At 38.8% G+C, this 243596-nt stretch overlaps 34 protein-coding genes, 2 long non-coding RNA genes and 4 other non-coding genes across 69 annotated transcripts in view; 21 read left to right on the top strand and 19 right to left on the bottom strand.

The window, feature by feature from the left end:
* Positions 1-15915: 15915 nt before the first annotated feature.
* Positions 15916-18225, bottom strand: LOC116202509 (prefoldin subunit 6). The gene is made up of 5 exons (XM_031534086.1): positions 18033-18225; positions 17849-17919; positions 17434-17558; positions 16689-16749; positions 15916-16217 (listed from the first exon to the last, which is right to left on the bottom strand). Exons 1-5 carry the CDS (start codon positions 18208-18210, stop codon positions 16161-16163), a joined length of 492 nt encoding a protein of 163 aa, XP_031389946.1. The 5' UTR covers positions 18211-18225; the 3' UTR covers positions 15916-16160.
* A 3161-nt stretch (positions 18226-21386) lies between these two features.
* On the top strand, positions 21387-25515 carry LOC116206147. Its single transcript, XM_031538926.1, has 3 exons — positions 21387-21578; positions 24109-24606; positions 24734-25515. The coding sequence occupies exons 1-3, from the start codon at positions 21491-21493 to the stop codon at positions 25324-25326; spliced, it is 1179 nt and encodes a 392-aa protein (XP_031394786.1). The 5' UTR covers positions 21387-21490; the 3' UTR covers positions 25327-25515.
* Positions 25516-31596: 6081 nt separating this feature from the next.
* LOC116202220 (60S ribosomal protein L18a-like) lies at positions 31597-33370 on the top strand. The gene is made up of 4 exons (XM_031533675.1): positions 31597-31755; positions 31844-31959; positions 32043-32106; positions 32844-33370. The coding sequence occupies exons 1-4, from the start codon at positions 31741-31743 to the stop codon at positions 33183-33185; spliced, it is 537 nt and encodes a 178-aa protein (XP_031389535.1). The 5' UTR covers positions 31597-31740; the 3' UTR covers positions 33186-33370.
* A 3962-nt stretch (positions 33371-37332) lies between these two features.
* LOC116203894 (cytochrome b561 domain-containing protein At4g18260) lies at positions 37333-40260 on the top strand. Of its 2 annotated transcripts, none has more exons than XM_031535856.1 (4): positions 37333-37678; positions 37817-37978; positions 38432-38580; positions 39487-40260. In XM_031535856.1, exons 1-4 carry the CDS (start codon positions 37634-37636, stop codon positions 39854-39856), a joined length of 726 nt encoding a protein of 241 aa, XP_031391716.1. In that variant the 5' UTR covers positions 37333-37633; the 3' UTR covers positions 39857-40260. The 2 variants fall into 2 exon arrangements, with proteins under 2 accessions (XP_031391716.1, XP_031391717.1); XM_031535857.1 differs by having other exon boundaries at positions 37335-37678; positions 37772-37978.
* Positions 40261-40667: 407 nt separating this feature from the next.
* On the top strand, positions 40668-47182 carry LOC116203892 (urease accessory protein G-like). 8 transcript variants are annotated; one of them, XR_004156315.1, is made up of 7 exons: positions 40674-41121; positions 41536-41596; positions 41734-41935; positions 45755-46021; positions 46411-46522; positions 46669-46783; positions 46934-47182. XR_004156315.1 is itself a non-coding variant. In XM_031535855.1 (5 exons), the coding sequence occupies exons 1-4, from the start codon at positions 40880-40882 to the stop codon at positions 46006-46008; spliced, it is 759 nt and encodes a 252-aa protein (XP_031391715.1). In that variant the 5' UTR covers positions 40674-40879; the 3' UTR covers positions 46009-46021; positions 46411-47134. The 8 variants fall into 8 exon arrangements, 1 of the variants encoding a protein (XP_031391715.1); XR_004156320.1 differs by having other exon boundaries at positions 40668-41121; positions 41507-41596; positions 42023-46021; positions 46411-46783; XR_004156314.1 differs by having other exon boundaries at positions 46411-46783.
* Positions 47183-47388: 206 nt separating this feature from the next.
* Positions 47389-49985, bottom strand: LOC116203891 (uncharacterized protein At2g34460, chloroplastic-like). The gene is made up of 5 exons (XM_031535854.1): positions 49699-49985; positions 49308-49481; positions 49061-49153; positions 48363-48629; positions 47389-47902 (listed from the first exon to the last, which is right to left on the bottom strand). The coding sequence occupies exons 1-5, from the start codon at positions 49849-49851 to the stop codon at positions 47738-47740; spliced, it is 852 nt and encodes a 283-aa protein (XP_031391714.1). The 5' UTR covers positions 49852-49985; the 3' UTR covers positions 47389-47737.
* A 3115-nt stretch (positions 49986-53100) lies between these two features.
* Positions 53101-55319, top strand: LOC116205189 (urease accessory protein G). Its single transcript, XM_031537699.1, has 6 exons — positions 53101-53447; positions 53848-53908; positions 54135-54336; positions 54427-54548; positions 54662-54766; positions 55058-55319. The coding sequence occupies exons 1-6, from the start codon at positions 53170-53172 to the stop codon at positions 55139-55141; spliced, it is 852 nt and encodes a 283-aa protein (XP_031393559.1). The 5' UTR covers positions 53101-53169; the 3' UTR covers positions 55142-55319.
* A 348-nt stretch (positions 55320-55667) lies between these two features.
* Positions 55668-57954, bottom strand: LOC116205190 (uncharacterized protein At2g34460, chloroplastic). The gene is made up of 5 exons (XM_031537700.1): positions 57729-57954; positions 57345-57560; positions 57071-57190; positions 56364-56636; positions 55668-55974 (listed from the first exon to the last, which is right to left on the bottom strand). The coding sequence occupies exons 1-5, from the start codon at positions 57885-57887 to the stop codon at positions 55810-55812; spliced, it is 933 nt and encodes a 310-aa protein (XP_031393560.1). The 5' UTR covers positions 57888-57954; the 3' UTR covers positions 55668-55809.
* A 2669-nt stretch (positions 57955-60623) lies between these two features.
* LOC116202780 (uncharacterized protein At2g34460, chloroplastic-like) lies at positions 60624-63064 on the bottom strand. Of its 2 annotated transcripts, none has more exons than XM_031534395.1 (5): positions 62875-63064; positions 62481-62654; positions 62197-62319; positions 61465-61755; positions 60624-61095 (listed from the first exon to the last, which is right to left on the bottom strand). In XM_031534395.1, the coding sequence occupies exons 1-5, from the start codon at positions 63019-63021 to the stop codon at positions 60829-60831; spliced, it is 1002 nt and encodes a 333-aa protein (XP_031390255.1). In that variant the 5' UTR covers positions 63022-63064; the 3' UTR covers positions 60624-60828. The 2 variants fall into 2 exon arrangements, with proteins under 2 accessions (XP_031390255.1, XP_031390256.1); XM_031534396.1 differs by having other exon boundaries at positions 60624-61000; positions 62875-63062.
* A 3944-nt stretch (positions 63065-67008) lies between these two features.
* LOC116202577 (uncharacterized protein At2g34460, chloroplastic-like) lies at positions 67009-69430 on the bottom strand. Of its 2 annotated transcripts, XM_031534172.1 has the most exons (5): positions 69191-69411; positions 68817-68990; positions 68540-68656; positions 67872-68186; positions 67009-67409 (listed from the first exon to the last, which is right to left on the bottom strand). In XM_031534172.1, the coding sequence occupies exons 1-5, from the start codon at positions 69332-69334 to the stop codon at positions 67299-67301; spliced, it is 861 nt and encodes a 286-aa protein (XP_031390032.1). In that variant the 5' UTR covers positions 69335-69411; the 3' UTR covers positions 67009-67298. The 2 variants fall into 2 exon arrangements, with proteins under 2 accessions (XP_031390032.1, XP_031390033.1); XM_031534173.1 differs by lacking the exon at positions 68540-68656 and having other exon boundaries at positions 69191-69430.
* Positions 69431-73538: 4108 nt separating this feature from the next.
* On the bottom strand, positions 73539-78642 carry LOC116202383 (DNA replication licensing factor MCM3). The gene is made up of 16 exons (XM_031533926.1): positions 78448-78642; positions 78187-78293; positions 77481-77689; positions 77123-77253; positions 76791-77029; positions 76438-76674; positions 76183-76337; positions 75899-76107; positions 75609-75774; positions 75330-75526; positions 75103-75162; positions 74931-75020; positions 74661-74845; positions 74341-74409; positions 74106-74247; positions 73539-73925 (listed from the first exon to the last, which is right to left on the bottom strand). Exons 1-16 carry the CDS (start codon positions 78511-78513, stop codon positions 73866-73868), a joined length of 2322 nt encoding a protein of 773 aa, XP_031389786.1. The 5' UTR covers positions 78514-78642; the 3' UTR covers positions 73539-73865.
* A 1239-nt stretch (positions 78643-79881) lies between these two features.
* On the top strand, positions 79882-83039 carry LOC116202332 (high mobility group B protein 14). Its single transcript, XM_031533857.1, has 6 exons — positions 79882-80072; positions 80656-80841; positions 81876-81933; positions 82049-82093; positions 82643-82723; positions 82800-83039. Exons 1-6 carry the CDS (start codon positions 79972-79974, stop codon positions 82848-82850), a joined length of 522 nt encoding a protein of 173 aa, XP_031389717.1. The 5' UTR covers positions 79882-79971; the 3' UTR covers positions 82851-83039.
* A 7519-nt stretch (positions 83040-90558) lies between these two features.
* On the top strand, positions 90559-95127 carry LOC116206187 (tobamovirus multiplication protein 1-like). Of its 2 annotated transcripts, none has more exons than XM_031538988.1 (13): positions 90559-90890; positions 91538-91588; positions 91872-91905; positions 92084-92170; positions 92266-92317; positions 92442-92616; positions 92723-92818; positions 93204-93264; positions 93440-93504; positions 93737-93811; positions 93909-93984; positions 94256-94440; positions 94798-95127. In XM_031538988.1, the coding sequence occupies exons 1-13, from the start codon at positions 90786-90788 to the stop codon at positions 94819-94821; spliced, it is 1086 nt and encodes a 361-aa protein (XP_031394848.1). In that variant the 5' UTR covers positions 90559-90785; the 3' UTR covers positions 94822-95127. The 2 variants fall into 2 exon arrangements, with proteins under 2 accessions (XP_031394848.1, XP_031394847.1); XM_031538987.1 differs by having other exon boundaries at positions 90560-90890; positions 94795-95127.
* A 44-nt stretch (positions 95128-95171) lies between these two features.
* On the bottom strand, positions 95172-96059 carry LOC116206188. Its single transcript, XM_031538989.1, has one exon. It carries the CDS (start codon positions 95866-95868, stop codon positions 95383-95385), a length of 486 nt encoding a protein of 161 aa, XP_031394849.1. The 5' UTR covers positions 95869-96059; the 3' UTR covers positions 95172-95382.
* Positions 96060-97396: 1337 nt separating this feature from the next.
* LOC116205992 (probable beta-D-xylosidase 5) lies at positions 97397-100714 on the top strand. The gene is made up of 7 exons (XM_031538713.1): positions 97397-97699; positions 98074-98379; positions 98470-98639; positions 98947-99047; positions 99134-99472; positions 99586-99996; positions 100071-100714. The coding sequence occupies exons 1-7, from the start codon at positions 97412-97414 to the stop codon at positions 100679-100681; spliced, it is 2226 nt and encodes a 741-aa protein (XP_031394573.1). The 5' UTR covers positions 97397-97411; the 3' UTR covers positions 100682-100714.
* A 6102-nt stretch (positions 100715-106816) lies between these two features.
* On the bottom strand, positions 106817-107794 carry LOC116205290. Its single transcript, XM_031537847.1, has 2 exons — positions 107441-107794; positions 106817-107160 (listed from the first exon to the last, which is right to left on the bottom strand). Exons 1-2 carry the CDS (start codon positions 107603-107605, stop codon positions 106948-106950), a joined length of 378 nt encoding a protein of 125 aa, XP_031393707.1. The 5' UTR covers positions 107606-107794; the 3' UTR covers positions 106817-106947.
* Positions 107795-108634: 840 nt separating this feature from the next.
* Positions 108635-109783, top strand: LOC116203178 (uncharacterized mitochondrial protein AtMg00820-like). The gene is made up of 2 exons (XM_031534842.1): positions 108635-108959; positions 109037-109783. Exons 1-2 carry the CDS (start codon positions 108644-108646, stop codon positions 109339-109341), a joined length of 621 nt encoding a protein of 206 aa, XP_031390702.1. The 5' UTR covers positions 108635-108643; the 3' UTR covers positions 109342-109783.
* Positions 109784-119300: 9517 nt separating this feature from the next.
* Positions 119301-123414, top strand: LOC116203357 (probable beta-D-xylosidase 5). The gene is made up of 7 exons (XM_031535046.1): positions 119301-119774; positions 120637-120942; positions 121033-121202; positions 121514-121614; positions 121701-122039; positions 122151-122561; positions 122636-123414. Exons 1-7 carry the CDS (start codon positions 119304-119306, stop codon positions 123244-123246), a joined length of 2409 nt encoding a protein of 802 aa, XP_031390906.1. The 5' UTR covers positions 119301-119303; the 3' UTR covers positions 123247-123414.
* Positions 123415-125616: 2202 nt separating this feature from the next.
* On the top strand, positions 125617-126655 carry LOC116203877 (chlorophyll a-b binding protein of LHCII type 1). Its single transcript, XM_031535836.1, has one exon. It carries the CDS (start codon positions 125683-125685, stop codon positions 126478-126480), a length of 798 nt encoding a protein of 265 aa, XP_031391696.1. The 5' UTR covers positions 125617-125682; the 3' UTR covers positions 126481-126655.
* A 956-nt stretch (positions 126656-127611) lies between these two features.
* Positions 127612-130438, top strand: LOC116203878 (UDP-N-acetylglucosamine transferase subunit ALG14). Its single transcript, XM_031535837.1, has 5 exons — positions 127612-128125; positions 128232-128371; positions 129662-129811; positions 129925-129984; positions 130095-130438. The coding sequence occupies exons 1-5, from the start codon at positions 127981-127983 to the stop codon at positions 130269-130271; spliced, it is 672 nt and encodes a 223-aa protein (XP_031391697.1). The 5' UTR covers positions 127612-127980; the 3' UTR covers positions 130272-130438.
* An 8852-nt stretch (positions 130439-139290) lies between these two features.
* LOC116204750 (two-pore potassium channel 3-like) lies at positions 139291-142460 on the bottom strand. Of its 2 annotated transcripts, XR_004156402.1 has the most exons (3): positions 140747-142459; positions 140090-140289; positions 139291-139785 (listed from the first exon to the last, which is right to left on the bottom strand). XR_004156402.1 is itself a non-coding variant. In XM_031537010.1 (2 exons), exons 1-2 carry the CDS (start codon positions 141883-141885, stop codon positions 140142-140144), a joined length of 1287 nt encoding a protein of 428 aa, XP_031392870.1. In that variant the 5' UTR covers positions 141886-142460; the 3' UTR covers positions 139291-140141. The 2 variants fall into 2 exon arrangements, 1 of the variants encoding a protein (XP_031392870.1); XM_031537010.1 differs by having other exon boundaries at positions 139291-140289; positions 140747-142460.
* A 730-nt stretch (positions 142461-143190) lies between these two features.
* Positions 143191-146239, bottom strand: LOC116204751 (DNA-binding protein DDB_G0278111). The gene is made up of 7 exons (XM_031537011.1): positions 146081-146239; positions 144760-144825; positions 144621-144670; positions 144436-144500; positions 143799-143890; positions 143637-143708; positions 143191-143545 (listed from the first exon to the last, which is right to left on the bottom strand). Exons 1-7 carry the CDS (start codon positions 146081-146083, stop codon positions 143507-143509), a joined length of 387 nt encoding a protein of 128 aa, XP_031392871.1. The 5' UTR covers positions 146084-146239; the 3' UTR covers positions 143191-143506.
* Positions 146240-148987: 2748 nt separating this feature from the next.
* On the top strand, positions 148988-151811 carry LOC116205205. The gene is given in 3 exon segments (XM_031537718.1): positions 148988-149370; positions 149373-150325; positions 151467-151811. Coding segments are annotated over 2 exon segments (1140 nt in total). The 5' UTR covers positions 148988-149126; the 3' UTR covers positions 150269-150325; positions 151467-151811.
* Positions 151812-151860: 49 nt separating this feature from the next.
* Positions 151861-154427, bottom strand: LOC116205206 (pterin-4-alpha-carbinolamine dehydratase 2, mitochondrial). 2 transcript variants are annotated; one of them, XM_031537719.1, is made up of 7 exons: positions 154272-154427; positions 154142-154188; positions 153643-153740; positions 153252-153337; positions 153018-153141; positions 152855-152923; positions 151861-152187 (listed from the first exon to the last, which is right to left on the bottom strand). In XM_031537719.1, the coding sequence occupies exons 1-7, from the start codon at positions 154320-154322 to the stop codon at positions 152084-152086; spliced, it is 579 nt and encodes a 192-aa protein (XP_031393579.1). In that variant the 5' UTR covers positions 154323-154427; the 3' UTR covers positions 151861-152083. The 2 variants fall into 2 exon arrangements, with proteins under 2 accessions (XP_031393579.1, XP_031393580.1); XM_031537720.1 differs by lacking the exon at positions 154272-154427 and having other exon boundaries at positions 153643-153726; positions 154142-154194.
* A 1403-nt stretch (positions 154428-155830) lies between these two features.
* On the bottom strand, positions 155831-163558 carry LOC116203599. The gene is made up of 10 exons (XM_031535400.1): positions 163118-163558; positions 161560-161603; positions 161018-161135; positions 160808-160934; positions 159959-160635; positions 159319-159598; positions 158391-158673; positions 158110-158274; positions 157104-157568; positions 155831-156565 (listed from the first exon to the last, which is right to left on the bottom strand). The coding sequence occupies exons 1-10, from the start codon at positions 163302-163304 to the stop codon at positions 156227-156229; spliced, it is 2685 nt and encodes an 894-aa protein (XP_031391260.1). The 5' UTR covers positions 163305-163558; the 3' UTR covers positions 155831-156226.
* A 2587-nt stretch (positions 163559-166145) lies between these two features.
* On the top strand, positions 166146-170819 carry LOC116203488 (carboxyl-terminal-processing peptidase 1, chloroplastic). Of its 4 annotated transcripts, none has more exons than XM_031535231.1 (13): positions 166146-166598; positions 166793-166912; positions 167388-167525; positions 167705-167809; positions 167900-168068; positions 168146-168222; positions 168809-168853; positions 169122-169205; positions 169453-169491; positions 169585-169647; positions 170150-170279; positions 170369-170451; positions 170555-170819. In XM_031535231.1, the coding sequence occupies exons 1-12, from the start codon at positions 166209-166211 to the stop codon at positions 170422-170424; spliced, it is 1416 nt and encodes a 471-aa protein (XP_031391091.1). In that variant the 5' UTR covers positions 166146-166208; the 3' UTR covers positions 170425-170451; positions 170555-170819. The 4 variants fall into 4 exon arrangements, with proteins under 4 accessions (XP_031391091.1, XP_031391094.1, XP_031391093.1 ...); XM_031535234.1 differs by having other exon boundaries at positions 170589-170816; XM_031535233.1 differs by having other exon boundaries at positions 170579-170816.
* A 706-nt stretch (positions 170820-171525) lies between these two features.
* LOC116203491 lies at positions 171526-173904 on the bottom strand. Of its 2 annotated transcripts, XR_004156261.1 has the most exons (4): positions 173767-173904; positions 172703-172867; positions 172069-172315; positions 171526-171971 (listed from the first exon to the last, which is right to left on the bottom strand). It is a non-coding gene; the product is annotated as an uncharacterized LOC116203491 (long non-coding RNA). The 2 variants fall into 2 exon arrangements; XR_004156260.1 differs by having other exon boundaries at positions 171526-172315.
* Positions 172175-174231, top strand: LOC116203489 (PLASMODESMATA CALLOSE-BINDING PROTEIN 4-like). 2 transcript variants are annotated; one of them, XM_031535236.1, is made up of 4 exons: positions 172175-172311; positions 172841-173392; positions 173535-173565; positions 173648-174231. In XM_031535236.1, the coding sequence occupies exons 1-4, from the start codon at positions 172251-172253 to the stop codon at positions 173877-173879; spliced, it is 876 nt and encodes a 291-aa protein (XP_031391096.1). In that variant the 5' UTR covers positions 172175-172250; the 3' UTR covers positions 173880-174231. The 2 variants fall into 2 exon arrangements, with proteins under 2 accessions (XP_031391096.1, XP_031391095.1); XM_031535235.1 differs by lacking the exon at positions 172175-172311 and having other exon boundaries at positions 172351-173392.
* Positions 174232-174438: 207 nt separating this feature from the next.
* On the bottom strand, positions 174439-177268 carry LOC116203490 (cold-regulated 413 inner membrane protein 2, chloroplastic-like). The gene is made up of 6 exons (XM_031535237.1): positions 176905-177268; positions 176663-176791; positions 175692-175787; positions 175520-175584; positions 174925-174994; positions 174439-174838 (listed from the first exon to the last, which is right to left on the bottom strand). The coding sequence occupies exons 1-6, from the start codon at positions 177069-177071 to the stop codon at positions 174676-174678; spliced, it is 690 nt and encodes a 229-aa protein (XP_031391097.1). The 5' UTR covers positions 177072-177268; the 3' UTR covers positions 174439-174675.
* A 1494-nt stretch (positions 177269-178762) lies between these two features.
* On the bottom strand, positions 178763-186044 carry LOC116202297 (protein MEI2-like 5). 8 transcript variants are annotated; one of them, XM_031533804.1, is made up of 13 exons: positions 185588-186044; positions 184000-184138; positions 183330-183742; positions 182655-182867; positions 182436-182552; positions 182189-182340; positions 181938-182032; positions 181655-181837; positions 180686-181358; positions 180319-180403; positions 180165-180233; positions 179636-179815; positions 178763-179335 (listed from the first exon to the last, which is right to left on the bottom strand). In XM_031533804.1, the coding sequence occupies exons 2-13, from the start codon at positions 184115-184117 to the stop codon at positions 179207-179209; spliced, it is 2427 nt and encodes an 808-aa protein (XP_031389664.1). In that variant the 5' UTR covers positions 184118-184138; positions 185588-186044; the 3' UTR covers positions 178763-179206. The 8 variants fall into 8 exon arrangements, with proteins under 8 accessions (XP_031389664.1, XP_031389669.1, XP_031389665.1 ...); XM_031533809.1 differs by having other exon boundaries at positions 182655-182813; positions 185588-186035; XM_031533805.1 differs by having other exon boundaries at positions 185460-185593.
* Positions 186045-193303: 7259 nt separating this feature from the next.
* Positions 193304-194290, bottom strand: LOC116202296 (non-specific lipid-transfer protein 8-like). The gene is made up of 2 exons (XM_031533802.1): positions 193914-194290; positions 193304-193694 (listed from the first exon to the last, which is right to left on the bottom strand). The coding sequence occupies exons 1-2, from the start codon at positions 194264-194266 to the stop codon at positions 193685-193687; spliced, it is 363 nt and encodes a 120-aa protein (XP_031389662.1). The 5' UTR covers positions 194267-194290; the 3' UTR covers positions 193304-193684.
* Positions 194291-196581: 2291 nt separating this feature from the next.
* On the top strand, positions 196582-199059 carry LOC116202295 (60S ribosomal protein L32-1). 2 transcript variants are annotated; one of them, XM_031533799.1, is made up of 4 exons: positions 196582-196723; positions 196836-196935; positions 198338-198519; positions 198616-199059. In XM_031533799.1, exons 2-4 carry the CDS (start codon positions 196846-196848, stop codon positions 198743-198745), a joined length of 402 nt encoding a protein of 133 aa, XP_031389659.1. In that variant the 5' UTR covers positions 196582-196723; positions 196836-196845; the 3' UTR covers positions 198746-199059. The 2 variants fall into 2 exon arrangements, with proteins under 2 accessions (XP_031389659.1, XP_031389660.1); XM_031533800.1 differs by having other exon boundaries at positions 196583-196723; positions 196840-196935.
* On the top strand, positions 197066-197152 carry LOC116206457. Its single transcript, XR_004156690.1, has one exon. It is a non-coding gene; the product is annotated as a small nucleolar RNA U31b (small nucleolar RNA).
* On the top strand, positions 197546-197629 carry LOC116206460. The gene has a single exon (XR_004156693.1). It is a non-coding gene; the product is annotated as a small nucleolar RNA U31b (small nucleolar RNA).
* On the top strand, positions 197769-197845 carry LOC116206490. Its single transcript, XR_004156719.1, has one exon. It is a non-coding gene; the product is annotated as a small nucleolar RNA Z195/SNORD33/SNORD32 family (small nucleolar RNA).
* Positions 197916-198003, top strand: LOC116206491. The gene has a single exon (XR_004156720.1). It is a non-coding gene; the product is annotated as a small nucleolar RNA Z196/R39/R59 family (small nucleolar RNA).
* A 14704-nt stretch (positions 199060-213763) lies between the features above and the next one.
* LOC116205391 (pentatricopeptide repeat-containing protein At5g46460, mitochondrial) lies at positions 213764-217961 on the bottom strand. Of its 2 annotated transcripts, XM_031537989.1 has the most exons (3): positions 215498-217961; positions 215170-215247; positions 213764-215066 (listed from the first exon to the last, which is right to left on the bottom strand). In XM_031537989.1, the coding sequence occupies exon 1, from the start codon at positions 217749-217751 to the stop codon at positions 215607-215609; it is 2145 nt and encodes a 714-aa protein (XP_031393849.1). In that variant the 5' UTR covers positions 217752-217961; the 3' UTR covers positions 213764-215066; positions 215170-215247; positions 215498-215606. The 2 variants fall into 2 exon arrangements, with proteins under 2 accessions (XP_031393849.1, XP_031393850.1); XM_031537990.1 differs by lacking the exon at positions 215170-215247.
* A 4-nt stretch (positions 217962-217965) lies between these two features.
* Positions 217966-221807, top strand: LOC116205397. Of its 2 annotated transcripts, none has more exons than XR_004156500.1 (3): positions 217966-218299; positions 218540-219715; positions 220056-221789. It is a non-coding gene; the product is annotated as an uncharacterized LOC116205397 (long non-coding RNA). The 2 variants fall into 2 exon arrangements; XR_004156499.1 differs by having other exon boundaries at positions 218064-218299; positions 218540-221542; positions 221667-221807.
* A 150-nt stretch (positions 221808-221957) lies between these two features.
* Positions 221958-224052, bottom strand: LOC116205392 (protein SRG1-like). Of its 2 annotated transcripts, XM_031537991.1 has the most exons (5): positions 223687-224052; positions 223413-223514; positions 223087-223334; positions 222597-222921; positions 221958-222379 (listed from the first exon to the last, which is right to left on the bottom strand). In XM_031537991.1, the coding sequence occupies exons 1-5, from the start codon at positions 223939-223941 to the stop codon at positions 222137-222139; spliced, it is 1173 nt and encodes a 390-aa protein (XP_031393851.1). In that variant the 5' UTR covers positions 223942-224052; the 3' UTR covers positions 221958-222136. The 2 variants fall into 2 exon arrangements, with proteins under 2 accessions (XP_031393851.1, XP_031393852.1); XM_031537992.1 differs by lacking the exon at positions 223413-223514 and having other exon boundaries at positions 223687-224043.
* Positions 224053-242711: 18659 nt separating this feature from the next.
* Positions 242712-243596, bottom strand: part of LOC116205396 (protein SRG1-like) — a 1243-nt gene continuing 358 nt past the window's right edge. The window contains 4 exon segments of the mRNA XM_031537997.1: positions 242712-242841; positions 242843-243027; positions 243245-243456; positions 243459-243538. Coding sequence (XP_031393857.1) covers positions 242787-242841; positions 242843-243027; positions 243245-243456; positions 243459-243538 — 532 coding nt within the window. The 3' untranslated portion in view covers positions 242712-242786.

The following is a 243596-nucleotide window of genomic DNA, read 5'->3' as shown; positions in this document are numbered from 1 at the left end:
CAAATACATGCAAACTAGCCGGTACCAGCAGGCAACACCATACGATATTTGTGGAATTGAATGTCTCATGTGGTCCAAAGCAAATCAGCCCACAAACTGAGAATATTCAATTGATGCAAAAAACCATTTCGAGGATTATATGGAAGCATTGGCAAGCACGCCGTACGGAAGAGGAATGGTCGGATTATTGATATTGATTGATACTTTCATCTTTTCTTTCTTTTTTTAATCAGAAGGAAGATAAGTCCGCCTGTCTTATTGGAAATGGAAGCATGCAGCAAAGGGGATCTCAAACTAATCAAAAGAAAGCTTTTTATACATCGACCTGCGACACCATTAACAGTTAATTAAATCAAATTGAAAATCTCAAATCCTGTTCATCGTATGGAAGAGTGAAAAGTTTTAACTTTTTTTTAAAAAATAATTTATATATATATAATGAAACGATATTTAGTTTCGCTAAGCTAATTTTTGATGTTCTACATATAAACATTCTGTAAGCCCATCATACGGAAGACAGAAGAGTTCTCGAACTTGTCTCATTACTAAGAAATAATCGTGTCGTTGCACCACCGTGTTCTCCTTATTTGGTGATTTTCGGGATCAATTAAATGAAAGAGGAGGCAGGTTTATTTGGTCTAGAGAGTAGGCATATGAGGGAGGCTTCATTTCACAGACATCTATCATGATCTCATTTGCATGATGAGGCATTTGATGGTCCACACACACTCTCCACTAGTACAGCGGCTCAATTTCTCCACTTATCCCCTTCTTCTCCTTCAATCAGGCGAGCCTACATGGCGACTGCTGATCTTGTCCTAGCAAGTTAAATTTGGATTCTTCGAAGAGCCGGCCAGCGTGTGGTTATCCTTGAGAGTTCCCGTGTTGAGCTCTGATGTGGAAACGATATTCGAAAGTCTGGATCAAAATTCTGAGACATTGGAAAGCTAGAATTTTATGGATGTGAGGACCGTATGATCAACTGTCCGTTCTATCGGTAATCCTTGTAGCTAGTAGCACTTTTGGCCAAGGCAACATTTAATCGTCGTGCAGTCCTGATTAAGCATAGCGCATCGAGCGTTTGGCTTCAACTTGTTTCATTTTCCTTTGAAATTTACCCCGGAGGGTCCATTAGTGGCTCCTTTTTTGCATAAACTAATAATTTTTTGGTGCGCATTATCACTTGGTACTCGATATCCCAGTTCTAGCTCGTTTAGCCAATTAAAGGAGGACAAATTCGCAATAGTGTATTTTCTCCATAAGATTCGAATTTTTTAGGAGAAAAGATATCAAATAATCTGAACCAATTCAAGTTTTTGCAACTTGTAAAGAAAAAAAATTACTTTTCTGTATCTACATACACATTTTGGGTTTTTTTTTTTTAATTTTGCAGTATTAAGCCATTTTTAGCTAGACCACAAATTGTCCTTAACCTAGTAGCTGAAAGCCTGAAACGAGCTAATCTCCACTTAGTATTACTTGTTTGAGTATACTTGCCATCTAACAGCCTATATATGTTTTAGTGTAAACATTTCGGTTTGTACACCACTTGAGCTCCATAAATTCAATGAATCTTGACCAATTCAAATTCAAATTGGCTTAATCTATTAGAAAGTAAAACTCTCCTAATCATCAATTTTCTACATTCCTGGATTCGAATTTGCAACTTTTTTTAAGGGAAACATGAGCTAAATCACTTGATCGATTCTCAGTGTAAATTTTAACTGGTCATATATTTTATACATCAAATTTCTATGTAATACAATTTATCATTTTCTCGTGGACACAGCAATATGTAAAATAGCTATGGGGAATGGAACTTAGTGTAGTTATACAAGTTGGCAACTCAGAACTACGAGGGTTTTGTATTCAATTCTCGTCAGTGAGACTTTCATGCCTTTATTTAGCTTTCGCTATTCTTATGCTAGGTTATGGACCTCCCGCATCACCAAAAAAACAACTATACAATACTTATTTTCATCCAAAAAAAAAATTATAATTATCTACTAGATTTGCTTTAGGTGGGTCAACACCTCTTTCTTTTAAGTAAAGTTTAGGAATATTTGAATCTAGTGGATAAATAGGTTTAAAATTGGTAGAGTTTTATTATTTAGTGAGTTTGACGCAACTCAAATTTAGAGTAGTTGGATTTATTAATTTGCGGATATTAGATGGCTCAGATGAAAAAAAAAACTATAATCATGACGACAAAAAGACAATGGTGTGAGATAGTACGAAAAATATATAATTATCCAACAATAGTATTTACATCATTATGTAACTGTTCCAATCCTAGGTTTAACAGTGAACTGCCTTTGACTATCGACTTCTTTTTTTTTTGCCCCCTAAAACCAGAACCAATTCCAGTTTAATTTCGGATAAATTTCAATGACACCCTCATAATTTATAAAATAGCCAGTGACACATCCTCTTTTTAAAACTAGCCACACACTACTTCTCTTTTTGTTGATTTCTACGTTTTTTCCCTTAAATTAGGTCAGATTTGATTATGGTAATGAAATCAAGTAATGGGTCAATTTGTGTAGTTTCATACATGGGATCCACATGACGAAGTGAATGTTCTCTTAGTGCCACGTCAGCGAAAGGAGGAGTGGTGTGTGATTAATTTTTTAAAAGATGAGTGTCGTTGACCATTTCACAAATTATAAGAAGTGTCGTCGAAATTTACCTTTTAATTGTTCTTCCTCCTCATAATGTAATGAAAGATGCATAAATCCACTCATACATGTAATACATATATATATATATATATATATAATTCTGACGAAATATCCTGAAAATATACATATATGCAAGAGACCCGTATCCTCGTCCAATCTCTGAGGTGGAGATCATCAGAGACATGGGAGAGTGGTCCAAACCCTAATTCTACTTCACAGGGAGTGGGGAGAGAGTTTTGTTTTCTGGCAATAACTTCAATTAATTTAGTCTCGTGGTCCTTATATATTATATATGCATGTATATATATATATATATATTATATTTTATTGAAATGACACGTAGTATCTTATTTTGGAATTAATAGATATATTATGGGAAAATTTTCAAATATAAAACACAATAAGAAAGAGAAATGAGACATTAACAAGGTTCCTGAACCATAAACTATCTCTAATAATTATATTGCCATTTTTTTTTACAAAAAAGGTCCGTAAACCTAGCATCATGAAATAGAAATCTTAATATCTAATAAAATGATATGAGTAGTCTCACCGAATATCGAATATACAACATTTTGATTGTCAAGCGAGAAACGTGTGTCATTGCACTACTTTCTTCATTAAATTTTCTTCTCTGATTGATCGTACGACCCCATATATTGCCCTTCCCCTGCTCCATTTTCTTCACTGGTAAAATAACCCAACATGCGGATGAGTGCCTCCCAAAAGAAAGGACAAGTGCCACAATAAGGGGCTGGTGTGTATCTAGTAGCTGGTCAATAATTTTCTGATATTGACGAACAGGCATCTATACTGTAAAATTTTATCGAATCTATAAGTTATTGGGTATATTTTTAATTGAAAAAATCGAGCTGATAGGTCACGCGGCAACGTATGGTCTTGACTAATATGAAGCGCATTTTTTGTTGTCTCAAAACTGGACTGGGCCACAATAAGGCGCACTTTAGCTACTATCGACCAAGAGACTTAGCGTGGTGTGAGCTTACAAGGTTGCATGCAGAACATAATATGCTCTGATACCATATAAAATTTCTAATGGACTATAAGCGATTGAATCCATTTTTAACCCAAACGCTCGAGTTTATAAATTGTGAAACCTAATCTCATATAAATCCATTCAATTCTTCTTAAATTTTCCATGTGAAATTCTAAACTCTTAATATACACAACCGACTAATTAAGGTTGGAATTGTTGTGAAATTCTCTCCGATATTAGCTAGTTCGGTTCGATAACTCAAATGCAAGTATCGGATATACGTACCCACACATAACAACCGACAGTACATACTTCCCGGATAGCATGGATATATATATATATATATATATATATGTAAGCATAACTGTAGCATTATCTTTAAATGATCAAATCGCTTATAAATTCAGTAAAATTTTACATGGTTAGTTTAGTTTGTCCCCTTCGTCCGAGCATGGAAGAGGATGTATGGCTCATGATCAGTTATTGAGGACGGGTGTTTAAGTGTACGTGGCATGTGAGTGATTGTACGTTGCCATGTGAGGGCTAGTACTAAGGGTTTTGATCTCACATAAAAAAAAAAAAGATTCTAATAAGTTTATAAGAGACTGATACCATAATCTATCAACTCGAATTTTTAGTTGGAAATGTACCCCGTCACTTATAGGTCCAGTAAAATTTTACGCAGAGCTATAATAGTGCATGAAGATCGAGATTAATTATCCTACGGATCAATTGTACGTCAACTTGATTGCATGCGTGAGTGATGTTCCACCGGATCAAGTTACAACGTCGTCCACAATTAAATCCATCTCTTCACATACATTTCTCCCCTCAACTCCCTCTTCGAACATGCAGTCTCTCCCTTCCCATTTTTGTTTTTCTTTTATAATTATTTGCACGCTATAATGTCCCTACTTTTGTCTTAAAATCTTTAAAAGCAAGCAATTCAAGTACATTATTTGAATATAAAATTAAATATTCTCGTGGAGAATATTGTCTTGGTGCCAAAATAAAAATTTAAATAAATGAGAGTTTGCATTATCATTTCTTTTTATAACTCAATGAGATCTCATTAGAAAATACAGTTCAATATATCATGGGGGTATGAGAGTACGAGAGCAATACAAAAGAAGAAAGCTAAAAAGAGAAGGAAAAAGAAGCAAAGAATTGAAATAAGAGAACACCAAGAAATTACAGCCATACAATAAAATCTTGAATCCTATTGATTCCCGACTTAGGAAGCGAGTCAGTTAGTAAATTTCCTTCTCTATAGATGTGTTGGTATTTGATCGTGCTGAAGTGCATTATTATTTGATATTTTAGAAGTCTAAGGTCCCGTTTGGTAGGCGAGAATAGATGGAATGGAATGAAATGCTCATTTTTCTATTTCACTTCATTTTCTTATAGGATAAATTGCACTAGTGGTCCAAAAAGTTTTACAAATATTTCAATATAGTACAAAAAGTATTTTTTGCTACTTGATGGTACAAAATGTTTCGAAGTTATTTCAGTATAGTACAAACCGTTATCTCGCCATTGACGCCGTCAAACCGTCCTTTATAAGATCTGTAAATTTTACACCATCATGCAACTTACGTAAAACATTTTGTACTATTAAGTTACAACTTTAAAACATTTTGCACCATCATGTAACGTCCCACAAAAATCGATTTTGCACCGTCAGCGTCGGTTTGACGGTGTCAATGACGAGATGACGGTTTGTACTATACTGAAACAATTTCGAAACATTTTATACCATCAAGTAGCAAAAAAAACTTTTTGTACCATATTGAAACATTTGTAAAACTTTTTGGACCACCAGTGGAATTTATCCTTTCTTATATAATGTCACTTAGGTTAGTTGGAAATGTCATTCTCTCATTATCACATTTTCTTTCATTTGGATAGAATGAGCATTCCTCTAAAAAAGAAAAAAGAATAATCATTTCCTCATTTCATACTATTTGTTGTGAATTATTATATATATCATTCTAATTTATGTATCTAAGAATATATATAACATGATATTTTGATAAGTAAGTTCAATATTAGAATTATATTCTTTCATTTTATAATAGTTATAGAAGAAAATCACAAATTTTCACTCAACTTCATTACCTTTTCCTATATAAAATCTATTCTTTTCCATTCCATTCTATTCCCTGGTAAACGGGACCTAACGAGTTGCTTGCACTATATAAATCCAAATAAAAGTGTTTCTGCAAAGACAGAAAAGCTTTAGTATGGGATTTCCACCAAAACAGATCATCCCTGGCTGGGCAGCTAGCTTCAATTATACATGTTGGACTTGGACCCCATAAGGCAATAGGCGTGTGCATGAATGGAAATGGGTTTCTATTCCATTAGTTCCTCGTACAGGAAGAGCAACCTTTTTTTTCCTCGACATTAATGAAGATGTTATTATTACTTAAAAAGAATATAAGGTAAAATGCTCGAGATAAGATTACATGAACAAATACATCGGAGAGATTCTCCTGACCGACCATGACAGAAAATACATGTCAAAATAGATCACACCGGTGAAGCAAAATACTATTAAAGTAAGCAAGGGATTTGATCACAATCCCCTGCCGACCTACATGGATCCCCAGTGAAAATTGGGTATAGAGGGTCCTCGAGCATATCCACGCAGCTCTTGGACATCTCATGTGCCGACATTTTCAGATATATCCACATGAGAGCAAAACAAGAGGGGTCTTGAGCAGTACTCGAGCACAAGATCACTCTGCACACAAACCACCGGATGATTAGTTCATGAAAATGATAGGTTACAATAGATTTTCAACTACCCAAGAGCAAGCAAAAGGATAATAAAAACAAAGTTCTTCTTCGTGCCAGATTGGATATATATTTATGTGGAATCAGCAATTATTGCACGTTTCTTCCACTAATACTTGCCTCCCCACAAAGCGCATGTGTCTTCTTGATTATCGAAGTCGGCTTGAATTTTATGGTGACCAATGTATGACTACCCAGATTTTCAAAAATTTAGTGAAAATATCATCACAACATCAGAAAGATAGCCAATTATGAGTTCTCCGGAAGATTTTCATTTTGCAAGTTTTATGAGTTGATAGCCAAATATTTTTCCAAGTTTTATGGAATGTTTTTTAGAAATCCAGTAAAAATCTAACAACAACGGAAAGATAGCCATTTTTAACACAATATTACTTCATATATCTATTACACTAAATTTTCTCAATTTTTAGATATTGCAAAGCCACAAATATATTTCTTTAACTAAAACTCTCGTCTCTAGGTTGTGAGTTATATGATATCTAAAAGAGTAAATAGACAATTTAGTCATGACCTTCGCAAATTGCATCAATTTCGTCCCTGACTTATTTTTTGCATCAATTTCGTCTCCGACTTTGCACTTTTACAACAATTTCATCCCTGACTTTGCACTTTTGCATCAATTTCGTCCTTGCTACATCAAATTGGTCCTCGACTTTTCACAGTTACATCAATTTAGTCCCTAACTTTCCTCAGTTACATCAGTTAGTGCTACAATTGCATCAATTTGGTCCTTCTGTTAGGTGGTTGCATTGATCAGGTTCCAATGCAACATCAATTCGGTCCCTTACCACATCAATTCGGTCCCTGCCGTTAAGTATTAATACTGACAGTGTTAAATGGTGGAAAATGTTACATCAATTTAGTCCTCGTGCTACATCAAATTAGTCATTGACTTTTTTTTTAACCCATATGTCTCTGTTTACTCTTCTTCTTCCTCATCTCCTTCTCATTCTTCTTCTTCAGCACAAATCTCACATGTTACGGCCTGGCCATTCTCGAGGCTGAGGACGATTGCCTTCAATCTGACTGATTTTGGGGCCGTGGGCGACGGGGTGACCCTCAACTCCGGAAGCTGAGGTGTAACTCATTAGGTTCTAGAGAGAGAAAGTTTGAACGCTCATTAATGGCAGATCATCGTAGCTATGTTATTTGACCGGAATTGCTATATAATTTCATTGCTTAGATCAGTAGGATGCTACAGGATCTTACAGAACCGAATTTGGTTGAGTCGTTTGAAAAATATCGCATTCTAAAGTCGGCTGCTGACATGATGAACCAGAGGACTCGAGCTAGTTTTTCGACTTTTTTTCTCCATATTCTTCACTTCGGTTTGATTCTAAATTGTAGCATGTTGTTTGAGGTTTCCACAAACACCTAGAACACATAAATTCGAGTCCTGTGGAGATAGAAACACTCTACCGAATTTGGCCCGATAGGCTGTCTAGTGTTGTTCGTGCTTGTGACGCCCAGCAACTTCGGGAGGCTAGCGTGACACGCTCCGATCACTATTTTTATTGATTTTTGCGCCTAGGAACTGGTATTTCAATTTCTTATTTTTAGTAATTTTTTGGGATTTTTCTAGAAATATAAGTATTATTTTTTGAAATAAATGGAAGTTGTCGGGTTTTTAAGTCTCGGGAGAGCTTAAACATGAATCTTCAGTTCTACAGAGGTTTCATCTTGTCTCTGGAACTCCGAGGAGATTAGCTTTTTAAAGAATCTGAGTAATTCACTGAAGGGAATTCGATGAGGAAGAGGAAGACGAAAATGAAGACAGAGGAGAGGAAAGTCATTTAAAGTGGGACTGTGAAATGAAAGAGATGGAGAGAGAGAGAGAGAGAGAGAGAGAGAAGATAGAGAGAGAGAGAAGACAGAGGAAGAAAATGATAATTTGGGGTAACATCAATTTGTCCAAGCGTTACATCAGTTCAATTCCTGAACAAATTTAACGGAATAGTAACGTCATCTGCCCCTATGAAACTAAGTATCGATCTGATGTAACGCCAAAACTCAAGGACTTGTGTTGCGAAAGTCAGGGGCTAAATTGATGTAACTGTGCAAAGTCAATAACTAAATTGATGTAACCATGCAAAGTCCATGACCAATTTGATGTAGCAGGGACGAAATTGATGCAAAAGTGCAAAGTCGGGGACAAAATTGATGTAAAAAATAAGTCAGGGACGAAATTGAAGTAACTTGCGAAAGTCACGGATGAAATTGCCTATTTACTCTATCTAAAATCTAAAAATAAATAACATATTAAAAAATGAAGCTTCACTTATTAGATGCTCTCACTTTGTTATAATAATAATAATAATAATAATAATCTAATGAATTAATATCACTTTATCTTCAACTTTGTGAATTTGAGACATTGAGAGATATGGAAAGAAAATGGATTAATGCACCTTTTGTAACTAGTTACTTCAACCAGGTTGTGCGAGAATGTATTTCGTAGAATTATATATATTTTATTTTCAAACGTGACTTTTGAAAACTGCAATTGGCATATAATTGCATAATTAATTCCTTGACAGTATTAAATTTAAGTTAACGATTAACAAAAAATATTAAATTTATCATGCTGAATTAGGTATATGAAATACATTATGTACATAAAAAAGCACTACTTTATTCACTAAAAAACTATTAATTTATATATTTTATAAATAAAGTAAGAAAAATTAAATGAATACAATCATTTGAATAAAAAATACTACAATTAACTAAAATTTTTTAATTAGGAACTTTATTTTAAACATTGCAATGGTAGAGTATACTTTGATCGTTTTTCAATTGTATATCTTTTATACAGTAATACATCACTCCTAAAATTTAAATGTTTCAACTTAAACTGATACAAATTTATCCCATTCATGGTGTGGTTCCCTTAATATTTTAAGTAAACTAACACTATGGTCCCTGAATTTTTAGCGAGAGGACGCTTGAAAACTTGAAAAACTTTTTCCACCACTTAAGTCCTTCAATTTCTAGTATGTCTAAAGTGAGGTCTAACTGTCAATTCCTTTAACGAAAATATGTCTTGGACACTTACGAGGAGCAAAGAACATAAGAATTATCATTTTTTCATGGAGGCTAACAAAATGAAGTCGTTTTTCCTGAAATAAAAAAGATTTTTTTGAAATCTTTTTGAATGAAAATCTTGGGTGGAGATCGATAGTGCTCTCCCCTAGGAACCTTAGCTTGGTCCACCCCCTCGTCTTTCACTTTGTTTACCCTCCCCTCTCACTCTCTGTTTTGAAAATAGAGTGAGAGAAGACGAGGCAAATTGGGGCTAGCCACATCCCTAGCCTTTGGCAACCTTCCCTAAAGGAGCGGTGGCTCGCCAAGGAGCCTCTTATCCAGTTTGCCTTCCGAGAGAGAAGAGGGGACATACTAGCCTCCGACGACCAAGAATGAGAGGGAGGTGGTCGACCAAGGAGCGCCAAGCTTGCTCCGCCACCTCTTCTCTCACTCTTTATTTCGAAAACAGAGTGAGAGAAGAGGGGGCAGATCGTGTTGAGTGATCCTAGGCCGACCATCTCCCTCTTAAGTGAGATCGTCGAAGGCACCATGTGATCAGTCAGGAGCCTCCTAACCTCACCTCCCAATCAAGTGAGGTCATTAATGCCTTTAACTGGCCAGTGGAGAAGCCCCCAACGATATGCTCCCAACCCCTCCTCTCACTTTGTTTTTCAAAATAAAGTGTGAGAGGTGGGGCAAACTGGTTGGGGGCCCTCAAGCGAGGTCACTGGAGGCGCTTGGTGCCTTGAGCGACCTAGCCTAAGCGGTCGGTGGCTAGCCGAGGGAGCCATCTACCAGTCTCCTCCCGTGTTAAAGTAAAAATAAATAGGAAAGGTTTTTCTTTTTATTTTAGTCAAAACAGTGTCATTTTCGGTTGCCTTTATAAACAGTGATTTATATATATATATATATTTTTGTTTGTGCCCTGTAGGTGTCACTTCAGTTTTCCATTAAAGGAATTGATGGAGGAATCTAACTATTAGACGGAGTGGAAATTGAATCATCTAAGTGGGGGCAAAAATATATTCAAGTAGTGTTTGACTTGTTAAAAGTTTGGAGACCAAAGTGTTAGTTTACTTACATTTTTAATAATTCATTTGCCTTGAAATTGTGTTTATAGTTTTATAAGTGACCAATCTTTGAGGAACTGATTGGTAGTTCATTCATTTCCTTTGTTTGTTGAAAAATGAAAGAAAGATCAATGAGGATATAATAAGTGATGAGAAATAAAAAGTGTTCTGGGTATATGTATAGACATATACAAAATAAATAAAATGTAAGAAGAAGAGGAAGGAAAAAGAAGGGAAGATTAGGTGTAAATACTTGAGTTAAATAAACGGTTAAGAATCAAAAGAGGGTGTAGCGCAATGACGCACGCTCTTACCTGTTGACCTAGAGATAGCAAGTTTGATACTTAGTGGGACTACCCGTACCCCTTTATTAATTATTGAGTATTTCTCTTTCATTATACTAGCTCTTATACCGCATTTGTAACTTAAAATAAAACGGTTAAGAAAAGGTCAGTAAACATAAAGCAAGCGGACAAAAAAAAGTTATATATTTATAAATGGTGGAGAAAAAACTAGTCGTCATACATAAGGCCCATCTCATAGATTAAAAATGTCGAAAACATGCTTGTGAGCATTGTTTACTGCTCGTAATAAGTTAAATTTATTAGATTTAGACAAGCGATGAAAGATCGGGAACTGAGGAGTTGCAGGTTTACCATTTGTTTGGATTTCATTTGGCAAGAGAAAGGATGGGTAGTGGAAGGAAGGGGAAGTGAGATAAATGGGGGATAGTGTCAACTGTTTGGATAGATTAATAAAGGAGGGAAAAGAAGGAAAAAAATGTATTCGAATAAATTAACTAGTATATTCTTTCTTTTATAATTAGTTTTGTATACTAAACGGGAGCCCGATCATGTTTTCAAGATTTTAATGCTTTAATTGTTCCCTTTCCTTACAACTCCTCCCAAAAAAAAAATCGGTTTTCCAAACCTTAGGGCTGATATATTCACGAACTGTATCAAATTTTTACTTTTTATAATATTCATAAAAGGAAAATAGAAAGAAAAGAATGGGGATGGGCGAATTGCACCAAAATTTTGCTCCTTATAATCTTCATAAAAATAAAAGAGAAATAAAAGAATGGAGATGGACGGCATAAAAGGGGGAATACAGGGGTGAAAAGAGTAGAAAATGGAAAAGTGAGAGAAAGTAGGGTGAGTGGGTAGTTTTTAAATGAATTTACCATTTTAATCTAAAATTTAATGGTTCTAATTTTTTAATCATAAGAGAGGCTTATGAGTTTAGTATAAGTATGTGAAAGTTCCACTGATGAGGATTGAACTCAAGACATCTTAGTTTCGAGTCGACGCCTTGTACCACTATACTAACACGCATTCCTCAATTAATGGTTCTAATTAATTGAAGCATATTTCATAAGAGCAATTTGGAAGGTGAAAGTGAGATGAAAGACAAATCTTTCTTTTCATATAGTAGTGTAGGAGTATATATATATATATATATATATATATAGATTAAATTTGCCATTAAATGGCCGGGAAAAATTAGCTTATGCTATGACATTATGTTATTTTTCTCTGTTTATATAAAAATTCTGCAATAATCATGAATACGTCATGTAATATGAATAAGCACTAATTAGTGATTAAATCAAGTAAAGCAAGCCACATCCAATATTTTCAAAAGTGAAAACTAAGCCTTTATGTGAGAGTGCGGTGGCGGTTGGATAAGTGTTTACTTTATTGAGTTTTAAGTATAAGCAGTGTTTGGTGAATTCTTTTAAAACCATGATTTGATTAATTTATGTGGTTAGAAATGTGATTTTCTCCACCAGATTTATAGCTATTTATAAAAATTAATTATGCTTATTCTTTATTTTGAATATTAATTTTAATTTTAGTAATTTCAAACTATTACCTCCCAAACGCTTTTGCTTATTCTAGAATCAATACTTATTTTTTAGCAATTATATTTCAACATTTTTATTTCAGTAACAACACTTCCAAATCAAGCCTAAATACAGACATTCTCCCTACAATTTACTCATGAAACTACATATGACAATGCTAGAGAAAGTGCTTAAAAGGTTGCCATATTTAGGGCCCGGGGGACTTACATATATATATTGTGATTTAAAACTGTTATTATGGAGTTCTTTAACCAATTAAACCCTCTACTGACAATGATTATCAATTGAAATTCTAGATATCAGGTCTTTGTAGCTAATAATTTCCTAAAGATCAGCCGTTCATATTATTGTTGCATAAGGAAGTAACTTGAAACCAAGTTTGGCACAACCTAAGAGCATGACGAATTCTAAATGACCAAGAAGCTTCTGGGATCGGTTCCTTCTCGAGACGTTTTTAGAATTTGCTCTATCTTCTCAAAGGCGACAATTAGATCTTGTAGCTATGAATTTTATAGCTAATTTCGATTTAATATGCATAGATTAATTGATGAAATGCTTATAGTTCCCAGATTCCGGGAAATTAGGTGAGTGCTCAAAGCACTATGCCATATCTCATTTGGTGATAACGTATCACTAACTCTGGTAGTGCCAATTAATCAAAACCAACCCCCTCCGACTCATTTGAGCTCTTTTTCATGCGCAACAATTGCGATCACATCGATGGCCAATAGACAACAGCAGATATATACACATCGGGGTGTACTTCTGGTTGGTGAGTTGCTACACCAGAAATCTTCCATTTAGGGAAGGGAAGGGAAACCAGATGTAACATCATCTTAATGAGACGAACGTAGCTAGAGATATTTGAAATAAGAAAGAGAGGAATCACCGTACTGCAAATGGCTCGACACATTCTGCGTAATGCGGTTTTTCTAGGGCCTAGCAGTTATGTTCAAATCTCTAGCTCTCATGCTGGGGGACCGGATCAAATTCATGAAAGAAGGGTGAAGATCGTGATCCTATCATGATAGATTGAGAAAGTGCGTGACTGAACCGAATAAGATACGAAAATTTTTTGCAGATACTTTCAGTAAATATGCATGCAGCAGAGCTCAAAGGACGGTATGTGGTGATGGTGGGAAGGACGAAGGTTCTCCATTTCTGCATGTTTTTCAAAGATATCGCTGAAAGATGATGATGGTGATATCACCACGCCATAGAATATTCGCCTCTGGTGCCTCCATCTCCCTCTTTCTTCATCCACTTGTACCGCAGGCTTTTACGAGGAAATTGTTCATCCGAATAATTATTCTATGCTCTTAGAACGCAAATGAATTGGTAAACCTTATAAATTATAATTGAGAAATCAGAGGTCGATATGATTTCTGCAAAGGCATCGTTATGTGATGATTATTTCCATTGCTTTTAGAGCAGTCAATAATACTATACCCGGTCATCTGTTCAGAGTGAACGTACATGCGGGACTAAGAAGTGGCGTACGTACCACATCAAATGGGGTAATAGCGAATAAGAAGTCCTTTGAGTTGGGCAACGTTTGAAATGTGAGAGGAGAGAGCCCGAAGTTGTCTAATTCCCGAGTGGCTGAACTCAAAAATCTTCTTTAGCTATAATTGGCATTCTTGTTGTTGTCTAATGATGGGATAGGCTTATCAATAACTTACGCGCAATAAGTTGTTCTTTTCCCATTTATGTGATGAATATTGGAATTAAGGATAATAAATAAAAAATCACGACCTGACTCAACGATAAAGTAAACTCTCACTCTGAATAATTATCTGTAGTATAAGAATATATTGGAACTATTTTGTATCCAAAGCTAAGTTGATTCCCAAATTAGATTATTAGTTTCAAATATGTTGAAAATACCTGTGATCCCACTTAACCAAAAAAAAAAAAAAAGTAAGCAAAAGATCGACCACGACAAAGGAGATTCATATCCCGATATGCATGCGGAGAAACCACGAGCTTATCCGTTTCAACTTATATATGTTTATGCCATAGGAATTATAATAGATTATCTTTTTATCAAGAGCAAGCTCTCGATTAAACCCTACACGCACAAAGTGAAGAGATATACTTTTGGATCGACCCAAAATAAGACACTCGATTCCGATGGGGCTGATTACTAAGGCAAACGAAGAACCTTCACGAGCACCAACTTATTCATTTTCGAGTTCCAAAAGTCCGGAGCGCCGTATTAGACTATTAGTGAATAAATTTCGTGATAGTCATGGTTGTAATAGCTTTATAATCGAGCCGATCTCTGAAGCGCTTCTAGCTCGGTTTCATTGCCTTTGTCTTTTCTTATATTCCTCCTTCCTCATAATTGTGAAGATCGACACTTCTCTTTTCCATTGCTATCCGTGGTCTCGTGGGTAGCAGATGGCCCAAAATTTGAATCAAGAGACCCTTTTATCTCTCTATAATTCTCTTCTTCAAATCCTCGAGGCTACAATATAGAAGGGCTAACTTATTAGCTTTGTCGTCGACATCCGATTCGGGCACAAACCAATACAAATTCAAACCGCTATAATCTCCATCATGCGCTAACATCAACGATCTGAATAAACGGGAAACAGGCTTTCACTCATCTACATGAGAGGGAATCAACCCAACACGTCATTAATTAGTAGTATTTTCATCCTTCTATAGCGCATTATACATTGCAACGATGGATAATATTGCAAATGTGATCTGCTCATTCCATGTTTCTTCAAGCAATGCACGTTACGAAACTGAGCCGTGTTAGTCGGAATTATTTGAGTTAGTACTAAAGATTAGGGAACAGTTGGAAATTTTGCAGAACTGTGGCTCTTGCAATTTTGAACAGCCAAAATTGGGGACTGAAAAAACCGGCCTTCCGAAGATTTTTCAAGTGAAGGCAACGTAGGACAAGCACATTGCGCTATTGGCCAGTTCAGGATTAAGGGACCCCACATGCTTGAAAAGAATGCTTATCAAGATAAGTGAGTCCAGAAATTTCGTTTTTTAGTTGAGCGATTGTTCGAAAAGCAGACAGAAATGATTTTGTCTCTGAGAAAAATCACTTATTTTAGATCAGCCGCGATACGTGCTTCTGTGCTGAACATTATCCCGGAATGACACGAGATCCAGTCAGCCCCAACAGGCCATTAGGCGGTGGTTTCCAGCCCTTCCTGGAAGCCGTAGTCACGAGAACCGGACAACCACCTTCAGAAATGTGAAAGAATTACTGTACTACTGCTATAGCCCTAAGAGGATATACGACAAACTCGGCCAGTGCAATCTTCGAGGGGAGTCAATGGTGCCTCAACCTTGGCCATCTCGCCTCAGATGAGGTTGCTGGTGACAGCAAACCGCACCCATGCCTTGTTTGTGGCCAAGGTGGCCAGAGTTCAATGGTGTACCGTAATTTACCTTTCCACCACTTTCTAATAATGGTTGAGGCGAGCGAAATGAAAGGAAAATTTCTGTATGTATTCTACAACACAATTGCATCCGGTCTATCATCACACAAGATTTAACATAAATTTAGGAGATAAAGCAGAAGAGTCCTAATGGGGCAATAGCATCGGCATGGATCTCGAAAAAGCATTTAAGCTTAGGTAGGGAATGGTACAAGCAAACAAGAGCAGAATGGGTGAACTGGTTCTACCAAAAAAGAAGCTAACACTGGTTTAAGGCAGGTAATGACTTTGATTTTACGCCTTTGCTTTCCCTGCCTGCAGCGATTGAAGCCTGTGCTGCAACTTCAAGATCTGCGACAAAAGAACATATGGATAAGTTGGAGAAATCATATGAATTAGAATACTATTGTTATTCTCAAACTAATTGCGGCGGCTAACAATAGTATATGCCAAATGGCACTTAGAAGTTCAGCAAAAGCAAATATATTTCAATATACGGTCTATATTCACGTTTGTCGTCTAAACCAACCTATTCTTCTTAATATTCAGAGTAAACATCGTAATATAACTTCATTTACATTAATCATATGAAGAAAAGGAAATTGAAGTTTAAATAATTGGGCACGAGTATCGCAGGGGGCATACTATTTCACATAACCAAGCCATATAAAAGAGGAGATCAAACAAGCAGCAAAAGATTTGAAACTCAAAGAGAAGACATCACTTATTTGATTTTAACTAATACGGATGAGATTGCCGTGTCGTTTCTTCTAGCAGAAAACCTATGATATGCAAAAGTAATAAGCATCAGATGTAGAATACCCCTTCTTTCTTGCTATTTTGTTTCTCTTCCAAATCTTGTAGGATCGCATCAAGACGCTTTCTGCAAAGTTAACTTTACTTCATGAGAAGCAGCTAAAAAGAAGGAAAAAAAAAATACTCCATTTATTCTTTATGCCATTTGCAGAGGTGCCATGGATGATAGACAAAATCATCAATAAGAAAAAGAGTTCAAAGAAACATATTCCTAAGAAAAATACAATCCCCCGAGCAAGCAGCAAAGTCGCAATACAAATTCACTAGCAAGTGATCACACAAATTACAGCGCATTATCCTGATCCTGATACGAGTCTCCCTCCATACAGACACGGATATTCTGGTTTTATAAACTGCATCTACCATAACTGGGGTAGGTCATCGTTGTAATGGTTTCCATGCAGAAGACGCCTACATAAGCTTCTCTAACAATCAGTCAGCCGTATATCACATCCTGTCTTTGCAGCACTGATCACCCGATTTCATGTTATTTCTAAGAAGCTGGACATCATTGATTGAGCTTACCACCTGAGTTGTTATAAAAACTTGTATCCCATATTATAATCTACTGGTACAAATAACAACCTTTCTCCCTAAAAGAGTTTTGACAAAAAAAATTTCTAATGACTTGGTAAAACTTCACGTGATGTCTTGGCATCGGATTCTTAGGTTGTTCACAGAGCAAAAGATCATGAGATTCATTTCCACGAAGTCAATGAATGTAACAAGCTCAGGATAGAGAGAGACATACAGTTCACCAGTCATGTACTCGATTCTTTTCCGCACATTCGCATTCGCCTCAGCCAAATCCTGCTTTACCAGCACCGGACCGATCAATTTGTACACATTCGCTCCTTCATTTAGTAAATCCAACTCCTACAAACAGTAAAAGTAGAACAAGAGATTATCCCCTGTTTCCCGGGAAACCCAAAAGACCTCCTTTGTTCAATCTTTAAGGTTTTTCAGCCGACACAAGAAGCATGAAAAACATCGAAATCCGAAACAACATTGAACCAGCTAGAATACTGAGGGGCAGACGTATAAGGTCTCCATAACACCAACTGCAGCCTCAAATATCGATGTCGTCTGAGAAAAGCATCAAACCTACAGATTGACGCGATGAACTGAACATAGGCGGTGTGTGGATTGGAGGAGACTGGAGATACCTTTTGTACGAGCTCGTTCTCCCCGAGCTGGATCGTGTAGGTCTTCCTCCTCTGGTGATGCGAAGCAATCTCTGAAGCAAAATAAACAAAAGGATTCAGGGCTTTTGATTCGAATCGAAAGGAAGCGATAGGGTCACTGATCCGGAGACCATAGTATGAAGAAGCGAGTCTCCAGGGGGATTGCCTTTCTGGAGCTTGCTGAGCTCGTTGGCTTTGCTCTCGAGGTCCCTCTGCAATTCCCGAAACGCCGCTGAAGAAGCCATCCCTCTCCGCTCCCTCCCTCCCTGCTTGCTTGCTTCTTCTTCTTCCTTCTTCGGAACTGGAGATGGAGTCTTGAAACCCGCCAAAGCAGCACGGCCCATTGGGCTTCTCTACAGCCGGTCAGGCCCGGCCCATTTTCTTTTCAAAGTTTTGGTTTTTTTTTTTTTAATTTCTCTTTGAGGAGAAGGTGAAAATAAATCAAACGCAAGAAATATGAGGGGGGGCCTGGTTGGAAAAGAGATCGTAAATAGGTTGAAAATGAAGGCCAACCAAAATGGGTGCGACTTTCTATGACCTAAAATCAACTTTATGTATGCGTTCACTCAAAAAAAGAGAAAAAAAAAATCAACTTTATGTGGAGAGATCAATCAAGATAAGGAAAAAAATAATAATTAATCTCGCGCCTAAATAACATCCCCTAATGTTTCCTTGTAAAGGACTATGAGGTTGTCAAGGAATGGCCAGGGCAAGCCGGCAATCGAACGGAGATTTATCTCATCTAATAAAGTGAGATTAACTCATGGACTCGCCGATAAATAAAATTCGAAGAAGAATTATTAATGCAACCTAGCTTTAATCTTTTCTTCTTTTATATAAATATAATTCATAATTTCACTTTTTCTTACAATCAAAATGAGGGGTTCGACCAACTTGGTTTACCCGGTGATTTGTCACCCCTTTTCCTTGAGTAAAGTCTTAAATTTAATTCATGTGAATTGAGTAAACTCGAGTTTTGGGATAATATTACTTTTAATGAGCGGATTCAACTTTTACTTGGATTCATCAGAACTCTTGCATTAGAAAAACTCTGATTGCTTAGTGGAAAACTCGAACTTGAAAGGTTAAGGCAGCTAATGCAAACTTCAACCGCTGGAAAACCCACCCCATTTTACGTTTGTCCCAAATGGTGAATAAAAGATTCATCGATAGAAGTTAAAGGAGAAAGGCACCAAATGAAGAGACATTCCTTAGATAGATCTATCAATATTTTAATAATAAAAACGACATGAATCCGTGCATCAAGTGGCATCCCAAGAAGAACCTAGGAACAATGAATAAATGGGATATCTCATTTTTTATCACCCAAAATTCGTGTGATTTTCAATTTCATCCCCAATTCTTTTTTCTTTTTTTTTTCCTTTTTTTTAAATTTCGTAGTCTATCTTGACTGAGATCCTCCAATTGCTTGCTCACCGAATATGGATCTACAATGGCTTCCCCCAAATTTGAAGTATAATTGATGCACGCAATCGTACTTAAGAGATACGTGTAAGAGTAATGAGCTCGACAAGACTCTGATATTCAGGAAGTTGGTATTGGAAAAAAAAAATGAGACATGATAAAAAAAAATCAATGAAATCCATCTTATATAATGAAGTTATCAAGAACATTGAGAACATTAACTCTTTTTATTTATTCATTATGGGGTAATTATTTTGATGAAAGTTCATTTTTTGGGACTAAATACTAATAACCAATCAAATTGCATACAAATTGGAATTTGTGGAACCATTGTGAGCCATGCTTATAATTTAAATACATTTCTATTGGATTACACTACCACTTGGCTGAGTAATACTTCTAGAATATTTACTATTTCCCGGTGCATTGTCCACTCATTTTGTTCTTCTTTTTCCTGTCTCCAAACTTTGTTGAGTTGATTATCTCAAGTATTTTGAGACGCTAATTTTATTAATTTCTCATTTATTTTGATAATTTTACATTGAAAAAAAAAGGATTTAATGTCTCAAGTAGCTTGCTAGTTTCTCTGTTGGGTCGATTCAGGCAAAGGATATGATAAGCTAAGTGGCTTGAACGGATTCTGATTGAACTTTATGTAAAACTAAATTTGCAATATAAGGGAGACGATGATAATTTATTAAATTTTATGGTAGAGAAAGTGTTCAAACAAAACATAACGATGTTTAATGATTGTCTCCTATCCAACTTGGACCCTTGTTAGCAACAAAAAACCGACAAAGCTAATCAAAGGATCATGTTCAAATATCTCGTGCAACGTTGAATATTGGAATGAATAAGAAAACACACATGAATTAAATAGGACTTGAGCTTGAAAAGCCCAAAGCATGGGCACTAAAATCATAAATAAGTTTTTCTTGGGCCAAACAATGAATAAATTCACGAGCTCCCTTATCTCTCTGCAAAGGCACCGTAATCCGGCGGGCAGGCGGCCCCACTACGAGACCCACGCTTCTCAAAACACGGAAACCATTTAAAAGCCAAATAATGAATAATAAATCCCATTAACTCTATGTTCGAACTCCAATGCAGTCGAGAAATTGTACTGTCATTTGATAGATTTTACAGGCACTAAATAGGCTCAAACCACTCTTGAAGAACTTCACGACTAGGGTAATTTGATGTCTGAACGAGAACTAATTTCAGTTAAGAGACTGAGGCCAAATTAACAATGTAAGATGACAAAAATAGAAGGCGAAAATTTTGTACGAGACAAAGGTTAGAAAAGGAAAACAATCAATAATTATTGGTTCAGGTGATTCAAAATCATTTTGCATAACTAAGGTTTTACATTTGAATCTTTTGAATATAAAAATTTCTTAATTGAAAGAGTTTTACTTATCAGTAAATTGATTCAATTCGAACTAAATCAAGAGGGACTCGTTAGATTTCAAGGTATCAAGATCCAAAAAAGAAGAGGGAAAACAGAGAAAAAGAAAAAGGTCGCTGACAGGACCTTTCCTATCTAAGGTTATTCCAAATAGAGAATTTAAAGGGAGCGCTTTTGGCCCTTTGGTCAAATTAACATAACATAAAGCCATGATCTTAATTAGCGAAAGTTAATCGGAAGGGAACCCCAGCTTGTTAATGCCAAAGGCAGAGCACTCGGACCATAAGAAGGGATGACCTAATAGTTCTAAGCTTATTTCCATGTGGTTTTGAGACCTTAGGTCTCGAGTTTGAATTCGTCGAGGACGTATATTAGGGTGGATTCTTTGACTTGAATCTGGAGTCATCTCCGACTTTTGTGAATTATACTAAGCCCTAGTAGTGCTACGTTGATGGGGTCAGTACTTGCGCTGGTTATTCAGTTTGTCTGAAATGTTCGTGGTTAAACACAAGAGCCGAACATTGCGTAGCGGATGGCGGTAATTGCCGAACATTACGTAGCGGATGGCGACAATGTTGTCATCACCATTGCCTACCATATTTACTTATAATAAAAAAAAAAAAGGTATAGCACTCGGCCCGGGGAATCTGCCCCCACCCCTGATATAAAGGACTACCCCCTCTCCTTTTCCTCTACTTTACTCTGCTCACTCTCACTCACCCACTCACTCCCTTCCCTTCCATCACCGGCTCCATCCCTGCCTCCCTCTGAGAACACGGCGCCCAAGGAAGATGGTGCGAAGAAGTTGTAGAGGAGCCAAATGGGTCTCCCTCGTCGTCCTTATCTTTGCTCTGTTTGCAACCATCTTGGGAGAAGACGGTACGTTTCACTTTCACACGCTGTATCTTCCATCTTCCAGTTGTTTGTTTCTGTTCTGTTCATACATAAATGTCTTGACTGAGAAACACCATTCCGACAATGGCGAAGGTTGTCTGCCTTACCTAGCAAAAAAAGAAGGTTGTCTGCCTGTTCTTTCTGTGACATTATGTGTCCTTGCCGTGTCTGAGATCTCTACTCTTAGTACGAGTTCTCATTTTGGGTTGAGATTGGAGTATTCGGGCTCACTGGGGTTGACATATTGAGAGATGATGATGGAGAGGGGTTTGGATTTGGGGAGTGAGTGAGCTTTGGAACCCCTGATTTTTGCCCGAAGGAGACCCATCTCTGTTTTTGTGGTCCTGTGGAGTACGGCGAGGAGTGGGTACCCAATTAAAATCTGTGCCGGCGTGACATTAGTTGTCTGATGCATCATATGACATTAGTTGTCTGATGCATCATCGTCACCATCATGTTGCCTTCACAAGCGCCACCAATAGCCGGGCTCCGCTGGGTCTCTCTCCGACTTTGCGGTCGTTGTCGAATCGGATTCCCAAGCCGTCTAGTCATGTTTAGTATAAAGGGTCTTGCTAGCATGACACGATGTGATGTGGCATCGTTTAGTGTTTTGGTTCAATTATTTAGTACTTTTAATCAAATTTTCAATACTTTTAAGCGTTTAGTACCAAATTAAAATACTAAATATTTGAATTAAAATATTAAAAATATTTTTTAAAATTTATATTAAATGTTTGGACTTAAATACTAAACGGTGTCACGTGACAATATGTCGTGTTAAAATTTCCCTTAGTACAAAGGAATTGAATGGAATGGAATCCGCGTCTTTGTTGTTTGAAGTGTAGTGTAGGGCTGCCCCTTGAGGAAACGAGTACTAGTAGATGTTGGGCTGTTTTTTTATCATTGTCATATGTCAGGTGGCATTGGGCCCAAACTCAGTCATACAATTTACTTACGAAGCCGAAGTCTGGATAGAATGACGATTCGAACAAAACCAGTTAAATTAGATATGGGGAACAATACAACGAGTGGCTGATTAGGGATGAGTGGTATTATCGCTTTCATCCCGTGTTATACTATCCCCGCCACTCTGTTTGGATTGTGAGTTATATTTTTAAAATTTTAACTCTAATTCTACTCACTATATAACAAAAATTATCAATATAATTATTACTTTTATCATTTTTTTTAATTTTTTAATAATTCAATTTAATTTTTAATACTAAATTTTCTAAACTATTAATTACTTTTTTTACAATTCAACAACACAATCATTACTTTCTCTTAACTATTCAATATTTTTTCACACTTTTTTTCATAATTTAACAACACAATCGTTACAAACTTATTAAAATCAAAACTCAACTCTACTTAACTCTAAAATCAAACACATCAATGTTGTAGAAACAATCTATGGGAATGCAAACGGATTATTTGCTCTGTTGATGTTGCTACCCCTTCTGGTGTGATGCAATGTGCTTTTCTCTTTGAATTGTTGCAGACAAGGGACAATGTTGTTCTAAATACCGATTTTCTCCTAAGATTTCAACCGCGCAGAGCTGTATATGTTTTCGAAAATTGATCTTGATTAATCTCTTCTCTAGTATGATTACAGTCTACAAGACTTTCCCGCCAAACATGTTGATATTTTTCCCTATGATTAAAGTGGTTAGATATCTAGGAGAGTGCGCTTTTGGTAAAGCGAATAAGTTTGACAAGTGAGCGTGAACAATGAGTGACACTTTTTCCTTTCGTAAACATCGAGATTCCAGAATCGACCTCTCACGTAGAAATAAATAGAAAGAAAAATGTGAAAATATTTTTTTAAAAAAATTCTATCACATAATTCATCAAACATGAGCTAAACTAATTCTGTTGAAATTTAACATAAAGAATTTAATATTATATTTTTTTCATTGTTTATATTTATATTTGTTATAATGTCTTTTTCTTGTGGACGTTGTCGGGGTCGGGTCGGACAAAATTTCACAGTCCGATGATATCCGTAAAACCAGGCAAAATTGGCACAACTTTTTTGGGAGTCAAAGCTGATCAGACCAATCGTTGAAAAAACCAAAAGGAGTATGGGGCCCACTGCATGGCCCCACGCGCCTGCCATGACGCGGCTTGCTGCTTCTGTGAAAAGCTTTAAGGCCCTGTTTGGGGTGGGCCTTACCGTTCCCATTTCCTTGTCCTTTAGGAACACGACATGCCACCAGCGTACTATCAAACGCTCCCTATGGCTGGACGGGTCTTCGACCTTCTGTTTTGCTCACGAACCAATTGAAGATAGATAGATCAAGGAACATTTTTTATATATTATTTTAATGCAAACAATTTTCGTACCAGTGGATTGGGATGGGACCCGCTGTTGTTCCGAGAAATCTCAGTGGGTGCAATCATATGTTGATGTTGATTAATGTAAAAAGTAAGTTAATGGTCTACCCAAAAAAATAAAATAAAATAAGTTAATGGTTTAATGTGTGGCAACATTAACTCGTCCTCGTTGCTTCAGGTTTGATATCGAATGGTGATTTCGAGACGCCTCCAGCAGGAGGCTTCTCGAGCGAGGGAGTGGCGGACGGCCCCACATCGATCCCCAGCTGGAGATCGAATGGCACCGTGGAGCTCGTCCAGTCGGGGCAGAGGCAGGGCGGAATGATCCTGGTCGTGCCCGAGGGGACACACGCTGTGAGGCTGGGGAACGACGCGGAGATCAGCCAGGAGCTGACGTTGGAGAAGGGGGCCATGTACTCCGTCACGTTCAGTGCAGCCCGCACTTGCGCTCAGCTGGAGTCGCTCAACGTGTCGATTCCGCCAGCATCCCATAGCATAGACCTGCAGACCCTGTATAACATCCAGGGTTGGGATCCCTATGCCGTGTCCTTCGAGGTAGAGGATGATCGGACGAAGCTTGTTTTCAAGAACCCAGGCATGGAGGATGACCCCACCTGTGGCCCGATCATCGATGACATTGCCATCAAGAAGCTCTTCACTCCCGATCGGCCTAAAGGTGCGTACCATTTTAATATTAGCGTTCGTCTTTCTGATTCATTTAGTATACATGGTCCTACATCTTGTATTGCATGAACTGTTTCTGATCTTGGCGAGATGATGAATTGCACTGTTCGTGTTTGTAGATAATGCTGTGGTCAATGGTGACTTCGAAGAAGGCCCGTGGATGTTCCGGAACACCACGCTTGGTGTCCTCCTCCCGACGAACCTCGACGAGGAGATATCATCATTGCCCGGTTGGATCGTGGAATCTAACCGTGCAGTCCGTTACATTGACTCATACCACTTCTCTGTCCCTCAGGGCAAACGTGCTGTTGAGCTTCTCTCAGGCAAGGAAGGCATCATCTCCCAGATGGTTGAGACAAAGGCCGACAAAGACTACCAACTGACCTTCTCGCTCGGGCACGCAAACGACAAATGCAAGCAGCCTCTTGCAGTCATGGCATTTGCCGGGGACCAAGCCCAGAACATCCACTACGCGCCGAACTCGAACTCGACCTTCCAGGGCGCGACTGTGAATTTCACGGCAAAGGCCGAGAGGACACGGGTTGCTTTCTACAGCGTGTACTACAACACAAGGACCGATGACATGAGCTCGCTTTGTGGGCCGGTGGTGGACGATGTGCGGGTTTGGTTCTCGGCGGCCTGGAGGAATGCATATGGAGGGTTATTTGGAGTAGGGATTGGGTTCTGGGCGCTTCTTTTGGTTTTGGTTTAGGTTTTGGTGAAGAAAACACGTGGGGGGGTAATATTGCACTTTTTGAATGGTAGTATGGGAGTGTTTGGTAAAAACCAAATGCCACCTGGCGTTTCTTTTCCATGGAATGTAATGTTAGTAGGCCATGAGACCGCGGTAAAATCAAGAATATATGACAACTTCCATCGCACTCCGTCGCGTTTTTCTTAATCCGTCTCGCTCTCTTAACATATAAAATAGTCAATTATAAGTTACGAGATAAATATCCGTCCTTGAGTGTCGAGCAGACGCATTGGTCTCTTTTGGGTCGTCTGATCAATTGTGAAGCCCATTCTTAATTGTTGAATGAGCAGAGCATGGCAGCCACAACCAATCCGAAATTGTCGTGTCGTATTAGTTAAATATTTGTATTGTTAAACTTAAAAAATATATATATCTACCCAAAAAAAAAGTTTTCAAAAAATTATAATTAAATATATGCAAGATTTTACATTCATCCAAATATTCAAGTAGAAATAGTCCGTTTATTAGCTTCTCTTATATGCATTTCGATAACATCAATTATATATCAAAGTTGACGAATACCAATGTCTAAAAGCTAATGTCACTATCAAAGGGCTGTGGCATAATAATACACACCCTTACCTGGTAATCAATAGATTTTAAGTTTAATATTTAGGTTAGATTACTGACGCTCTTTTATTAGATGTTAATGATTTTCATTTCATTATATTACGTACATGGATCTCTCTTATAATTGAAAAAAATAATAATTATAATACTCGAACCCTTATGCATTTACTTCTAAGGGTGTGCAAGTCCCCGTACCCTGTAATTTTTACAATATTCGAACCTTACCGTATAAGACTAGTTCCAAAATTTTGAAACTGGATCATATCCTATATAGATTTGGAATCAGATCCTACCCGAACCGAGTACCATTTAGAACCTGTAATTTTTTTATTAATAATAAAAAACTTTTCACATTTTAACGATTTTAGCACGAATTTTTTTCTTTAGCCAATTAAATCACAAACTACCGATATGATAATAATGTTAGCACACCGTCAATATCTCCATTAATTTTAACGAGAATTGCTGACGTATACATGAAGGTGTCATGTGGTTCACTGATTGAGTGGGTCCCGCATTTTTAAAAAATAAAAAAATCTGGAAATTAAAAAAACAAAAAAAGAAAAAAAATGGTGGCTGGTCGACAATGAGGAGAAGTGGAGGTGGCCGACGGTGTTGCTGGCGACCCCAATTAGTGCGGTGGGGGCCTCGACTCCTGCCCCCACCTACCCAATTGGGGTCGTTGATAACGGTAGAAGTTGCTGGCGACCCCAACGCTGGCCACCTGCCCTTTTCCTCACTTTGGGCTCTTTTTTTTTTTTGTTTTTCTTAAAATTTAAGAATTTTTTATTTTTTAAATGTGGGACTCATTTAGCCAATCACGGTGAGTCACGTGATATCGTCGTGTACACGTTAGCAATTTCGGTTAACATTAAATGAGAAATTGACAGTGTGCTAATATTGTTATCAAAATGGTAATTTGTGATTAGTTGGTTAAGAAAAAAATTCGTGCTACAATCGTTAAAAAGTGAAAAGTTTATGTTTTTTGTTTTATTAACCCTATATTTTTTTTTATTGCCCAGCTAATTGAAATCTGATTAGTTTCATGAATCCGATTAGCTCCACCAGCTAAGAAATGGAAGTACCCCGAGTCGAAAAGCCTTGTCCAGTATATATATACAAACCAACACAAACCAAGATGAAGAACAGAAGGATTAAAGAAACAATGGCCCAACTTCTTATCGGCGAGCGTTTAATCTGGAGATTGCCCAAGTTCGCGTGCGGAGAATCATCAAGAATAGTGAGCCAAGCATGATTTCCCTCTTCATCTTTGTTATGACTTTATCACATACCCAAAGCAGTTTGTGTGGGGAGGGCAACGACGGCGAAGGTTAAGAACTGAGAAGCAGGTGGTGTTAGGGCTTGCAAAAATAACTGATAACCAAACTGTCCCGTTCCGAACTGAAAAATAATCTAATTATTTAGTTTCGGAAAAAAATTGGGTTCCTAAGTTCTCAAATCATATAGTTTCGGGATAGTTACGGTTTCTAATTTCAAAAACCGTGATAAACAGTTTTGTCCATATTATATATAAAAATATATAAATGATATAATTATGCTTGTCTCAGATTAAGCGTGTATTTCACTAGCTTCCTTAGAGCAGATAAATTTCCTCCAGTTACTTTAGCATCCTCGGCACCCAGCAATTTATTGAAAAAGTTACCAGCTTCCTTCCATCTTCAAAGAAAATCACTTTAATGGTGCTCTTTACCCTTTTAATCTTAACAGTCTTGTGGAAATACCCTGTATTCTGATCACCCAATGAAAGCCATCTCAACGTGCCTTCTTCTCGAAAAAGGCTTCCTCTGCAGATCTGAGTGCCGCATACTTCCGTTGAAGTTCCTTCTCATACTTTAAGAAATTGAGATCATGATCATCTTTAACCATTTTCTCTTCAGCTGCGTTCATAAAGTTCCTTTGCCTCGATAGGAACATGACATACGTAGGAGAACCGGTAACATGAACAGACGAACACTTATCTACTAGTCTTTCGATATTCCTCATGAGAAGTCCAATAGTTGAAAATTTTGAAGTTGCTTTTGAATTCAACTATGCTCTGATCCACAAACAGTTAAGCTAGGGCAATGATCTGAAATCAGAGGGGGCCGGAACGCAACACTGGACTTAGGAAGCTTCTCAGACCAGTGCTCATTCACTAACACCCTATCTATCTTGCGAGCAATAAATCCCTCCTCCCTTTTATTAGTCCATGCATAAAAATTTCCAATCCAGTTATGCCCCCACCACATTCCTCCTACATTTAATAGAGCTCCACAAATTTCTTCTATCAGTTGCAGCATTTGCAGCATAAATGGCAGAAAACCTGAAGCTAACAGATGTACCAGCAATGTCAATGGCACAATGAATGCATTGCTCATTTCTTTCAACCACAACAACATTCACAGAAACATCATGAAGTAGTTTTAGGCCAATATCTTGCTAGCTAGAGAGGTAAAATATGTTCGTATCGGCGGCAAATCTGTGTTCATCAGTTGGAGACTTACCGGCAAACATCTCGTTGGATACGTATGACTTATGAGAGGGCCAGAAACACAAGTATCACTAGTGCAAACATAAGTGCGTCTTAACATTGAGACAAAGCCTCCCCATATTATTATGTAAAGCAGGTTGGTACAACATTATATCTTTGTATTCGTCGATGAAAATATGATACAGCATGCACTTGAACCTGACCATGTCTTTCTTGAAAGCACAAATACTCCTTAACTTCTTAACATAGAATCATCGCGTCACTTTTGTCCTCAAAATTTAGCGATATATATATATATATATCATTGAATTAATGGATGCTTTTCTGGGATTTGACACAATTGGGATATATGACCTAGCTAATTCTAAGGATGAACGTCAAGTTTCGGCATGTCTAAGTAACTTTGTATTATCGGGATATATATATATATATATATATGTGGTTTATTTCACCGGTGGTCCGAAAAGTTTTCATGAATATTTCAAGTTGGTCCAAAATATTTTTTCGGTAACTTGTTAGTACAAAAAGTTTCAAAACCGTTTCAATGTAGTACATTTCGTCAATTGTCCCTGACGCCGTTAACATTTTAATGACGCGGTGTGTCTTATGTGTTACTTTTGTTACGTGAAACCAATCATAGTGCACCACGTCATTTAAGATGAAATAAAATTTGAAAAAGTCTTATAAAAATACATAAAATAATGCAAAAATACAAAAAAAGTAAAAATTTAGAAAAATAATGAAAAATTATTTTTAAAATTTTAAAAACTTATAAAATAAAAAAAATTATTTCAAATTATTTTAAATTATTTTAAATTTTAAATTTTTATTTTATTTTATTTCTAAATTTTTACTATTTTTTGTATTTTATTATTATTTTTTGTATTTTTATTGGACTTTTTCAAATTTTATTTTCTCTTAAATGACGTGGCGCACTATGGTTGGTTCCACGTAACAAAAGTGACACATAGGACTCATCACGTCAGCAAAATATTTACGACATCATGGACAATTGATGGAATGTACTACATTGAAACGATTTTAAAACTTTTTGTACCAACAAGTTACCAAAAAAGTATTTTGGACCAACTTGAAATATTTATGAAACTTTTTGAACCACCGATTTCGAGAAAAAAATAGCCTTTGTTTGAGACGTAAGGAACTGCCTAATTAAATACAAGTAGACGCACACTAGCTAGTGACTCTGACTATAAGAAAAACACTCATTATAATTGAAATTCCACGTATTTAACAGTGGTACGAAAATAACAATATGAGTCCATTTTCTCTTTGAGAAGTCCATCATTTAAGTTGTAATTTTCCCCTCAGATGAGAAATTCATGAATCGATAGGCAAATAGGATAATATCATAAATTCCACTCATTCATTTAAGTATAAAGTGATGTATAATATATAGGATAATCCAAGTTGCTAGTGGCCAGAGGGGCCAAAGTGCAAATACACGATTACATGGCATGCCCAATTGATATTTACGTGCGCCCGTGTCGACAAGTGGACGGAAGTGATTCCTCTGTTGGGTGGTGAAAATTATTAGGCAAACGGTCTTCTTTAATAAATGGGTATATTGCCAGCCAAAAAGAGCAACAAATGTGTGTGTGTATATGTATATATATTGTAATGCATTTTTTCAGGGATATTTTTCGACATTTTGTATCTTTGGCAGTTAGGCGTATGTATGTATCTTTAGACACATTCCTATAGGATGTCTTTCTGTTTCCTTACTTCATTCACTCCATATATATGTATACGTGTTCCCCATTCATAGAAAAAATGCAAGAAACTCAGCTCCCAAAGGACTTCCATTAAACGTAGGGTTGCAACTTTCAAGATCGAGCTCATCAGCAACTCTTGGTTTGTCCAATAATAGGAAATCCCAAATCAGAACATGTTGCAATCCCAATAAACACAAGAGATTCGAAAATTGCCCAACACCATCATAGGAGATCTCTTTCCCCCACCTTCAGTTCTTCCGTTGGAGAAACCTCAAAATGGCACAGGCGAAACGAAACCCAAAAATCAAAGGGCAAGAAAGGGAACAAGTGGGGGTGGAATGTCAACGGGAACGTACCCAAGAAAGGACCGAGCTTTGAGTACGTGTGGGCAACCTTCCATTGTGCGTTCAAGGACTCCCAAATGCCTATAGGAATCAAGGTGGGGGCAAGTTATTTTCTTCAACATTGATTCTCTTCAACATTCGGGGAGAGCGAGAGTCTAGAGAGAGGGAAAGAGAGAGTATTTGATAGTGGGTGGAGAGAGTAGGAAAGAGTTAGAGAATCAAAGGGGAAAAAGTTTCAGCATTGGATTTAAACTTCCTCCCTAAATCATGTTGAGTGGGAATTTTCCTGCTTGCATTTGAATATTTTATTTTTTGAAAATTTTGACATATGGATAGAAGTGTCGCCCAAAGGTCCAAGGTTTGCCGACATTTTTGTAAGCGTCAGATAATCTTACACTAGGTGACGCTTATAATAAGCGTCACAAAAAGGTTAGCTTATGTGATGCTTTTGTAGCGTTGGCAAAAGGTAACCTTAGATTACACTGAAAAAAAGTATGAGCTAAGGTTATCCTAGATAGACGCTTGAAGAAGCATCGCTTGAGGTCCCTCTTTGCTGATGCTTTTTATAAGAGTCACCAAAAGGGATCCTTTCTTGACCATTAGAAGCGACTCTTAGGAAAGTGTCGCCTTCGATTGACCTTTGGCGACACCTTTGAAAGCAGCATGAAAATACCCCTTGCATAGATTTTGCCGACGCCTTTTGAGGCGTCACAAAGAGAATGCCGCTAAAGGTATATTTTGTTGTAGTGTTAGATGCTTAAGGGTGAAACTCATTCACTGTGTACACCTTTTTCACGGTGTTGATCACCTAATATCGAGAAGTCCAGTGAGTCATAACTAATATGAGTTTGAGTCATAATGGCTTATTAAGGGGTAAAACTTGCTCAACCTTAAATTTTTTTCCCTTTGCTTGCTTGTGTATATTCCCAAAAGAAAAGGAAAAAAAAATAAAACTAGAAATTCAGCTGAGATTGGACTGGACATCGGTGGGCCTCGTCTGGTCGGGCTCAGCCCAATGGACCGATCCGGCTTCTTAAAGCCCACCAAAGAAACGTCGCCGTCTCTACGTTTAATGCCGTTCCCAACCCTAGGGTTTTGAGTCTTCTCTCTACCTGCAGCTTCATCGTCGTCAACATATAAGAAGGGAAAAGAAGCGCCAACAGTCTCTTCTCCTGACGGCGGTAGAACCAGTGGAGGCGGACCCTTCAGCAGATCCCAACTTCGTCTTCGTAAAATGGTCACCTTCAGAGTGAGCGATCTCTGCTTTCCTCGTTACTGTCAGAGACGTCAGATTGTCTGTTGTTTTAAGATGGTGAAATTTGGGGTTTTGCGTGCAGTTTCATCAGTACCAGGTGGTGGGCAGAGCTCTGCCGACGGAAGGCGATGAGCATCCGAAGATTTACCGCATGAAGCTGTGGGCCACCAATGAGGTCCGCGCTAAATCCAAGTTCTGGTAAGTCCCCTCCAGTTTTGCCGGTCAGTTGGGCATTGTGCGTTGAAGTGAATCTTCGTGACTGTGTTGCTCTACTGGTTCAGGTACTTCCTGAGGAAGCTGAAGAAGGTGAAGAAGAGCAATGGGCAGGTGCTCGCCATCAATGAGGTAATGATTGCTGCTAATGTCTTACATTTCAAAGGCTGCAGTAGTGAGGAATGAAATCGAGTGAGATGATCGTATGTTAGTTACATTAGCCATTGTTGTTGTTTATGGGACAGCTTGAAGATTGTCGGCCTCTACTATTGGTTTTTGTCTGTTGATGATTGTAACTATATGTAACTTCTTCCCTGAGAGAGGGCTGCTTAAGAATGTCTTATGTGTTTCCATAGCTCTTGATTTGTTCAGTTGTCATGATCTCGTTAATGTTTGTTAGTTTAGTGTTGGGCAATTAGAGAATTAATTAGTTAGCTTTGATTCGGAACTAGTCTGCGCGAATTTAACACTCACTCTCCTCTTTCGTACAAAATCCCGAGGTACGGTAATCGGAGGCCTCTGGACAATGTTCTAGAACAAATTTCAGGGTGAAAGTTTCTCTGTATGGTATATATATGCAGGCCCAAGATTTGATTGGGTAATTTAGATGGATCGGAGTGTGCTTCCTAGTGCTAGAGATTGCATTTCACATTTCCTGACCATATGATAAAGTTGGTTCAATGTCTTGTACGAATAACTCTTAAAGCTGATGCGTAGACCTTGAGAGACCATCTTATATAATTTGTTGGTTATTTGTCTCTCAATGCGTTGTCTGCTTATTGAGAATCAAAGGCATTATCCTTCAAGCCTCTATAATTACTTTTCCCGTGATAATTTCCTCTGGATTTTAATTTCCTAAACAATTGCAGATCTTTGAGAAGAACCCGACAAAGATCGACAACTATGGGATATGGTTGAGGTACCAGAGTAGGACAGGTTATCATAATATGTACAAGGAGTACCGTGATACCACGTTGAATGGTGCTGTTGAGCAGATGTACACCGAGATGGCCTCACGCCACAGGGTCAGGTTCCCATGCATTCAGATCATTAAGACTGCCACTGTCCCGGCGAAGCTCTGTAAGAGAGAGAGCACCAAGCAATTCCATAACTCGAAGATCAAATTCCCTCTCGTGTTCAGGAAGGTTAGGCCACCGACCAGGAAGTTGAAGACTACCTACAAGGCCTCGAGGCCCAACTTGTTCATGTAAGTTCTTATTTTCCCAATGGAGCTTGTAGGCTATACGTTCAGATTGGCTTTATAGATAATTTTGGTAGAAACTACTGCTGTTGGTTATCTTTTTACTGTTGGATTCTGTTTTGTTGAGGATACCGATGATATTGAAAGGACATCAAGCATTATATGATCTTTGTTGGGATGAATCCGTTTTATGCATTTCTGGATGTGTCTAAAGTAGGCCCTTCTGCTTCTGATGTTAGACCGGTGAAAGTAGCTTTACTAGTTTTCGAAATGATTCGTAAAGTTCCATCTCCTAAGGTTATAGTAATGCAACGTCGTCGGTGGTTCTCAATTCTACAATCTTATTTTTCTAGCAAAAGTTTTTCTTCAATTATTCTACACTTTTCCATCGTCCAGTGGACTTTAAGGCACGCTTATGATTACTATCACTGTTCGAGCTTTGTAATGATCCATCTAATTATCCTCCACTGAGAGACTAATTAAGGGTCGGTCGTGTTTTACCTGTTGGCGCCAATGGTGGTTTTTGATCAAAAGGATTAACTTTTGCTTTTCTTCTTTTCTTTGTATCAATGGATGGTGACACCTTCTGTCCAGTGGGTTAATAAACAATTGGAAGTGGCTAATCATTCTAGGATCTAAATAAAATAAGTGGTCAAGTTCAAATTACATGACTGGCAGTACATACATATCGCATGAAATTTGCCCGTAACCTATGGATAGTGAAAGAACAATGAAATGGTCGGCGATAATTGTTGAGTATGTTGTTTATCGAACATGTGGGGGATGTGCATTGTTGGTTTTGGGCAAAAAACTTCAGGCAACCTGTTTAGATGGACCTGGCATCTAAAGACCCGAACCCGAACTTGAGTCAATGCCAGAGTTGGTGAGATGGTGAGCGATAAGTTTGATCATCCAAAATAGAAGAGAACTCGTAACTTCTTGTCCTCTTGCCTAGTGAGAATCGTTTTGTATCTTCAGATGGCTAAAATAGAAATGTGAAAATCAGAAGGGAGCAAAGGAAAATGTTGGAAATCTAAGATCTCGAAAATTGTCCCATTTGAATTCAGAGTTAATTGATTTTAACTTTTAACTTTAATTCAACACACTACACAATAAAAACATATTTTTTAATTTAAAAATTTTAATTTTAACTTAACACAATACACAATAAAAATATATGTTTTTCAAATCAAATTTATAATTATATTTTATTTGTCCTTTTTAACAATTAAAATCAAAATCAAAGTAATTTTAATTTTGAATCCAAAGTCCCCTGGATTTCTTGAATCTTTCTTCCAGAGGTCAATGTTTGCAGTAACAGCACATGTGATGAAAGCTACCATGTGATGATGATCAATGAACTGTATCCTTGATCCTTTTTCAAATGGCAAATGAGATCGATCAGTCCTTATGTTACTTGGTCAAAAAAGTCCTTATGTTGCTCTCAGGACAACCGACCCATTACACTCTACGGAAACCACCGCGTCCAACAATTGCTCGTGGTTGCCAACCCGAGATGAACCACGGGGACGATTCAAGAAATCGAATGGACCTCGGACTTCTAAGCCTCTCCTTTTTCAATAGAACGAATCATTAGAGTGGAGAAACCAAGTGGTGTGCTCATTAGAGGGAATGGGGCCCTAAAATGGCTAAAATGTGCTTTAGTTTTTTAGCCCCAAGCTAAAGACGTTATGTGCATCCCCCATTGGGGCCCACATATCCTAACACTATGATTGCATATTGTTACCTTGCAAAAAGATAATTTCACCCACCACGTAGGCCATTTGGTCCACATCCATCCATCCTAGCCCCTTGTCTTTAATTGTGAGAATTGCATTTTGCACCCTGAAGTTTCTATCTGAGTTCATTTTGCATCCTGAAGTTTTCAACCATGTACTCCCAAGTTTTAATCACTTTGCACACTGAAGTTTGAACTTGGAGAAAAACTTCATTGATTTTACTTTACAATGATGTGAAGAGGATAATCCAATAAAATTATTTTAATTAAGAATAATTATGACAATTACTCGATTGGTTAACATTTAATTCCTTATTTATTACAATTTGATCAAAGCTTTCTCACGTCATGTGATGAGATAGGATACTGAAAAAATTCTCCTAAGTTTGATAGAAAATTTCAAACTTCTTCCTAAAACCCGATAAACCAATCCTGCACCTTTAACTTTCACGTGATTTTGGAGGATAGTGTTGAGAAGTCAAAAGAAATGCCCCACATTGAACAAGGAAAAGATAATTATTTGGTTTATATGAGATTTATATTACTTAATAATTTAAACTTTTAGATTAGAAATGAGTCCAATTCTATAAATACTCAATGAAAATTTAATAATAAGATAAGGATTCAAGACTCCGATTGAATGAATTTTGTTTTAAAGATGAAAAAAAAAGTGGACTTTGTACATTCAAAAGAAAGTTGGTGTTGATTTCCAAGTGATCGAGATTTCGATGCTCTTCGCAATTTGTTGGATAAGTAGATCTAAACTCAGAACTTTGAAAAAGAGATTATAACACAGTAACACATGCTCTCGCCTGATAATTAAGAGGTTTTAGGTTTGATATTCAGTGGAACTACCAGTACCTCTACTCGCAATCATGATTTCTATTTTATTGCATTAATACAATAAAATAAATATCCCTTATATTAAGTCCATTGACCTCTCTTATAAAAAAAGAAAACTCAGAACATTGGCCTCTAGGTCTCATCCAAAATCTAAAGAAGTAAGTTGTCCCGAACTTGAAAGATTGAAACTATATGCATCAACCCGTATTTGTTTGGTCCAAACTTGGGGTGAAAATGATCTAGACAAGAAACTTCAGGGTGCATAATATAACTCACGCTTCTATCAGTACATGTGAGCTCAGAGCCAATATCTAGACAAAAATCGAATTTAGATTAGCTCATTAGCACATTTCGACTTCAACTCGAGGCTGATCAGGATAAATCATTGACATCGGAATGGTAAATCGCGTATTATGGATTTTTATACAGACATGCTTTTGTTTAATCAAGGTGAGAATTATGAAGCAACACGTAATGAATTTGGACAAAAGGAACAGAATGATAACAAGGATCAGATGGACCCAAATGCCCCCTTTCAAAGCAAAACAATGCATAATTATATACATATATGAGTACAAATCTTATGGAGGAATTTTATTTTTATATATACGTAGAAAATATGATAATTGTGGTCTCATGTTTGGATTGATGATTAAAAGGGCAGGAACGGTACTGATGAAGTGAAACTCATATGCCATCATTGAGGGCATCCCAACTAATTTAACTAGTGAGATAGATCATAGAGTTTAGGTTAGATTAAGGGAGGGACATGATCAATTACCATGCTCCTTATTACATTGGGAATTGCTTACTAATTAGATATGCAACCTGTACTGAAACCCATCATGGGTTACCCATGGGAATAATAACTTAAACATGTGATTTTCCTTATCTCATATATTTTCTATAAATTCCGATACTCGAATAATGTTTAGTGATATCCGTTTTGTGCTGAGAACTAAAATTACCTTCAAAGAGCGCGTTACAATTATTTTGTAATTTCTAAATTTGCTATTTGTTGAGATTTGAAGATTAAGACCATATATAAGGAAATTAATAAGAATATATTTCCAATGAAAATTTTGCAATATTACAAAGGCATAATTTTTTGACATAAGAGAGCTTTATTGTCTAATACAATAAAATGAGAAAGGTAAATAAAAGGGTATAAATTGTTCCATGATAAGAATCAAATTTGAAATTTCTTATTTCTTAAATAAAAATATGTGTCGTTACACTATATTTCATTTCTCGGTAATTGGTGTAACTTGAAAGGGAGGAGAGTGAACTAAACAGTGTCTTACACAATGATGCAATAAATGTACACCCAATGTATATGCACGTCAACACCCATCAAATCCAATTTTGACCATACACATTTTGTTGATGCCAATTAAACCTTTGGTTCGGAGGGAAACAATGAATAAATAAAATGAAAGGTAAGTTGCTAGAATGACCAAAATGTCAACCCCACATAACGAAAAGGTTATACCCTACCAATACCCTAAAAAAAAACAAAACGCATTTTCCTTTAATTTTCTATTTCCTCTCTTCATAATCTTCTGCAATACACCAACCGCCATGAAACCTTTCCCCCATGCTTTTTATATCATACCATACCATATGGCCTATATAGCCTCATGAGACTTCTTCAGCTTTATAGGTCTTGTTTTTCTATACACTCTCAGAGATCACATTCCCCTCCATTTTCTTCTTTTGTAGGAATAGAGAGAATCGGGTTTCCTCTGCAGTTCCACATACATAGCTAAGCTAACACACTCGGCGAACTCGTTCTCTTATATGAAAGTTCTGCTCGCATTCACGACGATGATGCTGATCTGACTTTGTCAGTGTGTCTTCTGCTCGGAGAAAGAAGAATGCTGCTCTCTCACAAGAACTTTAGACCCGGAAACTATCACAAGGTATGTATGCATGAACCGTCGTAATTTTCTCAGCCTTTTCCCTCTTCCAGCACCTGACTAATTATCAAACCTTGTATCTTCCACCAAGAAAAGAACTCAGTGGAGTATGATATATGTTCATGATACGATGATCTGCAGCTCAATCCGAAGTTGGAATCTGATATAGTGATACACGGGCTTCTTCTCTGGGCTTCGATGGGTTTCTTGATGCCTATGGGGATACTCGCCGCAAAAATGTCCGGTCGAGAGGAAAACCGGCTGAGGGGCAGGGGTCTCTTCTATGTTCACGTAATTTTGCAGGTACTTAAATTGACAGCCCTATTCCACATGTTTCGGTTTATTCAGACCAAGACTGCCACCAAAACATGTACACTAACCTTTCATGACCCGTGATAATATACGAGTTGAACTGATCTCGGCATCGGAAGAAAGCAGGCAGAGCATCAGCTTCCCACGTTAGCTTTCATCATGATGTCTGTATCTTTTTTATATAGGTCACTATGTTTTCCACATTTCGCGACTAATGATCAATGTCGTAATCGAAAGCATATGTATGCTCTCAATGATGAGTACTGAGAAAGCAAAGGAAACTAATAAGAGAGGGGATCGACTGAAGAACAATAACCAATTCTCACGTCTCCTTTCTTCTATCTTCTATGGGTTTCGATGATTTTTTTTTTCTCTTGGATTTTAAGGAGAAAATTGGGAAAAAAGAAATTGAATTTTCATGTGTATTTTCCATGGGATGAACAGGTAGTTGCGGTGCTTGTGGCAACAGCAGGGGCAATTCTGTCCATAAAAACCTTTGAGAATTCATTCAACAACTACCACCAAAGGATAGGCCTTGCTCTCTACGTTGCCATATGGATCCAAGCCATCATTGGCCTCTCGCGCCCTCATAGGTACCTAAACTTGATTATTCCATCTTTATCCCTTTCTTTTGCCATTGATATACTTCATCCACTTGGATTTGCTAAGTAAAATTAGGACGAATCAAATCCGGCACCTCTTCTCATTAAGTAAGATCTTGGATTATTTATTTCTTGCAAATGGAGAAAATTCGAGATTGAGAGAACTTTACCTTTTAACAAGTCAATCCTACCTGAACTTGGATAAGTCGAAACCATTTGCATCACAGTTGGTAGACTGCAATTTATGTGGGCGAACTTTACCTACTATAAGGGTTCCGAAATCACTAGAATCTCATGTCTAGAGCAAAGCTCACGCCTCAGCAAAAATTAGTCACCATCAATAGGTTAAGAGCAACACATTGTGATCTCACCAAAGATGTGAACATTAGATCTCTAGAAAAGAAAAAAAAATTGCATGCATATAATTTATGAACCTTACAAATTCGTGAGCGCAATCCCTTCACTTCCGTCATATGTTTCACAAAAAATTTCACCCAAATCGGCTTTACAAAGAATTCAATGGATTTTGAATTATCTGATCTTGTTGCCCGCAAAATTTAAGGCACACTCAACATTTTGTTCTATTCTTGATATTGGGTTGTCATTTACCGTTTATGGAATGATCCACAAGATATAAAGTCCTTTTCGGAGTCGTACAAATGCTTGCATATCGTGAAGTTAGGTAGATCAGGATCTCTTCGCGAAACTCGCATGGATGGTGATCGAAACTTTATAAAATAAAACACGTACGAGAAGTTGAATTTGAAGCACATTGCCGGATCTCAATCATATGATTATTTTCCATACTTAATCGATTATCAGACCGTGAAGTGTAATGTCATCTGCTTTAGCTCCTACACTAAAGAGACTTTTCGTTTTCCTTTTGTGTTGATGAAGAGGTACTAAGAAAAGGACCACATGGTATTTTGCGCATTGGATACTCGGGACGACGATCTCACTCTTAGGCATCATCAACATCTACAGTGGCATCATGGCTTACCACGACAAGACGTCGAAAAGGACTTGGCTTTGGACTGTTCTTTTCACGGCACAGGTCGTTCTCATCGCCTTCCTCTACCTCATCATCGACAAGTGGGATTACTTGTGGAAGCAAGGAAGGCCTCGGAGCAACAGAAGCAGTGATCAACTGCCCGTGATCTCGGCCTCCGATCAAGCCCTGATTGTCCCAGGGGAGAACCAGAAGCAGCTCATGCTGCTCGAGCCCTGTGGCAAGAGGAATGCCCTCAAGAACTTGTTCGACAGCTAACCGATCGTTCATAATTATTTTAGCCACTCGATCATCTCTTCGAGCGAAAGATATTAATCTGCTGAATCGAGTTTTTGAGCATTTATCCTGATACTCTAGTTTCATGAACAGTTGATGGTGGTTTCCTCTACCGGTTCGTATCGTCAGCAGTGCGTTCGTGTAAATCTTTGATGTATTGGAGGCTTTTCATTTTTTCTCCCTCCTGTGTTTTTTTTTATGAGTCGATACTTTATGTTTGATACTCAAAACATTCTAGTTCGAGTGTCAAATTGTGAAGTACGAGGGAGGACTTTTTTTTTTGGGAAGCTGTTTCTTTAGTTTATTATATACAGTTTATAGCTTTTTCTCTATTTAATTTTCATACGTAAGAGCTTGATGGAAATTAAATTGGGCTGTCTAATTAATTTCAAGAATGCAATATATATATATATATATATATATATTGGGTAATTGGTGTATATATATATGTGTGAATGAGAAAATTATTATTATTATTATATATATTAGAAATGTGTGTATGATTATTTCCGTTTATGTCATTGTTATTATAGATTTGGCCTTTCACAAGCAAAAAATGGGATAATCCTCTTAATGTGCTTTTTAGTTTTTACCTAGGACCGTTTGGATAGTGAAAGAAAGAGTTCGAAAACTCTCGGGATTCTTCGCAATTTCCCTTGCAAATTACTTTATTTGGCATGAATGACTTTCTATTTTATTGTACTAAGTCCGCGGATCTCCCTTGTAATGGAAGGAAAAAAAAAAAAGCGACTGAAATTTTAAGAATGGTTTGGCTTCGGTACCGGGCAAGAGTCCGAGCAGTCCCACCCCCCCCCCCCGGGGTAAGCAGAGCTCGACTGGCTCGATTGCATGGGCTTGGAGAAAGATGTGGGTGGCCCATTATGACTCATGAGCTCATGTTGACGTCGCCGTATCATCAATCACCATCAACATCATCATTCATTCGTTCAGGCAAACACACACAAACACTTTACTCTTGTCTTGTAGCACCGTCTCGGTAAGTCAATGGCTTCATCGGAGAACATCCATCACCACCATGACCACCAGCAGCACGCACATGGAGATGCAGGGGCAACGTCGTGGGTGGACCAGGACGGGAGGGTGTACCACAGCCACGACGGCCTCGCACAGCACTCCCATGTTCCCATCTACTCTGGCTTCTTCAGCACGAGGGCTCTCCCTTTTCATTCCCGGGATTATAACGAGAGGGCATTCACCGTTGGTATCGGTGGCCCTGACGGACCTGGGTATTCATTCCATCTCCTCTATTTTTCGGAGAAACCATAAATCTGGTCGATGTTGCTGCTGGGTCTATCTCGTTTTCTTTTTATTTATATTTGATGTTTGGGTAGGTTTATTGTTGGTAGAAAAACATGAATTTCATCTATTTTTCTTGTGGGAGGTTCTGGTCTTCCTTGGTAGTATTCTTTTCTATGATCTGTACTTGATTGAGCTGCAATTCTTGCCCATTCCGCCCTTCGAAAAACCGGTTTTTGCTGAGGAGAATCAGAAAAGGAGTACATGTTTGTGTGTATTAGCTTGGCTTTGGTTAGGATCAGCTTTAGTTCTTTCTGGCTGATTCATTTCTATGGCATTGTCTCGGATTGATTTTCATCACGTCGATGCTTATAGATTGGTGTTACATGTCGGACAATTCTCAGGAAAACAGCTTTGATGTTGGTTCTTTGCCAATTCTTGAGAGACAAGTACAGTCTTGCCGCGGTAAGCATCATTTATCTTGAGATTTGCTTGATGCAGTTCTCCTCGATCTACATTCCAATCCATACAGACTGCGGTTCTAGCTTAATTTCATGACATATGAAGAGGTAAGTGATGGTCTCTGTGCTTCACTTGTTAAGGTGACGAATGATATATTCACAAAAGTGGATGGGGAGTTCTTGGTGAAACATGAGGCGATCCCTCAGGAAAGAATACGCCCAGTCGAAACGGGAGGGCGCCCTCATGCTGCAATCCGCGAAGACACCTGCATTAACCTTGGCCCTCTTGAGGAGCTCTCTAACTTGTACAAGACAGACTTGTTGCTCTGCGTATCGGGGGGAGGTGAAGTGATTCATTTCATGTCTCAGAACTTATGTTCTTTAACATGCTTCTGAACATTGATCTAAGCGGAAATTCCGATTACTGCAGATAATTTGGCTGCAAACTTCAGCAGAGAGCTGGCAGACTACATTATATATATAATTGATGTCTCTGCTGGTGATAAAATACCTCGAAAATGAGGTCCTGGGATCACTGAAGCTGATCTTCTTGTCCGTTTTTGAAGTTCTCTCCTATTGTTCTCTTTGCAGTTTCTGCAGTATTGCAGCAAACTGATTTTGCTCGTGTTTTTTTATGTGAGAGAACCAACTGAGAATAGAGCTAATTGGATAATATTATTGACCAACAAGTGCAGAATAAATACAAGTAACTTCTAACTGAATTCCTAAAAAACAAGACACATTACTAACAACCTACTTGACCAGAAAGTAAAGCAACTAACATCCTAAAATGTAGCCACAATGGCTAGTTGCCCCTAAAGACTAGGACCTCAGTAAACTGAACAAAAACAACACTAAAACATCAGTAAAAAATAATAGTAACAACTCACAATTTACTAACATTCTTCTCCTGAATTTGAGCTGCACACACACCTAACTTATCTCTAAGAGCTTCAAACTTATCAACATGAAATGTCTTAGTGAATATATCAGCAAGTTAGTTGTCTAAACTGCAATGTACTTGCTTTACTTCACCTGACCTCTGCACTTCCCTCAAGAAGTAGTACTTAACTTTGAAATACTTTATTCTACCGCGAAAGACTGAATTTTGTGAAATGGCCAAAGTAGCTTGGTTGTCCACAAACACCTCTATGTTGTTCTCTTGCTGCAGATGCAGATCACTCATCACTTTCTTCAGCCATATTGCTTGATTCACGGCTACAGTTGCTGCAATGAATTTAGCTTCTGCAGTTGATTAAGCCACTAACTCTTGCTTCTTTGAACACCAAGAAAAGCATCCTGATTCAAATGTGAAGCAATAACCAGAAGTACTTCTCATATCATCCACTGATCCAGCCCAATCACTGTTAGAATATCCCAATTTGAACTCCTTGACTCTATAGAACTTAATCCCATATGAAAGAGTGTCCTTCAATTACCTCAACGCCCTCTTAGCAACTACCATATGCAACTCACTAGCACAATTTAGAAATTTAGACTAACACGCTTATAGGAAACATGATGTTTGGTCTGGTTGCAATGAGATACATTAAGCAGCCAATCAAACTTCTGTAGCTTCTCTTTCTTAACCATCGGTGTACTTACACTTTTGCACTCCTCCATACCAAATCTCTTCAAAATTTCCTTCAAGTACTTTCTTTGACATATGAAGATCTCATTATGAGCTTGTTTGATCTCCATACCAAGAAAATAAAACATCCCACTCAAATCAGTCATTTCGAACTTCTTCATCAGATTTTGCTTGAAAGCAATGATTTTTGCCTCATTGCTTCTTGTCACCAACAAGTCATCCACATTGAGAGACGCAATAACTAAGTCAGAATCCAACCTTTTAACATACAAAGTGCACTCACTTAGGCTCTTCTCAAAGCCAAGATTCAATAGATGCCCGTCCATTTTGTTGTACCAAGCTTTAGGAGCTTGCTTTAAGCCATATAGGTCTTCTTCAGCACATATACTTTCTCCTCCTAATATGGTACAGTAAATCCCTCTGGTTGCTCAACATAAATTTCTTCCTGCAACTCACCATTTAGAAATGCAGATTTAACATCTAGTTGATACACCTTCTAATCCCTTTGAGCTGCTAAAGTAAGGATTAATATGATAGTATCAACCCTTGCTACAGGTACAAATATTTCAGAGAAATCTACTCCCCATACTTGTGCATAGCCTTTTACCACTAACCTAGCCTTAAGCTTGTTAACCGAGCCATCAAGATTGAGTTTAGTCCTGAAGACCCACTTTAGCCCAATGACCTTCCTATCTATAGGCTTCTCTACTAACTCCCAAGTCTGTTTCTTTTTTATCATAGCAAACTCTTCCTTCATGGCATCATCCATCTCAGATCACATTTGGCTTCCTCATAACCTGCAGGCTCTAAAACTACCATATTGCACCTCTGATATATATCCGTCAGTGATCTCGTACCTCTAATTGGAGCATCATCCACTAGCTCATCAGGTTTCAGTGAGATCTCCTCATGCTTGCTTTGTGGCTCATCTGTCCAATCCTATTGCTCATCTTCTAGAAACTGAACATCCCTGCTAGTAATCACTTTCCTGGTCTGTGGCTGATAAATCATGTAGGCTTTAGACACCAAGCTATAGCCAACAAAGATTTCAGGCTCAGCTTTCTCTCCTAGCTTGTCCTTCATGAGAGAAACATAGGCAGCCAAACACCTTCAAATTCTTTAGAATAGGCTTGACACCAAGCCAAGCTTCAAAGGGTGTCTTTTTCTCTAAAGTCCTTGCAGGTAATCTGTTTAGTAGGAAAACTGCTATATTTGCTGCTTCTACCCAAAAATTTTGTGGCAAACCCTTCTCATGCAACAAACACCCGGTCATCTCCATGATGGTTCTGTTCTTTCTTTGACTAACTCTATTTTGCTGTGGAGTATATGGAGTAGTGAGTTGATGCTCGATTCCAGCTTCCTCACAGAAAGAGTTGAACCTTTGTGAGGTATATTCTGTTCCATTATCAGATCTAATGACCTGAATCTTGCAGCCACTTTGGTTCCTAATCCATGTCTTAAACCTCATAAACACCTCAACAACTTCCAACTTCTGCTTCAAAAAAATATATCCAACACATTTTGGTATAGTCATCAATGAAAATGATGAAATACCTGTAGTCATTCAGTGAAGAGGTTGCTTGTAGACCACAAAGATCCATGTGAATCAGTTGCAACTTCTCCTTAGCTCTCCAAGTGGATTCTTTGAAAGGAAGTCTGGTTTGCTTGCCCAATAAACAAGCCTTGTAACTAGTGAATTCCTCCTTCAGGCTAGGTAGTCCACTTGCCATCTCATTTTTCTACATAAACTACACTCCCTTGTGATGGAAGTGCCCCAATCTCTTGTGCCATACCTCTGAATCACTGACTTGGCACTTGAATGCTACCTGCTCCTTCTCAAGAGGATTTAGAGAAAAGCTCTTCTGCTACATTCTTATCTTTAATAGCTCTTGACCGCTGGAATTAGAGAACGGACAACTCCCTTCTTCAAATATCACCTTAAATCCCTTCTTTACCAATTGACCTACACTCAACATGTTTTGATCTATCTCAAGCATATACGTCACATCAGAAATCAGCTTAACTCCAGCACAGCTCTTCATGGCTACAGTCCCTTTTCCTTCTACTGGTAAGTATTCCCCATCTCAATTCTTACCTTCGATTTCATTGACTTATCAAGACTCTTAAATAACTTCTCATCACTAGTCATGTGGTTTGTACAACCACTATCAATAAGCCAACTATCACAATGAGTACTTGAAGTGAAACACGAGGCAACAAATAATTGATTTACCTCTTGCTAGACTGCAACATGTGCTTCACTTGGCTGCTGATCCCCCTTCTCTTTACAGAACTTCTCTATGTGCCCAAGCTTATTGCATTTTCTGCACCTCACATATGGCCTCTTCCAGCACCAAAAATGGGGATGGTTCAGCTTGCCACAGTGCTTGCAAGGAGAGTATCTTCCTCCTTTGTTGCATGCACTACCTTTTACTGCTGCAGTTTCTAAGTTGCAGTCATTTCCCTTCTTCCTTTTCCACTTCTTCTCTTTCCCTTCAGGATTCTATTGCACTTTAGCCTTTAGAGCCCCCTTTACCCTTCCTTCCAGCCTCATTGATCTTTTCTGCTCAGGTTTAGCGAGACTGGAATTGATGATGATGAAGAAGAGAGCTTCTGAGCAGCAGCGGAGTGGCCATTCGAGTCCTTCCGCTATCCCCTCTCCATTCATTCGCTCTGCTCCCCTGCCAATGCCCGCCACAAAATCCTCCGCCATTACTAGTAGGCCACACCAGCTCCAAATGTCACGTCGCAAACCCTCATGCAGAAGCCAGAAAGCCCGGGACGTCGCTTGCGCGTGGAATAGAACTGAATCAATCGATGGCTGACATACAAGTAAACGTGAGGCCGAGTCAGTCTGTTCGGATAGTCCTTGTTTTATAATCGAGATTCCCGTTTGGAATCCACATTGCTGAAATTTTTTTATATACATTAAGAGATGCGAATGATGCAGACAGTTGTGTTATCATTAACAAAGATGCGTGCAAAGGATAAATCAACTGCATATAATTGGAAAAAGAGAATATTTCTTTTTGGTGAATCGGAGTCGAATTTTTCTCTACGCAATTAGAGTATCACATCGCTTGGGAAACGAGTAACCTCAATAACTAATGAAGAATGCGAATTTTGAATCGTCATTTGTAGATGTTCTCTGATCATCTCATAGCTTGAGATCTGCATTAAGTTACAAGAACAAGTTCCAACTTTTCATATTTGATCTTCCTTTGCAGAGAAGGAACATGACAGACAAGTTATGCACAAGAAAAGTCCTCAATGACATCTCCACTCCATCGATGTTGATTCGTAGATGCTCATCTTTGAACTCGGCTAATCATACGCACTGTATCGTCGGCGATCATCACTCTGTTATCGTCTTGCAGTTTCTGAAACCAGCACCAGCATAGCATCAATTAATTTGATGCTTATATAACGTGTCTGGCCATAAGTTCAGACTTCATTCTCTTCATTCTTCCTCTCCAACTTTGCAGGTTATAAACAAGACCGGTCTTGCTCCAGCTCTGGCTGTTGGAGCTGAATTCACAGTCATGGAACGAGATCGATGCTCACCGAATGTGAGATGGAGGGCCTTTCGTCTTTGTACAGGTGTGAATTTCATTTCTTTTCTCCAGTGTGCTGTATTCATCAGTTCTGGGAGCAGAAACATCTTAAGATTGAATAGCAGCATTGATATTTTACGGGGGGAATCGCATTATATTTTCATTTCATCTATTCATGTTAAAAATGGCTGCACAGGAAGTTGCGACTGGAAAGAAGTGTCAATAAGTTATTTCGGTACAGCTACGAAGACAAGTACTCATTTGCCCGCCTCTATTTAGATGTTGTAATGGGATAACGAACAATAATTGGGGCTCTGCTTTGTTCGTTCGACCATAACAAAGCCCCAATCGATGTATGGCCAGTTCGCTATTTTTACAGTTCATTATGCTCTTAAAAGTTTGGTGCTGCATCTATCATGCACCCTGAAGTTCGACATTCGTCCCACTTTTCGACCACAAACCTCGCATCCACATTACTTTCAGAGAAAACCAGATGAGGTCCTAAAATCTTTTGACTCGGATAAAAATCTAAGGTGCATGAAGCTCAAAATGTGCCAAGTCTTGAAGGATAGCCGAGTATTTTTATTGCATCTCATCAGCAAACGGAAGGATACAATGCAATTGAGGAGTAAAATCTTCCACTCTATGATGAAGAAAATTTAGATTTGATTTTAGAATCGTGATTTTGATTTTAACTCTACTCATAACAAAATAAATTACACTAATCAAAATCATAATAATGGATCCCACCCATAAATATTTACACCACTCCATTTTAATACAACTCCATAATTAAAATAGTCTCAAATGAATGTGGGCCCGCAAGTTTGACCAAATACTCCGTAAAATCACAATCAAAGTCAAGTTAAAATTAAACCTAAATTTCAAACGCCACCTTAATTATTCCATTTCGAGTTTCATCCACTGCAGTAGGAGATCTACATACGTAAATGATGCAGTTCTATTCTGACTTTATACATTCAAGAGTTCATACCGTGCTTCAACCTCGCCTAATGGAACGAAAGAGTTCGTCAAACGGCCTCTTCGGAGCTTCAGCTTCAGCAACAATCTCAACAATCTTGTAATGTGATTCGGGGTGAATTAGTGCCTCCACGGCAACTTCTGCAACCTGATCCCTCGATATTGAACCCTTGAACAGAGTGTCCTGATAAAACACGCCGAAAAGCTCAGGCACACCTTACTAGGATTATGAGGGAAGAGCAACTCTATTTGGCACTGGAACAAATCACGTCTTTTGAAAACTAGACGACAGAAAAACAATGAACTCAATAAGATATGTTCGATAAGAGAATCGTGCGATCAGACAACAGGTCGGTGGTTGTCCCGTGAAGCTTTATGTGAACTGAAACTGTTGAGGAAGAAAACCAAGAAACACAACACCCGTGAAAGCTTTCAATTTCATTCTCTTCAGAAAACTGAGGGAAAAAACAAAGATGACTTGCCCATATTTCATGGAACGTCTGTTTTCCAATTGTGTCTTGTAACACTCAATTCGACAGACATTATCCCTTTTCTTTTCTTTGAAGGAAGAAAGAGAGATAAAGTAAACCGGAAAATGTTTAAGATGGAGCAACCCGCAATGTCTCATCGGAAAACGCCGTTACCTCTGGTCCCATAACAATGTTTCCACTTGGGGGATCATCTCGGAGGCCGACTGGCCTTATGATTGTGTAGTTTATGCCTGACATTCTGATCATATGTTGCTTCGCCCCAAAGGCCTCACCGAGATTATGGTAGGAAATATGATCACTATGAACAGAAATTTGTTCCACTGCATCAAAACTTAAAAAAATTGAACTGATGAGGATGAATCTATCGACGCCACACTTCTGGCAAGCTTCAATGAGGTTAACTGTGCTGAAATGGTCAACCTGTGACACCAAATTTCCAATGACTCTATGAGAGGAGCAAAACAGTAAGGTTATCTCTACAGATCATGAGTTCGTCACCCAAGAAGCAGGATCCAATTTTGTTCATACCGAAGTTGGTGCGATATGAATAATACAAAGGCTAAAGGAGTAATGACTTTCTATTCAGTTTATATACTGGAAATTTATGTCTTGAAAATAAGACGATAAGCGATCAATGTTCGCCCAGAAACCCAGAGTCACGAATGAGCAGCATACTTGACAAAAAAAAAAAATTTTAAGCCACGGCTGAACAGCCAACACTGTATGAAATTTACGAACTTTTGAAATAATTATTGAGAGCATAGTTCATAATCTATCTGCAGCCGGTTTCACGGTATAAGTAGAAACTGGCAACGCTCGCCGGAGAAGGTAAAGAATGAAATTCAACTGACCTTAATAACCTCGGTGGCATAGACCACAGCCTTCGTATCATCCCCAATTGCTTTTGCCAACTCGTTGGAGGAGTCAGTCACCTCCACCTGAACCTAAACACCGAAATTTTCACCAGCATTACTTGTCTCTTCAACCAAGTGCACATTGTACCATGTAAATTGGTATATACATCTTCTATATAATACATCAATCATATTACATATATGTGCAGCACAGGAATGAAGGGAAATAGAGCAGAGAACTCACAAACTGAAGAGACGGGTTGTCGAGAGAGAAAGCGGACTTGGCCTCCTTCAAGTCATTCACCCCTGCCTTGACTGCGAAACCCCTCGCGAGCAGCTGATCAACTATCTTCTTCTCAGTGCTCCCTGTTGCCCCAGCAACAAACACTTTCTTCTTCGTATTTTCCATCCCTTGCATCTACCGGCAAAAAAAAAAAAAAGTTGAGCTTTTAGTCAACTTTCTTGCCGACAATTAGCATTCAACTCCAAAGAATTAGAAGCCAGGAATTCATTTCCTCCTCGCGGACAGAGATGCAACTTCAACTCATAGATCGAGATCAGCATAGGTCGGGATCAGGGACTCGAACTTGCACTTGGGTCACCCAGGAACCAAGCAGATGAAGAGGGAGGGATACCTTAATGGACCTGAGGGAGAGAAACCTGCCCTTGCCAGGTGGAGAGAAAGATGAAGTAGGAGAAGGGGAGAAAGCGTTTGGTTTTGCGAGACCGAATTGATGACGACGATGAAGATGATGAAGAGGGCTTCTGAAGAGCAGCGAAGTGGCCATTTGAATCCTTATGCTATCCCCTCTTTCTACATACGCTCCGCTCTCCTGGTGCTTATCGCCATTTAAAAACAGGACAAGGAAGCCAAAGGCATTGCTCTGACATGAACCAAATCAATGGTTGATTGGCTTACAAGTAAAGGTGATGCTACATAGTCCTTTTTTTTATGAATGTGATGCGGATAGTTCTTGTTTTGTAATTGACGTTCCCTTGTGGAATGACACATTCTTCGAAGGTTCTACAACATATAGCATCCCGAATCTCAAAACGTAATAAGAGGAGGGTAGCATCTACTTGGATTTTAACAGGGAGTTCGAACGATGCAGACGGTGTGATATTATGGAAGCTTCTAAAGCGGGACGCAAAAAAAAAAGTCTCATGTGAGACACTAATCTCATCCCTTAAATATTTCAATATTCAATCTTCACAGTTTATAATTTACATATTTTGTCTTTTATACTATACACCTTTCACATATTACTTTTGTATTTTTCGGCTACAATATTATCGAGTCGTCCAATTCATCTTACCACGTGGACCAATTATAATGCACCAAGTCACGATCAGTAAATCAGCTTAATAAACCGGTCTACGAACCATATTAACCCGGTTCAATTTCTGAATTTGAAAAAAAAAAAAAGCTGAAAGAATGCAACCCCTTCTTCCCTTCTTCTTCGCACTGCAACTGCTTTTCTTTTTTTTCTTCTTTTAAGTTTTCGACTTTATTTTAATTTTAAACTTTACAATATTTTTTACAATAAATAATCTTTTATTATAAACTAAACATTTATTCAAAAAAGATTTGTTTTTACTTATTTTAAATTTTTATTTTTCATTTTACAATTATAAAAGAATCAACTTTATAATTTTATTTTATATTTATTTTACGAAAGATAACTTTACTTTAGATATTTCCTACTTTTCATATTTATTTTATTTTATAGAAAACCAACTTTCTATCTATTACAATGTACAATTATTTTATTTTTATCTTCAACTTTATTTATAATTACTTTATTTTCAACTTCATTATAGTTATTTCCTATTGCGGATAATTTAATAAAAAAATCAATTATTTAAAGAAATCAATGATATTAAATTATGTTGATACTGCCGTATTAATTAGTAAAGAATATGTTACAATATATTATCTAATATGTTAGTTCGAGCGAATGACAACTTTAGATGTAACCAATTTCAAAGCGATAGAGTTTATTTAGTAATCATCATGACAGTGTGAAATAATGAATTATCGTGAAAAAGGCATCCAATAAACACATAGTCACAGTGCACAATGATTACCGTCAGTTCTGTTTGATTATGACGTGTATATATCGACATAATTGTCCAAGAAAACAATATTACCATTTCATATTGCTCCATTATATATTAGTATTTAAAAATTTATCGGAATATCTTGATAGGGGCTATGTATATACATAAATCAGTTGAATTTTGATTAGCTCGGGCTGTTCATGTCTCCCTTGTAGACACATATTCTCCGTAAATCAATAAATTGGTTTCTTGTTTGGTGGGGATCAATAAATAAGTTGGCCCAAAACAATATTTCTAATAAATTACTTATGATTATCCTTATTTCCGGTATGGTCTGATACTTATTCCAGCCCAAATAAATCAGTTATGTTAGACATTTTGAGGAGAACCAGAAGCAGCTCATGGTGCTCAAGCCCTGTGGCAAGAGGAATGCCCTCAAGAACTAGTTCGACAGCTAACCGATCATTCATAATTATTTTAGCCACACGATCATCTCTTCGAGTGAAAGATATTAATATGTTGAATCGAGTTTTCGAGCATTTATCCTGATACTCTAGTTACATGAACAGTTGATGGTGGTTTCCTCTACCGGTTCGTATCGTCAGTGTAAATCTTTGATGTATTGGAGGCTTTTCATTTTTACTCCCTCCTGTGTTTTTTTTTTTATGAGTCGATACTTTATGTTTGATACTCAGAACATTCTAGTTCGAGTATCAAATTGTGAAGTATGAGGGAGGACTTTTTCAATTTTTTTTTGTGGGAAGCTGTTTCTTTAGTTTATTATATACTTTTTAAAGCTTTTTCTCTATTTAATTTTTATACGTAAGAGCTTGATGGAAATTAAATTGGGCTGTCTAATTAATTTCAAGAATGTAATATATATATATATATATAAATATTGGATAATTGGTGTGTATATATATATGCGTGCGTGTGTGAATGAGAAAATTATTATTATTATGTATACTAGGAATGTGTGTATGATTATTTCCATTTATGTCATTGTTATTATAGATTTGGCCTTTCACAAGCGAAAAATAGGATAATCCCCTTAATGTGCTTTTTAGTTTTTACCTACGTACTGTTTGGATTAAGGGTGTTCGATTGCGGGTAACCTTTTTTTTCACGATACCTAGACCATACCTTGTAAGGAATATATTCCAAGATTTTGGAACCGAACCCTATCCCATTGAGTCATGGAACCGGAACCTACCCGGAATCTGTATCATCCCACATGTTCCGGGTACCCTGTTGGAACCTATAAATTTTTTTTGTCTCCCTAAATAAAATTGAAAATGTCTCATCCATAATCAGTAATTACGCATAACAGAATGTCGACGTAGATTTAGATTAAATCCACAATATCTCTACAACAAAGAGTAATATGTCTCATCAATTCACTCACAAAACTAAATATCTATAATACGATCAAGCCTCACCGAGGATACACCTATTCTCGTCAAGCCAAAGCTACCGACGATAAGGCATTCAAAGTTTTCACTAAGAGAAGAGAGAGAGACAAAGGGGGGAATATGGTAAAGTAAAATGAAGAAATATATATGAGGGAAATTATTATTTTGTCCAGGTATCGATTTCAATTCTGGATATCATATATGCAGGAATCGGAACCGGAACCTGTTTTCATCAGTTCCTAATTTTAATATCCGGACCCTATTCTATTTTCAATATGAGTTATCCGAACCCTATCATAACGGGTAGTTTCCGATCGATTTCGGATATATCCGGTATCCGTGCACAACTCTATTGGATAGTGAAAGAAAGAGTTCGAAAACTCTCGGGATTCTTTGCAATTTCCCTTGCAAATTGCTTTATTTGACATGAATGACTTTCTATTTCATTGTTTACATGGGCTTGCAGAAAGATGTGGTCGGCCCATCACGACTCATGAGCTCATGTTGACGTCGCCATATCATCATCGTCGTCGTCATCATTCATTCATTCCAGCGCGCGCGCACGCCCTACTCTTGTCTCTGAGCATCGTCTCAGTTAGTCTTGTTTCGTCTCTTCTGCTCCAAAACAAGTCAATGGCTTCATCGGAGAACACCCATCACCACAATGACCATGACCACGACCATCATCATCACCATCACCATGACCACGAGCACGGCCATGGAGATGCAGGGGCGACGTCGTGGGTGGGCCCGGACGGGAAGGTGTACCATAGCCACGACGGCCTCGCACCTCACTCCCACGATCCCATCTACTCGCCGGGGTTCTTCAGCAAGAGGGCTCCCCCTCTTCATTCCCGGGATTTCAACGAGAGGGCGTTCACCGTCGGTATCGGTGGCCCTGTCGGGACTGGGTATTCATTCCATCTCCTCTATTTCTCGGAGAATCCATAAATTTGGTCGATGTTGCTGCTGGGTCTATCTCGTTTTCCCTTTTATTTCTTTGATTGAACAGGTTAAATTGCTGGTAGAAAAACATGAATTTGATCGATTTTTCTGGTGAGATGTTCTCGTCTTCATTGGTTGTATCCTTTTCTATGATCTGTACTTCGATTGAGCTGCAGTTCTTGCCTATTCTGCCCGTCGAAAAACCCTTTTTTGCTGAATAGGTTACATGTTTGTGTATATGAACTTGGCATTGGTTAGGATCAGCTTTAGTTCTTTCCGACTGATTCATTTCTTTGGCATTGTCTCGGATTGATTTTCATCACATCGGTGCTTATAGATTGGTGTTTTATATTGGACGATTCTCAGGAAAACGGCTTTGATGTTGGTTCTTTGTCAGTTGTTGAGAGACAAGTACAGTCTTGCCGCGGTAAGCATCATTTATCCTGAGAATTTGCTCAATGCAGTCCTCCTTGAATTATTGCAAGAACGGGCAAATTTTTGTGGATAGGAAACATGGTTGTCCATAACCGGCAGAGACAACTGCACTAACCGTAAAGAATTCGCGATCCACATTCCGTTACATGTGGATTGTGGTTCTAACTTTCGTGACATATGAAGAGGTAAGTGATGGTCTCTGTGCTTCACTTGTTAAGGTGACGAATGACATATTCACAAAAGAGGATGGGGAGTTCTTGGTGAAACATGGGGCACTCCCTGAGGAAAGAATTCTCGCAGTCGAAACGGGAGGGTGCCCTCATGCTGCAATTCGTGAAGACATCAGCATTAACCTCGGACCTCTCGAGGAGCTCTCTAACTTGTACAAGGCAGACTTATTGCTCTGCGAATCGGGAGGAGGTGAAGTGATTCATTTCATGTCTCAGAACTCATGTTCTTCTTTAACATGCTTCTGAACATTGATCTAAGTGGAAATTCCGATTACTGCAGATAATTTGGCTGCAAACTTCAGCAGAGAGCTGGCAGACTACATTATATATATAATCGATGTCTCTGGTGGTGATAAAATACCTCGGAAAGGAGGTCCTGGGATCACTCAAGCTGACCTTCTCGTACGTTTTCTGAATTCTCTCCTTTTGTCTCGAGATTCATTTGATGCCTATATAACGTATCTGCCCAAAAAGGTTAGACTTCATTCTATTTACTTCTGTTCTCGACTTTGCAGGTGATAAACAAGACCGATCTTGCTGCAGCTGTTGGTGCTGACTTGATGGTCATGGAACGAGATGCACTCCGAATGCGAGATGGAGGGCCTTTTGTCTTTGCACAGGTCCACGAATTTAATCTCTTTTCTCCAGCGTGCTTAATTTATTAAGAGATGAAAGCTGCTAGTTGCGCTCTTTCTCTTCCACGCGCTCAAAATTTTTTATAAGAATTATTATTGCATCATCACCATCTTAATTATGGGAGCAGAAGCATCCCAAGATCGAATGGCGAGATATGTTATGGGGGAATATCGCATTTGATTTTCAATTCATGTATTCATATCTTCTTTTGTCGAATCATGTATTCATATCAAACATGGCTGTATGGTTCACTTGGTGCATTGTGACTTAAGCAGGTGAAGCATGGTGTTGGTGTGGAGGACATAGTAAATCACATCTTGCAGGCCTGGGAAGCTGCGACCGGAAAGAAGCGTCGATAAGTTCTTTCAGCACAGCAATGAACTCAAGTACTTCGCCCGCCTCTGTTTAGATGTAATGGGATAATGAACAATAATCAGGCTTCGCTTGCTCCGTTTGATAATAATGAAAGCTATAATGTATGAGCAATTTGTTGTTTGATAATAATGAAACTATAATGTATGAGCAATTTGTTGTTTCCATGGTTCGCATTCTCTTAGGTCCAGTGTTACATCTATTCTACACCTTGAAGTTGGACATTCATCCCACTTTTGACCACAAACCTCAGAGCAACAATTGCTTTCAAAACATTTTTCTACGCCTCGGAGTTGGACATTCATCCCACTTTCGACAACAAACCTCACAGCAACAATTGCTTTCGAAGAGAACCTGATGAGGTCCTAAAATCTGGTTCTCTGAGGTCCTAAAATCTTCTGACTCGATAGATTCTTGAAGCTCAAATTGTCCCACGTCTTGAAGGATATTTGAGTATGCAAAGAGGATTATCACTTATCATATCTCATTAGCAAATGATGAAGTAAACTGCAATTGTGGAGTAAAATCTTTCACTCTATAAGGAAGAAATTATCCAATTTTTCCATTTCAAGCTTCATCCACCGAAGTATCAGATATACATGAGTGATACAGTTCTATCCCTAATATATGCATTCAAGAGTTCATACCTGCAGTTTCACCGTTGCTTAATGGAACCAAAGAGCTCCTCAAACGGCCGCTTCGGAGCATCAGCTCGAGCAACAATCTCAACAACCTTGTATGATGCTTCAGGGTGAATTAGTGCCTCCACAGCAACTTGTGCGACCTGATCCCTCGATATTGAACCCTCATAGAGAGTGTCCTGATAAAAGATGCCGAAAAGCTCAGAGACACCTTACAAGGATTATGAGAGAAGAGAACTCTATTTGGCTTTGGAACAATTCTTATCTTTCGAAAACTAGATAAAAGAAAAACATTGAACTCAATAAGTTAAGTTTGATCATAGAACCCTACGAAATCATTTTCATTTCATTCTCTTCTTGAAAACCAAGGAAACAAAACCAACATGACTAGCTTGCCCACATATTTTATGAGATGTTCTGTTTTCCAGTTGTCTTGTAACACTCAATTCGACACACATTTGTCCTTTCCTTGAAGGAAAAAGAGAGAGAGAGAGAGAGAAAGTAAATTGGAAAATGTTTAATATGGAGAAACAGAAACCCACAACGTCTCAGCAGAGAATGCCATTACCTCTGGCTCCATAACAATGTTTCCACTTGGGGGATCATTCCGGAGGCCGCCTGGCCTTATGATTGTGTAGTTTATGCCTGACTTTCTGATATGTTGCTCCGCCTGAAGCTTTGCGACTAAGGTGAGCCCAAAGACATTGAGGAAGATATAAGCGGGATTAAGAATCTGCCCCATTGCTGCTCCATTTACTAGAATTGAACTGATGAGGATGAATCTATTGATGCCACGCTTCCGGCAAGCTTCAACTAGGTTAACTGTGCCAAAATTGTCAACCTGTGGACACCAAACTTTCAATGACTCTACGAGTGGAGTAAAACCGTAGGGGTATCGCTACAGATCATGAGTACGACACTCAAGAAGTATGATCCAATTTCATTCGTACTGAAGTTGGTGCAATATAAATCCAAAGGCTCGAGAGAGGGGAATGACCTTCCAATTTATAATTTTGGGAATTAATGCCTTGAAAATAAGTCCATAACCGAACAAAGCTCGCCTAGAAACCGAAAATCACAAATGAGCAGCCTCCAGCCTACTTGACAAAGTTAAGCCGCAGCTGAGGCGGCTGAAAGGCCAACATTGTATGAAATTTACGAACTTCCCCAAGTGATTTCTGAAAGCTTAGTTCAAAATCTGGAGCCGGTTTGCATGGTATAAGCAGAAACTGGCAAAAGTCACCAGCGAAGGTGAAGAATGAAATTCAAACTGACCTTCCATGGAGCAAACAAATCCCACCCAGGCCTAAACCCCGTGGCACAAACCACAGCCTCCGAATCATCCCCTATTGCTTCCGCCAACTTGTCGGAGCCCTCAGTCACGTCCGCCTTAACCTTAACACCGAAATTTCCCACCGGCATTACATCACTCTTCAATCAAGTGCACAATATACCAGATAAAGCTGCATCTTTCTTCATCTTACATACAATGCATTAATCAACCCTGCTACATATATGTGCACCACCACAGAGGAAACGAAGAACTCACGATCTGAAGAGACGGGTCATCGCGAGAAAACGCAGACTTGGCCTTCTCCAAGTCACGAACCCCCGCCTTGACCGCGAAACCTCTTGCGAGCAGCTGATCAACTATCTTCTTCCCAGTGCTCCCCGTTGCCCCAGCGACGAACACTTTCTTCTTAGGGCTCGCACCAGCTTCTGCCTCCCCCGCCACTGTCTCCTCCGTAATCTCGCTCCCCTGCATCTACCAACACCGACCAGGAAAAAAGTGAAAATTGAGCTTTCGTACCAACTTTCTGGCCAACAAGTAGCATTCTTCAACTCAATTGAAAGCAATGTGGGTCGAGATCATGGACCCGAACTTCTACTTGGGTCGCCGAGGAACAAGCAGAAGAAGAAGAGGGAGGGATACCTTAATGGAGCTGAGGGAAAGAAACCTAGCCTTGCGTGCTGGAGAGGAGGATGAAGAGGGAGAAGGGGAGAAAGGGTAGGGTTTAGCGAGAGGGAATTGATGATGATGATGACGATGATGAAGAAGAAGAGAGCTTCTGAGGAGCAGCGGAGTGGCCATTCGAATCCTTCCGCTATCCCCTCTCCATACAATACATGCGCTCTTCTCCGCCCGCCACAAAAATCCCCCGCCATTAATAGCAGGCCACGCAGCTCCGACTGCGACGTGGCAAACCCTCACGCAGAAGGAAGAAAGCCCGGGACGTTGCTAGTGAACCGAGTCAACGTGATGCCGAGTCGGTCCGTCCGAACAGTCCTTGCGTTCTACTTATTATCAGCAAGGAGCCCAATTGAGGCAGACGCCTTGGTTACGATTAACGAAGATGCGCGCAAAGGGCAAATCAAATCCATGTAATTGGAAAAAAGCGAGAATTTTTCTTTTTGGTGAATTGAAATTGAAGTTCCAACATGGTTTTGATTCAATTGAGGCAGAAAACTCTGTTATCATTAAGGAAGATGTGTGCAAAGGTTAAATCAACAGCATATAATTGGAAAAAAGTGAGAATTTTTTTTTGTTAATTACCGAAAAAAACACCACATTTACACTTTTTTTTTAAATATAACACGACTTTTAGAATATAGCACAGAAATACACGATATTTACATTTTTTTCTTAAATATAATATGTCCTTTTGAGAGTAACATAGAAAGTCACGGCCTTTGCATTTTTTTTTTTCTAAATATAGCATGTCCTTTAAAAAATAGCACAAAAAAGGCGCAACCTTTAAGTTTAGTTGCGCATCTAGCACTACGTCAATTATTCTGTCAAATTGTAACGATAATGGTTAATGATGCTACGTGACACAACATGACTGGACGAGTAGATTCCAAAAGTTTTTATTTAATTAAAAATAATCATAAAAATTTTAAAAAATTGAAAGAAAAGAAGGGGGATTTAACTTAATGAGAGGAAAGGGAGAGGGGGCCAACGGCGGTGGTTATCATCTCCTAATTGAGGTTACCAGCCGCAGCAGGACCCTAATTATGTGGGTGGTGACCTAATTGGGCCATCCACTGTCGAAATCGAAAGAGCTCCAAAATTGGGGGCTTTTCATTTCGGCGGTGGGGGCCCGATTACGCTTCCCTGCAATTTACAATTCTCTCCTTTTTTTTTTTTAGAAAAAAAATTATTTTTAAAATATTTTTAGAATTATTTTTTAATTAAATAAAAATATGTAGAACCCACTAGTTCAATCATGTTGTGCTACGAGACGCCGTTAACTGTTACCATTACATTTAATGAATAATTGACGTCGTGCTAGAATCGCAGCTAAACATGAATGTCGTGTCTTTCTGTGCTATTTTTTTAAGGTCAAGATATATTTAGAAAAAAAAAAGAAGCAAAGGTCATGCTTTTTTATACTACTCTCAAAAGGTCGTGTTATATTTAGGAAAAATACAAAAATCATGCATTTCTATATTACTTTCTAAATGTCGTGCTATATTTAGAAAAAATGTAAATGCCATGTTTTTCTGGGTAATTAACCATTTTCGTTTGAACCAACATGAGTTGGTTCAAACGATTCGATACTTATCAAGGTCTGGGGTTCTAGTCTTGTGAATTGAGAAAATTCATATTGGGTGAACTTTACCCCCTTAGTTGATCAACCCGATTCGAACTGGATTAGTTTGGGCCCGATGGGCTTCTGGATTCCGGGGTACACGAAAAAAGAAAGTTGAATTTTTGCTTATTGTAATCAAGGTATAGCATCGCTTGGGAAACATGTAACCTCAATAACTAATGAGGAATGCGAATTTTGAATCATCATTTGTAAAAGTTCCCTGATCATCATATCATAATCTAAATTAACTAAGATCTGCATTAAGTTACAAGAACGTGTTCCAATTTTTCATATTTGATCTGCCTTTGCAGAGAAGGAACATGACAGACAAGTTATGTAAAAGAAAAGTCATAAATGACATCTTCACCCCATCGATGTTGATTCTTATATCGCCACTGCAGAGGCTCACCTTCGAACTCGGCTAATCATATGTGCTGTATCACCGGCGATCATCACTCTGTTACCGTCTTGCAGTTTCTGAAACCAGCACCAACATAGCATCAATTAATTTTATGCCTATATAACGTGTCTGGCCAAAAGTTAATACTTCATTCTATTTATTTTTTCTTTCCTAGTTTTACAGGTTATAAACAAGACTGGTCTTGCTAGGGCCATTGGAGCTGATGTCACAGTCATGGAGCGAGATCGATGCTTTCCGAATGTGAGATGGAGGGCCCTTCGTCTTTGCACAGGACCCTGAGTTCCAATTCTTTTCACCGGGATGCTTTATTCCTCAGTTCAGGGAGCAGAAATATCTCGAGATTGAATAACAGCATTGATACTTTACGTGGGAACAGCATTCCTTTTTCATTTCAGCTAATTCATATTAAACATGGCTCTTAGTTTACTTGATGCCTTGCAATGCAGGCACGGGAAGCTGCGACTGGAAAGAAGCGTCGATAAGTTATTTCAGCACAGCTACAAGCACAATTAGTACTTATTTGCCGTCCTCTATTTAAATGTAGTAATGGGATCATGAACAATAATTTGGGCTTTCCTTTCTTTGATAATAACAAAGCTTCGATCAATGTATGGCCAGTTTGCTATTTTTACAGTTCATCATGCTCTTAAGTTTGGTGCTGCATCTATCGGGCACCCTGAAGTCGGACATTCGTCCCACTTTTCGACCACAAACCTCACATCAACGATTGCTTTCAGAGAAAACCCGATGAGATCCTAAAATCTTCTGACTCCATGGAAACCTTAGGTGCATTAAGCTCAAAATGTCCCGAGTCTTTGAAGGATAGCCGAGTATCTTTATTGAATCTCATTAGCAAACGAACAAATACAATGCAATTAAGGAGTGAAATCTTCCACTCCATGATGAAGAAAATACTCAATTATTCCATTTCGAGCTTCATCCACTGCGGTGGGAGATCTACATATGTAAATGATACAGTTCTATTCCGACTGTATATGTTCAAGAGTTCATACCGTGCTTCAACCTTTCTTAATTGGAACCAATAAGAGTACCTCAAATGGGCCTCTTCGGAGCATCAGCTTAAGCGATAATCTCAACAACCTGGTAATGTGAGTTGCAGTCAAATAGTGCCTCCACAGCAACTTCTGCCACCTGATCCCTCGATACTGAAACCTTGTGCAGTGGGTTGTCCTGATAAAACACACCGAAAAGCTCAGACACCTTACGAGGATTAGGAGGGAAGTGCAACTTTGTTTGGCTCTGGAACAAATCTGGTCTTTTGAAAACTGGAACGACAGAAAAACAAAGAACTCAATAAGATATGTTCGATCATAGAATCTTGCGATCAGACAACAGGTTGGTGGTTCTCCCGTGAAGCTTAATGTGAACTGAAACTGTTGGGGAAGAAGAAGACCAAGAAACGTAACACCCGTGAAAGCTTTCAGTTTCATTCTCTTCAGAAAACCAAGGGCAAAAACAAAGATGACTTGCCCATATATCATGAGATGTCTGTTTTCTAATTGCGTCTTGTAAAACTCAATTCGACACACATTATCCCTTTTCTTTTCCTTGTAGGAAAAAAAGAGATATAAAGTAAACCGGAAAATGTAAAAAGATGGAGCAACCAACAATGTCTCAGCGGAAAATGCCATTACCTCTTGCCCCGTAACAATGTTTCCATTTTGGGTATCATCTCTGAGGCTGACCGGCCTTATGATTGTGTAGTTTATGCCTGACGTTCTGATATGTTGCTCCGCCAGAAGGGCTTGGTGGAGAGCGTGGAGGAAAATACGAGCTGTATCATCAGATTTTTGTTCCGCTGGACCACCATCAGATTTTTGTCCCGCTGCAGCTATATTTAATATAATTGAACTGATGAGGATGAATCTACCAACGCATCTCTCCTTGCAAGCTTTAACGAGGTTAACTGTGCCGAAATAGTCAACCTGTGACACCAAATTTCCAGTGACTCAACGAGTGGAGCAAAACAGTAAGGGTATCACTACAGATCATGATTACACCATCCCAGAAGCATGATCCGGTTTTGTTCATACTGAAGTTGGCATGATATGAACAATACAAAAGGTAAAAGGAGTAATGACTTTCCAGTTTATATTACTGGAAATCAATGTCTTGAAAGGAAGCCGATAAGCGATCAAAGCTCGCCCAGAAATCCTAAAGTCATAAATGAGCGGCCTACTTGACAAAAGTTTAGCCCACAGCTGAGGCGGCTGAACAGCCTAAACTCTGAAATTTGCCAACTTTCCCAAATGATTTTCAGAAAGCATAGCTCATAATTTATCTGCAGCCGATTTTCACGGTATAATTAAGTAGAAACTGGCAACCGTCACCAGACCAGAGAAGGTGAAGCATGAAATTCAACTGACCTGCCGTGGAACAAACAAACCTTGCTCAGGCTTAATAACCTCTGTGACCCAAATCACAGCCTCCATACCGTTCTCTATTAGTTTGGCCAACTGCTCGCTGGGGTCAGTCAACTCCACCTCTTCCTTAACACCAAAATTTTCACCGGCATTACATGTCTCTTCAACCAAGTGCGTAAAATAACATGTAAAAGTGGCATCTTCATCTTCTATATAATACATCAATCAACCATATTACGTAAATGTGCAGCACAGGAATGAATGGAATGAGAGCAGAGAGAACTCACAATCTTAAGAGACGGGTCGTTCCAAGAAAAAGTGGACCTGGCCAACTTCAAGTCATCCACCCCCACATTGACTGCGAAACCTTTTGCGAGCAGCTGATCAACTATCTTCTTCTCAGTGCTCCCCGTTGCCCCACCAACAAACACTTTCCTCTTCCCCCGGTCGCCCCCTTGCATCTGCCAGCACCCAAAAAAAAAAGAAAAGAAAAGAATTTTAGCTTTTGCATCAACTCTCTTGCTAACAATTAGCATTCAACTCGAAAGAATTAGAAGTCAGGAATTCGTTAGACGAAAATGCAACTTCGACTCATCAATCGAGATTGATGTAGATCGAGATCAGGGACTCGAACTTATGCTCGGGTCACCCAGGAACAAGCAGAAGAAGAGGGAGGGATACCTTAATGGACCTGAGGGAAGGAAACCTGCCCTTGCCTGCTGGAGAGAAAGATGAAGGAGGAGAAGGGGAGAAAGGGTTTGGTTTAGCGGGACCAAATTGATGATGATGATGATGAAGAGAGCTTCTGAAGAGCAGCGAAGTGGCCATCTTGAATCCTTTAGCTCTCCCTCTTCATACATAAACTCTGCTCTCCTGCTGCTCCTCGCCATTTAAAAGCAGGGCAAGGAAGCCCAAGACGTTGCCCCGTACATGAACCGAATCAGTCATTGATTGACGTACAAGTAAAGGTGATGCTGAGTCGGTCGGTTCGAACAGTCCCTGTTTTGTAAGTGATGTTCCCATTTGGATTCACACATTCTTCAAATGTTCTATCCTTCTATATTTCTTCTTTTTCTCTAATATATCATGAAGCACGAAGACCGTTTCGTCTCAATTTCGGTTAACAAAATTGCCCATGTTATATATATTATTATTATTAGAAACCATTAAATTGGGGTCATCGTCATAGTGATCTATTATAATACATAAAATTCGACAGATGCCTATGAAAAGTCTTTAATTGAAAACCTTGAGCTCACAAAAATTATTGGTCTTCTCGACTTCTCAAAGTATTGAATTCGTTTCAGTAGATTCGTATAATTTTTATCCATTCTTTCTCCTTGATACTTATATCTCTTTAAAAATTGAAAATATTCAAATATATTTTAAATTAAAGCAAAATCCATAACTTAGAAAAAAATTTCGATAAATTAATATAATTTCTATGGGTTATGGGACTGAAGCGTAATAAATAAATATTTTTACATGTTCACGTCAATGCGCAGCTTGCACCTAGTCTATCTAATACAATATATAAAAGCTGACAAATGATTAAGAAAAGCCATTATTTGAAAACCTTCGGCTCAAGGTTGATTCTCCTCTCAACTTCTCACTAACTCTCTTCCACTCACTCTCATTTCCCTATCTTTTCTGCCATTGTCACTCCAATCCCCAGACATTTTACTAAATCTATACTATCATATAATAAAGCTAGATATGAGGATAGTTAGTCTCACTTTTTGTTCCGATTTTACACTTATAAATTTTCTTTTCCAACTCCCCAATATCACATGTAAACGTGGAGTAACTCCCACAAATCCTTTCTGATAGAATAGCTTTGCGCACAATGAAGGGCCAACTAAAAGAAAGAAATTACAAAATTTTCCTCGTTAACTGTTCCATTATTCCCTTAACAAAATTTAGAGTAAATAGGTAATTTGGTCCCTAACTTGGCACGGTTACATCAATTTAGTCCTGACTTATTTTTTCATTAATTTGGCCATTGACTTTGTCAAGTTACATCAATTTGATCCTTATTACACCAAGTAGGTCCCTCATAAATTAAAATTGCATGTGGTCCTTGAGAAACATTGCCCCATCAGATGGGTTCCTTATTATATCAATCAGGCCCCCTCAACGTTGGTTGGCTGCTTTTGGTTGACGGTGACTAAGGTCCGTAAGTAGAAAAAGCCTAACTAATGTAACGGACAAGTGAACTGATGTTCCATCTTACAACGATGTGATTAGGTTACATCAATATGGTCCCCAGCTTAACATTCTCTCTCTTACTTTTTGTCAGTCTATCTTTTTAAGCTCCTCTCCTCTCTCTTGCATTTCTCGCTCATTTCACACTCCTCTGTTTCTTCCCATCTCTCATAAGCCATTTCTCTTTTTCTCCACCTACATTTTGTGAAGCGTGAAAGAAGCAAGGTGTGTGCGCACTATGGATGACGATCGGACTGACAATAACTTTGTCTGCATACCTAGGCAAGTCTTCTGGCTCTCTAAAATCATATTGTGATTCCACGCGATGAAAAAGATGATCTTTTCATGGGTTTCGATCATTGATGATATCTCTGTGGTTGCATGTTTGGGTAGAGATCTCTCTTTGTCTCTCTATAAGCTCATTATGGTAGTGTAATGAAAAAGATGAGCTTTATTTTGTGTTTCCATCGTGATCATACCTCTATCTCTATGTGGTTGTTTTTTTGGGTTGAAATCCATCGTTTGTTGTTGGCTTTGTTAAAAAGGTAAAATTTTAGGGTTCATAAAGTAGAGTTTTGCTTATTCTTGCAGTGTGCACTTGTGGAAAACAGTTGATGTACATCTTCATCATGGAGGGAGATTTGCAGGGAGTCCTAGGGAGAGTTATAAGGGTAGTGAGTTATTCACTTTCACAAATATAGATGTAGACACCCTAATTGCTATTAAGATTTGTGAATTGTTACCTAAGAATTATAGGAGTACACCTACAACCTGCCTTATAGAGACCCCACATTTAGAAAATTTGATTTGGCCATAAACCCGTTCCTAACAAACCATGATGCCAGATACCTAATTACTGTCTTACAAGATCATTGCTCCCCTGCAATGTACAATCCGCTCCTTTCTTTTTTTAGGAAAAAAATCTTCTTTTTAATTTTTTTAATTTTTTAGAATTATTTTTTAATTAAATAAAAATATGTGAGATCCACTCGTACAATCATGTTGTGCTACGAGCCGTCGTTAGCTGTTACCGTTACATTTGACTAATAATTAACGTCGTGCTAGAAATGTAGCTAAACATAAAGTCGTGCATTTCTGTGCTATTTTTTAAAGATCATGATATATTTAGGAAAAAAAAACAAAGGTCATGTCTTTTTGTGCTACTCTAAAAATTCGTGCTATATTTAGGAAAAAATGCAAAGTTCGTGCATTTCTGTGCTATTTTCTAAAAGTCGTGCTATATTTAGGAAAAAGTGCAAAAGTCGTATTTTTCTAGGTAATTAAACCTTTTCTTTTTGGTGAATCGAAGTTGAATTTACCAACATGGATTGGTTCAAACGATTCGGTGCTTGTTTTCCTTAAGTAAAGTCTCGGGTTCTAGTCTTGTAAATGGAGAAAATTCAACTGTGATGACTTTACTTCCTTAGTTGGCCAACCTGGTTCGAACTGGATTAGTTGGGGCCCGATGGGCTTCTGGATACCAGGGTATACATCGAAAAACAAAAAAGTTGAATTTTTGCTTAATGTAATCATGGTATGGCATCGCTTGGGAAACGAGTAACCTCAATCACTAATGAGGAATGCGAATTTTGAATCGTCTTTTGTAAAAGTTCTCTGATCATCATATCATAATCTAAATTAACTAAGATCTGCATTAAGCTACAAGAACATGTTCCAATTTTTCATATTTGATCTGCCTTTGCAGAGAAGGAACATGACAGACAAGTTATGTAAAAGAAAAGTCATAAATGACATCTTCACGCCATCGATGTTGATTCATATATCACCACTGCAGACGCTCACCTTCTAGTTCTAACCCAGCTAATCATATGCGCAGTATCTGTTATCGTCTTGCAGTTTCTGGAACTAGCACCAACATAGCATCAATTAATTTGATGCCTATATAACGTGTCTGGCCAAAAAAGTTCATACTTCATTCTACTTATTTTTTCTTCCCTAATTTTGCAGGTTATAAACAAGACTGGTCTTGCTACGGCTGTTGGAGCTGACGTCGCAGACATGAAGCGAGATCGATGCTCTCTGAATGCAAGATGGAGGGCCCTTCGTCTTTGCACAGGACCCTGAGTTCCAATTCTTTTCATCAGGATGCTTTATTCCTCAGTTCAGGGAGCAGAAATATCTCGAGATTGAATAACAGCATTGATACTTTACGTGGGAACAGCATTCCATTTTCATTTCAGCTAATTCATATTAAACAGGGCTGCTTAGTTTATTGATGCCTTGCAATGCAGGCACGGGAAGCTGTGACTGGAAAGAAACGTCGATAAGTTATTTCAGCACAGCTATGAGCACAATTAGTACTTATTTGATGTCCTCTATTTAGATGTTGTAATGGGATCATGAACAATAATTTGGGCTTTCCTTTGTTTGTTTGATAATAACAAAGCTTCGATCAATGTATGGCCAGTTTGCTATTTTTACAGTTCATCATGCTCATCATGCTTTTAAGTTTGGTGCTGCATCTATCGTTCACCCTGAAGTCGGACATTCGTCCCACTTTTCGACCACAAACCTTACATCAACGATTGCTTTCAGAGAAAATCCGATGAGATCTTAAAATCTTCTGACTCCATGGAAACCTTACGTGCATTAAGCTCAAAATGTCCCAAGTCTTTGAGGGATAGCCGAGTATCTTTATTGAATCTCGTTACCAAACGAAGAAATACAATGCAATTAAGGAGTGAAATCTTCCACTCTTTAATGAAAATACACAATTATTCCATTTCAAGCTTCATCATCCACTGCAGTATTAGATCTAGATATGCAAGTGATACAGTTCTATTTCGAATGTATACATTCAAGAGTTCATACCCGCGCTTTCACCTTGCTTAATTGGAACCAATAAGAGTTCCTCAAACAGGCCTCTTCGGAGCATCAGCTTAAGCAATAATCTCAACAACCTGGTCGTCTGTGTTGTCCTTAGATATTGCATCCACAGCAAATTTTGCAACCTGACCCGTGGATACTGAAACCTTGTGCAGAGGGTTGTCCTAATAAAACACACCGAAAAGCTCAGACACCTTACGAGGATTAGGAGGGAAATGCAACTCTGTTTGGCTCTGGAACAAATATGGTCTTTTGAAAACTGAACGACAGAAAAACAAAGAACTCAATAAGATATGTTCGATCATAGAATCTTGTGATCAGACTAACAGGTTGGTGGTTCTCCCGTGAAGCTTAATGTGAACTGAAACTGTAGGGGAAGAAGAAGACGAAGAAACGTAACACCTGTGATAGCTTTCAATTTCATTCTCTTCAGAAAACCAAGGGCAAAAACAAAGATGACTTGCCCATATTTCATGAGATGTCTGTTTTCTAATTGCGTCGTGTAAAACTCAATTCGACACACATTATCCCTTTTCTTTTCCTTGAAGGAAAAAAAGAGAGATAAAGTAAACAGGAAAATGTTTAAGATGGAGCAACCCACGATGTCTCAGCGGAAAATGCCGTACCTTTTGCCCCTTTCCACTTTGGGGATCATCTCGGAGGCTGACCGGCCTTATGATTGTGTACTTTATGCCTGATGTTTTGATATGTTTCTCCGCCAGAAGGGCTTGGTGGAGAGCGTGGTGGAGAGCGTTGGGGAAATTACCATCATCAGGTTTTTGTTCCTCTGTACAACCGTCAGGTTTTTTTCCCGCTGTACAACCATCAGATTTTTGTCCCGCTGCAGCTATATTTAATAGAAATGAACTGATGAGGATGAATCTACCAACGCGTTTCTCCTTGCAAGCTTTAACGAGGTCAACTGTGCCCTCATAGTCAACCTGTGACACCAAATTTCCAGTGACTCAACGAGTGAAGTAAAACAGTAAGGGTATCACTACAGATCATGATTTCACCATCCCAGAAGCATGATCCGGTTTTGTTCATACTGAAGTTGGTGCGATATGAATAATACAGAGGCTAAAAGGAGTAATGACTTTCCAGTTTATATTACTGGAAATCAATGTCTTGAAAGGGAGCCGATAAGCGATCAAAGTTCGCCCAGAAATCCAAAGTCACAAATGCGCAGCCTACTTGACAAAAGTTAAGCCACAGCCGATTTTCACGGTTTAATTAAGTAGAAACTGGCAACAGTCACCGGACCAGAGAAGGTGAAGCGTGAAATTCAACTGACCTTTCGGGGCAAATGTTGCTCAGGCTTAATAACCTCTGTGACCCAAACCACAGCCTCCATACTGTTCTCTATTACTTTGTCCAACTGTTCAGGGTGGTCAGTCAATTCCACCTCTTCCTTAACACCGAAATTTTCACCAGCATTACATGTCTCTTCAACCAAGTGCCCAAAATAACATGTAAAGTGGCATCTTCATCTTTTATATAATACATCAATCAACCATATTACGTAAATGTGCAGCACAGGAATGAATGGAATTAGAGCAGAGAGAACTCACAATCTTAAGGGACGGGTCGTTGCAAGCAAAAGTGGACTTGGCCACCTCCAAGTCATCCACCCCCACATTGACTGCGAAACCTCTTTTGAGCAGCTCATGAACTATCCTGTTTTCAGTGCTCCCCGTTGCCCCAGCAACAAACACTTTACTCTTCCCCCCGCCGCTCCCTTGCATCTACCAGAACCAAAAATATATATATATACATCAACTTTCTTGCCAACAATTAGCATTCAACTCCAAAGAATTAGAAGTCAGGAATTCGTTAGACGGAAATGCAACTTCAACTCATCAATCGAGATCGATGTGGATCGAGATCAGGACTTGAACTTATGCTCGGGTCACCCAGGAACAAGCAGAAGAAGAGGGAGGGATACCTTAATGGACCTGAGGGAAGGGAACCTGCCCTTGCCTGCTGGAGAGAAAGATGAAGGAGGAGAAGGGGAGAAAGGGTTTGGTTTAGCGAGACCAAATTGATGATGATGATGAAGAGAGCTTCTGAAGAGCAGCGAAGTGGCCATATTGAATCCTTTAGCTCTCCTTCTTTATATATACACTCTGCTCTCCTGCTGCCGGTACATGAACCGAATCAGTCGTTGATTGAAGTACAAGTAAAGGTGATGCTGAGTCGGTCGGTTCCAACATTCCCTGTTTTGTAAGTGATGTTCCCATTTGGATTCACACATTCTTCAAATGTTCTATCCTTCTCTCTCTCTTCTTTTTCTCTAATATATCATGGAGCACGAAGACCGTTTCGTCTCCATTTCGATTAACAAAATTGCCCATGTTATATATATTTTTATTATTAGACACCATTAAATTGGGTTGGGGTCATCGTCATAGTAATCTATTATAATACATAAAATTCAGCAGATGCCTATGAAAAGTCTTTAATTGAAGACCCTGAGCTCACAATTGATCGTCTTCTCGACTTCTCGAAGTATTGAATTCCTTTGGATAGATTCCTATACTTGTATCCATTCTTTCTCCTTGATACTTCTATCTCTTTAGAAATTGAAAATATTCGAATATATTTTAAATTAAAGCAAAATCCATAACTTAGAAAAAATTTCGATAAATTAATATTATTTATGTGGGTTATGGGACTAAAGCCTAATAAATAAATATTTTTACATGCTCGCCCAATGAGCGGCTTGCACCTCCTAGTCTATCTAATATAATATATAAAAGCCGGCAAATGCTTAAGAAAAGCCGTTATTTGAAAACATTCGGCTCACGGTTGATTCTCTTCTTAACTTCTCACTAACTCTCTTCCACTCACTCTCTGTAATGACAACCTTACCGGCCTCCCGCTATACAATTTTCGGTCCCATCAGCGTAGCATCACTAGGGGCGTAGTATAGTTCACAAAAGTCTGAGATGACCCCAAGCCCAAGGCAAAGAGCCCACCCTAGCATATGTCCCCGGAGGGATTCGAACTTGAGACCTGGGGTTTTCAAACTATATGGGAGTGAGTTTGGAACCACTAGGCAATCACTAATAATGTTCCACTCTCTCTCATTTCCCTATCTTTTCTGCCATTGACTTTCCAATCCCCTGACATTTTACTAAATCTATAATATGTACTATCATATAATAAAGCTAGATATGAGGATAGTTAGTCTTACTTTTTGTTCCGATTTTACCCTTATAAGTATAACTATTAAAAGAGAAGAAATTTTTTTTTTCTAACTTCCCAATATCACATGTAAACGTGGAGTAACTCCCACAAATCCTTTCTGGTAGAATAGCTTTGACCACAAGTAAGGGGCCAACTAAAAGAAAGAAACTACAAAATTTTCCTCGTTAACTGTTCCATTATTCCATTAACAAATTTTAGAGTAAATAGGCTATATGGTCCATGACTTTGCACGGTTGTATCAATTTCGTCACTGACTTATTTTTTGCATCAATTTGGTCATTGACTTTCTCAACTTACATCAATTTGGTCTTTGTTACATCAATTAGGTCCCTCAGAAATTAAAATTGTATCAATGTGGTCCTTGAGAAACATTGCCCCATCTGATGGGTCCCCAGTTACATCAATTAGGTCCCTCAATGTTGGTTGGCTACTTTTGGTTGACAGTGACTGACGTTCGTTAAGAAGAAGAAGCCTAACTGATGTAACGGACAAGCGAACTAATGTTTCATCTTATGACCCTGTGATTAGGTTACATCAATCTAGTCCTTGGCTTGACATTATCTCTATTACTTTTTGTCAGTCTATCTTTTTAAGCTTTTCTTCCCTTTCTTGCATTTCTCGCTCATTTCACACTCCTCTGGTTCTTCCCATTCCTCTTCTTCTCCTTCTCTCAGAAGCCATTTCTCTCTTTCTCTGCCTACATTGTGTGAAGTGTGAAAGAAGCGGGTTGAGCACTATGGATGACAATCGGGCTGACAGTAACTTTGTCTGCATACCTAGGTAAGTCTCTTTGGCTCTCTAAAATCATATTGTGATTCCACATAATGAAAAAGATGATCTTTTTATGGGTTTCGAACATTGATGATATCTCTATGGTTGCATGTTTGGGTAAAGATCTCTCTTTGTCTCTCTATAAGCCCACCCACTATGGTAGTCTAATGAAAAAGATAAGTTTTATTTTAGGTTTCCATCGTGATCATACCTCTGTCTCTATGTGGTTGTTATTTTGGGTTGAAATCCATCATTTGTTGTTGACTTTATTAAAAAGGTAAAAGTTTTAGGGTTTATAAAAAGTAGTTTTTGCTAATTCTTGCAGTTTCCACTCGTGGAAGATAGTTGATGTGCATCTTCATCATGGAGGAAAATTTGTAAGGAGTCCCAACGAGACTTATGAGGGTGGTGAGATAAATATAGATATAGACACCCTAACTGTTGTTAAGATTTGTGAATTACTGCCTAAGAATTATGGGAATACACCTATAGCCTGCCATTATAGAGACCTCACATTTAGGAACTTTGATTTGGCCATAAACCCATGATGCCAAATACATTATTACTGTCTTACAAGATCAAAGTGAGTTGCACTTGCACTATAAGCATGACCATGTAGCTAACCCAATACAACTCACTAAAGAGGAGATTAAGGAGTTAGAAAATAGTGAAGTTGAAATAAGGGAACGTGAAGCTGCAAAGAAGAGGGAGCGGGAAGAGCTTCAGATGAGGAAACATGAAGAGCTTTAGCGGAGAGAACAGGAAACTACATGGGAAAGGGAAAGAGAATTTGTTGAAGGGATGGCCAATCAATGCTTTAGTAATGAGCCACATGAAGTTATGGAGTGGGATGAGGAGGATGATGACATTCATTTCCTGAACAATCTACTGGGATAGGAGCTAGTACTATATACTATGGAAATGCAAGTGAAGTAAGGGTAAGGAAGAAATCACATGCAGTGAAAGCAAAGAGGAAGAATGATCATAATATGTATGTTCAATTGAAAAATAATGGATTCTCTTTTATTAATTTGCTATATGCACATACTCCTGAGATGCCCGTCCCCCCCAGTTAGACCCCCTTCTTACACTTCAATGATAGCAGAGACCATGGAAGCTACCAGTTCTGGAACTGTTGCAAGATTTGCAGCTTATTTCCATCCAAGGGGACCTTCTCATCCTCCCCTCCTGAATAAATTGAACATGGAAGAAGCTGATTGTGATACTTTTTATGCACTTGATCGATGGCATATCAAGTTGTTTTAGTTATATTAGGTTGAATGTGATGCTTTTTGGGTTACTTTTAGGTCTGAGCTATCTGTGTAAGCAGAAGATAGCAGTATATGCGATGGTGGACAACTCTCTAGTAGCATACATGTTGCTATGTCAAAATAATTTGTACTCTCTTTCGTAAAAGTACTTTAGCAAAGTAACGTGCACTCTTTTTGTGAACCTCTGGAAACTTGTTAATGTATCGATTTTGTTTAATGCTAAGTTATTTTGCAAAGTTGAAGGTAATGCGATTGCCACACACAACTCTGTCGTGCCTAAAAATAATAGAAGGATCAATTTCATGTAACGTCTCTTCAATGTTGTCACCCAGGGAACATGCTCCTTACGATCCAAATTGATGTAACGTCCAATCTAAACCTTCCAAACTTCCCCAATTTATCAAAAATATAACAAGGACCAATTTAGTGTAACGTTTCAAAAAACTGATGTAACAATAACCCTGCGTTCAACGGCATGACCAACTTAAGTTAACGGAATGACATTGAGGACCTAAATGATGTTAGCAATGACCAATTTGATGTAACCTAATGACCTATTTGATGTAAAATGCTAAAGTGAGGGACACAACTTACGTAACGAGGACCACATTGATACAATTTATGAGGGACCTACTTGATGTAATAAGGACCAAATTGATGTAATTTGACAAAATCAAGGACCAAATTGATGCAAAAAATAAGTTGGGGATAAAATTGATACAACCGTGTAAATTCATGGACCAAATTGCCTATTTACTCCAAGCTTTACTCATTTCTTACAAAATTTTAATTTGCCCAAAATTAATGCCAAATCATTTTTTTTTCTTATAAAGCCAAAATTTTATACTAAAATAAGCTGTTATCATTTTGATTTTTGGTCTTTGTTACATACGGTTTCCGCGCTTAGCTCAAGTGCATCGCCTCTAAAAACAAAGAGTATCCAATTCCCGAATCTCAAACTTAATAAGGAGCCGAATGATGCATACAATTGTGTTATGATTAACAAAGATGCGTGCAAAGGATATAACGAATTGCTTATAATTGACACCAAGTGAGAATTTTTCATTATGATGAATAGACGTTGAACTTTTCTCAACACAAATAAGGTATCACCCCGCTTGGGAACCAAGATACCTCGTAACTCAAGAGGAATACGACTTTTGAATTGTCATTTGCAAAAGTGCTCCGATCATCTCATAATCTAAATCTGCTTCAAGTTACAAGAATATGCTCCACTTTTTCATATTGATCTTCCTTCGCTGCGAAGGAATATAACCGACAAGTTATGCAAAAGGTAAGGCCTCGAGGACATCTTCGCTCCATCGATCTTGATTCGTCTATTGCCACTGCAGATACTTGCCTTCGAACTCAGCTAATCATATGCACCATATCACCGGCGATCATCACTCGGTTATCGTCTTGCAGTTTCTGAAACCAACACCAACATAGACTACCGTCATGAAATGCCTTCTCCATCAGAAACCAGAATTCAGTAGCAGCAGCAGATTGAAACTTTCGAGCAAAGTCAAATCCTAGTTGTAATCTAATCTGACAGGACTAACATCAACAGTATATAATGTCTGGGACAAGTCATATATGTGTGTTCACCTCCAAAAGAGACATTATCTGTTCCCTCGAGTAGGGAGCGGTTGAAACATTATTGACGGTCCTCTCTATGTCTGCAATGGATATCATGTCCAACCTGTTTGCTCGCATATGCTGACCGAATATAGTGTTAAATGCTTCCAATCTGCAGAGCCACAAAACGAAGCCAAATGATTCCCAAGCCATTAAAGCATAATCTCGAGCAAACTAGTACGGGTTTAATATCGATGAGCCTGACCTTTCTTGAGAGAGAATTGTAGCAGATTGCCCTACTGGGGGTTCGTCCACATCCATGGCATCAGTTGAACTAAGAACAGAGAACCAAACAAGGCATCATAGAACACTGTTAGTCTTGGTGCACTCATGGACTCGTTGCTGACACTGATATGAAAATTTTCCCTCTCTAAAAAGCTAGTCATTAGAAAATCCATAAAGAGCAAATCCCGAGTCTAATCAAGAACAGCAAATATAGGACCATGCAGATCGTTATGCAAATACAAGATGCTCTCCATTATTCCTGGAAATGACATTAATATATAGAGCTCACAATATGCTTACCCTGCTGAATTAATAGGAACACTGCGTCCTGCTCCATCATTTCCATCAGAGCGACGATCTGCTTGGCCTTTTCTCTCCATTTCTCTCTGCTTCTCTTGCTCACGCTCCTCCATATCAGTCAATTCTTTATGATAAATCGCGAAATTTAATACTCTGAGTGCAGCTTCAACATCAGATTTTGTTACCTGCCAGCGCAGAGGAGTAGAGCTGCTTACTCTGCCTGATAGAACTAAACAGCTCAGGAGAGAATGACCAATAAAGTGGACTTACCAGTCTACTCAGCTTTAGCTTTGCATGGGCAGTAGAGAGACGTATTATGGTTTCCAAAGTTCTAGCAGTTATAGGAAGTGTTCCCCCAGTCTACAAGAAACAGGAGCCATTTCAATATAAATGAAGTAAATCACTGCATTCATTATGTTCTTAATCAGTCAAAAGCATCAACCTGCGCAGTTGAACTTCCATTCCTGAGCTCTGCGTATGCAGTTGCTATCTGTTCAGATGCCTGTAAAACCACAACATGAGGAGCTAATGGTTAATGGAACAATCAGGTGTCCCAGAAGTATGTCTTTTTATCAATTAGAGAAATTTAAAATGCTGCTACGCGAAACTTATATCCAGTTAAAGTTTTGAAACAAAGTTAAAGGAAAGAGAGAAAATAGAACACTGAACCTCATCAGTCAGCTCAGGCTGAATCCGGTGCTTAGCATAATGAATATACTTCTTGAGGAACTTGATAGTAAGTGTATCACGTTTCTGACCCCTCCCTGTTCTCTTTCCATGCAGCATGCGGTTATACTTGACAAAGACAGCTGACTCATCATTAGCTTCATCCTCCCTCCCATACCTAGAACTCCCGTCAAAGTCACCTACATTCATGGAGAGAATTCACTTGAAGCTCGATGAATAATTCACCCCAAATTTTACTATTGCAGAGTTCAACTCGCATACCTTCATCATATGCAGAACGATATCGATGCATGCGCAAGACGTGATCAGATATTTGTCGGTCAATGTCAGGATCCATTTGATCCAGCACGATAAAGAGTAAATCAAAACGAGAAAGAAGAGAGTCTGGGAGCCCAATGTTCTTGGTCGGAGTCAATGAACGATCATACTGGAGGCACATAAGATGGGATGAGTCAATCCAATCAATCAAAATAATTTAGACACACTACCAAGATCAAATCTGGAAGAACTGTGGAAGATCTGTTTATGGTAAGCAGAGAATCAGCCCTTACAGTTCCATATATTGGATTTGCAGCAGCCACCACGCTGCATCTAGCGTTCAAAGATGCATGAATACCAGCTTTGGCTATAGTCACCGTCTGCTGTTCCATGACTTCATGTATAGCCACTCGATCCTGATCGTTCATCTTGTCGAACTCATCAATACAGACTACTCCTCGATCAGCAAGAACCATTGCACCAGCTTCTAGTCTTCTTTCCCCTACATAAAGCACAAAATGATGTTATTAAAAGTCAAAGTACATACCTAATCTCCCGGGCTTCTGATATGATTTACCAGTTTCTTGATCAGAAGTAACAGCAGCTGTCAGACCAACTCCAGAAGAGCCTCGACCTGTTGTGGATATGGCAAGGGGAGCAATATTTATGATTGCTCTCAGCAGTTGAGATTTTGCAACGGATGGATCACCAACCATCATCATGTTTATGTCACTATAAGAAGAAAGATATCAGTAAATAAAACGCATTTTAGCTTGTCTAATTAAGCAATAATGAATAATATTGATAGAATTATGCTGAAGCTGCTACTCACCCTCTTAAGTGGGTTCCATTACTTAAATTCTTTTCAACACCACCAAGCATCAAGAGTATGACTGCTTTCTTTATCCATGAATGGCCATATATAGAAGGTGCAAGTGAGTTGCCAAGCAGATCAAAAGCATCTTCTCTCTCTGCTATCTTTTTGATATTTTTCAAGTCTTCAGGAGTGTAGATTGGTGCATTTGCCTCTTTGTTAAGAAGGGAGACATTATTAGCTATGAGAACCGTCCTGCATAACAAATTGACTAAGTTCTGCCTTCTTACATGGAGGAAATCGTAATAGATGAACTTTTAGATTAAGTAAGAAGTACCGCCATAAAATCTAGCTTGTCAAGTCTGAATTACCTGAAAACTCCATTAACACTGCCCTTGCTTTTTCCAGGAATTGCTTTGTATAATCCTACAATAGCCACCCGATCTCCAGGCTTGCAAGAATCAACCAAGTCATCCTCCACTATTACATCCACAGTTCTTGGAAGTTGACCAGGAGCAGAATTCTCAGGCATTTCTTGAATTGACATGGTTTGATGGTCTTTGTACTGGCAAAGCCCGTATTCAGTCACTAATAAATTACCGTTCTCATCCTGAAAAGATTCATTTGATTCAGAATGGTGCTATACATGTTTACAATAGATAGAAATAGATAGAAAGTCTGAAAAAGAGAAACTTGAGATTACCCTTGTAGGATACACGGAACCAGTAGGTAAACCCATGTTAGAGGTAATGTCTCGATATTCCCGTGTGGTGAATTTCTCAGTTGTTGGGCAGAAATGAACACTCTTTACTACTTTTGGCCTCACAAGTGAACCTGAAAATATATTTCCGATGAGATTCAGCCACTAATGAATCAGTGAATCACAGGGTAAGAAGACACTAAGAGACCATTGTATTAGTAAAGTGCAGCAAAGATTAAAAATGACATTCTCGCAGTTATTTGCAACTCTCAATTCCACAGCAAATACTTTATCACCCTAATCTTGTTGAGAAACAGAAAGTTAATGGCCGAACATTATCAGAAGTTGGGAGAAGAAGTACATTTGGTGACAATTCCCTCCACACAAACCATAGAGCCAATAAACTCAGACAGAAGTTCTCGGGGTGTCACTCGCCGAGAAACAAAAGGGCCCTCGAAACCCACATTAACACTTTCTCCTTCCTTAAGGTACTTCCCGTCAATCCTGTTAACTAGATCAGTGACTGCATCAGAGAAAGGTTGCATGTAATCCCCTGGCTTCCTCAAGATCCTGTACAGTACATATAAACAATACAATAAACCACAAGTTAGGAACAAACCCTTCATATTTTGTTGCTCAAACCAATTCAGAAAATTGAATTTTTTTTGGATAAGTGAAAATTCAATATTTTAGGCAGTTTGTGCGTAGATAATGCACTCAAAGATAAATTTGCTACCAAAACAAAGATAATATAAGCATGATTTGTTCCACCCCTGTTGCAAATCATCCGAAGAAGAGCTGAAGTACTCAATTTTTTAAGCCCTTTACCAAAGTCGAGCAGCTCACTTCATAGACAAAACAAAAAAGAAAAACGAAGCTCACATGTGAAACTCTACCGACTAAACGGAGGATTTATAAGAGAAAAATTCATAATTGATGAGGCATGGACGGGGCAATAAGAACCGAGTTCATAAACCGAATCAGTGAACATCTGGCAGTGAATAATTACTACATACATTCTGAATCACCGAATAAATATATCAAATAATAGAGGAGGAGGGACGGACTTAGGGGCCAAGTTGCTGAATGAATGGAGATCGGAGATGTCGACGATGAGGCGGCGGCGCTTGTGGTTGATCATCGTCTTGATGTCGTCCATATACATCCTCCCGACCTGAAATTCCATTTCGCGATTTCACGATCGAAAACACCAATTCAGCTTTCAGTAAATGCCCAAGAAATGAAAAAACTGACGGTTCAAATGGACTTAAGGGGCGGAGAAGATAGAGAGACAGAGGAGAGTTAGGGTTTAAGGGAGGGGAAATCACATCGTTCTCCAAGAAAGCGAGGAGCTCCCGCTTGCGGTCTTGCCGGTCTCTGTCGCTGATGTCCATTGCTCCGACGAGAGAAAGAGAGAGACAGAGAGAGAGACAGAGAGCGAGAGAGAGAGAGGGCTCTTCTCAGTTGCAGACGGCGGCGAATTGCCCTTGCTCTTCTTCGTCGGTGGGTTTGATTTGTCGCTGCTGTTGTGGCGGGAAACATGAGGGACTGCGCCACCCTTTTGGCGGGAAATGGCGGGAACGTGCACGTGCCTGGTCCCGGCACGTGACTCCTCGTTCCTTCGCTTTTTCCTTTTCTTTATTTACTTATTTATTTATTTATTTATTTATACTTATATTATTAACTAATAATATTAATATTAATATTAATATTATAATATATGAAATAATATATTTCTGGGCAAAATATAAATTGACATTGGTCACCGTATTTTCACCCTATGGCCACTTTAGTCCTTTCATAGTTTGTAAGTACAAATTAGTCCCCTACTTCGAATCTTGACCGTCTCGTGATACTTCGACCGTCCCACTTCTATATAACACTTCTTCTGTTTTTTGTTTTGGTAGGTAACACTTCTTCAGTTTTGGTAGTAGTTATTTCATGTCGTTTATAGCACTAATCAATCCAAATGCTATGGCTAACAAATCTTATTTCGCACTTTAGTCTCAGTTTGATGATTGCATGAACTATACTTCCCTTATATTGCACTAAGCATCGCATCAAAATTATTGTATTATTTTCAGTTTCTTTCATGGACTATGGAGGAGGTCCCCTTGAGGAAACGATGGTCTTATGGTGGGCCTAACTTCTTGATGATGGTCAAGTCACTTCATATAGCTAACTATTACAAAGCAAAGGGGAGGAGTGATTACTGAAATGGAGGAAGATTGAACTCCTACAAGAAGTTGTTGAAGTGGCTTAAGGAGGCTAAGAAGCCTGATACCAGCGTCACACCAGGAAACAGAAGATTAGGTCGAGCTTAATGGAGTACGGACATATTACATTTTTTAACTCTTTAAAAAACTCGAGCCAACTGTTATGGTTTGTAATTTATGGGGTTTTGGGATGTCAATTATGAATTTCAAGACTTATTAGTTATAGTATAGAATGGGTCTAGAGGTGTGGGGCAATGAAAACCATGATGCTACAATGAAATTAGAGTTGACATTTGTATGTGAAGGGAGTTGCTACCAAGGGAGTTGCTAAAATAGAAAAATTACTAAAGTTGTAGAACCAGATGATACTTTTACCTTTTTACCATTAATATTTGTAATCATCAATATTTGATGGGATTACATGCAATTTACTTAAAATTTGGAGCACTTGAATGGTTCCTCAAAAACTTGAGTGACTTTTTCACCCAAAAAAAAAAACCTTGAGTGATCCCACGGCGCCGTTTTGTCTCTCATCATTCTACTCTCGGCCACTGACTCCAAAACGTGCCCCGCCCGACCGACCGGAGCCGAACGGAGGAGCTCAGAGGAAAGAGGAAGACAAGGGAGCTCGCAGAAATGGCGAAGAAAGCTTCAAAATCTCAAGACTCAGCTCCTCCTCCATCCTCTTCTCGAACGCCAGCCCCCTCCGCCGGAGCTTCCGAGGCAGCTAACGCAGAGTATTGTCCTCCTCTACTTCACAGGATCATCGTCATCCTCACTCGTTCCGTTTCTTCTTTGCACAAGTGATGCGCAGTCTCGTAGTATATCCAGTTTACGTTCTCTGCAGTGCAAATTAGGAATGAAATTGATGCTCTGAGCGACCGAAACATGTTTTCCACTTCTATCTGAGCTGTCCTGCTTAGGTTTTAGGATATGGTTTTTTATTCCTGGGGGTGTGAGTGGGAAATTTGAGAATTGTGAGGTTTATTGGTGTAGTTGGGGCTGATGTGTTTCAGTTCATGTGGAGAATTAGTGTACTATAGGCTGGAATTTCCTCATTTGCCCCAAATTTTCGGTTAGGATCTTGCTGTGTTTCTGCTGAAGTTTGAACCTTTTTGATGTAATGTTGTGTTATTATATGCTTTAATTCAGTCTAATCTTGTGTTGGTTATTAGTTGTCTGTCTTTTCAATGTCGCATTAGTCTTAGTTTTTCGCAGTTTTGGATAATTCCCATGTCCAGTTCATGTGGTGTTGTCCTGTTTCATAGTGATTGAAGTGTGGGTTTCTCTGAACTTTTGGTGGTTGTTTTCTATGTCAAGGAGAATGGTTTTGAGAGCAAAGTCGAGTGAGAAGATGAAGAGGTTAGCAGAGATGAGCAGAGAAAGCGAGGATGAGCGGAGACCCAAGTCAGCAAAGACTTCAAAAGGGTCTCTGAATAAGAAGAAGAATCACAAGCTTGACTCTAAGAAGCCCAAGAAACCACCAACTGCGTTCTTCTATTTCCTGTATGCTGTCTCCCTTTCTTTCCCCCTTTTCTTTTCAGTTTCTTAACTATTACAGGACTGTTGTTTTTTTCTTTTGTATTCGCAAAAAAGAAATATTAGAGAAGGCATTTGTCTATGTGTCTCTATATGCAACTTGGCAGTCATAGAGCAAATTCATTAGCCGTTCAGTATTTAAAGACCCACGAAGGCATTTGTTTTACATTTTGGCACCTGCATTTTGCATCCTGGCATCAGATGAAGATTTTTCAGAGACATTATCTGGAGTTTTGTGTATTATTTTCAACGAAAAGAGTTTAAGATCCATTTTTATTAGCTTTTTTTTTGGTAATATGTTCTTTCATATTAGCTAATCTTTGAGAGATAGAATGCTCATATTTTGTACTATCGTTGAGTTGCATCTCAGAGTAGAATGGATGGGACGACCTTTATTTTAAAGGTTGCCAACTATTGCTTTCTGTTGTGAGGATTGTTTTATTTTCCCAAAAAAAAAGCAATTTTTGATAAGAATGAGTGTAGAGATATCTTGCATGATGTTACCACCGTTCTATATGTAAAATAAATTTCAATTTTGAAAGTTCACATTTTGCTTTGCCTTCAAAAGCTTTTTTATTGCGTTATTTTCCTTGTAATTGGAAAAAAGAATGATGCCTCGCACAACAAATAATTTTGGACCTGATACAGTGTTAAGTATCTCCTTTTCTACTGGATTCAACCATTTTATTTTCTCATCTGCAAGTAGTAGGCTCTTGGAAATAGCATACTTATGGCACTTGTTGGTATAGGTGTAGCTGACTCACTTTCTCGGGTTTCTTTCTCATTTAGTTGCCATTCATGCCATCCACTCTTATAAAATACGCCCTACATTTATCTTTTAATTGTGGTTGGTTTGATATCTTGGGCATTTGATTTGGCCTGAAACACTTCTGTTCTATAGCAAATGGTGGATTCGTAGCAATGTTTACTTGTGACAGTCTATCATTGGATATGGACACATGCTTTATCACCATAATCATATTTTTGGTTGTTGTTTATAGGGAGGATTTTCGAAAGGAATATCAGGAGCAGAACCCAGATATCAAGTCAATGCGGGATGTATGTGCTTGTGCACTAGATCTTTTAGGTCTTCTAATATTTGTTTCATTATCTTCTCTTACTTTCTTGCCGTCTTATCTGAAGCTCCCTAAGGATTTCTCCGTTTGACTTTCAGATCGGAAAGGCTTGTGGCGCTAAGTGGAAAACAATGACGTACGAGGTCTGTATTTATTATTGCATTAAAATGTTGTAGGTCCTGATTGTGTCAATCTGGAGACCTTTTTCTTCTGGATTCTTTTGACTCGATACCATGACATGTGTTTGTTCTATAGTTATGAGCTTGTAAGTTTCTTGTATCTTCTGCGGTTAGGTGTTTAGTAACTTCATTCTCTGGGTTGAGCTTATTATGCTCAGTTCCCTGATTTGAGATTCTTTTCTCTTGGCTCGTAAAGCTCGTGACATTTTCCCTAAGAATCAACTGTGTTTTCTCCAACTAAAAGTGATGTGGTTTGGCTGGGATATGTGTTGGGGCTGAACTAAGTTTTATCCTAGCCCCTATTTCTGGAGCTTTTGTGCTTCCAAATATCCTCTGGGATGGCTCAACTGTCAGATCCGGGGTCTTGCCATTTGCAATGATTAGTTGATGGCATTAAATTCAAAGGAATGGAAAGTCGGAATCAAATTCTCCTTCTTATACCATGGAGAACTAGGGAGTGAATCTTTAGTCATAAGCTTCCTATTCGATGCCTGTTTCTCTGTTTATTTTCAGGAAAAGGTCCAGTACTACGATATAGCTGCCGAGAAGAGGAGAGAATTCGATCAAGTGATGGCAGAATACATCAAGAGGAAGGTAAGTTGCAGATTCTTTGAATATGATCATTCATTGAGCTTTGCTTAAGGTGGGTAACCGACTTCAAATTTTGCAGGAAAGTGGGGAAGATCCCGAAAGCGAGGATGAGACCGAGTCTGACAAATAAGCTGTAACAATCTGCAGATTCCTCTGTAGGACCGGAAATGGTAGTTGTAGAACATTGATTGTGTGTAAATTTTAGGCAGTGGTAATTAGTTGGTTAATCTCTTTTGTAACCATTGGAACTGTTGCCTTCAAGTGAAATGAGAGGACAGTTTATATGTTTTCCCTATACAAATTGCAAAATAGCCATTGACTTGGGTCCCGAGTTGACATCAATACCGCCACCGTACACTCCGTAGGAGACCTTGATAGTCAGATATGATAGAACCAAACTCTGATGCCATGTTCGTATTATTGACCGTGTTAGATAACTCTGTTGCCATGTTCGTGTTAACCATGAAATTTGTCATATTATTTTGATGAATAATTGCATGTTGACATAAAAAAAATAGTTAGATAATGTTAATTTTATATCTAAATTCGTGTAGTTAGGTTTGTATTGTTTGAGGGATAATTTAGTTTTCGAAGAGTCAATATCAGATATAAGCTATATGACTGTTTTATTAGTATAAATATTTTCTCTTCTGTTGATCATATTTTTGTAAGGTGATTAATATATTCCATGTTTATTAATTTTAAATATAAAGAGATAATTTACTCGGTACTGATTATTATTATTATTATTATTATTATTAATGTTGTTGTTGTTCTTATCATAGTTTAAGAATTATTTTCTCCACCTAATTAAAAAATACATTTTTTTAGATATATATTATAATATTATTAGATTTTGTTTTCATTTTTTTAAATCCCACGCATCATCTAGTAATTATTCTTTTTTTAAAAAAAAATTCAATCACTCGCATTGCCGTTAATCATCATCTAATTTCTAATTAGTCTAGTCTTGTTTAGCATTTTTGCACAACAACGCCAAATAAAGGAATGGTAAGTTAGTGAAGTCACTTCATTTGCTGCAGACATTTCCTTTATTGCCATATTTTAATTTTCTCTTTTATTTTTCTCCCTTTTTTTCTTTGATTGTGTTCCAGAAGAGAAGAGACAAATAAAATAGTTCAATGATAGAATAATGAAATTAGCAAATAAAAAGAGAAAGGGAAATGGCTGATCCCTTTATACCAAAGGCAATCACTGAAGCAAATTTTATTAATGAGCTTGATTATCAATGCCATGTCATGTCCAACCAAGAAATTTGTTTGATCAACGGCACCATATACTTGAGGCACCCTGTCCGCTACAGGACAAAAAGTAAAGCACCAAATCTCCTTCGAGACCACCTCGTATAGGAGATACTGCTGGGAGCTAACTTCACATCTGTATGCTCGAAGTGAACTATGAGAAATGGAGCATCCACTATAATCTTGGACCTGTAGCATAGACATAAGTGTTTGGAAGGAGATGGCACACGTGCCGACTTGACGTGCTGGGCTACTGCTGACTCCAATTCGTAGTATCAGTCCTCATTTAAAAATGAAAATGTTGTGCCTGAATCTGAGAGTATGTTGCCCTCGTTTGAGGGCGAAGCTAAATAGTCATTTGAGTCGATTCTGTTATTGTAGACGGTGATACCCCTCAGAGTTAGATAGTACCAGCTTCTTTTCGACACTAATGGAATACATACAGTGCCTGGTCCTTGAAACATATGCTCTTTTACCAAAGTTCAGCTTACTTGATTTGTCGATCATCATATCGAGAAAAGGTAGCAAGCAATATGAGAATTTGCCATCTGCAGTTTCACCCAATTGGGTGACTAGGGGCATCTGACTACCGTCAAAACAAGTGGGTGTCTCTATGAAGAAATTGCGGGGAAAAAAAATATAGTGAAGAAATACTACAGGAAATGATGGCGTGGGAATAAGGACTAGGGAGACGAAGGAGAGGGAGGACAGGAAGATGGAGAGATTTGTTGGAGTACTGTATGAATTTATTAACTAGTCCTTCAGTTGCATTTTCGGGATAGGCGTGGGGATAGGCGTGAGTATTAGATAAAATTTTCGACAAATCCAAAATTCATTAACAGCATTACTTAAGAATGTCTTCTATAGAAATAAGAGATTGTGATAACAACTCCAAGGAGTTTGGTTTAGTGGTAAGGAGGAGTTTAAGTATCCACAAAATTTCAAGTTCGAAATCTCTTGGAGTCACTGGAGCGCTTTTAGGGTGATTACCCATTCTGTACCCCGTCGGAGGTTCACGGAACCTTAGAGATTAATCGGGCGAAATCCGAACACTTCGAATTAGTAAAAAAAAAAAAAAAGATTGTGATAACAATTAGAAAAGTCAACTAGTCCAAGCCCCTGCGTTGTGCAGGTACTTACATTTTTGGGAGTTGCATAAGTAGGTTGTACTTTTACTGGATAAAATTTTCGAGAAACTCGGAATTCATCAACACCATTATTCAAGAGTGTCTTATAAAAAAACATAAAGATTGGGGCAAGAATAGAAAAGTCAATGCATTTATGTTAATTTAATACAGGGAACATGAAGAAACTCTTTACCGAGAGCTAAGGGTCTCTCAAAACAGAGATGTAGCGCGTCCTCACCGATTCAGCAAGAGGCTCTCGTAGAAGTACTCCGAATTATATAATATACAGCTTAGATATGGATAGATATGCCCTAGACTTCTTTCTAGTCGGATAATTCTTAATTATTTATGTAATTTTGTTAACGGCAATATGGAAGAAGGAAAGCTACCTTAATTACCTTCCCTCTCTCATTTGTAACATGGATACTTATACTAGAAGGGGAACCGCGATACTTGTAGAATGCTCAACGTAAGTTCGGGTTGAAAAATTACTTGCGCTGCGCAGTATAATGTTTTGTAAATATACTTTAAAATATTTCAGTTTAGGAAAAACTATACATTCACTCATCTAAGTTTTGATTACTTTTCTATTTTAATTCTTTTTCTAACTTATACATTTCTGATTTAGTCTATTTTCTTTTTTTTGATTCGTTTTCATCTTTCATTACTTTTTTGTTGTCATCATTTTATCAATTTTTTTCAAGAAAAAATTTAATTTTAACTATTTTTGTCCTAATTCCTTTGTTTCTTTTTTCTGTTCATATTTTTCCTTAGTATGTTTTTGTTTCTTATAGTCCTACTGCTTAATTTTCTACAAAATTACCCAAACAATATTCTTAAATAAAAATTATTTTTATTTCAAAATTAGAACAAAAATGAATTAAAATAATAAAAGAAAAATCGTGAACTTACTTGAGAGAATGGAGGACGAGGATTTAGGCCATAAAAGAAGGGGGTAGTGACAGTTTGCATTGGGAGCATCGATACTCAAGTTGTGAGCAAAGAAATGAATGGAAAAATTAGAGGAGATTATGACTCAATAGCCACCAACCACGCTTGTGAGATTGGTCGTGACACAGTAAGTAAGAATATGGTGACCCTTGATGCGAGGAATGATATCGCAAAGTGTAATTGTAGTTATGATTGCAAAGAGAAACATTGACAAATGTATAAGTATAGGCCCAAGGTGACCTCCTCTAAGCCAGTGGTGCCAAGTGTCATTCCTTACCACTGCCTCTCTCCCTTTCAAGTTACCATCATTCTTTTAATATTTATGTAATTTTGTTAACGGCAATATGGAAGAAGGAAAGTTACCTTAATTACCTTCCCTCTCTCATTTGTAACATGGATACTTATACTAGAAGGGGAACCACGATACTTGTAGAATGTTCAACGTGAGTTCGGGTTGAAAAATTACTTGCGCTCCGCAGTACAATGTTTTATCCGTTTGTAAATATACTTTAAAATACTTCAATTTAAGAAAAACTATACATTCGCTCATCTAAATTTTGATTACTTTTCTATTTTAATTCTTTTTCTAACTTATACATTTCTGATTTAGTCTATTTTATTTTTCTTGATTCGTTTTCATCCAATATCTTTGATTACTTTTTTGTTGTCATCATTTTATCAATTTTTCAAGAAAAAATTTAATTTTGATCCACAACTTTTGTTAACTATTTTTTGTCCTAATTCCTTTGTTTCTTTTTTCTGTTCATATTTTTCCTTAGTATGTTTTTGTTTCTTATAGTCCTACTGCTTAATTTTCTACAAAATTACCCAAACGAAATTCTTAAATAAAAATTATTTTTATTTCAAAATTAGAACAAAAAAAAATTAAAATAATAAAAGAAAAATCGTGAACTTACTTGAGAGAATGGAGGACGAGCATTTAGCCCATAAAAAGAAGGGGGTAGTGATAGTTTGCATTGGGAGCATCGATACTCAAATTAGTGAGCAAAGAAACAAATGGAAAAATTAGAGGAGATTATGACTCAATAGCCACCAACCACACTTGTGAGGTTGGTCGTGACACAGTAAGTAAGAATATGGTGACCCTTGATGCGAGGAATGATATCGCAAAGTGTAATTGTGGTTGCGATTGCAAAGAGAAACATTGACAAATGTATAAGTGTAGGCCTAAGGTGACCTCCTCTAGACTAGTGGTGCCAGATATCATTCCTTACCACTCCCTCTCTCTCTTTTAAGTTACCATCCTCCTTTTAATAATTAGCACCATCCGAGTTGAGGTTACCTATGACTCAAGGTTCAAGGAGAACAAGTTTCACGTTATTATTTTAATTGTTATTATTATTATTTTTTTGAAAAGTAATTTTCATTTCAACATATGTCATGTCGATATTCTTTAAAAAAATTGAGTGATAGAACTATAAGGAACATGAAGTCCAACATTGCGGCATTAAACAAAAAAAGAATCAGGACAAAAGAAATACAATAAAAAATTGAGGACCAAAATTAAATTTTTTCCTAATAATTATTTTGATGAAAATATCTAAGAAAAGGGAAAATGATTAAAATAGGAAAGTATTTAAAGGGTACAGAATGAAATGATAATAAAACAAAAGGTGCTAGAAAAAAGGTAATCAAACTTCAAAGACTAATCGCGTAGTTTCATTATATAACATCACATTTTTAATAACTTCTAAAAAGATATAAGTATTACCAAAAAAGTTAAAAAAATTTAATATTTATTTTTTACAATGTTAATTGATTTTGAAGAGATAAAATAGATTTTAGAAAGAGGATATATTGCTGAGGGGGAGGGGCAGATGGAAGAGAGGGGATAGAGAGGATAATGTAAAAAATTATTTATTCACCAATACTTGCGATCCGACGGTTCGAAAAGTGCTTTCACAAAAAATTGATTACACCATATAATTCCTTCAATGGTTTTTAGATAGTTAAAAGGGATGCATAAATTTACCAAAATATCCTTCAACTTCTAATTGTGCAATGGTTCTTAATTTTCTACTAGGGAAAGCCCACGCTTTATTGCGACAGTCCAATTACAATGTATGAGTATTATTTAATGTGTTTATTATTGTTATTATTATATTCCATTTCTTTTGTTAAACTCCGTATGTTGTCTTAAACACAAAATATTCAGGTTTCGTTTGGTAATACTTCACTACTGCTATAGTTCACTCCATCATTTTTTCAAATTCAACAAATAATCATTACTATTTTGTTTTTTTCTCTCATTTAATAATAAATTCTCACACATAACAAACTCTTTACATTTTTAGAATAAATTAATTAGATTTTTTACTGCGCAACACTGTGTTAAGCATAATCTCTTATCTTAGATTAAGAATTCATTTGTGAGTGCAGTGAAAGGTTCTACAATCACTTTTTCTCATAATTTTAAGCAGATTTGGTGTTTTGTAAGAGTTTTTAAAACCACGGTTTATGCCGAAATTACAGCTGCAAATATACTTTTTCAAACAAGTTAATAGGTGCTTTTGAAATGTGTTTCTGCTTATTCTGTTTCCAATATTAATAATTGTCTTTGTTACTTTCAGTAATTTTAAATTAATTTCTTCCAAACATTTTAGTTTATTTTGAAATGAGCACTTAATTTTCAGCAATTTTGTTTCAGTACTTCTCCATAAGCAATAACACTCCCAAACCAAGCCTAAAAGCTTTTTTGAGACTGGAGTTCGTTTGTAAGTGCAATGAGAAGTTTCATAATCACTTTTCCTAATTTTGAATAGATTTGGTATTTAGTGAGAGTTTTTGAAACCATAATTTAGGTCAAAATTGTGGTTGCAAATGTGATTTCCTCAAGCAAATTAATAGATGCTTATGAAATTTGCTTATGTTTATTCCGTTTCAAGTATTAATAATTGTCTTTTTTACTTTCAAGAGTTTTAAATTAGCTTCATCTAAACACTTTAACTTATTATAAAATTGACACTTATTTTCAACAATTTTATTTCAGTACTTCTCCATCAGCAAAAATACTCCCAAAGCAGGAGGTTCTATAAGCACTTTTCACTTAGTTTTAAGTAAAAATAGCGACTAATATATATATATATATATATATATATATATGGGGTGATGCTGCAACGGCTGGCACCCAAAAATAACACCACAGTTGTTTTATTCTTAGTTGTCAGAATCTCTAACATAAGATAATGACCGTATAAGGGTCTTAATATTTTTTATCTTTAAGATTCACCCCTGATATATTGACTATCTATAATTTTGGCCACGTATCTCTTCTCTTCGACATTTAGTCTCACCCATGAATGACCGAATTATAATTGAGGGGACGGAGGAGGCGGCAGTGTGGCGTGGGGTTGAAATCGGAAGAGTCTGTACCTCTGATTTCTTCTAATGCATTTACATAAACAAAATCTCAAAAAAAAAGACAGAATTGAATGCCCCATTTGTTTTCAGGGTTAAAATCACAAAAAATTTAACTTTAACTTTAATTCAATCCACTACATAACAAAAATACACATTTCCCAAGTAAAAAATTTTAACTTTAACTTTAACTCAACACACTACACAACATTTGTCATTTTCCACAATCAAAATCAAAGTTACTTTAACTCTGAAACCAAACGCACCGGAAGTTTCTCGAACGAATTGGGAACTGATCAAATCTCAAGCTTCCTTCTTCTTCGTCTTGTTCTCGGGATCATGATCGACCCACATTTGGTTATGCTGCCCAATTGCAGTTCCCGGGTGGCGCTTTCCTCGAAATTCGATTTGAATTGATGCTAACGGTGGGTATGGTTGCTCTTCTTCCCCTTTCCAGTATTTCCAATATTATTCGGTGGTTCACGGATAAGACCAAATGTCGATGAGAAGAGAATTAGTCGAAATTATAAATAGTCAAAATATGAATGGTGAATCTTAAATATAAAAAACACATGACACTTGTACAATCATGAGCTTATATGAAAAAATTTTATAGTTAAGAATAAAATAACCATGGTGGTTATTTTTGGATACCAATCGCTATAAAATCTCCAAATATATGTCACTGAAAGAAAAGATATCGACTGATAAGAAAATTTTAAAATCCTAATTTGAGTTGAATTTAGTAATTATAAACGTTATTTTTTCGAATAGGTTAATAAATCATTATAAAAATTGTTGCTGCTTATATTATATATCATGCATTAATAATCATTTAATAATCATTTTTTTTCAGTAAAATTCGTATGGAAACATGCTCCCAAATCAAGCATAACATCCACGAAAACAAAGCAAAAATGATCTTAACTTTTTATTGAAGGAAATGCTTTTTCAGGGAATAAACAATTTAGCGAGATTATGGTAAAAAAATCCCAAGAAAATGAATTTGATTAAATTAGTTAACACAAGAAAGCCATTTCTTTAATTCCCCGGCCATGTCTGCTAAGACAAATGAATTAATATCGTTTTATAATCCGATAACGGTCAAATTAATATTATCCCATGAAATTACAAATTCTGGAGAAAAGGAAAAAGGGTCAACATTTTCTCCGACAAAATCTCCCTCGTAATTTCTGTCGAAGTATCGAGCAGCAGCGCAGCAGATCTTCCATGAAAGGGAACTGAAAATACCTAAAAGACAACTCCTTTGCACACCCTTTACTCCCAACTCACACCCCATAAGAATAGAAACTCCGACAGGGAGGGGGCGGGGCAGAGACAGACAGGATGTTCGAATTGAGGGACGGGTGTTGCTTTCCCCGAGTGCTGATGGGCGTGAATGTGGGTCTTGCTTGTTTGGACTTTGTCATTGCTGTTTGCGCATTTTACCAGGTGATGTTCTTGTTTCTGATTCGGGATTGTAATTTCGATGAATGTGTTCAATTGGGTGTGCGTTGGCTGCTGTGTTTGTCTGCCACAAATTTGTTTCCGGGACATTGAAATTATCATTCTTGTGGTTGCTCGTGGAAGCATTTGGTCTCCTTGTGCTGGGTCTGTTTCCATGGCGATAGACAGGATCCTTATCATGTACCTGTTATTGTATTGCATATTTTTCTTCTGGAAGTTTGTTTGAGGTCTCTTTTCCATAATTTTCTGTTGAAGTTTTTGACTCGGGTATTTCGTTTTTCCCCTTAAGAGGCAGTATGGGTTCGTGAACTTGGAGTAACTGAATGCTCGTGTTTGCCATCTCCAATCAGTTGTTTCTATACTACTGCTTGTTATCCCATCATAGAATCAGGTTACTGTTACCACAAGGTTCAGAATAATGGCTAGGCTTTGAGAATGAAAACCCAGTATCTCCGCATTTTTGGGTGGAATTACTCTCACGGTGGAAATTCTTTTTGTTCTATGTTCTCAGCTGGTTGATGCTCTACTTGTGTTTTGTGTTCTTCATTTTTTAAATTTGATTGAAAATAGTTGTTATTGGTAATGCACTTCTCTGACCCCAAGTGTGTCTCACTCGTCACGTTTACTTACAGTTGTTAAGGATACAGTCACGGAGTCCGCAAGTTGGCTGGAACCGCCAGAAAGTAAGTGAGAAATTTAATTAGTATGATGTAAGTTGGGAAATGATAGGGCGAGAACTAATATGCATATATTTCTTCTTTGCTTATCGTAGCACTTGCCTTTGATTTATCTCTCTTGAACAAACCTAACTTAAAGTGAATTCTTGGTGATAAGAGCTATCTATTCTGTTCTTTAAATTGGTGATAATTTTGTAAAGATATTCTGATTAGTTGTGCTTATATCTGCCTCGTCACTCTTGTGGAAGCACATTGGCCTCTTACTGACACATGTTTAGTGGATTTTCAGGTCTTTCATCTAATGATTGGCTCTTCTAGTATAGGTAAGGTGCTCATGATATAATCTAACATTGTTGATTCTGTTATTCTTTACTTTTAACTTTCAGCAGTTTTTACAGCCGTTTACTAGTGGAGCTTTACCTTCTGTTCTTATTTATGGAGGGATGTGGAGTAGTACTCTTTGGAGTCTACTATACAATTAATAGCAATTTCGTTTTACAGGTTACTTTATTTACTTTGTATCGACTCTGGTTGCTACTTGCAAGGGATGGCTGTGCTGGTCGCACTCTTGTGGCTTTGTTCTCATGGGTATATGAATATCGACAACTTTTAGTAGATTCTGTCCTTTCTTATAGAAAGCTTCTTTTAATAACTAACTGAACCATGGAAGTTCTATGCTGCAGCCTTCCCCAAAATATTGCTCTTTGCGGCATTTCTTCTACTACTATCATTCTGGTATGAATTCTAGAATACCCTATTACAGTTTCTATTTTGAGACTGTTTTGGTCTCTGAAGATAAGCTTTTTGTTTTTACTGTGGATTAGATAAAATGTACCCTGTTCTATGAAAACTCTTGCAGGGTCGACCTGTGCCACCAAGCAAAAGATGACTATGAGGATGAAGATGGAAGTTTCTACGAGTCATTGTTGGACAGGACTATGAGCAATCCAAGTAACTCAAGGGGGGATACGCTTTGGAGGTGTTTACCTTTACAATTATCCCATGTGGGACGCCGCCAAAAAATTGTCATTTTGGTAGGGGAAAAGATTAATAAACAATTGATCTCTTTCTTCGTTGCTATATAATCCTATCTCGGATTAATTTCCTTTCCATGCACCAATTATGTGACCATACTTTCAGGTCACTGTGCTGGTAAGCATACTGATGATTACTGCTGCTCTGCTTATCTGGATTGGTATAGGGAAAAACCCCATCGACTCGGAACTGGTGGCTCGAGTAAGCATTTAAATGTGTACTAACATCTTTTACTTCTAATAAATCTCTGAGCTTTATCTTGTTGTACTTTTTGCTAGAATTATGTTTTATCTTATGTTCCTTTTATATTTTGAAAGTGTGTTGGGCTGAAGGTTTACCTTCATTTGTCCGAATTTTAATTTGCTGTGCTGACATTATCATGAAATTTGCTTTGAACAAGAAACTTGAAGTGTTGTCATGTTTGTTCGTTAATTTCTTTCAAGTGTTCATATCCTATCCTTCTATATAATCTTGGACCTGTTCAGAAAATGCATAACTTGAGCCTGTAGATTTCAGATTATCTGAATCATGAAGTTGTTCCCCTTTTTGGAAGTTCAAGTAGTAAAACAATGATTCAATAATGCAGGTATATGTAGCTCTTTCTGCGATAGCAATGCTATTCCTGGGAGGAGCATTAGCATGCTATGGTGAGCGAATAAGGAAGAGTATTCATTTTGGACATTGCTGTTTTATTGTCATTGTAAATAAATAAGGATATCTGGTGTTCTAAACCTGAAACATCTTGGACATGTAAAACTATGTAATATATATTATAAGCAATGGTTTCATTTAAATGGTCCTAGGTCAATGTTACATTTGCAGGACTCCTTTTATGCTCGAAGATGAGAAAAATTAGATCTGAAAGGGTTGCATCTGAGATGTGGAAGGTAAGGAGCTGTATCGGTTGTAAAAGATTTGTGGCTTATTTCACAATTTGGCCCTTTGTTCATGCAGTAAAAGTATCAATATGTGGAGCATCGAGTCTTTTTCTAACTGACCAACCCATTCATGCTGACAGTTTAAAATATTTTTGGTTCAGTTGAATCATGAATCGATTAGTATGATCTCGCATTTTCATTAGTGGTCCAGCATAACACTAGGTTGTGTCTTGAATTGCAGGTTGGTGGTTTGGCAGTTGTCTCTGTTCTGTGTTTTACAACCAGTTCTTTGATTGGTCTTTTGACTGATATTCCGGTATGTGCATTCCTCCGGTACAGCATCATTTGTCGACGTAGCTTGACAAGATTCTCTCCCTCCCTCTCTCTTACTTTTCCTGCTTTTATTCATGCAGCTGCTATATCACTGGCATCCCCAATTTGTGAATGGTCTTTATGTTTCTATCTTGGTTATTCTGTACTATTTCATAGGTACTTTCCTCAACTTATTTGCTCTTTCAGATTGTTTGGAATAAGAATTGTGCTCCTCTGAGTAGTTATATGGTGTAAGAGGCGTGTCAGAAAAACTTGCTTGTATTTTAGCATGCCCTTGATACAATGATCTTATGAATACTCAGTACAATCACGATAAGAAGAGTGGATATTTGAGGCCAGTAATACTCGAATTTAGAAAATATGATTTTAGACCACCTATTTGTTTCCCAGTTCTGGACCACAACTTAGATGATCGATGCTCTTGCAGGATCATCGGTGCCCTCTGCCTTCGTGCTATGGGTAATGAGAGACCTGCCACCAGGGCAAGTGGCTCACAAGCCAGAGGAGTCGGGGAGAATAGCTTTCATGAGAGAGAGTATAGAGTCGGTAAATGTCAACCAGCCTCAATGCTGGACTGCTACTGTTGCAACTTCCACACGACCTGGGAATCAGGTGACCCTCTTTGCCTTTCTTCTGCAGTCACGTGTTTTCCTTCAAATTCACTTTTGCAGGATTAGATGACCATCAGCACGTGGAATAGGATAATAGTTTTTCTTCAAATTCACGTTTTCCTTTGCTCGGTTCAATTCAGGAGGAAGCCATCATTGTTCTATTTTGTTGCATGAAAATGCATTGGATTCTTTTGTTCTTTCATACTTTTTTCCGCAGAAAGAATAGATCAATTTTCGCACTATTGTCCTGAGGATTTCCATAATCCACAGGATGTTTCGTACTCATTCTGTTCCTTACATACTTTTAGTTCCCGAGTAGCCTGCTTATGTTAAGACCCTCGTTTTACAATTGCAGCAGATTACAAGACAAAGCCCCATCTAGCTCTTCATAAGCAAATGTGAATGATCCTGTAAATCCCGGGAGTAGGCAGAAAACTTTCATGCGGGGAGTGGTAGCATACTGACAAAGCGGTAACTGCTTTCAACTGACAACATGACTTAGCCATGGCTGTGGAAAACCCATACTACTCAGGCATGTACATAGAACGAGAGGAAGCTGTTATTTTGTTTGGCCCCTCTTTTTACCGTATTTGTTTTGGCCCGCTTTTGAATTGCCTTAATCTAATGTTCGGTCCGAGGCAGGCTTTGGAGCAGAGTGTCGTGATAGAAAGTGCAGGATGCTTTTCTCTGTTTCAGTGTTGCTCATGAGATTCTTGCCGAATTCAGCGGCCATTTCCGGAAAACATTTCCAGTATTTACATCAAAATGGATAACAAGTCCAGAGAGAGAGAGAACAGAGAGAACCAAACTGGTTCCATTTCCATACATACACAACTGAAATGGGAGTTACATTTCAAAAGGCCTAAAGATTTCTAAAGACACTAAAAGATTTTTCTCGCTAATGATCTTTAGCAACCATAACACACGGAGGGACGGAGGCCTGCTAATCACAGGCTTCATTGGCAGCGGCAAAAACCCGAGCTTGAGCGGCAGCGGCCTCCGCCGACACGGTGGCCTGTATGACTAGACTCTTCACCTCCCAAGCCCTGTAGGGGTACCCCTTCCGACCGTAGGAGTTGAGCAGTGCAGCGGTCCCCTGCTTCAGCAGCCTCCGGAATGAGTCCCCTTCCCCGCTGTCACCTACCGTCGATTCCAGCAGGGTCAGGCCAGATCCGTAGCGCAGCTCCACCGCCCTCGACCCGAACGCCTTCCACACGGTCGATGCGGGCGGGACCATCCTGGGCCAGTGCTCCCTGATGCCGCTCCAGTACTGGGGAGTGCACCTCCCTCGGGTCCGCGTGTAGAAGAAACCAAGCTGCCTCCGTCCGCGGCCTGCTCCGGCGACGGAGAAGGGCGTGACAGAACACAGGATGAGCAGGAGGAGGAGAAGGGGCTGTATGGTTGAAGGAGGAGCGTTCTTGTTTCCCATCTTCTTCTGGGTCTTCGTCTGGCTGAAGTTTGGGATCTCAGCCTCAGAGGAAGAGATGAGAGATCTCTCTGACAGTACGGCGGCACTCACTTCTTCCCCATGCTCACGTCGAAAGCTGTGCCCCCCATTTCAAATTCTCTTGCCCGTTGTTGCAATTTTTTTTCCTTCGAAAATACGGAAAAGACCCCGGAGCTTTGTTTGTATCGTTCTTTTAAAACATCCCCTGTCCGCTTCAACCACCAGACTTTGGCTGGGGTAGTTCGATTCCGACCACCTTAGAATAGGCCGATGATCTGGTCGGGCGCCGAGGTAGCTAGGATGCTTAGGATCGAATTGCCTCGAGCCCGGCTCTGCTTGGCTTCCATATTCCGTTTTTTTTTAATTTAATAACATAATTATTACTATTTTATATATTTTTTTTATTTTTTAACATTAAATTTTCACACATATTTCATTCTAATCACTGTTACAATTAATTTTTTAATAATAAATTCTCTCGTTTCATTTCATTCTTCCATCAATTTAATAATATAATCATAATTTTTTTTATCATTTTCACCAATTTAATAAGAATTTTTCACATACTTTATATAATTATCATTACAATCTCAGTTAAATATATACATTAATATTTAAAATGGAGTGGAATTAACTTTATTATCAAATGTCACGTAAGTATCTCTTTTCCCTTATGTTAGATTTCCGTTGTACTTGGGTCTCTTGATCCCTCAACACCCAAGCCCATAATCTCTGTCAATATGGGTTCAAGTTAGAACTCGATCCTCTTTGATTAATCGAGGGATTCCCTTGTAACAATGCTATCTAAATTTTATTATTAATAAAATTCTTATTACCCATAAAAAAAATGAAGCATCACTTTACCAAAATATAAACAAATAAAAAACAAACAGTTATAGAAGAGGATGCGGTGCAGTGATGTACGCTCTCACTTGACAATCAAGAGATTTAAGGTTTGATACTCAAATAGGATCACCTTGCTGCTTTATTTGATATTATGATTTATATTTTTCTTTTATAATAGTTTCATGAGCTTCCCTTGTAATCGAAAAGAATAAATAGTACTAATTCGTTTAGGATAGTATGGATAGAGTTAGAAGTCCAACATCTCAATATATGGCTACATCATTAATTCTTATACTTACCAAGTTAATTAGACGCCTGTGAAGTTAGCATATTAAATCCAACCAAATCCATACCTGGATAACATTGACACAATAGTATTATCCAAATGTAATTCATTCTAATCATGATCAGGATTAAAGATATATTTACGACTAAACCATTCCTCAACCTATTATATAGTCATCGACTAAGGGAATTATAGTATGATCTAGTCCAAATAATATTCATAAACATGGTTAATTTTCCCCTCGTCATCCTCATTTCAGTTTCCTTCACTGCATTCCTTCTAGTTTATGATGGTCATGCCGAAGTTCTTTCGAGCTCGGAGCATGCCATGAAACACTGGAAGAACTTTACCTACATTTGCCATCCCAAGAGGTACGAACATTTGGGACTAAAGATGTCGAAGTTCTTGTTCTGCGACTCCTCACTGTCCTATAGTACGAGGGTGAAGGACTTGGTCAGGCGCATGACGCTGGCCGAGAAGGTCCGTCAGCTCGGAAACAAGGCTTATGGTGTCCCGAGGCTCGGCCTGCCTAAGTACGAGTGGTGGTCTGAGGCCCTGCATGGTGTGGCCAATGTCCGGGGCGCGTTCTTTGACGACGTTGTTCCCGGGGCGACTAGCTTTCCCACCGTAATCCTATTGGCCGCATCTTTCAACGAGTCCCTATGGAAAAACATCGGGCAGGTGCATACGTACAACGACCCTAGCTTTTGTTTTTCCATATTTATGTATGAATATATTGTCATATATAATTTCATTAGCTTGGAGAAAATATTATTCACATGATATCTATTAATAAATTAAATATATTTACAATTATTTCCGGCACCCATGTTCACTGTGAAATCTCAAAACGACATGTTGCAGGTGTCATGAGATTTCACGATGAACATCTCTTAGTTCATTTACGGTCCGGAAAAGTTCATATATCAATTTCTAAGGTCACTGCGTTCCGCCGTTACTGATGCATATTACGTAGAAGATTACATGCATGAATTACAGCAGTTTTCTTTTGGGATAAATTAACACAAATTTACATTTTGTTTTGCTGTCATAAGGTTGTTTCTACTGAAGCGAGGGCAATGTACAACCTTGGCCATGCAGGATTAACCTTTTGGAGCCCAAACATCAACGTGGTAAGAGACCCAAGATGGGGACGTGCCCTTGAGACCCCTGGGGAGGATCCTTTTGTCGCTGGCAGGTATGCCGTGAACTATGTCCGAGGACTCCAGGACGTGGAGGAAGCCGAATCCATGTCCAACTTGGACGAACGCCCCCTCAAGGTCTCCGCATGTTGCAAGCACTACGCTGCCTATGATGTCGAAAAGTGGCTGGGGGTCGATCGGTTCCATTTCGATGCGAGGGTAAGTACATATGGTCTTTCAAAGAAAATTTGCCCATGATATGTTTTTGGAAATTTGCTGATATTTGATTTCCTTGTCACTTGGAATTAGGTCACTGAGCAAGACATGCTAGAGACATTCCTTAAACCGTTCGAAATGTGCGTAAGAGATGGTGACGTCAGCAGTGTGATGTGCTCTTACAACCGTGCGAACGGAATCCCAACCTGTGCTGATTCCAAGATTCTGAAAGATACCATTAGAGGAGAGTGGAATCTTCATGGGTAATAATTATTTATTTTTGCACGATTTCAATTTGTAGAAAAATAAAAATGAAAACCCAAATTTATTGGGTTAAAAATTTTTAACTTGAGTTGATTTAAGTGGTTCAATTCTTGTTTCTCTTAAACAATGTCTGAAATTCGAGTCATGTAAATGGAGAAAATTTACACTGAGAGAGTTTTACCATTTCGTGGGGTGATTCAGCTCGAACTGAATTAATCGAGATCCACTGAATTTTCAGATATCATGGTACATACTTAAAAAAAAAAAAACTCTTTGGATGATGGTTCAATTGTATTGTTGTCTCAGGTATATTGTTTCAGACTGTGACTCGATCAAAGTAATGGTGGATAATCACAAGTATCTTCATGATACGAAAGAGGACGCAGTGGCAAGAACCTTGAAAGCAGGTGAATACGCAATGTTGCTATCGAGTGTTTATATAGTAAGTTCATGGAACGATTTTTAGTGAATCGGTCGCTATTTGTATGTGTAGGTTTGGATTTGGACTGTGGAGAGTTTTACCCGAATTTCACGGCTAATGCCGTGGAGCAAGGGAAGGTTCAGGTGAAGGACATTGACACCGCCCTCGAGTACTTGTACATTGTGCTTATGAGGCTCGGCTACTTTGATGGAAACCGTGCTTATGACAAGCTCGGGAAGGATGATATCTGTACTGACGGGAACCTCGAGCTTGCAGCGCAGGCGGCTAGGGAGGGAATCGTTCTTCTGAAGAACAACAACACGTTGCCTCTCAGCATCAACAAGATACGAAAAATTGCCGTGGTCGGACCTCATGCAAATGCTACTGCTCCGATGATCGGAAATTATGCAGGTACGACTATGATCCATTTGATTCAATCACTCAATGGTGGCTTTCTTGGAGCATGAGCTAGCTCTCAAACGAATATTCTACTGATTCCTGCGATTTTGTGTTCTTCAATTAAGGTATTCCATGCCGTTATGTTACTGCGATTGAAGGCTTTTCAAAATATGCTAAGGTAATATACCGAATAGGCTGCGATGTCACTTGCAAGAATGAGAGCCTCATATGGCCCGCTGTGAGAGCTGCCAAGGAGGCGGACGCGACCATCATCGTCGCGGGCTTAGATTTATCCGTCGAGGCTGAGGGTCTAGACAGAGAGGATCTTCTTCTGCCAGGCTATCAGACTCAACTTATTCAACAAGTCGCCGAGACCTCGCGAGGACCGGTGATTCTCGTGATCATGTCTGGTGGCGGTGTGGACATCTCTTTTGCTGAGAATAACCCTAAGATCAAGGCCATACTGTGGGCTAGTTATCCTGGACAGGAAGGTGGCCGTGCCATTGCCGACGTCATATTCGGAAAACATAATCCAGGTAAATTGAACATACAAATTGATCCTTAATTTCATTTTTGACCAATTTCCCTAATCAGTTAATTAAATTTTCAGGAGGAAGGTTGCCATTGACATGGTACAAGGCCAATTACGTAGACATGCTACCAATGACATCAATGTCGTTGAGACCGGTCATTGATACAGGTTTCCCGGGTCGCACGTACAAATTCTACAGTGGCTCTGTCGTCTATCCCTTCGGGCACGGTCTCAGCTACACAATCTTCGAATACATGCTAACCCATGCAAGGCCTTCCATCGACATCAAGCTGGACAAATTCCAACACTGCCAGAGCCTTAGGTACAATGAGGCCAGCTACATCCCTGCTTGCCCTGCAATCCTAATCGATGATTTGAAATGTGACCAGGACTTAGAATTCGAAGTGGAGGTCGTGAATGTCGGCAAGATGGACGGCACCGAGGTCGTAATCGTCTACTCCCAGCCTCCGAGCGGAGTCGCGAGGACCCATATCAAGCAAGTTATCGGTTTCAAGACGGTGTTCGTCAAGGCTGGAGACAAATCGAAGGTCAATTTTCGGATCAACGCTTGCGCTGCCTTAGGTCTTGTGGATGACCGCGGTTATAAACTTCTCCCTTCGGGCACTCACTCCATCATAATTGGAGATAGGGGCTTGTCCTTCCCTGTCGTCATCAACTATGATGATTAGTTTTCAATTAAAACAAATTAGGAAAATGCCCGCCACATGGCCGCGGATTAAAATGGTCGTTTAGCAATGTGAGGAATAACAATTTTGATTCAATTTTTAGAATTTTATTGCAATCCAAAGCACAAAGTTATATGCTTGTAAATTTCAAGCATTTGTAGATGTAATTAATATCGATTAAAAGCATTTATATGCCTCTATATATATAATTATAAAAGTAAAAAAGAAGCACCAAACAATACCTCGTAGGACGTAAATAGCTCATGATTGAGTAACTTTTGAAGTTGTCACTAATCACAATGCAAAAAAGAGCGTAGTATTAAGCCACATCATTCGTGGAACTCTAGAGGTTCAGTTATAGAAGATGGAAATACATCTATTATAGTGTTAAGACTAAAACTAAAAAAAAATTATTTATAGGTTCTTAACTTCTTCACAAGAACAAAGCACAAACTTTGATAAACTATGATTATGGAAATCTAATGTTTTTGAAAGCCCAAAAATATTCAGTTAATTATTTTGTGTAGCACATCATTAACCTATATGAGAACTAAAAGAGCTTTAATTGAAGTAGAATTAACAAAAAGTAAACCATAACTAAATATAATATCACAAATAAAAAATTTATGTAACAACTTCCTTATAGATAAACTCCGCTAATGTAATTATGGACAAAACTTTGTTAATCATGAACATTTTATATCGTCTATAAGGTTATGCCATAAGTGGTTAACCATCTTTTTAATAACGAGCGGGCCTTCATCTAGTGATCTATAGTGATAGAAATTGTAGATCTAACTATAATCTGCATATATAATTTTTTTTTCGGTGAAATAGGGGTGAATGCCATTAGAATTAAATTAAATAGTGCATAAACATGGGATGGAAATCCCAACGATATCACCTAACAAAAATACCTTAGACGTTAGGAATAATATAAAAAATATGAAGACCCAAAGGAAACAAGAGGCCCGCCTGGCGAACTAGTCTGCCCAAATGTTACCCTCCCTCTATATATATAAAGGAGGCCACGGAACAACGGAAGAAAACTGCCAGATTCAAATCATCTCCTTAACAATTTCTGAATCTACCTCCAGAATAGTTCGTCTAAATCTGAGTGACCATGTTGGCTCTAATCCTGAAGCACGACCAGAAAGTTCAGCCGTAACAGATGAAGCAATACCAATATTATGAGAGAAGCCGCTAGTCCAATTACCGTTGTGATCTCTAATCAAGCGCACCTGCAGCCCAGGATTGCCTCTAAAGGAACCATCTGTGTTCAACTTGACCCATCTCTCCCTTGGTTTAGTCCACTGGGTATTCTTCCATGTCCGAACCGGCGCCGCAGAAACCTTAGCAGCCGACTTCCTTGCACGGGAAAAGTCATTCACGGAAGGAAAGATAACAAGTGATGTGTCCATATATAGGTCGTGAAAAAACCTCCTCAAATAAGGTCATATTTCTCCAAGTTCATAAAAACCAACAAGCAACAACAAAGATAAAAGACCAACCCATATTACACACGAATTGAGGACTTGGCCGCAGATTTGATGGAAGCCAAGTAGAAAGGGGCATAGATAAGAAAGAAGATACCGATGATGGAAGAATTCTCTCCCAGGTTGCCCGAGCGATGTCACGGTCGCGAAGCACATGAATCGCCGTTTCGGGAGAACGATGGCAAAGAGGATATAAACTTGAATCCACAATCCTTCGACGCATATGTTGGTCGTCGGTCAACAAACAATCATGTGCAAGCCAAAGGAAACTGCGAATTTGCTGGTATCATCCCACAACCATATAAATTTCCAAAGAGGATCCACCGGACGGCGAAGATGAGACGTCAGAAGATCATAAACTGAACTAACTGAGTACTCCCCAGAAGGAGGAGCAAGCCTCCAGTACATCTCATCACAGAGTCACAGCCAGCTTGAGGAGGAGGCTGAATAGAAGCAATTTTTGGGCAGAGTACAATTATCAACCAAAGTAGAATATTATCTGAGACCAGTCCCTTGAATCACGATCCGTAGTGAAATGAGAGACCGAGAGATTTCCAAACCATCAGATATGGCTCCAGCTGATGTTATCGAAAGTAGTGGAGACCCAGGGATCCACGATTAAGACCAAAATCGAGCCCAAACTCCATCTTCAATACTCCAGCCAGTGCGTTTGCGAACCAAATTCCAAGTTCCAGCAATAGCTTTCCATAGCCTGGAATCTGGTGAAGCGATTCGTGGAGAGTGTGATTTATAATTTATTAGTATATTGACGTGTGAAGAATATGAGAAGTCTCAAAAGCCACTTGTTTGATACATAACAGAGGTCGAAACATAGCATAATCTGGTGAAACAATGACGCAACGGATTAATTGCAATGTGTTGATTCGCGTAGAAATACTGGAAAACAACATTTTATAACCTATTGATTATACGAATACCAGAGAATAGGCATCCAACTCGAAACAAATTTGAGAATAGGCGAAAGAGTACGGTAGCTCTCAAACTTTATTAAAAAAAACATCAATTGTCTTAACCCTAGAGTTTTACAAAGTTTAAATATGAATTAAAACATCTAAATTACACAAAAGACATAAACTTTTCCTAAAATTGCAAAAACGTCATAATAACATAAAAATGCCCGTTTGAGGCCCTAAATGATGAAATTCGCCTTAAATCTCGTCTTTTCACGGCCGAAGGCCTGAGTTGTGCTCCTGAGGCTGTTTCCCTCGAAACAGGGTCATCAGAACCTATTTTTCTCGAGGTACCGATTTGCCACTTCTTCAACCGCATCAAACAATGTGTCAAGCATATAAGAAACATTGAATTCCAAATGATAGAATCCGTTGAATATTCCTCCCATTATATATTATATATAGATTAGTTAACTATTTTTTCTTGTCCATATCAAACGTGTATAGCAAAATTTACATTAACAAAAATTGGATTCGGAAATTGTATAGCTATTGACGTGCATTAAATGGTAAGGTTAAAAATCTCAGATAAATTTTATTATACTAGATTTACTGTTGTAATCGAAAAAAAGCCTCAAATAATTAACATGAGTTTATTCATATGATTTCACACTTATTTTTCTTAAGCAATGATTCTGGTTTAAGTTATATGAATGGAGAAAATCCATTCAGTTTTAAGGATTCAGTTTAACATCACAGGTGATGTCCGAGTGGTTCCAAGCTTACTCTCATATGGTTTAGAGACCCCCCAGGTCTCGAGTTCGAATCCCCCCGGGACATATGCTAGAGTGAGCTCTTTGACTTGGGCCTGTGTCATCTCTGGTTTCGGTGAACTATACTAAGTCCCTGGTGGTACTACACTGACGAGGGACAGTGCTTCCGCTAGTTGTTTAGTTCGTCTGATATATTTGCGATTGAAAACGAGAAGCGTAGTGGGGACAATAATATTACCATCACTGTTGTCCACCATAAAAAAGAAGAAATTCAGAGGAAAAAAATAAAAAAATAAAAAATTCATGTCAGAAGTGTTTTATTCTTTGGTGGACCAATCCAAATTAGACGGGATTAGTCAAAGTCCATCGAGTTTTCAGATACTAAATTGAAAAAAAAAACCCTCAAATAAGTTGTACCCTGTGGCTCCTGCTGATTTTCAGGTTGTTTTAGCAAGGCTTGTTCGTTCTTCATTCATCGTCTGTTGGGCTATTTTCCGCCTCTGTCATCGATATTATAACTATTATATTATATTATAGATTTTATTTTATAGATTTTGTTTTACATACACTATAGTAAATTATGGTCAGTCGGACCAAGGGCGAGGGGGGATTTCTTTTCTTCTTCTTTTTTTAACTTGTAATTTTTACAATTTCCATTTTTTTTAATTTTACCTATTTATTAAGTGTTTTGAAATTTGATCCTGCTAATGTACCATGTAATTCATTAACGAGGTAAACCAATGATCCGATGGTTATAATGGACCACTTGATTCTAAAAAATACTTTTTCTCAACTTTTATTTAAAAATTCAGAAGAAAATCTCTATTAAAAATACTAGATATATAAATTAAAATATATGTTTTTTAATTTTAGTTTACGAGTGTGAATCTTTTCCTTCTCCTTTTCTGAAAAAAATTTCCTTTTTGGTCCAGTATTTTTTAATTTGGTCCGATAAGGTAGCAGCGTAACCCAATTAACACAATGAGTCAAATGATCAAATCATTATGGCTGGACAAGTTATTCATCAAAAAATAAGGACATGTTATTTGCTCCATGATGTACAAGTTTTTCTCATTTTTTCCCAAAACACATTCCATGAAATAAAAAAGGAAAACGATATCATATATGATGACATGAATAAATATATATAGTTGAGTTAAGCTAACATTCACATTTTAAAATTAAAAAGAAAATATGGACATATATGATGAATGAGTTCCACCATCTATCCAACTAAAATGTACCTTGAATATGTGCCCATAATAATACTTATCCCTCATTGTATATATAACGGGGAGAAATGTTAGTTTTTATACCATATGAAATATTAATTGATACCGTCTTTTGAAAGTCTAGAGTATTTGCTATCAACGGAGAGTACATAATCCTTTACAAATATGTAGTTTTATTATTAGTTTTAGTTATACATTCTAATGGTTTATTATACAAATTATTATGATAAACTAGAAAATTGAAGAAAATATTTCTAACTTGCAGCACCGAGCGGTATCACCCATAGTTAAAAATTATTAATTAATTTAAAAAATAATTACAGGTCCCATTTTAGAATTATGGGGCGAGTGGCAAGATTTTTCCCACGCGCACAAAACAATTGGTTTTGGGTGACTGTTCCATTGGCTTTGGCAGAGGGCTAATCCTTGGAGATTTTGGTCACATGTTCAATCCCTCCACTAAAATCCATTATTTTACCTTTATTTTTCATTTTCTTCATAAAACATTATATTTTCAATTACATAACTCATTGGTAAATTAAAATTCAGTTAAAAATGTTTGAAACCCATTAAAAGTATCGTGTGCGTAAACTAACGCATTAACAAGATTATTCTCGATAGATTGTTCTTATTCATCATTGTATGATGCAAGATAAATCGAAGAATATATAAAATTTACCTATTTAACATAATAAAACTATTAAAATTTGATAGATAAATAGATAGGTAAGCACTTATAAATCTTAATTTGGTATCAACGACAAGTTCGACAAATTTTGTATCGAAATGACTATGACAAAATTGTATAAAACTTGAGTAAGACTATATAATAAAAAGGGTATTTACCTAAAATGGCACATAATTTGCCCGTTTTGTCAAATCTATCATATGTTTTTTTTGTCAAATCTATCTTATGGTTTACTTTTTGCATCAAATCTATCCCGGTATTATCTTTTCCGTCGACATCTAACGGCCATGCTGACGTAGCGCCTACGTGGCAAGTGTGGCCCAAGAGACTTGCATATGATTCCCATAAAAGTAGGAACAAAGTTTGTGATATTTGCCATAGGGCAAAACAGACTCGATCTCCGTTTCCTATCAGTTTTAATAAAGCAAGCCATTTATTTCAATTGGTTCACTATGACTTATGGGGTCCATATCGAGTTAAATTGATTACTGGCGTTTATTATTTCCCGACAATAGTTGATGATTTCAGTTGAGTAGTATGGCCTTACCCATTGCGTGATAAAACTGAGGCAAAGCAGAAATTGATTGGTTTTTGTAACTTGGTGAAGAACCAATTTGAGAAATCTGTCAAAATAATTCGAAGCGATAATGGATTGGAATTCCTTTCCAAAGAATTACGGGAGTACTTTCTTCGGAGTGGAATAATTCATCAAACATCTTGCTCAGATACATCGCAGTAGAATGGACGAGTAGAAAGAAAACATCGCCACATCCTCAACGTGGCCAGATCACTACTTTTTCAAGTCGGGCTTTCTACTCGCTTCTGGGGTGAATGCATTTCTATAGCGGCATACTTAATCAATCTCACACCGACATCGGCTTTATTGGGTAAATCTCCTTATGAAGTGTTGTTTAATAAGACACCGGATTATTCACATCTACGGGTATTCGGCTCATTATGCTACGCACATCATCGACCTCGAAATAGAGATAAGTTCGAGGAACGTTCACGTAAATGCATTTTCGTAGGATACCCATATGGAAAAAGAGGATGGTGTCTTTAAGATATCCAATCTCGAGAAATATTTGTTTCTAGCAGTGTTATCAGACCCGGACCGGACCGAGCGATTCAACCGGTCAGACCGAAAATCGGACCTGTGTCCGGTCATGTTACTTTAAAAACTGAAAATGCATTAAAAAACCAGTGAACCTAAAAAACCGATCGATTTTTAGACAAACCCATTTGAACCGGTCGGTTGATGGGTTCTGGATTTTTAACTGAAATCCGAAATCCCCTGAGCCGAAACCGAGAAAGAACGTCGTGTCCCTCGACTCAGTGGGTTGCTTGGCGACATCCTTCTCCGCGCCATGTTTCTCAAATGCCTGCAAGTATTCAGGCACGGATCGAGCATCAACCCAATAAAGAACCCAACAAAATCACAGAGCCTACAACCAAATAGACAATGTTTCTAGCCCAAATCTTCACCAAAACAACAATACTCTTATTATATCAAGTCAGTCGAGATCAATCCACAAATCAAAATTACAACAGGGCTCAGATTCCTTCCTCTATAGAGAACTTGTGATGCAAATGTCGACAAATCAACATCGACAAGAAGACCAAAAATTGGGTTTGAAGGGGGGGATGGAGAGGGGCACTCACAGCAACGGCAATGTCGACGGCTTCCTTCTGCATGTCGTCCTTCATGTCGGCACTCTTGATGATGATCCTACGGCCGACGGGGCCAGTAGCGGAGGACTTCCGGTTGTCGGAGCTGGATTTGGACGTCGGAGCACCGGGATTGCTCTTCCTTGACTCGCTGCTCATCTTGGTTAAGCAAGAGGTCAGCTGGTAGAACCAATCAAGGAATCAATTATGGGTAGTGTGTAGTGAAAGCTGAGAAGCACAGAAGAAGTAAAGAAGGAAGGAATGAAGAAAATGAAAAGGAAAGCTGAGAGAATCTCAACGCTTTCTCTCTCCTCTCTTGTTTTTCTCTCTCTATCTTTCTTTGAGTTGGGTTTTACACAGGCCCGTTTGGATTGAGAGTTAACTGATTTTAACTTTAACTTTAACTTTAACTCAACATACTACACAACAAAAATACACATTTCCCAATTCAAAAATTTTAACTTTAACTTTAACTCAACACACGACACAACAAAAACACACGTTTCCCAAGTCAAATTTATAATCACATCTTATTTGTCCTTTTCCACAATCAAAATCAAAATCAAAATCAAAGTAACTTTAACTCTGAATCCAAACGGCCCAACAGTGTCTGAGGATTTCACTCGGGTGAGAACATAGCAGTATATGGAGGATTTCTCGCATCACCAGAGGATTTCACTAATTTTTTTATATTTTATATTTTATATTGTTTTCTTAAAATAATAAATATCTATTTATTTTATAATTAAACATGCGGTTCGACCCATCGAACCCCCAGTTGAACCCATAAACCCATGAATCCATAGCTCAGCTGATTCGATGTCCGGTCCGGTTCTGATAACACTGGTTTCTAGGGATGTACAATTCTATGAGGATGTTTTTCCTTTGTCCCAAGATAACAAAGTTTCACGTGATCTCAATTTGAGGGATACACCTCTGTTCCTAGCTAAGCCGAATTATGAGAATGAGGGGGAGTTTAATTCCTAGCTGGATAATTACAGTGAACCGGGTAGCTTTGCACAGCCCATTGAAGCAAGATTTCAGCCCAATTAAGTGCAACGGGCTGGACCCTTGTCACCAGCAAATCACAGCCCAGACAACACCGGCCCACGGAGAAAATCCCAGCCCATCTCAGCTCCTCAACCTTCTGGAAGATCATCCACTGAAATAGGGGCTCTTCTTCCCCAATTTGCAAAAATGATTCCACCTGCAAAACATGCACTTCCGACTGCTTCGGTTTTGCCTCCAATCGAAGAAGACTTGTCACAGGCGCTTCCCACTAGAAATCTAACATCCGAGAAAGTGATTCCACAGTCTGCAGATTCGACTTCTCCTGCAAATGAAGAGCTTCCATTGACTTCCATTTCACCTAGAATAGAAAAACTGTTATCACTGCCATCTCGTCGCTCAGAGAGAATTCGTAATCCACCCGACTATCTGAAGGACTTTGTGTGTAACATAGCTACTATTCGACCGCCCCGCTCCATCTCACCAGCTCATTCGTCCTCCCCGAGTAAGTCCACCTCTCTCGAGCACTACTTATCTTATTTGAGGTTTACTGAATGACACCTCGCTATACTGTTGTGTTAGATTCTGATGTTGAACCCAGGTCATATAAAGAAGCTTTTCAAGATTCACGTTGGCGTATTGCCATGAATGAAGAAATTTGTGCATTGGAATTGAATAAAATGTGGACGATTGAGCCAATCCCTTCTGATAAGAAACCCATTGGATGCAAATGGGTCTTCAAAATAAAGAGAAATGCAGATGGGAGTGTCGAGCGATTCAAAGCACGTCTTGTTGCAAAAGGATTTACTCAAGTCGAAGAGATCGATTTCACTGAGACATTCGTTCCAGTAGTGAAACTTGTCACAGACGAGTACTTCTATCTATAACTGTTGCTCACAATTAGGAAATGCACCAATTGGATGTTCATAACGCCTTTCTACATGGTGATTTAACTGAGGAAGTTTACACGCGCATGCCATCGGGTTTTTCTTCTCGGCGTCCAGGATATGCATGTCGTCTACGTAAATCTCTTTACTTCCTACAACAAGCATCTAGAAATTGGTTCTCCAAATTTGAGACTGCACTTCGCAATTATGGACTTGCTCAATCCGGCGCCGATCACTCATTATTTACTCTGCAAAAGGATGAGAATTTTCTTGCGGATCTCGTATATGTTGACGACTTAATCATTGTCGGCAATAACTCGGAGTTCTGTGCTTCACTCAAGAGACAACTAGCCACACATTTCCGTATTAAGGATTTAGGTCCTTTGTACTATTTTCTTGGAATTGAAGTTACTCGAATGAACAAAGGATTATTCCTTAATCAGAGAAAGTATGTTCTTGATATACTTATAGAATGTGGCATGCTCGGTTCTCGACCTTCTTCATTTCCCATGGAACAACAACACATATTATCTTTGGATTCGGGTTCTTCCTTGTTTGATCCTAGTAGATATCGTCGCTTTGTTGGCTGCCTCATTTGTCTGACAATCACTCGTCCCGAGTTGTCTTACTTTGTTCACATTCTATCCCAATTCATGCAGGATCCACTAGTGCTAGTTTCACAGGGCCTATAGAAGCGTAAAAGGAATATAAATTCAAAATTTCCTATCTATGAAACTAATCCCAAGACCTACTAGAAGAATAGGAGTAGATAAAGCGTACATGTAATTTTAAAATTGTCGACCGAGCGTCCCAAATGTGACGCATCTACAAGTATTCACACCGACTTTATCGACGGGTTTTCGAGATTAGCGGCGCTAGCGGCTAACTCTCGAAGGAAACATCGATGCGACACCTAAATTTATTAGACTAGTTGGATCAATTCAAATTAAACAATTTAACTTGAATTTCCATTACTCATACACTGTATATGTATATCTATGCATACGGATGCATATGTGCATCATCTATATATATTTATACAACCACATATTCTACCTATATTTATATGTAGTATGAGAAGACAATTTCCCAATCTTGGCCGGTGTGGGACAAGCAAAAATGGGTTTCCATTATGCCATCTATCTAGGTAAATGGCATCATTTAACTAGCCCATGTGTGTGTATAAATGTAGACATATGTATGGCCCATGTATATGTATAAATGTAGACATATGAATGGTCATGTGTATGTATAAGTGTATACATATGTATGGCCCATTTATTTGTATAAATCGGTCTAATAAATTATGTCTAATTAATCAGTAAATTTAATCTCATTAAATATCTGATTAATCGGTCGCACCTTAAATCGTCTAATCAATATTAGACGATTTTATTGTTTTAAAATTATCTAGTCGATTTAGTCGTAATGAGTGACCATGTAGGTTTCCGGTTACATTGACAATAATATCAAAATTTCTATTTCAATATTATAAACAGTGAGCGACATCTAGCAATGTATCACTGTTACTCAAGTAATTGGAAAGTCAATTTCTCGACAAACCTTATGACTTATGTTATCGTACAATATGATCCCTTTATCCTTTATATCTCTATTGAGCCCAAGGCATGGTAATGTCATCATTGTATGGCACAATTTCTCTCTTTCTTGGTTTATCAAGTAAGTTTATCAGAACAAATGAGCTCGATATCCCTATATCGACTCATTTGGATATGCATACACTTTTAGACTCTACCCACCAAGCGGCCGTGAGATATCGCTCCCGTTAAGTAGGAGGGACAAATCCTATCTTGGTCACTCACATTCATCTCCATGCTCTGTGGCAATACCCAATAATTGTCTTTATAACCAACCTAATACGGTGGTGTTTGACAGCATCAAAGTATACAACATTACACATAGGAATCCATGATGACCTCAAGTCAAAGGTCCACTGCACCATAGTCACTACGAGATCTGCTAATGACAATCACGTAACAATCTATGTAACAATCTCATAGCGGGTCAGCCCAATACACATTACTCCTATTACATACATCTGGTGTGACTCGATGTCTCCACATCCATGACCTATGAGACTTGGTCATCAATCAACACCCACACTAGTCTATTCACATTATCGTCATCCTAATTAACGATAATACTTTGACTATGGACATTTAGGAATAGTGTTCAGTAATTAGAGGATCTCACAATCAAGTCATACTTGATGTCTATTGAACCTACTATTCCAAGGACGTTATTGTGTAAAATTAATATTTAGCGCAAAGCACACAATAATAGAAATGCATCGTATTATAATGAAATATATGTCATATTACAAAACTGATGACAGATTGTCTCTAGTGCATACACCAATTCCCAACAATTAGATCATTGGATGGCAACAATGCGCAAACTCCGATACTTGAAAAAATCATCGGGACAGAAAATTTTTCTCCGACCACAATCCATGGAGCTAATAGCCTATTGTGACTCTGATTGGGCTAGCTGCCCGATGACTCGAATGTTCGTCACAGGCTACTTGATAACACTTGGAGGTAGTCCAATCTCGTGGAAAACTAAGAAACAGACAACTATATCTAGTTCATATGCTGAAGCCGAATACAGAGCAATGGCAACTACAGTTAGTCAAGTTATTTGGCTACGCAGTCTACTTTCATCATTTGGCGTCACATTGTCCAGTCCTACTCAACTATATTGTGACAACCAAGTAGCACTCCACATCACTGCTAATCCAGTATTTCATGAACGAACCAAACATATTGAAATTGACTGTCATTTCATTCGGGAGCATTTACTATCCAAAACGATCGTTACCAATCACATAGCCACTCACATAGCCACACGTCTTCAGCTTGTTGATCTTTTCACCAAGGCTTTGGGACATGATTGCTTTCAATTTCTCCTCAGCAAGTTTGGAATTCGGGACCCTCACTCTTCAACTTGAGGGGAGTATTACAGGATATCCTCCATCCCCGGGCTGATCTCCATTATTTGTCTCCTTGATTTCTTTCCTTGTAAATAGTATTGTATTATAGGATAGATAGGTGGAAGGATTAATTAGAGGATCAATTACTTGTATCATTTAGAACACTTCCCTTATTTTTCTTTAGCTCATGGCTATATGTACAGAGACTTCTTATCAATGAATTAACACAAATTATTCACAAAAATTTCGCTTTCTACAACTACATTGGTACGTATAGCTTCTCTTTTCTTCCTTTTTGGAGTTTCTGATATGATCTATCCGATGCTCCTCCTCTACGCTATACACAACTTCAAAGTTGACAATGGCGTGAACATGCCATCCAGAATTGAAAGTGGCCCATATTGATATTCCTCATCAGTTCACGGGCTTGATCAGGCATATTAACTTTAAGGGGAAAAAAATGCCAGCTACAATTAAGTTATAAACAATGAAAACATTCATCATAAATTTCAAGACTCGAAACTCAATTGGAACTCAAATGGCTCAACTTCATTCTGTAGATGTAGGTTACAGGATATAAAACCCTAGCCAAATACTTACAAGGAAATAAACAAATGTGCTATGTTTAGGAAACCTAAAGTTAGGAAAGAAATCTCTGAATACTTAATCTAGTTAATATACAGTAAATGACCTTATATCGAAACTTCTAGAATATTGAGTTGACTATTCTGAGTATCCCAAGCATGTCGTATTACTCCCCTCAAGTTGGAGCATGAGGATTTTGAATGTCCAACTTACTAAGAAAAAAAGCAAAGCGATCTCGACCCAAAGCTTTTGTGAAGATATCTGTAAGCTGCAGTCTTGTCAGTTTATGCAAAGTGGCAATGACTTGAGACCCGATGCGTTCACGAATAAAGTGGCAGTCGATCTCAATGTGTTCCGTTCGTTCAAGAAACACAAGATTGGCCGCAATATGTAATACAGCCTAGTTGTCACAAAATAGTCAGGTAGGATGATTGAACTTGACTCTGAGTGAAGCAAGTAAACTTCGAAGCCACATTATTTCACTCACAGCAACCGTCATTGCTCTGTACTCAGCCTCAGCAGACGATCAAAAAACCATAGTCTGCTTCTTAATCTTCCATGAAATCGGTGAGCCTCCAAGCGTAATAAAATATCTTGTAACTGATCGTCGGGTCATGGGACAGCTTACCCAGTCGGTATCACAATAAGCAGTTGTTTCCAACGAACTGGGCCGCAAAAATATTCCCTATCCTAGGGATTGCTTCAAATAATGGACCACTCACATAACTGCATTCCAGTGAGATCGTCGTGGATCCTGCATGAATTGTGCCAAAATATGGACATCATAACTAAGCTCTGATCTAGTAATGGTTAGATAAATAAGTCAACCAACCAGCTGCTAATATCTGCTTGCATCATCAAGGCATGACCCGATATCCGCTAACAAATGGTGGTTCTGCTCCATTGGAAATGCTGATGGCTAAGCTACAAGCATTCCGCATTCTGCTAGTATATCCAACACATACTTCCATTGACTCAGAAATAGACCAGAATCCATTCGTTCAACCTCTATTCCCATAAAATATTTCAAAGGACCTAAATGATTAATGCGAAAGCACTGATTCAAATACTCATTGAAACAATCACATTGCTCTAAGTTGTTGTTGACCACTATAAGATTATCTACATAAACAAGAACTCCTAAAAACACGCTTTCCCTTCGAGTAGGTGAATAAGGAAAGACTGGCACCTGGTTGATGAAATCCATAACGACGTAGTGCTTTCGTAAATTTGGAATACCAATTCCAAGATGCTTTATGTAAGCCATACAACGATTTCCACAATCTATAGACAGCTGCTTGCTGCAAGAAAATCCCGGAGGTAACTTCATCTACACCTCCTCCTCTAGATCACTATGCAAGAACGCATTATTCACGTCCATCTGATGCATTTCCCAATCTCTCGCTGCAGCTACCGCCAATAGACAACTGACAGTAACAAGCTTAGCCACTGCAGTAAAAGTTTCATGAAAATCAATTCCTTCTACCTACGTGAATCTCTTGGCAACCAGACAAGCTCTACACCGCTCAATGCTCCCATCAGCTCATCTATTCACTTTGTACACCCATTTGCTATCAATAGGGCATTTTCTAGGCGGCAGCTTCTCTATAATCCATGTCATGTTCAGCTCCAAGGCTCGTATTTCCTCTGCCATTGCATGTCACAATCGAGAGTCACTGACCGCCTCCTTATAGGACTTGGGATCGATGTCCGAGTCGATGGCACCTAAATAAGATAAATCAACATCAGTAGCACTGGCATAATTAATGAAACTCTCAACGGGATAAGGCATACCTGAGGATTTTGGTGGAGCGGACGAGCTAGGGGGTGGTGAGTGGCCGTGTGTGTTCGTGTGTCATAATCCTTCAAGTAATCAGGAGCTTTCCTCTGTCGATCTGAATGTCGCAGCACAAAACCTTCACATTTGGAGAATCCACCGCTTCAGTCAAATCCACTTCCTCAGCCACCTCTTTGTCTAAATCAAATATCGTTCCCCTCTCTGCACTCTGATCACTCTGCCTCATGGGGCTGCCATGTCCTATTCTCTGAGCTGATCCGGGACTATTCTGTCGTGCTGGGCTTCCTTGTCCAGTGTTCCGTACAGACTTCTCGACTACACCTCCATTCTCAGCTTGCACCTCTCCCGAGGGCACCTGCGGGGCTGAATTATCATTGCTCTTCCCCTCAATCCACATATATGTGAGTACTTAATCTAGTTAATACACAGTAAGTGACAATGTGTCGAAACTTCTAGAATACCAAGCTGAATATCCCGAGTATCCCGAGCATGTCGTATTAATTCATCTTAAAATTAAGTGCAGCAAGTTCACCGAAAAAATAAAGTGCCACAATTGAGTATGGTAAATGAAAATGGCAGCTTCAATTAACTTAAGGACGGGAAATCATCCATCTTATAAAATGAGGTGCAACAAATTAGTATTGTATATAAAAGATACTAATGCTGCACAATATTCTCAAGTTTAATCTCCAAGTAGAAAACGAAGACATACTTAACAATTTACAATTAGGATCCCTTCGGTCACAATCCTCACTTTCGGTCTTGATAATAGTTCATTCTAGTGCATGAGAAGACCGAAGCTTCAGCAATAATATGGTCTTTTCGAGGAATCAGGTGGGAAGCGAGGTGCTGCAATTAAAAGAGATTTTGAAAAATGCACAAATAAATTAATAAAACATATACATACGTATAGATATGCATTTCTTACAGGTTCATGATCTTTCCATAATTTCACTATTATCTCTCATTAATTCAAGGCTTTTCACAACCCAAGAAGTTTCCCAATCCATGTAATACATGAATCTCTCCTAAAGAATTTCATGGTGCAGACAGTCAAAGAGAATTTACAACACAAGTTGAGGTTTTCACCAAATGGGTGTTAGGGCGCAATCAAGTTTTGTTTATCAGCTTTTATTTATATTTTAATGCAATAGATTATTTCTTTTTCCTATTTCGGCATTATTCTAGATTTTTTATATAAAAATTAAGTACCATAGTTACACTTATGAATTAAAATAATCAAGAAACTCGAGAAATTGCAAGGTCTTGACTTTCATCTTCTCAATATAATTTTTGTTTGTCATGCTCTCGATATAATTATTACTCAATATTTTTCTTATAAGAATTAAATTCCATCAGGACACACACATATATATATTAAAATAATCAGGAAATTCCGAGAAATTGTATGGAACTGTGGGTCATCAAATGGATCAACGACATTGATCCAAATGGAGCATCGTCATTCATTCTTTCCATATCATCTCTGCATTATATATTATATGTAGATATTTTATTCATATATACTATTTAATTTTTACTCATGAAATAATTTTTTTTGTATTTTCCAGAATAATAGTTAAGAATGAATAATTTCATTAATGTTATTAAATTTTTTGAGCAATCAAAATGACAACCAATCAAGAGCCGAGGATTTTTAAAAAATGATGTCACGGCACTCCTTCATATTCAACTTTTACATATTAAACTTGATGCTATGATATAATATGCATTACTATGAATAACATGATGTTTTTGTTTAATTCTATTTCATTCAATGCTAAAAGTTCTCAATTGTACGTGATATAACATGCTGCAAGGGCCAGGGACTCACTCTTAAATGAAATTTTATATTACATCAGTAACTATACAACCAGTGCAAGGATTAGTTTTGTTCCAATATCAACATAAGAGTGACTAGCAAGAGATATATTTCGATTCGTTCAAAGAAATTCTTTGAAGCAATCCTATCTCATTAGATAATATGAAAAAATATCAATAAAATTCCAGTAAATAGATAAATTATATATTAGCACATGATAGCGGGACATGAGTTCGTGCAATAAAAGAATCAATTGATTATTTCTGTTATCACCATATTATCGAGAGAGAAACTATTTGAGATTTCATCATTCTCGTCCGTTCATCTTTGGTACAATGATTGCACTATAAAATTTTCCAGTTAGTCCACATCGGGGGAGAAATTAAACTACCTAACTGATATAACTCAATCGATGGCCGAGTAGGCTAACTATGGGATGCATATAATATACACCTCAATGAAATCATGATATCAAAGATGGTACAATGCAATAACGTACACTCTCATCTAATGACAAAGAGATTCGGAATTCGGTACCAATGGCAGGATGGGACTACCCATACTTATTTATCATCTATTATGATTTTTATTTCATTGAAATATATTCATGAGTCTTTATTGGACTACCCATTGTACTATTGTCAATTTCGGACCAAAAATGCTCACCTCCAACTTTGAATAATTGTTTCCAATTGGAGCACATTTTTGTGGATAAATCTTTGAACGTAAGTACGGAATAAAAAAAATTCTCCATTTTGTACTAAAATGATGTAACCCAAAATTTATATCATTTGGCTGATGACTCGACCAGGATAGACTTAAACCCAAGAGACCCCAAGCGTAAATTAAAAGACACATCTCAATATCTGGCGTAGCATCATTCTTATGCTTATATACCAAGTTAATAAGATGCCAGTGAAGTAAATATATTAAAGTCAACCAAATCCATATAAAGGGATAAATGCTTAGATTGGGCTAATTAGTTTACATAACATCATAGTTATTATCCATAAGTTTCATAATAAAGTTTGTTTCATATATATATATATATATACATATACTCATGAATTAATGGCACGGGTTTATTTACAATAATAATTATTCGTAATTTTTGGAACTTCTATAATAACTATATTTTGAATAATAATTCTAATTAAGCGACGGTTTTTCTTTGAATTCTCTTATTTAAATTAGTACATTGGCTCTCTATTTAATCGTTAATATTCTCTTATGTTGTTATGTTCTTACTTTCATACGCGGAGTTATAACACCTATTATAAATATATATTATGAGAACTTATTTTTCATAAAATATATTTATCTATTTTTTACATAAATAAAAAATAATATTTATTTGTTTATTATAATATTTAGTTTTATAATATTGATAGCATTAATTACATGCATTTATTATTTGATGTAGTATGTCTTACTATATATAGATTTTTACGTAAATTTAAAATAATATTTATTTGTTTATTATAATATTTGTTTGGAAAAAAGACAAAAACCCCAATTGTGGTTTGAGATAGGAACAAATCGCATCATGTTATTTTATTTGGGACAGTTAACCTCCTGTGGTTTGCTCCGTTAGACATAGGGGTTACAGCGTTAATTTTTTTCATTTTCAATCCTCAATCTTTAACTTTCTAATCATTTTGATCCTAAATCTTTTTCTTTTATCATTCATATTCTCAATTTTTCATTTTGTTTCATTTTTATCCTATAATGAAAAATTGAATGAGGAGGGGCTCGGGGTCGCCAATTGGCGACCCCAAACCCTCCACCAAGGGCGCCGGCACCCACAGAGGACGCCGGCAACCTCGGCGGATGGGTCGAGGTCGCCGATTGGTGGCCCTGACCCTGAATCAACTGGTGACCCTAAGTCGGAGTCCCTGGTCGATTCGGGGTCATCGACGCCAATTGGCGACCCCGACCCCTCCATCGAGGGCACCGGTGTCCTCTATGGGTGCCGGCGCCCACGGTGGAGGGGTCGAGGTCTCCGATTGGCGGCCCCGACCCCGAGTCTGAGTCCCCGGTCGATTCGGGGTCGGGGTCGACAATCGGCGAACCCGACCCCTCTACCGAGGGCATCGGCGTCCTCTGTGGGTGCCGATGCCCTTGGTGGAGGGTTCAAGGTCGCCAATTGATGGCCCCAACCCCCTCCCCTTTCGATTTTTAGTTATAAGACTAAAATGAAACAAAATAGAAAGTTGAGGATAATTATGATAAAAGAAAAAAATTTAGGATCAAAATCATTAAAAAGTTAAAGATTGAGGACTGAAAATAAAAAAAATAACGTCGTAACCCCTTATGTCTAACAGAGCAAATCACATGGGATTAATTATTTCAAATAAAATAATATAGTGCAATTTGTCCCGACCACAAATCAAAGGGGGTTTTAGTCTTTTCCCCTATTTGTTTTTATAACACTAATAGCATTAATTGCATGCATTTATTATTACGTTGTTTTACTATACATAGATGATAGACGTAGCTTATCTTCTTTTTTTATTTGGGTAGGTAAATATGAATGTACCTTATCGATAATATGCACCTTATTCCCCATTGACACGACAGTATTATCCAAAACTAATCCATTTTAATCATGATCAAAATAAAGATATATATTTTAATGCTCGATCTCCCGACTGAATTAGTCAGATCCCATTGGACTCTAGATATCGGGGTACACACCGAAAAAAAATAAAAATATATACCATTGATCCATTCCTCAACCTCTATATATAGTCATCGACTAAAAAAATTACAGTATTATCTAAAGCAAACAATACATACAAAACATGGCTAGTTTTTCCCTTATCGTCCTCATTTCAGTTTCGTTCACTGTATTCCTTTCAGTTTCTGCTGAAGATGCCAGAGTGTCCACTGCAGATCTATCGAGCTCGGGACAAGCCATGAAACACCGGAAGAACTTTACCTATGTTTGTGATCCCGAGAGGTACAAACATTTGGGACTGAACGTGTTGAAGTTCTCGTTCTGCGACTCCTCGCTCTCCTATAGTACGAGGGCAAAGGACTTGGTCAGGCGCATGACACTGGCCGAGAAGGTCCGTCAGCTCGGAAACAAGGCTTATGGTGTCCCGAGGCTCGGCCTGCCAAAGTACGAGTGGTGGTCCGAGGCCCTACATGGCGTGTCCAAAATTGGTCCGGGCACGTTCTTCGACACTGTCGTCCCGGGGGCGACTAGCTTTCCCACCGTAGTCCTCTTGGCCGCAACTTTCAACGAGTCCCTGTGGAAAAACATCGGGCAGGTACATAGTAGTTGTACTACGACATTAGCTTTTTGTTTTTCATAGATATGTATGAAACTATTGTCATGATTTCATGGATTAATAAAAAAAATCATTTTTCACATTTTAATAATTTTAACAAGAATTTTTTTTCTTAATCTAAAAGTGCACAAATTTTCAATTTAATACTAATTCTAGCACGACGTCAACTTTTGCGTTAATTTAAATGAAAATTGCTAACGCGTAGGTCGAGTGAGACCTGCCATATTTTCTTTATAATAAAATTATTTCAGAAAAAAAAACAAAAGAAAATTAAAGGAATAAAAAAGGCAAAAACCAAAATCAAGGAGGAGGGGCGGTGGCCGGTGGTGGGAGCCTCGTCTCCTGCCACCACCCCTTGATTGGGGTTGCTGGCAACCACAAAGGCCGCCCACTAGTCCTATACCGTCAGCAATTTCCGTCCAAATTAACGGAAAAGTTGATGTCACGCTAAAATTATTATCAATTTGAAAATTTGTGCATTTTTATGTTAAAAAAAATTCGTATTAGAATCTTTAAAATTTGAAAAGTTTATGTTTTGTTTTTTTATTAACACTAATTTCATTAGCTTAGAGAAAATATTATTCACATGATTTCTATCAATTAATTAAATATATTTACACTTATTTCCCGCACCCATATTCATTGCGAAATCTCAAAATGACAATGTTAGATGTCTCGTGATTTCGCTAGCTACGAAAATCAATTAGGTCATATACGGTCCGAAAAAGTTCATATATCAAATTCTAAGGTCATATTCCGTAAAAGATTACATGCATGAATTATAACAGTTTTCGTTTCGGATAAATTGATACTAATTTACACTTTGTTTTGCTGTCATAAGGTTGTTTCTACTGAAGCGAGGGCAATGTACAACCTCGGCCGTGCAGGATTAACCTTTTGGAGTCCGAACATCAACGTGGTAAGAGACCCGAGATGGGGACGTGCCCTTGAGACCCCTGGGGAGGATCCTTTTGTCGCTGGCAGGTATGCCGTGAACTATGTCCGAGGACTCCAGGACGTGGAGGGAGCCGAATCCGTGTCCAACCCGGACGAACGCCCCCTCAAGGTCTCCGCCTGTTGCAAGCACTACGCTGCCTATGATGTCGACAATTGGCTGGGGGTCGATCGGTTCCATTTCGATGCGAGGGTAAGTACATATGGTCTTTCAAAGAAAATTTGCCCATGATATGTTTTTGGAAATTTGCTGATATTTGATTTCCTTGTCACTTGGAATTAGGTCACTGAGCAAGACATGCTAGAGACATTCCTTAAACCGTTCGAAATGTGCGTGAGAGATGGTGATGTCAGCAGTGTGATGTGCTCTTACAACCGTGTGAACGGAATCCCAACCTGTGCTGATTCCAAGATTCTGAAAGATACCATTAGAGGAGAGTGGAATCTTCATGGGTAATAATTATTTATTTTTGCACGATTTCAATTTGTAGAAAAATAAAAATGAAAACCCAAATTCGTTGGGATTAAAAATAAAACTAACTTGAATTGGTTTAAGTGGTTCAATACTTGTTTCTCTTAAACAAGGTCTGGAGTTCGAGTCATGTGAATGAAGAAAATTCACGCTGAAAGAGTTTTACTCATTTCGTGGGGTGACTCGGCTTGAACTGGATTAGTTGAGATCCACTGAACTTTCGAATACCATAGTACATACTAAAACAAAAAAAAACTCTTTGGATGATGGTTCAATTGTATTGTTGTCTCAGGTATATTGTTTCAGACTGTGACTCAATCCAAGTAATGGTGGATAATCACAAGTATCTTCAAGATACGAAAGAGGACGCAGTGGCAAGAACCTTGAAAGCGGGTGAATACGCGATGTTGCTATCGAGTGTTTATATAGTAAGTTCATGGAATGATTTTTAGTGAATCGGTCGCTATTTGTATGTGTAGGTTTGGATTTGGACTGTGGAGAGTTTTACCCGAATTTCACGGCTAATGCCGTGGAGCAAGGGAAGGTTCAGGTGAAGGACATTGACACCTCCTTGGAGTATCTTTACATTGTGCTAATGAGGCTCGGCTACTTCGACGGAAACCGCGCTTATGACAAGCTCGGGAAGGACAATATCTGTACCGATGAGAACATTGAGCTTGCAGCTCAGGCGGCTAGGGAAGGAATCGTTCTTCTGAAGAACAACAAAACGTTGCCTCTCAGCACCAACAAGATACGTAAAATCGCTGTGGTCGGACCTCATGCCAATGCTACTTTTCCCATGATCGGAAACTATGCAGGTACGACTACGACACATTTGATTCGATCACTCAATGATCGCTTTCTTAGAGCATGAGCCAGCTGTTGAACGAAAATTCTACTGATTCCTACGATTTTCTGTCCTCCTTAAGGAATTCCATGCCGGTATGTTACTGCAATTGAAGGCTTTTCAAAATATGCTAAGGTAATATACCGAATAGGCTGCGATGTCACTTGCAAGAATGAGAGCCTCATATGGCCCGCTGTGAGAGCTGCAAAGGAGGCGGACGCGACCATCATCGTCGCGGGCTTAGATTTATCCGTCGAGGCTGAGGGTCTAGACAGAGAGGATCTTCTTCTGCCAGGCTATCAGACTAAACTTATTCAACAAATCGCCGAGACCTCGCGAGGACCGGTGATTCTCGTGATCATGTCTGGTGGCGGTGTGGACATCTCTTTTGCTGAGAATAACCCTAAGATCAAGGCCATCCTCTGGGCTAGTTATCCCGGACAGGAAGGCGGCCGTGCCATTGCCGACGTCATATTCGGAAAATATAATCCAGGTAAATTGAACTTACAAATTGATCCTTAATTTCATTTTTGACTAATTTTCCTAATCAGTTAATTAAACTTTCAGGAGGAAGGTTGCCATTGACATGGTACCAGGCCAATTACGTAGACATGCTACCAATGACATCGATGTCGTTGAGACCGGTGATTGATACGGGCTTCCCGGGTCGCACGTACAAATTCTACAATGGCTCTGTGGTCTATCCCTTTGGGCATGGTCTCAGCTACACGCGTTTCAAATACATGCTAACCCATGCGAAGCCTTCCATCGACATCAAGCTCGACAAATTCCAACACTGCCACAGCCTTAGGTACGATGAGGCCAGCTACGTCCCTCCTTGCCCTGCAATCCTAATCGATGATTTGAAATGTGACCAGGACTTAGAATTCGAAGTCGAGGTCATGAATGTCGGCAAGATGGACGGCACCAAGGTCGTACTCGTCTACTCCCAGCCCCCGAGCGGAGTTGCAAGGACCCATATCAAGCAAGTTATCGGTTTCAAGAAGGTGTTCGTCAAGGCTGGAGACAAATCAAAGGTCAATTTTCGGATCAACGCTTGCGCTGCCTTAGGTCTTGTGGATTATCGCGGTTATAAACTTCTCCCTTCAGGCAGCCACACGATCCTAATCGGAGATAGAGGCATGTCTTTCCCGATCGTCATAAACTATGACCAGTAGTTTTGAATTGAAGTACACAATTAGAGAGTCGAAGTAAACAAGCAGTCAGTAAACAGTAATATGGATCAATTGTACCCGCATTGGTTTTGCGTATGTTTTGCGGTTTTATCCAAGTTAGAAAGAGGGCACATAATGAATCACCCATGAGAATTGAACTGAAAAATTCTTTTAATTAGTATTCTATCTCATGCTTTGCACGGGTTCATTATTGTATACCTATTAATATTTTTTATTAGAACTATTCACATTTTTAACAATAACTTTTCTCATTAGTAACAATAAATTATTAATTTGAAACTCAAAACAATAATCTTCAATCATATTAGATTATATATAAATGATTAAATAAAAATTTTCTAACTAATTTTCTTATACAATATGAATTATATATCGATCAATGATCAATATATTGATTTATCATGGATATTCAGTTAATATTTTACAAAGTCACAATTTTATTTTTGCTCTAAAAGGCATGGTTTTGTGAGATTCTAATTTTCAAATATTTTAATGAATCATAAGCTTATAGAATTTGTGATGAATTAATTTTTCAAATAACCTTAATTCCATTAAATTAGTGGATTGTGATAATCTTTATCTTTTTTGAAAATTACATAAATAAAAATTAATTGTTTTTTGTTATCCAATCTTTGTTATCATAAAGTTACCTGATTCATTTAATTTTTTAAATAAAAAGCTTTCTTTTTAAGTCATTCAATTAATTAATTAATTAATTATCCCATTGATAATTTGAACAATTTAAATTTGAATTTTTTTATATTTATGAAATTATGCATTTATCATTTATATTGACCAACTTCTAATAAATATATGTATAATCTACATAGATAGATAATTTTCTAAATTATATTAGTCCAAGGAGTTTCCTCATATGTATTTTACTATATATATATATATATAAATGGATATATGAATACCATAATTAAAATATATTTTATAATTATGCAAATAATATCAAATTATATCATGTCTTCAATCTTAATAGAAAAAAGGATAAGTATAGTGGCTAAAGCAATGGAAACATATATTTTTTGTATTTATTTTTCAAATTTAATAAGAATAAGAAAATTTTATGAAAATTAACTGATAAATTAATCAAATTGATATTTCTAACTCCATTAAATATAGGCCTATTAATTGCTTGCAGTAGTCAATATTACAATATATATGGATATGGATGAATGGATTTCGACATGGAGCCTCTCGTTAGCATAGTTGGCTCTAAAATGCATAAGATGACTCCACATCAATTAAATAATATCTCATATTCGAGTCTTGTGATACCTCTTAGTGGGATCGACCCTGTTCAAACTGGATTAGTCAAAATCTATTGAACTTCCATATACTGGAGTGCACACCCAAAAATATTATCTCCAAAAAATATCACTTCAGAGAAAAATTATATTGTGCATAAAAAAATTACGAATGTGTTTAGTTTTTGAGTTAAATTGAATTGAGTTTTTATTTTAATTAATTTGTAATGATTGTACTGTTGAATTATGAGAAAAAATGTTAAAAATAATGAATAGTTGAGAGAAAGTAATGATTAAACAATAATTGTGTCGTTGAATTGTGAAAAAAGTAATGAATAGTTAAGAGAATTTAATATTAAAAATTGAATTGAATGGTTAAAAAAAATTAAAAAATGAAAAAAGTAATGATTATATTATTGAATTGAAAATAAGTGAAGTTGAGTTGAGTAGAATTGAAAATTTTTTAAAAACCAAACACACATATTTCATTATCTCATTTAAACATGTTAAAATAATAAATATATGAAAAAAGAAATTAACGTTTTGAAGTGATAAAAGAAGCAAAGATGGAACCGATGCTATTTTCTTTTATTTTCAAGCGACATGAATTCAAAGTCCTCTCTTTTTCTTTGTCATCTGTAAAAACCAACTCTGAAATGTTAAAAACTATAACAAAACTTCTATAGTCACTCGATAGCGATTGGAGGATCGACTTCTCATACGACTTGGATTCCATCAACTGAAGTCGATCCAATAACTATCATCATGCAAAATGACGATAATTTAAGTGAACATAGAATCTGCCACGACTTAACCTGCCTCACTACACATCACATATACTTAAAAATAAAAATAAAAAAGAGAGAGAAAAACTAGTGGCTATAGATCGCGTTGAAGCTTTAGCCTGGACAAAAATCTAATCCATCTACACTGATAGGCCCCCAAGATATGAACTCCCCGGACTGGTGAATTACAGCCTGCCACGTGGACAGACACTGACGTTAACGGAATCTACGACTGCCAATGAGATGATAGATAGAGATAACACCGGATAACGATCTTAGCCCGCGACCATATATTTATACCGGCCCGAACTGACACTACCTCCTCACCTCTCCACAATCTCAAAGCCCAAGAAGCCCGCAAAGCCAGAAACACAGAAATGGCCGCTTCAACCATGGCGCTCTCCTCCCCCTCCTTCGCCGGCAAGGCGGTCAAGCTCTCCCCATCAGCCCCCGAGCTCCTCGGCAACGGCCGCGTCAGCATGAGGAAGAGCACCGCCAAGTCGGTCTCCTCCGGGAGCCCGTGGTACGGCCCCGACAGGGTCAAGTACCTCGGCCCGTTCTCCGGCGAGCCCCCGAGCTACCTCACCGGCGAATTCCCCGGCGACTATGGTTGGGACACAGCCGGGCTCTCGGCCGACCCCGAGACCTTCGCCAAGAACCGCGAGCTCGAGGTGATCCACTGCAGGTGGGCCATGCTCGGGGCCCTGGGCTGCGTCTTCCCGGAGCTCCTGGCCCGTAACGGAGTCAAGTTCGGCGAGGCCGTTTGGTTCAAGGCCGGCGCCCAGATTTTCAGCGAGGGCGGGCTTGACTACCTCGGCAACCCGAGCCTGATCCACGCCCAGAGCATCCTGGCCATCTGGGCCTGCCAGGTGATCCTCATGGGAGCCGTTGAGGGCTACAGAATTGCTGGCGGGCCACTCGGTGAGGTCACCGACCCGCTCTATCCGGGAGGGAGCTTCGACCCGTTGGGACTAGCAGACGACCCCGAGGCCTTCGCCGAGCTCAAGGTGAAGGAGATCAAGAACGGCAGGCTTGCCATGTTCTCGATGTTCGGGTTCTTCGTCCAGGCCATCGTGACCGGGAAGGGCCCCTTGGAGAACCTGGCCGACCACTTGGCCGACCCCGTCAACAACAACGCCTGGGCCTACGCCACCAATTTCGTCCCCGGAAAGTGAAATCTCTTCATGGATTAGCGGTTTACCCGTTGGAAAAGGATTGTGTTTGGCACATGATTGTATCGATCTGTCTCGTGGACGCGTGATGTAATGTAAATGTCTGCAAATTAATGGAGAGGACGATGTTTCGAGTTTTTTGCAGAATATGCAATGTTATGTTATTTGCTTGGTCTTTTCCCCTTTTTTTTTTTTTTCTTTTTCCCCCCGGTGAACTTATCAGCTCCATCGTTCCCTGAATTATTATTCCAGATCTCTGCCCTGAATTTTTTTCCCTTTTTTCATATGAAAGGAACTGCAATGAGCTATATTTTCTTTTTTCCTAATTATGGGCATTTTCATGTTGTAATAAAAAAGAAAATCATAATTCACCGGAAAAAGGAAAATTATAATTATAAATAGATATAGGATGCAGCGAATGCATGCGGGCTCTCATATAAAATCAAGAAATTTCGTACGTCGAAAAAATAAATCAAGAGTTATTATTAGAAGACTTTCGTGATTCTTTGTTTTCCTCCTCTTGTTTGCAGATTAGATTCATGAAATATTCTTATCATCGAAAAAAGCAATTATGTTAAGGCATAAATAAAAGGAAAAGAAAACCTTAAAAGAGCCATGATGGATACAGAAGTAAGATTTTCCAACTTTCTTAAGAATTGGAATTTCACTTAAAAGAAGATATACATATAGAGCCTCGTCTAAGAGCATGTTAATTCTTTTTATTATTGTACATATATATACTCTTAGTATTATTCTTATGTAGCAATTTTCCGCGAATTGTTTGTTTATTTTTATTTTTATTTAGATTTATTGTACCATATAGTCTAATGTTGACATACATTCTTAAATCTATCCCAACGTCATTTTTTTACCTAAAGTATCACAATGTTGCTATTTTGTTTCATCAACTATCCCCTGGGACTAGATGGTGATATCAAATTAGCAACGTTAGGATACTTCAGGCAAAAAATTAACGTTGGGATAAATCTAAAAATATCTCTCAACGTTTGGTTATATGATGTATATATTTTTACACTTCGTTCTTAAAATTACAGCTCATATTTCACATGGGCCGGACTCTTATTCGACAATTCAAGGCCCAGCCCATCCTTTCGTGCTCCTTCTCCATCTCTTATCTCTCTCCTCCTCTATGCTCACCGGCGGTTGATCGTTCTGTCTTCATCTCTCCCGCGGCGCGGCGATCTCCGATCTGCAGCTCAACTCCTCCCGCCCCTTTCAGCCGCCGTGTCATTTTCCCGGCTGAACTGAAACGGGTGATGGTTTCAATTTCAGGGTTCTGGCAATTTTGTCGAAAAGTGAGCTGATTGATCTGCAATTGCATCCATATGTTCGGAGCAGGAGAAAATGCTTTGGTATTGTTCGAATTTAGTGGGAAGACAAGACTGCTGCCTTTATGCTAAATCCCTTAAAGGGCTTCTGAGGGAGGTCAAGTTCTGGACTTGAAGTAGCTGAGGAAAGGGAAAAGTCCATTGCTTTACAATCATGGCTCTGGGCATGGCCCTTGGCGTTTGTATCATTGTTCCCGTCCTTCTGTTGATCCGTGTCGCATACGTCTTGTATCGGAGCGGGAAGCCTGTCGGTGCAAAATCTCCGAAATCTTACAGCACTCTCGTAGTCTTAGGCTCAGGTGAGTTCAGAACCGTTTCCTGTGCTCTGAATTCTATGAGTCTATGGTAGTTGTTTGGTGTTTTCTTTAATGTTTGATTCCTATTGGACCATGTTGCTATTCTTAGGAGGTCACACCGCTGAGATGATCAATCTCTTGTTGGTGCTTGAGAAACATAGGTTTACACCGAGATACTACATTGCTGCTGCGACTGATAACATGAGTCTCCAGAAAGCTCGTTCGCTAGAGAACTCATGGGCCGATAAGGTACATTTCTTTTTAGCTCGTTTATCGTCCTAACTAATGGGAAATAGTGTGTACGATGTCAAATGGAAAATGCGATCGTTAGGCGAGACGGGGTATTGGAAATATGACACGTGAATTGATGCTTATGGTTTTAGTGAGGCACTTTTATGCATCTATGAGATCTGGCTGCAGGAAAACTGCAGCTCTCAAAGATCGGAAGGGCACTTGAAGTATGATCCCTCGCTGGAATAACTTCTGACCGATTGTTCCATTTTCATTTGTTGAAAGATTTTCTTTACTTGATCCTTGTGAACAACTTCTGAACAATTGCTAAAGCATCCTGATGTTGCTGTCTGAGGCATGTCTGTGATTATGGAGTACTAAGCTTGTAAGTTGGAGCAAACCCATTTTGTGGAGTTGCCTTTGGTAGGTATTAGCACACCCTCTTGCTCGTGGACGACATCATGGGGTGACTGATAATTGAGATTACAACAAATTAATCTTCTTAAATAGAACTGTAGCTTAGAGTGTTACTTTTGATTGACAGGAGTTGATGATACTCTCGCATGTTTGACATGCGAAATGAGCAAACTTTCTTGGTTTGCTAATTCAATTTCTTTTCTTAGTGGTTTTTCTGTTTTGATACTCCAGATTTTTTCCTCGCAAGCCCGGGAATGAGCTTCTCATATTCCATAATGGTTTTATTCCCTTACTTGACAATGCTTGAGTTTCTGTACAAACGCTCAAGCAGAATTTCATGTTTCCTAAAAATAAAGAGGAAAAGGGGCTACGTTTGGTTTTGAAGTTTTTTTTATTTATTTTAAACTCTACTCCACTTGAGTCTATTTATCTTTAATTCAACAACATAATTATTACTTTTAATTGTTTCTTCAATTTTTTCAACCATTCAATTCAATTTTTAATACTAAATTCTCTCAACTATTCATTACTTTTTCCACAATTCAACAACACAATCATTACTTTCTCTCAACTATTCATTACTTTTTTTTTCACTTTTTCTATAATTCAACAACACAATCATTACAACCCCAAATAAATATAATTATTTATAGTCTCCACTCCATTCCCAAACAAAGCATGATCTCATGGATGTCTAGAGTATGAGAGAAAATCAGAGTAGGAACATTTTTATTACTTCTTTAAGGTTATATGTATACCATTGGACTTGCAACAAATATTGCTTACCACAGATATGATTCAGAATCAAAGTTAGGATTGTGCAGTTCTCTTCCATTTAATGGTGGTTTCTGTCTCGAGGTTTTCTCATTCTCTTGCATGCTACATATGTAGGGTGGGGATAAGATAGCAAAAATTGCAGCAGAGTATATGCAGATATATCGAAGCAGAGAAGTCGGTCAATCTTATATTACCTCTGTCTGGACAACTTTAGTTGCTCTTGCCCATGCATTATGGTTGATGCTAAGAATCAGACCCCAAGTGGTACTGCTCCTGAGACTACTATTTCTTTTTTGGTTTCTTATTTTCGAATGTTATCGTTTTTCACATGGGTATATATCTGTTAAGTGATTAATAACTTTTTTCTCCAATTGAAGATCCTTTGCAATGGCCCCGGAACTTGCATTCCGCTTTGCATGATTGCTTTCTTATTGAAGGTTGAGATCTCGTGCCTTCCGTTTTCAATTATTCATTTCCTTTTTTGGGTTTCGATTGCTATGGCAGGCATAGACTGAGAGCTGCTTCTCTTAAATGATACTAACTGCAGGTGCTGGGAATCGGATGGTCATCTATCTTTTACGTTGAGAGCATTGCAAGAGTGAGGCGGCTCTCCTTAAGCGGCTTGATTCTCTACAAGCTGCGTGTGGCCGATAAGTTTTTCGTACAGTGGCCTCAGTTACAGCGCAAGTACCCACGGGCTGACTATGTTGGTTGTCTCATGTAATTAATTTTCTTTCTAATAGAGGAATGTGGAGGATAAACACTCTATCGTTCCTCCTAATCCCTCATACAAACAAACGGTAAAGGGACAATAACATTGAGATACTTCCATTGAAATTCCTGCTACTGCGAGGAAAAAAATTGATCGCGCGATCTTTAATTTGCTATTGATCATATACGTACTCGAGCTGTTTGTAGCCTTTCATGAACTTAGCAATTAACTGGGACAATTTAATTATCAAACAAGATTGATCATTGGATTCATTACCACCTAATCCAACACCCAATGAAAATTCCCAAAAAAAATAAAAAATAAAAATAAAAATTGCAAGACTGGTTTACAAGTGATGCGGAAATGGATTAGCCTTTGAAATGAAACATATTGGTGGTGGCATGTGCTTCATTGTCGGACCGCGGTGTAGAACAATCGTGTGGATTGATCTTCGACAATGAACAACTGATACTGATAGCAACCACAAGGCTGATAAGGTCCTTCGGTCCCGTCTCTACGGTGTAGAACAATCGTGTGGATTGATCTTCGACGACGAACAACTGATACTGATAGCAACCACAAGGCTGATAAGGTCCTTCGGTCCCGTCTCTACGGTCATACGTGAAGCATCTTATCCATTATTATTTACGGAGAAAAAGTAATTAAAATTTTTGGAACTTTGCAACTTTTTCAGAAATTGGATAAGATCAGTTGTAATAAATGCAAGAACGTGAGAAGCTCGCCCGATATTAAACACGCTGCATGAATTTTAAAGATAGATAAATTGAACAGACGTTTGAGCGGAAATTAGTATTCAACTATTGGCTGGAGATACTCTTACTTCACTGGAAAGAAAATCGTGTCAAATTTCTATTTTTGTTATTTCTTATATGTTTAGAGTTTCTGACCCAGATTATCTCATAATTTATGTAAGAAAAATTACATAAAAAGAAATAATGAACATCTACTCACATTTAACTTTGTCTCATGATATGAACCTCGATGTGTCTCACTATTTTCTGTCGTCGAAATCTAAAGCACTAGGAAGAACCGTCTCATTTATTTATCACAATTTTACGTACCTTCAATCTATATCAATATATCTATATATATGAAAGTAAAGACAATATGAGCTCAATTAAATGGCCTCAAAAAACTCCGTTACTGAATAAAATTTTCTCAGTTTTTTATGTTTTTAATTTTTCAATTTTAATTGAATTACTATAAATTAGAAAAATATTTGAATTGCAATTGCCAAGATATGGAATCTGTGGCCTATATATTCATATTATAAACAAGGAAATAATATACATATGTATATATATGTACACATCTTATGCTTTTACCATTCAAAAAATAGATATATATATATATATATATTATGGATTTATGTTTTATTTTAGATCGTACATATAAAAATGGTAAAAAAAATAGAATAAAATATATAGTAATTTATGCATATGTTTCTATTACATTATGTAAATATTAATATTAGATATGGAATTTGTGGAATATATATTTATATTATACACAAGGAAATAATATACATATATATGTCTATATCTTATGCCTTTTGCCGTTCAAGATATAGATATATATATATATATATAGATATATATATATATATTGATTTATCTTATATTTTAGATCGTACATAAATAAATGGTAAAAAATTAGAATAAAATATATAGTAGTGTATGTATATATTTCTATTACATTATGTAAATATTATTATAGAATAATAAATATTATGTTTACTTTTATTATTGGATTCTCTCTTTTTCGACTACTGTATATATGTGTGTGTTTTTGATAATGAGATAACTTAATTCCAGTAAACAATTTATACAAAAGAGGACTTAATTTTCCTTCCCATATTTGGTTAGGGTTCTTGAATGGATCGCTTAAACTTTTATTAGAGTTTTCGTGGAAATCAATCATTCAAGGTATTAGTTATTCTTTTATATTTTGCTCAAAATAATTACTATTTGGTAAAATTGTTGAATTGTCATACAATTTAATATTGAGAATCCAAAAAAATATTTATATTAAATTCAAAACTATTTCACAAATAATATTCTCAGTATGGTGTGAAACCATACCAGTAGACATAGTTTTCTTAGATATTGTATTGTTTTAGGAAAATTTTATTTTGCTCTAGACGTATATATCTAAGTAATAAATACTTGATACTTATGGAGTTGATGATATACAAATCCTTAATATTCATTATCCAATAGATATATGATGAATACATATGAATACTAACTCTTACGCTTTTACCTTTCATAATTTACGAACTATATATATTCGGCGTAGAATTATAACAGGTTTTGATGAGGTCTTATTAATGATAACTATTAAAAATTACTAATTCTTTTATGATAATTATTTTAAGTAGTTATTTTTCAGTTAATATATTTCCTTAGATTGTGTGTTTCTTCAGACACACAAACTTGACTATGTCAATGTAATATATAATCAATATATCAATATCTATATCTATATATCTATGATTCCACATACATCTATATGAAAGTAAGGACATGATGGATCCGACCAGATGGTCTTAGAACACTAGGATTTCAAATGGAATTTCCTTGGTTTTTTTTAGTTTTTTAATTTTCTTAATTTCAAAAGATATTTCATGCTAAGATTATGATAAAAACATATTTTTTATTTTTCTCATAGATATTATTAGTTATAAATATTTAATATATAAATTTTAATTTTTTAAAATTCAAAAATGATTTCGAGTGTTTCTAATTTTTAATATTGAATATTAAAAAATAATATGTAAGAACAATTAATTTTTTCTAATTTTTTTATGAATACATTATAATTAATAAATCACCAAATTTTGAATTTAAAAAATTAAATAAATATTTTAATTATAATTATCAATATAATAGAATATTTTTAAAACTTTTTAAGAACATTTTATAATATGCGTAATATTTAATAATCTTGAATTAGATAAAAGTTAATATCAACATCGGTCAATATGATGAGCGTGAATAATAATTTCTTCTTGAAATATCTTCAATTTTTCTTTTTTGATCTTTTTGTCCTTTATCACTAATAATTTGTGGGTCATTGATCTCTTTTAAGATAGAATATCTTAAATAATCAAATCTATATCTTTATTATTATCTAAGTGTTTAAAATGTTTGAATGTTAAAATATTTATGCTAAATTATTTGACGATTCAATCAGATCACAACATCCAAAGTGCATTTTTAGGTTAAAATTATTGGATGATATATAATTGGATCTTATTTGAGGTCCATTTACTCTAAAAATTACCATTTGCATGAAGATTAATGATGGAGTCATTAGTGTGATATTAATGTAGATGCTGACTCTATATGTATATATATACACACGCGCTATACTATTATAAAGTTTTTTTTTGGTGAACTTTTTCTTTGGTTGAAAATTATGATTTATACAATATATAATAAAAATTGAAGAAAAGGGAAAAAAAAAAGGGAATCGAGTTTTAAATAGAAATTTTTCGATTTTGAATTTTTAAAATTTTTAATTTAATTATTTTTTGTTAGCTAATTATCAACAAAATCTTTCAAAATTAAAATAATCTTTCAAAATTAAAATAATCTTCCAAAATTAAAATAATCTTTTGAAATTAGAATCTTACGAAATTATTATTTGCCATGCTAATTTAATTTATTTTAAAAAAAATTCCTAAGATTCTAATTTCCTAGAGAATTTTTGGTAAATAATTTTGGAATATTTTGTTAATAATTTTATAAAAGAAAATAATTAATTATGGAAGATTTTGTTTAATTTCGAAAGATTTTTAAATTTTAAGAATATTTTTAAATTTATTTTGTCGATCATTTTATAATAGAAAATAATTAAATTAAAAAATTTTAAACTCAAAAAATCGAAAAAATTTCATTCAGAATCAGCACATTCTGAGACCATCCGATTAGGCCCACCTTATCATTGTTTTCATATATATATATATATATATATATATAGATGTAAGCAGGCTTGAAGTGTGCTTAGATTGCTCAATGAATTGTCATGAATTTTCGAAAATTTATAACTTTTCTTTAAATTCTTTTGGGCAAATTACACTCCTTACCCTTGATGTTTGCTTGAATAACACCGAACCCTGTTCTCGTTAAAATCTGAAACTTATTCTCAATTGATTTTTGTTGGCAAGCTTCCGTTACTTTCCGTTACATTAACCATGGGAAATCAAGAAATTTGACCATGGTAAATTTGGTTTGACTCAAAGAAAAACATATTTTAAAGGAAAAAATTTAGGTAAACTAGACACTCCTCCCATAAGTTTTTATAAAATGACACTCAACCCCATTCTTGATACAAAATGACACTCCACACTATTGACCATGTTGACTTAATAAGAAAAATCTTTTTTGATTCCTAAATTTTAATCGCTTTTCGCTTTCATTCTTTTTCTTTTTTTTGTTTACTCTTATCATCAATATTACATGGTTTCTCTTGCTTGAGGAAATTTCGATAGACCTATTAATGCGTAATATTTTTAAGAATAAAATATTTTTCGAAAAAAAAAGACACCAACACATCAACAATAACTGAGGCTTTCAAAAGTTTGGAGAACTAATGATGGTCGTTGACGAGGCGTCACTCCTCAAGATGAATATCCCAAACTATTATACTTGACATCTTGATATCGAAAGACGAAGCTTACTACCATATAATATTTCCGTAAATAAAAATTTGTCGAAATAAAATTAACGAATAAGACAATAACTATAAGGAGCATATCCAAAATAGATGACTATAATATTCACTAAAGCCATCAGTGATTTCGAATAGGCTGCCAGCACCTTGATCCCTTCGCACTCGTACCCTTCATAAATCACTGCCAACTAGTGGTCTCTATAACATTGCCAAGAAGGTGACCTTAAAGTCCCTATATCTCCTCTTTATTATTGTTCCTTTTTTTAAATTTATTAATTTTAAAGATCATTTTATTATTCATAATGCTTGCTCAAATACTTATATATGAAGAGACTTGCGTTCAGCATCAGCGCTCGCGAACACGACAACAAAGTTTTGGGTGACCATTCTAACGACTAATAACCTCATACTACAAAAGAAAATAGAAAAAAAAAACACTAGCTACTTTCAAGGAAAATTTTTGATAAAATTTTCTGCTGAAAATTATCAACGGATTTCCTATAGATGGACTTTTATAAAAAAAAACTTAAAGAAATAAAAGTTATTTTTCAAGAAAAATCCCTCAAAAATTTTAAAAATCGAGGGAATTCCCTCAAAAAATGAAAAAAAAATTGTATTAATAATTTTACAGGAAATTTCCTAAAAATTTTAAAAATAATATTATTATAGAAATCCAGTTTGAAATATTGATGTTAAGGGTGGACAGCGATCATGAATAAAAACCACACCCCCTACAAAAAAAAAAAGGATAAACGAAGGACTTAATCGCTATCAACAACTTCCATTGGAAAATTTACGAGAATTCCTTTTTCTAATTTTCTTTAATTTATAAAATAATATTTTTATTCTCAAAAAATTTACTCGTCATTAATTTTGGTGGAAATTTAAATAGCAAGACTAACATAGACCAACCATGATACCTTGAGGACAATATTAACCATATACAAATGAATTAGGATGAAATTGATAAAACAATTAAAGATTGAGGACACAAAAAAATATTTTTCTATTAGGTCACCTTGGTTAATGGGGTGGAGGAAAATCCATATTAAACATATATATGGACTTTTATCGAAAAACTTAAAGAAAATAAAAGTTACTTTTCAAGGAAAATCCCTCAAAAATTTTAAAAATCGAGGGAATTCCCTCAAAAATAAAAATAAAATGTATTAATAATTTTTCAAGGGAAATTTTATAGGAAATTTCCTAAAAATTTAAAAACAATATTATTATAGAGGTCCTAGTTTGAGATATTAATGTTAAGGGTGGACTGTGATCACGAACAAACCACACCCCCCAACAAAAAAAAAAAGATAAACGAAGGACTTAATCGATATCGACAACTTCCGCTGGAAAATTTACGAGAATTCTTTTTTTTAATTTTCTTTAATTTATAAAATAATATTTTTATTCTCAAAAAATTTACTCGTCATTAATTTTGGTGGAAATTTAAATAGCAAGACTAACGTAGACCAACCATGATACCTTGAGGACAATATTAAACATATACAAATGAATTAGGATGAAATTGATAAAAACAATTAAAGATTGAAGACACAAAAAAATATTTTTCTATTAGATCACCTTAGTTGGTGGGGTGGAGGGTCAATTTTTTATTAAGAACGGGATAGAGTGTCATTTTCTTTTAAGAATGTGATGAATTGTGATTCAACAATACTACAAGGAAGGGGGTGTAATTTACCAAAAAAAAAAAAATCAAATCCCGTACCGTCCGCCCTGATTACTCCTTCGAAAACAAAATCAAACCAAAAACGCGTTCTGGCCCTAATCGATTTCCAACACCTCGATGATGGGATTCGACCCTTAGGCGGATTCAGAGGTTCGGCGTCCGAAATCGAAGGTCTAGTGTGAGAAATTAAATTTATGGTTCATCAACTAAATTACTTTGATATATTTTCTGAAATTCCAGTTCTTAGAGAGGTGAAACCAATCTTGATTCGGCCGAATTGAGATTGCATTTGAGTTTTCTTCAAGACCTCAAAATGCATATACTGCTATCGGATAAATTATTTGAGATATTTAATTGTTCAAGAAAATATAATCTTATGAAAGATCCGCAATCTACGAAATGTTTTTCAAGCACCTGAAATTATACATCGAACTATTTTGTTCACGATTTCTTTTATATGAAGGCATACTTTGATATATATGTATATGTATTTTAATAATGTGACAAAAAAAAATATATATATATATATGTATATGTATTCATCAATGCTTTAAGCCTGCATATCGCACGCGGGCCTTCTATGTGTTGGAGATATAGATATGGATTTCATAGTTTACCAGCGGATTTAGTTGCAAATTTTTCTTCAAAAGATTTTATACGAAGGCAGTATAGCATTCTTGATCCGCAACTTTAGCTAGGAATATGACCTACAAACTCGTTATTTTGGGATTTGAATTTGAATTATACTGTGGTCGGAACCCTCCGCCATGCTAGGGAGAAAATTTTCGTGTCAATTACATCATATCATAATTTCTTAAGAATTTTAAGGGTATGTTTAATTTTAGAGTAATATTCATTACTCTACTCCACTTTAACTTCACTTATCTTCAATTCAATAACATAATTACAAGTTTTCCTTTTTTCTTCATTTTTTTATCTTAACTACCATTCAATTCAATTTTTAATATTAAATTCTTTCAACTATTCATTACTTTTTTCACAATTCAAGTTATTCAACAACACAGTCATTACTTTTTATTAATATTCATTAATTTTTTCCATATTTTTTTCATAAATCAACAACACATTCATTAGAACCCTAAATAAATATAATTATTTATAAATAAATATACTTTTATGTTTAAATTTTTTTGCTAACACTTCAACTGATTTTTTCAACGAACATATTGACTCCCAAAAATCATGTGAAATACATTTTTACTCTATTGCTATCTTTTATAAATTTATATAATTGATTTTTGTTACGAAAGATCCACTTTTACTCTTCTAATAATAAGATTTTACAAACTAAAATTGAGGACTAATTTCACAGAAAAAATTACTCCGTGATCCTTTCATGACTTTTTCTTGAAAGCCTTCAAAATGCATAAAAAATAAACAAAAAAATTCAAAACAATGCAAATAACTAAAATAATATATTAATAGAAAAACAAAAAATCCTATTGGTGTTTCGCAGTCTTTTATTAATCTACGTTATCGATTTTTTTTATGAAAGACGCGCGTTCTTTTTTTCATGTGCATTATGATATAGATGCACTTTCACTCCTCTAATATTAAGATTTAGCAAGAAAAAGATTAACTAATTTTCAAATATATATGTGTGTGTGAGAGAGAGATTTTGAGATCCTTTCACGATTTTCCTTTCTTTTTCCTAAACATTTAATTCATAACGATCACCGGCACCATTGTATAACCATTCATCAACTAAGGATTCAAAATTACATAGAACAAAACAAAAGTGTTATTAACGTTGCTTGGTGCAGGCGATTCAAAGTGTATTCCCATAAATAAGATTTCGGGTTCGACTTTTGTGAATAGAAAAAAATCATGATTGAGGAGGGTTACCCCTTTAATAGGTCTACTCTGCTCGAACTAAATTAGTAACAGCCCATTGAACTTTTAAATAGTATGGCGTAAGACCCGAATACATTAAAAAAGCTAAATAAATTAAATATATATTATATTATATTATATTATATTATATTATTATAATAATATAAAGAAGACAAAAAAATCAAAGGGGAATATTATATATCGCTATCCGAAATTTCTATCTTTTGAGTGAAAATCGAATTTCAACCTCTTTTTTCTAACTAATTTCTTTACTTTTTTGCTCGAAACTTCATCATAAGTAGAAGTACTACGTATAAGCTTTCTATAGCCACGAAGAACACGAGAATCGGAAGTCCAAGCAATGAAAACGAATGCTTTAAAATCGATTTGGAGACAAGAGTAATAAAAAGGATGGAGTTCAAAAGAACTTTTTTCATATAAAGAATTAATGTTGACGAGAATCAAAATGATGTGATCAAAAAATGACTGAATTGATGTGACTAAAAACGAAATTAATGTGAACAAGAACTAAATTGATATGACCAGAGACCGAATTGATATAATTTTTTTTTATGGACGCGATCGATGCAACTTGCATAAATCATGGACGAAATTGATAATTTACATGAAACCCGGTGAAAATCGAGACAGGAGGATCTTGAAGTCAAATCTATAAAAACCTTCAGTCATTTTATATGGAAATCCGAGACGAATATCCATACGAGACCAAAACACGAGGAGGCCTTGAGCGGTACTCATGTGCAAGGCGCGCATGAGCCGGAACCAAGCTGAACTGAAGGGGGTGGTCAAATCAGACCTGACCAGTGCCATATAAACTTAAGTAAAATTATAAAATTAGTTGGATCTGATAAAAAAAAAATTGGTCAACTGATAATAAAATAAAATAATTGGTCAGTGTGGGTTCAATTTCCATTTACTCCCCGTAGTTAGTTGGCAACCTAATAAGGCCACTTTCATAGTTTAAGTTGTCTCGAAATGGTCCCTGCAGTTTGTGAATCTGTCTTGCTCGCCCCAAATCAACCGGACGGTGTGACTTCACTTGGGTTTCCTCAGAAACCAGTAAATCCGATCCCGAATGCTTTCGAGTTGTAAACAATCGAGCTCCTCTCTGCCTAGTTACCAAAGCCATCATCATTTGAAAGGCAGATGGCCAGACACCATCCAAAGGTTCCATGAAGCCCATACACGAGATCACAGACGAGAGTAGCTAAAGGTACGGGTTTCCGTTGGACCATCGAAATCCTTTTATTCCAATGTTTGCTCCTGCAAAGAATGAATCAAACAGTACTGTACAGACTTAAATCGATATCTAACCTACACTCTCCACCAAAATTATTTCCTACTTATGACCGATTTATGTGAAGTTGAGGAAAAGCCGATGCCGATCCTTCCTGCAGAAGATATCCCAACATGTACAATCGAATGAGTCGGCACAGCTCAGCTCAAAGGTCAGTGCCTTATTTCAAAAGCAGCTCGTCATGATATTCCCGTATGCCATGACCCGGCTTCGTATTCTTCCGCTCTTAACTCATATGCAAGAAAAAACAGTAAAATAAATTTCTCTTGCCTCGTTTTGCAGTTGAATAATGGGAGCTCTGTCAGCAAAATTGTGGTCAGCATCAGTGACGATTTTCCATGAGATCGGCGAGGCTAATCTTCCCGCAGTTGCCGGTGTCGAGCCTATCAAAAGTGTTGCAGATCCGTATGATGTCCGTCTCAGACACCTTCCCCATCTCTTTAAGCTTGTAGATGACATACTCAGATTTACTGCACACATTAACAGCCCCGACGATAAACCAGCATTATAACATTCAAAGTTCGGAAATCGAACAATCCGCGAGAGGGTGACAACTCGGAAATGAAAAGCTTTTGGCTTTTAAGGGGAAAAGTCCTGTACGTGGTCATCATAGAACACATACAAATTCTGTTTGTCAGCCTTCATGGAAAAGGGATTGCTTTGTAAAGTTTATTGGAAAGCTCCAAGCTTTTATGGGGCCCGAACACTTTATTCTCTAAAGTACCATATTTGTAAGAGCACACTGGAGAAAGACATCTCGGGGCTACAACGCTACTGACAGTGTCAGGAGTCGTAATTTCGCTATTTCAGTAATATTCAGACCGTGTCAGTTCTGCTTGGGATGAAACTATCGTTCATACGTGCAATGAGTATTATCGACTGCTGACCAAATTGTGGCGGACTAGATACAAGCAATAGAGCATATACCTCACGAAGCCGTTGTTATCGATATCGGCAGCAAGGAAATCGGCCACGGTCATGTCGTGCCCCAGGACCCACTTTGTCATCCTCCTCTGCCTCTTATCGACCCTCGCCTCGGCCAAGTACAGGAAGGCCCGAGCAACCGCGAGGGTCGAGACCAGCAACCAAACTGAGGCGAAGATTCTCCCCGAGAAGGTACTGAAAGCCCGGTCCCCGTACCCGACTGTCGTGACCGACATAACCGACAGGTACAGGGAGTCCAGCCACCCCAGCCTCTCGACGAAGTGCATGACCCCGGCGCCGATCCCAATGCACAGCACCACGACCCCGAGGGCCAGCCCGACCTTCATCCGTATCCTCATCCTGCCCTTCTTCACGTCGATGAAGTAGGACCCGGGCCCGGCCCCAGACTTGGCGTCCATGTAGTTCTCGCCCTTCTGCTTCACGGCCCGGAGGAAGTAGTTCTCCTGCAGGTCGAGGACGTAGCTGACCATCCCGCTGAGGAGGATGTCGATGAACCCGAACCCGACGAGGACGAACATGATGGAGAAGAGCTTCGTGGTGGGGCTGTTGGGGGTGATGTCGCCGTAGCCGATGGTGCACATGGTGACGATGCAGAAGTAGAGGGCGTCGACGACGGGGTGGGTCTCCGAGGCGGAGAAGCTCTCCCGCTGGAACCAATAGCTGACGACGCCGAGAGAGAGGTACAAGATTAGGAAGATAACGGCGTGGCGGATTATGGACTGGGAGGCGGACTGGGGCTTGGGGTCGGCGGGGAGGCGGGAGAGGGCGAGGTCGTTGATGACGGCCATAGCGGGGGCGGTCTTGCTGCGGTGGAAGAGGGGTCTGGCGGGGTAGTGGGGGGTGGACGGGGGGCGGAGGAGGAGGTGGTGGTGGTGGTCGGGGAAAGGGTCGAGAGGGGAGAGGGAGGGGGAGGCGGGGGCGGGGGCGGAGTTGGATATGGCGTCGAGGATGTGGGAGGCGGCATCATCGGAGGAGGGGGGAGGGCCGAAGATGAGGCGGTCCTTAAGCTCCACGGGGGTGAGAGGGACGGGGATTGAGATCTCGTCGTCCTCCGGGAGGGAGGACAGGGAAGGTCTCCTCTTGGGGCTCGAGTATTGAGGCAGCAGCGGCTCCTTCTCCATATGCCAACGGTTTCAGCTTCTTCTTCGAGAAGGTGACGAAGAAGGAGGAGGAGGAGGAAATGGCTGAGCTGATCGATTCGATTCGGGGGTTTTGGCTGTTAGTGGGGATCGCTGGATTGGGTCATCGTCGTGATTTGGGGGCGGAAACGGCGGACGTTTTCAATTTTTGCTCGATTTCCATGGCAGCATTGATTGATTGGGGAGGTTCACAGCGTGCGTAGGCCGGTCGGTCTGTGTTTCGGACCTTTTGATGAGGCTGTTTTTGTTTGTATTATGTATGGGAAAAAAGATTTCCTCCGACACATTTCGAAGGATATTCCTCCGACTGTGTCTGTTTCACAAAGTGCCCCTTGTTTTTGAATTATTACAGACCTGCCCTTTTGTCTCTATTCGACAACGCCGAATTCGGCATTTCTAGCGTTACACCTTCAGAATATTTGCATATTTACTTCCTCCGAAATAGTGAGCCGAACTGCAGGGCTAACAGTGGGAAGACGTATTGCGAACGGCTCGGCTAACAGTCGGCCCGTTATCTTCAGCCTATGCACCATGGTGATGGAAACACGCGTGGCCTGTGGTAATGATCGGTTATAATCAATACCCTCAAGAAAGAGGCTCAGCATATAATCAATATCACTCACTAAGTCAATATCACTCACTAAAAGATAAAACTCTTTAAACATAAATTCTCTTTCATTTATAAGACTCGAACCTGAAATTTTACAAAAAAAAACATGTATCGAATATCTTAAACCAACCCATAATAATGGCCGGACATTCAATTTACCTTCTCGCCCCTACACGATTGCACAGCCTGATTCGATTCGAGTTACCTTCTCGCCATGATCACACAGCATGATTCGATTCGATTCAATCAGAGATTAGTTTGGGAGTGTAATGGAAAGTCTTATAAACACTTCTACATTATTATCTCAAACATATCTCTTAGTATCTTCTTGAACACTTCAATTTATTATGAGATCAATGACTATTTTTCAGTAATTTTAATTCAGTTATTTTTCATCATCTACGCCACTCCCAAACCAATCCCTAATCAGCGGGGCTAAGTCGGTGATTAGCGGTTCAATTAAAAATAGTAGGAAGTCAAATATTCCCGAGCTTCAGAAAGTGTGGATGAAAAGTGAGAGGAATTCGGTTTGACATCACTTAAATCTCAATATCAAGAAATTTTAGGTCCATTCCTCGTAAAGGGGCTTCTCATAACCTTATATTCGATGGATTCACTTCCCGCTGCTATGCGCCAGAGCCTAACTTCTGCTGAACAAATTTCAACTTGACTGCAAATTTTACCGCATAATGTTCTCAATGAACTGCTTAAATAATCATTCATCCATCTTCGTCATCATTTCCAAATTCCAAACCCCAACATGTACCAACCGTAAAAAGATCTCCTCTGATACAGTCAAGCAGTATAGCAGCACTCCGAAGGTATCATATATATATGCCTATCGGATATCAATCAGCACAAAGACATACTAGCATACACAGATTATGTTACGGAAACAGCTTCACATACTAACCAACTGCGTGCCACTCAGCAGCAGAAAGAACCAGGAGGAAGTACTTCTTTCACTGCAGAACAGAAAATATCGGGAGCTAGCTAATCATCGTCCTCGAGAACATTCCGACGCCTCTGGATCTGGAACCAGAATATACAAGAAGAAAATCATGTCAGCATATAAAAGTTCTGCTCAAGGCAGAGCCCAAAAGATAATAGGTCAGGAACATACAGTGACTTTGGTCTGTTTGGTTGTCTGAGTGTTGATCTGCTCCAGCAGTGAGATGAGCCTCTCTTCAGTAACCTGAAAGACCACAAAAAGGATAAGAACAAGCTGTTACCATACTCGACAATAAACAAACAGGGGAAGTTGTGTATAACATAAAAAAGGTACCTTCTCAACTATCTGACCCATTTGAGCAGCTCGCAGAATTACATCTTCAACACTTCTAGCCTTCTCAGGTTTCACCAAAGCAATCCGAGCAACTGTAACAGTGCATGGCTGTTTAAAACAGATTTGACAATATCCATTTGATATATACACATCACAGTACAAACCATACTGTTTCCAACCGATGTGGACATTCAAGAACCCGTAATATTAACCGCAGGACAGGAGAAGCTAAATGGACTCTGATGCTTGAGATATGGTTTCCTCTTTTTTCCTATTATTGAAAATCTTGTTCTCACCAAATACTGGTTCAGAATTAGTTTTGGTTACGAAAAAATGCATTGATATCTATAATACCCAAAAAAAGGTCAGTACATTCTTTCACCGTGAATCAAAATAACCTTACTTCATTTCACAATCACAGAAGGAATGAAAGAGAAAGTACAAGAAAGAACCTGTCCAAAACTGCAAGGACATTGAAATATTAACTATACCTATTAATGGAGCTTAAGTGGTGAGGGTTTGGAGATCATTTGATTCATTTCATCATGAAAGTGGTCCAAAGGGTTCCTAAATGCACTAATGAACATTCGGAGCTGCTAAATTCAATTAAACACAAAAAACTGAACATAAAACTTACGTCTTTCCCGTGCTTCAGGTAACAAAATCTGGCTAAGCATCATCTGCCGCCGTTCATCTGCCTCTCTACAACAATTGTTCAAAAATTACAAGTTTCATCAATATATTCCTATCATGCAATAATGATTTTTTGAAGCTGAAGGAGAATTTAAAAAACAAAATGTTTGTAGCAAGTCGAGCATCAACCTTTTTGCTTCCTCCTGGACTTTCTGCTGATCAGGGTTTTGCTGATTTCCCTGTTAACTATATCATCAGCAATGAATGATGAAGCGAAAACAAGAAAATGTACAAATTCCAGTTAATTCGAAATACAGAGATTACTTACCACTCCATGTTGAGCCATAAGCTCCTGCATCCTTCTCTGCCTAATTGCTTCTAATTCAGGATCAGCCTAAAGCAAAAGCACAGTTAGTAGAGGTGAGGAAGTTTGCAGTTGTGCATTTAATAGATAATCTCTATCATCTGATCAGCATAGATTCTAAGATGATATTCTTTGAAAAAACTACAAAATATCTGGTCCCATGGAGTAATGGAAAGAGGATTAGAAGTAGAATCCGGCTGAGCATCTAGCCGATTCTTTTTAGTAATGAAATTGCCAATAATAACTAAAATATATATATATATTTATTTATTTATTTATTTTTTTGTGCTCTTCAGCTCTCACAGAAACTTCCATCCACATTGACAAAATTTTCGTGAGCTACCATTGTTGTAAGATTTGCAGACTAACAATTTTTTTAAATTTTTCCAATTTCTCCACAGTCAAGTAGCCAAAATTAATTCACAGAAATTAATCATGAAACTATAGTTAGACGACTTCTTTGGTCTCTAGAATGAATGTACTTGCACCCTCAAATGAAACTAATAATACCAACTCCCCAATCAATCTCGATTGATGAAGAAAAATGAGTTATCCAAGATTTTCTCAGGAAAGTCTTTCCACGGCCATAAATCTCCAAGTTCATTGATAATAGTTAATGGAACCATGTCTTTTTTTCAAAACATATCTTCATCCGCGGAACATGTCAATCTCAGCAATATTTATGTCATCGTGCAACAGTTTTGTTGATAGGATTTTTCCTTTTGATCATGTATCCCCAATTCGGCCAACTTTCAGTCCCATTCCACTATCAACGGTGTAATTCTAGGACAAGGTTAGGCGAATCCTTCTTCAGTTAGATTTGGGATCTACTCCTTGAATTTTCCATGGAGGAGACTAACAAAGACTTCACAATCAACATCAACATATCGCCTAGTACATTTGAAAACTCTACTTTACTCTCTAATCTAGCTTCACTACTCATGTTTTTCGGCATATTGAAAAGTATGCATCGAGAAGTTTCCATCTCATCTAACACAGCAGAAACCATGGAAACCAAATTTTCAATCGCCAAGGAAGGGAAGGAACAGTAATCAATCAACCTCCCATAGACGAGTAACAGCTTCAGGCATATGAGCTCTATAATCCGAATCCCACTAGCAGATGAAGATAACGACAATGGAAGCCATAACCCTAGACAGAAATGGAAAGCTAAAACTAAATGCGCAGGACCAGAAATTCCAACAATCCCTTTCGGCGTTCATGAAATGGTACGAAGAAGGGAGAACATAATCAGAAAAACCGGAAGAAAAACGGAGGATCGTACCATGACGATCAAGAGAAGAGCGAGCAGAAGCCGATTCGGAGCTTCACGGAGCTAAACAATGGCCACCGGAGGAGAGATGAGAGAGAGAGAAGGCGTTCGACTTCAGGCCAGACGGAGGTCGCGTTAGCTAAACGCGATTTCAATTGAGAAAGAGGATGCGCGCAGGCCATTGACCCGTTTCATGCGAGTCGGGTATAATAGGGACCTTCTGACCCGGATCCATGAAGGGGTTGGTGGGCAGTGGGCTGCGGCCCAGTATTTAATAACTTTTCGGCCCAATTTTCCACGTACAATGATGGAAGGGCGAAAAAGTTTCCTCTAATACTTTTTTTTTTGGGGGTTAATAAGTTCTTGTCATACTTCAAATTAATATAAATAAAATGCCATTAGAAATTAATAAAATAAGAACACATGTCTGAGAGATTTTGAGGCAATCACAACCATTTAATCTAAAAAATTAACCTTATTGGATACAGTATTGATATCTTATTGAATAGTTAAGAGGATATAGTAAAATATGTCATTCTATATTTTTTGGATAACAACAGTCAATCTCGACTATTGTAATTTGATCGGTATATTTTAGGGTAGGTAATTAGCATACACGACTAGTATTCATTTGTCGATTATACCTTGTCTTTCCTTTTATTAGCTCCCTAGTGGCAGGTCGTTGCAAAGGAAGTTGTATCGATCAAAACTGTCGGAACACAACGGTGAATAAGCAATAAGCAAAGCCCTCTTTTATTTTCTCCACCCAAAGAAGTCATTTTCCAATGAAAACACAAAGTCTCTTAATCACTAATAGTGTGTTTGATATTAGAGTAGAGTTGAGTTGATTTTTTATTTTAATTGGTTTGTAATGATTATGATGTTGAATTATGAGAAAAAGTAATGAATAGTTGAAAAAAATAATGATTGTATTGTTAAATTGTGAAAAAAGTAATAAATAGTTAAGATAATTTATTATTAAAAATTGAATTAAATGGTAAAAAAATTGAAGAAAAATGAAAATGTAATAATTATACTATTGACTTTTATTGTGTAGTAAATAGAGTTAAAATCTTAAAATTAAATTGCGAAATCAAACGAGCCGTAAAAATTCTTCTACCACCACATGCGAATAAATTTTATGTAAAGATACAAATCTTTTGCAACAAATATAATTAATTATTTATTTATGTATTTAGCAGTGAGTAAATAATGATAATCTTGGCAGGGAGTAGGTCCCGTCGTTCACGTGCCACCAGTTGATTTTCATTGATGTGCGTTCCTATTTTATATATATTACTCAATCCAAAAGCCCCAAAACAAAGTTCAAAAATGCACTAATGAAAAATGAGATAAAGTAAATTAGCGACACGCGTGCTCTCTTCTAATAATCTAAAGATTTTTATTTTAATTTTCATGATAAAATTATCTATATTTTATTAAATTTTCTATTACCTTTACTAAGTCAAGGCTCTTTCTTATAACAGGAAAGAAAAAAAAAATCAAAGTGAATAAATATATAAAAGAAAGATAAAATAATGATAATTCTATTAAAAAAAAGAAAGTAATAGTTCCTATTTAAAGTAGGATATAAAGTAATCGAATTTCTGATAATAAATATAAAAAAAGTTAAATAATGGTTTAATTGGGACGAGGGACCGTTCCTCGACAGATCCATGAAGCAAAGTCTTAAATTAATTTCACACATTGGATGCCAACAGTTACCTGGCCATGCACCGACGTAGTCGTGAATGTGGTCTTTATTTGGTGGGTCCCACCTAATTGTACAACCCCGAAGCCTATTAGCCGCAGAAAAATGGCTCATCAGAAGTACTTAAAACTGGATTCATAGCAAGGAATGATCGATCTAAATATCGTGAGATCGGCATGATCAAAGTCCAAGATAATTAGACTATTTTCACGTCGTTGTTTCGCTCTTCCAAACTAATTCTAAGTTGAGTGCAAAAATTTATATTCTGTTTTATATTTTCTTTCATATCACAACACTTAAATCTCGTAAATATGCCTCTTACAAGATTCGTTCACTGTAAAATGGTCCTTATAATGAGCGGTGGCATGATATAGCAACTAGATATAGATTCCAATTTTGTATTTCCGGTTATCTATAACTTTTCTAACACATGTTATATCAATCCGTCGCCGCTGATGCATAGACAATTTACCTGCAATACCGAACATGTCGGGATGTATATTGAAGAAAATATAGGTTCCAAACTGAATTATCGTCAATTAGTACCATTTATTTGTAGAAGGACAACCATCGCAATCACTATCTAAAACTCGCACAACTTCAACGTAGATGGGCATTGAATCAGATTTACCATATCTGAAAGCTATCTTGACAAAAACCCTAGTATTTCCAAATATATGCATATATATGAGCTTTCCATAGAACTTAAAATCGAGTCCGAACCAACCAAAAAAAAAAAAGATCAAGTTGGGAGTCCGATAAGTTCACAAAAAACCTATATACATATGTCGAAAATCAAGTCCAGCTCAACTCAAGATTGAAAGTCACATTTTCTTTTAATGCACCTCATATGATGCCTAGAAGTTCAATGTAGTTAATTCAGATTCGAATTGGAACAACATGTTAGAAATAAAAGTCTTTCCAATAGTATTTTTTTTCATCCATGGTCGTTCGTACTAAAATCTTACTTAAAAAAAAAAGAAAAAAAACTTAAAAGATGTGCTAAATCACCTAAACCAGCCTAGTTCGACAAAAAGATTTGAACACCTAACTAATGAGCAAATATTGAAAAGTATTATCCATTCACTTAGATATTCAACACCCAATCAAAATGTGTAAACGTGAAAAATTGATCTCGCAATGAACTTATAGAATTTCGCTTATAAATATTGTGATTGGTCACCTTTAAATGTGTAATACTTATGGAAATATTTAGTCCTAACTAACATCTTTCCTTATCGCCCCTCTTTTCCTCTCTCACTGTCTCGCTCTCACAGTCTCCCTCAATCACTTAGCTGAGTCAATCTCTGTCTCGGAAGGAAGAAGGAAGAAGAAGAAGAAGCAGACATGGGGATGACGATGGGAATGGGGCTGAACCTGCTGCTGCTGATGGCAATGGTGGCCACCAACATCCTCTCCCTCTACCACCTCTCCTCCACCGTCATCCATTCCCCCAAGGCCCCCACCCCTCAGCCCGTCCCCGACCACCTCCTCCACCAGCTCCACACCATCCGCTCCACCATCAACCACCTCACCCGCCTCCAGCACTCCTCCGACTCCTCTTCCTCGTCCGCCGCCGCCGCCGCCGCTGCCCCGCCCCGGATCTCCTCCTCCACGCCCAGCTCTCCCCGATCGCCTCCTCCTGCCACAACCACCCCGACCTCCTCCACCAGTACATGAACTACACCCCCTTCTCCCTCTGCCCCTACGACCCCGACCTCTCCGAGACACTCATCCTCCGCGGCTGCCACCCCCTCCCCCGCCGCCGCTGCTTCTCCCGCACTCCCCCCAAGCCCTCCTCTTCCCTCCCCCTCCACCCCTTCCCTTCCTCCCTCCCCGACTCCAACGTCATCTGGTCCAAGTACTCCTGCAAGAGCTTCTCCTGCCTCAACCACTATAACCCCGCCCTCGGCTTCGACCCCTCCGGCCACGACTCCTTCCGCTTCTCCTCCTACTCCTCCGAGCTCGACCTCCCCGTCCCCCAGCTCCTCCAGATCGCCAAATCCTCCGGCTCCCCCCTCAGGCTCGGCATCGACATCGGCGGCGGCACCGGCTCCTTCGCTGCCGCGATGAAGTCCCACAACGTCACCGTCCTCACCACCACCATGAACCTCGGCGCCCCCTACAGTGAGGCCGCCGCACTCCGCGGCCTCATCCCCCTCCACGCCCCTCTCCAGCAGCGGCTGCCCGTCTTCGATGGGGTCGCCGATCTGGTCCGATGCAGCCGCGCTGTGAACCGGTGGATCCCCGACACCGTCCTCGAGTTCCTCCTCTTCGACGTGGACAGGGTCCTGAGGGGTGGCGGGTACCTGTGGCTGGACCATTTCTTCAGCAAGGGTCCCGATCTCGAGAAGAAGTACAAGCCCCTGATCGGGAAGCTCGGGTACAAGAAGGTGAAGTGGGCCGTGGCGAACAAGACGGACTCGAGCGGGATCAAGAATGGGGAAGTCTTCTTAACTGCCCTCTTGCAGAAGCCCGTGTCCAAGTGATGGGTTGACAGTTGGTGGTAACGATGATTCTAGGACCAAATCGAACAGGACATTGAGGTGAGTGAACTAAGTTTAATGTTCTTGTCGAAATTTTTCAAGTTCATTGAACCTTAGAATCCGTGGCTCTTGACGGCAATGCAGCTGCAATTGGTTTAATTTGTTCTATCTATGGGTTAGTAGTTTTGGGTAGGAAGTGATAGACCGAAACTATGAGCTGTGATTGTGCTTTTGTGGGCACTGAACAGAAACGTTTTCGTCTATTTGCAATGAAGAATTGAGGAACCGATCTTCATTCCTTGAATTCTTTTTAACTTTTGCCTGAATTTTGCATTCATCTGGTTGTGGATTACTCTGCTGCTCTCGGTTTTCGCTGCGAGAGAGATGCTATTTTCTTATTTCCGCATTTTCATCAGAAAAAATGCATCTTCTCGGAGCGATTTCCAGCATTTTTGCGTTTTCATGTTCTTCAAATGAAGGGAAAACACTAGACAGAAAGTTGAGATAGGTTTCTGCAACCGAAGTGCAGACAAGCCCTTGAGCCTCTAAGAGGATGAGTTTCAGCTTCACCGTTGAACTCTGAATTGCATCTATCTTCCATAATGGTTATAATTTGCATTAAAACAACAATTGATTCTCTTGCACTTATTGATCCTCTACGGTATGGATTATGATTCTGTTATTACTCTAGTTTCGTCGAATCCCCGGTTTTTGCGTTCTTTCTGCTCTAGAGATATCTAAAGGTTGGAACTTGGAACAACTCTGCTCTGATAGTATTTGATTGGTTCTGTCATTACATATTTCCAAAGTGTACTTTGCTCACTATCACAAAATGGCTAGCTACGTCACTTCAGTTCTAGTTCTAAACATCCAATTGCTTAATTGAGAAAGTATGTTCAGAAACCAGAAGGGTCGACTGTGGTATGGCTGTCTTGATTGTGATCATATAGGAGTGCCTCATAACTGGCTTGATAAACGTTGTGGTTCAATGCGCTTCGTGTCAGTCCAAAGAAATCATTTTTCACTCTTCACTTTGTATTTTACATTTTTACCTAGCCATTTGTCGGCTTGAAGCTATCCCAATCCTTTTTGCTTTAAGGTGAATGGCTTGGTTTGTATTATATATACTTGGTTGAATCAGCTGTAAATCTTTGGTCGCACCATTCTGACTGCTGCTTTGTGCGTCATTTTGGTTTTGCAGATATTGCATGAGATCCGTGAATTTTTTACGTTGGAGACGGGGAACTTACATTGAAGACTGTAGACCTGTAGAAGATGATTCTCCATCCCGAACAACAAAGTCATTCTCGTAGTATATGTGAAGCTACCAAAGGGCAATACGATCAATCTAAGCAGGTCCAAGTAGAGTCGAAGAATGTCTCTAGTGTCGGCGAAGCCTCGAGGAGATTGATGACTGTTGTTTGTTCCAAAATTGTTTGTCAGATTTACTTTGCCTAATCTTTAGCAGTGAGTATGTGATAGGTGAATTATTTTACCATGTATCTATCGAGCAAATCAATTTCAAAAGCATCTTTTGGGCATCAAAGCAGGTCTTTAGAAAAGCTTGATTCCAATTCCATGCGGAAAGGCTGAGGTATCAAAAAGCAATCGTGCAACTCACTGAAGCCTTGTTGACACCAAAACCTACAAAATTGTTCCATTCGATCGAAAAGAAGCAGATTGTGATAGCAGGTCATCGATTCTATTCCCATACATTCACAACCCTTGAACTTAATTTTACTGACTATATACAAATCCCAAGCCAAAAGGTTAATCTTCATTACAAAGTATGTTTTATTTATAACCCAACAATAGATTCTACTTACTCGAACTCGAGTCTTTAACCTTCCGCCTCAGCAGACCATCCAAGGGTAGTTCATTGATCTTGGCAGCGAGTACGAAGTCATTTTCTGTAAGCCCACCTGCGTTAAAATGGAGCAATCAGCACACGCCTGAAGCAGCAGAATCTCCAGGCCGAGACAGCAAAAAGATTCACACTTCAAAATAAATAAGACGCATCCAAATGGATCGAATGATCAGAGGTTAACCGTTTTAAGACATCAAAGCATTCCTCTCATGGAGGCTTTACCTAGTAAATGGGTAGTCGGAGGTGTAGTTTTTAAAGGGTAACACTCTCTGTATCTATTATGAACTTTGTACAAAAACAAGAAAAAAGCATTCCATCTGCAATGGAAGAAACATGCATGATCCATCATTCCCCTAGCTTGATTTGGGACATTTACACATTACTTTCACAGCAAAAGACACATTCACTTAAACTTTTCAACTTAGATGGAGTTTTATAGAGAAGCTACGTGTACATGCAAGCAATTTGCCCATAGGCTGGTGTTCATTTAGTAGAGACTACTCAAGAGCACCTATGCAATCAGAAGGCTCGGCTGAGCCAGGATAATCAATACTAGAGAAATTTCAAGGTCAGTAGTCACTGATGAAGTCACAAAAATTTAAGGAACAGTCGGAAACTAATTTTAGCATTTATGCCTGCAGGATACAATATGCAATAATCAAATGACATAGAGATGAGAGCATTTAAGCACTTTATAGAGGGATGCCTTATTAAGTTCTTACCAACTGCATGTGTCCATATTTCAATTGTTACATTATTCCATCCCACAAGATGAAGATCCGGATGATGACCTGCACCAACATTCACTACCAATCAGATGGCACTATCATATACAGATGAACAGATACAGCAACATTTAAAACTGGAAAAAAAGACAACGAGAACCTTCCGCTTCTGCAACATTAGCCACAAGCTGAAACAACTCGAGTCCTTTGGTAAAGCTCTTGACTTTCCATGACCTGCTGAGCTTCAGAATATCGCCTTCATTCAGCAATTTCCATCCTTCCACCTATGGAAGGAAGCAACCAATCAGTAGCAATAGTCAAAGATGCGCGACTGCTTTTCTCCCCCTCTTTTGGCAGATTATTAAAAAAACACGAGACAAATTGAATCGCCGACCTTTGAAATCAAAGCATTTGCACTTTCTTCAGTCATGGGCCGCATATCCTTTGCATTGCAAGGCACGCACTTCTTAGTCGCCAATTCTATGCAACAGAACAATTATGTTCTCAACAAGAGAAACAAGGACATGCATGCTTATGATCTACGACTCTACACAATAATATAACAAGGGAGATGGCAGCAAATAAAATAAGCTCATGCCAAGAAAGAGCAGCAGTTTAGCTACATTATCCCCCCAAATGAAAGATACACCAACAATAAGATTCAAAAGACTGAGGTCAACAGTCACAACAATTCAATCACAGATTCCAAATGATTTAAAAGCAACCAGAGTATCCAAAGCACTTTTACTTAGAAGACAAGACGTAATTTTTCGGACCAAACGCACCTTCGCTAGTGCAAAAAGTCCTAAATCCATAAAGTAACTTCCTAAAGGATGAGCATGCCACGCGGTCCTGGGTTGTCCCAGTATCTGGAGTAATCGAGCTGTATATAAGCACAAACATTGATTCCTAAGAATAATGTCATTCTGAAATCCGAGAACAGGATACCAGCCAGAAAGAATAAACAATCGAAGTCGGTATGGATTCACGAACTTATGCCTTCAAGAGTGACAAAACGATACTATCATATAACGCATCGATAAATAAAGCCCCTTCTTTTAATTTATGATGTCCTGTACATGATAAGTAAACCGATAGCCCTGCATTCTAGCCAACGTATCTAAATGGCTGACAACTGAAGAACAGAGCACTGAGACTAAATTATAGCCATGAAACTGCTTAATCGACATATTGAGGGCTCAATCGATGCGTCTTCTAACAAACTCGTAATGAAGTCCATTGTATTCAGCGAAATCAGGAGAAGTTGGGGGAAGAGCAACTTACCCTCCATGAGGTAGAAGCAGTCTCTGAGCTACTGACACCAGTGGCGCCTGAAATGGCAATCGCCGCCGCCAAAATGAAAACCTGAGCTCAAGCTAACAATGCCAGAGAGAGAGAGAGAATGAAGGAATACCTGAGGTTGGGTAGAGAGAAGAAGACGGGAAAGCATAAGCATTCGAACCATTGATGACTGATGTGATGGAAGGTGGAAGACACCTCTGGCATAGGCGGTTTCAGAAAGTTTCGGCGCTTGGCAGATATTGGAAAAACAAGAAGGAAATGGAATAAATATAACAATAAATAAATTCACTTTTGGTCCTCAACAAGACAACCTTGTTTGGGATTCAATTTCATTCTTAAGGTAACACAATTTGCTCTCTTTTAGTCTTATGTTCATTTCTCCATCAAAAACTTTATTTTTTCCATCGAAAATATTTTCTAGAATATTATTTTGTTAAAACAAATTTCAAAAAAAAAACGGAGGAGGAGGAATAGGACGGTGGAGCCTCGCCGATGACTACCACTACCCTGAAGAGATTGTCAATGCCATCACGATCTCGGAGGTGGAGGGATAGCCGCTAGCAAAACTGCATTCCTTAGGAATTGAGATAATTTTATATATGTTTCATTGATTTATGAGACGTGAATCCCGCACGACTTTATTAGGATGGTGGTGGCCATTGGTCAACCTCCTCTCCCTAAAATCAAGATAACCGCGCCGAAATTGAGACTTCTCTATTCTCGAGGGAGGGGGTCTTATCGGCGGCCACCCCCTCCTCCTCTGAGGTCATCCAAGGCTCATATGGCATCGGTGACCTTGTCGTAGTAGTAGTAGCTGTCCTTGATGCCCTTACCGCCCCTTCCCCTCTCTTTTCTTCTCTGATATGTTGCTCGTCTTTTTTGGTGTATTTTTTTTGGCAATTAAGATAATTTCTGAAAGTTTTTTGGATGGAAAAGTTGGTACCGAAGTGAACAAAATAAGTAACATTAAATAAAAACAGTGCAAGGTTGAGGACCAAAAGCGATTTCCATTAACAAAACAAACAACAAAAAAACATAAATAAATAAATGGAAAATGCCCCAAAAAAAGGAAACAAAGGACAAACAATAGACCCTCTTCGTTTGCGGTGAGATCAAATTACAAGACTCCATTTTCCTACCTCCCAGCATTTGTTTTGCGAAAAAATTTCGAGCTTTGTTTTGCGAAAAAATTTCAAAGACGTAGGAATCTGTTTTCAATCGAGAAGGATTATTGGTTATAACCTTTTCTTTTTTATCAATAAAAAGGGATCGGACTACTCAACCAGTCTAAACAAAAATAAATTATTTTTCACTTATTAATACTCTACCTCTCACAAAACATTTTCATCATTATTCATCCATCCATTATTCCTATACATTTCTTCCCTTTACTAATTAAGTGCTAAATTTTTAAGCACTTAATTTATCAAATATCACCATTGTGTCTTGCTCGTCCTTCCGCGCGCACTCACACATTTCATTAACCAGATCCACAACCCGCAGAGGAAGGAGAACATTGCACTGAACTAACGTTTCATTACGGTATGCTCTTGGAACTCGGGAGAGCACAGGGAAGCTCGTAGTTATGTTTAACGATCTTATTTTGTCGAAAGATCTTCTTGTGTTTGGGAGGACGCAAGTTGCAATAGTAAAATTTGAAGCGTCAGAGTATGAACTCAACAGAAAGCAAATGCCACTTCTCTACGCCAATATATAAAAAGGTTAACTAGAACAATCAGAACTAACAAGAAGGATCAAGAGAGAGAGAGACCGAAAAATCTGAATTCGTGCGAGTTAGCAGCAGCAGCAGCACACACCGGTTCCTAAGTTAAAACCTAGAAAAAGCCCAGCAGGCAGGCAGCAGGAAAACTTGTAAAATACAAACCAACCTCGTGGCACGACAACTAAGGCACAAAGGGTTATATGTCTCGATTATTTCATAGCACAAGTGCCTTCAGTCAAGGGCCACTTCGGGTAGGGATCTTCTTAGGTACTCTTGACCCTAAAAAACACGGGGAAGGGAAGGCGATGGGAGGAGGGGAAAGAGCAGTAAGGCAAGGGAGGAGATCAGTAGGTGTTCTGCCATAACTGAGGGGTCTGCTTCGGCTGCTGGCTCTGTGAGTGGGCCCCGATAAGGGACCCGTCCCCAGCCATGTGTTGCTGGTGCTGATGCTGCTGGTGCTGATGCTGCTGCTGCTGTTGCTGCTGTTGTTCCAGTGACATCCCAGCAGACTGGTAGAAGTTCGGGTACCCAAGGGCCCCACCAAAGTGCTGCGATGGCTGCTGGCCTTGCCTGAGACCTGCAGGCTGTTGACTTTGACCCTGATAGTTGTAGTAGTTGCTGGCAGGGACAGCTGGCATCGTTCTTGAACCGGGCCCATGGACCCACATGGCCGAGTTATCATTCTGAGAAGAAGAGAGGCCAAAATCAGACCCAAGTGATATATCAAGCATGACAGAACTCCACAAGAATGATTGCTGACAAACAATCTCAGACAGCAGTCACTATTTAGCCGCCAGGATCCCAAGGAAAACAAACAGCAAGAGACTTCTGTTTTTTGAAAATTTTCTTCATAAGATCTTTCACACCGAAAATTTTTTGGCAGTCCTATTTTATAGGTAATAGACAGCCGTAATCTTTTGGAACGATGGTTTCACAGTGCTAAGAAAGTCGTTAAACTATTATCCCCCCCAAAAAAAGGGGGGAAAAAAAAGAAAGTCGTTAAAACTTTTTCTCTGGATCTACATACTTGTGAAACGACCTCGTCACGAGTATCAAGCAGTATTACCTTTTTCCAAAATCTAAGACCTTAAGAAAACCATAACCAGTAATTACCATAGGGTCAGAGCTGTTGCCATAAGTTGGCAGCAATTGACCAAAGTCTTAGAAGTATATTTTCCAGGGGGTCTGTACGAGAATCTTATTCCAGTAACAGATTTTTACCTGCTGCTGAAGAGACAATAAATGAGTAGCATCCTTGTACTGCGAGCTCAAAGCATCCTCGTATCCGATCGTGGAGCCAGCAGGGGCAGCGCCGGCAGCAGCAGGCTGATTCAGGGCAAAGTTCCCCCCAGGGATACTATTCGAACTCCCAAACCCATATCCTGAAGCAATTGCCCCAGATTGGGGCAAGCTGCTAACAGAGAGGCTGTTCTTGTACTGCGGGAGGACTGCCGCTAAAGACTGAGGATACGTGCTGCTTCCAGCGAAAGCCTGCTGGAAGGCCGAGGGCATGTAGGAGTAGCTCTGGGGCAGAAAAGGGTAACTGACCATGTTCGCAAAGTGCCCCAAGGGAAGGGTGTGCTGGGAATAAGGGTGCATGGCAAGGTGCTGGGGTAGGGCAGCGGGGCCTGTTGGCAGTGTCTGTGCTGTCGGCTGAGCTGTCGAGATGCCACCAGCCCTAAATGCCTACAAGGCCCCAACAAGATCATCAACATAAAAAAAGCCTCCCAACTCAAGAGTTTTCAAAATAATGATTTATGAAGTACAATGCCACAGCACGACAATTTTTAATGGCATACCATGCCATTCCGAAATAAATTTTTAGTACCAAACAGGCCACAAAGATAATTACAGTCAGTCCAATTGCTAATGACTGCAGATGTTAAGAGGCATTTTATAAAGATTCAAACTGAAAAACAAAAGAGTGGCCGCCTGCTATTACAGTGACTTGCTACAGATAATGCCTCATTATAACATCAGACCCCATAAGTTCGACTAAATCGGACTCCTCTGAGGCCCAGATAAGAAATTCCAAGGGAGTAACCATGTTCCTTATATTTATGTGGCTGGCCATCTGTACTTTTCTATGCATGAAAAGACAAATAAAGTCTATGCCTGATCAAGGGGGTAACTCTTCAGCCACCAACGCTTGCAATCAGAAATTCATAACAATTCTTCATCGAGAGATATTTGCAGCACTTGCAGAAGAAATTAAAAGAAGCCATACCTCTGGATTGGAAATAATGGAACTGCTGATAGAAGAAGCTGGGTTGCTAAATTTTGTGGGCATTGACTGAGTCACAGGGAAGGGCAAGTATGGCAGATCTGACTCTCGCCCCGTCTGAACAGTTGATGCCAACAAAGTGCTTGGTAAAGAACCCGTATACGCAGGCTGAATATAAAAGAGCATCAATGAGATGTTGGAAAGCACTAATACTTCAATTTTTGAGATAAAATAGGCAATCAAGTTATTATTTTTCAAAGAGGGAAAGCAAACTCTCTATTTACCAGGACACTAGAAAACAGAGCCAGGTTCTGCATTTGTGAGCTTGTTTGTGTGTGACTAAATGCAGCATTTAAGTTCTGGCTGTTTTCATAGCTATAACCTTGAGCGGAAGAAGTAAACGTATACTGATTCCCTTGAACAGCTTCAGTGGTTTCTGGTTGCAAAACCTCCGATTGTGAAACTGGGGCAGAGTCATAATTTGCGACATTTGCTGAAGTGACATGTACATTCTCCACATCGGAAGGAGAAGGCCCAAGATGCTCGTCTCCATAATGCTCAGGTTTCCTAGGAGAAGAAAAGAAAGTTGTCATTCTAAAACTGTGCTTTAAAGCTAGAACAGACCAGCTGCTTTAAATTGTTAAAGAGGAAAGAGGCAGTCCCATCAAGAGATCTGTTGAAACCTGCCTGGGAAGAACCATCCTGACCAGACTATTTTGAACAAAACCTACTTGAAGCATCTGTTTTCTTTATATAAATACAATCTAAAACATGCAGAATGAAATATTATATGAAATTTGGAAATCAGGAAAAATAATAATAATAAAGGATACTTTGGTAGAAAAAAAAGCTTTCAACCTCAAAGTAATCAAACCCAGAAAATGGACCGATTTGGCATTGAAATCTAGAATTTCTACAAATGTCAGAGCATATATGCAATGCTGATTTGCTCTTGATTTTGACAATTAGGGATGGCCAGCTTTAACTTCACATGGATTTGGAAACTTAGAAGAAGACAAGGAAGAAATTGTTCCAAGTTGTTCGGCATAATGGATATTATGAAAAGGGAAGTTTGAATTGCTGGTGCTTCAGCTGGTTTGAACATAGATGCTACTGGCCGCTTGGACTGCCACTGGAGCAGTGATCAAAATCACCGATCTACCCACAAAAGAGAACAAATGAACGCAGACACCAAAATTTTCAGGGACTAACCTAGCATCCACTTGAGAAACTGAAGCAGTATCTGCAACTGAAGGTGCTTCAGCTAAATTAATCTTCATGGATCGAGATGACACTGACCCAGAAAAGTTAGCACCAATGCCAGCTCCGAAACTGCCAAAGCTCAAGTGTTGACAATCTAGAGTATGGACCTGAAGGTGATCAGGGATCACAACAGCAGGAACATCTTCTTCGGAGGGAACACCCTCTTCTTCCTTCTGCAAACTTAGTTGCTGCGGCATGTTCCCAGGTACTGCTGTAACATCGTCTTCATCTGAAAAGGAGACCATTTCAAGTAAATTCGTGTGCAAGCAATTTCCAAACCTCATAGTGAACATTTGCGAGTTTCAAACTGAATAAGTAAGCCAAAACCTGCATAAGGGGTATTCGCAACCCAAAATACTTTGTATACAGAATGAGGCAGCCACCCCCTTATCTTGCCAGCATAACTGGCAAGAGAAACTTAAATCACATATTAATATCAAACAAGTTCCACGATTTTTCCCCTTTTCTAAATTCCCAGATATTCAACAAGAGAACAGGAGCAAAAAATCAAATCCACTGTCTATCCATGATTCAGCCATAGATATGAGAAGATATGATCAAAGCAAAAGAATTCCATACAACCGGTTACCTTCACTATGGTCATATGTATGGAGATGTGGCTGGTAGGTAGTAGCATTCTGGTAGACATTGTTATCGAAAAGAGAATCATCCTGACTATCCTCCTCCTCTATGTTTCTGTTTGATATTGAAGCAACTCCGATGTGATTCACATTACTTTCAAGGGGCCCATCATCTGAAAGATGAACGCCATCCAATTGAGAAGCTAAAAGCTGGCTGCTTCTTTCCATAGGTAGATTAGATTGGTCTGCATAGAGCTTAGATTCCCCTTGAGCCTCCAAGACAGAGGGCACTGTAGGATGTGATTGCTCAAATGGAGGCCACTCATCATTAGGGGGGACCTGCTGCTCATCTAAGGGCCATTCATCATCTGCAGGAGAATGCTGGGTTGTAGAGAATACTGGATCGGACTTCAAACCTACTGAAGATCTATTCTCTGCCTGAGGATGAAAATCGTCATAGGCAGATGCTGAAGGAGGCGGAACTGTGTGCTGATGATTAGGCAAGTTCGGTGTTGCAGATGAAACCTTGGCTTGTGGCCTACCCATTTTAACTATATCTGCCATAGATACCTGACCTGGGACCCCAAACCAGGTTGATTGAAATCCCGACGAAGGCTGCACTGATCCGGAAACTACATCATTTTCTCCTCCTGACGGTACTTTATTTTCCAAGGGTGAAGAATCACTACAACATTAGCCCCAAAAGAAAAGAAATAAGAAGAAAATATCAGTGATAATTTACATATTGCTAAAAGCTTGTTAAAACTTTTAAATATACTCCCATCTCAAAAATTTTCAAGATGACAAAAGATAAATGTCAAAGATCGCCAAATAATAAAATCTAAAAGAGGATGAACCTGTATGATGCAGGTCGACGAATCCCATTATTTCCCAAGGCAACAGATGCAAAGGATGAAGAACCAGTGTAAGCATGTGCCCCATTTTCCTTCTTAAACAGGGGCTTTCCGTGCATTGCAGCAGATTCTGACAAAATGGGACAGCCGGCAAAGTATGTCAGTGTGTTTTCAATTAAAAGCACGTCCATCCAGATAACAAAGTGCACGCACCAGAAGAAGTTGACACGCTTGTACGACCACGACTCGCATAGCGATCAGCGGCACTCCTAGCACCACGATTGGATGTGCTATTACCACCACGAGACTTGGTATCTATTGTATCCTTAGTCTGCAAGTAGAAAAAATTAAAATCGTTCGAAAAAGAATCAAATAGAGGATCACAACACCAAAAACTTGGGTTTCATAAAAATTTAAAATATGCTCCTCGCATGTTCACTCAGAAAGAAAGAATAAATATCCCAGAATGCAGAGTCAGTTACCAGAGTTAGAAGCTGGTCCATGAATCCTTAAGAGGTAAAACTAACTAGTTAAAGAGAGATGATAGCCTTGTTGGATGATCATTTAAATTAATGTTTCTCAAAGATAAACCCCTTTATATAAAGACTCTCAAGTAACTGAATGAACAGACCAAAGTAACAAAATAAGATTTTTAGATAACATCTCGAGTATCTGACCAAAAGGGAATTTTAATGGCATTATGTATGAAAGCATCTAATTCCAATAGAAATAAATTTTAGAAAAAGAGCATTCACCTCTTTCTTCTTTTCTCTTTTACTCTTCACCTCGCGGAAAGGATCTGCACATTCAACAACTCATCAGTAAACTCCAAAGGCCTGCATAGAGGTATGGAATAAATTGGAAGGAAGGAATCTTTGACTCAAAGACAACTGAAAGTCGAAGGAAAAGCCCAATAATAAAAAATCATAGGAATCTTATTCAAAATGCAAATGGGAAGGTGAAGCATCCAAAGCCAAAACATCTCGATAACCTACAAGCACAACAGGGAGGCAGTGCATCTATATCATAATTATATTTACCTAACTGGCACGAATGAAAACTCAACATGGAAACTCAAATGGAATTGTGACATGAGAACTAGCTGGAGAGATTGGTTCCAGTTTAGACCTCCAGAGAACTTCAGTGCATCACAGCAAAAGGTAAAAGTAATAATTGTAACATATTCCAAACACAAGTTATCAACCCTCCTTCCTCAGTACATTGAGGAGGGTTTATCAGAACTGTCCATACCATTACACCATCATATGGATGTTCTATCCTAATTCCCATGTCCCAACCTCGACCTGCACCCCGACTTAAAGGGCTCTGTGGACACTTATAGGCCAACAACAACCCATGACCTGACCTCGACCTGCACCCCACTCGAAAGGGCTCTGTGGACACTTGTAGGCCAACCACAATACATATGCCACACTTGTTGTGAGAGAAGCGGAAGTAAGTCGACGGAAAATTAACTGAAGATTACATACTAAAAAGGAGGTATTTAGTGGGATATGAAACATCCAATTAAGGAGAAAACATTTCTATTTGAGACCATCCAGAATTTACTCGCAACAAGTTGAGTGAAAAGGAAGGAAATGGTTTCAGATGCTTCAAAAGCAGAAGCTTCTAATTTTACACAATAAGAGCACGTTGTATGAGATGACAACATCATTTCCCTCACTTTACTTTTACATAAATCACAAAGCAGATTAAGCAACTCAGAACAAATTTGTTTGCACTCTCTTATTTTCTCAGAGAAAACACTTCTGTCCATTCCCTTACCACAGAATCCCCAACAACAAGGCAGGTTTAAAAAGGTCAGTTTACTCAACTAAGAGGCAAAATATATGTAATATTTAAAAGTTTTGGACCAAAACATGCATCAAAAAGTTAAGCCTGCAGGGAAATATAGTTTGATTCAGCAAACAAAGTTCACTGAATAGAAATTGCAGGTTTTATCATCAGTTAGCAGCAAACAGCAGTCGTGGGACTAATCTAAGCAGGTGAATGTCATGACACGACCAGCTAAAGAACACAGTTGAGCTCAAAACACACTCAAAAGAACAGCAAAACAGCAGTTTTTCTTTTGTTTTTAATCAGCATCAACTTGACATAGCTCCCCATCTGTAAATGAAACCTCAAACCAGCATGAAGTAGCAGTTGATAATAAGAGGATGAAAAGTTTGATATATCAAAAAGCGGAAAACCCAAGTTCCCAAATTTCAAATTCTTGCGTAACCCTAGCGCCTGGAGCAAGAAGAAAAAGGAGCTGAAACGGGCAGAGAAAGCTCAGAAAACCGAAAGAGGGACCTTGAGTGAGGAGGCGATTGACGGCTTCGTTGGGGTCCATATTGCAGTCCTTAAGGACTGCGTAGATCTCCAGCTCCGAGCAGCTCACAATCTCCTTCAAGCTCTGCACAATCTTCCGGGACCCCGCCGGGATTGTAGAAATCCCGTTATTCCCGGCGGCGCCGCCTCCTCCGCCTTTGCTCCCCATTATCACCTCCCCTGGGCTCTCTCCCCCAGCACGCACAGACAGCCTCTCTCTCTCTCTCTCACACACACGCAGAACTGATAGATCCAATTAGGGTTAGTGGCGGGACGGAAGCTCTCTGCACCAAGCGAAGCTCCTCCCTCTCTCTCTCTCTCTCTCTCTCTCTCTCTCTCTCTCTGCGGCGACGAGTAGGAAGATATCTAAGCCCCCTCTCTCTCTCTCTCTCTTCTTCCTCTGTGTCTGTCTATAATATGTCTCTCTCTCTCTCTCTCTCTCTGCGGTTTCTTCTTTCTCTCTCCTCTCACACCAAAAACCCTCCCTTTCTTTCTCTCTCTCTTCAGCGTTTCTTTCTTTTTTCGATATTTCTCTTTTTCTTCTTTTAAGATAGAAATGATAGTACGAAAATATTTTGGTTTCTTTTTTGCATTAATTACCCCCACGGTTTTGTTAACCGGAAATTCAATAAGCGCTCCAGAAAAAAAAAATCGGCTTATCCCACGAGAAAATTCTTAAATAGTACTGATATGATAAGTTTGCAATTAGAAATTCGGCCCCATAACTAATGGAGCTAGCTTGAGTGTCAAATGAAACTTCCTTAGAATAAGATTTGAGTCCCTGCTATCGTTATTTTTTAGTAATTCAAAACCTTCTCTAGAATGACAATAAATATGGAGAGACTTTGAGGAGTCATCGTGAGTATTCTTAGAAGCTGCGAATTAGAGGATCGACGATCTGTCGTCGATGGATATCTAGGGTTGGTTTAGTTTTGGATTTGGATTCAAATTCTACTCCATTCCAGCCTTTAAGGACAAAGTATGTAATAGTAGATTGAAAATTTTATTATTAAAAAATAGGTGTATTAATAGTTAGGAAAATAGATATAGGAATTTATCATTAAATGGAAAAAAAGGACAAAAAGTATATGTATATATAAATAAAAGTAGATGAAATAATATCTTATTAAATGAAAAATGAAAAAAGTAATAATTATGTTGTTGAATGTAGTGGAGTACGATGAGATTAAAATTATAAAATCACCCTAGATTTTGTAGCTGAATTTTCATATTTTTTACTCGCACCACGTATATTTTAAAAAATTATATGTTCAAGCATAATTAGCGTTTGGTAAAAAAAATTAATCATGACCTAGTTGATTTTTGACCTTTAGAATAAAAGCTAGTTTGTCTTTTTACTCATTAATAAAAATCACTTATATATTAGATAGATTACAAGCATTAGCAACTATCGATTTTAAATTCAATATTTATTATTATTATTATTATTATTATTATTATATCATAAACCTTTAATTTATGCTTAAAAATTTTAAAACTACTTCCAATCTCTTTCGATAAATAAAATAAATTTGTTCCAATCCAAGCTAGAATAAACTCATATGAAAACTTTGATTTTTGCCACATGAATGTTATTCTTTACATATTATATATATATGTATACACATATACATTGCACATACTAGGTTTAGATTTTCTTTTTCTTTTTTTTCAAGATATTAACATTTCATATGTTCTTTAAAAGATATTGCTAGAATTTAATTATTATCTTTAATATTTAGCTCAAAATTGATTGGGCGAATAAGAAAAGGCAAAGCGAGAAGGGCATTTTTGGTTTGAGGGTACAGGAAAGTACTATTCTGACCTTGAGAAGGCAAAGTACTGTTGCCTACTTACACCAGTACGGTCGAGTGATGTCTGTGCGTGCCTGCGATAAATCTTGCAAGGGAAAAACATACGTCGTCACAGAATGATGGCTCCAATCACAGCAAACTTATTATAGGTCATGCGCTGAGCTTCTCTAATAGAAGTGCAATCAGTATTCGTAATCGGGGATTGGGGAGCTCTCCGATATTAGAAGCTATCCTAACTTTTCGATTTTTAATTCTTAAGGGAGGACGTCACTGAAAGTATTGGAGAATTTTCTTTTCACGATTCAATATAAATAAAATTCGAAAACCAGTAAGTAACCATTTGATATCCGCATGCTATACTAGGGAAATCAAACACGAGGCCCGGCTCCGAGTGCAACAGAACATCCTTCTATAGGAAAAATAGCACCAAAGTCAACCGGGCACTGCAATTTCTCGAGCTATGGTTCTCCTTCAAAGGACAAAATTCATTCTGTGAAAATCATATAATTTCTTATATATTCGAAATTAGAAGAGAGTCCAAGAGCAATTGTTGTACGATAACTTATAACTGCAAATGCTAAAATTATGAACAAATTTATAAACTTAAAATTTCTTAAGATCCATGCGAACTAATATAGAAAGATAGTTCAAGTCTTTTTTCTTTACGATATCATAAGTAAGTTTTCCATAAAAATCAAGATATATATATATATATAAGAGAATAGCACTGAGTTATCCAATAATTTACTTCACATGAGTTTGTTTGGAGAAAATTTTAGATGATTTTACCTAATATTCACGCTGCAAGAAAAAATCGATAAAAAATTTTTAATAATAAAAAATAATTATGATAATTATCTGGGTGATTAGTACCGATTTTCATATTTCATATGATTTAATTAGTATTTTCTCACGCCACATTATGAGATATGATCACCAAGAATTTCTTCTTTATTTGTGATAGCTTTTTTTTCATTTTAAAAAAATGTTTCGAAAGAGCCAAACGAAAAAAAAAGGGAAAGGAAATTTTCATTGAAGAAATAACTATATATATATATATATTTCGTTTGTTTTTCCCCTTAAAAAAGATAATAGAAAAGGAAAATGGAAAAGACCATTTGCCGGGTCAACCGGGTCGGATCGACCCGCCAAACCGAGAACTGGTTGACCCGCCACCTCCAAGGGAGTAACTGTTTCAGTCCACTCCCCCACTAGCTGAGCTCGAAGCCTCACAAGCCCCGAAGGAAGCGGAGAAGAAGATGAGGCTCTTCCTCTGCAACTCCTCCGCCGCGCTCCGGCCACCTCCACCTCCTGGTCCTGCGGCTTTTCCCACTCCCGCCACCGCGACTCCCCTCCTATTCAACAATTTCACCTCGGCCAAGACCAAACTCATCGGCGCTGCCCTCTCGCTCGGCCTCCTCCTGTCTTCGCCTCCTTCCCTGTCGCTGGACCTTGACTCCTCCATCAACCAACTGAAGCCTTACGGCGGCCCTTCGGTTGAGGATTGCCGCGAAGATGAGCGGGAGGACAAAGAAGAAGTTGCACCCCAGGCTGTGAGCAATGAGAGCATTGTGGAGGAAGCTTGGGAGATCGTCAACGACAGCTTTCTCGACTCCGGCCGCCACCGTTGGTCCCCTCAAACGTGGCAGGCAATGCTCAGCTCACTTCTTCGATGCCTTGACTTTTATATTGCACGTTTTGAATCTGCAATTCTAGTTGGGGTGATCATTGAAATGATTGATTAGCTTTTTTCTTGAAATTTGGAATTATGTATTCGATTTTGATGCCAAGATATCCATCATCTAACGGGAAAGATTGGATTTTGGATCCTGCCCTTTTGCAGCAAAAGAAGGAAGACATAATGGGGACTAACATCCAGACAAGATCAAAAGCTCATGAGATTATTCGGAGGATGCTCGCAAGCCTTGGAGACCCTTACACTCGCTTTCTTTCTCCGGACGAGGTAATTAGTCCTCATTTGGGGGTTTGACTCTCTAATTTCTGCTTTGCTCGTTGCTAGAAAATCAAGGTAGCCGTTAGAGCTTCTTACATTTTAGCCGGCTGAAGCTTTCTGTCGAAGTTAACTTAGAGAACTCTTCATATGAAAAGGTGGAGAATGTGGGGGAGAATGAATTCAACCGGAGTCTATGGAGTTGGTTTTGCGGGTTCGAAGTGTATAATGGTTTGATGTTGCATTTACCTTGAGAGCTTGTTTCGGTTGCTGGTTACGGATGGTTATGGAGGGCGGGTTGTGGAGGGTTATTATACAACTGAGGGAACAATAGCTACTTTATGAAGATATATATTCAGCTCAATTTACATAACAGTCTAGACTTCTCAGGCAGCAACTTTTCTTACTCCTAATGATTGATTTTAACTAACAAGTTCTTCAGTTTTGATTTCCCATGGCATGTGTCGCTTTTGTTGCTGGTGGAAAGTTCTCCAAGATGGCAAGGTATGACATGAGTGGTATTGGGATAAACCTTAGGGAGGTTCCAGGTGACGATGGAAATGTCAAGCTGAAGGTTTTAGGACTTCTTTTGGATGGCCCAGCTTATGCTGCTGGTGTTAGACAGGTGCCTATTTATTGTTAATTGATTCATAAGTGTAATAATCTCATGGGCATGAGCGTTTACTGCAGAGTCCAACTCTGTGATCTCTTTCGAAGGAGTTATTAGGGATGCCTTAACTCTGTTCTTGTGGGAGAAAGAGAAGAATTTGAAGTCTACATTTTAACCACGTCTTTCTATGACAGGGAGATGAAATCTTGGCAGTAAATGGAGACGAGGTGAAAGGGAAATCAGCATTTGAAGTGTCCTCCTTGTTGCAGGGACCTAATGGAACTTCTGTGATAATTCAGGTTGAAATGTTCATTCAGTTTCACATTTGGAGGGTTCTCATTAATGTATTACTCTTTACTTCCCTGATATTCTGTAAATACTGACTGTAGGTCAAGCATGGCAACTGTGGATCCATTCAATCCCTTGAAGTCCAAAGGCAACTCGTTGCTCGAACTCCCGTCTTTTATCGTATGGAACAAGTGGAAAATGGCTCCATGTCCATTGGGTATATGCGATTGAAGGAGTTCAATGCATTGGCCAGAAAAGATTTAGTCACTGGTAGTTTTCTTCTCAGTTGAAACTTCTTCCGTCTCTTCCTGTTATATCAAACTGAATGTTAATAACAACTTTTGTAGCAATGAGGCGTCTCCAGGACATGGGTGCCACATATTTCATATTGGATCTCAGAGATAATCTCGGTGGACTGGTGCAGGTATGTCCTCTGGATCAAGTACCTATCACGTTCAATCCTGAAACTTCTTTTTGAGCTGCTCTAACTATTGGTTTGTACTTGATACTCTCTCTTGGGTCTGAGTCTGAAAAATCACTGATTTTCCTTTTTGAATAGTTCTTCGGGATAGGATTGTTTCTTTCCTGGTTTGTATCCTTTACAGCACTGGGTTACTCTCAGGATTTAAGATTGTTTCTATTCTAATTTGTATCCTATACGGTACTGGGTTGCTTTCAGGATTTATGTTATAGCATATTTTATACTGGTTCGGTGAATTAGTAATTGTTGCTTTTTTCACAGCTTTTATCTTGAATTAATCTCATTTTGAGGTAATGCCTTTCTTGAGTGCATAATTTTGATTGATTTGTTTTGGACACTTTAGTTTCTTCCACTTGGAAAATGTAACTGAGATACTGCATTTGAGTGGCAGAGCGCCATTGATGGAAGAGAGATGCTCTGCTTCCAATATAATTGAATGATCCTAAGTTGTATTATCACTTTTGCTTCTTGTCCTGTCTTGTACATGCAATATTAATGTAATATTCTTTTTCCCTTTTCTAATTCTCAGGCAGGAATTGAAATCTCAAAGCTCTTTTTAAATAACGGAGCAACGGTATCATCTCTTTGTTTTTTGCTTGGATCTCAAATTGTCCCCGTGGCTGCTTATTTCTGATGATCCTGTCTTAAATTTCTTCTGGATTACTGTCACAAGTGGCCGCCGCATTTAGTCATTTATCTACTGCTTTCAACTCTTCACATGAATGACTGAACCTCTTTTATTTTTATTTTGGCTTAGAAATTTTCTTCTCATGATGATGCTCATACTTACAAAGAACACTGAGCAGTAATCACTGATTTTGTAAATTGTGCATTTTGGCCAGGTGACGTATACTGTTGGAAGAGATGCTCAGTACCAGACCACAATTAAAGCAGATACTGCCCCTTTGGTTACTGCTCCAGTCGTTGTATGAGCTTCTCCACCTTATCATCTGTAACTGACGGTTTCATTCGCTATTTTAACTAATCAATCCAGTATCTCTCTCCTGATAATGCAAGCAAGTACATGAAATTTAGCATGGATGAGTCTTGCTTTCATCTCTTGTGCATAATTGATTGAAGACTTCTAATTCTCAATTATGCTTAAGCTGTGTCTCAGAATATCAGGGCAAGCTTCTAGTCACCTTCTAATGTCTCTCAATGCCCATGCTGCAGGTATTGGTTAACAACAAAACAGCCAGTGCAAGTGAAATAGTGAGCATCTTAATCTGCTATCAGCACAGGGTTCTTTTATGTATATGAACAAAGAAATGCTGTGTGTCATGACCATTCCATGTTCTGTCTCAGGTAGCTTCAGCTCTCCATGACAATTGCAGGGCTGTTCTTGTGGGGGATAAGACATATGGCAAGGTACCAGTGCCCGCTTATTTATTGCTTTTACCTGCAAATGAAAAAATGGATGGGACGACATGGTCTCACCTGAAGAAGGACCCCTTTTAGTTTGGGCAGTCTGTCTATAAATCATTACGAGATTTGACTGTTCAAGCTGGGTTGAACCGGCAAGCTTCCACGGGAAAAGCTGTGAATTTGAAGCCATCTGACCATTACAAGTAAAAGAAATTTGCATGCAGGGAAAGCCTATCGTGATCTTGAGGATAGAAAATAAATGCCTAAATCACACCAGCGGACCTAGTCGATTGCATGACTTTTGAAGAGCCTTGTTAATTTCTTGATATTCACATCACAGTTCAATAAACATTCCGACCAAGGTTGGACCCTTTCAACAGCAAAATCCAATGAACTGCCCAGTTTTAAAGATTATCTTGTCTTACAGATTTAAGCCATGGGAGTATTATGCCGAGTGTTTCCGCTTCTGTTTGATTTCCATATTGTGCTCATTCTTCTTGATTAGGGTCTGATCCAATCTGTATTCGAGCTTCATGATGGCTCTGGGGTGGTTGTCACCGTTGGAAAGTACGTAACTCCAAATCACATGGACATAAATGGGAACGGCATCGAACCAGACTTTCACAGTCTTCCTGGTATAAATAGATGCTCTCTTCTAATATTCATCTTATGCTCCCCTGAGCTTCAGTGTGCTAATCAACATGAAAATACTTTCTGTACAAAGCTTGGAATGATATCGCCAAGCATCTATCTAAGTGCAGCAGGCTTCAACAGGGATAAGATCATCCACGAGCATCTCAACCTCAGGTTATTTCCAGTTCTCTTTTCTCCTCTTGTTGCTTTATGCAAGTTTCTACTGATCCGGAAGTTTTTATACTTATATGCACTGATCGTTTTCCTCGGAGTTTAGCACATGATTGATCCTGCCAAGTAGACAAATGCAGGGCTGTGCTTCACCTTCCATGAGTGAACTACATGGGCGATGAAGAACGCAATTTTATCATTAACAATTCAGGCACAGTAGTTCCTAATTGTAAAAAGGCATCCGTTCCCACATTGAATGCTATTTCTCGGGACCTTGTATGTATACAAGGAGTTTCCCTACGGTCTTCTCGCTTTTGTAAATAGACAACATTACTTGAATTATATTGGAAATGTCCATGTTCTCCCTTTTTCTTCCTCTGCCTGTTTACAGCATTATAAGCATCCTCGGACCTCGACATCGAGGACATAGATAATTAGAGGCTTGTGATGCAATCTGGCAATCGGATCATTGGTTAATTATAATAATAATACCGATAAGAAGCAGATAGCTTGTGGAGGGCAGAGAATGGTTAGGAGCTTTTGTTTCAGATTATTAGAACTTTAAACAATTCCCTGCGGCCTTTGTCTCACTAAAGCCAAGACAAATGTGGTTTAAGGCTCAAGCTAGGGACCTTTCAGGGGATACCTTTCCGTTATCGGGCTCTAATGTAAGCCATCCCCTTTCTCACTTCCAATCCACTTGATTACAGCATTTCCATTGCTTATAGATAAACGAAAAACCTGTCTTCGAATTCCATCCCGAAAATGAGTGAATTCTAGCAAACATCTCAGATTGATAAACTTTAATCACTAGTCACCAGTTAATTGAGATCTGATATATCTACTGAAGATGGGCAGTTACGTGTATCTGAAGAAGTTTAGGACTCTCTCCGCAGAAACCAGATCTTACCTCATTAAGTGGGTATCGGAAGATACCTGAAATCTAGACCATCATTTGAATACTTGCTTGGAATCTGCTTTTGCTAAACGAGGAATGAAATTGAATGAAATATTAGATCTTCCCTTTATGTGGAAGACGGAATCTATATCAACCACAGCAAACCCGATAGCAACTCGTTCCAAATAAGATTTAGCATAACCACGAAGATTGTACAGTCAGATGCCTGCTCGATTTGGATCCTGAAGATTGATTTCGTTGTTGTAAATTTACGTTCCCCCCCCATCAAGAATCTCCTCACCAGTCATCGGATTAACCGAAAGTTATCCCGGGCTACCGCGTAAAGCACTTGACCCTTGGATCACTCAACATGAAACAGTGGAAAGGGAAGCCAAAAAAGTGGAAAGATGAATATGATTCACTGAGCTCACTGGCAAGAGAGCAAGAACATGAAACAAGTATGGGTATTATAAGACCAGATGATCAGATTTAAATTCCCAAGCATCCTCTTTTTACCTTTTTGCCCCTTCCACCTTGCAAACCTTTTTTGCACCTTCACTTGCTTGCAATTTCAACCTATCCAATGCCTCCTTTCTCAAGTTTCCTTAAATTCCCCAGCTTTCTGCTGTGACAAACAGATCCTCAACCTCAAACTCAGTTTCAGATGAAAGAAGAAAGCATTGATTCCTCGAGTTTATAAAACCCATAGGCAAAGAACATACCTGACCTCTTCTCTTCAATAACCCCCCCACGCATTGGTGCTTCTCCCCTTGATACGTCTTTGCTTCTTTTGTTTCTCTGTTCATTTTAAATACCCACGTTCGGCTTCTCTTGCATTTTGCTCTGCTTAGAACGAAAAACTTGACACCGGATACCCACCCCGAAGCCGTTCCAATCCCCGTTCATGGATTCCATCACTCTTCGGGCCTTTGGCTTCTCCCTCCTGTGCCTTTGCTTCTGTTCAGGTGACTGTCACCATGATATCTTTTTCATCCAGATGCATTCTTGTCGTTCTCAAATTTCAGCTAAATTATTTTAAAACTATACGACAGTTCAAAGTTTTTTCCGGTTTTCCAATAAATGTCTATATTAACAATTTTCGAGCGTATTTTGTGTTTTCATTGTTTTTGGTTTTCATTCAATGAGCAACCAGCAAATCACCGTGGATTAGTATCTCCGTCTCAAAGGATGTAGGAAACTACACAACTCATTACCAAGAAATGGTTTCACAAAAACTGGAAAAGCAGGATTACCAGCCTCTGCTATTGTTGGACAATCTTTGTTCTATGTACTTGTTGCATCAAGCTTTTCACCTTATAGAAACTGATAAGATAGAAAGCAAAAATATACTCATACCAGGACATGGATCTCACAGAGTGGTCACTCGACTTCTGGTCTCTCATAAGTTCTTCGTCAGTCCTCTTCCTATGGGGAGAATCTTGAAATCTGAGGTCAGCCTCATCGAGAATTGGTTTGTGTTCTCATGCTCTGCAGGTCTGGGAGCAGCAGAGGAACCTCCTCCTGCATCAACACAGATAGACAAGCCATATCAGGAGAACAAGATCTCAATATCATCTTCTGCATTAGTCACTCAAAGAGACTCAGTCCCGATAATTAACCCTACAACACCAACCACCACTCCCATTGTAAACCCATCATCATCCCCACCACCAGTCCCCTCGTCACCCACATTTGCAAATCCATCACCCACATTTGCAAATCCATCACCCACATTTGCAACGCCATCACCCACATTTGCAACACCTACTAGCCCAGCTGCAGCCACGACTCCTACTACATCCTCAGGTGGGGCTTGGTGTATTGCAAGCCCGAGTGCTTCTGAGACTGCGTTGCAAGTAGCTCTGGACTATGCTTGTGGCTACGGAGGTGCAGACTGTTCAGCAATTCAATCCGGAGGAAGCTGTTATGACCCCAATAATGTGCGAGACCATGCTTCCTATGCCTTCAATGATTACTACCAGAAGAACCCAGCTCCCACGAGTTGTGATTTTGGAGGAACAGCTCAACTATCTCACACCGACCCAAGTAAGAAACTTGTATCGTTATAAGACTTAGTACAGCTCTGATTATATTTCCTAAAAACTTGTATCATCATATATTTACTCCACATGATTTGATATATAGCAATCAAAACTCAGCGCTGACATTCAATTTCTTTGATCCGTAGGTCATGGCAGCTGTCGTTTTGCATCTTCCAAGTAAGAATCTCAATGTAACCTCTATATGCTATTTGTTAAAACGAAACATAGCAATGATATCTAACACAGGCCTGTAATACAGGACAAGCTCACCAGCTACACCTACACCAGTTACACCAACGCCAGTAACAACAACACCAAGTGTCCCTTCACCACCTTCACCAACCTTCATGACACCAACAACAACAGAGCCCGGGGTACCTTTTGGAGTTGCAGAGCCAACAGGACTGCCCAGCTCAACCAACCACGCTACGTGTAGCTTACTGGTTCTCCTCATCACGACTGGTCTAATTCTTGCAGCAGATTATCTCTAGACAGATGCAGAACAAGGAGAAGCCAGTGCTCGTTTTCTCGCCCATTCAGTGTTTCTCCAAGCGAGGACTAGAAGGGATGGGGTTTTGGCCACCTATGGCCAGAACTGTTAAATTTATATGATATGATCTATCTAGGCCTCTGGTGCACTAATAATCAGGAAGCACCTGGGGAAACGATGATCACATAAATCTTTAAGGTGTCTTTGTGGACACATTATTATAGTTAATTAGCTTTACAGAATCAGCAAAATAAGATTTAGACAGGCTCCAGGATAGAGTTTACTTAAGCAGTGTATACATTTACCACAGATTAGCCCTCAGAATAATAGCATTCATTCAACCTTCTAGCTGAGTAAGTCGTGTCTCCGTATCTCGATTATCTAATTTACATGTTTTCATTCTTGTTTAGATAACTAAGATTACTAAGCGCTCAGCATAGGTAAGAAGAAAGTTACTTCATCAAAGAAGGCAGGGCATATTGCACCACAAGAATAAAATCATTTAGACAGCAAAAGAACTTTCGAACATTATTTCCCGGAAACACTGGGCACAAGATATCCAAAACGACAACAATAAAGTGAAAATATACTATTATTAGGCACTGAAGATGCACATATACATATCCGCATCATTGGTTCTGTCAAAGCAGCGAGATATACCTCCAATAAAACAGGAAAAAGAAAGCTCCATATGTACGACTTACACTTACTTTCACACCTTACTACTTCCACAAGATTCGATAATTAACTTGTATTGCAACAAGTGGTGATACAGCACGATATGTGTTACATGACACTCAGATCAAGAATAAGAAGGACGCAATTGAGATGCCAAAGATGCCTACTGTGGCCACAACTGAACCTTGGTCAAAGGCTTTCTGCAACCCAGTTCGCGAAAAGTGCTGAAAAGCCAGATATATAGCGATCAACAAAGCAATAATAGCACCTTCTTTAGTTCCCCTGCCAATCACAATGATAACCACAACATCAGGACAGGAAGAAGTAGCAAATAATTCAGTCGACCTCATGGAAGAAATGAGTTTTACCTTAAACCTATAGCCTGATGAGGGGCCACAATCACCAGTAGCAATGCCATGAATGGCAACTCCAGTTCCCCTGGATTCAGAAAACCCAGTTAATATCTACTATTAAAAGCCTCCTAAATATCTAAATAGATTATATCAACAACCAGAGGGAGATCCGTCACCATGCTTGTTTACTGTACAAAATTTATCATCAGCATAGTTCTAATAAATGAAACTTATTTCATAATTTCAAAAGAGTATAATTACAAAGAAAGAAAGTCAAACATAAATTATAAACAAGACATCCACTCAAGTTAGCCAGTAGATTAGGTTTATTTTCTTATTAGTACTAAAGCAAAAGATGTAGTTTAACTATACTTAGATGAGTATAATTCTATTTGCATATACAGAAGCAAAAGCAGCAGAACACGTGAGTATGTTATTTTCATGTATCTTGGCAGCTTGGAGAGCATTCATGGTGCAGGCCTGCACTATAGTATTCCCGTACTAGGCACCCGAAACAACCACCGAGGAATTTCTTTTACGGGAAGAAACAGAACTTGGACTTTACACGAAAATTATTCACACATTTAAGTGGTGAGATGAGATCATATACCAGGAATATGCAAGAACAGACGGACAAGAAGTGCCAAGAATGCAGCCCAGGCACCATATTCACTCCTGCAAAAAACAGAAATGAATGAAACCAAAAGAATGTAACTGCTTCTGGATGAAAAGGATTTATTGGTAAGAAAGCATTTTAAAAAAATAGAATTCTTTGAACTCACTTCATCCATGAGATGATACTTGTAGGTGCTTGTATAGCGAAAAATGGAACAAGGAACGATTTCTGAATGGCAGTCCCCTTAGCAAGCGTCAAAACTCTGAATAGCAGCATATACAATCATCAGAATATATGAAATAGTCCTCAATCAGTATCCATTACGTAGTCTTCAATAAAAACTGTGGCATCAAACCTGCTGCGATCCTTCAGGGCCAAATTCAATAAAAATACAAGAGGAAATTCAAGTCTCGAAGACATTTTGGAGTTATTAGCACTATTTTATATCGAAAAATTGCCAGGAAAGGAAAAACAAGGATCCTGAACATCTCAACCCAGATAACAAGAAATCTGGATGGAACAATGAAGATGTGCTGCCAAACATATCCGGAACAGGATCTCGGAACACCCACCAGTTTTTAAAATATCAAAACCAACCAGCTGCTTTCAAAAAACAGTTCCCCTCTACCACATCCCAGTCAAATTTATCATCTAGGTTCCAACAAAAAAAAAAATTACTGAAAAAATGAGGTAGTCCCATGATCAGTTCATGAGACCATTACTAGAATGATCCAAGGGTCACCATCGCTTTGAGTGGGGTCCAAGAACTCCAACATCCAGTCCCTTTCATGCCATGCCATTGCCACACCAACAATAAGCCTCAAAGAGGCACTCACCCTTAAAGAGCAAACTTAGACATCATTGCCCAATTGTCTCATGACTAAAATTTGAGTAGTAAATTATCAAAAAATGGAACTTGAGGGCAAGTGGTCCTGGCCCATAATTTAGGGGCTATTGTGTAATTTTCACTTCTTGACAACGTCAACTGAAGCTGACCACAGTCGCAAGATGACATCAAGACTGCAATCAGAAATATCTCAAAATCCAATACAAAGCTGCCAGCAGTCATACACTCATATGGCGATGAGAAGTACGCTGTTCGTTGGCTCGTATGAAGAGGAAAGGAGAAGGCCTTACAGAGTAGATGCAGCAGAGACCCACTGGAGATTGCGAGGACTGAGAACCGCCACATAGCAAACAGCACCGGCAGCCCCTCCCCTGCCCGGCTTCTTCTTCATCGCCATTCCCTTCTGCTCAATCGAAACCCTACAGGCAGACGAGAACAATTCCGATCAGACTCATCCAGCTCGCCGCGTACATATAATATAACTGCGAAAACCGTCACTTCACTCCGCCGAGGCTCGGACGATCCAACGCACCTGAGAGGATTGAAACTGAAGGACGATGAGCTGCGGCTGAAGCTCAAGCTACTGAATCCGTGAGACGGCGATGGCCGCAGAGAGAGAGCGGGCGCCTTGCTTCTGGCAACCGCCTTGGAGGGGAAGAGCGCGTTCGGGGATGACAGAGTGAGAGTGGTGGCGGCCATGGTCGTCTTCTTCTACCGAGCTGGCTTCGCGCTCGCCCCTTTTTTTTCCTTTCGCCTGCGGAATTCGAGAATGATCGATCGATCGATCCGGCAGAGAACCAACTGGACGTTCCGCTTCACTGTGTCAGCTCACTCGAGCTGAGACATATAAAATAACGAAATTATTAGTGGAAAGGCACTTGAATTGGTTGGCCCGACACTTGTCACTCAACTAAAATCTCGAGTCTCGAGTCTATGAATAGAGAAAATTAAAGCTAAAAAAGCTTTATCTTAATGGGTTGACTTGACTTTCAACTAAAACCTTGAGCCGAGCCTATGGATGGAGAAAATCAAATCCGAAAACTTCACTTTAATGGGCTGACTTGACTCGATCTGAATCAGTCGAAATTCTTTCTATTTCCGAGTTTACAGTTGGGAGCTTGAGGGGAGGACACGCTCCGATGGCATAATGGTTAATGCGACCAATTTTCTTGTCTTGTCGATGATTCCATGAATCTGTGGGACCGCATCCTTGGATCTATCAAAAAATTTTCCCACACCAAAATTTATTCCGGAAATTTCGCCCCTTAAACTTTATATTCCAATTTTCCCGGACAAAAAAATAAAAATTTTATAAAACCATCTCCAATCTTATGGCGTATTTTCAATTGTACCCTCGCCTTTCTGACCGACTGGGTCACACACGTATGCACTGATCCACCCACAGCATGTTGAGGGTCGGGCTTGGCCTAGCGAAAAGTCTCGAGATGTTGTAACATGCTGTATATGCCATTATTGGCACATGATTCGAGCGTCAGCCTCGACCCGATAGACGACATGAAAAACGGGGCTCAATTATGGTCGACTGACCTGGCAAAGCTTATAATGACTGCCGATGGAGGGTGGTGGTTGTGGCTGGCTGGAGGGTGGCCTTGGCTGGCAGCAGTGGCTTGGCAAGGGCTTCGGTCGGGAACTTGGTAATCCTTTTGGAAAATATATCGTCTCTTTTTTATAGTAAGAAATTATAAAAATCTCATTAACACTTGTTATCCTACGTAAAAATTCTTATTTATCCTTCTTTTCTTCGATTTTAGAGGTGCGATGAAGCACTTTGCTCGTGTTATAATATAATATGTCGGATAGCAAACCCAGCTGGATTATATAGGCATTTGCCATTCTAATACCTCTCAATATTTCTGGGGAGACGATGAATTATTATATTGCATCAATCTCAAGATAAAGAGTTGAATCGAAACGATGCAATGACTAATAATCAAGTAGGCTCAAATTCCGGTTGGAACGAAATTATGTATATCTATGGGAAATTCTAAGGCTGCATTTAGATTGAGAATTTAATTTTAAAATCATGATTTTAATTTTAACTCTACCCACTACACAACAAAAACACACATTTCTCAAATCAAATTTATAATATCATCTCATTTGTCCTTTTCCACAATCAAAATAAAAAACAAAATTAAAATTATTTTTAACTCTGAAACCAAACACACTCTAAGATTCCGTGGCTGAATTTTAAAACTTGTTCAACACTTTCCTTTCTTTTCGAGATAAGTCAAGATGAGATTTTATATGTATCGCAAACAACAAACCGAGCCATAAAGCTTGTCGTGAATCGCAAACAACGAATCGAGCCATAAAGCTTGTCGTGAAGCGCAACCCGTGGAATGCATAATCATCGAGTACGGACGAGATGCAGGAAGTTCAAAACATGAAACCGTTCAAATGTATTGTTCCAAGAAGACCTTCAACAAATAAAAGACCCACCAAAAGAAACTGAAAATTCTTAACAAAAAATCAAAAGAGGACCTTCTCCGTTCTTTCTTCCTTCCCCCCTCACTACGGCTATACATCTTTGCAGATTATAATGTTACATCCCCAGATCACCATAAAAGAGATGAGGGCATTATAACTCTTTTTGAGCTAGAAAAAGTGAGGAAAAACTGCACAAAATAGGGGCAACTTTTCCCCTAGAACAGCACCAGCAAAATCGGCAGCTGCTTCTGCTCAGTTCCGAGCTCTATTAATACGGTCCGACCTGACTATCTAGTAAAACCACAAGCCACTGTACAAAAATTCCACCTACGACCATTCGTCTTCCCCCCCGGAGCTAGGAATCCCGAGTCAGCGTTATTGGGCTAGCGGGGGAAATTGAGTCCCGTTGAGATCTTATCAGGCTTCTCACCTGCTAAATTCGCAGGAGGGTCACTAGGCTCTGACTTGATTGGCCAGTGAATCTGAACATTTGCACTGGAAACGAATATGTCCTGTACGACAAAGATCAGATCACCGACTGAAACGTTAGCAGCTGGACAATCTAGACTAGAGAAATCTTTTAGTTGAAACATTCGGTGCCTAAGCCAAGCGATCAGTCTTAAGCTATGAATTTGAGAATAATTTTACATGGGACTGCTTAGCTTCATGCAGACCCCCCCCCCAACCACATAATAAAGTCCCAGGACAATTCTTTTGGAGGAACTACTGGTATAATGAAAATTTTCAACAAGATCTTAAATTAGAATAATGTTAGCTTAATATTCATTGTGTATGGATGAACAATTTAATACCTGATCTATAGCTTCAGGACCCTCTGATTGAAAAAGAATTGGGCGGCACCGTTTATCTTCATTCATCAAGCTTGAATTCTGAAAGTGGGCAACAAGGGCTGCCTTCCCCTGAATTCTAGCGTATGCCAAGGAAGCGACTTTCTCGCTGTTAAACTTCTCCCACCTCTTCCCATTGAAGTGCTGTATAAATTAAAAGAGTAGTTACGGGTGACGTCTCAGAACTTAAGTAATAATTGGGCACCTTAAATGTTAACTGTACAAGTACCGATAGCACTGATTAAATGAAGGGGCTCTGGTGTATAAGTAGGACCTCACCGTTTAAGACGTAACCATAGAAACGATGGAACCCACTCTTTCTTTATTCATTTCTATTTATTACTTTTTTATGTTTTTTGATACCTAGTATCAATACAATTTCTTAGGTTGAGGCGAAATTCCTATAAAAAAAAGACATTGCGGTCGGGAAGGTTATAGTGGCAAAAGCCGATCTACTGAAAAAGAAACTTAAAACAAAGATAGAAAGCAAAACCTCGTAGAATGGAATTATGTGTGCAGGAGACTTCATGTTGATGAAAGCATAGCCCACGTTGCACTTGTTCTGAACCAATAATCAGAAGACGGTTGATCAGTTGCAATTGATTCAAGCAGAGCATGAACTCCCTAGTTAATAAGTGTCCAATTACCTTAAAATCGATTGGCAAGTAGAGGAAATCGTAAGTTCCCTGATGATTCTCATCAATGGAAGCTAGCAGCATTTTCGAAGTGTACCTGCTCAAAAACAGATATAGCATTCAAAAGCTGAATATAAGTTCATAAAGATAACTTTCGGAATCAATTCATCGCGACAAAATGAGAATTTGAGAAAGACCCAATGAGATTCCTTTAGACCAGTTCAATCACAATTTCTAATTGCTAGAAGCCTCTTATGATTTTACCAGACCTGCAGCAACAAACCATTGTAGCAGGTCTGACCTCAAGCAATCTTTTTGGAAGAGGTTCAAGCCAGAACTTTTCTTGAGCAAATGAAAGAGATAAGGAGCTGAGTCGTACTTGTTCGGAATGTTTTTTATCATTAAGGTCGTTCGAGTATCTTCACCGCTGATAATCTTACTCAAGTCGAGCTGAAACTGCTTCCTGATGCTGTCCACCTCAATCCTACCACTCTCATTCCTATGAGCCCTTATGTGCTCATCCAACCCATCCATCCCATTGGTTCCAAATGGCGGGTAGGGCCCAACACCCCCCATGAACACAGGACTAAGTCCTGGTGGAGAAATCACCGGGAAATTCGTCAGCCTGTTTTCGAACAAACTCCCCGGAGCACCTCGTGAGTTAAGGTTCATCTGAAAGGGAGGCGGCCTCATAAAGGAGGCCTCGGGAGACTCTGGGAAGGAACTGAACTGCCTCTGCAGAGGGTAACCTGGTGGGGCAGAGCCCACATGATGAGACGACGAGCTGAGGAATGGACCCAACTGCCCTGATAAAGAAGCATTAGGGGCCTTTTCTTCATGCATGAACTGGTGCCTCATGGGTGGTGTTGCCCAGGGGGAGGAAGAAGCAGGGCTCTCAAAGTACGGTTTCGAACCTCCCCATAGAAACTGGGGCCCAGATAAAGTTTCCAATGATCCATTTGATGTTGAAAGGCCGGTTGAAGATACTGATCCAAAATGTTCGCTAAGCTTCGGTACAGGGAGTGAATGAGCATGCTGAAATCCATTATTACCTGCCAAGTGTATTGAACAGTTATCTCATGAACATCTTCGTTATTTCCATATCCGTGTTTTCCAGTTTTTGAAGTATCTCATCTTGAAAAATGGGGGAAAAAAAACTGGGCGTTTTGTGATTCAACACGTAATACAAAATATAAACAACTACGAACTCCTCTTTTTCTCTTAGTTTTGCAAGGACAGAAAAACAGAAACAACTACGACTATCCTAACTCTGCAAATCAAGCAGAGCACAATAGTTGTCTCCATTTTGTGATTTGGGCAAAAATAAGACACAATAAAGTAACATTACCAATCCCCTGTTTCTTGCCGATAGGAGCAATCTTAAGGGAGCTAGACATTTGAGGATGCAAAATCGAAGCCAAACCAGGTATATGGCCGTTATAAGAAGGTCCGTTACCCTTGAAATCAGAAATTTGGCCAATATTCATCATAGGTCTATGCTCCATCGGGCTGCTGAGCTGCATCCAATTACCTAAAAGGGGAACCACAAAAATAAACTTCACTTGAAAGGGAAACTAGAAGGCTGAATGGAATTGAAAACTTAGACAATTAATTACATGCAGAACTTTTACCAGGAGGAGAGCTGGTAATCGGCGAGCCCACTTGATGAGGCCGGAAACTCCGGGAGTCATCTTGTTCGAGATCTTGGTTCAGCTGAAACATCAAACTGAAACATGCAAAACAAATAACCTTCAATCTCCCACTTTAACTCGTCATGATTTGGATACAAACAAATATTCAGAATATCAGACGTTCTGAAGCAGACTGCTTCAAACCCGATGTCACACAGAAAGTAACAGAAGTGGAGAGTGTAGAAACGCACCTTCTACGGGCCCCACCAGGGCGACTGGGTTCAAGCTTTATCCTTTTACCAGCAATATCACACCCGTTAAGAGACTTAAGGGCAGCTTCTGCATGCCTAACATCATAATACTCGATGAACTTGTGGTGCCTCTTCTGAGGGGTTTCCCTTATCTGATTTTATATGTCATCAAAAAAAAGATGTTAAATGAATATAAGGAAACAGCATAAAGAGGCTACTAGCTACTAAATGCTAAAAGATCTCTCACCTCTTTAACCTCACCATAACAACCAAATATCTTAAGTAGCTGTTCGTTTGAAACTGACAGGTCCAAGTTGAACACAACCAAGGTCCCTTGGTTGATGTCCTTGTCCGTTGGATTTTCCTAAAACGAAAGGGAAACATAATGAGAGAAGAGCTCATAAAAAATACAATGAGGAAGAAGGATGGATTTATAGCAAAATGAAGATTTCTCATTTAGGCGAACCTTTGGGATTGAGAAGTGGATGTCAAGCTTCCTCCTTCGTAGGGGCTTATTCTGTAAGGCCCTCATTGCAGTTCGAGCACCACGGATATCATAGTAAGATATCATTACGAACCCTCTGTGCTTACAGGCAGTGTACATGGTCCTAATATCACCATATTGCTGTACCAACAGACCAAAATTTAATCTGCCGAGCCAAATTAATCTCCTTGCTATCTACATAATGACGGGACCTAGGTAATACGAATTTTATGCTAATGGCAGGCATCATTAGTCAATTCACATTTTCCCCATGTATGTGGAAAACAGAGACATAAGATGTTTCAGTTGAACTTCAGGATATGATTTATAACCAAACAAAACAGGAGGACAAAACAAAACATTGAGACAGTTTACTTCTTCTGAGTAGAGACCAACCCATGTTTCTTTCAACGACACATCTCCCACTCAAGTTTAATACAAAGCAATGGTTCTTAAAGGATTGAAATTGCCTGAAACACTGAGCAAATTTTGTATTGCATTTTCATTCAACTCCCTTTTGTATTATATCATACCAAATGTAACTTTCAATATTGTGCTCCAATTTTGGCTGTCCTATCTCATCCAAGAGAGGCACCAGAATATGATACAGCATCAAACTAAATGTACACATGTTTGGGGGCTGAAATTCTGTTATACCTCGAAGAGAGATCTTAGTTCTGAATCTTCGACATTGCTATTGATGTTCCGGACAAACAGCGTTCTAGAAGGATGCTCACCATAAGGGTGCTCTCCGCTAACAGTTCCTGTACCATTCGAGAACCCATATTGAGGCACGGAAGAATTCCCTGACAAACTCATCTTCGAGATATTCTGAGCAAGGTTTTCTTGAGGGTCCATCTCCAGTTCGATCCCTCCAAAAATATCATCATCTTCCAAGTTCTCTAATGAACTAGGCAGGCCACTCAGGTCAAAATCTTCCATTATTCCAGCTAAAAGCTCGTTCTCATCATCAGGGAGTAAGCCATACAGTGCATGAGAATCAGCATCTTCAAATGAACCGGTTCCCTCATCAATAGACGGAGAACCATTTTCGTTCTCATCCAAGTTAACTGCATTCAAACATCAGCAAGTTATAATACATTACTTTGTCAAGAAAATTTTCACGATGCATTATGCCCTGCTACATAAGGATTACCAGGAAATACATGGGCCACAATTTGGCACAGTGGAGAGTGAGAATTACACACACTGTTTGCTTTAGTGAAAACCGTGTCTTTCAGCAGAACTACAGGAACCAATATGTTCTGCGAAATATGCATTCCACAACTATTGATGCCAGGATAAACTGAAAGGGTGTGAGGCTCACGCTTTTCATGGGGAAGAACAGGCAGTGAGCTTGAGAAGAGAGTAGTGTCCCGTGAAGATTTAGACTTGGAGAATGCCCTCCAAGGGTCACTACCCATATCTTCTTTGGGAATGTTCATCAGCAGAGCTCTTTGAAGGACCTAAAATTCCAAGATGGACATGTAATAGGATCAGTTATAATGCTAGACTTGGAAATATTTATAAAGCTAGAAAAGGCCAACCAGCATCTGCGAAAACTTGTTCAAACATTCACATACAGTGATAGTAATTTAAGCTGAGCAGAAAGAAATTGTTCAACAGCTTCATTCAGTCATTCTCATAAAGAGTACTGGTGCAACAAGATTTACCAGAAGGAAAATCAAAAACAGGAAAGTCTGCACTTTGTTTAGGGAGGAATTTGAGATTAAGCACATGAAATGGTAGCTCATTCCGAACAACTAAAATATTACAACTAGCTACCCTGCTGAAGAAGCAAGGTAACGGAATTAAATCAAACAAACAGCAGCTTCATTTCTTAAAGCATGATCATCTAAGATCTTCAGAAAGATGAACCAAATAATGCAATCACATCAAACAGTCAAAAGCTCAAATTATCGAATTGTCAAAGCATTGCCAAACACGTCAAACAACTGGAAGTTTACATAAGTGGGCAAATCACAACACGAAGGATCTTGATCAGCTAATTAGCTCTAATTCTTGAACCATGTACGATTTCAGTAAAATCTTGACTATCTTTCGACAAACACAAGAATTGATGAAACTCCGATTAACTGAACAAAGATAAAACTCCGACAAAAAAGTTACAATCTTTAACAAGATCATAACTAGAACAATAATCTTGATCAGCCAATTAGCTCTTCTTCTTGAAACACAAACGATTTCAGTAAAATCTTGACCATCTTTCAACAGACAAAAGAACTGATGAACAACGATCCACGATTAACTGAACAGAGATAATACTCCGACAAAAAAGTTTCAATCTTTAACAAGATCATAACTAGAACAATAAAGACGGGCCTCAGAGCTCCAGAATGACAAAATACCACACCAAAAACAAGCCAAAAAGGAACCCCAAATTTGTAAGTCTGACCGACACAGACACTTCCTGAATCAAACCCCAATCCCTATCACGAGAAGCTTAACAATCTGAGCAAAGGACAAAACTTTCCTCAAATGAACAGAAAAACCGCAGCCCCTGCGTAACACTCAAGACTCAAGAGCCTAACAGTCAAAGAGCCACCAACAGTACCGCAGACATTACAGAAAAAATCATCCCAAAGAGAGCCAATTATTAGATGTTCGGGGCCATAAAGGGTTGTCACGTGTAAAAAAACTGTCAAAAAAACTGGCACGTAGTGCACCCAGTAAGCCTACATAATATCCAGAAAACAGATGGGGGCTGAGGAATCTGTTACTCCATGTGAGAGAGAGATTGAGAGAGGAGGGAGAGGGGAGAATTACTGCTACTGTTGCTATTGCACACAGGAGGAGGGACAGAGTCAGAGGAAGAGAACCCAGGTGTCAGTTGAGAACTCAAAAACAGAGCACACATGTATGTGAATTTATAAAGTAATCAATCATCTACTAACCCGCTGCACGATCAACAGAAGAGAAGAGTTGGAGACGTGAAAGGAGAGAACTTTGTGGTTTTGGGGGTTTCCCTTTTCTTGTTTCGGGCAAATTAGATTGTGGGGTTTGCCCAAAAACGTCAAACAGTCACTCTCCCTCGAGAGCAGTTCCTGCCCGACACTCGAAATTCAGAATACTGCCAGCAGCTCCTGCAAAACCTTCCCTTTAGAGAGAGAGAGAGAGAGGTGAAGACCGAAGAAGAAGAAGAAAGTCTCTGCAATGAAGAGAGGGAGGGAGTGTGGACAAAGGGAAAGGGGGTTGCGATTGGACCAGAAGAGCAAAAAAGAGCAGAGAATGATTGATTGCGAGAGAGAGAGAGAAGCAAAGCAGAGGCTGCTTCTAATGGTGGATTAACTGCAATGGAATGAAGCTTGCAATCCAAAAACACTGATTTTCTCCTCTCTCTTTTTTTAAATTTTTTTCTCTGCCAATTCATCGGCGGAGAGGAAAGACAGAGCACGAGAAACAAAATACATCATAAGTTGCTGTCAAAATATTTATCGTATTTATTTAAGGATTTCATGGGGCGATGACGAACAGAGAAAGGGTTGGTCTTTGGATAAATTCGGTTGCTTTTCTTTTCCTGTTTCTTTGTTGGTAATGAATGAATCTTTCACACCGGAAAGGGTTGATTTCTAATGTTAAATAATGATTGGGTTAATTAGGGTAAACATTTAATTTCATTAATTTAAAGTGTATCTGGGCCAGATTTCAATTCAAACTACTCCCTGCACTATTATAAAAGCTCGCCTGTCTTTTTGAAGATTTCAACATTAATTACCCTTCCCAGAAACAAATTACTAGTTTCAACTTGGCATGTCTCCTGTTCTTCTTCTTTTTTTTTTCCTGAAGAGGTAAATTTTGTTGCGCAGGTTTGTTACTGTATATACAACATAATGGTCAACATGTCGCATCCCTTTCAAAAATTGATTTGAAAAAAAATATTTCCAAAACAAAATTAAAAACTTTCAAAAATTAAAAAAAGAAGCGGACGTAAAGGAAAGTGCTGGTGAGGGAAGGAGTGGTCGGGGTTGCCTGTTGATGCCCCTAGAGCTGAAATTTGAGATCTCAGTCGATTATGACTCTAGGGGCGTCGACTGGCATCCCCCAACCTACCTCTGAGGTCACCAATGTCCTTAGAGGGCACCGGCCAATGCCCCCCCCCCCCCCCCCCCCCCCCCCCCCCCCTCCTAGCTATTCCTTCTAGTCGGAACAATGTTCCCTCCCGATTTTTTTATTTAAAAAGTATTAAAATCGAAGTAAAAATCCACATCAGCTTCCATTGACGGAAAAAATAACAGTAGGACTAAAGTGGCAAAAAGTGAAAGATTAAGAATACAAATGGTAAAAAATTAAAGATTTAGAATCAAAATGACAAAAAAACTAAAGATTGAGGACCGAAACTGTCATTTTTTTCCAATATAGTATGATTTTTCTCAATAAAAGCTCTTCACATAAGCATTTTGAATCATTCTTCAACTCCTTATCGAAAGAACCTTAAGGCTCCCCACCTCACTAATGTGATCGTCTCATAGAGTTTCGAAATTAACATACGTACTCTCATATTATCTTATCGAATACCATTCATGGTCAATGAGAAAATTGGAAAAAGGTTTTGGGCTTTTTTGGAATGTAATAACCATGTGCATTGTTATGCTAGAGCCCACTATTAATGGTTGAAGTTTCAAGGAAATGCCAAATTCTGAAAAAAAAAAAAAAAAAAAAGTCTGCATCAGGTGCCTTCAATAATTGACCGAATACCGCGCGATTGACTTCACTGTACATACACGACTTTATCTTGGCATTTTGCCTTGGAATGAAGATTGAGATGAGATATATGTTTGCTCAACTGTGAGCTTGAGATGAGATATTGTTATTTTTAGAGTTAAAAAATATATATATTTAAAGTGCTAAATTAGTAGATATGTACAAGTGTGTTAAATAAGCAAAAAATAATTAAAAATTATGTGTGAACAAAAACAGATTGGTGATACGTGTGTCTTATTTCAAAGGGTTAATTTAAAAAAAAAACATATACTTTACTTTCTTTTTTATATATAGTCAAAAATTGAAAGATTTTTTTAATTTAGGCACGTTCTTTAAAAATAATTATGTTTTTAACTAGTGTAACGGTTGCCTTAAATTATCCGTTAAGTGATAATGCGGACGATGTGATATGGTAAAATATAAGTTATGTAATATCCTCATCATTTTAATCTTTTATAAATAACTTAAATAAATCAATAATAGTAGTTGGCAATTATGTTCTTGTACAGACTTAGAAAAATAGTTCAATTATGTCAATGCAACACCAAAACTTGCTCCCAATTTTGTTTCTTTATGAATTTCATTTAAATTGAATCTTTAAGACTGCGTTTGGTTTAATGTAATAAGAATTACATTACAATTGCATATGTAATGCCGATTAATTCATTTGTTTGTGTCTGTAATTGGAATTCGAATTACGGATATGGGTTTCTATCAGTAATTGATATGTAAATATCATTCTCCCATCTTCCCTATATAATTGCTATTACACCTATCTAATAGAACCCAAATTACCAATATGTTCTCATTTATTCATCATATTTCAGAAATCAGCCCCTTAACCACCACCTCTTCCGTCATCCCTCTACCGTTGCCGCCCCGTTGTCGCCATCGCCACCCCATCGTCACCAAGGCCGAGCATCCTTTTTTGACGACCCAACCTACCGCTTTCGATTCCTCTTGAGCAGATGAAGTTCAATATGACAACGTCGTGACCAGATCTAGCCTCAACGGCTCAAATCTAGCATGTGCAAGCTCTGTGGGTTGAGCTCTCCCTTGAGCCCTAGGCTCTTGAGCCACCCAAGGCTCGAGAACACCACGACTAGGCTCGTAAACCCACCTATAGGGGCCATAAGCCCTAGATTGGGCGAACCAAGTCTCGGGGGACCCAAGCTGCTATAAAAGAGAAAGGCCCCCATGTTTGGGTTCAAGAGCTTCAGGCATTCCCAACCATGGCGTTCCCAAGCCTTGGGTTGCTCAGTGTAGCCACTGGTTCACCAGAGCTCAGATGATAGTAGTTCGTCTTCTTCCTTCCTTTTTTAAAATTTGTATATTTTTAATAAATGTTATATAATATTTATTTTTTGGCCGAAATTTTAATATTGCAATAGTTTTTGTATTTAATAAATTTTAATATTTGTAGGACATGGGTATTTTGTTCTTTGCATAGGAAGGGTAATTTTGTACTTTCGTCTAATAATCTCTATCCATTCTCTCGCATCAAATTTCATAATTATAATTCTCAAATTCACTATTACATCTAACGAAACAAAAATCACCAAGGTGGTAGACCAGTTAGTAACAGACTTCGTCTTCCAAAGGGAAGGTCAAGGGGTCGAAACTCGACTTAAACATGAAAGTGCTTGCGTTAATAAACTCTTGTCCTGTACCCTATGAGAGTTGTTCTGGTCCACTGTGCGCTTTGGTGGGGTCATGGTAACCTAGGTGGGCTATGTCTCACCGAACTCTTTACCCATTCGGGCGAATGGAACATTCCATGGCGGCTGTGGAGCCCCTCTAATCTCCAGAGGGTGGTTGCTACACTGGTCTCCCCCTCCCGACCTTTTATTCAAGGGAAAAAAAAACAAATAAACCTAATTATATGTAATCATAATTCTATTATATACTAATTCATATTACCTACTTATTCCATTCGTGATTAATTTCATTACATTGAACTAAACTTACCATAAATGTTACAACATGAAACTTACAGTGACATTGTTTGCTCTATATATATACATTTTTGTGATATAAGAGTATTCGGAATACGTACAGGACTTTTTTCATATGCCCTTAATTTTTAAGCATATTTCTTCCTTTTACCATAATTCTCGAGGTCAATTGGCTTAATGTTATGGCTTCCTACATAATTTACACAATGATCTTAGAGTATTTTGAATATGTAATGACAGAAGCATATTTTAATTTGTCGAGCTTATTAAGAAGTTTTATATTATGGCTGCCTACATAAATGTTGATTGATTTATTTATTTCAATTACTTATTCAATACGAAGGATGATGCGGACGATACATAATTTTTATTTTGTCATTTCACGTTGTTCACATCATAACTTAACGAAACCGTTAACGTCGGGCTGTAAACAGATTATTTTCAAAGTAGATGCGTTCAGTTTCTAAAAACTTTCATTTTATACTGTATAAAGGATAGAGCGTAAAGAACATGTTCCTTTTTCTTTATTTTTTACCTTTTCTGAAATTAACCTTATTTTAAAATGGGTCGGATCTATGCTCTCAGAACTACAGATATTTTCATTTTTTCGATTATAAAAGAAGTTTATAAGGTTTAGCACAAAAAGAAACAAAATCTAAATAAAAGGAAGACAAGTTATGCTACTGAGTATAATCAAATATACCAACGTGGATTAGTTCAATCAGTTCAACACTTGTTTTCTTTAAATAATGTTTTCGGTTTAAATTTTGTGAATTGAGAAAATTCTCACTGTAATAATTTTATCCCTTAATAAGTCAATTGGGCTTAACTGAATTAAATGAGATCTAATTTGGCTTTCGAATATTAAAATTCATAAAAATAAAGGAGTATAATTAAATATTGAATCTCTTATTTCCTAAACGAGAAAGAATCGTAATGTATTGCATCTCATTTCTTGAACTGCTTGTGTTTCAGTTAAAGTGAAAGAAGAATGAAAAACAAGCAACAGTTAGAAAATGCCAAAACAAAAAGTTTTTTGTTCTCCCAAAATGTAACACATATAAATTTGACTTTTATAAAAGGAAGAAAACTTAAGAGTAATTATGTTCTCGTTTTTTTAACTTGGAATCAAAAGAATTTAAGATTTATTTTTTATCAGTGAGATTTTTATAGGTGCAACCCCTTTGGGATTTTTTGTACTCCATAACTCTGCCTTTCTATCGCGCAATTGACACTGTTAGATCCATAAATCTCCCGTTAAATTGGAAAAGCGGACAGAAAAAAGAAAATTATGACTTTTATCAAGCCTTCACATTTTTTTTTTTGGAAATTCGACCTAAACCAATATAAGTTAACTGCTGTGCTTATAGATCCTTTAAGATAAACATTTTATTTTTCGATGATTGGACAAATAAGTTGACATAAACATGCGGTAACATATGATTTATTAAGACAATAATATGGTTTAATATTCTTCCACATAAAATGCCAACGTACGCGTCAACATCAGAGGAACACATTTATTGTATGGACTGTTTATCGACGAAAAGGCACCTCAATTTGCTTATCCTCAACCAGATAATGATTAAGAAATGTCTCTCACCGGAAAAAAAAAATGAAAATAACTTCATTATTAAAATCAGCAATCAATCGATTATTATAAGAACGATTCCGGGAATCATGATTAGCGTCTTTGATTAAAAAATTTCAAGCACTTATTAGGACAAAAAAAGGTAATTAAAATTGTCATTAAACAATTGATTACGTGTGCTTCTTTTCCACTTAAAGTATGCCTCACATCAATTGATTATGATGAGGCTGACTTCATGTACGCGTGGAATCCTTTTATTGTCAGGTTGCTGGGTTGCTGCTTTAAACTGCTAGCATAGGATATCCTTAAAACGTACTTAATTAGAAAAAAGATTTTCTTCAACCAATTTTATCTTCCGGTTTAATTAGTTTAAAATAGCGTACCAGCATAAGACATTTGTTTCTTTTAAATAAAATTTTGATGGAGAAAATTCGTGATTGGAATTTGAACATATATCCTCGGTATTGTTCTAATAGTGACTTCCTTTTTGAAATTTTATTGCAAGTATTGGAAGGGAAAACATTTGAGAATCGCTGTCGCCCTCAGTGAGTTTGTATGGACATGAGCCCCGCTCACGGAGTTCCAATAAGAAAGAACACTCAACGCAAAGGCAAGGGCAACCTCTCAACGTAATCTTAGTATTTTCGGGGATCAACGGAATATCAACTTGCTTTTAAATTGAAAAAATTCATATAACGAGAATGTGACTCAACAACAAATTGAGCTCTTATCGAACGGATTTTACCTGAAATGTAAGAGTTTAAAATCCAATGAAATATCTTGTGGTCAATGTCAAGTTGATACTTGAATGAAAACAATCTCAATAATTAGACTACGTACGTCCGTGTACACCAGGAGAGAGAGAGAGAGAGAGAGGCAGAAATTAACCTGATTAGCTTGCAAAGGGAAAATATAGGGGAATCGTGGATATAATCATAAGTCTCTCTTAAAGATATTTTCCCACACACTCTTTCGCGCATGTGTATCACGAAATACCGTTTCCTTTGCACTGTCTCACATGTCAATAATGACGACATTTTCGCATCTCTGCGACGACTTTGGAGGCTCGGTTCGGAAGTTCAGAATGCGGAAGTTTGGTTGGAAAAACTTGATTGAATTCGACCCATTTCCATACAAAATTGCCAATTGGGCTTTTATGGAAAAGACGTAGAGAAGAAAGAGAAGAGGCAACTGGGCTTGGGGGCACATGTAGCGGCAATGTTTGTCAAGTCAATAATTTGATGAATTAGTCAAAAAAAAATTGTGGCCATAAAAAGGAAAAGAAGAAGAAGAGTGTTTTGCAATTGAATTCGAGCTAGAAATCGAAGACCCATACGTACTATTGTTGCACATGAAAGATTACTGTTGCCTACAACATAGACACAACTGCATTGATTTCATATAAAGTCAGAATACAGAAGGGCTCGCATTCACCTCCTTTGTAACAATAACTGAACGATACAATTATCAAACCTCGCACTCCCCTTCTTTATAACAACAAATGAACTATACAATTTGTCAAATGGTAGGGTGAGAAAATGCATCCAATCACTTCCTTTCCCCATGTTTCCTCAGTTCTTTTTTCACTTGATTTGACGATCCCGAACTTCTTTTGTTGCGTGCTTATTGGGAGCTTTTACGACCGTATCGAGTTACTGCAATATATCACTTAATATCCAATAATGTAAGGTCCCTCATTCTATACCATTGGATCTCATTCAAATATGGAGAGAGAGAGACCATATCACGGCGACATGATGTCATTATAGAAGTTATCGTAGCTCCCTAGCTCCAGTGTTACCAACATGCTGTAACTCAATTTTGGAACAAGATCTCACATTTCTTCAGTTTCGTATTGTTAAGAAAATTTGATTTATTTTATCCACCGAAAAAATAACATGTGATTTATTTCATATGTCTTTGCATTTCTATTACGAAGCGAAACACAAAAGTAGCTCTGCCCTCATTGGGAATATAGAATTTTTTTTTTTCCCTTGGTTTAGGTTTGGTTTGGGAGTGAATATACTGAAAGGAAAAATGCTAATATAAAAATGTGAAAAAATAATTACTGATTGGAAAATAAGTTAAAAGTGTTTGGAATATATTAATTAAAAATTACCGAAAGTAAATGAAGTGATATATTAAAAACATAAAATAAGTAGTAGCATTTTTATAAGCATCCGTGTTAATCACATTTGTAACCTTTAAATTGAACCCAAACTATAGTTTAGAAATTTCTTCTCAAACACTACTTTTGCTTAAACAACAATGGCTTAAAAGATAATAAGAAAGTGCTCATAGACTGATAGAGTACAATGGTGTAAAATTGAGCTTAGGGTCAGCATATACTTTCTGATTAGATTGAATTATCTGAAATTTCCTGATCAAGAAATTAAACAAACAATACATATATATTATATCTCATTTCATCTTACATGAAGACACGGGCACACAGCAATGAACCGAGACTATCTCTAGGAAGCATTGTTATGAGCTTTATTCAGTTTTCTATCAGCATAGGCTATAGAGGAGCCAGTAGGGACTCGTAACAGTCGAATGTATTTATAAGACGAGTCATGGCGATGCCAGTGACATGATTCTCCGAGCAGTGAACTTTATTATATATATCTTCCTGGCGAAGCTAAATGCTTGCTGAGAAGATTAACCAACTCTAATACATATCGATTGAAACAACGCAAATAGATGATTCATATGGCTCTCCTGCTCGAGGCCTTCGCCATGTATTAGCCAAACCTGCAAAGGATACCACAGAGGAACTTCATCAATACAAGCTGAAAAGAAAAATTGGAAGAAATTGTAAAATGCTGCTCACATGTATTTTGATACGTATAATCTCTATCCGTTCAAGAACCGAAAAAGCGCAAATACATAAGTTATTCCCTGGTTCTTCGTATCCCTACAGGGACATGGCACTTGAGCAAGTCGTGAGGATATTAGGATTAGTATACGAACTTGGAACAGTCCACATTGGGTGAAACAGCAACAGGCAGAGTGATCCCGCAGTTGCCCGGGAGATCTTGGGCCAACTGTGAGTTGGGATTGAACTGCTTCGCAGCTGACTTAATGCAGGCACAGGCAGCCTTCTTGTCAGCCGATGTGGTCGCAGCATTTGCCAGAGCAGCGGCCCCTTTACAGCAGGCATCCGGAGGCTTCCCGGTCCCGCTCTTGAGATAGTTTACGCAAGGCCTCAGGTCCTTCAGCACATCACTGCACGAAATGGCTGATTCGGAAATTGGGGCTAGTGAGAGGAGAAGGAATGCTGCCGCCACGGCGAGAAATAGAACTCTCCGACTCGAACACTCCATTTTGGGTTGTAGTAGCACACTAGCAGTAGAGGAAATACACGGTTTTATAGATGCCTGGCCGAGGAACCTAAGAATTGCAAGAAACGTTAAAGAAATTCATTTGGGAGAACTTTTTATTTCGTGTCTCGCTGATCTTTTTGATGATGAGTGCAAGCAAGAGTGAAAACGGCTTCACTTTCTCGGTGACTGCCTAAGATGTACTATCTAGTCTCAGTGTATTTTTGAATCAAAGAAGCTGACGTTCAATTGCACTGCACAGCACAGCAAGCTGTGCCTCTTTTCATAATCAAAACTCAACTACCGTTAATTGTTTTATGATTGTTTTGGTCATTTCAGCTTTCTTGATAACTCAGTAGTGTCGAGTGCAGGGCTCTGCAGTAAAGATTACTCCGATGTGCTCTTTTTCCTATTTACTATTCTCAAAACCAAAGTATTCCGCTATATTAACTGACCTACCCTAGTGTATTGAGGTTAATATTCCGATCCAAACTCTTGAAATGTCTGATGGCCACGCAGATTTCGTGGATCCGAGAGGCATTGTTCGAGCTTGCTACTCACACTTGCCACCGCTCAGTCTTATTTTATGTGTCTGATATCACAGAAGAAAAAGTCAGCTGAGACTGTCTTGCAAGAAATAGCAGTGGTAGACAGAAGCCGCACAACCTTTGATTTGCACAACATTAATGAAGGCAGTGTTTGACAAGCTTCTCCTGCAATTATTTTTGACAGAGATGTGTTGGTCCAGGAAGAGATTGTTACGCGGTCTTGTCAATCTCGTGAGACAGTCATTGCACGAATCGTGTCGGTGTACTAGGTCTGGCAATTAGTGTATATAAATAACTTAAGTATTCTTATATGTAGTTGGTTATGCCTATTATTTATGGTATAAATATAATTTAATAATGTTTTTATTATTAATGAGAGGTTTCTTTTGATGTTATATCTTGATTCAGAAACTGTGGTCATCGAGTGTTTTGTCAAAACCGAAAGCAGCTAGCGTTATTGCTCAATGAGGAGTCCCGAGCGATTTTGCTATCAACAAAGAATAACCTCAATATTTATTACGGGCTTGAGATTTAGTTTAAGTGGGATGTTCTGCACATCCTATGCATGCCAGGGATTAATCCTAGCTTGTGCGGACAGTCCTTCCCGTGTTTTCGACTTTCGAACGGGCATCGACATAATTTATCATACTCTATTACGAATCATCTCGTCTCCAACAATCATCTAATGCACTGTTTACTCAATAATACCTCAGAAACAACATTCACTTGAGTAACTTTTTCTTGAACATCATTCCTCCAGAAAAAAACTACCGCGTCCAACTCGACATTAATGACTAGTAGCGAATTGAGAGATATAGGCAAGTCCAAGTTTAATCTCGTAAAAGTGCATGACCTTTATTTGACTTTTCAATTCTAGCACGACCTTTCGAAAATAGTATAAAAAGGCACGACACTTTGTCTTAATCTCAAATCTAGCATGACCTTTCATTTTAATATCAAATCTAGCACGTTGTTAAATTTTCCATTAATTTTAAAGGTAGCGGCTGATTAGGCATTAATGGTGCCACGCGTCGAATATTATTCGAAGTAGAAATATGTGGAATTAAATAAAAATATGTGGGGTTCACTTATCGTGCTAGATTTGAGAATTAAAGGAAAGGTTGTACAAGATTTTAAACTAAAACGAACGGTTGTGCCTTTTTGGACTATTTCTGAAAGGTCGTGTTAGAATTGATAATTCAATCAAAGGTCGCGCTATATTTGAGACTAAAACAAAATATCGTACATTTCTCTGTAATTTTCCGAAAGGTGATGCTAGAATTGGAAATTTGACCAAAGGTCGTGCCTTTGTATGTGATTAATCCCAAATTCAACATGTCCATCTGGTCAGGCTCAAACAATGAGTCGGGACTCGGGTTGACCGCCTATTGCTTATGCCTGAGCCCAGAATCATGACCGCGAATCCATTATTGCCATCCTTCATGCAATTGGATATCGTGGAAGTACCAATCATGCAGCGATATAAAATATGTCACAACATTTTCTAGAATCCACATGGACAACCAATAAATCTCGAGAATAGAGATGTAGTGTAAAGACACAAGTTCTTGCCTAAGAACACGAGGTTCTGCATTCGATTCCCACTCGTCAGACCTTCCGTCCTCGGATCTGAATTCGTTAAAAATTGTTGGATTAATGGATGATTAGGAACTAATGGGTCTGAATGTTGGGTCTCCACAATCTCACGTAAAGTCCGGCCCACCGATGGATAGCCCTCCCGAGAAAGCCCAATCCCCGACAGGTTCACACTATCACACTGCCCAAACAGATCCAAAACGCTCAGACCGAAACCCTAGCCGATGACCCTGCAACTCCTTTGCTTATAAAACCCCCCAAAACATACTTTCGAACGCATAAGCCCGGCGGCGACTCAAACCCTAGTCGACCCTTCGTAAGTCCTCTCCCCCCTCCTCCTCCTCCTCCTCCACGCATTGCGCAGGTTCCCGGACTTGAGAGCCTGTATCCATTACTGATTTCGTTTCTGTTAATGATGTCGTATTAAGGTAGGTGAACATGGCGGTCCCGTTGTTGTCGAAGAAGATCGTCAAGAAGCGGGTGAAGAAGTTCAAGAGGCCGCAGAGCGATCGCAAGATCTCCGTTAAGGTATAAATTGCTCCGTACTCGAGCAGAAGCAATTAGATGAGCAGCCTGTTTTAATCCATTTTTTTTTCCTCTTCGTGGTTTTCATTCATCGAAATGCACGTCCTTTTTGCTATTTCCGAGGTTTTATTGCATAGATGATGATAATGATTGTCGCCCCAGTCTTACTTGCATCTACATAGATTAGGTGCATCGTGGTGATTGACACATTATCTGATATCGCATTTTCTTGTTCTTCCTCATTATCCTTCTTATGAATTTCAAGCTTTCTTTCCTGTTGGTGGATTTTTTTTTATGTTTGTGTGTATATATGTATATATATTCATGTCGGCTTTGATATGATTTGGTGATTAGACTTTTTGACACCCAGTCTGATCCGCATCTCTCGATGCACTGTGGTGATATTAAGTTTATCTGATTCCTGAAAAGCCAAATCATTTGAATTTGTTTTCATCATGTCATGTTTTGAATAGATCGATAAAATGTGAATAGTACGGGACTGAGTTGAGATTTTGTTAATTCCCAATTAGCTTATTCGGAGTTTTTAAGTTTTAATACAATTTATGTCTGTGTTCTTAAATTTATCGGCCGTTGAAGTATGTTTGTATGTGGGGGATCTGATGATAGTATGTTTGACACCCAGTCTTACTTGTTTCTTTGGTTCAAACATGGTGATCACTGATCGACTATCTGATCCCTTATGAGCCAACCTTTATTTTTAACTTGGTAGTCAATTGTTGTCTTTGATCACCTTTTTTAGAGCTGCATCTGTATAGTTCTTTAATGAACGGACTGCTAACTGTTTTATGGATTGCCATGTTCTCGAATTTTATGCGATGAGGCGTGATGATGTTTATCCACCATGTCTGCTGTTTGGTGATGAATTCTAACATGCACTACCATCTGATCTCATTGCATTTCTCCTTAAGAAAAATTATTTATGAACTTTTCTATGTTTTATTTGTTTTTAAGTTTTCTGTCTCTGCAATCTGTGATGCAATTTTTTCCCTATTGGAATGATATTTCCATGATTATTACCAAAATAATCACCATCTTTCGGCTGAGATTGCACAGCTAACTTGTTTCCTGTAGGTTATAATCTTGTATTATTTTTTATTGTCGACTTTGAATCTTTATTGGAAGTGTCTTTTGCCCATGGTATCTGATGTCCAGAGTTGTTCTTGTAGCTGGGCATCTCGTTTTTAAGGGCAGAGATAAAATCCCGAACAGGCCTTGCGACACAGTTTGCTTGGATATCCACAAGCTTACTGTTACTTTATACCTGATCACATCCAAACACTTGAACTTAATTATCTCTTCTTCAAGACTATCTTTAACCTAGGATAGTGGTTATGTTTCTTTCAGATGAATGTGAGTAATAATTCTTTCCATGTTCCAAATATAGCCTAACTGGAGGAGACCGAAAGGTATCGATTCCCGTGTCAGAAGAAAGTTCAAGGGATGCACTCTGATGCCCAATATCGGGTACGGCTCCGACAAGAAGACCCGCCACTACCTTCCTAATGGTTTTAAGAAGTTTGTAGTTCACAATGTCAGCGAGCTCGAACTCCTTATGATGCACAACAGGTGATGATCCACCACCACTGGGTTGTTTCTTTGGAAAATATTAGCTCGTTGTTTTGAGAAGCTTTCCTGAGCTCACTTCTCATTATCATTGTGCAGGACATATTGCGCTGAGATTGCACACAATCTCTCGACGAAGAAGAGGAAAGAGATTGTTGAGCGAGCTGCTCAACTCGACGTGGTTGTCACGAACAAGCTTGCAAGGCTACGGAGCCAAGAGGACGAGTAAGCTGTTACTGAGCTTTGTAGAATGTGAACAGTTCTTTAGAGCCTGCTTAGGCTATATATGGGATTATATGGCAGTTTTGTTTTCTACATAGTACAGCTGACGGTAGTCTGTATGATGGGTTTTTGGCCATCTGATGAATTTGTGTTAGATAATTAAATTAGATGTGGAGCCTATAAGAGTTTCTATTAAATAGAGAAAATACATGTGTGAAACCTGTAAAATAGCAGGTAGATGGGCCGGTGTTCCGACACTCGTTCAGTTGATATGATTTGGAAGTTAAAAGAACTAGTAGGCTACTACTGCCGTGACCATTATTGATTGCCTAAATGTGAGAGGCTCTCACCATCTCATGGTTCCTAAGGCAACAAACTCTTGCAATACTGACTCGGCCAACGGTCCATGGTGACGGCACCAAGTGAGACTTAATTCGATGTTGCACTCCAGGAAATCCTTGGTGCTTTTGAGAGAGTAGCAACGGGATGATGCTTGGACTTGGCCATCGTCTACGATCGTTTTTTTTGTTGTTACTGAGTCTCATTGAAATTAAAAAGAACTTGGAACATGATTACAGAAAGCAACAAATTATCGAATTATTAGAGAAAATTTTCAGATGCAGTCTACCGTGAAAAAAGAAATCTCCATTGCAAGATAGCATTTGGCTACAAATTGTCCACATTGCAATCATCAATTTTATCTAAAGGAAAGGAAAAAAAAAAGATGGAATAAGCACAGGAAGACGATGGGCAAAGGAAATATATCGAACAAGAGCGAGATACAGTCGTTCAACATGCTCAGTCGTACTTATTCCCTGCCTTAATCATTCATTCTATTTCTTTCCGTTCAGCTTCATGCTACTCGATGCAGTTGCCCACAGGAGAAATCTCCACCTCGGGGCAATCCGGCTGTTCCGCGAGATAAGGCACCAGCTGAATGAATGTTCCCGGGCAATGAGCAGTTTGTCGACTTCTTCCATGTTCGTAGAATTGCAGGTAATATAGGTGCCAATAGCAGCAAATGGGGTTCCCATAAAAGTCAAGTCCCTTACTCCTCATCTGGCCCAATGAATCAATCGATCAACCCCTTCTGCACGTACCTCGTATCGATCTTCTCTATCTTCCTTCAAAATCTCCATGTCTTTAATAGCCTCGGTTTCCTTCTGGGATTCTCGGAATTGCTGCAGCTCATTCAGTCTCCTCCTCACCTCTTCAAGCCCCCTTGTTAGATCTTTGACGTCCGAGTTTAAATGAGTAAGGTCAATGTCTACTAAGTCGATGAGAAACTCCCATTTCCAAATTTGTTCGTTGAAAGCGGCAAGAAGATCGGGAAGTTCTGCCTGATTAGCCATTTGGGACGATCCTCTTTAACTTTCAGGCTTTTCTTGATTTTGAGAGTGAGATATTCTATTGCATGGAAGATTGGAGAAGAGGAACCGTTGAGGTTTAACGACTGAAGAGAGTTAGGTATTTCTGTTAGGAACTGATTGGGCTTAGAGCTTGGGCCTAAATGAGTGGACTGAACACAGTGCCATGCCGAAGCTCGGGTTGCACAAGGTTGCTTTGATTTTATATATATAGGTAAAACTAGAAAAAAACATGCTCGAAAAACTAAAACGTAATCAATATGAGTTGGTTTAGATGGTTCGACGCCTCTTTCCTTGTAAGGGATCGCGTTCAAGTTTTGTGGATATTGAAAGAAAAAAGAACCGGTTTCTTATCTGTTTTCTCTTTTGCTTCTGTTTTCAATTTAATGGCCTTTTCCCCTTTCGAAATGGCTGGATTCTGATCCAACTCGTATTCCATGCCATATTACTTCCTGACCTAGTTGGTGCTGCCAAGTGAATAGAACAACTGAGTAGTGCATATACTGAAACAAAAAAATTCATCAATCACTTGCATTATAACTAGAACAAAGTTCCTGAAATCGCAAGAGATTGTTTCAGTACAAATCGAACCGATTGTCGGGTGATACCATGATCAAGACAATCAGATCGGAAAAGCCGAAAAAGAAAAGTAAGAAAGAAATCTAAGCACAAAGAGATTATGTATATGTGGCTCAATCTATAGAATCTATCTGATCTTGAATAGGTTTCTCATCTTCAGTCCTTCGTCTTCAGTGCCTTGATCTTCGATTCAATCTCCTTCTGCTCCGCCTCACATTCTTGAATACGATCTCCTAAAGAAGAAATGTCCGGCTCAGCGCAACCAGACTGGTCCACGAGACATGCCACGAGCTGTATGTTGCCTAGGATCTGATTGAGCAACTCATCGACTTGGCCCCGTTTCTCCACTTTCTGGACTGACCTCCCTAACTTCCCGACTTGCCTCTCCACTGCATCCAAGAGGTCCAAGATGGCCTGCACAATCTTGTTCTCTGAGTCCTTGACGAGCCATCTGAGAGAAGACTTGAACTCGTTGTAGCTGATCATGTCTTCCTTGCTCCGGGGAACCATAGGGATGAGCTGGGACAGAAGGAAGTAGAGTTGTGCCTCGAACTCCGGTGCTTTTCGCCTCAACTGGTCTGATACATCAGGGACCTCCTCTTCCGACTCATCACACTCAGTACTTAGTTTTTCCATGAACCATCTTCTCATGTAACTGATATTCCTGCCTTTGGAATACTCTTTGCGCAGATCCTTTTCAACATCTAGCGCAATCTCTCTGTCTATCATCACTAACAGGAGCTCAGTCACCGTACATTCTCTTTCCATTTCGAGCATTCTGGCCTTGTCTTGCAGGGCCTCGATTGTGTCCTCGGTTCTCCGGGCTTCATACCGACGCATGAGTCTCCTCCTCGTGTCTTCTCGGCCCATCTTCAGTGCTTCTATACGGCAAAGTAGAAAGATTTGGCTTCCTCAGAATCGCTTAGTTCTCCCAGGCTTTTGCTGGTCACAGAGGACATGATCCTCTGCGCTCGACGTGGTGTTCTGATCCCCGGAGTTGATCTTTAATCACTTCACGAAGATTGGGATATTCGTTGGCGATCAGCTCTTCAGTTTGATGTTTAACTCTTATTTCGAAGCCTGTCTTGTATTTCGAGAGAGGGGCAGAGAGAGAGAGAGGGAGATTCTCCTGAATGGAGTGGAGAAGAGGAATGGAGAAGAGGATTTATAAACTGTAATCAGTTATGTATTTCTGTTAGGAAGTGCGGGCCCTCTTCTCTTCACTCTCCTGAAAAACCGAAAGAAAAGAACTGGTTTATTTTGTTTCGGTTTTCGGTTTGGGTGAGATGGAAAATCCATGATAAGTTCTATAATGCGTAGGAAATAAGTTTCTGTATGCAATCGAGCATCACCACGACTGTCCACCAAAATCAATAATGAATACGGTTTTAAGATAGCACAAGCAGTTAGACGGTATGAATGTGACTCAGAAGAGAATTGACAAGTGAATGACCTGTCACGGCGCAGTTGATTTACGATCTTAACGCCTTTTACAAATGAGTATAGCAGAGCCGTGACGTGTTCGAGCTTGTTAGAAGAACACATGTTATGTTAGTAATTATCCCTCAATGAAAGTCCCCCTTTAAGACCTGCAGGTCCAAGGGATCTAAAAGCCTCGACAACACGCGGTCTACTGTAGTCTATTTGCTTCTTGCAGCAGCAAAGGAACCCTTTTCTAGGTCATGTGAACTAGTGTCTAAAGCTTGAAAGAACCGAAATGATATATTGAAATAGGATATTATGTATGTATATCTCAGCCAGCTTGTGAGAGAATGTTGCACTGCAAAAACATTATCTTGATAATAATCGGTTCTTTTGGTCGATGGATCACTCTCCTCCGCGATAAAAAGACTTGGTTGTGTGGATTTATAATCGGTTTATTCCTTCCTTGGAATGGTTGCTGCTACTCATTATCTTTGGCAAAAAGAGAAATCTGAATTGCAAGAAATCAGAAAGCGAAAGTCTGTTATCTGTGATAAGCTACCAACATCAACTACGATATCAAGGAAGAAAAAAGATGATCAAAGAAAAAGAAAGGTCCAAAAAGAATATCTGTTCCGACTGTATGTGTCATGAATTTTATGTTTTCAACTGGTTATAAACCTGACCCGATCTAAATTTGCAAAGCTCGATCAAACTAAGAATAGACTGATGGAAGAGCCACCAGCCTTCGAATGTGGCTCTTGAGAAGTGAAATGTAATTAATGACGACTTTAGAACTAAACAAAAATCAAATAAACTATTTGGTTAAGATTCTGAAACATCCTACTGTTGGGCTATCCCTCCAATTTGGAGGAAGTTGGGCTCAAATTGTATTGGGCTTTTATCGGGCTTTAATAGGCCCAAGAACCCAGTTTTGTTAGGGTTTATATTTCAGCATATATATATATATATGGCAGCAGAGAACAGCAGAAGAACGGAGCTGCAGATTTGAAGAGACAGCAGAACAGAGGAAGAGCAGAGGAGAATTCTGCTTAACAGTGGCAGCGCGCAGCTGGAGATCAAACCTCGATCGGGACATCAAACGAACTCCGATTGGGACGAAATTTTGACAGCAGCTTCACAACACGTGGGGCTAACTTCTGAACGGTCAGAATTTCTATTCGAGCTCTGTAGGTGCTGTTTCAGCTGATTTTGTGAACCACCCGGTGTGGGTGACGAATTTGGTATTTGGGTGATCCAAGAGAGTGTTTCTCTTGAGTTTGGTGATCCAAGGGTTTACCCTTGATGAAAGACATTGTATAACCTTCATAGTGGATCGTTGATTCGGAGTTGGTCCCGTGGTTTTTCCCCACATTGGGGTTTTCCACGTAAAATTCTTGGTGTTGTTTTACTTTACTGCTTGTTGGTTGATTTGATTAGTTCCTATCTCGATTACACTAGAAGGGGAGGAAGATTAATCGCTGCGTTATTGTTTGGTTGAGTACATCCCTAACCCCAACAAGTGGTATCAGAGATTCGGGTTAGAAAAGTTTGAGTTTTTTCGGTGTTTTCGAGATGGAGGAGTCTACAGGATCCATGTTCAAGTTGAATGCAACCAACTACTCTATATGGAAGTCTCGGATGGAGGATCTTCTATTTTGCAGGGATTTGTACGATCCTATTGAAGGGGATTCCGCGAAACCCAAAGATAAGGATGACAAGGCTTGGGAACGCACAAATCGGAAGACTATTGGTTTGATTCGGCAGTGGATAGACAATAGTATTTATCATCATGTTGCTCAGGAGACAAATGCAAAAGTTTTGTGGGATAAATTGACAAATCTCTATGCGAGGAAGACACCGCAAAATAAAGCATTCCTCGTGAACAAGCTGGTTCATCTTCGTTTTCAGGATGGAGGTGATATGGCTGCGCACATGAGTAATTTCCAGGATATTATTAACCAGTTGACGAACCTGGAGATAATATTACCCGATGAGTTGCAGGCTTGTCTACTTTTAGGGACTCTACCGGATAATTGGGACACACTTGTGGTTGCATTAAGCAATTCTGCGCCAAACGGGAAGCTATCGTTGGCTACGGTGACAGACAGTTTATTTAATGAGGAGACTAGAAGGAAAGGCACGGGAATTTCCATTCAGTCTGAAGCTTTGGTTACTGAACAACGGGGGAGAAGTCAAAGCAGAAATTTCTCTTCCAAGCATAGTAACTCACGTGGCAAATCGAGGGGCAGATCAAAGTCGAAGACGAGGAAAGTGGTCACTTGCTATCACTGTGGAAAAGAGGGACACTACAAAAGGGAGTGTAGAGCTCTGAAGAAAAATCAGAATGGCAACGGTGAGAGCAAGAAGGAAGAAGGCACTACAGCAGTGGCATGTGATGGAGAGACCTACATCATTTGTGATGAAGCTTATGTGAATTTCACATGTCAGGACTCTACCTGGGTTGCAGATACAGGTGCCTCGTTTCATGTCACTCCTCATCGGGATTTCTTTTCATCTTACACTACCGGGGACTATGGTTATGTGAGAATGGGGAATGGACAATCATGCAAGATTGTCGGTATTGGTGATGTCTGTCTAGAGACCGAGCTTGGCTGCAAGTTGTTTTTGAAGAAGGTGAGGCATGTTCCAGAAATTCGCTTTAACCTAATCTCGACGGGTCAGCTTGATGATGAAGGCTACAGTAACGAATTTAGCAATGGGAGATGGAAGCTCTCCAAGGGTTCGTTGATTGTGGCACGGGGTCAGAAGACCGACACTCTCTACAGGCTGCGTGCCAAACACAATTCCGGTCAGGTTAATGTTGCTGAGGATTATCCTATCGAGCTATGGCACAGGAGACTCGGACATATCAGCGAGAAAGGTATTCAAATTCTTGCTAGAAAGCAGTCTTTGCCCGTTAAAGGTATGCACTTGAGCACTTGTGATCACTGTTTAGCTGGTAAGCAGAGGAGAGTTTCTTTTGTTAGAAGTCGTCCCTCTAGATGCCATCATATACTTGATCTTGTGCATACAGATGTTTGTTTTATGTCGGATAGATCTCTTGGTGGTGCTCTCTATTTTGTGACATTTATAGATGATCACACCAGGAAAGTTTGGGCTTACCCTATGAGAACTAAAGATCAGGTGACTGAAATTTTCAAGAACTTCCATGTAGCAGTGGAAAGAGAAACATGCATGAAGCTGAAATGTGTCAGAGCTGATAATGGTGGTGAGTATAGAGGTCCTTTCGAGAACTATTGCAGGACTCACGGTATCAAACTTGAGAAGACGGTACAGAAGACACCACAACAGAACGGGCTTGCAGAGAGGATGAACCGCACAATTGTTGAGAGAGTTCGTTGTATGCTTTCTCAAGCGAAACTGTCTAAGCCTTTCTGGGGCGAGGCAATGAGGTCAGCGGTTGATCTTATTAATCTTACACCGTCAGTTGCACTTGATTGAGATGTACCCCAGCAGGTGTGGACCGGCAAGAAAGTATCATACAAGCATCTCAGAGTATTCGGGTGCAGGGCATCTGTTCACATTCCTCGAGATGAAAGATCAAAACTTGATGCCAAGGCAAAACAATGCATCTTCTTGGGTTATGCACATGAAGAGTTCGGGTACAGGCTTTGGGACCCTGATAGCAAGAAGATCATCAGGAGCAGGGATGTTGTCTTCTTTGAGGACCAGACAATCGAGGATTTGCAAAAGTTAGAGAAGGCCAGTGTAGGCAATCCTCACGAGATCTCTATTCCTGTACCGGTTGATGTAGAGCATCCAATGGAAGAGGTACCTGGTGAGTATGAAGAAACCACGACTGGGGGTGAGATTCCTCAGGTAGATGATGATGTGACTACGGATGATACAGGCTCGCAGTTACAGTTAGAGCCTGCAGATCTACCTAGACAATCTGATAGAATAAGACGATCATCTACAAGATATCCGCCTCATGAATATGTGCTACTGACTGACGGGGGAGAACCTGAGTGCTATGATGAAGCTGTGGCACATGAGTACAAGGAGCACTGGTTGAAGGCGATGAATGAGGAGATGAACTCCTTGTCTGAAAATCACACGTATGACCTAGTGAAGCTACCGCAAGGTAAGAGAGCATTGAAGAACAAATGGGTCTACAGGTTGAAGACAGAGAACTCGCGACCTCGATACAAAGCTCGACTGGTAGTGAAAGGTTTCAACCAGAAGAAAGGAGTTGACTTCGAGGAGATCTTCTCGCCCGTTGTCAAGATGTCATCGATCCGAGTTGTTCTCGCACTGGCAGCTAGTCTAAATTTGGAGATCGAGCAGCTCGATGTAAAAACAGCCTTCCTACATGGTGACTTGGAGGAAGAAATATATATGGAGCAGCCTGAAGGATTCCGAGTTAAAGGTAAGGAGCATTTGGTGTGCAGGCTGAGGAAGAGCTTGTATGGGCTTAAGCATGCACCTCGGCAGTGGTATAAAAAGTTTGACTCTTTCATGTTGAGCCATGGCTACACACGGACAATTTCAGATCATTGTGTGTTCGTGAAACAATTCTCGAATGGTGACTTTATCATTTTACTGTTATATGTGGATGATATGCTACTTGTTGGTCATGATATGAGCAAGATTACAGAGTTGAAGAAGGAGCTCAACAAGTCCTTTGCCATGAAGGATTTGGGACCGGCAAAGCAGATCCTTGGGATGCATATTTCTCGTGACAGATCAAGTGGAAAACTTTGGCTTTCTCAAGAGAAGTACATCGAGAAGATTTTGGATCGGTTCAACATGGGTAATGCTAAACCAGTTTCATCACCACTTGCTTCTCATTTCAAACTTAGCTCGAAGCAATGTCCTACAAGTGAGAAGGAGAAAGAAGAGATGAAGAAAGTTCCTTACTCATCAGCTGTAGGAAGTTTAATGTATGCCATGGTCTGTACAAGGCCAGATATTGCTCATTCTGTTGGTGTGGTAAGTCGTTTTCTCTCCAATCCGGGGAAAGAGCATTGGAATGCGGTTAAATGGATCCTGAGGTATCTCAGAGGAACATCCAAGGTGTGTTTACACTTTGGCACTGGTAAGCCGGAGTTAGAGGGCTACACGGATGCAGATATGGCAGGAGATATCGATTCCCGGAAATCCACTTCGGGATACTTGATGACTTTTGCAGGGGGAGCTATCTCATGGCAGTCAAGGCTTCAAAAGTGCATCGCTTTGTCTACAACGGAAGCCGAATACATTGCGGTGACCGAAGGTTGCAAGGAGATGTTGTGGTTGCAAAAGTTTTTGCAGGAGTTGAGCTTGAAGCAAGAAAGGTATGTTCTACACTGTGATAGTCAAAGCGCCATTCATCTTTGCAAGAATCCCACTTTCCATTCGAGGTCGAAGCATATCGATATCAAGTTTCATTGGATTAGAGATGTGTTGGAGTCCAAGCTGGTGAAGCTAGACAAAGTGCACACTGATGAGAATGGAGCTGATATGATGACAAAACCTCTCGCTAGGGAGAAACTTCATGTTTGCCGAAGTATAGCCGGTATGCTTGAAGCCTCCAAATAGTCGGGAGGGGGAGTTTGTTGGGCTATCCCTCCAATTTGGAGGAAGTTGGGCTCAAATTGTATTGGGCTTTTATCGGGCTTTAATAGGCCCAAGAACCCAGTTTTGTTAGGGTTTATATTTCAGCATATATATATATATATGGCAGCAGAGAACAGCAGAAGAACGGAGCTGCAGATTTGAAGAGACAGCAGAACAGAGGAAGAGCAGAGGAGAATTCTGCTTAACAGTGGCAGCGCGCAGCTGGAGATCAAACCTCGATCGGGACATCAAACGAACTCCGATTGGGACGAAATTTTGACAGCAGCTTCACAACACGTGGGGCTAACTTCTGAACGGTCAGAATTTCTATTCGAGCTCTGTAGGTGCTGTTTCAGCTGATTTTGTGAACCACCCGGTGTGGGTGACGAATTTGGTATTTGGGTGATCCAAGAGAGTGTTTCTCTTGAGTTTGGTGATCCAAGGGTTTACCCTTGATGAAAGACATTGTATAACCTTCATAGTGGATCGTTGATTCGGAGTTGGTCCCGTGGTTTTTCCCCACATTGGGGTTTTCCACGTAAAATTCTTGGTGTTGTTTTACTTTACTGCTTGTTGGTTGATTTGATTAGTTCCTATCTCGATTACACTAGAAGGGGAGGAAGATTAATCGCTGCGTTATTGTTTGGTTGAGTACATCCCTAACCCCAACACCTACTTCATCAGTGTTGATGAGAAACTCGAATTTGACCAATTGGAACTTTTTACTGATAGCCTCATGAAAAGTTAGATTAAAGAAAGCAAAGACCATTGATACTGATCTTAGAAACAAAATCATTTACAGTATTGATTTTCCACTCATGAGTCATTGAAAAGAAATGAAACACCGCCCATCGATACCGAAACACAGCATTTCCACTGACCTCAATCATCGATCAGACCGGAAAAGAAGAAGAAATGACACATCTATAGAATATGGCCGATAACAATCCCAAGGAAAAAAAAGAAAAAAAGAAAAAAAAAAACGAAGACTAATAACAAAGAGATTATGTACATGTGGCTCAATCTATGGAATACATCTGATCTTGAATAGGTTCCTCATCTTCAGTCCTTCACTTTCAGCACCTTCATCTTCGATTCGATCTCCTTCTGCTTTGCCTCACATTCTTGAATATGATCGCCCAAAGAAGAGATGTCCGGCTCAGCGCAACCAGACTGGTCCTCAAGGCATGCCACGAGCTGTATGTTGCATAGGAGCTGATCAAGCAACTCATCGACACGGCCCCGTTTCTCCACCTTCTGGACCGACCTTCCTAACTTTCCGACTTGCTTCTCAACTGCATTCAGAAGGTCCAAGATGGCCCGAACAATCTTGTTCTCAGAGTCCTTGACGAGCCACTCGAGAGAAGACTTGAACTCGTCGTAGCAGGTTACGTCTTCTTTGCTCCCGGGAATCATAGATAAGAGGCGGGACAGCAGGAAGTAGAGTTGCGCCTTGAACTCAGGCACTTTTTGCATCAACCGTTCCGATACATCAGTTGCCAACTCTTCAGACTCATCACACTCCATGCTTAGTTTTTCTATCAACCACCTCCTCATGTAACTGATTCTCTTGCCATTGCGATCCTCTTTGTGTTGATTTCTTTCAACCTCTTTCGGAATCTTGCTGTCGTTCCTGTTGGTCATAACCCTGCTCACTGCATCTTCTCTTTTTATTTCTGTTCTGATTCTGTCCCCCAGGGCCTCGATTGAGTTCAAGGCTTTCCGGGCTTCACGCAAACGGATGATTATCCTACTCGTGTTTATTCGTCCTCGGCCCATCTTCAGTGCTTCCACACGGTGGGGGAGAAAGATTTTGCTTCCTCAGAATCTCTCAGCTCTCCCAGGCTTTTGCTCGCATAGAGGACATGATCCTGTCCGCTTGCTTGATGTGGTGCTCCAGCCTCCAGTCGCCTGAGTCTCTTATTAACTGCGTTACGGAAATCAGGATATTCGTTGGCGATCAGCCCTTTGTTTTGTTTCACTTATATTTCGAAGCCTTTCTTGTATTTCAAGAGAGGGGTGGAGAGAGAGATTCCCCTGAATGGAATGGAGAAGAGGATTTATAAAGTGAAGCAGTTAGGTATTTCGGTTAGGAAGTGTTGGCTGAGATGGAACATCCATGATAAGCTCAGTCACGTGAAAAAGTAATTAAGTTTATGTATCCAATCGAGCATCGCCTCAACTCTACACCAAAATCAACGATGAATACGCTTTTAAGCACAAGACGTTGGAGAGTATGAATTTGATTCCACATAGATGAGAATTGACCAGTGAATGTCCTGTCATGACGCAGGTGTTTACGATCTTAGTGCTTTACATGAGAGTATAGCACAGCCGTGATGTTTGAGCTTGTTAGTAGAACGCGTATTTTATTAGTATTATCCCACAATGAAAGCCCCTCTTTAAGATCTGCTGGTTCAAGGGATCTAAAAGCCTCGAGAACATGCTGCTTATGCTTTGTTTTGCAGCAGAAAAGGAACCCTTTGCCGGGTCATGTGAACTGGCACTCTTAACTTTTCAGTGTGGTTTACATTGACTGAAACTTGAAAGAACCGAGTGCACTGAATTTCGGAACCGAGTGTACTGAATTTTGGTCCGACTTGGTTTTCCAGGCCATATTAGTTAGTTACCGATCTACTTAATATTGCCAAAGGTGAATAGAACAACTGATGGAATGTACCGAACGTAAGGTCAGGATTAAAACTGATCAATCAATCACACTTGCACTACAACAAAATTCTGGAATTGCAAAAGATCATTTCACACAAATTGTACCGATTGTCTGGACGCTACCATGATCATCAATCAGACTGGAAAAAAGGAAGAAATGATACCACGATCATCAACCTCAAAAGAAGCAAAAAAGAAAAAAAGAAGAAAAGAAAAAGAAGACTAAGCACGAAGAGATTATGATTATGTGGCTCAATCTTCGGGATGCATATCCGATCTTCAATAGGTTTCTCATCTTCAGTCCTTCGTCTTCAGCGCCTCAATCTTCGATTCAATCTCCTTCTGCTCTGCCTCACATTCTTGAATACAATCGCCCAGAGAAGAAATGTCTGGCTCAGCACAATGAGACTGCTCCATGAGATACGCCACTAGCTGTATGTTGCCTAGAAGCTGATCAAACAACTCATCGACTCGGCCCCCTTTCTCCACCTTCTGGGATGACCTCCCTAACTTCCCGACTTGCCTCTCCACTGCATTCAGGAGGTCCAAGATGGCCTGAACAATCTTGTTCTCAGAGTCCTTGACAAGCCACTTGAGTGAAGATTTGAACTCGTCATAGTGGATCACGTCTTCTTTGCTACCAGGAATCATAGAGATGAGCTGCGACAGCAGGAAATAGAGTTGTGCCTCGAACTCGGGCGCTTTTTGCCTCAACTTTTCTGATACATCTGTAACCTCTTCCTTGGACACATCACACTTCGTACGTAGTTTTTCTATTAACCATCTCCTCATGTAAGTTATGCTCTTGCCATTGAAATCCCCTTTGTTTTGATCTTGCTTAACCGCTTCCAAGATCTCCATCTCAATCATAGAGAAAACAAGCCTTCTCACTGCATCTTCTCTTTCCATTTTGAGCCTTGTGACTCTGTGCCTCAGGGCTTGAATTGCAGCCTCAGTTTCTTGGGCTTCATGCAGATGGATGAGTTTCATCCTCATGTCTTCTTGGCGCATCTTCAATGCATCCATGGCGGAGTAGAAAGCTTTGGCTTCCTCAGAATTGCTCAGCTCTCCTGGGATTTCGCTCGTCACAGAGGACATGATCCTGTCCAATCGCTCGATGTGGTGCTCCAATTCCTGGAGTTGGTCTTTGATCACGTCACGAAGATAGGGATCTCCTTCGTGATCAGCCATTTGGTTTGTCCAGACTCTAATTCTGAAGGCTTTCTTGTATTTGAGAGAGGGAGAGATTCTACTGAATGGAATGGGGAAGAGGATTTATAAACTAAAGCTGTTCGGTATTTCTGTTAGGAAGTGCGCCCCCCCCCCCCCCCCCCCCCCCCCCCCCCCTCTCTTCACTCTCCTGAACAACCGAAAGAGAAGAACCGGTTTTTCCGGTTGTGGTTTTCGGTTTGGCCAAGATTGGACCTCCCTGAAAAGCTAACTCATGCGTAGTAATGAAGTTTCTGTATTCAATCAGGAATCGTGTCAGCTCCATACCAAATTCTATGATGAATACGGTTTAGATGGTAAATATTTGACTTCACTAAATGGAGAATTTACCCGTGAATGACCTGTCATGACACAGGAAATTTACGATCTTAATGCTTTAGCGTAAGAGTGTAGCACTAATGTTCTAGAGTATTGGATGAATGCGTGTTTTGTTAGTAATTATCCCAACAGTGAAAGCCCCTCTTGAAGCTTCAGCGGCAACAAGTCCTCGAGGCTTTGTCGACCTGCCGGTCCAAGGTATCTGAAAAAGCCTCGAGGACAGTGCTGTCTATGTCTGTATATGTGCCTCTTGCAGCAGCAAAAGAAATCCCTAATCGGGTCGGTGAACTGGCGTTCTAAACAATTCACATGCCGGCTGGTTTAGTTTGATGAAAACTGAAAGAACTAAAATAATTCATCTGAAATAGGATATGTTATTTATATCAGCGAGCTTTGAGATAATGTAACTCTGCTATAACCATTATCTTGATTATGTTCGGTGCAGGACTAACTATTCCTATGCATCAGTATGTCAATCTTCTCCGTGATTAAATGATTTGGCTGCTCGGATTTATAGTTTCAGCTAGTTTATAGATTATATATCATTCCTTTCCTTGAAATGGTTACTGTTACTGACATCTTTGGCCAAAAGAGAACTTTGATCAATCGCAAGAGATCGGAAAACGAAAATCTCCAATTTGTGATAAGCTACCAAACTGAAATATGGGATCAAGTACGAAAAGGAGATGATCAAAGAAAAAGTAAAGTTCGAAGAGAATATCTTTTCCTATTGTGTGTGTCTTGAACTTTATTTTTTCATAATAAATAATGATTTCCAAGCCTCATATAAATCAATGGATATCCAGTCATCTTTTCCATGTAGGATTAATATCCTCAACATATTCATCTCCCTTTCTTCTTCGTCTTCGAGCAAATACACAGCATTGTTCAAAGCTTCAATATCGTGCCCGTTGTCGAGGGTGCTGGGCAGCTCATTCAGTCTCCTCTTCATGTCTCCTTGCTCCACCTTCAGAGATTCCATGGTGAGTCTGAAAGACTCGGCTTCCTCGAGATCATTTATCTTTCCCATGTTTTCGTTAACAAATAATGGCACAAATTCTTCTACAAACGCATATCGATTTGGACACGAAGCTCGGATCTTCTTTATTATCGGCCTTTGGTTTTTGAGTGAGAGAGAGAGAGAGGTTCTACTGGATGAAAGGGGAGGTTTATTGAAGGATGATGGAGTTAGGTAATTCTGTTAGAAATAGTGATTCCCAGAACAGAGGCATAGAATTTACTAAATGAAGGGACCTTTGCATCGGGCTGAAGCTCGGAGTGCATGCTGTCCGGGGTTCAGGTTTTCTATATTAAGTTGAAACAAGAACTGAATCATGCCTAAGAAAACGAACCTAAATGTATTCGTAAGATTATAAATTTCATCTATCTATCGTTATTATACAGGCGTGAAAATATCTATGGGAACGGATCTTCCCGGTCCTTCTTAGGTTCGGTTTGAGACAGGTTCAACTCTAGGTTATGGTTTTCCACTTTCAGTTTTTGCCTCTCTCTTTTCCAGTCTCGAGTTAGTTGCAGAGTTTCGGTTATTCATTATGCAGTTCATTTTCTTGTCAGGTTTATTGAATTTCAGGCGGCTTCACTCAAAAATTATCAAAAGACGAAAAAGGTTTTCTAATGCGAGTAATAAATCACACTTTTATTTCCATTTGAAACCTTCCATTTTCATCTCCACACGAATCGAAGAGCTATCGGGCCTAGAATGAATTTATGCAGAAGTAATCAGCGTATCCTTTCCTCTTCGTATTTATGAAACTAAAAGCAATGGCAGAATTGCTTATGAGAAACTCAAATTCGACACACCGAAACCCTCTTTCTTTAATGCCTCAAGAGAAGTGACTGAACTGAAATTCGCGAAATCAAAGGCAATGAAAACGAAGAGTAACCAAAGAGAATATTTCACCTACAACATGAAATTTCTCGTATACTAGACGATGAAAGGAAAAGATACAGCGTCTATTAACAAAGAAACTTCGAATTCCCACTCACCATAACTGGTGCCATAAATAAAACTCATCTGTGTCCTAATATTATTCAGTGTCTCTTCACATCGTAAAATCACATCCTCGGACTCAGAAAGTTCATCACCGAAGGGCACGTCTAATCTCAGAGATGGGACTTCTTGAAGAATGAAATCCAAGTGCTCTATCTCGTCAAGAAGAATCTCGAGGAACGTTATGACTTCTGTCTCTTCAATTCTCCTTGAGCAATATTTTTCCAGAATGTTAGCAGTCATCTTTCTCAGATTCTTCATTTCTCTGAGTTTGAAATTTGCCCCTTCCAGCAGGTTTGTAAACTTGTTGATCAACTCCGTTCTCTTGTTCGATCTAGCTTTAAGCTGACACTGGAACTCCTGAAATGCTTCCCTGTGGCTTTCATTCTTCATGACAAACAGCACAAGAAACACTAGCATGTAGCAGAGCCAATCCTCAATGTCGTGTCCTCGAACCACTAGAGACTCAGCCACCTCTCGACCAGGCCCATCTTCTTCATCCTTCATACAATTGTTGAGCTTCTGAAGGAGCAGGACAGGACCGCCGTCCAAAATCCAATTTCTCTCTTTAATCAACTCCGAACTCTCTCGCAGCAGCTTTTTAACATGAACACCTTCAAAGACGCCGGCATTAGTGCCATATTTAGAATAGGGATCAAAAAGTCCTTGATTGTCTTCATATATTTGCTGGCCCCGAAGATGTTCTTCTCTGTAATGCCCTTCAACTCCTGAGGGCTGGAAGCAGAACAATGTGGTTCCAAATTCCCGGTCTTTCTTCTCTTCTTCTATGTTGAAACTGTCTCGGGTTTCAAATTCACAAAATACCTCATTCACTGCTTTGATGATGCCGTCTTCTTCGCCCTCCAGCCTTTCAAGAATTTGTTTAGATGCCTCAACCTTGGCTTCCCAACTCAAGGACCCCATAAGACTGCCCAGGTCACCTCCATGAAACATATTTGCCACCCACTCTCCATAAACTTTCTTGATGTATTCTTGAACCTGCTTCAGCATTTTTATTTCTCCAACTAGTTCGTTTTTTCTGGCCCCCGTGTCCTCCATCAGTAAGTCTATCATCAGGTCAACATATTGAATGTAATGGTTCAGTTCCTGGAACTTGTTTTGGATTTCAATAATCTTATCAGCCTTTTCTTTCTCAGCCATTGGTGAGCCTGCAAAGACAAAGAAAGAAGATAATGCTGTATTTAAACGTCAAAGGACAAGCAACATTTTTTTATATAAAACTGCATGTCGGTATCGAAATCCAATCTTTACCTTCCTTCTGTGGAAAGCTTCTTCGAGCTTCACATAAAGAATGCTTTAACGTAATGGGATGGGGCTCCAAAAGGAATTCTATATCAAAGGGTTAAATAGTTTTTAGATAGACGCAGAGAAGCAGGTATTTCAGTTACATTCAGTTGAGAGAAAGTTAGGTAAAAGAATACCCAATTTATATGTAACATGAAACTACCAAATTACCACCCATCTCTTCATTCACATTCATGCCTGCATTTGTTGATCTGACTTTCAGTAGTTTTGTTAGAATTTCATACTTGGCATTAAGTATCAAATTCAAGGATAAACAAGTAAAATTAAGGATTACCTGATGGCGGTCAATAATGAATCCAAGAAAAGCCCGTCTCTGGTTCTTTGCTGAGCTTTGCCATAAAGTATGTTTGCTAAAGTGAAAGTGATACGTCCCATTTTGGCTGCTACCAGTAATCACCGCAAGAGCAAGCTCCATCTTTGAAATGGTGAAACCGAGCAGAGTCCCTCACTACAATCTCCCTTCCAACAATTTGTCCTATGAGCTTAATCACAGAATGGCAATCCCCACAAACCCGGAGGTTCTTCATTACAATTATCGTACTGAACTCCACGGTAGTAACCAACCCAAATGCGATAGCAAGCCTCTCGCTGTGATAAGATAAAGACTCCTCCTTTTGTTCGTCCTCAATATCATGCAGGGAAAACCTCTTATCGGGAACATAACCCAACTCCTTCAGTTTCCTATTTAACCAGTCAATTTTCTGATATATAATCTTCCTCAGAGGGTGAGATTTGTCCCCAGATAGGAACACGTGCCTTTGCCCCTTTACTGTGACCCAACTGCGTCCTTCCTGTTTCACAATTCCGTTGCGCTTCATGAGGAACCTCAATCTTGATACTTCACTCCATTTATTAGCAGAAGCATACAAGTTGGACATCAACACATAAGCGGCACACGATTGCGGGTCCACCTTGAGAATCTCAGTCATAGCTCTTTCCGAAACATCCAAGTTTGAGTGCATTTTCCCGGCACTAAGCAACGCTAACCACACTATGGAGTTTGGTTTCAAGGGCATGTTTCTTATGAATTCCTCTGCTTCGTCAAGCTTCCCACCGCGTCCCAGTAGATCTACCACGCACGAGTAGTGCTCATGCCTCAGTTCAACAAAGGTATCTTGCCTACTGAAATATTTAAACAGTTGCCTTCCTTTCTGCAGCAATCCCGAGTGGCTACAAGCAGTGAGCAATGCCGTGAATGTGAACTCATCGGGCCCTACACCAGAACGTATCATTTGGGTGAAAAGTGCCAGCGCTTGGAGTCCCTGACCATGCTGAGCACATCCCGAGATAGCTGCATTCCATGTGACCAAGTTCTTCTTGCTGGTTCTATTAAATAGAGCTAAAGAATCGCTCGTCGACCCACATTTAGAGTACATGACGATGAGAGAATTGCAGACATAAAGGTCCTCTCCGAGGTTTAGCTTAATGGCTGGAGCATGGACCTCCTTGCCTCGAACAAGTGCCTCCAGACCACAGCATGAATTTAGCACACTTGAGAAGGAAGATTGATTAGGAAGGACGCCTGCTCTTAACATGTTGACAAAAATTTTCAATGCATCCTCGTGCTTATTGTTTGAGCTGAAGCCAGTCAGAAGAGCCGTCCATGTGACTACGTCCTTGTTCAATTCCATGTCTGAGACAACCTTAATGGCTTCATCCATCTTCTTAGAGACCGAATAGAATGTAATCAAAGATGAAGAAATGAACGTGTTGAAGCAAAATCCTGATTTGAGAGCAAGGCCATGAGTTTGCAGACCGAGAAAAAAGGCCGAGGCATTCCCACAGACGGACAAAACACAAGCTAATGTGTTCGAAGTCGGGAAAATGCCAAAATTTGCCATTTTCTGGAAAGCAAGTAAAGCTTCTCCACTCATCCCATTCTGGGCAAGTCCTCCAATCACTGAAGTCCATGAGATCACGTTCCGTGAAGGCATCTCCTCGAAGAACCTCATCGCAGCCTCGACTCTGCAATTACTGAAATACCCATGAAGCATTGTGTTATGAGCAGCCAGATCTTTCATGGGCAACAGGTCAAAGAACCTCTCAGCCATATCAACTTGCCCGAACTTAAAGAAGCCATTTATCATTGCCGTCCACGAAACCACAGTTTTCTCGGGCATCTCATCGAAGAGGTCCCGAGCAAGCTCTAACTCCCCACAGTCCAAGCACGCATTTATCATGACATTCCACGAAATTATGTCTCTCACGGGCATTCTTTCAAACAGTTGTAGGGCCTTGTCAAGCCGGCCGTCTCGTGCATAGCCTGCAATCATCCGGGTGCATAATCGGACATCCAGGCATGCAACTGCATCGGGAAATTTCCGAGCTTCCTCAAACCTGTGGTCCTTTAAGCGATCAGACAGTAGGAACCTCCCACTGGGTGCTCTTGAATCGGGATGAACAGAAGAGCGCCCCACGAATTCGGAGACACCGGCCAAGGCTCCGGACGAAACAGGGTGTGAAACACGAAACGATAAGGGTCTGAAGTAAAGATGGAGACTTTGAATGATGGCGCGAGGTTTGTTCATCTTCAACGGTCAGCATAGCTCCAGTCAACTGACTCGCACAAGCTTCACTCTGTCCCCTTACTTCCCGCCATTTTCATTTATCACAGGGAGCAATTCGAGGTATAAGCAAAGAATTTGTGGTAACAAATGAAATAAACCAAAATTCAGGGAGCGGATTGAAAAAGGAGCTGACTAAAGAAAGGGCGGGTTGGTTTCTTTTCAAACCCCAAAAAGTTTCCCTAAAATCCTCTCTCTCTCTCTCTCTCTCTCTCTCTCTCTCTGTCTGTCACAGTCTCACAGTTTCACAGAGCTTCTTCTATGGATTCGAGCTCTCGGAGACGGCCGTCCGTTCTAAAGTGAAAAGGGGAGTGCGGGGAGCGCACTAATTGCGAGCTTTGCTCAGTTTTCGAGCTTAAGGGGGGCTCCGATTAGGGTTTTTCTTTGGCGATGTTCGTCCCTCCTGCTGCTGCTGCTGCCCGGCTTCAACCTCCATTTGGCCATGGCGTTTCCCTCATTGGGTTACTTCTGCTTCGCCCGCCGGAGGAAAGACTGGGTTTTTCACAAAAAAGGTCGAGCTGGGTTTCTTTCACTCCCTCCTCGCTTTGCTCTCGGAGTTGCTTCCCGTTGCTTTTGGGGTGGTTTTTCCTTGTTCTGGGTCTTGCTCTTGGTGTATGAAGTGCATTAGGCATGATCTGCTATTGTAGCGTATGATGCTAGCGGTTCCTCGCTGTTGCAGTCGATGAAGAGATGATTTTGCTGTGGTTGCTCTTATCTCTGATCACTGATCCTTTTGTTTTTGTGAACCATAGGTCCAGTGACAGGAATGGTTCGAGGTGCAATCGTGCCCAGTGTGAAGTGAACATGGCGCATGAAAGGTGGTGTTTATTATTGGGGAAATATATGGATTGATGTAATCCGGGTTTGAAATGGGGAATGAAGCCAGTGGTCCGTGTAGCTTAGTTCGGTGGTGGATTATCTTGTTAATATTCTTTGTAGATTGTTTGTCCTTCAATTTTTTTGCCTAGAAAAGGAATGGTGCTCCGAATTGAAGTCTTTATCTTTTACTGTTGCTCCCCCCTTTTTAGATGGGTTTTTACATTTTTCAAGTGAACCTTATATTTGTATGAATATCTACCTCATCTATTGAGCCGAATCAGGTGGACTCTGTGGAGCCTTTTGTACTTTGATTAGCGAGATGTGGCATGGAAATCAAGTGTATGATTATGTCTATACTATGATGGCGTGCGGCTTTTTAATCTAATTAGTGTAATTCGCAAGAACCTGTCTTATTAGATCTCTAGTCTCTGAATAACAGCTGGAAGCGGTCTAGCAATGCTAACTTCTCTTGTTCTTCCTTAATGTGGTTGTGAGTTTGGATCCATTTATAATCTACATAGAGCAAGTCAATGATGCATATCGACATGGTGCCTATGAGGTGATGGTTGGTGTTTGACTGGTGTTGCCTCTTATAATATACAGTGGTTTAGTATCTATTGTTTGGCCATGATATACTAATTCTCCTGGTTGATTACTTAAATGACACTTGTAAAACTTCATGAGTATTTCTGATGGACGAAAGCGTCATTCTTCGATCGGATGGCTACATAGACTGCATTGAGTTGATATTTTATTGATTTATGGTGTATTCTATGGGCCATCTTTGATATGATGTAGCCATTGATTGTGTTGTATGTACATGGATAGGGATTTACGGAGGAGCTGGAAAAGGTTACCTGGATCAAACATATCCTCCTCAATTGCTTCAATGTAATTCTGTGGCGACTTAACTTAAATTCAGTCAAAACTTAAAAAAAATGGGCTGGTGGGTGGCTGTAGTCTGTCCATAGAATTGAAGAGAACATGGATCCTATTCCTGATGTTCACGATCTGTGTGTCATGGTTCAGCAAGATAATAATTCCCATAAAGGTGCAGACTCTCGTTCCTTGCTGATCTCCTATAAACCCTTGCTAATGGCAGGCCAGAGGTAAGTTCCTTCACGAAAGGCTGATCAGAAAGATGTTCCTACCTTTCTTATATCTGGGTCACTTCTATAGGAGTTGTGCTGGTCATTTCTATCATTTGTTGACAAATGATGATTGGGAATGAAGCAGAATACTTTCTGATCAATATTTTATTTACAGTGAGCAGCACGTTGCACTGTCATACTAGCATGTTGTTATTGAGCCTCACTGTTCTTATTTTGAAGAAACTAATTATTGAGTCTCTGCAACACTAATCCTCATGGTATCAAGATGTGCTTTAAAACGCAGTTTTCCTGAGAAATATTCCTTAAAATGCTCTGCAACACTAATTCTTCTAAACAGGGCAGGAGATTCTGGAGTTACAAGGCTTAGCACAGGACTGATTTCAGCATCCATTCTCGGGCTATGGAAGGTTGCTATTGAGATCCTCTCTTTAATGGCATTAACAGTCCCGCGATGCTCTATACTGCGGTAAATTCTGTTGCTGACCATTTGCCAAAATAATGAAATCACTTCAGAGGTAAGAAAAGTATCTTTTCAAAGTAAATAATTCTTTGAATGAATAAACAAAGTGTGCTCCAGCTTAAATAAATTGCTATTCTTTGCGAGGATAGAATGCACGGACACTTGTACCGGTAAGCATGTATGTCATAAAAAAACGCCTGAATGCCTGTATACTGCTAGTGTTAAGAAATGTCATTTAATTAATAAGCTTATGGCAATTCAAGTGGGTTTCTGTGGAATGATTTATTTTTTTGCTGGGATTTCTTCTTACTGTAAAAGAATATTCGGTTAGAATTTTTAGCTTTTCTTGGGTAGATTTTCGAAGCAAAATCTGATCAAATATTATTTTTGATTCACTTATTTATCTGATTCAGATTTCTTATGTGGACAGAAAAAATTTTTCTTGAATGAACTGCTTCATTTATGACAATCATGTCTCATAAAAAAGAATTATGATATTTATCACGCATATATTATCAAAATGAGTTTTATCAATTTACTGCCCTATTGTTCAAGCATGCCAAAGAAGGGAAAAATTCTTCTACCTGCCATGAGGGGAGAAAATTATAGTCCAACTTCACTAGTCATGACAACGTTAGGCTCATGACACTTATGTCAACCAAAAACAATGAATTATCAAAATGAATGTGTTACCGAGAGAATATTCATTAGATAGGGCACATAGTTAAAATAATTAAGGCTGAGATAATTTATCCAATAAACTTCTATTTTGCTGGTAGTTTATCTCTAAGTCGGAAATTTCTAGACCACTGGGGTCTTTTTATATAGCACTTACTTTTCTTTCTTAATCATGGTACCCGATATCTCGATAGCGAGATCCTGTTTTAATAGGTATTTCAAGTAGGATTTTAGTCATTGTAAGGCAAGTAATTATTAACTCACCGTTTCATTTCCTTATAGACAAAATTAAGGCCAAATTTGCTGCTATGTCCCCACGGCCACTTAGACCATGTGTTTGTTTCAACTCTTCAACTTCACCTGTAACAAGATAGGCCATGTCACTCATCATTTTTGGTTGGGTAACTCAAGTACTTTGGGAAATTAATTTGCTCCAAAGAGGCTCTTTGTGTTAGCCAGAAGAATGTGGAGGTCTCGGTTTACAAATCGGAATATGCTAACAAAGGCCATTAAATCAAAAGCAGCATTGGCTTTAACAACTGATAAAAACATCTTTTGTCCAACGAATGCAAAATATGGCAATTTTTTCTAGCAGAATAACAGATCTTCAGGAAGCTGCTCTTCCATTTGGAGAGGTCTTCAATGGTGTCGTCCAACTCTTAAGGTGGGCCCATATCATCAAATAGGTAATGGTTCAAGATTCTTGTCTGGAGCGACCTGTGGATTCTAGATAACCCTGAATTAACAGTCGATCCTGCAGATGATTTAGTTATAGATCCTAAGCTTATGGTATGTGACCTCATGATTTAGGTTCTCTATCATCACAACAACAGTTGGAAGTGCTCTGGAATTTATGTCGCGGTTCAGCAAGATGTTCTTTTTATTGTTCTCCTGGACTGGTAATAAGCCTAGCTACTAGTTCCAATAAATGTGCGGACTCTAGCTCCTCACAAATCTCCCATAAATGCCTGCTAATGGCTGGGCCTGAGGTAAGTTTTTCACTGAAGGCTTATCAGACAGATGTTGCTAACTTAGTTATATTTTGGTCCACTGATTAGGAGTTTTGCTGACCAACGCTATCTTGTGTTGACAAACAATGAATTTTGAAGCAGAAAACTTAATGGTTCATTACAGGGACCAGTGCATTGTACAGATATCTAAGCATATGTCGTTATTGAGTTTCACTGTTATTATTATTATTATTATTATTATTATGATTTTTTGCGTAGAAACTTTATGAACTACTAATCTGCTTCCACATCTTGCGGGCTTCTTCATCTTTAAATCCTCATGGTATCAAGATATGCTTTTCCACGCAGTTCGCCTGAGAAATATCCCTTCAAATGCTCTACTACACTGATTCTTCTAAACAGGGCAGGAGATTCTGGAGTTACAAGGCTTGGGGCAGGACCGATTTCAGCATCCATGCTTGGGCTATAGAAGGTTGCCATGGAGATCCTCTCTTTCAGGCCATTGACAGTCCCTCGGTGCTCTATGCTGCGGTAAATTCCATTGCTGACCATCTGCCAAAATATCGAAAAGCACTTCACAGGTAAGAAAATTATCTTTTGAAAGAAAAATAGTTGCTTTGCTTTGACACTGAACAAAGAAAGTCTGCTCCGGCATTCGTATATTACAGTTCTTTGCTAGGATAAAATGCATGGGCACTTGTTGTGAGGGTAAGCATATCATATCCTTACGGCAATTCTGGTGAATTTCGGTGGAAGGATTCGTTTTTACCTCCATAGTATCTCCAATGTTGACCACAAAGGCATTAGGCAGGGGTTTGACGGGAACCCACATCCCATCTTTCCTGATTTGGAGTCCTTCGATTTCATTGACCTGGAGGAGCAGGGTGAGCGCACCAGCATCAGAATGCGGGTTGAGCCCCATCACGAGCTCAGGCTGTGGACACGGAGGGTAATAATTCATTCTCATTCCCTGCCACCCGTCATTGAATAGCTCATCTATTTCCTTCGCCTCCATTCCTAGAGCTTTTGCCATCAGGTTAAGGATCCTCACTGCCAGATTCTTCGTCTCTGCTGAGTAGGTTTCCAAGGTATCCCTGCATTCCAAAGAAAACTCAAGAAAATTCTGACTAGGAAATCGAGGTTTATGCTTGTTATTGTGTTGAGGAATCTTCCGTAATCTGCTCCGAGATCTGAAGACGTTGGGTTTGAATTGCTATTTCTCTAAGTTGAATAACTTGAGGGGGAGAGATAAGAGGGACCTGAAAGGTTGAGGAAGCTTAGGGAACAGGTGGGGCTTCCGGAGGTAGGTCGGGAGAGTGATCATGTAGAAGGCATCTGCCCACTCGAGCTTCTGCTGCTCAGACACCACGAACGCCTGTCCGAAACCTTCCAAGACTCCTGGAACCTGCCAAAACTTCTTCTTCTCATCCATTGGGAGGTTGAAGAACTCCAGGATCCCTGACTTCACGTCCTCCAGCAGCGAATCGCTCATACCGTGATTAATCAGCTGAAACAAATTAACAACCAATCCTTCAGTACTCACTAAAATGTTGAATTTTCATTAGAACTGAGAACATAGCTTTACGTGTGGTCTTTGAGCCGTGCTATTTTCACTGGAATTGAGAACACTGTTGTTGCATCTGAAGCTTCCCGCATTCTTTGAATAACAAGACGTGTTTGGGCTTCCCTGGACTAGTCCCCACATTTATTGAGCATCTATATTAGATCTAAATACCAGTCATGAATTCTGTATATATTTATTTTATTTTTGATTACTTGGGGTTTGACACTCAGATACATCATAAAAATTCAAAGCAGTTCAAGAACCCGAAGAAGAAGGAGAGGAGGATGCCTTGGACCTGAAAGAAGCCCCATTCCTTGCAAGCATGGTGCAGCCTCTGCAGCTCTGAGTCGATGCTATCCCCTGAACTCAGCTTCTGAAGGTCGATCACTGGAACCTGGGGCAGTGAAGCCGAGTCCGGTATGATCACAGGGTCCTGATCTGTCCGGACGTACCTCTCCGGGACCACGCCGAGCTTGTCCTTGGCCAGATCCTGAACCCATGGCACAAGGAGAGAGGTCCCTAGCTTTGCCATCTGTGTGTGTGCTGCCATGGTAGTAGCACTCTAGAAAAAGGAATATGAGGTGTTTCGATAATGTCTTAGAAATATTTATGGAGAAATTGGATCGTGAGAAGCCCAAACTCTACGGCGGAGCTGATAATGATGGAAGAATAGAAGTCAGAGAATTCATTTAATGAAGTAGTTGGTGATGATATTGGAAGTCAAATTCGGATTTTGGGGTGGTTAATTTCCAACTACTTTTTTGTTTCCAACAGTTGACTGAATACAAGATCTCTTATGACGCGAGGAGAACGAATCGAACTGTCATAGAATGGTCTTGTGCGGCATTGTGCAGAGTGGGGCTGGGGTTGGGCAGATGGTCTTGTGCGGTACTGTCCTTGTTGAACTTTTGGAGGGAAAGATTTTTGCCATTTTCAGTTGATAAGTATGATAAGTGGAGGCTCTTTATGGTCCTAGGACGAGGTCATCTCCCGAGCAGGGCCGTTTCTCATGACATGACCAGTGTACCAGAACCTTCGATCGGTTGTGCCAAGTATCAGGGCTTTATCGCGGAAGGTTCTTCTTCCATGAGTGATGCTTCATTAGATGAAGCAATCGAGGGAGATGATTTGGGAATTGTTGGTTTTACTTTTAAGTTTGGGGGTTACTTTTCATGGAAAATGCTCCCATCTATATATCTCTCTCTTAGCCGGTCTTTAGAACTCTTTAGATTGTCAGATCAACAATGAAAAGATGAGAGTCAGTGCTGATATGATGGCCTAGAGGGTTCAATGGACAACACCGAGATAGTATCAGTAAGATCTTCTGCTGTAAATAAGAAGAACCTCCTCCAATAGCTTACAAGAGATTAGATTAAGCCATTTCAAGATGAACTATGACCTCATTGGACCAGATACCCGGTCGATCGACGGCTTTTCAAGATAGCTGGGCCTTAGAAAAATCAAAATGCTGATGATGATGATGACGACGATGATGACGACGACGATAAATTTGTAGTATTTTTTGGGTAAATAATCTTTTTTAGTAATTTAACCTATATAAAAGAGGAAAAAACTATTTTAGAGCATTAAATAAACTAATAACGAACAAAAGGCAGCATGAGGAAGTTCTTCTTGTCATAAATGAAAGTGATTACTAAATCGTAAAAAAGAAAAAAGAAAAAAAAGAAATTGCAATAGAGGACTATTGGGAGCCTAAGTAAAAGGATGGGTATCCAAAAATCTCTCTCTATCCCGGCCAGTACATTCGAATAATGTCAATAAATTCACTTAAGAAAATGTCAATAACAATAAATATACATGATATTTGCTTATAGAAATAATACAAGAAAAGAAAATGTGGTTTCACTGGAGAAGACTAGAAAACGTGAGAAAGGGGACAATAGGTAACCAACAATCTCGAGCATCGCGGCGGTGAGGATAGACGCAGCAGAAAGTGGGGTTGGATGCAAAATCACTGAGATCGCTACACCGATCTGCGACGGTAATAAGGAAAGCGAATCGAATGAGGACGGCGATGCTGCAAATGAGGGGTCGCGGCAGAATTTTCTTGAGGGTACTCGGTCTCGACTATATAATTGAAGCGATTGAGATTCCAATTATAAAAAAAAATAAATAATGAAAAACAATAGACAAAAACAAAGGAAATGGTAAAACTTCAAGTAAGACAAGACAAGAAGGCGTGGACCCACTCAATGGATGCAGACGGCAGAAGCGAACGAAGGCATAATTGGGGAGAGGGGTAGCGGCAAAGCTTATATAGTGAATAACAAATGGAAAGGGGCAAGTGAAAATGGGAAAAGTTTGAATCCCTTTCACAGTGTCGTTTTCTCGAGAAACAATTAGTTGAACAACTTGAACTCCACATATAAGGATTAAAGTTAAAAAATAATCTATTGAGAAGGCGCATGATTATTTAATTGTGAAAAGGAGTAAGGTTAATTGTTGAAGATTAAAAATTTAAGAGAAGCAGAAAAAACACATTCAAATAATATTGAAAGTCTTAAAAATATTTTTGTAAAGTAAATGTGAAGAAATATAACTTCATATTCAGTAAAATATTAGTATACCCAGAATTGCTTTTTCCTTATTTTGGTGAGAATATAAAATAGAATTTAATATGTATATAATAAGAGACTTTTATAGTTTTTTATTTCACAGAAGACATTTAATTTGATGAAAATATGTGTTCAAAAAAGCCGTGTGATGGTGCAAGGCTAAATTTACATGAGAAGGTGTAACTGTTTCTTTAAGAACTATGTCGAAAATATACTTATAAGGATAGAGATTTTTGTTTTATTGTTATGATTGAAGAGAATATTTATTGATGAAAATGTGTGTTTGGAATGAGGCAATTAGTATAAATGGCTTAATCTATGTGAAAAGGCACGTGCAATTATTTTTTAGAGGATTATAAATGAGTGACTTAAGGAGGGATATAGATGCATGGTTTTTAAAGTTTGAAGGGCAGTATGAGAAAGTAAATATGGAGAAACACAATAATGAACTTCACACTTTTATATATGCATAATAAAGATATACATATTATATATATATATACACATACATACACTGACCATTTTTTATTATTTAAAACTACATATAAATAACATAGAATATCTTCATTTCTTTTTTTTTAATTATGAAAATTTTCTACTCTCTCTAGAAGATAGTTCCACTACATTTAACGTTGATATAAATGTACATCTAGATAGATAAATTATATATACATATATTAATGTAGGATTTCTCCGTCTCGATGTCAAATTTAAACCTTTTTGAGCTTATCAAAATGGGCCATTGATGTTGGGTTTAGTAGAGCTTTGATAACTACCGTCAATTATTGGTCGAGAGATTTTCTTTTTGGATAAATAATGCATCTGAAATCTTTTTATTGCACGTCATTGTCATTGGTCCACCATGATTAAATTCTTAAGAGAAATGCAACTAGCCTCCTAACCTTTGGGGTTAGTTGTACTATGCCCTCAACCTTTAAAAAGTTACACGAAACCTTCCAACCTATTTGAAAATAGGCATGTTGCACCTCAATTGAATTTTCGGTCACTATTCCGGCCAAACTAAGTCACATGCATCTCATGTGACTTGTTTAAAGGGCAAAATATTCCATTTACAATAATTAATTAAAGAAGATCATGGCACCACCATCATCACCTCTGCCTCCTCCACCAGTGCCGATCTTCCACACCACCATCTCCGTCTCCTCCACCACTGCCCAACTTCCACAGCCACCTCCTCACTTAGATTGGACTCTCCCAGGGTCCTGCAAACTCAAATTACAACATCCAAAGCTATTTCTTCTATTCCTCTTTATTCGCCAATTTACTGATGTGAAAAATCTATGGATCTTCAAATCTCCTTGAAGCTCTCCTCTTTCCTAAGCTTTGATTTAGAAATCTTATACTCCAACAAACCATTGTTACTCCGCCAGAAGCAAGGGAAGGGACAGGATCCTAATTAACTTTTTATCTCCACCTTTATAGTAACAAGAATGAAACAACTACTTTAATTGTTCGTGAAAACATAATTTAGCAAATTCAAGCTAGGAACCCAGCTTTGATTGGAGCAACGGATCGTCCACAACAGCATTGCAAGGGACGGACCCAGTGTTTGGACTTAGAGGGGCGAGATTCTTGAGGGGTGAATTATAGGAAAGTTTTCCACAGTTTGGGGGCGAATATAAGAAATTTCAGTAAAATTTGAACGACTATACGTAAATTTTTTAAAGACATCAAAATTCTAGAGCAGGGCTGCCACCCCTAGTCCCTCTCGGTCCATCTATGATGCAAACAAGGAAAAAATGCCATTCACAAATCAAAACAAAGATTCATGAAGCAAAAAAGTGGCACGGGATGCACATTTTCATCGTTATTCTAGCTTAGCAAATACTTATACTACTGTTTGAAGCCCATGAAATGGAAAAACTATCAGAGGAAGAAGAAGAGAAGAAGAGAGACAAGGATGCTGCCGAGGGAGGTGCAAGAGGACCAGATGAGGTAGGGTGAGAGAGTCGGGTCTGAGTGGGGAGATGGCGGTGGTGCCATCTCTTCTCTTTTCTTTTTATTAATAAAATCATCGGACATGGTCTCTTTCGCCTTTTAAACAAGTCACATGACATGCATGTGACTTAGTTTGGCCGGAAAGTAACCGAAAATTAGATTGAGGGTGCATCATGCTCATTTTTATATAAGTCAGAGGGCTTTGTGCAACTTTTTAAAGATTTAGGAGCACAGTGCAACCATCACCAAAGGTTGGGGGTAAACTACATTTTACTCAATTCTTAATTTTAAAAGTCAAAATTGTAAGGTTCGTTTTCCTCAGTCAAAGGACTTGTATAAATATCCAGAAAAAAGGATGTAGAAACTGCAGTTCCCTCCCTCTATGGTGGATAGATTTTATTTTACTTTTTACTAAGTTACGTCTTTAATTTCTACAATTTCGGGAATATTTTAGTAATGCTAATAAAAGATTAGGGAATATTGACTATCAATTAGAAAAAGATAAGTATTTTGAGTCATTACTCTTTAGGGCAAAATCAAGATAATTTATCGTATTTTCTTCAAAACTATTATGGGATACAATCTAGTTACGGGATTTTTATATGGAGGAAAAAGCAATTCGCCCCTTGACCTTTAAGGGTAGATAAAATCCGCCCCTTGACCTTTAAAAATTTGCACGATACTCCCCAACTTCTATGGAAAATAGGCACTTTGCCCCCTTCGATCGATATTTCAGCCAAAATCAGTCACATGCCATACAAGTGACAATTATAAAGGGGCAAAATGTCATTTGTAATCTCGGAAATTGCTATAAAATGACGTGTCGCCTCTTCAAAAATGTCACATGCACGCCACGTGCTTGATTTTCGCCAAAATATTGACCAGTGGGGCAAAGTGCCTATTTTCCATAGAGGTTGGGGATAATGTGTGCATATTTTAAAGGTCAGGGGTAATGTTACCTACCCTAACACTATGTTTGGATATTCTTCAATAAGGGGTTCGGAGGGGAGGGGTTTGGAATGTTATGAAAATTAAGGTGGGGAAGGTTTTGAGGGGTTACGAAGCGGTTCCGAATGTATGGATAGAGCTCATTAAGGGATTTGGAGGGATTCAATTGGACTCTTTTTGTTTTTTTAAATTTGTTTTGGGGTCGAATTGTGAAATTATTATTATTTTTATAAAAAGTTGCACAAAAACCACATCAACCTCCCAATTTTTTGGGTTTAAAATTAGTGCCTGTTTGGTTTCTGAAACTTAAGAATGAAATCGGAATTTGAATGAATTATTCCGATTGTTGATGTTTGTTTGAGGAAAATCGGTTTTTGATTCTCTTGTATGGGGGAATCAATTTCCCCATTGGGGGAGGAAATGACCATAGGAAATGATGCAGAGGAATCGAAATTATTATTATTTTTTTATAATTTTGCTATGAAAATTCAATTTATAATAAATAATAGAACGAACTCTTAATAGGAAACCACTAGTCAACCATGAATAGAGTAAACTTTGTCCATTCAACAAACCCAACAAACTGCTAGACTTCGTCAATCTACTAGATTAAGGTAGACCGCGTTGAGTTTAATGATTATTGTTCTTATTTCGAAGAAACTTGTTGCTGAGTCTCTGCAACATCAATCCTCATGTATCAAGATAAGCTTTTCCACACAGTTTGCCGAAAAATTACCCCTCAAAATGCTCTGCAACTCTAATTCTTCTAAACGGGGCAGGAGATTCTGTTAAGAAATGTCGTTTAATTGATAGCCTTATGGCAATCCAAGTGTGGCTTCCTTGGAATGATTTCTCTGCTGGAATTTCTTCTCTCTGTAAAAGAATGTTCGGTTTGACTTTCATTTTAACTTTTTTATGGTAAATTTTATTTTATTGGATATCTCGATAGTTTAGGAAAGATTTTGACAATTTTATTTTATGCTGATCTTTTCTTATTGTGCGTGGATGCCATTTGCATACTAGGACGGCCATGTATATATGTGACTGAGACTTGTACGACGAGATATGAGGAACAAGACAGAACCATTCATTGTTTGTTCCTCTGCTGCAATTCGGCCTACTGCCGAATTTTAGGAGATTTTAAAAGCAAAAACTGATCAAATATTATTTTTGCTTCAGTTATTTGTCTGATTCAGATTTCTTCTGTGGACGGATAAAATTTCTTGAATGGACTGCATCATTTATGACAAATCATATCTCATAAAAAATAATTACGATATCTATCACACATATATTATCAGAATGATTTTTTATCAATTCGCTGCCCTATTGGTCAAGCATGATAACGAAGGGAAAATTTTTCTATCTGCCACGAGGAGAGCAAATTATAGTCGTATTGTCACTTGTCATGACAACGTTAGGCTCATGACACGCCAACCGAAAACAAAAAATTATCAAAAAACACGTTTTACCGAGAGAATATTCGTTAGATTGGGCACATAGTTAAAAGTAATTAAGGCTGAGATAATTTATCCAATAAACTTCTATTTTGATGGTAGTTCATCTCTAGGTCGGAAATTTCTACATCACTGGGGTCTTTTTATATAGAAGGAAAAATGACACTGTGCATCACAATTTGAAAATAATTTTCACAGTGCATTATATTTTGAAAAATATTCACGATGCATCACAGAATTTTTTTAATTTTTCACCGTGTATCATTTATGTCAACTGATGGACGGAAACATGACGTGGCATGTTATTTAGACAAACGGTGCTAATGTGGCCACGCTTACTTAGCATCTGGGTCCCACTCCCTTATTTCCCCCTAGCCCCAATTCTCTCTTTCCCGCCCTTCTCTGAAGCATACAGTGTCTTGTCATCTCCTCTCACAAATCAAGCGAAGTTGATGAAGACCCCAAATCTTCAATGATCAGAGGAAGGATCGACGGAATTCCGAAGGAGAAAGGTGTCGATTGTTGAAGGGTGTCGACTACTTGCGAGAAGAGGAGCAACCGCTGGTACATGTAGGAGCAAATAGGAGGATCAATCACGGCTACTATCTTATTCTACTTGCATGTGGACAATCTGAGTTGGTGTTGATGATGGCATTAAAGTTCATGGTGGTATATAAAATCATTTCTTTAGTTGCAGGAGGGGTAAAACTTGGATAAAGTTAGTGACTTGGAGCAATTGGTGTCTTGCCAATGTATCGTGTCCTTCTAATCCCAACAGAGGAAGACAATGTAAGTTCAAAATCATAACTTGATCGACTAGTTTGGCATGGTTTTTTTGTTTGTTGTTAGAAGACTGAGGATCAAGTGGCGTGTACTTTGAGTCTTTAGTTTAATGGTGTCCTTCTCATCCCACGATTTTCTTGTTTGCTGCTAGAAGACTGATGATTAAATGGTGTTTGTTGTTGAGTCTTTAGTTTAGTGATCTTGTGTTTTGCTATCGTAAGGTGGGAATTAAGTTTGGTACGCAACTATACTACGAAGGCCACATGAAACTAACTCTACCAGTTGAGTGCATTGATGGTACAAGTTGTATATTAAATGTGAATGCTGATACAATGTCATGGCAAGAGAAGAAAGGACATCTAAAAAACTTTGGCGACAAAGAACCTAAAAGAATGTGGTATTTATTTCCTGAAAGTAGTTTAGATGATGGTTTGGTTGACATGAACATTGATCCTGAGGTGATGTCAATGGCTGAGGTTGGATTGAAATATGAAATAGTTACTGTGTATACTGAAGCAGCCGATGGAAAATAGTGATGATGAGGGAGATGGGGACTTCGATGTTGAGAGTGATGGTATAAGGGATGACACTGATGATGATGGTGTGGAAGCAAGGGTAGCGGGGGATGACGATGAGGATGATGCTGATGATGATGTTTGGGAAGCAGAGGATGGAGATGAGGATGAGACTGAGAGGGATGACTCTGATATAGGTGGGTATGAAGGTATTAGTGATGGAGAAAATAATGAGCTTACACTAGTTAGAGAGAAGAGGCAAGCATTTAAGATGCAAACTGAGCAAGGGAAGAAGAGACATAGAAGGAGGTCGACCAATGAACAAGCAGGGCAGTCCAAAGATGTAGACATACCTTAGATCCCTATAGATCACAGTGGGGAAGAAAGTAGTATGGGAAAGAGGAGGAAAAAGTACAGACCATTCAATCCAAATTATGATATTTTCAATATCAAACTAAGTGAGAATCTGATATTTTTCAAAAATGATCAGTTCAAGAAAGCTGTGAAGAGTTATGCCATTGTGAATGGCTTTGAGTTGAGGTGGAAGAGGAGTTGTAAGATGCATATTGAGATTCTATGCAAAGAAAAGCATGTCCATGGAGAATTTATGGTAGCTGGACTCGAAAAAAATAAGGATTTGCCGTGAAGAGATCTACCAATGAACACACATGTTCTAGGGTTGTAAGAAATAAGGAGGCAACATATGAATGGCTGGGAAAATATGAACTGGAGGATTTCAGACATGATATGAGAGGTTACTATCCAATTTGGAATCAAAGTGTTCAAAGTTATTTGCTATAGAGCAAGAGCACGTGCAAGAAATCTTATTGTAGGGTCCATGGAAGAGCATTATAATCTTTTGCCTACATATCTTGCTGAGTTAAAGAAGGTTTATAGGGGAAATACATTTGAATTAGTACTTGATAAGGATGGACCTAATTGTGCAGCTAGGTTTAAGAGGCTATATGTATGCTTTGAGAGTTTAAGAAATGGGTTTCTTGATGGTTGCAGAGCAGTCATTAGTGTGGAGGGATAATAATAATCAAATGTTCCCTATAGCATGGGTTGTGGTTGAGGGTGAGAATGAACATTCTTGAAAGTGGTTCTTTGAACTCTTGATGGGTGACTTGGGAATTAGAGATGGATTTAGCTGGACATTGATTAGTGATCAACAAAAGGTACTTATATTGTTTAGTCATTCATTTGCTTTATACTCTTCATTGTCATTCTCCTAGGTGATTGGGTGCATTTTGATTTGTAAAGGCTGGAAAAAGATGTGAAGACACTCCTTCCACACGTTGAACATAGAGTTTGTGCGAGGCATGTGTATTATAATTGAAAGAAGAAGCATAATGGAGTTGCTTTGAAACACTTGTTCTGGAGGTTAGTGATGAGTACAACTAAGGCAAGTTATCTTAGGGCAATTGGGGCAGATGAAAGTTCTTTCAAAAGAAGCAGCTAATGCATTTAGACGTATTGATTTTAGGAAGTTTTGTAGGGTTTACATAAATGATTGGAATGCATGTGAGGTTGTTGATAACAACATGAGTGAACGTTTCAATAATTGGATACTGGAAGCTAGGACTCTCCCCCTTATAGATATGTTGGAGTGTACTCGGACATCAATAATGCAGAAGCTGGCTGAAAAAAAAACTGTTTACTGATTGTAATGGAGATATTTGTTTTAGACCTTTGAAAAAACTTGAAGAAGCAAAGTTACAGAGTAGGGTTTGTGTGACACAATATGGGGGTAACAGTAAGTACCGGGTTGTTGAACATGGGGACAAATATGTTGTAGACTTAGACAGATGGACATGTTTATGCAGAAGGTGGAATCTCACAGGAATTCCTTGCAGACATGCGGTCGGTGCTATCTACTATCAACGTGAGCAACCAAAACACTTTGTGAATGGATTTTTGAAGAAACATGTGTACTTAAAGGCATACAAGCATCTTATTGAACCATTGAATGACAAAAATCAATGGATTATGGTTCAATCTGATATTGTATTTCCTCATATTGTTAAGAAGCTTCCTAGTAGACTAAAGAAGTCCAGGATTAAGGACCCACATGACAAAGAATACAGGTTAAAGCAAATAGCATCATCATCAACTGGCCAAGTAAATTTTGATATTATAAATTTTGTAAGTTAATGGAATGAATTTGTCATGCTTACTACCATGTCATGAACAAGCTAGGAAAAGAATGAAAAAGGCCATGGATGAGCTTTTTGTACAAGAGGCCATGAATAAGCACGCTGAGATACCATCTACTGGGCAACTATCATCACTATCTGAGATACCATCAAGACCGATGGATTCCTCACCATCTCAACCTTGTCAGCCTGAGGTGATGACAGTAAAGTACATGAATACTGACCTTCAATCTTCACAACCATCTGTGCAAGAGGACCTGGTGATGGAGCATGTTGTGCAACCACTAACAGGGCAGCAATCATCATCATCTCAACCCCTATCAGGATCGAAGCCCAACAACTATATCAGACATGGTTTTGTTGAAGGTTGGAGACCTCCAAGGATACTGGCAAGGGCAACACCTCTCAACTTATACTCCTTTCTATTTTAAGTTTACTAGTTTTACAAGTTATTTTATAGGTTTGAAGGGAAAAACAACCTACTGTTGAGCAGCATATATTTAAAGAACTTAACCTAGCTCACAAAGGGGTTGGAGTACTGCATGGAGAGAGTGGAATGACATATGTCAATGTAAGTATTGTTTAAAAAGAAAATCATGATTGGTTGTCTTTTAACTATAATGATGGTGTAGATAAATGTGTATCAGGTGCATGGGCAACCATTCAAGACTATTTATGTCGGCTGGTATAGTGGCCAAGTCATCACAGGAAGAGACCAACAAGTCCAACAACCTAGAAGACCCATGACCAGAGCACGGAGAAAGGCACTGGAGTCAGCCTCTGCTAAGGATGACCTGTGAAAACAAAAAAAGCAGAATTAGCTTCAGTTTGTGTGAGGTTATTTTGTGTAACTTTTTGGTGTTGTTTATAGGACAAGTGGATGGTTTGGTTTAGGCTATTTTGTGTAAGTTCTTGGTGTAGTTTATGGGACAAGTGGATGGTTTGGTTCAGGCTATTTTGTGTAACTTTCTGTTGTACAGTTTATGGGAGTAGTTGGTGGCTTGGTTTCACCATCTTTTCATGACTGTCTTTGTTGGTGTATTAGTATTGAATAGCTTCTGCAGATTTGTGTTGGTTTTTCCTTGGTTTAGTGACATTTTTTCATGATTGTCATCCGTAATGACCAAACATGTGCATAGTTTTGTTTCTGCAATGTTATCAATGGTATTGTTTGAGGAATGGAGCAGACCAATGGTACAGAAAGTAGCAATTTATCAATTACAAATCAGTACACAAAGTAGTGAACAATGGTACAAAAAGTACCAATTTATACATTAGAAATCAGTACACAAAGTTGTCTTGCTAACGTAGGCGGAAGATACACCCAAACCAAACTAATACAACCAAACCAATACAATCTTCACTAGAGCATAACATTGCTTTTCTCACAGCAAATACAATGATTTTCCACTTTTCATGCCGACATAGACCAAAACCAATACAATCATACATATAAGCATGATCAAAATGTACAACTTTCATCGAGCAAATTTTGTTCCAATTTGACTTTGCATCTTCGAGTTGCAATCTCATTCCCATGATCTCTTTCTCCATATTGTCATTTCTCAATTTCAATGCTTCCAACTTATCCTCAAATGTCGATAACTTAACAAGCAAAATCTCATTCTTTTCTTTTATCAGCTTTAGCTCTTTTGCAAGGCCTTCCTTCTCTTTAATCAAACACCTAATAACATCCTTTGTGTGCTTTGTGTCCTCATTGTCATACCATTCAAAATATTTGCAATCATCATCCTGCAAAACTACCAAACTCAAACTCAAACTCAAACTCATCATCATTACATTAAACCAAACTCACAGACTCATCATCATATCATGATACATTATACATAAATCCAACATAATCGAGGTTAGGAGAAATCACCAATGGTTACAAACCTTCCAAAATTTCCATTGCAGGAATTTTCTCCCTGGGTTCTTCTCACTCCATGAAGTCAGCATTACTGCTTTAACTCCATGATGACATTCCTTATCACCTCGAGACACAGTGGACAATATTGGAGAAGCTTCCTTCAGCTCAATCGATCCACTTGAAACCATTTCTTTAACAACAATTATACTCAGTACTATGCAACAACTAGCAACAGAGGGGATCAAAATTAACCTTAGAAAATGCAAAGAATCACTGATAACCACTTCTTTTTTCCAAAACTAGATGAGAAAGACAAACGAAGTATCGACCTTAGGATCACCCATCACCACTTGTCTTTATCGATTGCAACTGAAATTAGGGGAAATGGAGATGCAAACGAAGCATTGAAATGAAATGTACCATACCAGCTGAAGAAGACAAATGAAGCATGCAACTATTTGTCGCCGATTACCTCTTCTCTGAAATTGGGGGGAAATGGGCGAATTGAACTGAAATTTGGGGGAATTGAACCTAAGACAGTTTAATTGGGGCCAAAGGAAAGAAGGGAGTGAGACCCAGATGCTGAGTAAGCGCAGCCACATTGGCACCGTTTGTCCAAATAATGTGCCACGTCATGTTTCCGTCCATCAGTTGACGGAAATGTTGCACGGTGAAAAATTTAAAAAGTTCCGTGATGCATCTTGAAATTTTTTCAAAATATGAGGCACTATAAAAATTATTTTCAAACTGTGATATATGCTAGCATTTTCCCTATATAGAACTTACTTTTCTTTCTCAATCGTGGTACCCGATATCTCAATATTGAGATCCGGTTTTAATAGGTATTTCAAGCAGGATTTTAGTCATTGTAAGGCAAGTAATTATTAACTCACCGTTTCATTTCCTTATAGACAAAATTAAGGCCAAATTTGCTGCTATGTCCCCACGGCCACTTAGACCATGTGTTTGTTTCAACTCTTCAAATTCACTTGCAACAAGATAGGCCATGTCACACATCATTTTTGGTTGGGTAACTCAAGTACTTTGGGAAATTAATTTGCTCCAAAGAGCGAGTCCTCTTTGTGTCAGCCAGAAGAATGTGGAGGTCTCGGTTTACAAATCGGAATATGCTAACAAAGGCCATTAAATCAAAAGCAGCATTGGCTTCAACAACCGATAAAAACATCTTTTGTCCAACGAACGCAAAATATGGCAATTTTTCTAGCAGCATAACAGATCTCCAGGAAGAGGAAGCTGCTCTTCCATTTGGAGAGGTCTTCAATGGTGTCGTCCAACTCTTAAGGTGGGCCCATATCATCAAATAGGTAATGGTTCAAGATTCTTGTCTGGAGCGACCTGTGGATTCTAGATAACCCTGAATTAACAGTCGATCCTGCATATGATTTAGTTATAGATCCTAAGCTTATGGTATGTGACCTCATGATTTAGGTTCTCTATCATCACAATAACAGTTGGAAGTGCTCTGGAATTTATGTCGTGGTTCAGCAAGATGTTCTTTTTATTGTTCTCCTGGACTGGTAATAAGCCTAGCTACTAGTTCCAATAAATGTGCGGACTCTAGCTCCTCACAAATCTCCCGTAAACGCCTGCTAATGGCTAGGCCTGAGGTAAGTTTTTCACTGAAGGCTTATCAGACAGATGTTGCTAACTTCGTTATATTTAGGTCCACCGATTAGGAGTTTTGCTGACCAACTGTTAAGTCTCTTGTACTTAGCACTGTCAGTGCTTTTCACAATGAACAAAAGAACTCTCTTAATTCAATCCTCACAGTAAACCAGCAAAAACTCAATTTAGAAGAGAAAGAGAGAGTGTTGATTGAGATGGAAGGGAGAACTGTCTACTTCTTCATTAATTGGAAAGACCTTTATTACATATGCCAAAGACACCAAAAAAAAACCTAACAGAACAAGACCAGAACTGCACTTAACATGCAAAAAATAAACTCCTAAAAAATATGCTAACTAATTCCTTAAAAATAGCAGACTAAGAAAACATATAATGCATGACTGACAGAACAAAACGACACAGCAGAACTTGCAGTAGCTCTGATGCACTTCAACTGTTGTAGCTCTCAACACTCCTCCTTGGATCAGGAGCTGCTGCTCACACCAGGCTTCTCCCTTAAAAACTGAAATCTTTCAACACGAAAGGACTTAGTAAAGATGTCTGCAAGTTGCTCATCAGTTCTGCAGTACACAAGCTTCACTTCACCACTTTGTTGCACTTCTCTAAGAAAACCTTAAAATGCTTAGTCCTTCCATGAAAAACAGGATTATGAGAGATAGCTAAAGTAGCTTGATTGTCCATGTACACCTCAGTTCCTTCCTTTAAGCTTAAGTGCAGATCCTGCATCAACTTCCTTAGCCAAAGTGCTTAGTTGGCTGCTGATGTTGTTGCTATGAACTCAGCTTCAGTAGTAGATTGAGTAACTGTTTCCTGCTTCTTTAAACACCAGGAAAAACATGCTGAACCGAGACTGAAACAGTAACCAGAAGTGCTCTTCATGTCATCTGCACTTCCTGCCTAGTCACTGTTTGAAAAACCAGACAACTTCAACTCCTTACTCTTTGTGAACTTAACTCCATGACAAGATGTCCCCTTCAGATACCTTAGGACCCTCTTTGCAGCAATCATGTGAGATTCTTTTGCACAGTTCAAGAATCTTGATAGAACACTTACCACATACAGAATATCTAGTCTGGTTGCTATTAGGTACATGAGACAGCTAAACAAACTCCTATATGTGTTTCATTAGTTGGTTCTGTTCCATCTCCTTTTGCAACTTTTCTTTGTAACACATAGGAGTCTTCACACTTCTGCACTCCTCCATATTAAATCTCTTTAAAACCTCATTCAGATACCTTCTTTGACAGATGAAAATTCCCAACTGAGTTTGCTTTATCTCCATGCCCAGAAAATAGGCCATTTCTCCAAGGTCTGTCATTTCAAAGACCTTCATTAGATCTTGCTTCAGCTTTTTGATTAGATCTTCATCATTTCCTGTCACAAGTAAATCATCCACATACAAAGAGATCACAATTTCACTGCTGCAAGCCTTCTTCACATATAGAGTAAACTCACTCAAACTTCTTTGAAAACCCAAATTCCTCAGGTACTCGTCCATCTTGCTATACCGGGCTCTAGGAGCTTGCTTCAAACCATATAGTGCCTTCTTCAACTTGTACACTTTGTCTTCCTGATTCCTGACCCAAAACCCTTTAGGTTGCTCAACATAAATTTCTTCTTCAAGCACACCATTAAGGAATGCAGACTTAACATCCACCTGGTATACTTTCCAGCTCTTCTCTGCTGCAACTACAAGTAATAATCTGATTGTGTCAAGTCTGGCCACGGGAGCAAAGGTCTCTGAGTAATCTACGCCCTAAACATGTGCATAGTCCTTTATCACAAGCCTAACTTTGTACTTGTTGACATAACCATCAGAATTTAATTTGGTCCTGTACATCCATTTCACTCCTATGACCTTCCTGTCCTGAGGACTATCAACCAGCTCCCAGGTCTGATTCTTTTCTATCATACTTAGCTCTTCCTTCATTGTAACCATCCACTTCTGATCTGTCTTTGCATCTTCAAAACATGATGGCTCGAGCACTGCAACATTACACCTCTCATATATCTCAGATAATGGTCTAGTGCCCCTTACTGGATAATCATCAATAGAGTCTTCTATCTCTACCATTTCCTCACTTGACAGTTGTGGTGACCAGCACTGTTGAGTCACACCCTTCTCACCCTTACTGCATTCTTTCCAATTCCACTTCTCCTCTTCCAAGAAGGTGGCATCTTTGCTAATTATCACCTTCTCAGTTTGAGGTTGAAATACTCTATGGGCCTTAGACTGCAGGCTATACCCAACAAACACACCAGACTCAGACTTCTGATCTAGTTTCCTTCTCTTTTCCTGAGGTACATGTGTGTAGCATACACAACCAAATACCTTTAAATTCTTCACTGATGGCTTCACCTCGTGCCAAGCCTCAAAGGGTGTCTTCTTCTCCAAAGCTTTTGTAGGGAGTCTATTGAGCAAAAAGACAGCAGTATTTGCTGCCTCTGCCTAGAACTTTAGTGGCATGTCCTTCTCCTGCATAAGACACCTTGCCATTTCCACTATAGTTCTATTTTTTCTCTCACTTACTCCGTTTTGCTGTGGAGAATATGGGGCAGTAAACTGACATTCTATGCCTGCTTCATCACAAAGGCACTTAAACTTGTTTGAAGTGTACTCAGTACCATTATCTGACATGAGTACCTTGATCCTGTTACCACATTGATTCTCAATCCAGCACTTGAACTTCATAAACACCTCAGCAACTTCTGACTTAGTTTTTAGAAAATAAATCTAACACATTCTGGTGAAGTCATCAATGAAAGTTATAAAGTACCTGCTTCCATTTAGAGAGGCATCTGACATGGGACCATACAGGTCTGAGTGCACCAGTTCAAGCTTCTCAGTAGCTCTCTAGCTTGTTCCCTCGATTGGAATTCTTCTCTGCTTACCGAGCAAACAAATTTTACAGGTGGAGTCTTTTTCCTCCATGCCTGGCAGGCCCTCAACCATCTCATTCTTCTGCATGTACACCAGGGCCTTACTGTGATAGTGCCCTAGCCTTTTGTGCCAAATCTCTACGGCTTCAGTTTGTGTCTTATAGGCAACTTGCTTCTCTTCTAAAGGATTGAAAGAGAAACATTTATCCTATTTAGGTATCCTAAACAGCTCCTGGCCACTTGCATTAGAGATCAAACACCCCTTTCCTTCAAACATCACCTTGTACCCTTTCTCAACTAGTTGACCAATGCTTAACAAGTTTTGATCTATCTCAGGCACATAGAGCACACCAGTAATAAGCTTGGCACCTGTATAATCTTCAATCACCACAGTTCCTCTTCCCTTCACAGCAATGCAGTCTCCATTGCCAATCCTCGCCTTTGTAGAAAATGAGCCATCAAACTCCTGGAACATGCTTCTGTCACTGGTCATGTCGTTTGTGCAACCACTATCCATGAGCCAACCACTCCCTGCAGTACTTGAGGCATAGCAGGATGAAACAAATAAGTTGATGCGGCAGAAGACCTGGCAAGTCGGTACCTGGAGAAAATTAGGTTTTGACGACCCTATTTCGAAGGAAACAACCTCCAGAGCAAAACTCATCGCTTTGCAGTGATTTTTCGATATTTAAGGCAAATTCCATCGTTTAGGGCCTCAAACAGGTATTTTATAGTTATTTGGGTGTTTTTGCAATCTTTTCATGCAATTTAGGTTTTCTTAATCCCTATTTAAGCTTTGTAAGCCCTAGGGCTGAAACAGTTAATTCGGATTTATCAATAAAGTTTAGAGCTTTCGTGCTCTTTGTCCAATTTCGGAGTCGATTCGAGTTTGATGCTTATTTCCTAGTATTCATAGAATCAACAGGTAGTAGAAGGTCATAGTTCCGGTATTCGTGCGCGAATCAACGGATCTGTGATAGGTTACTCGCATGTACGCTGCGTCATAAGTGCTCAACTTCCTGTGCTGCTTGAGCTTCATTTTGTTGCTATGTGCTCTTCTCCTTGCAGAACCTGTCAATATGACCCATTTCATGACATTTTCTACATTTTACATCTGGCCTTCTCCAGCATCTGTAGTGGGGATGATTGGTTTTCCCATAGTGCTTGCAAGTGACCTGCTTTCCCTTTGTACTTTGATCTTGAGAACTAGAGCCTTCTGATCTTGCTATTGACTTGAAGCCTTCACCACCTCCTTTTCGTTGGTTCTATTTCTTCCCTTTGCTTGCAACATTCAATTGCAACTTGGCCTGCAATGCTAGCTCTCCTCTCCTTATCATCCTTGTTTGCTCTTGTGCCTGCAATGCACTGAGCAGTTCTGCTAGTTTTATTTTTGATAGATCTTTTGTGTTCTCTAGAGAAGCTATAGTAGCCTCAAACTTCTCAAGCAGAGAAACCAATAATTTCTGCACAATTCTATCATTCTTTATGTCTGTCCCAAGCACCTTTATCTTATCAACAATCTCAATCAGCCTATTTGCATACTCCTTTACAGTTTCTGCATCATCCATTTGCTGCCTTTCAAACTCTCTCAAGAGGTTCAACACTTTCATTCCTCTCACCCTCTCATCTCCTTCATATTCAGACTTAAGAAAATCCCAGATTGCTTTAGCCGATCCATACCTCATTATCCTTGTGAAGATTGTTGGAGAGACAGCTACAAACAGACAGGACTTGGCCTTGGCTTTCCTGGTTGTCCTCTCTTTGTGATATTTGATCTGGTTCATGGTCGGGTTCTCAGGAAGTGGAGTCACCTCATAGTCATTCTCCACTGCTTCCCATAAATCGCACCCTTCCCTGTAAGCAGCCATCTTCACTGCCCATGCTTGATAATTTTCTCCATCAAACACAGGTGGCGCCATACTAGGGAAGCTGCTTGGTCCTGATTCCACCTCCTTCTGGCCTTCACTATATGCAAAGACTCTCAACTAAGCAACTCACAGCCCCTTAAGATCAATTGCAGCTATGATACCACTGTTAAGTCTCTTGTACTTAGCACTGTCAGTGCTTTTCACAATCAACAAAAGAACTCTCTTAATTCAATTCTCACAGTAAACCAACAAAAACTCAATTTAGAAGAGAAAGAGAGAGTGTTGATTGAGATGGAAGGGAAAACTGTCTACTTCTTCATTAATTGGAAAGACCTCTGTTACATACGCCAAACACACCAAAGAAAACATAACAGAACAGGACCAGAACTGCCCTTAATGTGCAAAAAACAAACTCCTAAAAGATATGCTAACTGATTCCTTAAAAATAGCAGACTAAGAAAACAGATAACTGCATGACCGACAGAACAAAACAACAAAGCAGAACTTGCAGCAGCTCTGATGCACTTCAACTGGTGTAGCTTCAACACCAACGCTATCTTGTGTTGACAAACAATGAATTGTGAAGCAGAAAACTTTATGATTCATTACAGGGACCAGTGCATTGTACAGATATCCAAGCATATTTCGTTATTGAGTTTCATTGTTATTATTATTATTTGTGTAGAAACTTTATGAACTACTAATCTGCTTCCACATCTTGCGGGCTTCTTCATCTTTAAATCCTCATGGTATCAAGATATGCTTTTCCACGCAGTTCGCCTGAGAAATCCCTTCAAATGCTCTACTACACTGATTCTTCTAAACAGGGCAGGAGATTCTGGAGTTACAAGGCTTGGGGCAGGACCGATTTCAGCATCCATGTTTGGGCTATAGAAGGTCGCCATGGAGATCCTCTCTTTCAGGGCATTGACAGTCCCTCGGTGCTCTATGCTGAGGTAAATTCCATTGCTGACCATCTGCCAAAATATCGAAAAGCACTTCACAAGTAAGAAAATTATCATTTGAAAGCAAAATATTTGCTTTGCTTTGACACTGAACTAAGAAAGTCTGCTCCGGCATTCGTATATTACAGTTCTTTGCTAGGATAGAATGCATGGCCACTTGTTGTAAGGGTAAGCATATCATATCCTTATGGCAATTCAGGTGAATTTCCGTGGAAGGATTCGTTTTTACCTCCATAGTATCTCCAATGTTGACCACAAAGGCATTAGGCAGGGGTTTGACGGGAACCCACATCCCGTCTTTCCTGATTTGGAGTCCTTCGATTTCATTGACCTGGAGGAGCAGGGTGAGCGCACCAGCATCAGAATGCGGGTTGAGCCCCATCACGAGCTCAGGCTGTGGACACGGAGGGTAATAGTTCATTCTCATTCCCTGCCACCCTCCATTCCTAGAGCTTTTGCCATCAGGTTAAGGATCCTCACTGCCAGATTCTTCGTCTCTGCTGAGTAGGTTTCCAAAGTATCCCTGCATTCCAAAGAAAACTAATGAAAATTCTGACTAGGAAATCGAGGTTTATGCTTGT

Source organism: Punica granatum, chromosome 4, assembly GCF_007655135.1.
Source record: "Punica granatum isolate Tunisia-2019 chromosome 4, ASM765513v2, whole genome shotgun sequence".
Taxonomy (NCBI): domain Eukaryota; kingdom Viridiplantae; phylum Streptophyta; class Magnoliopsida; order Myrtales; family Lythraceae; genus Punica; species Punica granatum.
This window is presented reverse-complemented; position numbering and strand designations above follow the sequence as displayed.

Bases quoted from the DNA above. Each gene is read 5' to 3' on its own strand.
- LOC116202509 (XM_031534086.1), bottom strand. From the start codon at position 18,210: ATGGGCCGTGCTGCTTTGGCGGGTTTCAAGACTCCATCTCCAGTTCCG. The intron at 16,750-17,433 runs GTATGTCTCTCT...TTAACTTTGCAG, and splicing joins GAGTACATGACTGGTGAACT to AAAGCGTCTTGATGCGATCC. The intron at 16,218-16,688 runs GTATTCTACATC...CTTTTGTCGCAG, and splicing joins AAAATAGCAAGAAAGAAGGG to ATCTTGAAGTTGCAGCACAG.
- LOC116206147 (XM_031538926.1), top strand. From the start codon at position 21,491: ATGGTGCGAAGAAGTTGTAGAGGAGCCAAATGGGTCTCCCTCGTCGTC. The intron at 21,579-24,108 runs GTACGTTTCACT...TCGTTGCTTCAG, and splicing joins AACCATCTTGGGAGAAGACG to GTTTGATATCGAATGGTGAT. The intron at 24,607-24,733 runs GTGCGTACCATT...TCGTGTTTGTAG, and splicing joins CACTCCCGATCGGCCTAAAG to ATAATGCTGTGGTCAATGGT.
- LOC116202220 (XM_031533675.1), top strand. The intron at 31,960-32,042 runs GTAAGTCCCCTC...CTACTGGTTCAG, and splicing joins CGCGCTAAATCCAAGTTCTG to GTACTTCCTGAGGAAGCTGA. The intron at 32,107-32,843 runs GTAATGATTGCT...AAACAATTGCAG, and splicing joins AGGTGCTCGCCATCAATGAG to ATCTTTGAGAAGAACCCGAC.
- LOC116203894 (XM_031535856.1), top strand. From the start codon at position 37,634: ATGCTGCTCTCTCACAAGAACTTTAGACCCGGAAACTATCACAAG. The intron at 37,679-37,816 runs GTATGTATGCAT...GATGATCTGCAG, and splicing joins GACCCGGAAACTATCACAAG to CTCAATCCGAAGTTGGAATC. The intron at 38,581-39,486 runs GTACCTAAACTT...GTGTTGATGAAG, and splicing joins GGCCTCTCGCGCCCTCATAG to AGGTACTAAGAAAAGGACCA.
- LOC116203892 (XM_031535855.1), top strand. From the start codon at position 40,880: ATGGCTTCATCGGAGAACATCCATCACCACCATGACCACCAGCAGCAC. The intron at 41,597-41,733 runs GTAAGCATCATT...TCACTTGTTAAG, and splicing joins ACAAGTACAGTCTTGCCGCG to GTGACGAATGATATATTCAC. The intron at 41,936-45,754 runs GTGAAGTGATTC...TTTTCTGCTCAG, and splicing joins GCTCTGCGTATCGGGGGGAG to GTTTAGCGAGACTGGAATTG.
- LOC116203891 (XM_031535854.1), bottom strand. From the start codon at position 49,851: ATGGCCACTTCGCTGCTCTTCAGAAGCCCTCTTCATCATCTTCATCGT. The intron at 49,482-49,698 runs GTATCCCTCCCT...TTTTGCCGGTAG, and splicing joins TCTCCCTCAGGTCCATTAAG to ATGCAAGGGATGGAAAATAC. The intron at 47,903-48,362 runs GTAACGGCGTTT...GTGTTTTATCAG, and splicing joins ACATTGTTATGGGACCAGAG to GACACTCTGTTCAAGGGTTC.
- LOC116205189 (XM_031537699.1), top strand. From the start codon at position 53,170: ATGGCTTCATCGGAGAACACCCATCACCACAATGACCATGACCACGAC. The intron at 54,337-54,426 runs GTGAAGTGATTC...CGATTACTGCAG, and splicing joins GCTCTGCGAATCGGGAGGAG to ATAATTTGGCTGCAAACTTC. The intron at 54,549-54,661 runs GTACGTTTTCTG...TCGACTTTGCAG, and splicing joins TCACTCAAGCTGACCTTCTC to GTGATAAACAAGACCGATCT.
- LOC116205190 (XM_031537700.1), bottom strand. From the start codon at position 57,887: ATGGCCACTCCGCTGCTCCTCAGAAGCTCTCTTCTTCTTCATCATCGT. The intron at 57,191-57,344 runs GTGAGTTCTTCG...TTCGGTGTTAAG, and splicing joins ATGACCCGTCTCTTCAGATC to GTTAAGGCGGACGTGACTGA. The intron at 55,975-56,363 runs GTAATGGCATTC...ATCTTTTATCAG, and splicing joins ACATTGTTATGGAGCCAGAG to GACACTCTCTATGAGGGTTC.
- LOC116202780 (XM_031534395.1), bottom strand. From the start codon at position 63,021: ATGGCCACTTCGCTGCTCTTCAGAAGCTCTCTTCATCATCATCATCAT. The intron at 62,655-62,874 runs GTATCCCTCCCT...GGGTGCTGGCAG, and splicing joins CTTCCCTCAGGTCCATTAAG to ATGCAAGGGGGCGACCGGGG. The intron at 61,756-62,196 runs GTCAGTTGAATT...TTGGTGTCACAG, and splicing joins GTTTGTTTGTTCCACGGCAG to GTTGACTATTTCGGCACAGT.
- LOC116202577 (XM_031534172.1), bottom strand. From the start codon at position 69,334: ATGGCCACTTCGCTGCTCTTCAGAAGCTCTCTTCATCATCATCATCAA. The intron at 68,991-69,190 runs GTATCCCTCCCT...TGGTTCTGGTAG, and splicing joins CTTCCCTCAGGTCCATTAAG to ATGCAAGGGAGCGGCGGGGG. The intron at 68,187-68,539 runs GTCAGTTGAATT...TTGGTGTCACAG, and splicing joins AGCAACATTTGCCCCGAAAG to GTTGACTATGAGGGCACAGT.
- LOC116202383 (XM_031533926.1), bottom strand. From the start codon at position 78,513: ATGGACATCAGCGACAGAGACCGGCAAGACCGCAAGCGGGAGCTCCTC. The intron at 76,108-76,182 runs GTAAATCATATC...TGCTTTATGTAG, and splicing joins TACTTCTGATCAAGAAACTG to GGGAAAGAAGACTAGAAGCT. The intron at 75,163-75,329 runs GTTCAGTGTTCT...GTGGTTTTACAG, and splicing joins AGCCTGAGCTGACTGATGAG to GCATCTGAACAGATAGCAAC.
- LOC116202332 (XM_031533857.1), top strand. From the start codon at position 79,972: ATGGCGAAGAAAGCTTCAAAATCTCAAGACTCAGCTCCTCCTCCATCC. The intron at 80,073-80,655 runs GTATTGTCCTCC...TTCTATGTCAAG, and splicing joins TCCGAGGCAGCTAACGCAGA to GAGAATGGTTTTGAGAGCAA. The intron at 80,842-81,875 runs GTATGCTGTCTC...TGTTGTTTATAG, and splicing joins ACTGCGTTCTTCTATTTCCT to GGAGGATTTTCGAAAGGAAT.
- LOC116206187 (XM_031538987.1), top strand. From the start codon at position 90,786: ATGTTCGAATTGAGGGACGGGTGTTGCTTTCCCCGAGTGCTGATGGGC. The intron at 92,318-92,441 runs GTATGAATTCTA...AAACTCTTGCAG, and splicing joins CTTCTACTACTATCATTCTG to GGTCGACCTGTGCCACCAAG. The intron at 93,985-94,255 runs GTACTTTCCTCA...ATGCTCTTGCAG, and splicing joins TATTCTGTACTATTTCATAG to GATCATCGGTGCCCTCTGCC.
- LOC116206188 (XM_031538989.1), bottom strand. From the start codon at position 95,868: ATGGGAAACAAGAACGCTCCTCCTTCAACCATACAGCCCCTTCTCCTC.
- LOC116205992 (XM_031538713.1), top strand. From the start codon at position 97,412: ATGTCGAAGTTCTTGTTCTGCGACTCCTCACTGTCCTATAGTACGAGG. The intron at 98,640-98,946 runs GTAATAATTATT...TTGTTGTCTCAG, and splicing joins GGAGAGTGGAATCTTCATGG to GTATATTGTTTCAGACTGTG. The intron at 99,997-100,070 runs GTAAATTGAACA...TTAAATTTTCAG, and splicing joins ATTCGGAAAACATAATCCAG to GAGGAAGGTTGCCATTGACA.
- LOC116205290 (XM_031537847.1), bottom strand. From the start codon at position 107,605: ATGAGCAGCGAGTCAAGGAAGAGCAATCCCGGTGCTCCGACGTCCAAA. The intron at 107,161-107,440 runs GTGAGTGCCCCT...GAATACTTGCAG, and splicing joins CCGTCGACATTGCCGTTGCT to GCATTTGAGAAACATGGCGC.
- LOC116203178 (XM_031534842.1), top strand. From the start codon at position 108,644: ATGATTCCACCTGCAAAACATGCACTTCCGACTGCTTCGGTTTTGCCT. The intron at 108,960-109,036 runs GTAAGTCCACCT...CTGTTGTGTTAG, and splicing joins AGCTCATTCGTCCTCCCCGA to ATTCTGATGTTGAACCCAGG.
- LOC116203357 (XM_031535046.1), top strand. From the start codon at position 119,304: ATGGCTAGTTTTTCCCTTATCGTCCTCATTTCAGTTTCGTTCACTGTA. The intron at 119,775-120,636 runs GTACATAGTAGT...TGCTGTCATAAG, and splicing joins TGTGGAAAAACATCGGGCAG to GTTGTTTCTACTGAAGCGAG. The intron at 120,943-121,032 runs GTAAGTACATAT...ACTTGGAATTAG, and splicing joins GGTTCCATTTCGATGCGAGG to GTCACTGAGCAAGACATGCT.
- LOC116203877 (XM_031535836.1), top strand. From the start codon at position 125,683: ATGGCCGCTTCAACCATGGCGCTCTCCTCCCCCTCCTTCGCCGGCAAG.
- LOC116203878 (XM_031535837.1), top strand. From the start codon at position 127,981: ATGGCTCTGGGCATGGCCCTTGGCGTTTGTATCATTGTTCCCGTCCTT. The intron at 129,812-129,924 runs GTACTGCTCCTG...CTCCAATTGAAG, and splicing joins TAAGAATCAGACCCCAAGTG to ATCCTTTGCAATGGCCCCGG. The intron at 129,985-130,094 runs GTTGAGATCTCG...TACTAACTGCAG, and splicing joins TGATTGCTTTCTTATTGAAG to GTGCTGGGAATCGGATGGTC.
- LOC116204750 (XM_031537010.1), bottom strand. From the start codon at position 141,885: ATGGAGAAGGAGCCGCTGCTGCCTCAATACTCGAGCCCCAAGAGGAGA. The intron at 140,290-140,746 runs GTATATGCTCTA...TAATGTGTGCAG, and splicing joins GATAACAACGGCTTCGTGAG to TAAATCTGAGTATGTCATCT.
- LOC116204751 (XM_031537011.1), bottom strand. The intron at 144,501-144,620 runs GTTGATGCTCGA...CAATTGTTGTAG, and splicing joins GTCCAGGAGGAAGCAAAAAG to AGAGGCAGATGAACGGCGGC. The intron at 143,546-143,636 runs GTATGTTCCTGA...TTCTGGTTCCAG, and splicing joins CCAAACAGACCAAAGTCACT to ATCCAGAGGCGTCGGAATGT.
- LOC116205206 (XM_031537719.1), bottom strand. From the start codon at position 154,322: ATGGTTCGAATGCTTATGCTTTCCCGTCTTCTTCTCTCTACCCAACCT. The intron at 153,741-154,141 runs GTAAGTTGCTCT...GCTTATATACAG, and splicing joins CTGCTTCTACCTCATGGAGG to CTCGATTACTCCAGATACTG. The intron at 153,338-153,642 runs GTGCGTTTGGTC...TCTGTTGCATAG, and splicing joins GACTTTTTGCACTAGCGAAG to AATTGGCGACTAAGAAGTGC.
- LOC116203599 (XM_031535400.1), bottom strand. From the start codon at position 163,304: ATGGGGAGCAAAGGCGGAGGAGGCGGCGCCGCCGGGAATAACGGGATT. The intron at 158,674-159,318 runs GTTAGTCCCTGA...TTCTTCTCCTAG, and splicing joins GTTTCTCAAGTGGATGCTAG to GAAACCTGAGCATTATGGAG. The intron at 156,566-157,103 runs GTAAAAATCTGT...TCTTCTTCTCAG, and splicing joins TATTGTCTCTTCAGCAGCAG to AATGATAACTCGGCCATGTG.
- LOC116203488 (XM_031535231.1), top strand. From the start codon at position 166,209: ATGAGGCTCTTCCTCTGCAACTCCTCCGCCGCGCTCCGGCCACCTCCA. The intron at 168,069-168,145 runs GTAGTTTTCTTC...CAACTTTTGTAG, and splicing joins CAGAAAAGATTTAGTCACTG to CAATGAGGCGTCTCCAGGAC. The intron at 169,492-169,584 runs GTGAGCATCTTA...GTTCTGTCTCAG, and splicing joins CAGCCAGTGCAAGTGAAATA to GTAGCTTCAGCTCTCCATGA.
- LOC116203489 (XM_031535235.1), top strand. From the start codon at position 172,567: ATGGTTTCACAAAAACTGGAAAAGCAGGATTACCAGCCTCTGCTATTG. The intron at 173,393-173,534 runs GTAAGAAACTTG...TTTGATCCGTAG, and splicing joins ACTATCTCACACCGACCCAA to GTCATGGCAGCTGTCGTTTT. The intron at 173,566-173,647 runs GTAAGAATCTCA...CCTGTAATACAG, and splicing joins TGTCGTTTTGCATCTTCCAA to GACAAGCTCACCAGCTACAC.
- LOC116203490 (XM_031535237.1), bottom strand. From the start codon at position 177,071: ATGGCCGCCACCACTCTCACTCTGTCATCCCCGAACGCGCTCTTCCCC. The intron at 176,792-176,904 runs GTGCGTTGGATC...GTCTGCCTGTAG, and splicing joins TTCAGTTTCAATCCTCTCAG to GGTTTCGATTGAGCAGAAGG. The intron at 175,788-176,662 runs GTAAGGCCTTCT...GCTGCTATTCAG, and splicing joins GTCTCTGCTGCATCTACTCT to AGTTTTGACGCTTGCTAAGG.
- LOC116202297 (XM_031533803.1), bottom strand. From the start codon at position 183,952: ATGCATATTTCGCAGAACATATTGGTTCCTGTAGTTCTGCTGAAAGAC. The intron at 182,868-183,329 runs GTATAACAGAAT...GTCATTATGTAG, and splicing joins AACTAAGATCTCTCTTCGAG to ATAGCAAGGAGATTAATTTG. The intron at 181,838-181,937 runs GTAAAAGTTCTG...TTCCCCTTTTAG, and splicing joins GATTACCAGCTCTCCTCCTG to GTAATTGGATGCAGCTCAGC.
- LOC116202296 (XM_031533802.1), bottom strand. From the start codon at position 194,266: ATGGAGTGTTCGAGTCGGAGAGTTCTATTTCTCGCCGTGGCGGCAGCA.
- LOC116202295 (XM_031533799.1), top strand. From the start codon at position 196,846: ATGGCGGTCCCGTTGTTGTCGAAGAAGATCGTCAAGAAGCGGGTGAAG. The intron at 196,936-198,337 runs GTATAAATTGCT...TTCCAAATATAG, and splicing joins ATCGCAAGATCTCCGTTAAG to CCTAACTGGAGGAGACCGAA. The intron at 198,520-198,615 runs GTGATGATCCAC...ATCATTGTGCAG, and splicing joins CTCCTTATGATGCACAACAG to GACATATTGCGCTGAGATTG.
- LOC116205391 (XM_031537989.1), bottom strand. From the start codon at position 217,751: ATGAACAAACCTCGCGCCATCATTCAAAGTCTCCATCTTTACTTCAGA.
- LOC116205392 (XM_031537991.1), bottom strand. From the start codon at position 223,941: ATGGCAGCACACACACAGATGGCAAAGCTAGGGACCTCTCTCCTTGTG. The intron at 223,335-223,412 runs GTAAAGCTATGT...AATTTGTTTCAG, and splicing joins GCACGGCTCAAAGACCACAC to CTGATTAATCACGGTATGAG. The intron at 222,922-223,086 runs GTCCCTCTTATC...TTTGGAATGCAG, and splicing joins AAGCTTCCTCAACCTTTCAG to GGATACCTTGGAAACCTACT.